A 288,358-nucleotide genomic window follows, 5' to 3' on the forward strand; every position below is an offset into this window, starting at 1 on the left:
CTGGCACTCCCCACTCCTACCTAGCATCGGGCTACGATCGCGCTGGCCGATCCGTCGCTGTCGCATATTATTATATATCGGTCACAGTCTCGATTCCGGAATAGGTCTTGGGGAACTAGTTCTTTGGGAAACTGGGAACTAGTTCCTTTCATTCCGGCGTCGGAATAGTTCATTGGAACTAGTTCGTTCACAAACTACACACCTCTAATCTTAAATAACTTTAATAGTTAAAAAATAGTTTTATTGTTCAAAATTTATTATAACATTTTCTTTCTTATAAATATAAGTTTATTGGTACAATATAACAAATTTAAACCATTACAGGGAAAATAATACTTAAAACTATCAGTACAGTAACAGGAACATATCCAAATGTAGCGGTTGATGGAGTCGTTGATGGTGTTTCAGTGGTTGAAGTTGTTGTAGTAGAAGTACTTGTAGTAGTGCTAGCTGTAGAAGAAGTACTAGATGTAGAGTCAGTTTCAGTGATACCGTAATAGTCAAGCAAATATTGACGGTAAGTATTGACCCATGCCAGGTTGTTCTCAGCTGAGCTCTTGGCTACTGCGGCAGCTTCTCGAATAGTACTATTGACAGCGTCAGTAGCGATAAAGTTTTCCAGCTATATAAAAAAATACATATTAACATAAAAAATACAATAATCAAATATATACTTACTTTTTTAAATTGACTCTCAGTAGTGATCAATTCAGCAATTTTTTTCAGTATATTTCCGGCTGCATTGACACTGGTGTAACTAAAAGGTAATTCCTATATTTATTGACTTTAATTTTATATTTACTCTTATTTATTAAAATTATTATTTTTATACATTTTTATCAAATTTGTTTATTTATACTTGATTTCCTTACCGTTGCAAGATCAAATTGAAATTATTTATGTAGAAGTCCAAAGTGAAATCCACTCCAATATCACTCTTTTGATAGACTGCCGAAAAAACTGATGCGTAGTCTTGAGATCTGACCCCACTGTTGTCATTCAAAGTTTTATTCAAATATCTAGATAAACAAAATTAAGTACAAAATACAATAACATTAGTTTTGATCACTAAATGACACTAAAAAGCATAGTTGAATTATTCTTTATATGTTTTTATGTAATTACCCATTCAGAATAGTCTCGTTTGATGTGCAGCCCAATGCGGCTAATACAGTGGCTTGTTCAGTGGATAAAGAGGTATTTAAATAGGCGTTCCATAGGAAGTTCCAGTCAGAATTTATGTCAGCACTGTATTTCAATCCGTAACAGTAAGCTATCGAACGAAGGTTCTTGTTTGGCCTAGAAAAATACTATAAATTAATTTAAATACATTATTTGTAAAAGTTTTGATGTTATAGAAGGACTGGCCCTAATTGAATATTGCTTTTAAAAGTTGTTAATACAACTCATCACACAGTCTCAGGGCTTTGACAAAAGCCAGTATATGAGACGGTATCTTCGATATCAGTCCAAAGTTTATGGCACGAATGGTTGCCGTCTCTGCGTACTCAGTGATGAGGTGTTCTGGGGTTTACCCATTTTATCCAAAGAATCTGCATTCGCCCTTGTTTTGAGGTATTCATTAAGGAGACAGTGTCCTGCTAAAAACCCCTTTAACAATCAAGAAAAATCTTTAATTTATTTATATTTTTAAATTAACAAATTGCAATACTATGGATTCAGGGGTGTGCCGCTCGAATGGCTTAAATCATATCTTGGCAACAAAAGCCAGCTTGTGAGAATTGATACATCTATGTCTTCTTGTAAGCCTATAGAATGTGGTGTCCCTCAGGGTTCAGTACTTGGCCCTATTTTGTTTCTGGTGTTTATCAACCACATTGCAATTCTAGACATTAGCGGTAAAATCTGCCTCTTTGCGGACGATACTAGTTTCACTTGGAGCGGCCCAGATGTTACGGCACTATATGATACTATATCCTGACTATGACTTACGCACCATTAAATCTTGCTGCGATTCTAATCTCCTATGCCTCAACCTTTCAAAAACTAAAGTTTGATTATGATATATAAAGTTTGATTATGATATAAAAGTACTATACAACCTTTTGTACTTAATAATACCACTATTGACGTCGTGGACTCTGTGAAATTCTTAGGACTTGTTGTAGACAACTCGTTAAAATGGGACTTGCACATCGAAGCTTTATCAAAGAAACTAAGCGCTGCCTGTTTTGCGCTAAGATCAGTTTCTAAGGAACTTAACTTCTCAACCTCTAGAATAGCCTATTATGCCCTTTTTGAGTCACATCTTCGTTATGCCCTTCCATTCTGGGGTACTTGCTGCGCAACAAAATTTGATCGTGTTTTCATACTTCAAAAGAGAGCAGTTCGATATTTATTGGGACTGAACAGTAGAACTCACTGCCAGAATTTCTTTAAAAATTTGAAAATACTGACTCTTCCTTCTTTATTCATTTTTGAATCCGTTTGCTTAATCCGCAAGCACATATCTGCTATTCCCGAAAGGCCATCTCATAACTATCCACTTAGGAATGCAGAGCACGATCTTTATCTGCCAACCCCGAGCTCAGAACTAGTTAAGGGTTCAATACTGTACAATGCCAAAAAAATGTACAATCATCTGCCTTTGAATATCAAATCGCTTTCATTCTTTCCCGCATTTCGCAAGGCTCTAAAATCATACCTACTGGAGAGAGCCCTATATGCGGTAAACGACTTTTTTGTTGATGTTTAATCATGAACAATTTTTGAATTTTAAATTTTGATCATCTCACACACTGGTTAAAGGTCTAGTATTTAATATTTTATAATTCTTACATGATTTTATCCATTTACAATTTTCCTTTTGTAAAATTTTATTGATACGCCCGTGTTCTGCAATGTCCATGTATGTTTTATTTGTAATTTTAATGACGTAAATTTTTTTGAATTGATTTGTATTGTATTTTTTTTTATTTGTGTTTTTTTTTTCTGCTTTTGTGTGTTGTGTAAATGCTTTGTCGATGAAGCTATTTTGGCTTTTTGTACAATAAAGCGTGTTTTTTTTCTCAATCTTAGGTGGTAAGGAATTTCTTCGAGTGTCTTAGATCTTTGGAGGATTACCATTCCAGGTTACGGATGGATTCTTCCAGGTTTTTGAGTTCCGCTTTAAGTCGGTTTCCATTTGGGAATCAAAACGGTTCTGGTCCAGTTAGTGAAATGTTTGCTACTTTTCTAGCTAGATCATTTGCTTTTATATTACCTTCTTTCCCTGGGTAGGCTGGCACCCCGAGTAGGAGGACTTTATTTTCTTTATCTAATTTGTTCAGCATCTCTAGGCATTCTTTAACCAGCTTCGAATTGATGGTTACTGAGTTGATCGCTCTTAAGGCTGCTTGACTATCGAAAAGCATAGCTATTTCTCTTCTCTTTTAGGTGGTTTTCCATAGCCTTTCTTCAAGTTGCGTCTCGCTGGTCGCTCTATTTAGATAAATAAATATTTTTTATTCCCAAATAATCAAAGCTACCGTACTGGCTGGGGATCGAACCCAGTATTACCAGGTAAATAGCAAACACACTTGCCTGTGAGCTACTGAAAACAATTACATTTAAAATATAATTCAAATAATTACCTTATGGAAGTTTCCGTGTAGTTTTTAAACAGTTCCACAGCAGTGTTGACACAGTCTGAATTTCCAAGGGAACACGCCCAGGTTTGAGCCTGAACTTGAGACATAGTGTACACGTGATTTGAAGCGTTTACGACAGATAATGGTACTGAGGCAATTAGAGATGCGTAAAGAGTACTTAAGTGGTTCTAAAAAAATGTAAATGAGTTTTAGTGTTTATTTTGATTCATTAATATTTATCAATACAAACTAAGTTACTACATAAACGTATGCTGCTGAAAGAATAACTGTAGGTAGTAGATTAAGTTAGTAGATTTAGGTTACTTACTGATCATTCATATCTAGGTTATAGTTTTACCTGGCTACTGTATAATATTGAAAAAATATCTTACTAAAATACTTGATCCCAACGTGGAGTTTCTTCCAACTCTCTTCAAAAGGTAGTCGAAACCATTAAAACTGGGATACCAAACAGCATATGTTGTTTCATTTGCTAAGAACTGAGTTACGTTAAACAACTGGCTATAAGACAGCGACCCAGCTCTAGCCAGACTAAATCCATCATTGATGATTTGAGCTCTGTTAATTTCTGGAATATCGGAAAAATTGGAGGCTTGGAGTGCGACAGCTAGTCTGGACCATAGAGTAGAATCATAGTTCACACGATAGTAGCCTTTAAAATAAAATAAATAACTATTACTAAAGTAAAAATACCTTCTCTCAAAATGTATAATCTATCACCTTAAAATACAATACTTTCAATAAATTTTGACATATGAGTCGAATTGAATTGTATGTCATTTCAAGTCAAAATAATTAATTTCTTTAATAAAATTTTTAGATATTAATAAATAAATAAACCATCAAAGTAAATTTAATAATATCTTAGGATAATGTAAAGTGATCGGAAAGCAAACCAAAAATGCAATAACATATATTGCATTCTATTTAAAAATAATAATCCCGATCCACTCACACTTTTTTGAGCTACCCTGTAGAAGTTAAAATATTTTCATGAAATACATCCTAGTGCATACTATAGGTATGCACTTATGCAAAATTCCTAAGTTTTTTATTATAGGAGCTACAGATGATTAAACACCTAAAATTCCGATTCTATCGTAATAAATCAAAGGCTTTTGTTGAAAAAGTCCCGTGAAAAGCATCGTTGGCTTCGACTATTAGGCCAGTGCAAATAATTTTAAATTTGCAAAAATTTTTAGAAAGCTGCGACCATTGAAAATAGTTAGCCTTAGTAACCCTTATTAACATACTAAAGGTCCCCATTTGTCCGATGTGTGCGCCATCAAAAAAAATCGGCCGTAATCTTGAATTTTGGTACTTTTTGGGAAAAAATATAAATAACTCGAAAACGGAGCGTTATAGCGAAAAACTTCAAAAGGTAAAAATTAAAGAGAATAAAAAACTCTATCAGAATCAATAAAGAATAGTTTATTATCTTAACGCAGTGACGTACAAATTTTTTTTGAAAATCGAGCAATTTTTAAAAGGAATCACCGAAATGCAAATTACTATTTTTTTAAGCTAATTAACAAATAACATGGATATTTAGCATCAATTCAACTGAAATACAGTCCTTGTGACATTTTCAAGAAATATTTATTGGTGGTTTAATAATATTTCAAAATTAACAAAAATTGTCAAAGCTATCCTTTACTAAATACATATGTACTAGTAATGTGCGAAAGCAGTCTCCACCTTGTCCCGGTCGGGGCTATTTGCACTTAAACCAAGGTCTTTTTGTTACCATTTTGTAGACAACTTGTTTATAAAAATACAGTGACAGTTTGAAAAATTAGGCTACAGGTTGGAAGAAAAAAATAAAATGTTATAAACTACTTGCGAACCTTTTTGTCATAAATATCATCTACGATGTTAACCTAAGATCTTAACACTTTTTCATTATGATAAATACATTATAAACATACTCCTACAAATCGAATAACAATAATTCAAATTATGACCATTTTAATAAAAATGTGTTACCAACTTGTAACCTAACTTTTCAAACCGTCATCTCTAGAAAAAAAAATGAAATTTACAATTTTATTCGATTCGTTCTTCATCGACCGATATTTGTTTGTTCTCGCAAGAAATATCATTACAGTTACCACACAAGCATGAACATGGCATATTGGATTTTAAACATGTATCATTGCGATTAAAAAAAATAGTACAACAAAATATGATTTAATCTGCTGGTCTATATTCTTGTGTCAGTGTCACGTAATTTTTAAAAAATACCTTTAACTTCAGAGCAAAAATCGATTATATTTACGCGATTAAGGGATGGGGTTCCCATAAGGGACATTGCAGATGCATTAGGGATAAACAAAAAAAAACAGTGTTGTTGGCTAAATCCAAAAAAAAAATTCAATATAATTCAAATATCCTTATAGACCAGGAGTTCCATCTGGGACTACTAATTCTTGTACTACTTTTTTTTTATCGCAATGGTACATAGTTTATTACATCCAGATTTGCAATTACAGTAAATCATTTTCAATACAAATTCTGGTGCCACTGCGTTTGACATTGTTTTTGGAACTAAGGTATCCGTTTTTTTACTCCGTCCACATTATGTTGCCTCTTCTCCGTTATTTAGCCAATACTGCATTTATAAGTAGGTTCTATAATAATGATTTTCAGCTGCGTTAGTTGTTGGAGGTAAGGTAGCTAAATCAAAATTTTTACTGTAAGTACCTGACGAAATGTAAGGGCTTTATATTTAAAATACCTCAACTGATCTAAATCTTCTTCTAGCCTATGTCGACCATATAATGAAAATAAGAATGTATTTTCAGCTTTGACTAGCTTAGATTTTTGTGCTGCAGGATCTAAAAAAAAACGGATGTAATTTGTCGCAGATGAGGATCTGTTTGCAACGATTTGAAAGTCGCCAGTTTACACATTACATTTTATTTTTTTCTTCCAACCTGTTGCCTAATTTTTTAAACTGTCACTGTATTATAATGTTTATTAAAAACAAGTTATAAAATGGTAACAATAAGACCTTGGTTTAAATACAAATAGCCCCGACCGGGACAAGGTGGGGACTGCTTTCGTACATTATTAGTACACATGTATTTAGTAAAGGATAGCTTTTACAATTTTTGTTAATTTTGAAATATTATTAACCCACCAATAAAAAATATTTCTTGAAAATGTCACAAGGGTTGTATTTCAGTTGAATCGATGCTAAATATCCATGTTATTTGTTAATAAGCTTAAAAAATTAGTAATTTGCATTTCGGTGATTCCTTTTAAAAATTGCTCGATTTTAATTTTTTTTTTGTACGTCATTGCGTTAGGATAATAAACTATTTTTTATTGATTCTAATAGAGTCTTTTATTCTCTTTAATTTTTACCTCTTAAAGTTTTTCGCTATAACAAACCGTTTTCGAGTTATTTACATTTTTTCCCAAAAAGTACCAAAATTCAAGATGGCGGCCGATTTTTCTTGATGACGCATATATCGGACAAATGGGGACTTTTAGTATGTTAATAAGGGTTACTAAGGCTAACTATTTTCAATGGTCGCAGCTTTCTAAAATGTTTTGCAATTTCAACATGGTAAATGTCATAACTGCACTGTGGTATATGCGGTTTCACCGAATCGCTGAGCGCTCACTGTCGCGTCGCGCGTCGTGACAATTTCCCAAGTAGGCTGAGACTAGACTGCGCGCGGTCGCCATGACAACTGTCACAAGAAATAACTTTATTTTGTTTTAACAGACATGTGAAAATATCTTATTAGAAAAGTTAGATTTTGTACTCGGGTTGCGTATTATAATATTCTTTAACAATTACTAATGACTGTTGTGGTTTTAAACATGGTGTAATGTGTTTTATTGTTGTTGGGTGATTTTTCCTGAATATTTAATGTAAGTACAATATATTTTGATGTTTATAAGAGGGATAATATTCATATTTTGCATGTTATTTTGTAAAATATTTTGAGTAAATCAATCAATGCATGTATTGCGAATCTGTATAATACACGGAATAACTCAATTTAGCCTAAAATTGGAGATACCACTTTTAAGCCAAGCACGGCAGTATACTGGTCCTATATATGTAGAGAGGTAAAAAATCATTTGGTTAGTTTTTATTAGGGTTTTGATTAAAGGCATTATTATAAATCAGTTCTTACAAATTAAGTGGGTTAAGTTTTTTCTCATTGTGCTTTAAATATTAACTATCTACAGTTAGAGAAAATCTATTGCAATTTTGTATACAGGGTGGCGATAGTGCGTCGGGCATTTGTAGCTCCTAGAATAAAAAACTTGGGAATTTTGTTTAAGTGCAAACCTAAAGTAAAAATATTTTAACTTCTATGGGGTGGCTCAAAAAAGTGTGAGCGGATCGGATGATTTTTTTTAATAGAACAACCCTGTATATTATTGCATTTTGGACTCCTTTCAGATCACTTTACGGTAATACTAAGATATGAGTAAATTTTGTTTCAGAGATATTAATAAATAAATAAAAAATATATATTTTTCAGCCTTTCTTGAAAAAATTATTAAAAATACACGACCTGTCCTAAAACTAAAACTATATTAGGTATTTACTTTGGATGTTCTGTACCTACTTTGCTATAAATATGGTAATCGTAAATTATACAGGATGTTCAAAATTCTACGCCAAACTTTCTAAAATATAAAATAATTTTCTTCGTTTTTATAAATGGAATCCTGTATATTATTTCTTCAATAGATGAAGAGTTAAAAAATGAACATTTTTTGTATTTAGATTATTTCCAAATTTTTAATGGTTTCGCAGATATTTGCTATTTTATATTTCATATAGCATTTTCCACAGTAAATTTTTATCAAAGCCACCCAATGATTTTTCTCTCGTAGTTTATCGTTGAAAGAGCCATATGAAATAATACTGCGTGTATCTGCGAAACAATTAAAAATTTTGAAATACTTTAAGTACAAAAAATGTTAATTTTTTAACTCTCCATCTAATAAAAAAATAATATACACGGCGCACAGTGGGGCCGATTGCCATTTTTGCGGCCAGAACCTTATAAAACAGAAGTTGCTTTTTCAAAAAGTTTTGATGACCATAGAATACAGAAAAGACCGAAATATTATATTATGCATAGAAAAAAATTTTGGACGCAGATCTGTAACCAGTGAAGGGCAGTAATGTCGAAGGTTTAATTCTACCGTGTATAATAATTGCAATTTGTAGGGCCCGAATAATAAGTAAAATTTCTTGGTTAATTTTTAAATACAATTAATTTTTTGCATTTTTTATAAAAGTACAATACTACTTGACTATTTCTAGCTATATTTTGAAAAAAAAACTTTTTCACTGATGCATACTAAATTTAATTAATAAATTAGTATAATATAAAAAATAAAATATGCTATTTAACCTTGAGTTTTGTTGAGTGCCCAAAGTTGCCCAATTTATTGGCTGATGTTTTTTGAAAGATTGGACATTACCCTTCATGTATTTGTTACCATCTTGCGCAACTTTGCGCAACTTTAAAAAAAATATTTTTAAATGTAAGTATATCCCTGGTACTTTGAGTAATAGATACTATAGGTCTTTATGATTTATTTAGATTAACTTCGTGTGATTTTAATAAAATCTGATACTCATGAATCGCCTGTAATCAAGCACATAGTTAGGAGGTCCAAGAGTCCTAGACCCTTCAGTCCCACCCCACCTCAAATCTACAAATTTTGTAGGTTTTAACTGAATTAATGCTTAGATCGAGGCCTAGATAATATACAATGTCCTCACTCCTTTTTTATCTTTTTAATGGAACAACATGGAGATTTGAAGTAAGGCAAGATGTTTAAAAATATTACGTTTTAGTCTAAATAGAGTCTAAAATTCATATAGTTAAAATCCGCACGTAAATTCAAACTATGATATGTACTAAAATAATGAACCGATTTTAAAAATTTAAGCATTTAAACAAATTATTTTTAAACACATTACATTACGCTAAATTTAAAACCTTTTAGTTGCTCCAATCCAAAAATAGAAGGAGAAAAAAAAAATTCCGGCACCCAAAACCACCCTTCCCCCGAAATGGTTATTAAAACTTTTAGAACCCCCTCATCATCCGAAATTAATTTTTAGATGCTTGCCTGTAATAGGTACTCGAAAAATCTAGTCCATACTTTCTTGATTACGTGCCGACTACTCATTTTGAGACATGTGAGACCACGATTGAAAATAATTATTTTTTTACTTCTTCAAAACCGAGTTCAAAACTAGAATCCAAAAACAATATTTATTTTTTTATCAAAGTTGTTGGTTACATACGGATAAAAAAATATATCAAACAGACCGATAAACAGATAGACAGACACACAGATATGCCACAAGACAACAATATTCGAAATGGCTTGCAAGGCAAAAGTGTAAAAGTTTTGTCATCCGGGTATTTTTTCTCACATTATATTGATGATCTAATATGCTGGGTATATACGTACGTGAACTATAATATAATTAACTAAAATTTTAAAGATTGACTACCTAGAAATTCAATTAAGCAAAAACTGTTAAATTCTATATATTTTTGGTTGATTCATATATCGTTGAAGGTTTTGGCCAACGATTCTTCAATCGGCCCCACCGTGCGGCGTTGACAGACATATTATTGCCGGACCCTGTATTTTTTCAGTTTAGGTAAAACGATAGTTAGTAGTTAAAGGGTGCATTGGCTCTCAATTATTACAATAAGTTTCTTGTTTACCATAAATAAGTATCTGTAAACCTTTTAAAACTATTTTTACCTGTTTGAAGATTATTTATAACTATCCAAGAGTCATTAGGGGATATTTGAAAAGACAGTACACTGTTGGGTGGAAGCCACAATGCTGGTGTTGTGTCAGTGAATGTAGAAGTATCTGCTGATGTAGTGTAAGTAATAGGTACGTACCAGGTCACTTCTGAAGTAACATTACTATCGTACACAAACCGTTTCTAAAAAACGTAAAAATGATCTAATAATATTAAAAGAAAAATTCAAATATTTATTATTTTTGTTAAACAAGTTACAATTAAAATTATGTCTATACCTAAAGAAAGCTAAATTGTTCTAGAATAGTTGTATTTATTTTTTTTTCTGTTCTTCGTATTTTTTTGCATCTGGCAACGAGAGGAAGTATACCTCCTGAAACTAAGCATTTTTTGTCGATGAGGCAAATTTGAGTTATTAGAAAAATACCACTATGAGAAATTGGTCTCCGTGGGATAAACGCAGTGGTGTTTACAAAAAATAATTTTATTATTTAGTAGATTTTTTCTTATGGTGAAAAATCTAGAATCTTTTCAAGAAATTACAATTTTTTAAACCAAATAATCTTAGAAAGAGTCAATTAAATTCAAATAAAAAAATAAATGTTTATGTTGCAATTATTTTTCTACAGGTGGAAATCTTCTGAATTTAGTTAGTAGAATTAATAGGTATTAATAGTTCTCTTGAGAGTCAATTTCACTAGTCCGAAAAAGTAGCAAAATAAGCGTTCGGCATTTAACGTTTTATGTAAAGCTGGCTAGATATTTTTACACTAATGAAGAAGGAAATTAAAGATAAAGGATTATACTATATTCGTATATTAGCACTTTTTTAAAAACTTCTTTATTTTTAAGATTTTAATGGTCAAACATCAACAAAATATTCCTTATGTTTGGACTAAATTTTCTCGAAAATAAAGACATAATTTAAAATTCCGTTACAATACGGATATAGATTGAAGTCTTGTGATTACAGTGATATATAATTTATGTATATGGTTTTGTAACAAATTGCTCGGTATTTTATGGAAAATGCCTAATATTAAGATTTAATAAGTAAAAAATGCCTTAAGTACCGAACAGTACAGCGTTATAGACTCTTAATCTTGTATTCTTCTTGTTAGAACCATTTCTTCTTTTCCAATCTTCTTGTTTTTCATTGATAAAGTGTATGTAATATAAAATATCATATTTTATGTTGTTGAGCCACTATTTCTTGATATTTTATGTTTTGAGCCATTATTTCATGATAAAATATGAAAAATTGTTACAGTATAACATAAAACATAAAGATGATCAATTATTATTACCTGTGTTATTCTAATCTCTGTTCCATTCAAACTGACATCCAGTACAGGATACCCTGGATAATATACCCAGTTATGTAGAAGAGTAGTCAAATTTGCTGGTGCAGCATTTATGGTACTATTAAGAGCAAGTGTATCCCACAGGTCTTCTGGTTCTACAGATCCATAAGCACTAACACGGAAAAAATTCTTAGTAATAATAGTATTGGTATTACAAAAATGTCGCTTTCTTTTTAAATATGAACATGCCACAAGCTACAAAATATCGACCTGTATAGAAAAGGCTGATTTTTTAGATATAGCAATATCTATAACTATTTAATCGCAACTATTTATATATTTTTTTATTAAAAAAATACCTGAAATAGAAATAGAAAATAGTGGAATAATATATATGTTTGGAACAACTAATACAAAGCGAGAAACAACGGCGAATGCAGATTCTGTGGGGAATATGGGGAAACACCAGAACACCTCATCACTGAGTGCGCCGAGACGACGGCCATTCGTGCCATGAACTTTGGTACGGCTGATGTCAAGGATGGAGAGCTGGCCTCTATGGAGCCGTCTCAGATACTGGCTTTTGTTAAAGCATTGAGACTGTATGATGAGTTATAACTGGTTATAGCTCAAGAAAGGGGAATACACAATAGATCTTTAAGGTCGCGGTGACTAACTCCCCTCCAAAACATTCTACATTCTACAACAGCTAATACACAGCTCAGGATCTCAACTACCAGAAATCTGCAGAAAAATTAAGTTTGCCATGGAGTACAACTCAAATCTAGAATGCCACTTTATCTAAAGAAGAAAACATTCGACCAATGTGTACTACCAGTCATGACCTATGCTTGTAAATACAATAGACAACAATGGGACCAATTACAGAGAGATTATCTAAATATGATAATAATTGTAAATGGTTGAATACACTGAAAATGAAAAATATTTAAATATATATTTACTAAATCAACTTAGTAGTTAGTAGAAGCCATATTCAGCCTTCAAACATTAGTGCAGAATTGCCAAGATCAGAGAAAAGATGTCTTCATGTGCTTTATAGACTAAGAAAAGGCGTTCGATAATGTTAAACCTAACCTCCTTATATCATACCTCAGAGCACAGAATATCTAGCTACGCAACAGAAGCCTCGTTACATGTATAAAACTGTAGGTAGCAAAAGGAGACAGGCTTTTAAAGTCTGTCTCCAAACCAGATATTTTGAGGCGGTAGTTTCGCTACTACGTAATAGAGGGCAATACATTTAAAAGAAAACAGTTTTCTACAAACAAAATTTAAAAGAATTTTGTGCACTGTTGCCATTGTGTAATTCATATTGTAATACTTCCTGATAAAGCATACCTTCAAATTTGTTACATCAGTTAAACATATTAAAATAGATCAGGGCTCTTTTTTCAAACGTTTAAGTATTTAATTTGCCATGTCAGTTGGAATTAGATCTTACGAGCTGAATTACAATCACTTCCTGACGTTTGATTGTGTAATTGAATCCTAAATTCTGATTGTAATTCGGCGACAATATAATAAGTATTGTTCTACTATTATGATACCACTTTCTGACGTTCGATTGTGTTCATACCGTATAATCGGGAAAAACGGCGTTAGCGATGGCTATGAAATGAAGATCGCTGTCATTTTATGTGTAAATTTATTTGGGAAATGTCATCAATCGTCCTTTTCCAGCTAATTGCACGCCGTTTTTTTCGGTATCATACGGTATTTGATATATTTATACTTGCGTATTATTCATGACATTACAATATTATGGTACCATGCAGCATATCAAGTGGCAACATAATATAGTACCACACTACATACATGGCGTTTGATTGGGCTTAAAGTTGGTTACGTATCTTCGGTGACATTGTAATATGATGGTACTATGATGCATATAAAGTGGTACCTTAATATAGTACCATATTTCAATACCATTTCCTGGCGTTAGATTGATCTCATATTTGATATATACTTGCGTATTTTTAATGACATTGCATTATTATGGTACCATGAAGCATATCAACTGGTACCATAATATAGTAATATAGTACCATATTACGTACATGGCGTTCGATTGGGCTTAAACTTGGGATACTACGTATCTTCGGTGACATTATAATATTATGATACCATGGAGCATATGAAGAGGTACCATAATGTAGTACCATATTACGAGTAGTACCATATTACGAGATTGTAGTACCATTTTCTGGCGTTAGATTGGGCTTAAACGTATCTTCGGTTACATTGTAATATGATGGTACTATGATGCATATAAAGTAGTACCTTAATATAGTACCATATTACGCTACCATTTCCTGGCGTTCGATTGTGCTTAAATTTGGTATACTTCGGATCTTCGGTGACATTGCAATATTATGGTACCTTAAAGCATATCGATTGATATCATTTCCTGGAGTTCGATTGGGCCCAAATTTGGTATATGGTATACTTGCGTTTCTTTATAAATATTTGTTTAATTAATAATTTTAATTTATTTTACGAATTTTAATTTATTTTCCGATGTCGTGACAGCAACTTTTATGCCGAACTAATATATTATTAATTGTACCTGTGTCACTTTTTAAAATCTATCTAGGTCTATATAAATAACGTGGCAAACAGAAGATTTTGTTATTATAGTATTTTAGTCAATTAACATTTTTTGTACTGCATTTTAATAAATTATTTCCCTTATTATTAAACTTATGTTTCATTACTAACGTTCCAGCATTAATAAATATCACTATCAATCGCCCTGTATATTATTAATTTTAAAGGTAATTAAAGGTATTTTCTTAGTTAACATTATAAGGTAGTATATATTAAAAATGTATATGTTTTGTAATAATATACTTAAAACTATTTTAAAAGTCATACGAATAATTAATATAAGTGTATCTGACAAGAAAAGAAGAATAGAAAGAAATTATTATACACAAGAAAAAGAACGGGATGCCAAGTAAAGTATTTTAGAATCTGGCAACTGTGCATATTTAGACGACCTACAAGGCCGTCGACGAGCCGTCGATCCATAACCGAAAGTTCAAAATTTCCAATTATATTCTGATTATGATATTGTCGCGCCATCTAGTACTCTATTTGTGCAATTTTAGCTCTTTCATTTCGAGTATTTTTCTGTTGCGTAGCTAGATATTCTGTGCTCAGAGTCTTGGGACTTGATGGAAAGGATATAAGGCTCATTAGTAATTTGTATTGAAACCAAAAAGCTGAAATTCGTATACATAGCGTGGAAGTAACTGAAGATTTTGAAATAAAAAGGGGGTAAGGCAAGGGTGTATTCTGTCTCCAATCTTGTTCAATTTATATGTGGAACGAGCATTCACTGATTCAATCTCCGATAGTCCCATTGGTTTGAAAATAAATGGCATTCCAATTAATAATATCCGATATGCGGATGACACAGTGATATTGGCAGACAATGCAAATGATCTCCAAATCCTTCTAAATAAGGCTAACAATGAAAGCCAAAGACTGGGTGTAACATAAATACTACAAAAACTAAATTTATGGCTATTAGCAGAAACAACATTGCGAACACCAGAATTTACTTAAATGGAGAGGTCATCAAGCAGGTCACACAATTTAAATATTTGGGATGCATGGCTAACGAAACGTGGAATCCAGATGAAAACACTCTCAGAAAAGCTGGTTTGGTTTGGAAATCATCAAGAAGAGGATTAATAGTCTATTTGGGACACCTACTACGTGGAGAATGCTATCACTTCCACCATCTGATTCTCCAGGGTAAAATAGAAGGGGCAAAAGGGGAATAGGCCTGGCTGAGAAATATTCGTCATTGGACAGGCATACAGGACTTCCAAGCACTCCAAGTCGCTGCAATTAATAGAACCATCTGTCCATCTGATGAGGAAGAAAAAGATGAACGCCTACGCAGGAATCTGCACGGCACCTTAAGAAGAAATCAACTTACAATTGATTGAGATATGTGTTTAATCCACTTTTCCAAGTTTCTGTTCCTAAAATCTTCTCCACCATCCTCAACACACTTCCTCCTTTATTGTATGTAATGCTTCCAAACTTAGATGATATCTGAGCTGGACTAGAAGCATTCGCTCTGAGTGACTCAGTAGTAGAAGCATCTTCTTCAAATATAGAATGAACTGTCTGAATAACAAATTGTTTGTCCATATCATACCCAGGTAGAATCTAAAAAGTACAGTAAATGTAACAATGGTAACAAAGAGTAATATTAAAAAAATAATAATAATTGTTTTATATTACACCCTGTATATTAATATACTAAATTAAGTATTTTAGCAACATAATAATAATAACAATAACAAAAATAACAAACGCTTTATTGTGCAAAAAGCCAAAACAGCTTCATCGACAAAGCACTCACAAACAACAAAATCACAAAAAAATACAAACAACAAAAAATACACAATACAAATAATACAATTCAAAAAAATTTAAGTCTTTAAAATTACAAAAAGAATATACATGGACAATTTTAGAACAGTACGCAGTAAATAGATATAATTTTAAAGTTATAGAATATTAAATACTTTTGACCTTTCACCAGTGTGTGAGATGATCAAAATTTTGAAATTCAAAATTGTTCATAATTAAACATCAACAAAAAAGTCGTTTACCGCATATAGGGCTCTCTCCAGTAGGTATGATTTTAGAGCCTTGCGAAATGCGGGAAAGAATGAAAGCGATTTGACATTCAAAGGCAGATGATTGTACATTTTTTTGGCATTGTACAGTATTGAACCCTTAACTAGTTCTGAGCTCGGGGTTGGCAGATAAAGATCGTGCTCTGCATTCCTAAGTGGATAGTTATGAAATGGCCTTTCGGGAATAGCAGATATGTGCTTGCGGATTAAGCAAACGGATTCAAAAATGAATAAAGAAGGAAGAGTCAGTATTTTCAAATTTTTAAAGAAATTCTGGCAGGGAGTTCTACTGTTCAGCCCCAATAAATATAGAATTGCTCTCTTCTGAAGTATGAAAACACGATCAAATTTTGTTGCGCAGCAAGTACCCCAGAATGGAAGGGCATAACGAAGATGTGACTCAAAAAGGGCATAATAGGCTATTCTAGAGGTTGAGAAGTTAAGTTCCTTAGAAACTGATCTTAGCGCAAAACAGGCAGCGCTTAGTTTCTTTGATAGAGCTTCAATGTGAAAGTCCCATTTTAACGAGTTGTCTACAAGAAGTCCTATGAATTTCACAGAGTCCACGACGTCAATAGTAGTGTTATTAAGTACAAAAGGTTGTATAGTACTTTTATATGACAAAACTTTAGTTTTTGATAGGTTGAGGCATAGGAGATTAGAATCGCAACAAGACTTAATGGTGCGTAAGTCACTGGATATAGTATTATATAGCGCCGCAACATCTGGGCCGCTCCAAGTGAAACTAGTATCGTCCGCAAAGAGGCAGATTTTACCGCTAATGTCTAGATTTGCAATGTCGTTGATAAACACCAGAAACAAAATAGGGCCAAGTACTGAACCCTGAGGGACACCACATTCTATAGGCTTACAAGAAGACATAGACGTATCAATCCTCACAAGCTGCCTTCTGTTGCCAAGATATGACTTAAGCCATTCGAGCGGCACTCCCCTGAAACCATAGTATTGCAATTTGTTAATTAAGATATTATGATTTACACAATCAAAAGCCTTAGAGAAATCACAGAAAATTGTAGCTGTAGAGTGATGGTTATACAGGCTAGAGCATACATTATTAAAAAGGTCGAACATAGCATCATTTGTGCAACTGTTACTTAGAAATCCAAATTGATGGGTAGTAAGTATTTTATATTTAAGGAGAAAAGATAGAAACCTTTTTTAACCAATCTTTCAATGATCTTAGATAATGTGGGCAGGAGTGCAATTGGGCGATAGTTCGAAGCTTCATCTTTATCACCTCCTTTATACAGAGGAATAATTATTGCTGTCTTAAGGCAGTTTGGAAAAACTCCTTTTTGGAATGACTCGTTAATTAAAGTAGTAAGATGGTTTAATGTGCATTCAGGAAGTTCCATAATATATAACATTTTTGATGTTCTTTTTTTATATTATGTATTTACAAAGAAATATTATTCAATCTCTGTATTATTAAAAAAACTCTTTGTGTAATTTTTTCTTATAATTATGCTGTAATATTTTATTCTTGAATAAGTTGATGAATATTCTGAGAAAGTTTTAATTAAAAATAAAATAAATATTTACTTGTTACAAGATCCGCAGTGATTAAGTTTGGAAGACAAAAACAATTTATTATTTTTATTTTGTTCTTTTCCAAAAGGTCAGCCTGGCATCAGAAATATCAATTAATCTTTGGTAAAAGCCATAAAAAATTAAAAATTTAATTTAGGTATTTTTTATTATAGTTTGTGGGAGTAAAAATAATGTCAAATATTGATATTTTTTTGATTGAGTTGAACGATTTCTTTATCTCCATTTTCAACACGCGCAAAATGAGAACTGCTTAATTACGATATACAGGGTGTTTCGAAAAACATGTGCCATCTCTCGTGGGTACATTCCTCACGTAAAAAATAAGATTGGTTTTTCATATCAACATAGGTCCGATTCTGCTTTGTTTCGTAGCTACAGGGTGTTGGGTAAAGTCTTAATATTTTTTCTTCCAAGTACCTTTAACGTTTCAAATGAAATTTTGAGGGTAGAAGTGACTATAAATGCGACATATTTTAAAGGTAAAAAAGTGTCGACATATATTATTCACCAGGGACGTGCATATGGGTTTATCACTGGAATATTTTTCTAAAAAAAACGCATGTACGCCACTGATTATTTTTTCACTTATTAGCGAAATAGTGTAAACAGTTTAACGCCGATTAAAAGTTGTTTGTTGATATTTTGTCGACTTCGGCCTCCTTGATGAGATAAACGCAATTTTATTACTTTGCTTTGATCCAAGTCTAATAGCAACCTTTAAAAAAGTTTAATATCATTAACTTGCGAAAGTTTTAAATAAGTACTCATTGATTCCTCATCAAAAAATATAAACAAAAGTTCCTGTAAACATGGGTATGGAAATGCATAGTTTCAGAGTTACAGGATGTTAAAACTTTTTAAAATTGTTTTTTTTTTGTTTTTGTAATTATTTATTTGAAATTGATGTAGGTTGAACTAATAATAATAGTAACAATAACTAATAGTAATAATATTTAATAGTAAATGAGGTAAAATATACAATTTTATTAATTTTATTTTAATTTTATAATTATTGTGATTAATAAAATTGCGTTTATCTCATCAAGGAGGCCGAATTCGACTAAATAACAAGAGATAACTTTTAATTGGCATTAAACGGCCAATTTTGATATCAAAATAAAAAAGTCAGTGGCGCACATCATTTTTTTTTGAAAAATATTACAGTGATAACCCATATGCACGTCCCTGATGAATTTATCAACACTTTTATAGCATTAAAATATGTAGCACTTATAGTAACTTTTACCCTCAAAATTTCATTCGAATCACTAAAAGTACTTGGAAGAAAATTATCAAAAAATCGACAGATTATTAAGACTTTAACACCCTGTAGATACGATACAAAACAGAATCGGACCTATGTTAATATGAAAAATAAATTTATTATTTTTACATGAGGAATCTCCCCACGAGAGTTGGCACATGTTTTTTGAAACACCCTGTATATTTTATGAAAAATCCGCTGAACAAAAAAGTATATAGGTAGCTAAAAAAATAAGTCAAAATCTCAAACAGATTTTTCAGAATAATGGATCACCCTGTATAAATATATTGTTAATTTTTCAACTTTCTAACTGTTAGTTTTTTAATCAAAATTCTATAATCCATAAGATCGAAAAAAAGCGACATCAAAAAGATCCTTTTTTAATCTTTCTATAATCACTATAATCAGTGTTAATTTTTGACAAGTTTGCTGTTATTTTTCTTTCTCCAGCCGTCTTTGACGCCGTTTTTTTTTCGATCATACTGTACTTACTTCATGTGCAATGAAATACTCTAACAGCGTAGCCATGCCTTCGTTCAAAAAGATTTCAGACCACCATTTGCAGGTGACCAAGTTACCGAACCACTGATGAGCAAGTTCGTGAGCAACGAGATTGGCAATGTATTCTTTGTATGAGTTGGAAGTTTCTTCTTCGTCATATAATAAAGCTTTTTCCCTAAAAATAAAATACAGCTCAAGAAAAGTATAGGTCTACTATTAACTTAGACTATCACAGAAAGGCCTAGAACTAAATAATAAGGCTGGATAGAACACACTAGAGATGGGTAGATCCCATGGTATTTTAGGTCCAGAGTTACATCAAACTTTGTGAACCTACATTCAGGTTCCAATTCTGTCGAATTTATATCATTCTAATCTTTAATTTTAATTTGACTAAATTTTGTTTTGCGTAAAGTAATCCACGTTCAAAAGTTTTGTAGTCCGTCAAGGAAATTTGCCAAATCCTTATCATGTATTGTCTCTGCGGCAAAGCATTACAAACTTGACATATTAATAAAACATAGTCAAGACACAATTACAGCTTTTCATCGAGACTGCTGCATACATTGTCAAAAGTGCTAATAAAGCTATATTTTATATTTATTAAAAATATAAATATTCATTCACTAGCTTATAAAATATACAGGGTGTCCCAGAAATAAGTGCAAATATTTTAACTGGTAGTATAGTTCAACCCCACAAACACGCCTATGAGGTTTTTTTGCGAAAAAAAATGTTGAAAATTTAAAATTTTTCTTGACAATTTCCGGGAAATTAGAAAAAACTTTTTAGTGCTACTTGTTTATTCACCTGAGATTTCCCTACAGTGTATCTAAACCTTGCAGTGTTGCAACCTCCTATGTTATCGACATTCTACATAGTTCGGCGGAACATAGTTCTACATTTATAAATTCATAGACAAATGTCTACTCAAAAACTTAGGAATGTTAAATTTAATCTTTTATCAGTGCTCATTATTAATAATTATAGAAAAAAAACACATATTAATTATTTTTAGTACTTACCCTTTCAATGAAAACTTAACAAAAACCACCGAAAATTAACTGAAACATTACGTTTATGACGTTTACGAAAATCTTTGTTATGCTGCAAAATAACTTTATTTCGGAATAAATTTAATAAAATGATTAATATTATTCACAATCAGGTCACAAAAAAGAAATTCCTAAACTGGTTATCGTAATTTAGAATTCAATTCAAGAAATTTAGAAAACAGCCCAAAGAATAATCGATTCATTTTTGTTTTGTTTGTTTTCTTTCATGTTTCTCTGTTTTATTTGAACCACTGTTTTACAAAACACCTTGAAAAGCGCATATTACTTTGAATACCTTTCTGAATGAATAAATGTGGAGAATTATTGTCTCTTATCGCCACTTTACGAACTACTTTCAATCTAAAAAAATACATGTTTCACTCAACAATTTAAATATAATAGGTATTTAGTTTTTTCGCTATTTTTTCGATGTATTTCGACAATTCCATCAACAGCCTAACCTTCAGCAAAGAGCGCCGTGTGTGAAGTGAACTGGTCCTTTGAGCCGCCGGCCGCCGCGCCGTCGTGGCGGGCTTGCGTCAGACGACGATGTTAAGCAACGTTGCCGTAATTACAACAATTTTAAATTCAAGACATTCGAAGCAATCAAATTCATATTAAATTTTAAAAATAAAACAGAGAAACGTGAAAGGAAACAAGCAAAACAAAAATAAATTGATTATTCGTCGGGCTGTTTTCGATGTATTGAATTCTGAATTACGATAAACATTTTAGAAATTTCTTTTTTGTGACCTTATCAATAACCAATTCATTTGTGTTTTGTTTGTTTCCTTTCATGTTTTTCTGTTTTATTAAAATTTAATAAGAATTTGATTGCTTCGAGTGTCTTGAATTTGAAATTGTTGAAACTACGGCAACCTCGCATGAAGCAAGCTCGACACGGCGGCGCGACAAAGGAGCAGTTACCAGTGATGCGTGGGTCTCTTGGCCGACGCGACGGTTGCGCTGTCGATGGAATTGTTGAAATACATAGAAAAAATAGCGAAAAAACAAAATACGTATTTAAAATTGTTGAGTGAAACATATATTTTCTTAAATTGAAAGTAGTTCAGAAAGTGGCGGTAAGAGGTAATAATTCTCAACATTTATTCATTCAGATTCAGAAAGGTATTCAAAGTAATGTGTGCTTTTCAAGTTGTTTTGTAAATCAGTGGTTCAAATTGTGATGAGGCCTATATGAAAATAATGTGTTAAAAATGGGGACTGTTATTTTAGTAGTTATTATAATAGCATGTACAAGTGCTAGCACAGTGAAGTGTATTTTAGTTAAGTGTATATCGAAAAAGAGAACTGCCACAGTTACATCGATCTGTCATAAGTATCTTTTTTAATGTTGGGTAAGTTTTTTAATTTAACTTTTTTAACACATTATTAAACATTTAACTTTTAATTTAATGTAATAATATCACAATCTTAAAAATGTAATGCATCTCTGCAAACTCCTCAGGTGTTGTGATTTTATGACTTACTTTTAACATATACTTTCTTGTCCCTATGGCAACACAGTGCGTCGAATTAACTGAAATCCGGGCTTGATCCGGGTAATTGGATGTAGTTGGCGATATCTGCCGGCGGTTCTCAAAATGTTGCGATTATTTTTTTAAATTTTCAAAGTTAAATAACTCGGTGATTTTCAATTTATTTTAAAAATGGTAAAGAGAAAATATGTTTATTTTGACAAGATCTACCACCCCTTAAAATATCTTCACTCATTTCTGGGACACCCTGTATAACTTAATTTTGTTTAAATAGAGAAGTATATGTACCTGTTCTTCCAATATATTTAAAAAGAAAGGTCTTTAATCAGTGTGTCTTGCCTGTCCTCACGTATGGAGCTGAAACACTTACTTTGACAAAAAAGAACATACATAGAATGGAGGTTATGCAACGGAAATGAAAAGGTCCATGTTGGGAGTTACACTTAAGGATAAAATACCCAATCATACCATGTGATATCTGTCTTGCATCTTAAATGGAATTGGGCAGGACATGTTACTAGGATGACAGATGTACGGTGGACAAAGAGACTTGTGAAATGGAGACCAAGACACGAGGCCTATAGAAGCAGAGGACGACCTCCTAGTCGATGGACAGATGATATTTAGAGAGTGGCTGGAAACTGGATTCAAGTGGCTCAAAATAGAAGGAAATCGCTAGAGTTGAGGGAGGCTTTTGTTCAGCAGTGGACAAAATAAGCTAAATGATGATGATGATATGTACCTGTATGTCACTATACCCCAGTTTTCCATTCCACTGAAAGATAAGTCAGTGACAGCAATCTGGTCTAGCTTATTCATTGATCTACTGTAGTTAATGCCTGTGTAACTATTAATACTATCGATAACCAACGGTGCGAGCTCAAGAGCCCAAGATCTAGTATCTGCAGTTTCATTTCTAGAACATACCTAAAAATCAACAGCACAATAAGAATGTTTATTTATTTTGCATTAATTTAAAGTTTTTAATATAATTAATTGATTCTAATTCGTTTTGCATTAAAGCTGCTTCTTATCCTTAAATACTATTTCCTTTTTGCTAATTCCATTTATACTTAAATTTAAGAGAAGTTGAAAAGAACTTATGCTGAGTATAGAATTCTTAATTTTCTTAAGAAACTAAACGAAAAGAACTTTAAGTTAACTTACGTTGAACTTACCTGATTGACTAGGCTGCCCTCTATGAGATCACCTTGAGAACACGTAAACTCGGAAACAATGAACGCTATCAAGTAGGTTGATATTTTTGGCGTTGTGTTAAAAGTTGTTGTAACCTCACTGAAAATATATTTCCATCAGTAAAATAAAAACAAAATTATATCTACCTTCTTTAAAATTCATGGGCAATTACAAAATGCCAAATAACGAGGTGCGGCGAAAAAAGGATTTTATTAAAAGATGTTTTAAGTTCTCACATAATAATATCCCTCTAGATTTAGCATTGATACCGTTTCTAGTGCATGAATAAATGGATATCATTATACACCTTCTTTAATATTTTTATTCAAAGATTTTTTCAGTATTTTTAATGCGAAAAACTTAAAAGAAATAAAAATACTTACGTATCAGTAATGTTGGTACTATTAGATATTTCTGCATTGGACAAGACATTCAAACCAACGGGGTAAGAAAGGGTGATGTCAAAGGTGGCTTTGTATCCAGTCTCGTCCAAACAAGGGAACGCCCTTCTAGCATACGTTGCTTGAAACTGAGTAATAATAAAATAATATGTCGTATTAGAGGAATCTGTATAGCTGCTCTTGTATATACCGTAAGTGTCTGTAGTACTGATTTTTCCATCTACCAAAAAAAGAAAGTTTAGAATTAAAATGTGACTAATAATTCCCATACTTACCAAAACCAATAGTAATAGTGTACGTCTGAGATTCGATAAGTGTTTCATTTACTTCAACTGTAAATATATCAGTTACAGAATCTACTGAATAATTACTAAAACTAATACTGTCTGATAGTGTAACAGAAGTAATATTAAGATACTCCGCACTAGCGTGCAACACTACACTGCTAGTGTTTTGTGTAGGTACAAAAGTTATTTCTGTCGTTCCATTGTAAGCACTTGCGTTTGCACTAGTGAAAATATCCGATGGGAACACTAAGTTGATATTGTAGGATGTAGGATTGATTGTGGTAGGTAGTCTGTATTCCTGGGCAATGGTCAGTGACAGCAATATGGGTAAAATCCATATAAATGTGGGCATTATAGAAAAATCTAAAAATATATAATTACAAATAAAGTTCAGTGATCACTTTTTGTTAAAATGGATATGATAAAAAGTATTTTTCAAAATAGAATCTAGTTAGATGTTAAATAATTATTTGTCAATCCAGAAGAAAACATTTATTTGCTACAAAGCAAAGAGCTTGAATTTTCTATGGTTCCAAACAAAAAAACAATATCTATGATTTACTGAATTTACCCCAAGTTAGAGAATCACCCTGTATTAAATACCTATGTAATCATAATCAACTAAAGTCTGTCCAATGAGCTAGGAAAGATTTCAAGAGAGGGCACCCAAAAAATGACAGAAATGACATTTTTGGCCTAGTTTTCATGAATCCGAATTTTGGCAGTTTTCTGCTAAAAACAGAGGTCATAGCACAGATAACATAATATATGTTATCTGTGTAGATAGTTCAAATTTAACGTTTTTTGTGCATTCCAATGTTTCCTTCTCATTGCAATTTTTCTTGTTTTTTAATTTTAAAAATTTCGTGCCATAATATTATTTTTCGCAGAAAACGTCCGATATTCAGATGCGTGAAAACTAGGCTTTACATGTAAAATAAAGTGACAGATAATAACTGTCATTTCCTCTTCTATCATTTATAAGAGCATATATTTACTTAATATTGTATATTAGACTTAATATTTACTTGCAGTCGAACATTGTTCTTTTTAGAACCTCTTTTAGTGCGAAGTGTACAAGCTAGCTTAATAGCCTTAAAAAACGCATCGCAACTTTATTAGAATATTTTGAAATCGGTAGTAATGGCCCTTTATGTCCCTTAAATGGTGTTAAGAAGGTGAGTTTTGTTGATGTAAATAATAACTGTTTATATAGTTAATTAATTTATTTTTGTTTCGTAAAATATTTTGATTAAAAGAAAATATGTAAAATTGGGCAACGCTGTGCCGGTCAAGCTTAATCACGTGACTAAAAGTTTATTTGATATGAACTATATAAAAGCCAGTAAAAATATGTTTTTAAGTTTGGTTATTACAAATATGGGAGATTTTATTGCATATTTATATACTATTGATTGATAATTTCCTCTAATAATTGTAATAATAGCATTAATTGATAAGATATAAGCACCAAATCAATATACTAAGATTTCCTAAAGGTATTTTCTAAAATAATAAAAAAATCGTAGAATATAACTAATAAACGTCGACATTTTACATGTAGTTGTAATCTTAGATTACCAAATAATTGTTAAATTTAATCTAAATACATTAATTACATTCACGAGTTTAACATCCAAAACCAAACTAAATTACAAATTTAAATGATAGCTGCTTTTTATTAATTCTTAAATAACGCTCTGTATATTTTATAAGATTTTTGAAATCTATATTAAATTATCCTACAGCGATTAGTCTAAGAAATGCTAGAGAATTTATTTTTGGAGAGTTCGAGAACGAACCGAATATGGAACTATAATCTCCAGAATTTATAATTACCGTAATGAAAATAGGTTGGAAAATTAATCAGTTGCTTTTTTAAAAGTTTATTCTAAATTTTCTCTTTATTTCTTATTATTCTCGAGAAAAATTGCAATTTTGAGAACATTTAGAATACAAAGAAGAAACAAATTAAGGACAAAAATTATTCAGAACACGTTATAGCTTTTTCTATGCATATTAATAGCAGTATATTATTGCAGAATAACTATCAATACTAAATATGGCAATTTGCAAATATAAACGGTTAATCAGTAGCTAAATCTATATAATAGAGGTATAATAATACTCTGGGGAATCCATAATTCCTAATTTCGACGACAAAGAATGAGTCCGTAATTTTCCCGGTGTTGTCGCTTGCTAAATGTGTATATAAATATGGTGTTATTACATATAAATACTATAGAGAAAATACTATTTTTGTAAAAAGCTTGTTATTTAAACTTAAAAATAAAGAATCGCTTTAAAAATGTAAAAAAATATTTATAGGCTGGTTTGTGTTTATAAGTTCTGGTTTGTGCTTTTACATGCTCGTTTGTGATCATATATGCTCGTATAAATGATAGAAGATGCACAGCCTATAGTTTTCACGCATCTGAATATCGGACGTTTTCTGTGAAAAATGGCTAGTAAGTCTGCTAGTAAATATTAAAAATGTTAGCTTAAAGTATCCCGACACTATTTATTTAAACCAAAAACTCATAATACAAAACTAAAGTGTCAAAATGAATGACAATATCAGGACATAAATAAAGGAATGTGGAATGTTAGTTTTTGAGATACAGGGTGTAGAAGTTTCATTTTTATTTCGATTCTTTCCAAATAATTTCTGAAGTAACGTCAATATTTGGATGAAAATTGATGTCTGGGAGTTTTTTGACATGAGAAATTTGGATTTTGATATCAATATGACTCCTATTTGTAGGGGACGCCACCCACATGTATTTTAACTGTTTTGAAGAGTAATAAGTTTTCGTCAGTACCTGTATCAAACTACTGAGTGAATAAATATACATTTCCGTGTTTTTTTACGTAAAAAATGTATCTTGGTAAAAATCGCTACGAGCAACCGTTCTCAAGATATTTAGAATGAGAACAGTCAATACATGTTATTATCAACAAAAAATAAACATGTTGAGTAGATAGTTATTGGACTAAAATGGTAAATTTGGGAACTTTTTATTTTTTTAACTTAATCATAAATTTCTCTTCGAAAAAATGATGATAAAACAATTTCTGTTGAACTTTTGGCACAAAAATATTTCAAATGTATGGTTTCAGTCTAAAAACTATTTATTCAACACGTTTAATTTATGTCAATGATGACAGGTATTGATAATTTCGATTCCAAATATCTCGAGAACAATTACTCGTAGCGATTTTTACCAAGAGAATTTTTTTTACGTATAAAACCTCGTGAATGTATATTTTTTTACTCGGTAGTTCTATACAGGTACGGACGAAAAGTTATTACACTTCAAACCAGTTAAAAAATATGTAGGGGGCGCCCTCTACAAGTAGGAGTTATATTGACATCAAAATGAAATTTGTCATGTCAAAAAACTCCCAGACACCAATTTTCATCCAACTATTGACGATACTTAATAAATTATTTGGGAATTTGGGAAAATAAAAATGAAACTTCAACACCCCGTATCTCCGAAACTAAGCATTTTAGGACATACATTTATACGAACTTTTTTACTTATTTTTATCTGCAGAATATACTGCCAAAGCTTCCGGAATAGAGTTCGGACCACTCTGTATTATTACATACTTTTAAATCTTTTTATATTATTTGAAACATTTGAAATTGTTTAAAAAATTATTTGTGGCGTTTGAAAAAAAATAGCATGTTCTATTCGGAGTAAAAATGACTTTTTGTGGCTCGCCCAAATGTCGGACTCGCTAACGCTCGTCTGTATTTTTACTCCTAACTCATAATGCAACATACTATTTTCTATCAAATTATATTCGTTAGTTAAAATTATTTTTAGTTTTATATGTGAAAAAATATGTTTATATTCAATTTAGTAGATGCTATTTAGATTTATAATATTCCTACAACGAACAACATTTAACTTACCTTTATATTATAAAGCAATCCAATAAAATCTGTACCAAACTGTGACGAATAAAACTAAAAATATGTTTATATTGAAGGAAAATTTATCTAATCTAACATGAAGGAATTATACAAATCCCGGCATCACACTAAATTAGAAAATTACGAATATCGCTATTTGAAGTAATATAATTCGTAATTATACGTTATAAAAATGTTTCCTTCAATTTTTGTTATTACATTAGCAACAAAACACATTAATTTTTCAACGCAAGTTTTCATGAAAGATTGTAAATTTAGGACTGCTTAGTTAAATTTAATATTATTAGTACACTGTTATGTACACAAAACCGTTTACTAATTATTAGCGAGTATAGATATAGATACATACTTATTGTATGATTATACAAATTAACATAGTACCTACACCTTACGACGACACGCACGGCATATTTAAATTTATAAAATCATTAAAGCAATATAGGTTATCAGTTTTAATGTTAGAGAAACAGGACATTAGAAAAATATAAACAATGCGTAACGATGTTGTGAAGGAAGATATATACAGTGTGTTGCATTGTAGACATAGAAAATCCCAAGTAATGTTTTAAACATGATGAATAAAAGCATAAACATATGTATACATATTGGTTTCTTTTGACCCAACATATACACGCAAAATGTAACCAAACTGTTTTTTTATTTACAGTTTGGTGTAACTGCAGACTAAATATAATCCTTTTTTCCATAGCAACTGTTAAAATTGTCTTATATCTATCAAAAATAGTAGATAAAATAGTACTTTAACCGAAAGGGTAGATTAAATGATACTTTAACAGCGAGGATAGGTTAAAAACTTCATTTCTTCTCGCACGTTTTTTAATTGCTTCCATTTTTGAAAATTTTTGTATTCCTTTTCATAAGTTATTCGGGATTTAAATGGAAGTAGTTTGGATATGGCGTTTGTCGTCTCAGCCTGAATATCTGTTGGTAATTTACTTATTTCGTTTTGAGCACTCGACACAAAAGAGAATTAAAAAATATTGACTCAAAACTGACAACTAAAGAGACAGCTTTATTTATTTGTCAAATTACATAGAAACCAACGCCAACCCGGCACAATATTTTTTCTACTCGTAATAAATGCCTTAAAATAATAATTTCTGAATATTTTTTAAAACGTAACTCGCTATGGAAAAAAATATTGTTTTATACACGACGATAAAATTGCATTATCGTCTTGCGAAATTAATTCATTAATCTTTTCGGTCGACGATAAAATACCATTTTATCGTCTTGTATAAAAAATAACATCATATGGGATTTCCAATGGTCAAATCAAACTCACACGTTATAATATGATGTAATTTAATTTAAAATTTAATAATACATTAACAACCATTCGGATAATCGGAACGCGAACAGAAAATACCGCTTAAAACCTTTTATTTCCCAGATTATCAAATATTAATGAAGGTGTACGCCCTATCCGAGTTAAAATACCTTTTTAATTAATAAATTAAAAACCGCTCGATGTCGTCCTTTTCAATCTGAATTGTAAATCGCGGTGCTAAGCCCTGAATTGGACAAAATGTAAATCTTTTGCGTTTTGATACCTTAAATAATTAAAGTTTTCTACCTCCTTTTCTTCTAATTACGTAGAAATGTAATTTAGAATGATTAATGTTTACTCGGCGATTTTCCTATTTTATAATGTAAAAAAATCTATAGTAATTTAACTATAACAGAAATATTTTAACTGTATAATAAGCCGAAGACCATTATACTTAGAACTGGATGGCATGTGTCCATCAGCAGCGTACCAATAGCTGAAGACGAATGGTGTTGGATTGCAGCAAGACTATTCTCATCAAAAATTATTAAAATTATAGTAATTTAACTATAACAGAAATATTTTAACTGTATAATAAGCGGAAGACCGTTATACTTAGAACTGGATGGCATGTGTCCATCAGCAACGTACCATTAGCTGAAGACGTATGGTGTTGGATTGCAGCAAAACTATTCTCATCAAAAACTATTAAAATTATAGTAATTTAACTGTAACAGAAATATTTTAACTGTATAATAAGCGGAAGACCGTTATACTTAGAACTGGATGGCATGTGTCCATCAGCAGCGTACCATTAGCTGAAGACGTATGGTGTTGGATTGCAGCAAAACTATTCTCATCAAAAACTATTAAAATTTTAGTAATTTAACTATAACAGAAGTATTTTAACTGTATAATAAGCGGAAGGCCGTTATACTTAGAACTGGATGGCATCTGTCCATCAGCAGTGTACCATTAGCTGAAGACGTATGGTGTTGGATTGCAGCAAGACTATTCTAATCAAAAACTATTAAAATTATAGTAATTTAACTGTAACAGAAATATTTTAACTGTATAATAAGCGGAAGACCGTTATACTTAGAACTGGATGGCATGTGTCCATCAGCAGTGTACCAATAGCTGAAGACGTATGGTGTTGGATTGCAGCAAGACTATTCTAATCAAAAACTATTAATATTATAGTAATTTAACTATAACAGAAATATTTTAACTGTATAATAAGCGGAAGACCGTTATACTTAGAACTGGATGGCATGTGTCCATCAGCAGTGTACCAATAGCTGAAGACGTATGGTGTTGGATTGCAGCAAGACTATTCTCATCAAAAACTATTAAAATTATAGTAATTTAACTATAACAGAAATATTTTAACTGCATAATAAGCCAAAGACCGTTATACTTAGAACTGGATGGCATATGTCCATCAGCAGTGTACCAGTAGCTGAAGACGTATGGTGTTGGATTGCAGCAAGACTATTCTCATCAAAAACTATTAAAATTATAGTAATTTAACTATAACAGAAATATTTTAACTGTATAATAAGCGAAAGACCGTTATACTTAGAACTGGATGGCATGTGTCCATCAGCAGTGTACCAATAGCTGAAGACGTATGGTGTTGGATTGCAGCAAGACTATTCTCATCAAAAACTATTAAAATTATAGTAATTTAACTATAACAGAAATATTTTAACTGTATAATAAGCCAAAGACCGTTATACTTAGAACTGGATGGCATATGTCCATCAGCAGTGTACCAATAGCTGAAGACGTATGGTGTTGGATTGCAGCAAGACTATTCTAATCAAAAACTATTAAAATTATAGTAATTTAACTGTAACAGAAATATTTTAACTGTATAATAAGCGGAAGACCGTTATACTTAGAACTGGATGGCATGTGTCCATCAGCAGCGTACCAATAGCTGAAGACGTATGGTGTTGGATTGCAGCAAGACTATTCTCATCAAAAACTATTAAAATTATAGTAATTTAACTATAACAGAAATATTTTAACTGTATAATAAGCGAAAGACCGTTATACTTAGAACTGGATGGCATGTGTCCATCAGCAGTGTACCAATAGCTGAAGACGTATGGTGTTGGATTGCAGCAAGACTATTCTCATCAAAAACTATTAAAATTATAGTAATTTAACTGTAACAGAAATATTTTAACTGTATAATAAGCGGAAGACCGTTATACTTAGAACTGGATGGCATGTGTTCATCAGCAGCGTACCAATAGCTGAAGACGTATGGTGTTGGATTGCAGCAAGACTATTCTAATCAAAAACTATTAAAATTATAGTAATTTAACTGTAACAGAAATATTTTAACTGTATAATAAGCGGAAGACCGTTATACTTAGAACTGGATGGCATCTGTCCATCAGCAGTGTACCATTAGCTGAAGACGTATGGTGTTGGATTGCAGCAAGACTATTCTACTCAAAAACTATTAAAATTATAGTAATTTAACTGTAACAGAAATATTTTAACTGTATAATAAGCGGAAGACCGTTATACTTAGAACTGGATGGCATGTGTCCATCAGCAGCTTACCAATAGCTGAAGACGTATGGTGTTGGATTGCAGCAAGACTATTCTCATCAAAAACTATTAAAATTATAGTAATTTAACTATAACAGAAATATTTTAACTGTATAATAAGCGGAAGACCGTTATACTTAGAACTGGATGGCATGTGTCCATCAGCAGTGTACCAATAGCTGAAGACGTATGGTGTTGGATTGCAGCAAGACTATTCTAATCAAAAACTATTAATATTATAGTAATTTAACTATAACAGAAATATTTTAACTGTATAATAAGCGGAAGACCGTTATACTTAGAACTGGATGGCATGTGTCCATCAGCAGTGTACCAATAGGTGAAGACGTATGGTGTTGGATTGCAGCAAGACTATTCTCATCAAAAACTATTAAAATTATAGTAATTTAACTATAACAGAAATATTTTAACTGCATAATAAGCCAAAGACCGTTATACTTAGAACTGGATGGCATATGTCCATCAGCAGTGTACCAATAGCTGAAGACGTATGGTGTTGGATTGCAGCAAGACTATTCTCATCAAAAACTATTAAAATTATAGTAATTTAACTATAACAGAAATATTTTAACTGTAAATAAGCAAAGACCGTTATACTTAGAACTGGATGGCATGTGTCCATCAGCAGTGTACCAATAGCTGAAGACGTATGGTGTTGGATTGCAGCAAGACTATTCTCATCAAAAACTATTAAAATTATAGTAATTTAACTATAACAGAAATATTTTAACTGTATAATAAGCCAAAGACTGTTATACTTAGAACTGGATGGCATATGTCCATCAGCAGTGTACCAATAGCTGAAGACGTATGGTGTTGGATTGCAGCAAGACTATTCTAATCAAAAACTATTAAAATTATAGTAATTTAACTGTAACAGAAATATTTTACCTGTATAATAAGCGGAAGACCGTTATACTTAGAACTGGATGGCATATGTCCATCAGCAGTGTACCAATAGCTGAAGACGTATGGTGCTGGATTGCAGCAAGACTATTCTAATCAAAAACTATTAAAATTATAGTAATTTAACTGTAACAAAAATATTTTAACTGTATAATAAGCGGAAGACCGTTATACTTAGAACTGGATGGCATGTGTCCATCAGCAGCGTACCAATAGCTGAAGACGTATGGTGTTGGATTGCAGCAAGACTATTCTCATCAAAAACTATTAAAATTATAGTAATTTAACTATAACAGAAATATTTTAACTGTATAATAAGCGGAAGACCGTTATACTTAGAACTGGATGGCATGTGTCCATCAGCAGTGTACCAATAGCTGAAGACGTATGGTGTTGGATTGCAGCAAGACTATTCTAATCAAAAACTATTAATATTATAGTAATTTAACTATAACAGAAATATTTTAACTGTATAATAAGCGGAAGACCGTTATACTTAGAACTGGATGGCATGTGTCCATCAGCAGTGTACCAATAGCTGAAGACGTATGGTGTTGGATTGCAGCAAGACTATTCTCATCAAAAACTATTAAAATTATAGTAATTTAACTATAACAGAAATATTTTAACTGCATAATAAGCCAAAGACCGTTATACTTAGAACTGGATGGCATATGTCCATCAGCAGTGTACCAGTAGCTGAAGACGTATGGTGTTGGATTGCAGCAAGACTATTCTCATCAAAAACTATTAAAATTATAGTAATTTAACTATAACAGAAATATTTATTTATAATTTTAAATTTGGGGTGGACCACCCTTATCACTTAGGCGTATAAAAAATATATAACAACCTATTCTCAGATCTACTGAATATACATATAAAATTTCATCAAAATCGGTTAAGCCGTTTCGGAGGAGTATAGTAATTTAAACTGTGACCAGAGGAATTTTATATATTAGATTTGTACTTTTTTATAGCAACATGATTGTCTATATATGTAAATATGTAAAAAATAAGTGAAAAGATGGGATAAAAAACGGAAAAGTCGATCACCTTTATTGGTTTTATTGCAATTTGAGCGGGACAATGAGTACCCTAGAAATCAACCAAAATCGTGTCTATGTTCATAAAAAATAAATCTTAATTTTACGTGAGGAAACTCTTGACAACAGAGATAGTTTTAAAACACCCTGTAAATTCATCTAGCTACATTGCTTCATTAATTATCATCTGCTCTCGGACTATTTCAACCCAGCTTTGTGTAACCCCAGCAACCCACCGGGAAATAATCAATACAAACAATGCGATCGAAAATGGTAAATAGCTGACATTTTCAGTTTGTATCTTAATTTTTTCGCAACTACACCTATCCTGGGTCGTGAAATTATTTTGTTTCTCTTTATGTGATCTTTTTTTCGTCTTATTTTCGATTTCGGTTTCCAAATCTTTCTTCTTAGGCCAAGTTTTAGCATGTTAAAACGTCGAAAGGATAATAATGAGTAAAGGGAATAGATGAAAAATGAATCGGTACAATATTTTGCACCAGCTGGGTGACGGTACTTATGGTTCGGTGGTGCTGGGACAAAGGAAAGATACCGGTGAAAAGGTAGCAATTAAGAGGATGAAGAGGAAGTATTATAGTTGGGATGAAGCAATGAGTCTTCGCGAAGTTAAGGTACGAAATAGTTAATACATAAAAAGGAATATTCAGTTCTTTAAAAAATAATAGTGAAATAAAATAATCATGTCGAAATTTTAGTTTTTTTTTTGTTGAATATTAGTATGAAAAACCTTTCGATTGCTTTGAAATATAGGAATTTGGCGCTTAATTGGCATTGTTACCGAGCATAACATAATCAACTAATCCGGAAAAAAGCCCAACCGAGGGTAAACTTTTGCCTTAACAGTACTCGAAAAATAACCCTATGAAATATCGGACATTTATTTAGAAACACCCTGTATAAATATCGACACACTTAAGAATATAAACAAAATATACAAGGTGGTCCGAACTGTATTCCGTAAGCTTCGGCAGCATATTCTGCAGATAAAAATAAATAAAAAAGTTCGTATAAATGTATGTCCTAAAATACTTAGTTTCGGAGATACAGGGTGTAGAAGTTTCATTTTTATTTTGAATTTTTCCAAATATTTTCTGAAGTAACGTAAATGTTTGGATGAAATTTGGTGTCTGGGAGTTTTTTGACATGAGAAAATGACATGTATTGACTATTTCCTTTCTAAATATCTTGATTTGATTGCTCGTAGCGATTTTTACCAAGTGATATTTTTTACGTAAAAAATCACGACAATGTAGGTACATTTTTTCACTCAGTAGTTTTATGCAGATACGGACGAAAAGTTATTACTTTTCAAAACAGTTAAAACACATGTAAGCGGCGCTTCCTACAAAGAGGTGTCATATTGACGTCAAAATCAAATTTCTCATGTCAAAAAAAACCCCAGACACCAATTTTCATCTTTGACGATACTTCAGAAATTATTTGGAAAAAATCGAAATAAAAATGAAGCTCCTACACCCTGTATCTCCGAAACTAAGCATTTTTGAACATACATTTATACCTATTTATACGAACTTTTTTACTAATTTTCGAAGTTTCTAGAATACAGTTCGGATCACCCTGTATACAATGACAATGATAAAAATCTTTATCATTGTCATCACACAATCAGAGCAATAGGAACAGAGAACCAGAAGTAATGAGACCATATATCTTTCGTCATATTATAATCATATTAAATATATCATATTGTCACATTGTTTGTTTTATTTTGGTATTCGCTCATACACATCTAAGTGCCTCTAATTTGATTCATGTTTGATTAATTTTTGAAATTTAATTTTTTAAAATTAGGCGTAAATATGGTACACAAATATCATTTTTATGGATTGTTTAATGGTTTCAAACAATAAATAATATTGCAGCTATTATTTTTAATACTTATGGACAGTATATAAAACGGAACTATAATTTTATTGCAGCTAATAAACCTAATGCCCCATTAGTTTTATTTATAATAAAATACGCCTATTACTCCCTCAGATTATAATAGTATTTTAAATATTAATATAAGGTCTCTTCCTCTGGGTCTATCCAAGCGAGTCAGGGAAGATTACATTCCAAAAAATGAGAGAATATACAATAATTTACTTTTGAATTAAAATGACAATCGCTGTCATGTATCCTATCTCTTTGATAGACTAAAAAAATCAATATCTTTTAGTCCTTGAAGAAATTACATCATTCGAACGTGGTCAAATTGAAAGAGGTCATCCGAGAAAACGATGTCCTCTACTTTGTTTTTGAGTACATGCAGGAAAATTTATATCAACTCATTAAAGACAGAAGAGTACCGTATCCAGAAGCTACAGTTAGAAATATGCTTTATCAAGTAAGTACTTTAATATTGATACATACATAAATTCTCGTCCACACATAATGTTTTACATGTCAATCTTACCTGTTCAGTCAAAACGTATCAAGTAAAACATTATGTGCAGACTAAAAAACGGTGTCTTTTACTTGAACTGTATTAGGATGGAAGACAGTCTATAAGAACCAGATATCACTCAGTTTTAGATAAAAAAAAAACGTCGTTTTGCTTCAGCTTGTAAAAACAATTAGTTCAGTCCGTAATCGTAAATGACCTGTATGTCGCGTCGCCATCATGTCTAGCGATCTGAAAAGGGGCAATCGAAATAGGAAAATCAGCCGTGTCTTTGGCGAATTAAATCACCAGAATATCATGATAGGGTGAAGAAGGATGCAGCATGCACATTTTTACTTGATAAGTATATATTAATTGACAGCCAAGCCGATACGGATGCCGTTATTAAAAAGATGATTACCTTCAGGATTCCTTCTTCTTTTTCGCGGACTTCCTTCTTCTTTTTCTTCGGACTTCCTTCTTCTTTTTCGCGGCATAAACTGAAGCTTGTTCAAGCACGCATGTACCGTGTGGCGGCGAAGGTAAATTATGCATGGCTTGTACAAAAAGATTGTTCATGCATGCTTGTCAAGCTTGCAGTAGTATGTGTAGCCCCACCTTTAGACTCTCATACATAAGATAAATCTCCAAATGCAGAATCATTTTGTATCTGTTTGGTACCTTATCATCGACTTTTATTACAATAATTTCGCTTTTATATTACAGATTCGATCGGTATAATTTCTAAGAAAACTGTTTTTTCTTTTGAAATCGAATCGCTTTTAATTTATTTATAACGTTGTGTCGTCGCGTTATCGATTTTCGTCATTGTCAAATATTAAACGATTACAGACGTTGAACTAAATTAGTTTTCCTTGCGTCAATTCATTTCAGGACAAGGTATTTTTGACATAGATTACTTGTATGTATATCGTGATACAACACTTAACAGATAAACTACAAATTTAAAAAAATTGGCACCGGGAAGCACATATATAGCAATTTTGTTGCAAATACTATTCCTAATCTTCAATATCAAAACCGCGTTTCGCTAGCTACTGTAATTTTGGAGTTACGATTTTTTAAAATTTTTAACCCCCTTCCATAATTGGTCAATTTTTTGTAATTATTTTTTATTATTAAAGTTGATTCTCACTATACCTTCCGTTTCCATTCCATATTCGTTCCGTATTTTTTACTGTATTGACGCTATAGGTAAGCTTCCGTTCCGTATCAGTTTCATACTTTTTATTGTACAATTTATACCATTACGAAAGTTTTATTTTAAAAATTTGTATCTTTTGAAAAGGTAATAGATTTAATTAATAAGTGAAAGAATAAATAAATATCAACAAAATTTTAAGAGAGCTGGTACAAATACAAGAACTTGACAACGCTGTTGCCGATACGCTTCAGTCCGTCCGGCGTCCGCCAAAAAAAATGTATGGAAGGAAAGGATATGGAACGGAAGGGAAACGGAACGGATAGTGTGCATTGTCCTATTCATTTACATGATATAATATTTTATGTAAACGGAAGGGAAACGGAAGGGAGCTGATATGGAAGGTACAGTGAGAATCAACGTGGCGGTATTCCTTAGGCGACCAAAACAGGTTTTAATCAAATTGTTGTTGATTGTCATAGTTTTAAAACATCCTATGAGTAAATTGAAGAAGATAGTTTTGTTTACAAGCTGTATTTGAAACACTGTCTTTTTTAAACAGTACTATTATTTCATTTCTTGTACGAGCTGCGAATTTTTAAACAAAATGGTTATGTGAAGCTTATTTTTTAATTGAAAAATAGCCAACATGTGAATAGCGTGTATTTCCACTTGTCACAGTAAGCAAAGCTACAGTTATTTTTTTCTTGAGGACTAATGAAATATTCATCTCTCTAACTTCTGAAAAGTTTGTGGTTACATAGGGCGACAACAAATGTTTCTTTTAAGTTCATTCCTTTGAATAAGAAGACTAAGGAAGGAACATATCAAAAATCTTAGGTACACCGCGATGGCCCTCAAATATGGCCGACTTAAATTCCGGTTTATCAGTGTCGTTCTAATTTTATTTAAAAAATGTAAAACTATGTGTAGGGTAGACGTGGGGTAGACTCAATAATTTATTATTTTATTTTACGTTGTGAATAAATGTTGGTAGTTATTAAAATTGTTATAAAAATATATAATTCTAATAAAAATAGATAAGTTATAATAAGTATTTATTAACACAAACATCCGATGCGCTACTGAAGCAGGTAAGTCAAATTAACGTATCTAAATTCTTTGACATCTAATCTTTGACAAGTAATAAATAAAAGCTAAAATGCAAGAAAAATATATAATTTAGTTAATTTAAGTGAATTTCATAAATGATCGGTTTACTACACGTATGTATATTATATAGTCACTTACTAGCGAAAAGTTGTTCCATTATTTCACTCGATTTTTGCCGAGATCTACCGCACGCTACACAACCGACTATTTTAGAGTCTTTTTCGATAAATCGCGATAGTGTCCCTGTTAATTTAAGTTCTGCCACAATTTCCATCTAGATTTACTACCTTTATACAACTATCAGTAGTAGAATAAATAATAAATAACATAAAATAAGCTCCGTAAAGACTGACAAATCCACAAAATTTCAAATCAAATTCAAATGTGTCAAATGAATCGTCAAACAGAACTGTCAAGGATCCCCACCCTAGAGTGCTTTTTCCGCCCACCATGCATGAATGCATGGAGAGCATTATGCTCCTTCCTTAGTCTTCTTATTCAAAGGTTCATTCCAAATGTATAATGGCAAAAAAAATAGCCAAGATGTTTTTTTTTATAAATTCTACATTAATCCGCCGCTTTAGGACAATATATTGAAGCCAGGAAAAGAATATATGGCTACCTGAATGAATTTTAATCATTTTTCATAGTGCTAGATATGATATTAAGTTATATGTTTTCTTTTTGGTAGATTTTACAAGGTTTGGCGTTCATCCATAGGCACGGGTTTTTTCACAGAGACCTGAAACCGGAAAATATACTCTGTTCAGGGCCGGATTTAGTGAAAATTGCTGACTTTGGGTTGGTCAGAGAGATCAGATCTAGGCCTCCATATACCGATTATGTTTCAACAAGATGGTATAGGTAAGAAATGTCAGTTTATTCCCATTGAACGCTAAAAAAATATAAGTGAAGTTTGTAAATATAATATGGATATATAAAAACCTGTCCCAAATATAGCTGGCGTTACCGTGAGCCTGTCCGAGATTTAGTTTAAATCTGTGTCGCTGCGCGCTGATAGTTGTTTACAGCGCAGCGGATAAAGAATACTGTACAGTAGTTCTGCTTTCAGTCGATAGAGTGGGTGGTTGCCGGAGACGGTGTTGCCAGAACTACTGATAAATCCGTAGATTTACTGATTTTGGAAATGGGGCTCTAAGGTGTTTATTGAGGACACAGTGTCCTGTGTCTTAAAAACCCCGTGACAATTCGATTGATCTTACTTAAATCAAGGAAAATTTTTGACTTTTCTCGGTCCTAAGTTCTGAGAAATTTCTTCGAGTGTCTTAGACCGTTGGAGGATTCCCATTCCACAGACGGAGCATTAGATATAACCATAGATTTATGGATATAACTGACTATTCAATATTTCTAAATAAACATAATCTAAACTGCAAACAGAGGTGCGTTCCATACCCGCTTGCAATTTTTCAGTTAAAACGAAATAAGATCGACATGCGAGTATAAATTTTTAATATTTAAATTTCTCGAACGGCGAAATAACTTTCTCGGCCGAACTTGGCTTGTGGCTCTAAGGTAAAACATGAAATATATGGCTAATTTAAAATAGAATACCGTTGAATTATGCGAAGGAAGAATATTTATGGCGTCTAAAATAGTACAGATATAAATTACCATTATATATCGTTCTTGTTTTCTTTATAAGTAAATATATATTTTAAGTAAAATGGATTGTAAATTTCATTATGTGGTGGGAGGCTATTGTCTTTAGATTTATTTTTTTATGTTAAAAATAACATATTATTAGTAGAATTATTCCATCTTAATAACTAATTCCAATATAATTAAAAGTTACAGAGTATTTTTCTTAACAACGCAAAACATACGATTTACTCTTTTTTGATAAAAATAGATAAAAATATTAAGAAACGAGCATATTAAAAAAATCCTGGAGAGCGCGATGGTACTGGGAATATGGCTGACTTAAGTTCCGGTTAATCAGTACCGTTCTAATTTTATTTAAAACGTTAAAAAATATAATGTAGGGTACACAGCAAAATAAAACACTAATTCACCACAATACACCAAAACACTTTACTTTCACTTCCAGTGCATGTTACAATCACCAGCAGATGATTAAAACTTAACTAATACTACAAAATTGAGCGTCAGGGTGCTACAAATTCGAAGTACCAGCATTGGTATATCAGTAACCGTCATAGATACAAACATGCCAAGATGCCATCAAAAAAGTTTTAAAACTTTCACGGATTGCTGAGTTTTTTGAAAAAAAAACGGCTTTTTTTAACGGACATTACTTGACTTTATGTCATTTGTAAAAGTGAAATAAATATTTTACAACATTTACAATAAAGAGTACAAAATTCATTCGAAAGTATAAGAAGGAGATATGTACAAAGAGCTTAAAATAAAATTGAACGAATAATAAATTTGTGCAATGGGAAGGGTTGTAACCTTTTCGAACATGGATATTTATAATAACGATTAATATTATGCATATTATTAGATTGTACAGGTGAGATTTAAAATTCACAATAAAAAAAGTTAAAAATAATACTATCTTTAAATTGCTGACCTGGATATTATTTATTTTAATCTTTCAATTGGCTCGATTTTCCTTATTCAATGTCAATAGGCGCTGATCAATATTGATGAATACCTATAATCAGATTAAATAATTTAAAAACCAGAGTCAGAATTGAAATTATTTTAAATAATATCTAAATAGTTTTGTTGATGTTAAGGTGCCCAAAATAAAAAAGTGTAAAGTGTGGCATATCATTGTACTCAGGAGACCGAGTTCTTTCATAACCTGAAATAAAAAATGCAGGTCCGTATTTAAAAAAATTAAGTTGACCTCTGTATCTCACAAATTATCAGCTAATTTGAAAATCTAAAAATACTGCCAGATAGCCATAATAAATTGGCTATGATAATGTGTAATAAGTTTTTTGATTTTCTAAAATGTAACGACTGGAAAAAATAAAATTGGTTTTCAAATCCTTCAAATTTTTAAAACTTTGTGATGGCATCTAGTTAGCGAAACGCCTGTCTAATGCAAAAGTGAAGTGTTTTGGTGTATTGTAGTGAATTAGTATTCTACTTAGCTGTTGTAACACGAAAGGTTCCAACCCCCAACAGTAATATTAAAATAATTTTATAACTTTTTTTCCAGGGCTCCTGAGGTACTACTGCATTCAACTACCTATAGTAGTCCCATCGATCTTTGGGCTGTTGGCTGTATAGCTGCCGAAGTGTATACGTACCGACCTCTCTTTCCTGGTACCACAGAGACGGACCAGCTTTATAAAATATGTGCCATCATGGGTACACCCGATAAAGTACGTAAAAAATCTACCATCCTTGTATTATAAATATTTTTTACTGTACCGGGTGAAAACAAAATTCTTGTACAAACCACCACATGGATACTTTTTTGTGGAATATATTAGGATGTTGAGTTACATATAAAAATATAGATACTAGCGTACCCGCGACTTCGTTCGCGTCGAATTAATCATTTGTAATGGTGATGATAAAGCAAAGCAAGAATTTCCATTAACATACAAACTGGATAAAATTTTCTCACATTTATGTCAACATGAGAAAAAACAATAATAATATAATATATTATTATATAACTTAAAACGTAATATTTAAGGGCTAGTTTCATCTCGTTGGAATTTGACTTTCGAAAAATACGATTGCCAAAAACAAGCTTTTTGTGTCAAGCAGTTTAAGCAGAATCGTGGTTAATCAATTACCCAACTTTTTGGAACACCCTGTATGATTTTTTAAAAAATTTCAAAATATGTAAAAAACAAAATAAATTATGCGTGTCCAAGCGTTTTCCCGAAAGACTAACCGTTTTTAAAATAACAAATATTGTAATATTTGAGGGGCGTTTTTACCCTCTTGGAATTTGAAATTCGAGAAACCCCTCCTTATCGAACCTCTATACCCCACAGTCATCCGTTTGCTAAAAATCAGCTTTAAACGTCAAGCAGTTCAAGCAGAAATCGTTATTACTCAATGGTCATATTTTATGAAATATCCTGTATAAATTTTTAAAAAATGTTAAAATATGTAAAACAACAAAATAAAATATACGTGTTTAAGAGTTTTTCCGAAAAACTCACCGGTTTTTAATTAAAAAATATTGTAATATTTGAGGGGTTAGAATTCGAGTTTCGAAAAATCCCTTCTTATCGAACCTCTACACCCTAAAGTCAAACTGTTTTCCAAAAATCAGCTTTTTACTTCAAGCGCTTTAAGCAGGATATAATTAATCAATGACTAGATTTTTCGAAACACCCTGTATGCATTTTTTTAAAAATCTTAAAATATGCAAAAAAATAAAATAAAATATACGTGTTTAAGCGTTTTTTCGGAAAATGGATCGTTTTTTAAATAAAAAATATTGTAATATTTGAGTGGTGGTTTCACCCCCCTTGGAACTGGAATTTCAAAAAATCCCTTCTTATCGAACCTCTACACCCTAGAATCAACCTGTATGCCAAAATTGAGCTTCTTACGTTGAGTGGTTTGAACAGGATCGTGATTAATGAGTGAGTCAGTCACTTAAGGATTTTTTATATTAGTATAGATAAATCCTTTAAATCAGGACTTTTTAAAAGTAATTTTATTATATTTGTATCTCTTGCAGAAGAAATGGCCTGAAGGTTATCAACTAGCTGGAGCTGTAGGGTTCAAGTTTCCCTATTTCGTCAAGACGCAACTAAGTGACGTGGTACCGCAAGCAGGATCTCTTGCCGTCGCTCTTATGGACGATTTGATGGAGTGGAACCCTGTGCACAGGCCAACGGCTCAAGGAGCCCTAAAACATCAGTACTTTCAGGTACACAAGCAGTTTAATACTCACTAAAAAGGCTGATTAAAAACAGATTGTTCACTAAGGGTGTAGTCCGTTGTTTACCTTGGTTATGGTTTTATGTTCCGTTTCTATCGGTTTCCTGAAAGTTATCTTATTACGGAACACGGTTCCTCAAAAATTCGGTTATAACTGTCACCAAACTAACCAGCGCGAGAAGGCTGGTTTTTCTGGTTTTGTTTGTCAATCAATGTCATTTATGTGACAGAAATCAAGCAAAAATTAGAAGTTTGAGTGAAATTCTCATTTAATTTCTAAAATTTGTAATAATATTTTGTATTTACATCCAAAAGCAATGGAGGTAGGCAGTAAAGGTAAATACGTTTCATTAACTAAATAAAATGACTTTTTAGGACCATTTAAAATTATATTGCAATCATTGTTTCTTAAAGTCAGGGGAATTTAAAGAAAACATGAAAAACAAGACAACAAGTAATCGTGAATGTTTTGTAAGCTATATAATATTATTATTATTTTTATAAGCTATATAAAAATATAAATATTGATTAGATTTGTTTATTTATTATTGATCTGTTTTAATATTGGACCTGCAAATATTCACTTGAGCTGTCTAACGAGTTTAACAATTTATTAATAATCAATATTAAACTTCATTGAAAAGAAGAAACAAACGTAAAAGCAGAGAATAGGTACATTAAAAATGCATAAAAGATAAATTTTATAATAGAGGTATTGAAATTTAGAAACCGTCAACATTTGACGTTTCCAGTAGTTTACCAAACCGTTCCGTATCAAACCGATGTTTTTCAGGAACCGCTTTTTACTGTAGTTTACCGATCTGGTTCGCTTGGTTTTGCAACGCAATACAGCTTAAAATATACGGGTTACTAATTTTTTCTTAATGTTTCCAAATTTTAGGTTGGTCAAAGTTACTCAAGTGTGACGAGACCTTTAGTGGCTAACAACGTTCTTCAAGAAAACGGTATGATTAAAAATTCTGCTAGACCTGGTCGTGTACTGCCTCAACCACCATCATTTTCGACTACGGAACAACAAATCAACCATGTACCGGGTGAGCAAACAAATCAAATTTGTTAATAATAAAAGTCTTAGAAACGAGTCAAAAACTATTTTTATGTGCGTACCTACGGTTCATACATTAAAAACAGAAAAACGCTGTCATGGTAACCCCTTTTAACAGAACGGACACTGACTTTTCTGTATTAAAACCCCTTCTCATTTTTGCAAAGAAAAATGCTTTTTGATATGCAGTGTCTCGCCGGATTTTCTTTACCAGAGGAAAAAAAATTGGATTTTTGACATATTTTCACTTTTTTTTAATTTTCTCTAAAACAGTATGGAAATTTGGAAAAGTATAAAGGGGATTAAGCACTTTAGAACAAGCAAAATTTTTATGACGAATTCATTTTTCTCAAAATGTCAATAATAAAAAAGCGTTTCCTCTTGTAAAGAAAAGTCTGGGACAAACTGTATACAGGATGGTCCCAACTGTATTCCGAAAATTTCTGCAGCATATTCTGCTGATAAAAATAAGTAAAAAAGTTCTTATAAATGTATGTCCTAAAATGCTTAGTTTCGTAGATACAGGGTGTAGAAGTTTCATTTTTATTTCGATTTTTTCCAAATAATTTCTAAAGTAACGTTAATATTTGGATGAAAATTGGTGTCTTGTTTTTTTTTAACATAAGAAATTTGATTTTGATGTCAATATGACTCCTATTTGTATGGGGCGCCACCTGGTGTTTTAACTGTTTTGAAGGGTAATAACTTTTCGTCTGTACCTGTATAAAACTACTGAGTGAAAAAATATATATTTCCGTGATTTTTTACGTAAAAAATGTCTCTTAAAATAAAAAAAGATATTTAGAATGTGTCAATACATGTCACATTGACTAATAATAATCACGTTGAGTAGATAAGTTATTTGACTGAAATGATAAATTTGTGAACTTTTTATTTTTTTAAGATAATCATAAATTTTTCTTCGAAAAAATGATGATAAAACAGTTTCTGTTAATCTTTTGGCACAGAAACATTTCAAATTTATGATTTCATGCATTCTAATAACTATTTAGTCAACGCATGTTATTTTTTATACGTCAATGATGACAGGTATTGATAATTTCGATTCCAAATATCTCGAGAACCATTATTCTTAGCGATTTTTACCAAGAGACATTTTTACGTATAAGACCTCGTAAATGTATATTATTTTACTCACTAGTTTTATACAGGTACGGACGAAAAGTTATTACTCTTCAAACCAGTTAAAAAATATGTAGGTGGCGCCCTCTACAAGTAGGAGTCATATTGACATCAAAATCAAATTTCTCATGTCAAAAAACTCCCAGACATCAATTTTTATCCAAATATTGACGTTACTTCAGAAATTATTGGGAAAAAATCGAATAAAAATAAAACTTCTACGCCCCCTGTATCTCCGAAACTAAGTATTTTAGGATATACATTTTATACGAACCTTTTTACTTATTTTTATCTGCATAATATGCTGCCGAAGTTTCCGGAATAGAGTTTGGACCTCCCTGTATACTGCGTTCTTTAGTCATTTTATTGAATAGTTAAGGGTTAATTGAGAAGGTTAAGTTAAAATTTTTAGATATTTAAATTGTCATCACTCTTAAACTAATTAAAGTAAACTTCAAGCTGTTTTTTTTTTTTTTTTATTTACTAAACAGCTCCAGCTCCAACATTACAAATCCAAGCCAACGGTCGTAACCTCCTCGACGATCTACCAAGTCCAATATCCCTCCCCAACAACCAAGCCGTACCACCCATGCCACCAAGTGTCCAGATTAACATCCAATCGCTGATCAAGCCGATGAAAACTCCAGAGAAACCAGCCCCACAGCCTATAGTTTACAGTTTTGGACAGTCGGAGTATGCTAGTAGGTACTTGCCGTCGGTACTGTCGGGGAACCAGGTTCGAGGTCGGGAGAAGAAGATGAGTTGGGATTATGGAGTGACTGGAGGATTTGAATATGCCGAGGATGACTTTGCTGATATCTTAGGGTAAGTAATCTAATAATCTAGAATATGCGCACAAATTATCATCGATTATTATTTTCCAGTCGTCTTTGACGCCGTTTTTTTTTTTCGATCATATGGTCGTATTTTAATAAAACAGTCTTTCAGAAAAATGTTTATGTTTCTATGTCCTTTGAATTTTTCTTAACTTAAACGACTTAACTGAACTTTAATGCTCTTAAGAGTCTATTACCACAGATTATACAGATTATAAAATTATCGTCAAAAGCATTGTTTTTCGTGGTTCCAATTTTCGGAGTCGCGCATAAGTTAGGTTACTAGTTTGCGCACATAGCACGCCCACTTATGGCCTCTAAAATTGTGCACAGCGCCTGACCGGCACAGTTATTACGCTGTTTAAACGCGAGTTTATTTTTGCGCACAGGAAATTTTACTCGTTTGCTCATCGTCATAAAAAACAATTTTCGTACCGCGAATTAGGGACAAGATTTTTATCTGTATACATACAGTATACTTAATCTGTGCTATTACGCTGTACTATTCGGTTGCTCTCAGGGGTCGGGTAAAGCGGGTGTGTGGCCGAAAAAAATATATAGTGTATTTCAGAAATCTGCCTAAGGCTTAGCCCGATCCTGTCGTGTTAAGCCACACCCAAAATTCCAAACACACGTGCTTTGATTAAGGCTTGATTAAGCTTATGCAGAGCTTCAGCATTTTCCATAAAATAACGAGCAATTTATTACAAAACCATATAAATTATATATCACTGTAATCACAAAACTTCAATCTATTTCCGTATTGTAACGGAATTTTAAATTATGTCTTTATTTTCGAGAAAATTTAGTCCAAACATAAGGAATATTTTGTTGATGTTTGACCATCAAAATCTTAAAAATAAAGAAGTTGTCTAAAAATGTGCTACCATACGGATATAGCATAATACCACAGATTATAATCTTTGTTTTTTCTTTATTGTTTTTCGTGGTTCCAATTTTCGGAATCGCGCACTACTACTAAGTTTGCGCACATAGCACGCCCACTTATGGCCTCTAAAATTGTGCACAGCCCCTGACCGGCACAGTTATTAGAGAGATATCGGAAAACCGAATAGCGTCATCCAGTATTTACGCGTACCTTATCATGGTTACAATATGCGCGAGTCAATTTTTAACGCAACACCCGCTAATAACGTTACCGCCTGACGTAATTTGCGGATCAATTACACAAAGCGCTCTTTCTAAATAACCTCTGATAACGTTTAAAAATTGCTTAAATGAGCATGTGCGGGTATTTGACAACCGAAGCCGGCCGGCGAGATCTTTTATTTTAGGTTATGTTTAAATTGTTTTGAATTATTGCTTTAGTTTTATTAGGTAGGTAATTTGATATTTAAGTAGCTGGGATTAGTTTTAATTAAATAAATGTGGCTCAAAATATGGATTCCACCTCTTCCAATACTCAAGAACCTATAAAGAGTCTTAGGTTTACAGCAGATGACGACTTAGCCCTTCTAAGAGAATTTGTTGCTTGTTGCCCTAAACCCATTAGCAGACATTGAACAATAAAGCACTGGAAATAAGCACTTTAGCCCTTTAGTTTTAAAATACCTAGTAAACAAAACAATTTCAAAGTTTTAAATTCAAAGTTAGGTTAAGTTTAAATAGCGGACGCGACGCGAAAACGTCTGAAAACGTCACGTAAAGGAAATAACACCTGGCCTTATTAACGTCCATGCACGCTATTCGATTTAGCGATATCTCTCTATTACGCTGTTTATTGTTATTTTACGCGAGTTTATTTTTGTGCACAGGAAATTTGACTCGTTTGCACATCGTCATAAAAAACAATTTTCGTACCACGAATTAGGGACAAGATTTTTATCTGTATACTTATAGGATACCTAATCTGTGATAATACTTTATCTTTAATTTCCATCTTCAGTTGTGTAAAAATACCTAACCAGTTTTACATAAAACGTTAAATGCCGAACGCTTATTTTGTTACTTTTTCGGACTAGTGAAATGGACTCCTAACTCTGTTCGACAAAAACAACAATATAATGCCCCAGTGTTTTATTAATAACTTTACTTTTACAATTAAACAAATATTATATATATTTTCAAGAAGAAAGCTCAAACGGCCCAACCCGGACAATCACATCCAAACGAAGGAGAAGATCAACCTGAGCCAATTCAACTTGCAAGACTTGCTGGAACCTTTGGCCAAAGCCAGCGCTGGTACCGCCAGAACACAGTACTTGAGTGTATCGAGGTACGTGGCTGGACATCCGGTGTCTGGTACCAGGAGAGAGTTAAATTTGGGACAGAGAAATAGCGGACTATATGGAAGAAAATCTGGTAAAATTTTATGATTAAAAAATAAAAACTTGCACCTATATTTCATATTGTTACGGATTCCGTGGGTCCACTAATTTAAACTCACAATAAAATATTTATTATTTGTTCTCACTCTGTACACACAATTTATACTAATAACACACAATTAACTACTTATAAAATTCCTTCGCCAAATTGTCCGATTCGTAATAATTTAAAACGCGGTATATTCAAACTTCAAAACTGTCCAACCGCCAAGTGTGGGTCTTTATATATCCCTACTGACGGTTTCTCGAACCTTCTATAGAATTCTGTAATATTTTTTTTCACTTTCTTGTGAATTCGCCATGTTTCTTGACACGTAGGCACGTTGCGACAATGTAGGCAACCAGTAATACAGTTTAGCGCCACATGCACTTTGACAATATCAATTAAACTTTTAGTTACGTAATCGAGGGCGCGATTTTTAAATTCATTGTTGCCAACCATGGACATATTCAGCGCTGTGCTGTCTAACTGGAATTTAAATTTCGCGCTGGGGATTCAGGTGGGGGTTGTATTGTAAAAAAAGTCTAGTTGTCGCATTTATTTATTTATTTCCTGACATTGTCATTCGTTTTGACACTTCAGTTTAGTACTACGAGTTTTTGGTTTAAATAAATAGTATTGTACATACTTTAAGCTTGAAAATGTTTACTAACAGACCTTGCAGTCGAACACTGTACTTTTTAGAACCTCTTTTAGTGCGAAGTGTACAAGATATCTTAATAGCCGTAAAAAACTCATCGCAACTTTATTAGAATATTTTGAACGGGAAAGCGGTAGTAATGGCCCTTTATGTCCCTTAAGTGCTGTTAGGGAGGTGAGTTTTGTTGATGTAGAAACTGTTTAATCATCATTTTTTGCAGAAAAATTTATGATTAATTTAAAAAAACAAAAATTTCACAAATTTATTATTTCAGTGAAATATCTATCTACTCAACGTGTGTATTTTTCGTCAATAATGACATGTATTGACTATTTCCATTCTAAATATCTTAAGAACTTTTGCTCGTATCGATTTTTACAAAGAGATATTTTTTACGTAAAAAATCACAGAGATGTATATTTTTTCGCTCGGTAGTTTTATACAGGTACGGACAAAAAGTTATTACGCTTCAAAACATTTAAAACACGTGTAGATGGCGCCCTCTACTAGTAGGAGTCATATTGACATCAAAATCAAATTTCTCATGTCAAAAAACTCCCAGACACCAATTTTCATCCAAATATTGACGGGACTTGTTTATAAAAAATCGAAATAAAAATGAAACTTCTACACCTTGTGTCTCTGAAACTAAGCATTTTAGGACATACATTTATACGAACTTTTTTACTGATTTTTATCTGCAGAATATGCTGCCGAAGTTTCCGGAATACAATTCGGACCACCCTGTATATAAAAGTGGACAACTCTGTGCCAGTCAAGCGTAATCACGTGTGACTAAATGTTTATTTGGTATGAACTGTAGGTACCTTACAGCAAAGACTTTTCATTGCTCTGCATAAAATAAACCTGAATTCGATTTAAAAACAATCTGGTGTTTTACCTTTGTTTTTACTATACAGGGTGTTCGAAAAATGCACGGCCACGACATTTCAGATCTTATTCTGATCTAACAGTGCCCACAATATCGTAACTGTAACAGCAAAAATTCTCTTATATGCTCTAGCTGACAAAATAAATGACATATCTAACAAAAGTTAATTTTTCACATCCTAAAGATCACACTAAAAGACGTTTTTCCCGCTGTGGAAGGCGACGATATACAGGGTGTTTCAAAAAACATGTGCCATTATCATAAAAAGTCAGTGGACATGTTATTTTAAAAAAATATCCCTATGTAGTGTAAAATATGTAGCACTTATGGTAACTTTTACCCTCAAAATTTCATTCAAATCTCTAAAAGTACTTGGAAGAAAATTATAATAAATCGAAAAAAAGATTTTAACTCCCTGTAGCTACGAAACAAAGCAGAATCGGACCTATGTTGAGAGGAAAAATAAATCTTATTTTTACATGAGGAATCTCTCCACTAGAGATAGCACATATTTTCCGAGACACCCTGTATATTAATAATCTAAAATTAATCCTAAATATCACAAATTCTAAACCAATTTTTGTTTGTGATGGAATGTGTCTGTTTTATGGAATAACAAATTAGTAAATTGAAAATTTTGTTTCAGCAAAAATCGACATGCAACCGCTGTGGGCAGATGGCGTTCAACTCGCCGACATGAATTCGGCGAAATCGCGCCGTCTGCCGGCCAAAGTCGAAATCAACTCTTCTGCCAAATGATCGAAACCACTCTGCGAGACTGTGATATATTTCTTTTTTATATATCCTGGAAGTGCAACCGCTGAGTGGGAGTACACTCGATGTAAGAACGATTCCAAAGGAAAGATATACTTTTAAGTGATTAAAAAACAAGCAAAAATGTATAGGTTTAACCAAATTATTAAATACAAGTTACAAAAAAAAGTATATAAATGTTTGGTTTCATGTGAAATGTTCTCTGAAATAGTTAAATGAAAGGGAAATGTTATAGGAAATATTTAAATATAGTAGTTATAGTCTGTCCAGCAAGGAGATCCATGACGGTGACAGTTATATCTATAATTTTTAATTCGGAGATAAAGTATGTCTACTGGAAAAGAATTTCAAGAATGCGGACGGGGAAGATATTGGAGTATGATCAATTTACTACAAAACGCATTTAAATAAACCGCAATATATTTATGGATCGCTACCTATACAAGGTGTCCCAGAAATAAGTGCAAGTATTTTAACTGGTAGTATAATTCAACCCCAGAAACACGCCTATGAGGTTTTTTTCACGAAAAAAAAAATAAAAATTCGGAATTTTTTGAAAAAAAATTTTGGAAATTTTTTCAGTTTTTAGTTAAAAAAACATAATTTCTTGATAATATATGGCAACATAGGTAGTAGATTAAATTTACAAGAAAGAAAATCCAGACATTTTCAAAGTAAAATAACTCCGTTATTTTGGACTTATTTGAAAAACGATAAAGAGAAAATATGTTTCTTTTATCGAGATCTACCACCCCTTAAAATACTTGCACTTATTTCTGGGACACCCTGTATACAAGAGGCAGAGAGTCCACGTGGACTTACTTGACAAGTATGTCACCGCAAGACATGAATGTTTGCCGGTGATTTTTTTGAATTTTGTCGAATTTTTATTAGCGGAACGCCTAGTCTAATTTTTTACGAGAAACATCGATTAAAACGGTAGCAGACCGAGCTTGGAGAGCAGTGCAATCGTTATCGGTAAAATAGTTGCTTGATTTTTTATTGTTTTTCTTATTAATTTTTTAATTTTTATAAAGATTATGCCTCATTTACGTGGAAAACATTGAAAAATTAAAACTGATTGGGTGTTTTTGTAATTTTTATACAAGCAAGTAATGTTCTCTAAAATATTTATGGGAAGCCCATGAATTGCCGACTAATAGAGAATTTCGTTCCCCCCTCCCCCCTTCCGGATGCCCCGTAGCTACAGAATGGATCAATGTACTGTATATTGTATTTTCTGTATTTTTTTTTGTGGTCTGTCGAAATGTTCCCCGACTCATTGCCTAGACTATACCACCGAGTAAGGAAGCTTTTCTTCAAGGTTTGTATAGGTACTATTTTACTTAGAACCACACCAATAATCAAAAAAATAAATACATTATTTTATTTTGAAAATGTTTTGTTCTAGACTTGGTAACCTTCAACTCCAGTAAAGTATAAATAAAACTTTTGCCAATTTTGAATTTCTCGTTTGTTCTTTCGGATGTGTGTAACAAAGAGAGCAAAAGTGTTGCAAAAGTGACAAAGAAGACTATAGCATTAGTAACCCGCCAGAACATAAAAAGCTGCCGAAAGAGCAGAAACAAGAGAACTATGAGAAAAAGACAAGTAAGGAAAATAAAGGTAGATAATATTAGCGATGGGAACTATCGAATGAATTAGACTATCGAATGGTTACTGAATGAATGATTTCAACTATCGAATGGTTTCATTCGAATAAAATCATTCATTCATTTGTATACTAAAGCATATGTGACAACCTCGCCGTGCGACTAAATGGTTATCGTTAAGCCACGACTATCGAATGCTTTTGATAAATGAAATTTAGTATTCGTTTGATTTTTGTCTGCGTCAGTGCATTATTAGTTCTTACAAATTTTTATAACTTGCCTTCTAAATACTGTGCTATTTTTGCGTTTATTAAAATATTTAAAATACTAAAGTAGTAGTGTTTTTTTTTTAAATTGACGATTGTGTACATGTGCAGGTGGTCAAAATTTTTCCGAAAATTTGTGTGATTTTCCGATCTTTCAATTATTTAATTTTATACGGTATATGGTCTATTTTGTTAATGGGAAATTTTGCGAAGTAACAATTTTTAAGAGAGATGAGGTGAACCTTACAATTAATTTTAAAAATACATATGTATTTGTATTTTAGATGTTTTAGTAATATATGAATTAATTGAACTTAATAATCATATTTAAGTAATGTGGTTAAGTAAATGGTTATCGAACTCAAATTTTGGGATGAGAAAATTAAATTGATTGATTAAAGTTTTACACGTGCCAATTTAAAAAAAAAGTTAACGATATTTGTATTTTGTTTATGCTAATTCTCTTACATGTAGATTTTTGCGAAGAAATATTTCATTTATTTTTTAAAAAGTAAATGCCAGTAAAAGCTAATATTATTTTTAAATACTAGTACAAAGTAATAAACATATATAATTTTGATTTCTAATTTTTTATTTATATTTTTCTTCTATTACACTGCATGCTTAGAAAATTAATAAATGTTTATATTTCATGATTTTAAAATTTGTTGTTAATATAACAAATTAGTTCTGTAATTATTATTATTTAATAAACCAACGTTGCCAAAAAATTTAGAGACTATATTATTTTTAAATAGGATCTAATATAAATAATTTTGACTTCTATTTTGTTGTTTATATTTTGCTACTACTTAAAAAAATGTTTATATTAAATGATTTTAAATTTTGGTATTAATAGGTATAACAAATTATTACTGTTATTATTATTTATTAAACCAGTTTTGCTTAAAAACATTAAAAATCATTTTCCTACATCCAAAATAAAAAGTATTATTGCAGTGTAAAAACAGACAGAATCTTAATAAAAAAATGCAAAATATATAGTCATACCAAAACCACAGGTCATACTATCCCTAACTAACTATAATACCAAAGAATAATATTCTTGCTAATACCAACTAATACGAATATACGGCAACAGCGCCGTTCATAATGTATTTTTGTGTAAATACTAGCACTTCAATAAAAAATAACGTGTCCTTTATCTTTATCTGACTCAAAATCAAAGATGCCGGCTTTTTTCATACCATTGCCACCGACCGCCGACCGCTGTCGGGTTTCTAGGAAAGAAACCTACGTCGCCGGGCGACAACTAAAATCCAATTTATATTTTATTATAATCGATCCTGACGAATAAATGAATTTTACAAATGAATGAATTTTATAAATGAATGGTTTTTGCTGGCGAATTAATATATTTCAAGGCAGATGACGCATCTATTCGATATTTTTATTCGAATAGTTTTCGACGAATGTTTTCTTACTAGCTATCGAATTATTCGAATGAATTGCAACTATCGAATGTTTCGATAGTATTCATTCGATAGTTCCCACTACTAGATAATATGATGCTTTCAAAATTGTAAAACGTTGGTAATGTCAGTATTACATATTATGTGGTTGTAAATAAAGAATAAAGGCACTTAGTAAATAAGACAAGCACTTATTTACAAACATCAGATGAGTGGATAAATAAAAGAGCTAATATCTTTCTGAAATTAGGCATGTATTTATACAATAACGTATAAGGAAAGACACATTGATAACAGTTACCTTCATATTTACATATATTATATAATCAACTTCCCTTATAAAAACAATATAACTGTAGTAAAATTGAGGTAACATCAAAAAAATTAAAAAAAAACACTTTATTCAGCTTCAACCTCCTCTCGATCCTTGGACTTCTTCTTCTTCTTTTTTTTCTCTTTTTTAGAACCCTGAAATAATGAAATAAAATTAAATAAGGACAACAACCATTTAGTAATACAAGAAAATTAATATTAACATTTAAAAAAAGGTATTTTAATTGGTTAAGTCTTTTTATAACTGACTTGTTGCAGCTCTGCTGTTTACTAAGTTTAGTAAAAAACAAAATGTCACAATATCAGCTACATAAAAAAAAACAAAGGCGTTTTTTTCAGTGTATAGATGAGTATAATTGCATAAAAGTGCGACTTCAAAGTCCAAAGGACATTTTAAAGGAGCGTTTGCTGTCACTTCTGTATATCTCAAGCCACCCGTCCAAATGCTCACCTTGTCTAACGTCGCTTAATTTCGATTTTCGAATGAAATATGTGTATCAACCAAATATACAATATTAATTTAAAAAAAACACATAAAAATTATAGTAAAACACTTACCTCCGATTCTGCCGTACTTTCTTCTGTTACTTGACTTGTACTAGTTTCTTCACTCTCTTGCTGATCCTTCTTGTGTTTCTTCTTCTTGTGCTTCTCCTTCACTGGACTCTCACCCTCCGCTGTCGCCTCTTGAAGTGACTGATCAGTAGACAGATCAGAAGTGCGATGCTTACGCTGAATAAAATTTAAATAAATAAAATTCTGACAAAAAACTAAAAAATTTTTAGAACTCACTTTCTTAACTTCTTCTGTTTGGCTGTCGACAACCTCTGTTTTAATTTGTGGTGTACTAAAATAAAAACAGGTTAGGTATCATGCCATTTTACTGTCGCGCACTAATTTTAAAAATATACCGGGTGCATCTCAAAAGTGGCTCACCCCTATAAAGTTTCTATATAAAAATTTATTAAAAACTTACGAATTTGCAGACAAGTCGACATAACTGTTTAACCATTCTTTAGGAGTGTTTTCATTGGGTCGGCCATATTTATCCAGTTCTCCTTTGGCAATAAGCATCTTTTTCTTGCTGGCTCTTTGACCTAAACCCCACTTTCTAGGGTAAGTGTCCCTTTCCATAATGACCCTTTTAATTTTTGCCACAACGCCATGATCACAGGATGCTGAAAAAATAAATACCATTAACAAAACAAGAAAATATGGAAAGAAAAACATTTTACTTCTAAACTCTTTTATAATAAATATATTCAGGCAATAATAGGGCAGAGTTGTCTCAGATCAATAGGCACAGTTGATTCAAATATATCTGTTTTAAAACCTTATAAAACTATACTATACCTATTGTGGCAGTAGTCATCATAGCTATAGCCAAAGCAACAGCCTCTCCTTTAGTAGTCACAATAACAATTTCCTCATTCAATTCAATATTGTCCTCGTATCTCAAAATCCCTGGTAACAATATTTTAGCACCATAACACACAGCATTTACTGAACTGTCCTTCATAATTATTCTTTTATGTTTAATTAAAAGCCCTTCCAGCGGTTTGATCACTCTCCTCAGATAAGACTCGTCTTTATGATTATCATACATCCATTTTGCATCGAGAACATCATGTAAAGTTGATGTATCGTCCAATTCTCCCTGAATTCCCGAACGAACCCGTCGCAATTCCAACATTTGACCACCTATAAAATATAAAAAAATATTTAAAATGATTAAACAAGACAGGGTCGCAGTAAAATACTAACCTACACCTAAAACTAAACCTAAGTGAACACACATTGTCCTAATGTATGAGCCTGCTTCACACTTAACCCAAAACACTCCCAAATTCCTACTTTCATCGTAGTCATAAAGCAAACTGTCAAATACTGTCCTCACTCTGAGCTGTCTCTTCACAGCGGATATCAAAGGAGGTCTTTGAAACAGGGCTCCTTTAAGTTTTTCCAAACCTTGTTTTACTTTTTTGACGCCTCCTTCTACTGGGGAATGTAGCTTAAAAACTGACACGTACTCTTTTCCTAAAAAACAAATTCTTTTGAATTTTTTCTCTATTAATTTTTAGGATACTGTACCTGCAGCTTGCTGACTTTTGACTAATCGAGTAGCACGCTCTATACAAACAATCAGGCAACCTAAAAAAGCACCAAAATTACAACTAAATATTTAATATAAGGTATCCTGGAAATTAACCTGTTGTTTTTGGATCCAATGTGCCAGAATGTCCAGTTTTTTCCACTCTTAAAATTCTTTTTATCCAAGCCACAACTTCATGAGAACTAGGATTGCTAGGTTTATCCAAGTTAATGTATCCAGATTTTATGTATTCAGTAAGCTCCCTCCTTAACGGACTTGCCCCGGCAGCAATTGGGGTATAATGGCTTGTTCTAACATTGAGGCGATCAAAATACTAAAAATCAATAATTCAAACAACAATACACAAAACAATATTTCTCTTTCAGCTGGCAGTATAAAACTAACCTTCAGCAAAAGGGGCCACTTGGCAGTATCTAATTTAGCTATTTTTTCGGACACTTCCAGTTGGAAATGGTTCTCTTTTTGAAGTTCTCCCAGCTTCTCCCCTTTAGATTTCTTCTTTTTTTTTGCCCCTAGCTCTACAAATTATATAGTTGTTATCATTCATGTTTTCATATATCTTTTCAATTTTCCTTGTATGTTTATAAATTCAATTTACCTGGATTTTCCATCTTTAATCAAATATAGAACTTATGGAACCCGCACGTGTTTTGAACCACCATGAAAATCGAAGCCGCAAAAATTGTTAGGTTATGTTCGTTATGATAAACAAGCTCGATTTACAGGCGTGCATTCGCTTTATATCTCTTCTGTGGAGCCTACCTGTGGGGCCTACTGGGCAATATAAAATATACTTTTGCTTCAATTAATTTAAAATAGATTACTAGAATCTTCAGCTAAACAATACATGAAAAGCAGAATACGGTAGAATACTTAAATAATACAATTTTTTATTTAAATTTAACATTTTGAAAAATTCGATACAATATCGATACACATATTACATCACTAATATCATCTACGACCATGATTAACGACCATGATATATACGACCATGATTAACGACCATGATATATACCACCATGACAAACCATGATACAAATATACGCCCTTGAGAAACAGCCTTGATAACTTTGAGGTTATATAATTATATAGGAAATATTTTGAATTTTTACTTTAGAATTTCTCTAAAATATGATTAATCTTGGATTGAATATACACAATATACTCCATAATACCAAGAGTATTATAGGTAAATCTAATAGCGATCTGTACTTTTAAAATTTAAACTACTTTTCAAATAAATTTTAGAATCCTCTGTTCGATACGCTAGTAAGAAGACAAGTGGCTCTACACGTAACACCAGCCCTAAAACCAGGCCAAAACATAGAGGCTGGAGAGTACAAGACGGGCACCAAGTAACTGCAGGCACAATTTTAGCCACACAAAGACATCTGAGGTTTCACCCTGGTCTCAACGTAAACATTTAATTTTTTAACAGATATATACAGTTCTAAATGTAAGTTTAATGATTTTAGGTGGGATTTGGTAAAAATGGTACCTTATTTGCTATCATACCTGGCAAAGTAATGATTACTTGTGAAAAGGCTGATGTTAACTGGGAGCACACCTGGGTTGAAAGATGCCACAGCCATCGGAAGGGAGTCAATTTTTATAAGAAATATTTCAACGTTATTCCCGAAAAACAACATCAGAACTTTAAGTTAATTGATCAGGTTTAGTATTCTATTATATTTATCAGTAGATGGTAGGGTTTTTTAATAAAATGTAGACTTATATAATAAAAATGAATTTATTTTTCTATAAAAAAACAATATAAAAGAAACAACAGATAGGTATTTCACAGAAATAAGTATTTAAAGGAACAGTAGTATATGGAATGTCTAGACAAATATCATTTTTAGTATCTTCAGTTATAGATATTTTACCTACATCTATACATATAAACTATGCTAAAAACTAACACAGATATTATATATTCTTTAACTGTATACATACTATAAAATATAAAATCAAAATACTGAATTAGGTATCTAAAAATTCTTGTAAATATTCTTGTAAAGATTGCTATTCTTAATTTTTGGCACAGTTATTCTTTAGTATACATCATCTAAAACATGTAAATATAATATATGAGTTTCCATAATATTTTATACAGTTCTCTATCTATTTATAAGAGAATAGAATGGTCCCTTTCCAGTCTTTGTTTAGCTTTAAGCTGAACAGATCCCATTGAATCGGTGGGCGATAGAAGCCCGTGAGATAGGGGTGCGTCTTCGTGGTAAAAAACTTCACAAGATGAGTTGTGGTAGGCGTAGATCGTTGCTTCGGGCTTCCTAAAAAACACAATCAATGCTCACTTGGTCTTCGAAAACGTTAAACCTAGTAAACGCATATTTCTTCATGATATCTACAGTTTTTTGTTCTTTTAACTCGGCTACCTTCTTACAAAGGATAGCGTTACAAATAAAACAGATGAACGCCAAACAAGATTCGGCAAACAAACCAATGTATACGAGCTTTTTGTCGTGGTCTTTGAAAGGTTTTGTAAATTCGGTAAAAATACAGACAGCAAACAGAATATCTGTAATGACGCAGTGCAAACATGTGACGGTGTAAATCAAGATAATGAGGAATCTGTGTAAAAACAGTCCCAGGGTGTAGACTATGAATGGGGCCAAATAAAATATCTTGAAACCTGCGCAGACTTGTGCGGCAATAGAGTTTTGGCGCTTGTACAAATGTAGTGAGTAATAAACATCTAGGGACAGTAAAATGGCCAATAAAACGCTGAAAAAATAGGTGACTTTTGAGAGAACAGACACGTTAATACTCATTTTAAGATATGTGTCACAAGTCACAAGTCACCAGTAATAATTGCTCATTAATAGGTATGTATTTAATTTGCTGCTATAATAATCAAAGAAAATGTCAATGAAAAAAACTTAGGTTGACCGCGAGGGGAACCAAAAATGGCCGACTTAAATTCCGGTTTATCAGTGCCGTTCTAATGTTATTCAAAACGCGTAAAAATGTGATGTAGGGTAGACTCTCACTAAATAATATGTTGTTTTATTTTACATTGGTAGTTATTAAAGTTTTTATAAAAATATATAATTCTAATAAAAATAGATAAGTTATAATAAGTATTTATAAACACAAACATCCGACACGCTACTGAAGCAGGTAAATTGGCGTATCTAAATTCTTTGACAAGTAGTAAATAAAAGCAAAAATGCCAAAAAAATATATAATTATTTAATTTTAAGTGAATTTCATAAATGATCAGTTTACATACATGTATGTATATTATATAGTCACTTACTAGCGAAAAGTAATTCCATTATTTTCCTCGATTTTTGACCGAGATCTACCGCACCCTACCCATCCAACTATTTTACAGCATTTTTCGATAAATCGCAATAGTGTCATTGTTAATTTAAGTTCTGCTACAATTTCATTCTAGATTTGCTACCTCTAAACAACTATCAGTTGTAGAATAAACAATAAATAACATCAAATAAGCTCAGTAAAGACTGACAAATCCACAAAATTTCAAATCAAATTCAAATGTGTCAAATGGATCTTCAAACGGAACTGTCAAGGATTCCTACCTTAGGACTCCATCTCCATCTACCATGCATGAATACATGGATAGCATTATACTCCTTCCTTAATCTTTTTATTCAAAGATATTACCTTATCAATATTTCGCTTATATTGTTGTCCTTTTTGAAGTCTTCGTGTACAGTGTTCAAAACGTTGTCCTCGGTCAAGCTCCAAGGGCCAGATCTTTTCACCATGTCCCATTTCTCGTCGATACTGAGCACGCTATAGGGCTCGCCCTCCGTATGTCCCGAAATTTTATTCTGCGATTCCACGACCACTCGCACATGTTTTTCTAGTTGTGGTAACCGTTCTTTACACATCTCGAGCTATTTTGAATAAAGAGATATAGTATCAATATTTGCAGTAACTGTATGCTATATTTTAATCATTGTTTAAAGTTCTGTTCTCAAGCTGAAGTACTCAGGGAAATAAGTAAATATAGAGCAAAGACATAGAGGTACCTACTAGAGATAAAAAATAAGTATCTATTAATTTGTGTTCAGCTTACAACTCTGTGAAATAGGTGAAAACATTGCAAGATGTAAAATAGATAGACATGACTGAATTTTTAGAACCCCTCTCCGTTTACTTATTTCACTAAGATTCTGTTTGATCTTGCTATTAAATTTTTGTATATCTATAACTTTTGAAACAAAAAAAATGTTGTGGATCTATCTTTAAATAGAAAAACCAACTATAACTAATTAAAATATATTTTGATAAAATTATCCTATAATAGAAAAAAAACGGCGTCAAAGACGCCGCGGAATGACAATCTATGATCATTTTGACGAGGTCAATCTCTAGATGTCATTTACTAAAAATTTACATAAAACTTAACACTTAATTATAGAAAGATTAAAAAAGGATAGAACTTTTTAAACTACACCATTTAAAAATCATTTTTACTCAAATAATAATTAATTACATATAACCTTCTTAAGGCCAAGCGCCATCAAAAAATAAAGAACACATCTAGGGCTTGACCTCGTCAAAATTATCATCGATTGTCATGCCTCAGCCGTCTTTGACGCCGTTTTTTTTCTGCGTCGTATGGTATATAAAATTTATATCGCTTACCAATCTAAAAATCGTGTCTTTATCCTTTGACACCTCCTCCTTCAAAACCAAGCTCACCACGACATCTTTCTCACCATAAAGAAACAACGCACATCTCTGAAAAGTCTCGTCTTCGCTAGCTTTAACATTTTTCGGCTTCTTCGAATTCACAGTCAATTTTGTAGAGTAATTTTGTTCTTCCAAAGCCAGAGCAGTCAATTTACTCATGAGAGGCGTCAATTGAACCCCTGTAGAATATCTGCGTCTCTCATTTGACAAGTCCATCGCTTTTAAAGGCAAAGTAAGAGATTTTCTGTGTTTGTTTGTCGAAAACTGTAAGGGTTCTTGTTTTTTGAGGACACCTTGGAAGACGTGGGTACTGGCGGCCATGCCATTTTTTCGAAAAATCGGGTAAAATGGATCGTGAACTGTTTTAGACCTTTTTAGTTTTATGCTCTTTTTTGGAGCAGGTAAAATCTTATTTTTATTGTTTGAATACTGCAAGGGATTTAGAGGAATACTGTTTAGAACTTCTGTTAAATTAGTCAAGCTAGAACCCTGTTTTGGTTCAATTTTATTAATTTCTTCAGCCCTAATTTCGTTCTTTGACTGTTTTTCTTCTTTATTTTCTTTCTGATCTTTTGGTTGTTCTGTGACGAACGTTTTAAACTCAGTCATAGGCGTATCGACTATAGAATTCTGGCCGCAGAAGGGTGTCATTGGCGTGGTCTTGTAACTGTATTGAGAATCGTTTGAATCAGTGCTGATACTCCTCAGATTCAGCGACTTTGGACGAGGTTTCTTCTGAACGGGGAGGGACGTTTCGGTGCTCGAAGGTACCTCTTCCTCAGGTACGGCGGTAAATAGTAGCGAAGAGTCTGCGTCATGGTTTTTAAAGATATGAGACTAAAAGAATAAATTTCTAAAAATGGTATGATGGTAGCATGTTTATTAGTCAGATATTTATTTAGTTGTTATATATTTAGAAAAATTGATTGAATCTTGATAGATTTTAAAGATCCGTCTACATGTAACGTTTTGCCTGTCAGTTAAAAGGGTCAGGTATGACGGATTAAAAACTAGCATATACATTGGAAGTTTAGAACAGTTTTTATTAAAGACCATGCATGGAGGAAGCACTACTTTTATCAATTATTATAGTATAGTGTTTAATAAAGTTGAAAAGAATAAAGCATGAAATTTTACTACAAAATTGTATTTATTGTTTAAATTTCATTTTTAAATACGCAAAGCTAATTGTGAAAATAGTATCGTTTGTTAATAATCATTAAGTATCTACAGGGTGTTTCAGAAAAGATGTGCAATCTCCTATGGGGAGATTCATCTTGTAAAAATAAGATTTATTTTTCATATCAACATAGGAGCGATTCTGCTATGTTTCGTAGCTACAGAGCGTTAAAATCTTAATAATCTTTTGGTTTATTATAATTTTCTTCCAAGTACTTTTAGTTATTCAAATGAAATTTTGAGTGTAAAAGTTACTATAAATTCGACATATTTTAAAGCTAACAAAGTGCCGACATATTCACCAGAGACGTGCATATGGGTATTCACTGGAATATTTTTCTAAAAAAAGCATGTACGCCACTGACTTTTTTTTCTCTTATTAGCGAAATAGTGTAAGCAGTTAAATGCCGATTAAAAGTTGTCTCTTGATATTTTGTCGATTTCGGCCTCCTTGATGAGATAAACGCAATTTTATTAATTTGCCTTGATCCAAGTCTAATAGCAACCTTTAAAAAAATGTAATATCATTAACTTGCAAAAGTTTTAAATAAGTACTCATTGATTCCTCTTCAAAAAATTAAAAAAAAGTTTCTATGAACATGGGTGCGGAAATGCATAGTTTTAAAGTTACCTAGGCCTTTTGTAATTATCTTAAATACCAATACTTTTTTAGTGAATTTCCTGTAGGTAGCACTGTACATCAGTGTTATAAGTTTTAATAAAATTTAGTAATAAATTACATTAAACAAATAATTTACTAATTTTATTTTTATTTTAATTTTATTAATTGTGATTAATAAAATTGCGTTTATCTCATCGAGGAGAACGAAATGGACAAAATATCAAGATACAACTTTTAATTGGCATTAAATGGCCTACAAAATAAGGGAAAAAAGTCAGTGTCCCTGATAAATCTGTCGAAACTTTTTTAGCATTACGATATGTAGCACCTATAGTAACTTTTACCCTCCAAATTTCGTTCGAGTTGCTAAAACTTAGAAGAAAATTACAATAAATTGAAAAAAAGGTAAAAAAAACTGTACCTACGAAACAAAGCAGAATCTATATTGATATAAAAAATAAATCTTATTTTTACATGAGGAATATCCTCACCAGAGATGGCACATGTTTTTTGAAACACCCTGTATATTTTGAGTTTACTTACCTTTTTAGTGTTTTTATTTTTTAAATACTGAAACATGTAATGGCTATGTAACGAATTCTCTAGCAAAGTACAGAATTCGCTGTTTGTTAAATAAACTTGCAGAAGTTGAATTCCTTCAGGCAGCTCAAAATCGACGTCAAGCGATTCTGCGGCATTTTTAATTCGGTACGGATCTGAGAGCACTAATAACTTTGTTGTTTCTGTAGATAATTGAGTCAAAACCACTCTACAAAAATATTCTGGACATATTTACATGTATTAGAAAGTCAAGGGAAATAATTTAAAAATTGCATACTTATTGTGGTAGAGTATTGTTCCGCCTAGTACGTTCGAGAATTCTCTGCAACTTTCCAAAAATGTTGAAGCTTCAACAATTGTAGAGCTACTTTTACTCTAAATATAAAGTATTTAACAATTAATAAAAAAATTCATTCATAATAGAATATACAGGAGTCTACAACAGTGCGTCAAAAAAAAAAGACTAGGAATTTTGTTCAAGTAAGTGTGAGTGTATTTGAATGATTTTTTTTTAAATGGAATACCCTGTGTGTTACTGCTCGTTTTGCTTTCTTTCTGAGCATTTTACATAATCCTGAGATATTAAATTTGTTTTGAGACTTTCAGAGATATTAATAAATAAATAAAAAAGATCAAACTTTTTTTTAATGTTAAAAATACAAGAAATTCCCTGGCATTAAAACTCTAGTAGCTATTTACAATAGTTGGTCTGTCATACATCAAATCATACAGGGTGTTGAAAATGTCATGCCAAACTTTCTCAAATATGAAATAAATGTTCTTCGTTTTTTTTTTAATGGAACACCCTGTATATTATTTTTTCTTAGATAGGGTATTAAAAAGTGAACAAAATGTTCAATGGTTTTGCGAGGTATTGGCGGTATTATATTACATATGGCTTTTTATCAGTAAATTTTTATCAAACCTACCTAATGATTTTTTACTGGAATTTTACCTTTGAAAGAAAAAACTATAAAATACTTTAATTATCTATCTAATAAAACAATAATATACAAGATGTTCCATTTAAAAAAATAACGAAGAAAAATTAATTTATATTTTACAAAGTTTGGCATGGAATTTCGAACATCTTGTATTATTTATCGTCTTCCTGTAAGATTACAATATTTATAATATAACAAGAACAGACCAGCTATAGTAAGTACCTAGTATTGTTTTAATTTCACAAAACATCTTATAGTTGTAATATTTTTTTTAAAAAAAGGCTGAAATTTTTTTTATTTGTATCTCTGAAATTATTATAACGAATTTAATAACATCTTAGGACCACGTAAAGTGAATAAGAAGGAAGCCAAAAAAGCATTAATATACAGGGCGTTCCATTTATATAAATAAATAAGTAGATATTTTTCAAAATTTTTTCTGATTTTTTACAGACGCCTGACATACTGTTGCAGGACTCTGTAGAATGTTTACCTTGTGAGTTTGTAGTAAATATACTTGATTGAAAATGTTTCCTCCGAATAATATAATTTTTAAATACACATCGAAAATATAATACATTTTAACAGCCAACGCTTCATTCTGATATTTAGTAGATAAATTCACGAAGCTTTTATGATAGAAATTTAACAAAGAATATACTATTTTACTCCGATGTTCCAGAATCCAATCCGGAGTATTCCTATCACTGCCAATCGCCTGTAATAATTTTTTAAACAGCAATTACGCTTAAAATAAAGCATATTTATTTTAACTTACTAAAATGTACCTCTGGTTTTCTAAAAAATAAAACTTTCCACTTTGAAGAGCGACGATTTTAGGGAACGAAAATAGACCTCTGAGACAAAGAATTGTTCCCATTAATTGCCCACACAACGCCGTTTTTTGTTCGTCTGACACCCAAGTAGGATAGAAATATAAAATTGCTGAATTTGGATCATCTTCCTCTTTCTTTAATAATTCAGTATCGTACACAAATATAATGTTTGTTTCTCTATAACAATAGAGAGATTTTTAGCATTAAATATTGTTAATAGAAAGCAAAAAAAGAAATATTTTAAAAATAAGAAAAACAACTTATAATCTAAAATATTTTAATTAAACAAAAAAAAAGTAAAAATAATGTATTAAATTCTCTAGCATAATAATCACAAACCAATGAAAATATTAAGATGCGACTTACTTTGCCATTTAAATGTAGTTAAGTGGTAAACTTGGTGTAAATTTAAATAACTACTTATTTTATTTAAAATTACATATTGTTTTTTTTAAATATAAATGATATAAACGTCAATTTTTCTTAACCTCGAATAGTGATAATCAGCTGATTAGTTAGGAATGTTTCCTCCAAAAAATCGATTTTGAAATTCCAGGGATGGGATTTTACGTTTTTTTTGGTTGGTGGAAAATACATGTAGTATAGTGTTGTGTAGTATACATGTATAAAAAAGCTAGTTTTTTACGTTCGGTTTTTTTGAATCTATTGCTACGCTTTTGTTCCATTTTGGTGTAAAATACATAAAAACCATCGATATTTGCATATAATGATCAATTAAATGAATAAAGTAAATACATAAATGCTCTGTTTTTTGCCATATATTAATATACAAAATAAGTTAATCTATATAAGGTTCATTTTACAATATAATGCTATAAAACTATGTAAATAAGTTTTTAAGTTTTTCTTTATCTTCCAAGTTCTTAATCTTTTGAAGATCTTCTAACTTTAGTAACTCTTTTTTTGCTAAAGGAATTAGAGTTTTGTCCAACTCCATTACTTTTTCCAAGTCTTCTTTTGCTTCTTTTGGGTTCCACGCTGCGATATGAGCCTTGGCACGACGAAAATACGCTTTTACATTATCTAAAATATTCTTTCCATTACTAAAAGTAAAAAAAAATATATTTTACCTATACCACTGTCATATTTTAAAACTTCTGTGCAATGTGTAATTACAGGGTAGTAGTCTTCTTCATTTAACTTGCACTGTGCAAAATTAAGTAAAATCGGTAACTTCTGTTCGTTTAATTTGTTCCAGTCACTATCGTGAGGTTTTTCTCTGAAAAAAAAACAGCAAAGAACTGCATTCTTTATATCACTATAAAATTGACTCACTTCAGCATTAATTGTTCCAAAAGTCCTATTGCTTTTGCATACAATTTACTAGCTTCTTCGTAGTTCTTTTTATTATACTGTTCATTTCCTTCTGCTTTTAGTTTAGGTACAATATCTATTCTCTCGTCTGTATCCATTTGCCATGTTTCTTTTTCATATTCGCCTGGCTGTTCAACTTTAACAATTTCTAAAAATATTGACAAGTAAATCAATGTTTATTTTAATATCAATATAAAATACCAATTATAAATTCTAAATCCTTAGGGCTTTTTAATAGGTCATTTAAGTCATCATACCCAATTCCTTCAGTTTGAAGAGTCATAGCACAAGAATGTTTATTTTTATTTTTATCTGGATAAGCAATGTCTCTAAGGGTTTTTGAGACAAACGGATATTCAACTACAAGCTGTATAGTAATATTTTACTTCTACAAAATTGGTTAAAAAAAACTAAAACATACAGACTTGTCTACAGTAAACTGAGCTACTTCTCCCAATGCCATTTTCTGTAAAATCGCTTCCCAAACTTCCAATTTGAACTTTTTTCCCAAAACAATTTGCATTGGCTCTTTTTTTCCTAACGTTCTTGAATCATCTATTATCGTATTCTCTTTATCGCACAGTTTCGTTTGAAAATGAAAGTAAATCTATAAAATATTACACTTGAATAAATATATCTCTTCTGGTTGTTTTTGTTTACTAACTTTTGTACCATCTTTAAAATCTATTGGGGCTCTTCCAGCGTGCAACACTCGTTTAACAATATATTCTTTGTTATCGGACATAATCAACTAATGAATTGCTTCTAGAGAAATGTCCTTTTACTGCTTTTTTTAATATTTATAGATAGAATCAAGTATAATATGGGTTTATCTTTGTGTTCTTTGTGTTTGTATTTAGAATATTTGTTTTTGTTTTTGAATCTTGACAACTGACTACTATTGCTGTACTTGTTTATTTTTGTTGTTGTCTTTGTCTAATAATTAACCATAGATTATAATCTAGACACTCTCTTCTTGATTGATTTTACAGCCTAAGCTGTCAGAACTATACGGTCAATACTAGCCGAATAACCTATATAAATTCAAGCCAATTAAAAGAAAAGAAGAAAAACTATATCAAAACTATGGGTGTCTATGTTTCGAGCCATTATTTTCAAAAAAGAAGAAGAATGCATATGGCGCCATTATGGAAAAAGTGAGAAAAATTTGAACTAAAATTTTATGATTTATATTAAGATCTTTCTTAACATTAATTATGTCTTTAATCTTAATACTATATTATGCTTTGTCTGGAAAATAAATGTTAGAATATATTAATCTTGCATATCCTTCCATCCTTCAATTAGGAAAAATATGGTTTATAAATCATATATGCTAAAAAAATTACATAAATTAGGTGTAAGAATAGAAAAATCTTAACAAGGTAACTGTTAATGTTGCTGAAGGTGATTCTACAGTTTTAATTACGGAGGCTAAAAAACCATTTTAAGGCCTTCGTAGTTTTAATGGAATGTTAAGAAAAACTTATTATGAACATGATATGGAGCTACAGCATTTAAAAATTAAAAAAAAAAGAAACTTGGACACATATCCCTTTTAATTTTCCGAATTTTTAAAAAAGCACTTTTTAAACGTAGCATAATAACACAAATAATCTAAGCAATTAGATTAGTTGTAGGAATCTACAGTTTTATTTCTATTTAATTTTATTGACTATGAAAATACATAATAAGCGTTCACGTGTTGTGCGAAATATTAAAATAATAATATAAATAATACCGTAGGTACTATATGATCGAAAAAAAATAGCGTCAGCAATGACTATGGAATGAAGATCGCTATCATTTTATATGTAAATTTATGGGAAATGTACTCAATCGTCATTTCCCAGCCAACTGGACGCCGTTTTTTCGATCATAATTTGTACTTATTAATATATTTTTTCTTGTAAATAAAGGATTTTTCAGCTTAATTAAATTTCAAATTTGAAAAATGTGGCGTCAAAAGTTGAACAGATACATCCGGTAAGAGCTGTCAACATCGAGTCAAGTTAAAGACTTGTGAAGTTATTTTTTTATATAATTCATATAATTTATCTCATATTTCTTACTATTTAACTATATAGAATTAGTTTCTTATTAAACTCAGTTAAACTAAGGGAAATTTATTGAATAAAAGCACTTGTTTCTTAATAATTTATTAAAATATTACAGAAATGCATGATTTTATAGTTCATCTAATTATGTGCCCACCAGATAATTTCAATATAAAATAAGTTTTGTATGATATTTTATACTGGAGGGAATAAATACAAATAAAGACAAATCATTTAATTAATTTAAGAAGCATATTCTACTGAAATTTTAATAAAAACCATCCATGTTTATTAAAAAAAGTTAAAATCTTTGTTAAAATCGAGGAATCCAAGAGCAAAAAATTCTCGATCGTGATTGGTCAGTTTCGGTTGCCTGGAGGTTTTGAATTTTATTATCGTTCGATGTTGCCGGATTGTTAAAAAATGTCGAAAATCTTTTTCTCTATGTGATTTTTGTGAAATGATATTAGTTTAAATTGATCACTGGCACCATAAACTGGCACTATAGTAACGGTTATTTCTATATTTATATTTTTAGTAAAACAAGTACCAGTAATGTTGTTTTGTACAAATTTCTTTTATTTCTTCTTGTAATAATTACGTACTAACATTATAGTCTATATTCTTGGTTTCGATGTATTTATAGCATTAAAAATGTATTTAAACAGCTTCATTTTATGTTTATTTCATGACTTTTGTGTGTTTATGTTTATAATTACTTATTTGTTTCTTATTTATGACAATAAAAATATTTTGCCTTACGTAAAAAAAGCGATTTCAGTGGAACGTATTGAGTAAATAATAACTTTTGAGAACAAAATTAAGCTTAATTTACAAGAATTTTCCTATAAATAATATTACATATTATTATTAGAAGGTTATTAGTGATAAATTAATTTTATGAGCAGCTTAAATTTTACGAATGACTTCAATCTGGCAACGCCGGTCCTGCTAGTCGTTTGCAATCGAAGGATCCGTACGTCCTCACGTCGGTTGCATCGATTTTTTAAATTTTCTGACGAAAAAGTGCATTTAGTGTACACAATTTATGCGTAATCTGTTACTAGTGCCCTGCTTAGCCTCCTGAAAAAGTGAGTACCCGTAATTTTATGTATTTTTTGAGATATTTTAGTTTAACATTTTTGGATTTCGCAATATCCATCATGGCAGCCTTCTTCTCAATGTTCCCCATTAAGTTATTAATTTTTAAGAATATTGTTTAAATAATATACGTAGATTAATAAATAAGTATGTAAAACTATGTATTTTCGGTACTTTCTATACTGCGTGTTACATAAGGGTAAAATAATAGTACATTTTTGGTAAATTACGTAATGTATCTTTGACTTTTTGTTTAATTTTTTTGGTCAAGGAATGTTTAAATAAAATGGCCGCCTGTTGGAATTCGATGTTTTAATTTTTTGTAAATTGCTATTTTTATTTTAAATTTCTTTTTATAGGGCATACTAGAGTTTTCTTTATTTTTTAAAAATATAATATGCGCATTTTAATAATATTTTGAATGAGTAGGTTTTAGTATTTAAGTTTTAAATAGGTAGGTTCATTAGGAATTTTATTACGTATTTTTTTTTATTTAAGAATCTTACATATTTATGTTTCAGCATTTTTGTAATGATTTCTGATATTGGTATTTTAAAATATATTTCTCTTTTAAAGCGCGTTATGTAATATTACATGTTAAAAAATAGCATTAATGTTGACAAATGATTTTTGCTAATTCAGTATTACTTGTAAATTTGCATTGCAGAAATACCTAAATCAATTGTTACTGAGTTTTTATAAAAATTAAAATATTTCGAAAACAGTAAGTATGATTATTTTGAGGTAAATTTTGATCGAATGTTTTTTGTCTTCGTAGTAGAAATTAAAAATGTAATAAAATATATAGGATGTCTCATTGTTAAAAAAATATAACTTTAATATTTTTTATTTATTTGAAACACTGTAGGTTTAACTTTTAGTTCTAAATAATATGTTACAACTCTAAAAACTCCTTGTGTATTTTTATTTTTTTATGTGTTACATCATGGAAAAATTCTTTGGATTTTGACCATATTCATCAAATTTATATCTCTTTTTTCCCTAGATCATAAACATCTTTATGTTTTTGACATTTTTGGTATAATAATCAAGTAAAAATCATATAAAATATTGCTGAGGTATAAATGGAGAATCTCTTTTTTCATTTAAAATAAATATACCTATTTATATATTGCCGTAATATTTTTATAGGTGTTCGATAATATTTTGATAGGTATCCCAATATTTTTTCTTTTTGTAGGCGCGTTATATTACTACACCACACATTCCTTCCCCACTCACACGAGCGTTGCTAGCTCTCTGTGTTGGTTAATAAAATTTCCTAATTCAAAATTAGTGAATTTCGTTAGCTGATGCGGTTGGTTAACAGTGTTTTTGTCGGTGTGGATCCCCGGCTTAAGATGACTCCAAAGCGCGGCGCGGCCTTCCCCAAGAGAGGAGACTTCTTGGGTCACCCCCTAACCCTGATGTTCGGGCATCGATGACCTGTGTAGCATGCAGAGGTACCCAAGGGAGTCACCACCCTCTGGTTTACGAGCTAGGTGTTCTAATGCTAGAGGCTTCGGCCGGATACAACCTGGCACCCAAGCTCCGAGACTTCTTCGTGCACGTATTCCGTGACCCTCGAAGAGGCAGGGGGCGGGATATCGGACACATTGAAGATGATGAGGGGGGTCCGCCTGTAGGGGGTCCCGGTGGATGTCTGTCCGACGGGTGACGAGGGTGACCCCAGACGAGGCGGCTTAATTGGGATGGGAACTGACTGGTGAGGCTTAATCGTCGACCAATGGGTCGAATCTGCATAAGGAAGGCAACCAGCACACACTCGCAGGCGGGTCGTGGAAACATTTTTTTGTTTTTTTCTCTTGGTCTGCCCCGCGTCGAATTTTGAAGGCAGAAAATGTCGGTAGGAGGCGAGCATAACCAGGCCTAACTTAAACCTGTTAAAAGTAAGTCTAATTTTTTTATATTATATTAAATTTGAAACTTTTACTGTACTCTCTACCAAATAACTTTTTTATCGCACCATGTAGCAATCAAAATTCTTTTTATATAAGTGTTTTGTATATTTTAGTTTTTTTGTTTTAACATACATAAGCTTCAATTTAAAGTAGAATAACTTGTTAAAGTAGAATAACTTGTAATAATAATTAGAGTTTAAAGTAGAATAACTTGTAATAATAATTAGAGCAACTTTTTTTAAAACTTATAGTAGAAATAAGTTTAAATTCTAATTTAACTTTTGTAGTTACTTATATAACTAATTTTTTTTCATCCTTTTAGGACAACCCGGGTTCGCAGCGCGATTTTAAAAAACTAAGAAGTCAGAAATTCTATCTACATGCTGAATATGATCAGTCCCAAAAAATTTCGGATTGTTCCAGGCACCGTCGAATACCTGGAAAACGTGCTTATTGTCAACTCTACAGGATCGACCGAAGTCCATGGAGTTGGGGGCGTTCGATGTGCCCCATAGCAGTGAGACGCCACTGTTTTTTTCGCCGTATAATTATTATGGTGGGACTGAAAATGAACTTAAGCAAGATGAGATGGTGAGTTTTTATATTTTTACATTGTTTTTTTTTGTTGTCTATGGCTTGTTTTTTGTTTCTTCTTGATTATGTATTTGTTAGAAATATTCTAATATTATTTTTTTTTCTCTTACAGGTGATACAGTATGGCTTGGAGAACTTCAAAAGTCGGTTCGCGTCGTGGTTCCAAAGTAGTAACTTTAGGTTCCCTACATTTACAGAATGTCGCATTAAGTACTCATTTATTAATTTGCAATTTTTACATTTCATTTTTACTTTTTTTCTTACTCTATACAAGGCTTTAATATAAGGTTTTTTAGTAATAATAAATGGGTAATAAAAAAATAACTCCAAAGACATAAAATTAGGTAGCATATTGTTTTTCTATTATATTTGGAAATAACTGTTTTTTGTCTTACTTTAAAATTGATAATATTATTTAATTTTTTTAATAGTCATTTTTAATTAAACGTAAATTAGTAAATAATGTAATTTTACATTATAATGAGAATTAAAGTATTAGTATTTATTTTTGTTATTAAAATTAAATTCAGTTTGTTCCTGCATAAATCTTCTTAGTACTAAACTGCTTTGGAATGATTTTTTTTGGGGGACAACAGCAGGATTAGGGCCATCTTCTAGATGCCATCAGGTAAATTTATATAACTTTATATTTATCATTTTCTTTAACTAAAAAAAGTGTTTTTCTTTTTTTAGGTAGGTGCGCTAGCGTAGTTTGTTGTAAAATTATATCCCTTTTCCCCCTTTTTAAAAAATGTTTGTAAGACGCCTGAAATTTGTATAAGTTAGTTATATTAGTAGTTGAATAAGAATTGGTGAGACTTGGAAAATAGAAGAGGGACAGAGAAGATGGAAGAGGATTGCTTTGAAATAGAAGGAAAGGAGATAGAAGATGTTTGAGGAAAGGAGGAGGATTGTGTTCGCTGTAACGGAAGTTTTTTGAAGGAAATTTGGAACAACTGTATTAAGGTAATTTTTTTCATCTAGTTACAGAAAATAAATACTTATCACAACTTTTATTTTTTTATAGATGCTATTGGTATCTCGGACATGAAGTTTCATTTATTTATGCATTATACAAGCATATCTGTTGGTGGAAATGTGGAATGACAGCTGTTATAACAACTTGGATGAATTATTAGAAACATCAAAGAAGTTTTGACATAATTTAAACTGGGAAAAGGCTCACAAATGACCACTTTATTCTACAGTAGATACAGGACATTAAATTGACTTCAACAACGCAGATATCTCTCAAAAATGGTAAGTTTTTTTCACATTATTTTCTTTCCTATTAAAGTTTTTAGAAAGCTTGGAAGTTATGACATATTTTACACATAATGTGTATATTTCAATAACTTTAGTTGCAATATTTAATTTTAAATTTATTAGGAGAATTTTTTATTCAAATCAATTTAATTTTGTATTTTGCCTATCAATATTGATATTACGATGTTTTCTTATTTATTTTAATTTTCTACATTGATACAAATTAATATACTTATTAATATTTGTTTATTTTTTTATTTATAGATATCTGTTTGAGTGATGTACTAGGCGTTAACAGTTGGCTATTACAAATCTGCAAATGAGTTAGAACTGTACATAAGTTTGATGAATGCCGGAGGAATTTTTTGAATGGAATGATACTGAAAATCTTACCCACAAATGACAATTTCCACTAAGAAAATGGTAAGTTATTTTTATTTTTTTATTATTTTTTATGGCTACAATTTTTGTATTTAACTACAAAAGTGTAGGCTTCAAATTCAATATAAAGTAAGTTTGAGATTGAAAATATATTAATATATTTTTTTTTCAATCATTGTAGTTATTTACAAATTTGTATCAGACAATTTTAATTTTATTTAATATGTTTTCTTTTTCTAAAAATCTATGAATATTTGACAATATTTTAAAGATCGAGTTACAATTGCGTTTATTTTTTTAATATCTACCTAAACATATTTTTTTATTCCAAAATGTGTGAAGCAACTGACTTTATAAAAATTTACTTATTTATTTTTTGTATTTTTAGTAAGCAATACAAATTGGTATTAATGGACGTTTTGACAGCTGTTTCCAGTCCAAGTTCCACTTTTAATGGAAAATCTTTAATGGACACAGAAAAATGTCATTTACTGGATTGACTTCAACACCTATTGCGGTATACCCCTGTTGCCTTTTAATATTGGTGTGATATTGGTAAGTTATGCCTCTCAACTTATTCTTATAAAATTTAAAAATCTTATAAAAATATTAAATTTTCCATCGTATTCAAGCTCTTTTGGTCCAATATTAACATGCTCTATTTTTTTCTGTTTTATTTTTAACTAAAACAATAATAAAAAGGCAGGACAAAATAAAATACAGACACTGTATTACTGGTTGCATAAATTGCGATCTTGGAAAAAATGCAGTTTTTAAATCTGGTTTTAATAATTATTAAAGTTTCCACTAAGATAAGCACAATAAAATTAGGGTATGGTAAATATAAGTTCATTTTTCTTATTTTGATATTTTTAGTACAGCAGATACCTTATTTATATTTTTTTTGATCGTTAAAACCGCTAATATTAATATAAAAATTATAATTATTTTTTATTAGAGTCTGTTTAAGATCTTTATTCTTTGAGACTTATTTAAATTGGTATAATAGCCATATATTTATGATTTTACATACATAGTTCTAAACAAGTTCTAAAAAAGTTTTATTTTGTTTTTAAAACTTGATTTATTAAAAGATTACTTAATACTTTTTTTGAATTTTAGGTATACAATGGGACAATAATTGTTGTTAGAAGTCAACAAGTAGTACTAGTTGCAAATAATATATTATGGCGGACATCAAAAAGCTTTAAATGGAATGAAACTTGCAGAAAAAAACTCAGAAAGACCATTTAGGACTGTACTTAATAGCTGTTAGAGTGGATGCAGTCCTTTATCAATGGTAAGTTATTTATCAATCTTATAAAATTTCATTGGACTTTTTAAAATTTTCTAATATTCGAGCGCTTTTGTTCCAATATTAGAACAGCCAACAACTATTAAAAATAGGCAGGACAAAATAAAATGGTGATACTGTATTACTGGTTGCATATAGTTACGGATTCCATGGGTCTGCTAATTTAAACTCACGATAAAATACTTAACGGATTTATTTTCTCACAATTTATACTGATTACGACACACAATTAACTATTTAAAAAAATCCTTTGCCAAATTGTCAACATTCGCTAGTCAAAACTATTTGGTTTGAAATTACAGAACTCGTCACACACACCTTGACGATATTTTTAACAATCTCTTGTTTTCAAAAATCTTCCAAAATTAGTATAGTAAAAATTTACTTAATATTTTTTTGGAATTTTAGGTGTACGATGGGACAATTGCTGTTAAAAATCCACAAGCCATACTATCTGCAAATATGGTGGGCAACCAAAAGCTTTAAATGGAATAAAACCTGCAGGAAAAGACTCAGAAAGACTATTTAGGACTGTGCTTAATAGCTGTTAGTGTGGTCGCAGTCCTTCATCACTGGTAAGTTATTTATCTCTTTTTTCTTACTAAATTTCATCGACAAGCTTGAAAATTATGATAAGTTTTCATAATATTCAAGCTGCACAGGTCTCTGAGATCTATTCCTATATGTCATTTATTAAAAATTGATATAAAAACTTGTCAAAAATAATATTTAAATGAAAAAAAGGAAAAAGGTACATACCAATTATTATTCAAAGGTGAAAACCTTAATTTAAAAAAATATGAGCTTTGAATTTTTTTAACATTTCATTCTTTAATTTTTATAAATTTGTATACCAATTTTTTATAAATGGTAGGTATATTGTAGTCTACCTGGCAGAAATAATTGTCATCAACTGTTATTTCAAAAGGCACTATACTATAATGCTGTTTTTTTTCTCATAGGGTATATACAAATTAATAATTTAAAAAACATAGTTATTGCGTTAATAAAAATATATTTATTTTAATTTTTACATCGATTGTTTTATTCATTTTTTTAATATTATTTTTATTTTATTTTTTAGATATCTCCGCATTTTCCTCCTTGCTTCCCTCTATCACTCAACATGAAGCAGACTCAATACTCCACAATGCCTCACCAAGGTTCGTTAGTTTGATTAATTGTGTTATTGTTTCAATAAATTTGTTTATTGGTTTTTATCCTCTTACTATATAATTATATCAGGCGTCATTTTAATGTTAATTTTTTGTAAAATTTTGATAATCTGGACAGAAATCTTTTTTTTTCTGAAGCTCTTAAACACTAGTTAAGAACAATACTTTATTTTATGAATAGGACGATTATCTCTGTTTATATTGCCTTTATATTTATTTATTTTGATGCTCTATTTATTATCTAATTGCCTCTAGTTTGAGGCATGTTTGATTAATTTTAAATCATTAAAATCTCTACATTAATCTTTATAAAAAATATGTTGAGCAATGTAATAGTAATCTGTTTTAATTTTTCATCTCTTATGCTTTTTTTCAATCTCATTTATCTTTTATTTTTGCATTCATTAAAGGTCATTAGATATTGTAATTATTATTAATTAAATTGTTAGTTGTATTATAACGTAATATTTTTTTAATAGAATTAAAGACATTATTAATAATTTTGTATCATTACCAATTATTTATAGTAGTAGTTCTTTAATTATTTTTGTCTTGTACTGTTTATAATTTCCTAAGCTACTCTAAATTTATTCCAGATTATCAAAATTATAAGTTTTATACTTGCGCAGCTGCGTCACTATAACTCTATGAACACATCAAGTAATATTTTGGTTCTAAAGTTTATATTTTTTAATATTTTATTTATTGTATTAACACAAACTAAATTTTATGGAATTTATCTAGCTATATCTACGATCAGGACTTAATCATTCTTTATAAGTTCTGGAATGATTATTTTTAGTAAAATAATCCATTTTGTTAATACTTGTGTTCATATATTTTTTTTTTTGCTTTTGTGAATTATTTTTGGTACCCTAGGACAGCGGCGTGCATCGAGAGTGATAATGGCGGTAATTACCCTTCCCAGAAAGAAATTTAGAAATAAAATAAAAATAGTTACAATTCCAGTTTTTTTTCACAGTTAAAAAAAACTTTTTAGCAAAAATTTAATTTGAATCTACTAGTTTACTTAAATATTGCCATTGCCCCTCCCAGACCCAATTTCTAGATGCGCCACTGTCCTAGAGACAGATGTTTTTTTCGTGATTGATCAATTTTCATGATTATAAAATAATATTTTTTTCAAACGCCACGAAGTATAAATTTTTGCTACGTGATTGACGATATAAAAAAATCATTTTAACGCCTAGGCCATAAAAGTACGAAAAAATATATTATTAAACTGACATGTGTGAAACTATGTCAAATTTAACAAGCGTAATCGTAGTTTCTGGATATATAATTACTTTTTTTTTCATAGCAACTGTTAAAATTGCCTTATATATGTATCTATCAAAAATAGTAGATAAAATAGAACTTTAACCGCAAGAGTAGATTAAATGATACTTTAACAGCGAGGATAGGTTAAAAACTTTATTTCTTCTCTTTATATATTCATTTTTGTATTCTTTTTCATAAGTTATTCGGGATTTAAATGGAAGTAGTTTGGATATGGCGTTTGTCGCCTCAGCCTGAATATCTGTTGGTAATTTACTTATTTCGTTTTGAGCCATTTCTGGCACCAATTCAATCAGCAATCGACACGAAAGAATATTAAAAAAATATTGACTCAAAACTGACAATTAAAGAGACAGCTTTATTTATTTGTCGAACTACATAGAAACCAACGCCAACCCAGCACAGTATTTTTTCTACTCGTAATAAATTCCTTGAAATAATAATTTCTGAATATTTTTTAAAACGTAACTCGCTATGGAAAAAAATATTGTTTTATACACGACGATAAAATTGCATTTTCGTCTCCCGAAATAAATTCACACGCGATCGAACGTACAGCCTTGCCACAAAAAGTATCATTTTTACTCCTAATAAATCGACATATATAGTCTATAAAATGAATAACTTTTGAATTTTGACCGTTATTTTTTACCAACATGGCAAATATAAAATCCCTCTATCAAAAAAATTACTGATATACTTTAAATTGAGGGCCTGAACGAATCAGATAGGTAACTCTTTTTACTTTCGTGAAATAGAAAAGGAAAATAATAAAACAAGTGACAGTTCTTCCTCTTCTTGCAAAAATCAAAACGAAATGTCATAATTGACAAAAGTAAAATGTCATCAGCTTTTGACATTTCTAAATATTAGACCAATGCCGTCTCTAATAGAACAGCCACAGAGCGAGATTTATGACGTCACGCTAGTTAGATACTACGGATTAATAAATATGTTGTAGAATACATGGAAAACGTAATCATTCCTCGTATTTTTGGTTTGTATTTTAAAAATGATATAGTTTACATGAAATATACATAATATACAGTTAATAAATACAATATAATATATACCTATTTATAGTAATAAATACTTTGGCAAATAAACTATGAACCATACAAATGTAAAATATATTTTAAATTTTGGGGTTTGAAAATCGATCTAATTTAACAAAAAACATTCAATATCTACTAATAGTGTATTATTATTTGCAATCACAAAATTTATTTATATATTATAATGTTTACTGCAATTAATAAACTAATATAAACTTGTCAAAAGATGACCATATATTTTTTTAAATTATTATTCTTAACACAAAAACTATCTACATTGACTATGGAGTACGATTTCAGCCATATTGTAAAACATTTGCTGCATTTGTATGGTTTATAATTTATCTGCCAAAGTATTTATTACTATAAATAGGTATATATATTGTATTTATTAACTGTATATTATGTATATTTCATGTAAACTATATCATTTTTAAAATACAAACCAAAAATACGAGGAATAATTATGTTGTCCATGTATTCTACTAAGTATTCTACAACATACTTATTAATCCGTAGTATCTAACTAGCGTGACGTCATAAATCTCGCTCTGAGGCTATTCTATTAAAAACGGCATTGCGTCAGCATGGCCGCAAGTTGATAACCTAATAAAATTAACACTAGAAAAGCCCGCGGGAACTGTCAAATTCAAAGTTATTCGTTTTACAGACTATACCTACTATTTTGCATTGTTTTATAATATCATGTGTAAGATAGTCTATCCAACGAGAGGATCCATGACAGTGACAGTTGTGTTTGTCATTTTAATTAACAGGTAAATTGTATTTGCTGTCATTTTTAAGGATATCTTCTGTCAAAATCTTCTTCGGCTCGTTGGACAGACTATATAACGTAAGCCATTTTGTATGTATTTGTAATAATAATAATGTAATAATTGTAATACAGCGAAATGGAACAAATTCGATAATAAATAAATAGGAATAATATGTCGTCAAAAAGGCTTGCACACGTCGACTGACATTTTTAATTGCGCATTTCATTCAACAAAGACTTTTTATACAGGGTGTGTCATGAAACAGTCGCTAATACCGATTTTTATTGTATATTCTAAAATCTAGCGCATCTGTCATAACATAATACAAATTAACTTAACAACTTTATTTTATTTTTTACATATAACATTGCTATTTGTCCTAATTTTAAACAAACATTATACTACTTATTTATATTTTTTTCTATTTTTTGATTTTATTTTTGATAAATAAATAAAAAATAAAGAGTTTTGGTCAAGTTTTAACTTTAAATTAGCAAAAATGTCATAAGCTCTCAATTGTTACAGTTATTGGTAAAAACATTTTTAATGTTTAAATAAGACACCCTGTATATTAGAGTGTATTAAATAGCACATTTTTTCAGATTTTAAAGATTATCACACATGCTTTTTAATTTTAACAGTGTAAAAATGTTGTAAGTTGTCAATTTTGTTAATGTTATTGGTGTGAAATGTATGTTTTTAAAACGAGACACCCTGTATACTAAAGTAAATATACATTTAATGTATCACAAATATATTACACATTCTTTTATTTTTTACAGACAGTGTATATTCATACTGTGTTGTATATTATACAGATAGTGTATATTCATTCATATTGTATCTAAATATTCCAGGATCGCCTAGCGCATTCGCCATAATATAAAATGAGCGAAACTAATTTATTTTAATCATTTTTTTAAATAATATTTATTATCGCATTTATTCCATATTCACTCTTCTTACCTGAAGTTTTGTAGTTAACTAACTAGAAGTACATGGGGCACCATCTGTTTATTATAGCATTTCTTTTTTAATATTTTTTGTGATATTTCAACTTAAAACTTTGTGTTTGACGTTAAAGATATTTGCAAACGCTTCTTAAATATAAGGTCGGATAAAAATTCAATCTTTTTTTTTTAGTTGAATATTTCATTTTGTGATTTAACGATAATTAGTTAGTTTATTTCAGTTTAGAGTATTTTTTATCGCTAATGCATTTTCTTTAGGTACTTAATATTTTTAGCTTATTGTTACTATTGTTACTTTACCTTGTTTCTTAATACAAAATGTAGATCGTTGTAAAATATTGAAAATTACCTCATTAGAATAACAATAAAAAACAGAGTTAATAAAAAATATATATTTATTGATTTTTTCATCTAATAATAAAGTACAGTATAATTCATATAAAATTATATTTTGTTAATAAATATATGGATGCTACATGTACATACATCTAATTGTTGTTTTGCAGTTGTTTCTAATTATTCTGTATTTATGTAAAACTTAACTGTCGCATTTTTCTTAATGTTAATAATGTTTTTCTTAATGTTAATATAATCAATATAAGGTGTTTTTTTTTAGTACAAATATTTAATTAAATAATTTAATTTGCAAACTAAGGTAATTGTTAAATTATAATATTATATATTTTTGTTGCTCTAATTTTTAGATGTTTTTGATTGTGCTAAAAGAAAAAAAGATAAAACACTCCTCAATTTGATTGAATACACCTAATATTGATTATAAATATGTATTATTGTCTCCTATTTGCTGTGGTTATCAAACTTTTAATTGTATTTTTTGGGTTTTTGTAAGTTAAGATGATTTGTTGGTTGCCTATTTTTTCTAAAAATTTTTTTTAAAAACCCCAACAACTTACTATCAGTTGGATCTTATAATTGTTTTTCTTTTATTAAATAATTGTAATATTTTTTTTTTAAATTTTATATGATAATTTACATATACTGTATACAGGGTGACCCAGTATGCCGAAAAATCTTCAAATCAAGTTAATATTTTTTTTCCTCATTTTTTCTTGTAAACTGTTTTAATAGATATACTTTTGTTTTAATAGATATTACACGGTGATTCTACTATAATTTTACACTTGATGTTGCAGTTTTTTAAATGGGAAGGTTTATAATCTTGTTTGCTCTGTAGATTTACTATAGAAATTTTCAAATTTTAAATAACATCACTATTATTTTGTTTTTCAAATTGAAGTACATATATAGTGTCTTTTTCAAAACTATATGTATATATTTTATTTAGAAAATTGATTGACAATACAAGTTTTAAAAATGTCTGAAAATCTATGTCGTGCTTCTATATCAAATCTAACTGAAGTCAAGAATAATTTTTAACTTTATTATCCAACCTTATTCAGCGATATAAAGTCTAAAAAATAACTCAGTTTAAATTAATAGTAAAATCTTAAACAAAAATGGTACAAAAAGTATGAGCTCTATAAATTATTATAGATATTTTTTTTTAGTTTTTTTTAAAGGGACAACATTAGTGCAAAAATATTTTTGTATCACCCTGTACATGTGTAAAAATATTTTCAACATGTGCGCTACCATTGGCCACATTTGTAAAATAAAATTGGGGTGAAAATCGCAAACAGAAAAATTTATATTATTTTTAGTATACCGGGTCGCCCTGTATTTCGACATAGGCTTTTTGTCTCATTGGCATAGACAGTGTTGATAACCACAGTAAAAAATATACAGGGTCCTGCAACAAAGCGTCTTAAGTTAATTTTAAGTGCAGACCATAAACGTGCACTAGGTCGTATTTCAGGAAATTATGTTCAGTTGTATAGGGTGTCCCAAAAAAGTGTAGATGTATTAAATGGCTCTCTTTTCCACGTTTTTACACTAAATTTGTTTTGATAGTTCAAGAGAAATAACTACATAAAATATAGGTGCAAATTTTTAAGATACATTTAGTGCGATAAAAATTTAAGTTACCTATACATTTTTTTAGAATAATTCTGATCGTCTTGTGTTTATTTTTATTTCACTCTCTGGCGGTTCAGGTAAAACCTTACATTTAAACAACATGTCCAACATGTTGTAACATGTCCTAAATTTAAAGTTTTCTCCTACCTCCAATAGGGAAACCTGCAGGTATCGCACTAAATATATCTGAAAACTCTGTACATATACCGTATGATCGAAAAAAAAACGGCGTCCAGTTGGCTGGGAAATGAACATCGATATTTCCCATATAATTTAACAAAAAATCGCCGACGCAGGTTTTTTTGCGATCATATTGTATTTTGCAGCCATTTTGTAAAAAAAATTAAAAATACAAGGCTTGAATTAAAAACAATGCTTGGTATTTACTACAGGTGGTCTGTACTAACGATTATAAATGTTATAACTATACAGGGTGCTAAACATACAGTAATTTTTCTTGGGTTTTCTTAACAGTAAAATACAGGGCAAAAAACTATTAGGTGAAAAAGTCATGTCAATATTTCAGTGCGTTCCTTTTAAAAAATAAGAAATTTTAGCAAGTTCGGCGTCGAATTTTGAACCCCTTGTACAATGTACGATTACGATATTCATGATAAAGTTAGTTTAAACCAACTGTAAACACTGAGTATAGTTTTAACTTCAAGGCGTCAATTTGTAGGTTTTTAGTTATTTTTTAAAATATATTGTAAAGGTATATATTTTTATGGGTTAGTTTATTTCTCTGGAACTAATCAAAACTACTATAAGTGATAAGAAAGAAATACTTTACACTCGCACTTTTTTTTAGATATCCTGTATACAAGTGAATATATTTTCGTGAAATATGTTCTAGCAAGAGCGTAGCTAAGGGTGGGCAGAGCGTAAGCTAGAGATTAAAAAATTGCCTTAATTGGTCAAGTTTTCGAAAAATTTGCAAAAAAACGAGGATTTTGTTTCACTGCGCCCTCTAGAGCCATCGACTGGCGACGTTCTTCTCTTGTATTCAGTAAGATCTCTTCAACGTGTTAAGGAAAATTTTGTAAAAAAAATGACATCCAAACATGACAGAAAGTTTAATTAAAAATTATTAAATTAAAATGACTGACCTAACTGTCACTGCCATGTACCCTCTCGTTGGACTAACTATACACAGTTTAGCTCTGCACTTAATGCGTATGTGCAATAAAATCCTTAAGTTCTTTAATAAACAACCTCTATATCGATGCTCGACGTAGTTTGTTGCTGGACCCTGTATATGGAGTGTCCCATTTAGTTAGTAGGTTTTTTGGCTTATTCTTAAAAAAACTTTCGATTTTTACGAACATGAGTTACATTTTTGCTAGCCCACTTAGTATTCTTGATACAGAACGAATTTGAAAATGTGGCAGAGTGTCAGATCCCTTCGTATCACAGTTATTTATAATTTTATGATTTTTGCGAAGAATCCAGTGAACTTATTAGTTTCTATTTTTGAAATTTTGACCAATGTTTATTTTTAATTGGGACAACCTGTATATTACGAAATTAATTCGTCCTTTTACAAGCGTATTAAAAATAGAGGACACTGTGTCATTAAAACATACAATATTTTTTCTTTGAAGAATCTTTTTACAAGTTTTTTTTTACACCCGGTAGGGTGTCCCATTTAAAAACAAAGTAAACATTGGTCAATATTTGGTATATAAAATTCTTAAAAGAAAAACTAAATAATTCTTTGGGTTCTACGTAAATAGTTTTATAAAAATGCGTTTTTATCTTTTTGACATGTCAGGCTAGTGAGATACGAGGGGTGTCTGAAATGCAATATTTTTATTATCATCCTTAGCATGAAAATTGCGAAGTTTAACTGCTATGTTGGTTTCACTTAAATGTAACTCCAGTTTGTAGAAACTGTTAGGTTCTATTAATAAGTCAAAAAACCCTCAATTGCAACTAAAATGGATACTCCTGAGTCATGTACACAGTGTCCCATTTTGGTTGCAATTGATATCTCGCTCATAAGCAACCTTGAGCTAAATAGTCATGGCCTCCTTAGATCTTAGGAGTTTAGAAGACTATGACTAAAGGCTTGTTGACACGGCCCAAGTGCGATGTAAATACTCTTGTATATAGGCACTTTTTATCATCCAGTATAAAATAAATAATCATTGTTTAAATCCATCCTTCTCGAATCTATGTTATGTAGTAATTTATTATAAATAAATAAACCTATTGAAATGAAAATAATTGTTTTTTTAACTTGTGCATGTGGCGCCCTCTGGTATTAATGCCCGGAACTAAGAATGATAGCAGCGCCCTCTGGTGTTAATGCTCGGAACTAAAAATGATAGCAGCGCCCTCTTGTGTTAATGCCCGGAACTAAAAATGCTTGTAGCGCCCTCTGGTGTTAATGCCCGGAACTAAAAATGATTGTAGCTCCCTCTGGTATTAATGCCCGGAACTAAAAAATGCTGGTAGCGCCCTCTGTTGTTAATGCCCGGAACTTAAAAATGATACTAGCGCCCTCTGTTGTTAATGCCCGGAACTAAAAAAGGTACTAGAGCCCTCTGGTGTTATTGCCCGGAACTAAAAAATGCTGGTAGCGCCCTCTGGTGTTAATGCCCGGAACTTAAGTGCATATGTACTTTAGTTCGGTACATTGACACTAGGGGGCGCCACATAAACTAGTGTGCTTAATAAATTGTTTACCATAAAAAAAACAAATATGAAATTCATTATTTTGCGTATATTTGGTACATAAAATTTACATTAAAGAGAGAGGAATAAGGTACTAAAATTTACATTAAAGAATTAGGTATTTTTGACAGCATGTTCTAAGAACACGCTGTAAGTTTTTTGCAGCAAGTTCTAAAGCCTGGTTGACTTGGACGAAGTTACACTTGGATGCTGCCATAAAAGTATATTTATGTGGATGCTGTGCGCGCCTCACTTGTAAGCTGATTCTATTTCATCAAAGTCGAATTGGAAAGCTTTGTTGGATGATATGAAGCTTTCCAACTCGACTTGGATAAAACAGTTGATACGATACAAACAGCGTACAAGTGAGATGCGCGCAGCATCCATAAACTACACTTATATGGCAGCACTTGGTCTAAGTACACTTGGACCGCGTCAACCCGCCTTAGTGCAGCGTTACACTATGCGTTTCAGTAGCAACGTGTAAACCGGCCTTTAGAACGCGCTGCCTCTTACGGCAAGTTCTAAGAAATAAGAACTTGCTGTAAGTTTCTTACAGCGAGTTCGAAAAACGTTCTGCTAAAGGAAAATAAACAACAAATAAAATTTATCGCAAAAATAAGGCGTCAGCGTTGGCTTGAAAATGGCAATCGATGATGTTTTATATAAAAATTAAATGTCATCGACCCAAAAATCAAATGCCATCAACCCAAAACTCTAACGCCGTTAACTCTAAACGCTACGCTCCAAACTACATATTTTGATTAGTAAAGATTGAATCTTGCGGTTTGTGTAAATTTGAGTTACTTTTAAGCGAAATCAACATAGCCTTCTTAATTTCCATGCTACAGGACGATAAGAAGAATAAGAAGACTGCATTTCATACACCCCTCGTATATCGTTAGCATAACATGTAGACGAATCGTTAAAATAGAACCTTTTACGTAGAATCCGCGGGCTTATTTTTTATCTATCAAGACCTATGATCAAGACCATGTTTAGTTAATTTTTAAATAAGACATCCTGTATATTTGATAAGAACTAAATAAACCATTTGAATGGATTAATCAACGCCGTTCAAAAATACACAGTAAAGAAAATAAAGAAAAAACATATAATCATATAATGACAGTCAAGGGGCAGCATTGTGTGCATGGCAAATATTTAGGAGGCTAACATAAAATGAATTTTTGGAAGCTTGTAAAAAGACAAATTAATTTCTAGATAAATACACATGAAGCTATTTAAAAAAAAACAATGGTCGATATTTCACAAATAGAAATATTAAGAAAAAAACTAATTGGATTCACATAAAACACTGGATTCCACATAAAGTATAAAGCTAAGCATATACAGGAGCGGAGAGCAGAACAGCGAAAACAGACACACAAGCTCCTTACTACAGCTCATACCAATTAATCTCGTGTGTTTCCTCTCCCCGTTTTGATTTCCGCTAGAGCATGTACTTACCAGAAGAAATAATTCAACTTCTTATCAGAAAACTGAGATACGCAGGGTAGAAAAAAAATTGCATTTTGAGTAACATCCTGTAGCAGGAAAACAAAGTAGGCCGCGAGAATTTTGTTTGGCACATTAAATTTTACAAAGAAGTAGTAAGGATCTTTATTAATAAAGCGAAAAATACCACATTTGCTACCAAAATGGGACACTCTGTATAGTATTAGCTTTTATTTCATTTCGCTTTTAAAAAGGTTTAGCTTTATTCTTTGGCCTAAAAAAAGAAACTATTTTTTTTAGTCCAGTGTTTACACCACTGCTAATTATAGTCTGTTAAATATTGGACAAAGTAAATTGCTAACCTGTACAGAGTGTATCAATTTCATTCGTTCGTGCTTTAGGGAGTTTCTAGCTTAGGAGCGTAGATAGAGAAAAAGTTGAGATTTTCGCAATAGTTGGCTTGGTTTTTTTTTTAAATTTAAAAATATGAACATATCTTTTTAAGATAAAAACATTTGCTTTGAAAAGAACGTTACACTGAATTATGTTTTTACATTTACAATAAGTTTTTATATCTGAATACAAGGGACGGTTAAAAGCATTTATCAAAATCATTCTGTAGCTCAAAAACTAAGAAGGTTATAACATGTGATTTAAAAAAAGTAAAAAGCTACGTGAAAGGCGTCTGGGGAATGACAATCGATGATAATTTTGGCGAGGCCAATCTCTAGACGTCATTTAGTAAAATTTTACATAAAACTTCAATATTAACACTAATTATAGCTAATTATAGAAAGAATAAAAAAGGATAGAACGGTTCTAGACACACAAATCTATTTCCAAAAAATATTTTTTTTCCTGTAATTTTAAACTATGCCATTTAAAAATAGTTTTTACTCAATATAAAAATAAATTACAACCTTCTTAAGGGCAACTGGCAGTAAGCGCCATTAAACAATAAAGAAGAGGACGGGCCAAGAAAATGAAGTCTAGGGCTTGAGTTCGCAAAAATTGTCATCGTCATTCGGACCGTAGGGTATTTTATAAAAAAATAGTAGCCAGTGCGAAAACCGCTACTTCCTATCTCCGTTCATAAGGGAGAAACACTATAAAACATGTCATTTCCACATTTAGTTGCAATTAAGGGCGTTCTCGCTTATTAGTAAATAATACTAAATGTCGAACTCGTTACTTAAATGAACCCATTATTTTTTTCTTGAAAGCAAAGATACAGTACACAAAATTGTCATGGCCCTCGTAGTTTCCATGATACAATGTGTTGCAGTTTTACACTCACCTCATATTATATCAGTAGTCTGAAAAAAAATAAAAACAGATTTATTAGGGTGATTTTTAACTTATACGCATAAACTTGGGTGATGACAAATAATGACTAATAATGAAAAAAAATGTTAGTAAAATATTTTTAGATTCTGAAATAATTTGAGTTTTTTTTCACAAAAATTTATCAACTTTATCAGTAAATGCACATTCAATTTAATGGAATTTACGTTTTTTATTTTTATTTCAAATAGTTTGTTATCTCCGTAAATAAATATATTTTAGTAACTTTTTTTTTCATTTATTAGTCATTATTTGTCATCAGCAATAATTTCCCAACTTTATGCGTATAGGTTAAAATCACCCTGTATACTTAGAACATATTAGGTGGAACCAGAGGCATAAGAATAAGTTTTTTCTTAATATTTTCATCACACACCCTGTATACTTGTCAAAAAAATAATCTTCCTTCACAAGCGTTTAAAATATATGTAACAGTATATTTTAGTTAAAAGCTGCAGAATTAATTTTAAAATAATACAAATAAAAAGTTACATAGGACCATACCAAAACAATGCTGCTATTATCTTTTAATTGGCGAAACCAATTTTGATCTATTTAATTTTTAAATGAAAAGTTTAAACTATAAAGAAGAATTTACCTCTAATTAAAAATTGTGACTTATGGTGGCTTGTGAGAAGATACACTAATTTCCTGACAAATATACGGGTTGTCCCATTAATAGAAACTAAACATTGGTCGATATTTAAAAAAACTATTTAAATTATTTAAAGAAATTAAAAAAGAAGTTCCATAGCAATATGTTGAAATGTATTGATATGTTGTCAGACTATTGAAATAGGAGATGTATCTGAAACTGTAACATTTTCAAAATCACCCTGTATCATAGAAACTAAAAGGGGAGAAATTTTATTTTTCATAAAAATCAAATTTATAAAAATCGCTATGTCCTATCCTTACTAATGAGCGAGAAAACTCAATTGGACAGTCTGTACAACATTATTGATTGATAAACTTTTCCTAGCAAGCGCCAATACTTTCAATAAAGCACACAAAGTGGAAATGATGAAATGACCGAAAATTCCACTCATGAGGAAGTGACAAATACCATTCACATGAGTATACCAAACACTGCGTTATAATTTAGAGCATAGCCGTTAGTTTTTCCTTGATTACAATTTAAATAAACATTTTAAAAATGGAAGTTTTTATAAGGTTTGTTGTTTATTTTCCATTTAAACTAATATAAAATTAAAATTGCATAAATTAATTAATTGCTCATCGTATGAATTAAAATTATACAAAAAAAATCGAAGTGAATAGTTGATAAATAAATAAAAAACATATTAAATAACAAAGTAAACTTCTAGTTAACTGAAATTTTAAATGGCTTTAATATGTGCTCTAATATTACCGGCATATTTTGTAATAAAAAGATTGAAGTGAAAATCTCAAATAGAACACCTAGTTTATTTAACACTGAGCCACCCTGTAGTAATTTAAACGATTTTTTTTATTGATATTTGAAGCAATACTTTCTTAGAAAGTAATAAACAAATATATTAATTATTGTACAAATTTTAACTGTTTCAACTTTTAAGGTGTTTGAATGAGTAAGAATCGATTAGGCAACCAGTTATACTAAAATTTAAAGAAATTGAGATAACTATTTTCAGATGATTTTTCTATGTAACATGAGCTTTATATAATTAATTTACGCAATTTTCTATTGGAGTACAGTGGTGGATTAATCATTACACAATTACAAATCTAAATCCCATCACTGACTAAATATTTAAAGATGCCAAAACTACAGTTTACAGCCTTAAAATTCGTTCAGATAATTGATAAGTCCTAATTAAATAAATTATTCCAGAAAAAGCTTGCCAGATGCATACAAAACAACAGTATCAGCTCATAAGAATGTTATTTAATGTAATTTATTTGTGTCGAGTAATTTGAAGTAGTAATTACTTAAGCATAATTTTTTTAATATATTCTACTTTCAAATATCTGGAATATATTTAATTTCTAAATATTCACAATGCCACAATTTTGTTATTTATAAAGTATATTATTATAAAATTAAGGGTGTTTTATTTAAATAGCAGAGAAAGACATTATAATATATTTAGTTATCAACATATAAAGTATTTTAGTATAATTTGTTTTGATCTTATGTTAAATAAAATATTTTCAATTAAAAAAAATACGACTTTATAAATTTGTGAAAGCTTTAAAAATGTACAGGAAAAATCTACAATCCTTCCTGTATGTTTTATAAAAAACATTCAGTGAAAATCTGAAACTGAAGACCTAACATGATTATTTTTGGAACATTGGGCTACTCTGTGGTAATTATGGGTGGTAATATAACTTATTCTTTTTTACCTACTAAAAAAAAGAGTCTTATTTAGCTGATTAATTATTAGACACAACAAAAAAATATTTAAAATGAAAAAAGAAATGACTGTAAACGTAGTGCTCGGAATCTCTAAAACGCTTACAAAATATAGATGTACATATACAAAACATTTTTATAAAAAAATACAGCAATAGATCACAATAATATATAGAAAACAGATAATTACATTTGTACAGAAATAGTACAATATTATCGAATAAAAAAGGCGTCGACGATGGCTATGAAATAAAGATCGCTGTCATTTTATAAATAAAATTATATGGGAAATGTAATTGATGTTCATTTCCAAGCCAACTGAACGCCGTTTTTTTTTCGATCATACGGTATATTGTTTTATTAGGAGTAAAAATGATACTTTTTGCGGCGAGACACTAAAAGTAATTTTTACTCCGAACAGAACATGTTCTTTTTTCAAACGTCAAATATAATGTGTTAAACAATTTCAAACGTTGCAAAAAATATAAAATATTTAAAAGTAATATGTTGTAAGACACTTAATGACAGTTCAATAATAATTTTTGCACTTTTGTGTTTAAGGGTAAAAAATACTTTTTTATAAATATGTCAATCTTTGTTGTCATCATGTCACAAAAATTAATAGTTTTGTAACGTTTGAAAAAAAAAGATATTGTATTGAAACACTCTAATGATATCTCTTTGATAATAATAGGGATTTCAAATTTATTTTGCTTAATAAATGTTATAAAGTAATATTTATTTTCAACAAAAAATATTTAGAAATATTTCCTATTACAGATAGCAAAGGTAAGCTATAGATCACTATTTTCAGAGACAACTATTATTAACAAAATATTAAAAACAATATTTATAAAATTCTAATACACCAAATAACATACAAAATTGGTATTAAAATATATATTTTTGTGACATTTAAGTGGAATGAAATCTATGTCAAAAGATTTTAAATGTTGAAGGACCAATTGAAAAAAGATATGCCACATAATATAAAACTAGAATTATTATTTTTGTGTAAAAATGTGTTTTATCTTAAAATTATATATTTAACAAATATGTATATACAAATGTTAATTTTTATATTATGACTTATGATATTTCAACTGATCCTACAATAAATATATTATATACCCTAGCAGACCATTTTCATATATAAAATTCATAAATTTTAGGAGATAAAGTTTGAGTAGAGGTCTAATAGATATGTTAAATAAATATGACAAGATAGAGACATTTTAAATACTAAAATTGAGATAAAAAATTACTACTGGAAATAAGATTTTTTTTAAATAATAAGAACATTACCACATACATAAGATTACATAAGAATCGATTAGACAACCAGTAATACTAAAGGTTAAAATTCATTAAAAAAAACAAATTTAGTATAAATATACTTGAATCGCACAGTATATCTATGAAAAATAATTTTAAAATGTGTGCTCACAATATATTTGTTAAAAAAATTGAAATGAAAATATTAAAAAGAAAAATATGTTTATAAAGAATGTATTTTTTATGAAAATGTTAATAAAAAAAGCTTTTGCTCTTGTAAAGACGTTCTGAGGACATACTGTATATAAAGAAAATTGTGCACATAAAAAAGAAAATGCGTGAAGTGCATTGCTCTCTGTGTTAAAGAAACAAACTTTATCACTAAAATTTAAGTACAAAATAGATATAAACATAAATGTTTTAAAATCATATAAATTGATTAAAAACATCTGTGTTAGGGTACCAAAAATAATTCTCAAAAGCAAAAAAAAACTATATGAACACAAGTATCCAAAATTGATTTAGTAAAAATTGTTTCAAAAAAAAATACACACTAATAAATAATTTCTACTGGCTTGACATTGGTATTCAATAATCACATTTAATTTTTATAAAAAACTATTAAATTGACCATTAACTATTAAATTATCATCCGATTGAAGATATAGTTAGTTAAATTCTATAAAATTTAGTTTTGCGTTAATACAATAAATAAAATATTAAAAAACATAACTTTAAAACCAAAATAATACTTGTGTTCATAGGGCTATAGTGACGCAGCTGCGCAAGTATAAAATTTATAATTTTGATAATATGGAATAAACTTAGAGAAGCTTAGGAAAATATAAATAATACAAGATAAAAATAAATTGGAAATGATACAAGCCTATAAAGATTGTTTTTTAATTCTTTTAAAAAATACCTTTGATGAAATCTTTTAATAAATACCTTTGACGAAATCCAGAATACAATATAGTTTTATTAAATAACAATTTAATGCTTGAACCAGGTTGAACTAATGGAAGTAAATATAAGATAGGTGAGATTGAAAAAAAGCTTGAGATGAAAAATTATAACAGATTAGTATCATGTTGCTCAACATATCCTCCATAAAGATTATTGCATTGATTTGAATGATTTAAAATTAATCAAACGTTCCTCAAACTAGAGGCAACACAAAGCATAAATATAAAGACAATATCAACAGAGATAATGGTCCTATTCGTCCTATAGGTTTTATATTGCAAAAGCTTAAGAAAAAAAAGTTTCTATCCAGATTATCAAAATTTTACAAAAAATTAACATTAAAATGACGCCTGATATAATTATATAGTAAGAAGATAAAAACCAATAAACAAATTTATTGAAACAATAATACTATTAATGAAGCTAACGAACCTTGGTGAGGCATTGAGGAGTATTGAGTCTGCTTTATGTTGAGAGAAAGAGGAAACTGAGGAGTAGGAGAAACTGTTGATATCCATTGTTAAGAAAATGCAGAGATATCTAAAAAATAAAATAAAAATAATATTAAAAAAATGAATAAAACGATCTATGTAAAAATTAAAATAAATATATTTTTATTAATGCAATAACTATGTTTTTTAAATTAATAATTTGTATATACCCTATGAGAAAAAAAAACAGACTATATATTATACAGTATTATACTAATTTTGGAAGATTTCTGAAAACAAGATTAATAAAAACAAAACCAAAAAAGATTAATCAAAATTATATTTATTAAAATATGTATATATTTATTGCGTTTATTCTAGTGGGAACATTAATATATCGTCAAGGTGTGTGTGACGAGTTCCGTAATTTTAAACCAAAGAGTTTTGAATAGCGAATGTTGACAATTTGGCGAAGGATTTTTTTTAAACAGTTAATTGTGTGTTGTAATCTGCAATAAGTTGTGTGTATATGAAATACGTTTAAATAAAATATACGACGGCCTCCCCATAAGAGTAATGAGAGGATTTACGTCCCAGTATTGAAGGACAGAAAATCGAGTCGAATGGTTTTAAGACATAAGTTCATCCTTGTTTAGTCAAACCTCCAACAAGGATAGACTTATGTAGGAAATGCGATAGAATTTCACTAAATTTAAATTGCCCCCCGTATGGTTGAAAACAGCAAATTGATATTTGATTACTTATAGATTACCACCTATATACAAAATGACACGGAGACCTGGAATATGGCGCCCAACTTGATTAGACCTTCCGCGCATGTTGAAGCTCATTCTCTATCCCTTCTATTTCTCTGGTTTAAATTAGTGGACAAACAGAATCCGTAACAATATGCAACCAGTAATACAGTATCAGCATTTTATTTTGTCCTGTCTATTTTTAATAGTTGTTGGCTTTTCTAATATTGGAACAAAAGCGCTTGTATATATTTAAAAAATGTTGAAGCTGTCTAATGAAATTTTATAAGATAGATTACCAATTATTCAATAACTTACATTGATGAAGAACTGGATCCCCTCTAACAGCTAGCAAGTAACAGCAGTTCAAAATGGTATTCCTTGATTTCTTCTGCACAAGAGAGAGAGAGAGTTTCATTCCATTTAAATCTCTTTTATGACCACCATACATATTATTTGCAGCTAGTATGTCTTATCGGTTTCTAATAGCAATTGTCCTATCGTATGCCTAAATAAAAAAAAATATTAGGTAATTTTTTATTATAGCAATTTTTGAAGCTATCAGAAAACAGACAATAACATAAATTATGTTAATATTTACAACTATGTAACATAACAAACAAATAATAGACATTTTTTATATTAATTTGAATAAGTTATAAAGAGTCATATAAAATTTAAAAAAAAAACTTTTATTGAGAACTTCAGAAATCATATAAAAAATTCTAAAATTCCTTGATAAGAAAATAAAACATTATTATAATGAGTTAATAATAATCCAAAAAATAAATATCTAATTTGCTAGATATATAGAAAAAGAAAAAATTAATATTTAGTAATAACTCGTAAATTTATTGCGTTATTTTGGAGATAACTTTTAATAATTTTCAAATAAATTTAAAGATATGCAACCAGTAAAACACTGTTAGCATTGTATTTTTTTCCACTTTAACTGGCCATAACTTTTTATTTTTTTGGACCCTAATATTAATTAAAAACAGAATTATACATATTAGTTTTCCGGTCAAGTTTTAATACCGTTTTATTAGTATAAAAAAATGCGTTTATCTTGCTAGAAACTTTAAAAAATTATTTTTAAAATCGATTTAAAAACAATGCAATAATTTTATATTACATATTTTATGTATAATCACTTGTATGCAACGAGTCATACAGTCTGTGTTTGATTTTATCCTCCTTTAACAGTCTTTTTTATCACAAAACAATACAAAACTAGGACCTGTTAAGATTTGAACAAAAAAGCTTGAATATGATGGAAAATTTAATAAACTTTCAGCATTTTCAAGCTTTCTAATGAAATTTTATAAGAATAAGTTGATGACATAACTTACCATTGTTAAAAGGCAACAGGTGTCGAAGTCAATCCAGTAAATGGCATTTTTCTGTGTCCATTAAAGGTTTTCCATTAAAAATGGAACTTTTGAACAGCAGCTATCAAAACCGTCCACTAACATCAATTTGTACAGCCCACTAAAAATAGAAAAAATAAATAAATACATTTTTATAACATCAATTTCTCCTCACATCTTTGAATATTGAAAAATATGAATTTTTTTTAATATTTTATGTAAATATTAAAAAAATACAACGCAATAGTAACTCTTTAAAATATTACCAAATATTCATAGATTTTTACAAAAAGAAAACATATTTTAACTAGTATATTATACAAGTTAAAATTGTCTGATACAAATTTGTAAATAACTACAGAGATTGAAAAAATATATTAATATATTTTCAATCTCAAACTTATTTTATTTTGAATTTAAAGCCTACAATTTTGTAGTTAAATACATAAATTGTAGTCTTAAAAAATAATAAAATAATAAAAATAACTTACCATTTTCATAGCGCAACGGTAATGAAGGCCAATCAATCCAAATACTATTGATTGTATCTTAAAATTGTCATTTGTGGGTAAGATTTTCAGTATCACTTTATTCAAAAAATTCCTTGGCATTCCTCCAACTTATATACAGTAGTAACTCATTTGCAGATTTGTAACAGCAACTATTAACGCTCAGTACATCACTCGAACAGATATCTAAAAATAAAAAAATAAACAAATATTAATAAGTATATTAATTTGTATCAATGTAGAAAATTAAAATAAACAAGTTGAAGTCTGGCGCATCCGCCACGACATCAGAAAAAAAAACTTTTTACTTTTTTTTAATTAAATGAAAAACAAAAAATCCCGCGAAGACAGTTTTTAGAAGAGCCAATTAGCTATCTTTTAGTACAAAAGCAACTTTCTAGAGCAAGTCGTTACTTCAGTAGAGACGACACAGATAAACATTAGCATTTTATATATGTAGATAAGAAAACATTGTAATATCAATATAGATAGGCAAAATACAAAATTAAGTTGATTTGAATAAAAAAATTCGCCTAATAAATTTAAAATTAAATATTGCACCTACAGTTATTGAAATATACACATTATGTGTAAAATATGTCATAACTTCCAAGCTTTCCAAAACCTTTAATAGGAAAGAAAATAATGTGAAAAAAACTTACCATTTTTGAGAGATATCTGCGTTGTTGAAGTCAATTTAATGTCCTGTATCTACTGTAGAATAAATTGGTCATTTGTGACGTTTTTCCCAATTTAAATTATGTCAAAACTTCTTTGATGTTTCTAATAATTCATCCAAGTTGTTATAACAGCTGCCATTCTACATTTCCACCAATAGATATGCTTGTATAATACATAAATAAATGAAACTTGATGTCCAAGATACCAATAACATCTATAAAAAAATAAAAGTTGTGATAAGTATTTATTTTTTGTAAGTAGATGAAAAAAATTACCTTAATACAGTTGCTCCAAATTTCATTCAAAAAACTTCCGTTACAGCGAACAAAATCCTCCACCTTTCCTCAAACATCTTCTATCTCCTTTCCTTCTATTTCAAAGCAATCCTCTTCCATCTTCTCTGTCCTTTTCTATTTTCCAAGTCTCTTACTTATATATCTAACTTATACAAACGTCAGGCGTCTTACAAACATTTTTTAAAAAGGGGGAAAAGGGATATAATGCTACAACAAACTACGCTAGCGCACCTACCTGAAAAAAAGAAAAACACTTTTTTTAGTCAAAGAAAATGATAAATATAAAGTTATATAAATTTACCTGATGGCATCTAGAAGATGGCCCTAATCCTGCTGTTGTCCCCCAAAAAATTCATTCCAAAGCAGTTTAGTACTAAAAAGATTTATGCAGGAACAAACTGAATTTAATTTTAGTAACAAAAATAAATTACTAATACTTTAATTCTCATAATGTAAAATTACATTATTTACTAATTTACGTTTAATTAAAAATCACTATTAAAAAAATTAAATAATATTATCAATTTTAAAATAAGACAAAAAATAGTTATTTCCAAAGATAATAGAAATGCTACCTAATTTTGTCTCTTTGGAGTTATTTTTTTATTACCCATTTATTATTGCTAAAAAAACTTTATATTAAAACCTTGTATAGAGTAAGAAAAAAAGTAAAAATGAAATGTAAAAATTGCAAATTAAAAAATGAGTACTTAATGCGACATTCTGTAAATGTAGGGAACCTAAAGTTACTGCTTTGGAACCACGACGCGCGAACCGACTTTTGAAGTTCTCTAAGCCATACTGTATCACCTGTAAGAGAAAAAAAAATAATATTAGAATATTTCTAACATATACATATGCCAGAAGAAATAAAAAACAAGGTATAGACAACAAAAAAAAACAATGTAAAAATATTAAAACTCACCATCACATCTTGCTTAAGTTCATTTTCAGTCCCACCATAATAATTATACGGCGAAAAAAACAGTGGCGTCTCACTGCTATGGGGCACATCGAACGCCCCCAACTCCATGGACTTCGGTCGATCCTGTAGAGTTGACAATAAACACGTTTTCCAGGTATTCGACGGTGCCTGGAACAATCCGAAATTTTTTGGGACTGATCATATGCAGCATGTAGATAGAGTTTCTGACTTTAGTTTTTTAAAATCGCGCTGCGAACCCGGGTTGTCCTAAAAAAATGAAAAAAAAAAAATTAGTTATATAAGTAACTACAAGTTAAATTAGAATTTAAACTTATATCTACTATAAGTTTTAAAAAAGTTGCTCTAATTACTATACAAGTTATTCTACTTTAAATTGAAGCTCATGTATGTTGTAACAAAAAAACTAAAATATACAACACTTATAGAAAAAGACTATTGACTGCTATATGGTCCAATAAAAAAGTTATTTGGTAGAGAGTACAGTAAAAGTTTACAATTTAAAGAAAGTAATATAAAAAAATTAGACTTACTTTTAACAGGTTTAAGTTAGGCCTGGTTATGCTCGCCTCCTACCGACATTTTCTGCCTTCAAAATTCGACGCGGGGCAGACCAAGAGAAAAAACAAAAAAATGTTTCCACGACCCGCCTGCGAGTGTGTGCTGGTTGCCTTCCTTATGCAGATTCGACCCATTGGTCGACGATTAAGCCTCACCAGTCAGTTCCCATCCCAATTAAGCCGCCTCGTCTGGGGTCACCCTCGTCACCCGTCGGACGGACATCCACCGGGACCCCCTACAGGCGGACCCCCTCATCATCTTCAATGTGTCCGATATCCCGCCCCTGCCTCTTCGAGGGTCACGGAATACGTGCACGAAGAAATCTCGGAGCTTGGGTGCCAGGTTGTATCCGGCCGAAGCCTCTAGCATTAGAACACCTAGCTCGTAAATCAGAGGGTGGTGACTCCCTTGGGTACCTCTGCATGCTACACAGGTCATCGATGCCCGAACATCAGGGTTAGGGGGCGACCCAAGAAGTCTCCTCTCTTGGGGAAGGCCGCGCCGCGCTCTGGAGCCATCTTAAGCCGGGGATCCACACCGACAAAAACACTGTTAACCAACTGCATCGGCTAACGAAATTCACTAATGTTGAATTAGGAAATTTTATTAACCAACACAGAGAGCTAGCAATGCTCGTGTGAGTGGGGAAGGAGTGTGTGGTGTTGTAGTATTAATATAACGCGCCTAAAAAAAGAAAAAATATTGGGATATCTATAAAAATATTATCGAACACCTATAAAAATATTACGACAATATAATATAAATAGGTATATTTATTTTAAATAAAAAAAGAGATTCTCCATTTATACCTCAGCAATATTTTGTAAGATTGTTCCTTGATTATTATACCAAAAATGTCAAAAATATAAAGATATTTATGATCTAGGGAAAAAAGAGATATAAATTTGATGAATATGGTCAAAATCCAAAGAATTTTTCCATGATGTAACACGCAAAATAAAAATACACAAGGCGTTTTTAAAGTTGTAACATATTATTTAGAGCTAAAAGTTAAACCTACAGTGTTTCAAATAAATAAAAATATTAAAGTTATATTTTTTTAACAATGAGACATCCTATATATTTTATTACATTTTTAGTTTCTACTATGAAGACAAAAAACATTCGGTCAAAATTTACCTCAAAATAATCATACTTACTGTTTTCGAAATATTTTAATTTTTATAAAAATTCAGTAACAATTGATTTATTTCTTCAATGCAAATTTACAACTAATACTGAATTAGCAAAAATCATTTGTCAACATTAATGCTATTTTTTAACATGTAATATTACATAACGCGCTTTAAAAGAGAAATCTATTTTAAAATACCAATATCAGAAATCATTACAAAAATGCTGAAACATAAATATGTAGGAATCTTAAATAAAAAAAAATACGTAATAAAATTCTTAATGAACCTACCTATTTAAAACTTAAATACAAAAAAGCTACTCATTCAAAATATTATTAAAATGAGCATATTATATTTTTAAAAAATAAAGAAAACTCTAAGGATACGTTTATGTTGGAGCTGCGATAAACGATAAAAGCAGTGAATTAGCGCTGCTCTTATCGTTGCTCAACTGCCAAGCGTGTCTCGCGTTGCTCCAATATAAACACATACATATAAATTAATATAATAATATTCTTTGCTTCGCTACTATCGCTGCTCTTATCGTTTATCGCCGCTCCAACATAAACGCACCCTAAGTATGCCATATAATAAGAAATTTAAATTAAAAATAGCAATTTACAAAAAAACAAGACATCGAATTCCAACAGGCGGCCATTTTATTTAAACATTCCTTGACCGAGAAAATTAAACAAAAAGACAAAGATACATTACGTAATTTACCAAAAATGTAGTACTATTACTTTACCCTTATGTAACACGCAGTATAGAAAGTACCGAAAATACATAGTTCTACATACTTATCTATTAATCTACGTATATTAATTAAACAATATTCTTAAAAATTAATAACTTATTAATGGGGAACATTGAGAAGAAGGCTGCCATGATGGATATTGCGAAATCCAAAAATTTTGAACTAAAATATCTCAAAAAATACATAAAATCACGGGTACTCACTTTTTCAGGAGGCTAAGCAGGGCACTAGTAACAGATTACGCATAAATTGTGTACATTAAATGCACTTTTTCGTCAGAAAATTTAAAAAATCGATGCAACCGACGGGAGGACGTGCGGATCCTTCGATTGCAAACGACTAGCAGGACCGGCGTTGCCAGATTGAAGTCATTCGTAAAATTTAAGCTGCTCATAAACTTAATCTATTTATTACTAATAAAATTGTTTATAGGAAAATTCTTGTAAATTAAGTTTAATTTCGTTCTCAAAAGTTATTATTTACTCAATACGTTCCACTGAAATCGTTTTTTTACGTAAGGTAAAATATTTTTATTGCCATAAATAAGAAATAAATAAGTAATTATAAACATAAACACACAAAAATCATAAAATAAACATAAAATGAAGCTGTTTAAATCCATTTTTATTGCTATAAATACATCGAAACCAAGAATAAAGACTATATTAATAACATTAAACAATGTAATTACAAGAAGAAATAAAAGAAATTTCTACAAAACAACATTACTTGTTTTATTAAAAATATATAGAAATGGCCCTTACTATAGTGCTAGTGATCAATTTAAACTAATATAATTTCACAAAAATCACATAGAAAAAAAAATTTTCGACATTTTTTAACAATCCGGCAACATCGAACGAGAATGAAATTCAAAACCTCCACGCCACCGAAACTGACCAATCACGATCGTGTATTTTTTGCTCTTTGATGCCTGGATTTTAACTTTTTTTAATAAACATGGATGGTTATTAAAATTTCAGTAGAATATGCTTCTTAAATTAATTAAATGATTTGTGTTTATTTGTATTTATTCCCTCCAGTATAAAATATCATACAAAACTTATTTTATATTGAAATTATCTGGTACGCCAAAGAATATTATAATTTTTCTTTGGGTACGCACCACAGGTACGCACATAATTAGATGAACATGAACTTATGGAGGCTAGAAGCTTCTAGCCTCCATAGATGAACTATAAAATCATGCATTTCTTTAATATATTTAATAAATTATTAAGAAACAAGTGTTTTTATTCAATAAATATCCTTTAGTTTAATATGAAACTAATTCTATATATTTAAATAGTAAGAAATATGAGATAAATTATATAAAAAATAACTTCATAAGTCTTTAACTTGACTCAACGTTGACAGCGCTTACCGGATGTATTTGTTCAACTTTTGGCGTCACAATGTTCAAATTTGAAATTTAATTAAGCTGAAAAATCTTTTATTTACAAGAAAAAATATATTAATAAGTACAAATTAAGATAAAAAGCATTTATTATATTAATAAGTACAAATTAAGATAAAAAGCATTTATTACTTAGGACAACTATATATTACAATACTTTTGTCTTCTGAAACTGATAAAATTTTCGAATTATCCGGAACTGAATTTTACACCCCAAACCTGCAATGTTTTTTTTTAGATAAAATATCATTATTAAAAAACAAATCTTATTTAAAAAATAATAGGTTTAAAACCAATAAGAAAAAATCCGTAAATGAATGATGATTGATTTTTACATTTGAATTTTTAATTCAAATGTAAAAATATATAAATAAATAGTATATTATTATTACAATATTACATTACTTACAACTCCGATTACAATCATAATACCTACCTTAGCTTCACAATCTCCATTATCCTTCTTACCTTAATTTTTGATATCAAGATAAATCTGAAACTATAAAATTAATTATAGAATTTGTATTATTACTGATTAACACTCAAAAAAACATTTAAATTGCGAATCATAAAATCTGCGAATTCGAAAATAAACTGCAATTTGGCAAAATCGCCGATGTGCGCTTGCGTAGTATCGATGATCAAATGCAGCAAATATGGACTTATTGTCAATATTCCATGGGTATAGTGATAAATGAGGTCTAAATTATAAGAAAATGCATTTTCTACGAAAACTTGAAGAGATGAGTAAAAAATGGTCTAATACAATTTGATAGACAATTACATTGTGAATCTGATTCACGTAAGATATATAGGGTGTTCCATTTAAATTAAACAAGTTATTGCCGTTTAAAGCTAGTAATTATTTAATATAAATTTTTGGGCACTCTGTATAAGGTAGTAAAATTTTTATTCTTGCAACACCAATATCTGATCAATAAATAATCTTCAGTAAATATTTAGTATTAAAAACTTACCCTGGGAGAAATAAAGCTTTAAAATTTTTACTGCAATTTCATAAAATTGAAAATATTTCAAAAACGGTAAGGTTTAAGTGTGATAAACCTTAATCAAATTTACCTTTATTTCAATCGTAGAATCCAAAAATAAAATAATATACAAGGTGTTCCATTTAAAAAAATACAACTACTATAATATTTTTTACTTATTTGGGATACTCTGTATCTTGTAAAAATATTTTTAAACTGTAGCTCTAATAGACCTTCAACGAATCCAAAACTTACAATTTGTAAAAATCTAATCGCTTAGCTACAATACTCCATGTCATATGTGGTAAACAACCCTGTATTTAAACACAGGCAAAATAAACCAACAAAAACCGAAAAATTATGGCAATTCATGGCAAAGAATCTGAAAAAAAATACATGAAAATGAATCCATGAAAACTAAAATTCTGTACAAGAAACTACACAAGCAGAAAAGTATGAGAATGACACCATTTCTTATGGTGTCAGATAGTATTCTACCAAAAAAAATGTAGATGGTATTCTACCAAAAAGAAAGAAAAGTGACCAAAAGCCAAAAATTGACCCAAAAAGAAAACTAGATGGTCTGAATTTGTCCATGATAATAAGGAACCATCGCAAAATATAACTCAGAGACTCATGGGAAAATGTTTCCTGCTTAAATTTAAAAATGATGAAATTTACTGATGAACATTAAATACCAGTAAAAATATATTTACCCGAAAGAAATAAAATTATAGATATACTTGTAAAGTTCTGATGCATTGTTCGTAATATTCATCAAAAGGTAAATGTACTGCCTTGGAACAGTATACATCCATGGATTTGTTGTACAAAATCTGTAAAAAAGAAATAAATAATGCTACATTTTAATAATTAGGTATGTTATAATACTTGTTTTTTTTGTTTTGTATTAATGTTAAATATATCTTAAAAATATGGTGAGTCTGTTAATAACCAGTTAATAAATTTATTAAAATTACCTTGAATAATAAAATAAACTTACTTTTAATCGGATAATGTAAAACCAATCTCGTAAACCAGAATGATAGCCAAACATGAGAATTATATAAGGGGCGAGCCAAGTCTCTTCTTTTAAGTGGTCTTTATGTGCTGGGTGTGCATTCCTAAAAAAAATAAAATTATAATTATTAAAGCATTTTAAATCATTGCAAATTTGACTAGCATAATATGACGACAGTGTCTGTTAAAACCTATGGTTAAAACCTAAAAGCGTTTTTTTTGCAATCTGAAAGTATTATGTAATTGTGGAGAATGGGGGCACCTTTGGGTATACAACACTGAATTATTCTAAAAGACGTAGAAAATACTCGATTGTCTGTACGAGCAAACACCTAAAAAATTATCTTGAGGAATAAAAATAACATCTTGAAATTCAACAATAAAAAATGGCCGAAAAAATATCAAATCTAAATGAAGCCATATTCTAAGTAACTTTATTTTGATTGTATAATAGGGACATCAAAGTATGTATCTATATTTTATATTTCCATATACTCGATTTTGAAAAAAAAAGTATGAAAATTGGAAAAATATAAGCTTTTAATGATGATGTAATTGAAATATTTGAAAGTGAAAAAATTTATAGAAAATAGGTAACATAAAAAGTACTTACATTTTCAGCAGATTAAACTGGTCTTAAGGAACAGAATAAACTAAAATAGTGCCCAGAAAAATCACTTTTTCTATCAAAAAATTATAAAAATTGAGATATGCATGGCACTGCTAACAACGGAAATGTGCTGCTAACTGCTAACGTTGTCAGACTGAACATATGTAAATTGTAAATGTAAAACTGAATGGTCATTTTTTGCCGCATAAATAATGGTGTGTCTAAAAGAAAACATGTTATTTATTCTACTGAAACAAAGTTTATCAAATGTTTATTAGATTTATCATGATTTTGTAACGGCTCAACGGCTCAATTTATTTTAGACTTACAAAAATATTGCTTTTGATTAGTTACAGGATTTCGCTAATATCTTGGCAAACTTGGAAAAATTTTAGTTCCAAATTTTCTCACTTTTCAACAATGGCGCCACCTGCATTCTTCTTCTTTTTCGAATATCAGGTCTTAAAAGAACTATAACCACAGAATAAAGGTAATGTTCTTCTTTTTTTTAATTATGGCTCGAAATACAAACACCCATAGATTTGATATAAATTTTTTCTTCTTTTCCTTTAATTGGTTTGAACTTATATAGGTCATTCGGCCAGTATTGGCCGTATAGTCCTGCCAATTTAAGCCGTAAAACTAATAAGAAGAGAATATCTAAATTATAATCTATGGTTAAGTATTAGACAAAGAAAACATCAAAAATAAACAAGTACAGCAAGAGAATCTGGTGTTTATTATGAAAGAAATTTTATTATTAAAGAAACGTCTTTATGTTTAAAAATTATAGGTAGTAGTTACACTTATCTAAGATGTCGGGAAACGTTCTTATAGGTACGTTAGTTTTCGAAAAAAGGGAAATTTCAAATATCTATTCATTAAATTGTTATAGGAGGAGGAACTGGTTTTGTCGGAAAACATTTAAGAACCGCTCTTCAGAATAAGAACTATGGATTTACTATTGTATCTCGAATGCCGGGCCCACAACATATCTCGTGGAACCAGTTAAATAATGCAGGTCTACCGAAAGATACAGTAGCTGTTGTTAATTTAGCAGGTAGATGTAAAATATTTGATTAAAAGAATTACGACTGTACTTTGTTTCTTAGGACAGAATGTTATGGATTTTAAACAGCGTTGGTCACCGGGATTTAAGCAGAATGTTGTCAGTTCTCGCGTAAATACCACCGCTTCCCTAGCCAAAGCAATAAACGATGCCTCAGTCAAACCCAAGGCTTTTGTTACCATGTCGGGTGTAGGAATTTATAAACCAGACTGTAATTTAGAATATACAGAATGTAGCAAAACAGAACCGTTTGACTTTTTCTCTAAACTTGTTTTGGAATGGGAGAAAGCCACGAGCTTAGACAGTCTATCAAAGAATCACTGTAGGGTTATCTCAATACGTAGTGGAGTTGTATTGGGTAAAGATGGAGGTATGATTAAACAGCTTTATTTTCCATTTTTCCTGGGATTGGGAGGACCGGTAGGAGATGGAAAACAATTCATGCCGTGGATACATATAGATGATTTAGTCAAGTTAATTATTTTTGCTATAGAAAACGACAAAGTTGAAGGTGTATTGAATGGGGTTGCTCCAAACCCGTGCACAAACAAGGAATTTTCTATTGTAAGTCATTTAGTCATCTGTATTAAATGTTTTTTATATTAAATTATTTTTATAGGCTTTTGCTAAAGCCTTGAGAAGGCCGGCATATATCCCCACACCAAAATTAGTGTTTAACGTGATATTAGGCAAAGAAAGGGCGAAAATGATCACCGAAGGCCAGAAAGTGTTGCCAGAAAGAACTCAAGAGGTTGGTTTTAAGTTTCAATATCCTACTGTAGAAAGTGCTTGTGAGAATATTGTTAAAAGTATTTAATTTATATCCATAGTTTATATTATGACCTGAAATGGTGATTTATTAAACTCATAATATTTATGATCTATTACTTATTAAATTATTTGATTCAACATTGTTTTTATTCTACCTTTACATTAATTTAAGACCTAATTATATAATAAGAGTAAGTATTATATAATACAAAAAACACAATCTTGCGTTTCAAATTTTAATATTGTTTCTGGAGAGCTTCTGTTTGTTTTTAAATTTATTTTTTGGAGAGGTTACTTTATTAATCAGCTGGTAAGTCTTCTTTCTATAGAAATGAGTATTAAATTCGCGTTAGCTTAACTACGCGTAAAAAATACTCATCCTTGGTTACCAAAGACTCGTAAATATAATCGATATCGATAACTTATCTCATCTCTAATTAATTTGACAAATAACATAACCTTAATTTTAATTTCTAATTTTAGTAATTTTACTATTTTACTAATGTAATTAAAAACAATTAAAACAAATCGTTTTACGATCGTTTTCGATTGCAAAAATGACTTCTACAACACCAAGTGTCTTAGAAATTAAACCGAATAGATTACTGCTAGATTCAAGTTTCGATGGCTACAAACTTTCACTTGAAGAAATACCAGTTTCCAGAAAAAATTTAGAAACACCAGTTGACAAAATTCTATTAAACTCAAGTCAATACAGTTTCTTACACGCAAAACTGTTCGGATTGCACAACCATTTAATATCCGATAAATACGATGGATTTAACTCAGTATATTTCATTGACAAGAGTCTTAACGTTCAGAAAACTTATATTGACTCTTATACTCATGATTTAATAAATCCCATCACTGTCTATTCTATACCAAGACCAAGGGAACAAAAATCAGGAGATTATAATGTAACCTTTTGTTTTGCTAGTCCCCAATTAGCAGTGGTTTCAGATGGAATGGGAACAATATACATATTGGGTACAAGAGACAAGAAAGATGATGATTCTTTTGAAACTCTGTTTGCTGGAAAAGTTCTTGATAACGAAGAACAGGGTTTTCTTGTTACGGATGCAATGTATCATGAAAGCAGTAATCAATTACATGTGCTTCTTCTGCATATTGAAGAAGATCCAATAGAAAGATTCGTTTCTGTGATTCATTGGTTAACATTCAAGGAAATAAAGGATGTTAGTGACTCATGGGGCCAAACTGCTTTGAGACGACTTAAAACAAAAGGTGAAATACAGTATTTACACTTAGAGGAAGAAGGTGATCATATTTACATAGTATCGGAGAATGATATAAGGTTTGAATTAAACTCTGAACATCCTGTTAACACTGAGGAAGATAATACATCATCAAATTCAACAACAAAAGATTACAAATGGTCTCAAACTCTAGAAGATATATCGGTTGAATTTTCTTTGCCTGAAGACGCTGAAAAAACTTTGATAAATGTAAAAACTGAGGTTGATAAAATTAATATAGAGTATGGCACAAAAGTGTTACTTGCTGGAGAGTTGCATGAGAAAATTGATCCAAATCTTACTACTTGGACTGTTGAACCTAATAATCTTTTAGTGGTCAACTTGAATAAACAAGAAAATTCTGAATTTTGGAATGAATTAGTTAAAGGTGATACCAAAGGAGAGTACGTTTTAAATTCATGTATAATAGACCAAGTTAATGATACGGTTGGAAGATTTAGATCTGATGGCCAGCAAACAGAAGTAAGTGTCTTATTTCCTAAATTACCTACATAAATAAATAGAGTAATTCTAGACTACACCACAATCAGGAACGACATTTAACTCCCAGCAAATTGAAGAATGTGACTTTGAGTCAGATAAATCAGAAACATTTTCAAGAATAAGCAGTATTACTAACTCAACCACTCACAAGATACATTTAGGATCACATCAAGTGATTCTGAAACCGTATTTAAATTCACATCATTCCCGAGCTCTAGGAATAAGACACGATGTTGATGTCTGTCTATGGCAGCCATTTTTGGAAAGTGGAAATTTTGAAATTAAACATGAAGGCACCTTGTTGGCATTTGGTTATGTGCAGGTAAACAAAGTACTTTATAATTTTCAAATTAATATTTCCAAAAATTCTTTTTAAGGCTTCTAAACAGAATAGAAAGTTTGTAACATGCTCGCCGAATTTAGAATATGCAGTAATCTGTGAAACATCCGGTCATATATTTATCTACAAGCAAAACAAACCTCTTTTATCTGTGCAATTAAGAAATCGCACGACAGGTAGAAGAATAAAAAATATCGCTCAACAGCAAGTTTTCAATTTACCTAATCAGGATATACATGGTTTATTTGCTAGTAACACGCATTTATTTCTTTTAGGTGAAGATTTTATTTTATCGTTAAGGATTTGTAACCCTACACAATAAATATATATTATTTTTATATTGATATACCCTTAAAATTAGTTTTATTTTTTCTATAGAACTACTCATCCTCAAAATCTAAATGATCCAGCCTCAATTCATTACTTTTCTCTGGTTTGTTTCTCTTTAAATTTCTGTTCTTTCTGGGTACTTTTTGTCCTATATTGTACTCTGGCATAATTACTTTTGAGTGATTGAAAGATAACTGTGATTTTTCACTGTTTGATTCTGTGCTTTGTGTCTCTGATACTTTTTCTGCAATACTTATTTAATAAGAAATACAATATTATTAAATCTAACATACCTTGGTCATTAGAATTCTTTTTTATATGCTTATTAAAAACTATTTTTGATGGTAAATCGTCCATTTTTTCGTCTTCCATCAAACCCTGCTCCAACTTTCTCCTATTAGCAAGTTGTTTAAGAAAATCCATAGCAGATTTTTTGTTACTTTCATCTGTGATTTCTTGTACATCCTCTAAAGAATATTTAGTCCATTTGTGAGGGTTTTTCTTAAAGTCTGGCATTCTGTTAGAATTAAAAACAATAAATAAAAGACTGAATAGTGTAAGGATACGTGACAAACCTGGTAATGTAATTTTTAGGAGCTGTTCTTTGCGGTTTTTTGAATATACTCTCTTTGCCTTTTAAATGTCTCATCTCTTGTTTCTGTTTGGGTTTTTTAATTGCGTCTTTATTGCTACTGTCATCCGAATTAGACGTTTTTCTCAGGATTTTAAGGCTAGGATTATATAAGCAAAAAACTAAAACTACTTAATAAAATGGAAAACACTCACCAAAAACAAGTACGAACTAACAACAATGGGAAATTGGAACCTGAATTAAATTCTATCTCAGAAAAAGGATTTTTTTACGCTCAACCGTCTTTCACGTCCGACCGGCGCCAACCATGATACCATTTTCAAGTAAGGTTAGTGTTAGCTGTGGTGTTAGTGTTGACAATTGACGTTTATGTAAAAAAAACGTGTATTTTTAGTTGCCTAACACAATTAACAATTTTTATAAATTTTACCTTTAAAATATGAATTCAAATCATTCTTTATATTTTATTCAAATGTTATTAATGAAAGTGTCTTGTTTTATTTAATTAAAATTATATAGAACATTTTATAGAAGGTATTAAAATCCAATAATAGAAGGAGAAGGACGGGAAGGACCATAACCTTAAAAATATTCTTTTAAAAGCCGATGTGATGTACGGAAATAAAACAAGTGTACACGTAAACGAATTATTTAAAAGAGATTAAAAGGGATTTTCTCACTATCGGGAAAAGTAATCTGATGGTAATTTTATAGCTAAAGACGCGATAATGTTCAATGCCAAATGAGTCTCGTTTTTTTGTTACTTCCACGTAGATTATTTAACTAACGCGTCTTCTACGTGGATTGTTTTCATATCCAAAAGGATTTAATTTGTAGAATCGGACTGATTTCTTAGCAGTTTCAGGTAAGAATTAGGTAATTATCTTTACTAAATGTTGTTTTATCGTTCAATCTAATACAATTTGTTTCATAACAAGCACTATTTTTACTAGAAGTGTATAAGTTCTTAGAAGTCAGTATATTTTTTTTGAATTGATAAGATTTATTAAGTTTATAGTATCTACAAGAAGTATAATTTGAAATATTTCACTTCAGTGATATTTGATTAGAAGAGATAAAAGTCTATTAAAAACTTTTTCTTATTATAAATTTTTAGAACAAGAAGTACTTAAGATATTCTTATTAAAAAATAAACCTTGTACAATATGGTTGTAAAAAATATATGTTGTCTGGGAGCTGGGTACGTAGGGGGTCCCACTTGTAGTGTCATAGCTTTAAAATGCCCCGAAATCAAAGTAACGGTGGTGGATAAAAGCAAGGAAAGAATAGCGCAATGGAACAGCGATAAATTACCTATTTATGAGGTAAGAAAGTTCATCTTTCAAGATAGGATTATTTAGGAAGTAATTTTTATCATTTATTTATCTTTTTATCAATTTTTTATAGCCGGGACTAGACGAGGTGGTGAAAGCATGTAGAGGAAAAAATCTGTTTTTTTCTCATGATTGTAACGCGGCAATTTTGGAGGCCGATCTCATCTTTATATCAGTCAATACGCCAACAAAGACGTTTGGTAATGGCAAGGTAAGAATATTTTTGTCTATTAGCTCAGTTAAACCTTGTATTAATTACTTTTGAATTAAAAGATGATTACATATTCAAAATTATTAAATATCAATTAGATAGCCTTGAAATTATCGTCGGAAAACAATAAATTAATAGAATAAAACTTACCTGAAGGAAGGAAAAAATTTTGTTTATTTTTGAATGGTCAGATAAACTGAAATGAAAAGAAAATAGGAATTTAAAAATTTTTGGAGTCTTGATTATTCATTTGTTTAAAATTAGGGATGTTGAAAAATATCGATATTTTTTTTTTAATTATATTATAATTATTAATAATTAATTAAAAAAAAATAATTTTTTAAAAATGAAATTAATCACGCCCTGACTTTCATATTTATTGTAATATGTTCCCAGATTGTCTTTACAATAGAGAAAAAAAAAACTTTTATTATTGACATTTAGAGGAAAATGCATTCTTCTTAAAAAAAATTGGTTATTCTAAAATGGATAATCCCGTTTTTTTTTTCAGTTTTACTTTTTCGTTATTTTAACATGATTTTAACTCCCAATATGTGGACATTAAAATTTCAGTATCAGATATCTAACTAGTGTGATTTATAAAAAGTAAATAAATTTGTTGCTTTTGATTGTGTGTGTGTGTGTGGTTAATACTTTTTTATATAATAAAATTGGGACATAAATTTTACTTGCAACATATTTTAACATTAGGGAAGAGCGCCCGACTTGAAATTCGTGGAAGGAGCGGCTAGAATGATAGCCGATGTAGCTCAGAGTAACAAAATTGTGGTGGAAAAAAGTACAGTGCCAGTAAATGCTGCAGAAAGCATTATGAAAATCCTTAAGGCTAATCAAAGACCTGGAGTTTCGTACCAGATCTTGAGCAATCCAGAATTTTTAGCTGAAGGTAAAGTTAAAAAACAAACATGTTTATTTTTTGTATATTTATAAAACATTTTTTGGGAATAGAAAAAACATTATTTAACATATTTTAGTCATATAACGTTTTACCCGTCAGGTTAGACAGACTTAACGCTATTTATTACTAGCTGTTGTTATTGTTATATAACATGAATTATTGTGATTTTTAGGTACTGCCATAAATGATTTGCTGAACGCAGACAGAGTACTTATAGGAGGTGAAGAGTCACCCGCTGGTGAAGCAGCAATAGAAGAGTTGTGCCAAATTTATGAACATTGGATTCCCAGGAAAAGAATTCTTACAACCAATACATGGTCCAGTGAACTTTCAAAATTGGTAAGTTTGATTTTTTAAATTGTAGATAAAGGAATAATATACTATTTTGAAAAATCGATATACATGTATAGTTTTACGATTTTGTATGACATTTTTATATACATTCTATTTAATATTTATCAAATCATAATAAAAAATAAAGTAAAATAAGTTATCTTCTAAAAACAAAGAAAATATATTTTGTAAAAAAGACTATGTATACAGTCTTAATAATGAATTTTATAGAAAAGGTGTGTTTGAAGATATAAAAATATGATTTTTTTTGCTAGCATTATAAATTATGTATTTATGTAATTCTGGTTAAAATTTAAATCTTTTAAATATTCAAATACCTATATTTTAATATAAATTAAATAACTACTGTGTGTTTATAATGGTAGGTCTTTGTGAGTAAATATTTTGTTAATCTCTTTTTAAATATGTACCTATTTAATGCGTATGTACTTAAAATTTTCCTACTTTTTATTTCAGGGAAGCAATTATTTGAAACAAATACTCGCTTTTAAAGTAATCCCCATTAAAGTTGCACATTAAACATGGTTTGCGTCAATATTTGAAGTATTTTTTATTAAATAATTTGAAGAAACGTGTCGTTACTTTGTTTATTTTATAAGCACGAATATTATTATTGTACAAAAAAATAACATGGTGTCTTCAAAAAAGTTCAGTTAAAGGAAATCTACAAAATAAAATAGTTATTTTTTGTAAACACTGCTGGCGTTAATCCAACGGAGACTAAGAGCTCGAACACACTGACGACCAGGTCTGCTACCTCTAAAACCATTAAATCAAATGATACCGCGCACACTAACGTCCTGGCCGTCCGTTGGTCGTTGCGACCAGTAGACTGCACTAAAATATTAATATTTTCTGCCGCTTGTTGCCGGTTTTCTTCCAAATTAATAATTTTTCAAATGAAATCCCTCAAATTCAACGCACAATATTTTATTTTCTATAAGACATAGTGTTTTAGTGTAGTTCTTGCACACGTGCAGAAAATCCAAAGAAATAGTATATAGACTGGATCAAAAGGAAACTTACATCTAGTCCCTTTTTTTATCAAGGATCGATTCTAGTAAAAGTTCAAAACATTTTTATATGACATACTCTATTTATGGTTGGTATGATACCTGTTAATTATAACTAATATAAATATATAACTAATATATACTAATATAAATTATAATATATATATTATATATAATTAGTATTTTAAATATTATATTTAATTTAACGTTTTTCAAACAGGGTCCATTAGACTATATTTCTACTAGGTACTAGTAGTGGGAACTATCGAATGAATACTATCGAAACATTCGATAGTTGCAATTCATTCGAATAATTCGATAGTTAGTAAGAAAACATTCGTTGAAAACTATTCGAATAAAAATTATCGAATAGATCCGTCATCTGCCTTGAAATATTGTATTCTAGTAATTCGGCAGCAAAAACCATTCATTTATAAAATTCATTCATTTATGAAATTCATTTATTCGTCAGGATCGATTATAATAAAATATTAACTGAATTTTAGTTGTCGCCCGGCGACGTAGGTTTCTTTCCGAGAAACCCGACAGCGGTCGGTGGCAATGCTATGAAAGAAGCCGGCATCTTTAATTTTTTGCGGAGTCAGATATAGATAAGGACACATTATTTTTTTTATTGAGGTGCTAGTATTTACACAGAAAATACATTATGAAGGGAGCTGTTGCCATATTTTGGTATTAGTTGATATTAGCAAAGAATATTAATGTTTGGCTTTAGTTAGTTAAGGCAAAGTTTACAGAATATTCTGTAAACTTTGGTTAAGGTTAGTATGTCTATATATTCTGCATTTTTTTATTAATATTCTGTTGTTACACTGCAATAATACTTGTTATTTTGGATGTAGGAAAATGATTTTTAATGTTTTTAAGCAAAGACTAGTTTAATAAATAATAATAACAGTAATAATTTGTTATACCCATTACCAACAAAATTTAAAATCATTTAATATAAATATTTTTTTTAAGTAGTAGCAAAATATAAACAAAAAATTAGATGTCAAAATTATTTATATTAGATCCTATTTAAAAATAATATAGTCTCTAAATTTTTTGTGTGTGGCAACGTTGGTTTATTAAATAATAATAATTACAGAACTAATTTGTTATATTAAGAACAAATTTTAAAATCATGAAATATAAACATTTATTAATTTTCTAAGCATTCAGTGTAATGGAAGGAAAATATAAATAAAAAATTAGAAATCAAAATTATTTATATTAGGTGCTTTATATTACTATTTAAAAATTATATTTACTTTTACTGGCATTTACTTTAAAAAATAAATGAAATATTTCTTCGCAAAATAGTACATGTAAGAGAATTAGCATAAACAAAATACAAACATCGTTAACTTTTTTTTTTAAATTGGCACGTGTAAAACTTTTATTTTAATTTTCTCACCCCATAGTTTGAGTTCGATAACCATTTACTTAACTACATTACTTAAATATGATTATTAAGTTCAACTAATTCATATTATTAAAACATCTAAAATACAAATATGTATTTTTAAAATTAATTGTAAGTTCATCTCATCTCTCTTAAAAATTGCTACTTCTTAAAATTTCCCATTATAGCCATATACCATATAAAATTAAATAATTGAAAGATCGGACTACGGAAAACCACACAAATTTTCGGAAAAATTTTGACCACCTGCACATGCACACAATCGTCAATAAATAAAATTAAAAAATAACTACTATTTTAGTATTTTAACTATTTTAATAAACGCAAAAATAGCACAGTATTTATACGGCGAAGTTATAAAAATTTGGAAGAACTAATAAGCACTGACGCATACAAAAATCAAAGGAATACTAAATTTCATTTATCAAAATCATTCGATAGTCGTGGCTCAACGATAACCATTTAGTCGCACGGCGAGGTTGTCACATATGCTTTACTATACAAATGAATGAATGATTTTATTCGAATAAAACCATTCGATAGTTGAAATCATTCATTCATTAACAATTCGATAGTCTAATTCATTCGATAGTTCCCATCGCTACTAGGTACATTATTTTTTAAAAAAATTAAGAGTAAAAGTAACTTAAACATTCATAAAAATAGAAGTATTTAAACTGGAAGCCAAACTTTCTACCTGCTTATATTTAAAGCCAGTGTCTGACACGACCTCTTTTTACGATGGCCCTAATATGTTTACTTCTAAAGTCGATAAGAGCCATCAGTAGAAGTCCATATCAGTAGAAAAAAGAAACGGAATATCTCCCTTTTTGTCGGTCGCGCGTACACAATGCTTTTTGTTCGGCCTATTTGTTCTGCTTGTTCGTGCGCGCTCGGTTCGTTCGGGCTAAAATGCCTAAGTCTGGACGCACCTTTAGAAACAATACTGTTTTTGTCCTTTATTGATATAATGCTGAAAATATCACGAGTTACATGTCTCATTCTACACATATTAAATTGCATAAACGTAGGATGTAGAATATTCTGTTATGAAACGACTGATGGAATAGCAGGCATCCCGGATTTGAAAAACATGGAAATATCGACATCATCGTATAGTTGGGGATGGAGATTTTACTTACTCCATTTACCACACCAGTATTTATTAACGATAAATCCAAGAATATTTTAAATGCAGTATTTAATATTAGAACATTTAATAAGCTCATGAATAGCAACTTCGCTTTTTAGTTAACTCGGATATTATAACATTTCTGAAACTTAATTCTTTCTGAAACAATATTAGAGAACAACGGCATACGGTCGAGTCGGCCTACAAACACGTACACGTTTACGTACGCATGCGCATTTCTTATATCTCTTATTTTTTATACACGTAAAAGATGCTTTACGTCTACGTATACGTGCCAGCAGCGGCCGACTTGACCGTATGCCGTTGTTCTCTATTTTCTAATTGGTAAAACGTAAAAAATCGTTAGATCTGACAACTCTGTTGAAACTGGTCGTTCATCTGGCCGCAGCTATAAACGCAATACCGGATGTATTGCGTTTATAGCTATATATATTATATATAGCTATAAACTAATATAGTATATTTGCCTATAAAATATAGTATAAAATATTATATATATATAGCTATAAAATATAGTATATTTGCCAGCCGACGGCCAGGTCGTTGCGACCTGGTCGTCAGTGAGTTCGAACCCTAATTGTTAGCAAACCAATTTGTCTAACGGACAAAAAAATGCTTAAAGTTTCGGAAAGTATGTCTCCGTCGGCGGAAGCAAAAAACACAAAGAACAAAGAAAAAAACTAGTTATAATATCTAATAATAATATACTTAATCGGTGACAATGCTGTACAAGTAAAAAACAGAGACGGACTTCAAGAATTTGTTATATTGTATTTCAGGCTGCCAATGCCATGTTAGCTCAAAGAATATCAAGTATAAATTCTCTTTCCGCTGTTTGCGAAGCTACAGGAGCGGATATAGCCGAGGTAGCCCGAGCTGTGGGGCTCGATTCCAGAATAGGACCCAAATTTTTACAGGCTTCCATTGGTAAGTGGGTTTCTTTTGTATAACAGTCACTTCGTTTCATTAAACGTTATTTTAGAAATATAACTAGATTAAATTTAAGACATCAATGTAGAAATATTACTAATACAATATTACTGACAAAAAAGTATACCATTAATATTGCAAATTATATTTTATCCTCTCATAGTATATGTCTATTTATTTTTTTGATTATGTAACGAGCACTTTGTTTACTCACTTGTTTCGACGAAGTGCTTGAATCCATTTTTGCTTTTGATCAAATCGGTGTGAGAAACTATGAAGCTATAAAATGTTGTTTCGGGAGAGTTGAATATCCGGGAAAGTTGAGTTATTGACAGTTATTGCACCCAACAACGCCCTAATTACGCTCTCCTTTACACGTTAACATTTTTTCGGCAATTTTATTAACATTTGAAGTTGTCACAACACGACACGACGCCTTGTTCGAATTCTTTTTCACTTATTTTTTACTACCCGAAACAGCGTTACATCACACAAACCTCGTACCTGAGTGTTTTATAGTCTCAATAACTGCACTAGTAAGAAATTAAAATACTTAAATATTATGACAAAGACACGATTTCAATATTATTTTAATGCGATCACCATGAACTGTAACCGGGACGGCCCGAAATACATGGCGAAAATTTCTGCTTTCTGCCGTATACAGCGCCGCGGTCGGAATGTTTTGAAATCAACTGAAATGCACCAAACCTATATGAATTTGCTTATTTATATTTTATATGGCCTAATTCTAGTTATATTTCACGTGTATCGTTACCGTTAGTAATAACATTAATATGTGATAATAATAATGCAAAACTAACTCATTTTTGTGCACGTCACTTTTAACTTTTTTCTGTAAATTTGAACTGTTTTCTTGTTCTTTGTGTTATTATTATCTGGGACTGGTTTAATTAAATGTATTTATTTTAAATTACGGGTTTCGGCGGGAGCTGTTTCCAAAAGGACATTCTCAACCTGGTCTACATTTGCGAGTGTCTCAATCTACCTCAGGTGAGTTGGTTTTCTTTTTTTATAGACATTATAACCCAAGGGAAAATTGGGAATTGATAGAATTGGTAATCGCAAAACAATTTCCGATGCACGCGATCAACTTTAGTGACTAGCGATGGCGACAGCGCTGCCAGATTGTGATGGATTTATGAGATGACTCTTAGTTTAAAGAGTTTTACGTTTTATTTTTAATTTAATAACTAATATTTTAGTGATTAATTGATTTATTTGTTTTATAGCTCATTTTACTTATTACATATAGGCAAAACCTTACATATAGGCACCCCAAAGAGGGTGCTATTAATGCACAAACTAATAATCACAGAATTTAATAAAAACTAACTTTGAAAGTGGTATAATGTGCTTATCAATAAAACTTACTTTTCTGACTGCAGTCTAGGGTAATAAAGGACCTTTATTGTGACGTCCTCGTTCAAAATAGTTTAAAAAAAAAACAGGGAAGCTACAAGCTCTTTGCTTCGACTGTTTAAATGCTTTGGCATATTATTTTCAACACACAATTTCAAGAAATGGAATACAAAAACTCGAAAATTTAGTTTTTAAAAGAACTGTTAGCGAGAATTACTCACAAAGATTCAACAACAACACGATATTATACAAAGTAATGACTGACACTAGGATAATTGTCAAATAATAAAGCACAACATTGCTGAACACGGCGCAATTCGGTTTAAATAATTTTTTCAGCTTTAATATAAATAAAATATCTGTTACAATCGTTTGCTCTATAAAGTAAAATTAAGAGCTGCTCGGTATCAACACACAAATTTAAACATTTTTGCCAAAATTTTATTTAGATTATTTTGATTTATAGACTTTAGTGTCAATTTCGATATGATTGATGACGTGCATCGGAAAATGTTTTGCGATTACAATAGTTACGGTGGTGACTATACCAATTAATGTATTCAAACAAGCAAAGTGACATGGTGAGGTCACCACTAAGATATTCATCTCCCTGCATTCTGAATCTAGTGTTTTATTGTATATAAATCATAAATTTTGATTTTTAAGCTTGTTTTTTAGTGACAATATTTGTAGAACCTTACAGTCACAGTATAGATTTCTAATATATCTACAGTTAAGAGTACACAGTTTTTTCTTTGGTTTTCTTTAGCAAGCTGCTTATTGGCAGAGCGTGATCGACATGAACGAACACCAAAAACACCGATTCACCGCCAAAGTGATCGAATCCCTGCTAAACACGGTCAGCGGTAAGAAAATCTGCATATTGGGCTTCGCCTTCAAGAAAAACACGGGAGACACTAGAGAAAGTGCAGCGATATATGTAGCAAAGACTCTTCTGGATGAGGGAGCGTCAATTAGTATCTACGATCCTAAGGTAAATGTTTAAATAGATATTATTACGGATTCCGTGGATCCTTATCAGTGGTCTCGCAATGCCAAAATGTTTTTTTTGTATTAATAAGTTTGATATTTCTGTAGGTGGAGAATTCTCAAATCCATGAAGACTTGAAGTATGTGGGAATCACACCTGAACACATTGAAAGTCACTTATCAATTTTCAAGGATGCCTATTCTGCCACCAAGGACTGCCATGCCATTATTTTGTGTACAGAATGGGACGAATTTGTGGTAAGTTGTTTTATACCTTATATCTCTTAATTTTCAGTCCCAATTTGTTAAATGAAATTATTTTTCTTTTCTTTTGCGTCATATTGACTTCTTGTTTCTATAAAATTTGATATAACAGATGAGTTTGCAGTTGAGAATGAGAAAAAATGCTATTTTAGTTTGTACAAGGAAAAGAACCCTGACAGTGACAGTTGTATTTGTCATTTTAATTCACGTCTGTCGAAATCTTCTTTGACTCGTTGGACAGACTTAGTTTTGACATTGGTAGTTCATTTCTTATATTTTATAATTACAGACTCTAGATTATGAGGCGATCTACGATCAAATGATGAAGCCGGCTTATATATTTGATGGTAGAAAAATCCTAGATCACAACAACCTTCTTAGAATTGGTTTTCACGTAGAAACTATAGGTTCCCGCCTAGGACAGCCATTCAAGAACAGAAGATACAGCACAAGCCCACAAGCCTTATAACTTAAAATTACTTTATTTTATAATTTATAACTTTATGCATTTATAAGTATTACTTAAAAGTATTCCGTATATTATTTTTCCAGGTCAGTTTTAATTGTTTACGTTTATTTATGTTTCTGTATATTACGCGACATTTCCATGAATTTAAATCTTGTATGGTGCTATTTTATTATTAGATATTAAGTGCAATAAATCATAAATAATGATTAATTGAATACATATTGTTTTAATTTAGTTTGCTGTTACAACCTAAATACATTTTCGAAATAAAATCAATGAATTGTTTCCTATAAGAATAAGATATTTTATTATTCTTAAATTTGTTTTTTTTTTTGCGTCCATCCCTGATCAAAGCGCAAAAAAATAATAGTTCAAATGTACACACACACCCATCCTTGTCTGGATATTATGGAATCGAATCGATGTATATCGATAATTGTTTCTAGAACCCCACATCTCTAATATCAGTGTAGAGAGTGGTAACCCTATTAATAGGCCGGATAGTCCTAGTAGCCTAGGCCTTTAAATGAATTAAAAAAAGAAGAAGAATTCTGAGTTCTAACCATATTTACTTGTCTTCTAAACATTGTTTTGTTATTAAAATACCGCGCTTATTTTACATTTATATAAGATAAGAAATGTTTAAATCTATGTTTGTTAAGCATAAACTATAAAAGGATTATCTAATACCAAAAATGTACCGGAATAGCCATTAATATATCGTGCTTGTTATAACCAACAACAATGGAAGAGAAAAGTAACGTTTGTTGCAATATTATTTAACATTATTTTTCTTAATATAGACGTTACCCTTTTAGAATTGTTAAAGAAAAAACAAAAAGCCTTTGGCAACGATCCTGCTTATATCTCAGCTTGTACAGATCTAGCTGAATACTACCTATCAGAAGATAAATTTAAGAAAGCTATTCAGGAATACGAAATCATTTCTAATCTATACAAATCAGATAACAAATTGATTTTATTTGCTCAAGCTAATAGAGGTATAGGTGAAGCATATATGGGTCTACACGAATTTGAAAACGCTTATAAACACTTTAAGATATATTTAAGTGAGTGCTTTGGTTTACTGATGTTTGCTTTTTAATTTATAATTGATATTTCTTAGATGTCTCCATTCAAGAGAACGATATATTAGAACAACAAAGAGCGTTAGCTCAGTTAGGTCACATGTACTTAACATGGTATTTAGAGATAGTCAGTGAGGATCACAAGAAGCATTTGATTCAGGCATATCAGTATTTTATGAAAAGTTTGAAGAAATGCGAAAACCTTCCAGAAAATATAGAAAAGCAGGACATGTTGGCGCGCCTTTTTGCTAATTTAGGTTTAGTAAAAGAAAATTTAGGTGAATACGGGACATCTTTAAATTTATATGAAAAAAGTATAAAAATTTGTGTGAAACATGAACTGTATGAGCAAATGTATCGAGGAAGAATGGCAATGGCTTCATTGTTTGACAAACAGGAAAAATATCAAGAAACTATCAAGCAATTTAATTTGGCAATAGAGATTGCAAGTAAGTTAGTGTGAAATTTAAAGTGTTTGATATGATATACTTTAAAATTCTATATTTGTAGAAAAATTAAGTACAAAACGTGTAGAATTAGTTTGTGCTGCATTACTAGCTAAATCAGACACTTTAATAAAAATAGCTGATTTTACTGGAGCCAAGACTTACTTGAGAAAGGCCTATAAGTTTAAGACACCAAATTTTGGAGATAGGAAATTGATTGAGAGGAACTTAAGAGTTGGTAAGTTACAGTTCATACCAAATAAACTTTTAGTCACGTGATTAAGCTTCACCAGCACAGCGTTGCCTACTTTTATATATTTTCTTTTAACCAAAATATTTTAGGAAACAAAAATAAAATAATTATAAATATATAAACAGTTATTAATTTACATCAACAAAACTCACCTTCTTAACAGCACTTAAGGGACATAAAGGGCCATTGCTACCACTTTTCCTTTCAAAATATTCTAATAATTTCTAATTATTAAGCTATCTTGTACACTAAAAGAGGTTCTAAAAAGAACAATGTTTGACTGCAAGGTCTGCTAGTAAACATTTTCAAGGCTTAAAGTATCACAACACTATTTTTTTAAACCAAAAACTCATAATACAAAACTAAAGTGTCAAAACAAATGACAATGTCAGGAAATAAATGAATAAATGCGGCAACCTGACATTTTTTACAGCAGAGCTACCACCTGAAAACCCAGCGCGAAATTTAAATTCCAGTTAGTCAGCCTGGCGCGGAATATGTTCATGGTTGGCAACAAAGAATTTAAAAATCGCGCCCTCGATTACATAACTAAATGTTTAATTTATATCAAACTTTATATCAAACTTTATATCAAATATACATTATAATATTATATGTATATATTATGCGATAATTTTATATATAAAATGACAGCGATCTTCTTTTCCAAGCCAACTATTCCGCCATTTTTTTATCAATATTTAACTTAATTCATTTAGTTGCTGCATTGTGTAAATTGGAAGACGACATCATACTGACAACCGACAAAAAAGAACTGAAAGAGCTTTACGAAAAAATGGGAGACGGTGCTTGCGATCTGAAAAACTTCTCTAAAGCCATCGAATATTATCACAAAATGTTGAAAACGGCAGAAATGATCGGGTCTAGCGACAAAGAATTGCAACAATGTTACTACAGTTTGGGAGAGACATATAAAGACAATGGCCAGTACCAGGAAGCGGAGGTATACTTTGAAAAAGAGTACGAATTGTGCAAGAACAATTTAAAAGACAGTTTAAACACTTTGTGTAAGATTGTGGATTTGAAAGAGCAAGCCAAAAGCGATGTGGAGGAAATAAAAACTGTTTATAACAGAGCTTTAGATAATTGTAAGAAGAAGAGCAATTTAAAGGAGGAAAAAATCATTCTTATTAGGTAAGTAAATAAGTAATTTAGTCAAGGTTGTATTTTAGGAATGATTAATACTATATACAGGGTCCCCAGGAATAAGTACAAGTATTTTAACTGGTAATATAATTCGATTCCAGAAACAGGACCATGAGTTTTTTTTTTCAATAAAAAAAGAAACTTTTCTACAGGGTTTGGCAATAGTGCGTCGGGCATCTGGAGTTCCTTGTTTAAGTGTAAACCTAAAGTACGCACGAGGATGTATTTCAGGAAAATATTTTAATATCTATAGGATGCCTCAAAAAAGTGTGAGCAGATTGGGATGATTTTTTTAAATGGAACACCCTGTATACTATTGCATTTTTTGCTTCCTTTCAGATCACTTTACATAATCCTAAGATATGAGTAAACATGTTTCGATAGTTTCAGAAATATTAATAAATAAATAAAAAATATATATTTTCCAGGCTTTCTTAAAAAAATTATTAAAAATACAAGAATTGTCCTGAAATCTAAACTGTATTAGGTATTTACTTTAGATGGTCTATTCTTACTTTGCTATAAATATGGTAATCGTAAATCATACAGGATGTTCAAAATTCTATGCTGACCTTTCTAAAATGTAAAATAATTTTTCTTTGTTTTTTAAAAAGTATCACGGAAATCTTCTTTTGGAAAAAACCAAAATAAAAACGAAACTTCTACACCCTGTATCTCCAAAACTACGCATTTTAGGACATAAATTTACACGAACTTTTTTACTTATTTTCATCTGCAGAATATGTTCGGACAACCATGTATATACGCATATTAAAAAATAGTTAAAACAAAAAAAAATTGAAATGAAAAAGCGATTTTTGCATATTTTGAACCAAAAAACGATTTTCTTGTTTGACAGGCGTTGCTTCTTTTTTAGGTACTTGAATTTTTTGAGACGAAATTTGTGTCACGGGGACGCTTATAATTGTGCACAGCGTTTGAACGAAATTAACGAGTTTTTAGGAGATGATGAACAATCGAGTTCTTCGTCTGATAACGAGAGCGAAGATTCTGGGAAGGTGCACGTCGGAGCAGATATTGTTCTAAGTGATATTAGCGGTAAGGAAATAGTTGTTAACCTTAATTTCTTCGTCTAAAATATTCGTTTGGTCATATTTCAAAAACTGCTTTACAAATATATAATATATAAATAGAATATAAACACTTACAAATATCTGTAAGTGGATATAGTATCCAACGGGAGATTATCCCTGACAGAGACATTTGTGTCTGTCATTTTAATCCACACAAATTGTATTTCCTGTCATTATTTGTCTGTCGAAATCCTCCCTAACTCATTGCATAAACTATATAAAAGTATCTGTATAAGCGTGTTGTTATATTTATTTTGTGAAACCTTTAAATAAAAGGATTAATGAAGGAGTATAATGCTATCCATGTATTCATGCAGGGTAGACGGTGGTAGGGCTCTAGGGTGGGGATTCTTGATAGTTCCGTTTGACAATTCATTTGACACATTTGAATTTTATTTGAAATTTTGTGGATTTGTCAGTCTTTACTGAACTTATTTTATGTTATTATTTATTCTCTAACTGGTAGGTGTTTAGAGGTAGTAAATCTAGAAGGAAATGATGGCAGAACATAAATTAACAGTGACACTATTGCAATTTATCGAAAAAGACTGTAAACTATTTGGATGTGAAGCGTCCGCTAGATCTCGGTCAAAAATCGGGGGAAATAATGGAACAACTTTTCGCTAGCAAGCGACTATACAGGTTGTTAACTGGACAGTTACTTATAGGGGAATAGAATGGCAACACTGCCTATTGAGAACGCGTGCACTTATAGGGTTTTCTGTCGACTCGTCCCGTCGCGTCATCTGTCGACGAGCTGGCCGAGCTTGCCATATTTCAACCATAAAACTTTTGCCGCGAGTAATAAACAAATTAACAACCTGTATAATATACATACGTGTAGTAAACCGATCATTTATGAAATTCACTTAAAATTAAGTAATTATATATTTTTTCTTGCATATTTTCTTTTATTTACTACTTGTCAAAGATTAGATGTCAAAGAATTTAGATACGTCAATTTGACTTACCTGCTTCAGTAGCGTATCGGATGTTTGTCGTTAATAAATAATTATTATAACTTATCTATTTTTATTAAAATGATATATTTTTATAACAATTTTAAGAACTACCAACATTTATTCACAACGTAAAATAAAACAACAAATTATTGAGTCTAACCCACGTCTACCCTACATCATATTTTTACACGTTTTGAATAAAATTAGAACGGCACTGATAAACCGGAATTTAAGTCGGCCATTTTAGAGACCCGTCGCGGTCGATCTAAGATTTCTGATATGTTCCTTTCTAAATCTTTTTATTCAAAGTATTTTACCATCAGTTCAAACCATGTTCAAACGAAACTTAGCAACGTTGTTTGACATCCATGTAAAAAATGTCTATACCTATGTGGCGGATAAAAAAAAATCTATGTAAAATCTCCCCAATTGCTGTCCTCCTATGGTCCTCCTTTCACGCAGTTGAGCAGCTCTGAACTGTTCAAGAACGCGATACTCTCACTCCATTCAATTGAGTCATAAAGTTCCAGAAATGTTCCGCGCCATATGGAGGCACGAGGCTATCGCGCACAGCTCCTTTGAGAACCGTTCTCGAGTAGCCCCAGGGCGTAAAGCCCGGAACTCGAAGTTCGCGAATGCAGGACACCAAATGAGAGGTTACACGACAGTGACAGTTATCTGTAATTCTAATTACAGGTAAATTGTATTTTCTCGCATTATGCTGTCACCCTTCAGAAACGTTCCTTGGACAGACTAATATTCTAGGTTTTTTCGACAGGTTTTGAAAATAAGATTGTTTTAGATATGTCGGAAGATTCCGATTATGAAGTAACTGAACCCAGTGCTGCTCAACCTGCAACGAGAAGAAGAAATCAACCTAAAGTGAAATTTAAGAAGAATCTCAATGGAGAGTGGCCGTTACATGTTGCCGCCATTAAAGGAGACATGAAAATGGTAAAAAATACATACAGTTCCTTTCTAATATAAATAAGGAAAACCAGAGAAGTTCTAATAAAATATGCATAGAGAGAATTACAGTATGAAAAATCACAGTATGAAAAAAAAACTTAAAAAAAACATAACAAAACTCTTTAAAAATATATTTTTATAGTAGTTTCTGTATACAGGGTGACCCATCGAAAACGTTCCGCAAGGCATAACGGCCAGGATATTTTTTTTTTCAAAAAATCCAAAAACACGTCAATTTTGTTTGTGAGGGGGACAACTTTTGCCCCAAAAATTATTGCAAAATCTTCAACCCTCTAAGCGGGGGTGTTATCCCCCAACTTTCTTCAAATGGGAAGGGGGGTCAAGTGGTACCGCAATGAAAAGGGCTTTTTATTCTCTATACTTTCCCGCTTCGTTTTTGAAAATCGGTCGAGTCATTGAGAAAATATGAAGGATTGAAATTTGAAAAGTTTATTTAAACATTTATCAGGGTAAATGATAAGGATAAATTCCTTCGACGATTTTTTCACTTGCCACAAGATTGAACGATCAGGTGCGGCAGTTGCTAGATTGCTGTTCTGTGACTTGTGCGTTGAAGTTCTTCTCAATATCGTTAAACTTTTTAACAATTATGGTGTACTCACTTGCAGAAAAAGTTTAAAAAAAAAGAAGAGTTGAAAAAAAAAGAGAAATTTGAAAAGTTTATTTAAACATTTATCAGAGTGATAAGGATACATTCCTTCGACCAATTTGCTGTTTTTTCTTATTATTTCTAGATGTTTACGCATTTTTTCACTTGCCACAAGGTTTATCGATCAGGTGCGGCAGTTGCTAGATTGCTGTTCTGTGACTTGTGCGTTGAAGTTCTTCTCAATATCGTTAAACTGTCCCAAAATAGAATTTCAAAAAATACCAGCCCACACGTTCAATTTCTGAGGGTTTTGTGTGTTCACCTCGTGAAAAACGCCTCAGCCCAGTACCGACAGTTATGACGATTAACTACATCGTTTAAAAAGAAAGTACACTCATCCGAAAAACACGCATTAAATAGGAAATTATTATCATTCGCCACTCGTTCACTCACAGTTTCAAAAAATTGCAAGCGACGATCAAAATCGTCTTCGTTGTGTTCTTGTACCAATTGAATTTTGTACGGGTGGAACTTGTGTTTTTTTAATATCCTTTGGACACTGGTACGATTCACGCCGGCTAATTTTGCATTGGCTAATTTTCTTGTACTCAGCGTACTATCCATGGCAACTTGGCCCAATACGAATACCTCCATAGCTTCATTTACTACAGGGATTTCCCTCTGCCTTTTTTTTTATTCATAACGGAACCAGTTTTGCGAAATTTTGCTGCTAACTCGCGAACAATTTTGCCATAAAGGTGTTTTTCAGGATGGAATTCATTGAATATCTGCGGAACCCGATTGCTACATTCATTATTTTTAAAATAAAGTTCGATTATTTTCACTTTTTCTGCAAGTGAGTACACTATAATTGTTAAAAAGTTTAACGATATTGAGAAGAACTTCAACGCACAAGTCACAGAACAGCAATCTAGCAACTGCCGCACCTGATCGTTCAACCTTGTGGCAAGTGAAAAAATGCGTAAACATCCAGAAATAATTAGAAAAAACAGCAAATTGGTCGAAGGAATTTATCCTTATCATTTACTCTGATAAATGTTTAAATAACTTTTCAAATTTCAATGCTTTATATTTTCTCAATGACTCGACCGATTTTCAAAAACGAAGCGGGAAAGTATAGAGAATAAAAAGCCCTTTTCATTGCGGTACCACTTGACCCCCTTCCCATTTGAAAAAAGTTGGGGGATGACACCCCCGCTTAGAGGGTTGAAGATTTTGCAATCATTTTTGGGGCAAAAGTTGTCCCCCTCACAAACAAAATTGACGTGGTTTTGAATTTTCTGAAAAAAAAATTACCCTGGCCGTTATGCCTTGCGGAACGTTTTCGATGGGCCACCCTGTATAAATCTTGGTACATATACGTGGAATCAAATTCTGAACATATTTTCTCTTTTACTGCTATTTAGAAGAAATAGTAACTGCTTTTACTGCGATTTAAAATTAGTTTTGAACCTTAATAATATAATACACTGTATTTTTATTCGGGACACTCTACACATCTAAATTATTCCACCAGATGGAGTACTGGTTGAACGTTGGCCACCCCGTCAACGTCAGAGACAACGCCGGTTGGCTACCGTTGCACGAGGCAGCCTTGCACGGTCACCTGGACATTGTCCGGCTTCTGTTGGACCACAAGGCGGCCATAAACGACCGCGGGGGCGCCGAATGCAACGGCATGACCCCCCTGCACGACGCCGCCGGGAACGGTCACCTGGAGGTGGTCAAGTTGATGCTGGACAGGGGAGCTTCCGCGTTGGTCAAGTCGGATGACGGGTGTACGCCTCTGACCGAATTGAAAAAATGGTAAGTTATTTAGTGGATGTGGTGTATGGCCTTGTACAAAATCCATTGCTCATATTTCTTGATCTATATGACTAACTTATGGCAATTATGTAATTTTATTTATTATATAAAATTATATATTTTCGACGCGTAGAAAATTATTATTTTACGTGTATATGTACGTAGTAGTGTATATTACGCGTATACGTAGAAAATGTAGAATATTGAGTAGAAAATGTATAAAAATCTGAGAACAGGACCAAAAAATTAATTTTGTATATTTAAAGCCGGTTTTTTCCTTTTAGATGTTTCTTTATTATTTTCTTTAAATTCTTTAAGTGTTAAAACTGTAAAATGTGTACGCGCGCTATCTCTCTATTCTGTGACGGTAATAACTCCCTGAATATAAGAGGCAGTAATCGATCTGAAGACTATTAGAATATTTTTTTTCTGTTTAATCTGAAGACCGTACGGAAATGTCTGATTTTTTTTCTTTGAAAGTTTTCGTTGTTCCTTTTTTTAATTTTACCATAGGAAGCCTGTGGTGTCATAAACTATATACATATAATAATAATTATTGTAGTTTGTAGTTCTTACTTTCATTATGTTAGATATTCTTATTTTTTGTTGTTCTGTTTGAGTCTTACCAAAGTTCACAGAATTACATAGAATTATTCTGTAAACTTTGAACTTACTATTGAAAACTTTTAAGATATGTGTAAACTTCGATTATAGTGTGTAACAAATCAAGGAAAATTTCGACATCCAGAAAATGACAGAAAATACGATATGCCTGTGAATTATAATGACACAACAGTCACTGTCACGCATCCTTCCGTTGTACATATCAATTTAAAATAATATGGAATTTAATACATAGTTATGCCCCTCCCCCCTTTTTTTTTGACATACTATATCCTATCCATCTGTTAAATAATAAATAACAATTTAGAGATATCGTTATTAGTTTATTTCTTGTACTAATCGTTGCGATTGAAGTATTTGAAATAAATATAAACTCAAAAAAATGTAGAAAATTAGTTGGTGTAGAAAACACGGTAGAAAATATAATATTAGTTGAAATAAAGAATGTTTTTTATTTTTTATTGACAAAAGAAAACCTATACACCATACATGTTTTAAACAGATAAAAAAATAAGTTTACAAAATGGCTCCTTTATACACGTTTAAAATATTTGTTTGTGGACAAAATGTCTAAAATATAACAACCCTCTTTCTCAGGTATAACAGGTCGGAAGGTTTATCTGTCGAACAACAGACCTTGTATGAAGAACTCGCAGAGAGACTGTCTGGAACCTTAGATAGAGCCGGTCAGAGCGACTTGGTTGTCACTAAGTCTAGAAGTCCCGAAAAGCGTACTGCTTCTAGGGGATCTCCTTCAAAAGTCGGATCTTTGAGAAGAAATGCTTCGTTTTATGACGTGGATGATGAGGAAGAAGAACAGGAAGGTAAGTTTGATACAAGTATACCGGGTGCGTCTCAGAAGTGGCTCACCCCTATAACTTTTTTAATTTTTCAGTAAAAAAAAACAGATTTGGTATGTTGGTATAAGACATAAATTAGGATTGATTGGCGTATTCAATTGTTTTTGCTCACTTCCTGTTTCACCGGAAATGACTACAACTTTTGATTTTTAAATGGCACCCTCAGTATATTTCTACTTTATTCAATAGAAAATAACACTCTGAATAGAATTACATATCATCAACTTTTGACATTTTCGCATATGGTTTATTTGAAATTATAACTTGCGGTTCGTAACGAAAATTTGACTCGAAATACCAAGTGTGTGGTTTCAAATTATTCGCAGAAAAATGCCTTTTCCACATATGCTCATGAGCCACCCTCGTTCCATTTTAAAAAATTGAGATATGATTAAAAATACGATTTGAGCATTTTCTAACTGGCCAGGACAAGACCCTAAAAACATTAGACGATCCAATCTATTTTTCCAAGGCTCCTTGATTAAAAATTAGTGTTTTACAAAATTTGACATATGATACGTGATTCTATTCAGAATGTCATTTTCTATCAAATAAAGTAAAAAAATATCGAGGGTGCCATTTAAAAACCAAAAGTTGTAGTAATTTCCGGTGAAACAGGAAGTGACCAAAAACAATTGAATACGTCAATCAAACATGATTTATGTTATATATACTAACGTACCAAGTCTCGTTATTTTATCTGAAAAAATAAAAAAGTTATAGGGGGTGAGTCGCCGAGACGACGACCATTCGTGCCATGAACCTTGGTACGTCTGATGTCGAGGATGGAGAGCTGGCCTCTGTGGAGCCGTCTCAGATACTGGCTTTTGTTAAAGCCCTGAGACTGTATGATGAGTTATAACTCGTTATAACTCAAGAAAGGGGAACACACAATAGATCTATAAGGTCGCGGTGATTAACTCCCCTCCTAAACATTCTACATTCTATAGGGGTGAGTCACTTTTGAGACGCACCCGGTATAGATAATGTAATAATATGTAAGTTAATGGTATAAATTTATTACAAGATTGATTTTATTTTATGGTATTCCTCTTTTTTTGCAAGTTCTGCATATATTATGAATATATTTTTTCATTTCATCATGTAAGATTTTGTATCATAGCCAAATGCGATTCATCAAAGCAATGACTTTTGCGCTAGACGATATTAATATCGGTTGATAGTAATATCAGAATTGGGATTAATATCGGATGATCGCATCGGAAGCTGTATAATCTCATATTAATATTGCATGACCGTCTATTTCGGATAGTATAGATTCTAGTAGATAGATAGTAATAGGACAGTCTATATTAGTGATGTGTCGGTATTTGAGTAACGCGATTTTGGAGCGGTATTTTTTTGTAACGTCGTGTCGCGCTCCATAACGAATTAGGAACCTGTTACTGAAGAACGACGATCATAATGACGACAAAATTATAAATTATTTATAATTTGCAAATAAATTATTTATAATCGCACTTGAAGTTAGCTCGAACCGTAGTAACCGCATAGCGACGTGTTTAGCTCCAGCCGTCGCGATTTCGTCGGTCGCCAACAGTAGTATCTGGAACTGGTATGCCCGTAGCACCGCGCGATCTCGATCGGGACGTATTCGCTCCAGCCGTCGCGCTCCTAGAGTTGTAGTTCCCCGTCGCCAACAGAAGTAACTGCTGTAACTGGGCATCGACGCTCGACCTCGGCGGCGACCTACTTCGCTCCAGTCGTCGCGCTCCTAGAGTTTTAGTTCCCTGTCGCGCACAGAAGTAACTGCTGTAACTGATTATTGACGCTCGACCTCGGCGGCCACGTACTTCGTTCCAGCAGTCGCTGGAGCGCTTCTAGGGTTTCGGTTTTGCCTGTCGCGATTTGGTCGGTTACTATTGGCGTTGGTGCTCCCGTCGCTACGTTTCTTTCGAAATATCGATTTTTGGTATGTACTAGGCATGGTATAAAATAGTGTTGTTTGAAAGATGAAACGCAAAAGCAAATAAAATAAAATAAAAATATTTTATTTTGCTTTTATACATTTATATAAGTTTTATTGTTTATATCTATTTTTAAGGTTAGGTTAGAACAATAAACAATTTTTTTTGACAGTGGTTTGGACATTGTTCTTGATTTTAACATTAAATATATTATATTGCAATACACATAAATATGAGCCGTTCGTTTTATTTAAACGAAAATTGATAAAGAAAAAAAAAATTAAAGGAATGTCATCGTTTTTCTAAAAATGAGATAGATTGGCTATACACAATAATAAACTCGATATTTAGAAAATGAGTGGCGGATAAAAGTTACATGAATCTACAAATATAGATAAGTTAGATATATTTTTAGCGAGGACCGCAACACTTTGGAAGTCGGAACCTCGGTTACAAAATCGCGGTATTTTGTCGTGGTATTTTTCTGGAACGGTCGCTATTGTATCACGCGACTCACGTGGAACTGGTATTCCCATCACTAGTCTATATATTCTATTCTACCTATATGTCGGATAGTTTTTAATAAACGATTTTCCGCCATTTGCAATCTTAGAGACACCGGATACCAACGAGTTCTACACACAACCCAGTCTGGAAGAAGAAAGAAACGCCTCTCTAGAGTATCAATCCGTGATGCAGAACCTGCGACACAAGAACTACCAGACCGAAAAACAGCCATCGCCTGTCAAGTCTCAGTCGGATAACAAGAGATCCGCTTACGTAGCGGATGTCGATTTTGTGGATGAGAATGATTGGTTGGAGGAGGACGTTAGACCTACGAAAAACAAGCGAAGAAAAACGGACGAATCTCTGAAATTAACTACTAGGAGTAGGTCGTTTGGACAGGATAGTTCGAATAGATCACCAAGAATAAGCACGAGGACAGAAGGTATATTTTATCATATTTTTATGTGATTAAGGAACACCCTGTATATTCTAGACCAACTTTGCGCAGATTTTGAGAGAAACGACTTAGATTGGGGGGAGATTCAAACAACGCCAAATATCCGAAGAATTTCCGATGAAAGCAATACCAGTTCGAGCGGTTCAAATAAATCGAAAAGAAAAACACAAGCAACCTTGTTAGATGCTGGTTTTAGTAAGAAAAGAAACAGCAGTTCCCCAGGGATTAGACCTGCATGGAGGAGGCACACCAGCTCTGATGGGTAACTTGAGTTATTTATATTTGTCGTTTTTCTTTTGAATACAAAATTTAAATGAAAGAAACATAAGTGAGGTGATTTATATTCTTATTTCGTTCACAGTTTGGTACAAGCAAGAATACCCTCCTTCAGTCAAATTTCTACCTCTTCAGTGGAAGCTGACTCTACAACCTTACCCCAAAGTCAGATAGACCACACCTCTAATGTTTTGGACCCAACTTTGTTTGTTGACGTTCAAATTGAAGGAAGATTGTTTAGAGTGCCAGTATTATTCTCCCAAATCCAAAGCAAAACGATAAAGTGGCTTGCCAGCGAAGCTGCACATAGATATGCCAGGTATGTCTGACATCTTATTATGTGTTGAAATTTATTAAAATATGACATTATTTTCAGTAAAGAATATATGAAACCTACGTTAGAACTAGAAACAGTCTCAGGAGCTGTGTTGGCTGATGACGATCTGCTTAGTTTGCTTTTCCCCATGGGTAGTACTCAAGCTGAGAAAGTAATTGCCAAGGTCACCGAATGGAGTCTTCCACCGTTGATTGATAGATACATGGATACTTGTCATCATATGAGTTTAGGTTGGTATCAGTTGTCAGTCAGGCAACTTCATTAGTTTGATGCAGTCACAAAACATCCCCCTTTAGAACATTTTCTGTAATGGCAATGACTGGAAGTAAAAGCTATACTGTGCGAACAAACACTAGAGGCGCTGCTAGTCATTAAAAAGTTGACAAATATCCATTTGTTTTTTAAATATGTCAATATTTTTATTTCGTTGTGTTTTGTGAATATTCGGTGTGCGGTTTGGTTTGGTTTGGTCTGGTTTATTTGTACTTATATTACTAAGTACATTTTATTTTAATTATTCATATTTCATTGCAATGGCTTTTTTCGACCTAGAACGCAAACCTGCGAAGAACTGTAGCGTTTCTAATTGCGACAACAAAAATGGCAGTTTTTTTCGTTTTCCAAATTCCCGGAAAGATTCGAGTTGTTTTGTACCTTTTTTTCAGTTCATAGGTATGTAAAATACATAATTTATAATAACATCAATAATTGTTTTATTTTTGTAATGTTCGATCGGGTATTGATATAAACTTTTTTTTATTGTGACAAAATAGGTATATTAAAATTAAATTATATGTTATATAGAAATTACAATTTTTTATTGTAATTTTTAATGTACAGGGTGGTCCGAACTGTATTCCGGAAACTTCGGCAGCATATTCTGCAGATAAAAATAAGTAAAAAAGTTCGTATAAATGTATGTCCTAAAATGCTTAGTTTCGGAGATACAGTGTGTAGAAGTTTCATTTTTATTTCGATTTTTTCTAAATAATTTCTGAAGTAACGTCAATATTTGGATGAAAATTGGTGCCTGGGAGTTTTTTGACATGAGAAATTTGATTTGATGTCAATAGGACTCCTACTTGTAGAGGGCGCCACCTACATATTTTTAACTGGTTTGAGAAGTAATAACTTTTAGTCCGTACCTGTATAAACTACCGAGGAAAAAATATACATTTACGATGCTTTCTACGTAAAAAAGGTCTCTTGGTAAAAATCGCTACGAGTAATGGTTCTCGAGATATTTGGAATCAAAATTATCAATACCTGTCATCATTGACATAAATTCAATATTTTGACTTAATAGTTATTAGACTGAAATCATACATTTGAAACTTTTTGTGCCAAAAGTTCAACAAAAACTGTTAAATCATCAATTATTTGCAGAAAAATTTATGATTGATTTAAAAAAATTAAAATTTATTATTTCAGTCAAATAACTATACTCAACGCGTGTTCTTATTTTTTGTCAATAATGACATGTATTGATCATTTTCATTTTAAATATCTTGAGAACGGTTGCTCGTACCGATTTTTACCAAGAGACATTTTTTACGTGGAAAGTCATGGAAATGTATATTTTTTCAGTCAGTAGTTTTATACAGGTACGGACGAAAAGTTATTACTCTTCAAAATAGGAGTCATTTTGACATCAAAAAATCAAATTTATCGTGTCACAAAACCCCCAGACACCAATTTTCATCCAAATATTGACGTTACTTCATAAATTATTTGGAAAAAATCGAAATAAAAATGAAACTTCTACACCCTGTATCTCCAAAACTAAGCATATTAGAACATACATTTATACGAACTTTTATACTTATTTTTATCTTCAGAATATGTTGCCGAAGTTTCCGGAATACAGTTCGGACCACCCTGTGTAATGTAATTTTAATATACCTATTTCGTCACAATTAAAATAATTAATAATATAATTCAAAGTAATTTAAAAAAAAATAAATATAGGGATCGATATTTCATGAATTTAGTGCGCGAACAAACTCAAGGGGATGCTTTTTTACTTTCATTTCATGACATATAAGTCAAAATCATACAAGGGGATGTTTTGTGTACGCAGTCTTAATGATACTGATGACAGTTTTCACTGTTTCACTGATATTAATTGCCTTTTTGTTGTATAGATGTTGACACAGATCTGTGCCAATTAATTGAAACACTATCAGTAAACTTAGACCTAGAAAACCGCGGAATCCTAGGAACACATCTATCACCCCTACTAAAAGCGATAAACCATCAAAAAAATCTGACGGAAATCAACTTATCAGGAAATTTCTTGAACACGTCATGTATAAACATGCTGTGCACCAGCCTGGTTACCTTGCCCAACTTGAGAGTACTAAACTTGAGCTGTACAGACCTACAAACTTCCCATTTAAGTCTACTCACTAATACTATAACCAATCACACGTCGGTATTCTCAAACTTGAGCGTCCTGAACTTGAGCCACAACCTCCAATTGAGTCAAGGCTGTTTGAAGGATTTAGCCGCCATAACTAGGGTGATTAATCTAAAAACGCTTGATTTAAAAGAGGTAAAACTGAATGGATTGGCTGCGTTTTGTGACAGTATATGTCTGAAAACTGTTGAGCGACTTGACGTTAGTTCAAACGAGTTGGAGGTTAGGGATGTGAGGAGGATACTGTCGTGGACGGATAGGAGTGTGTTAAAGGAACTCAACTTGTCTAATAATGCGATCAGTCAGGGTTTAGGACCGCTGTTCGAAGTGTTGGACGGACAGAAAGAGATAGTTTTGGAGAAGGTTGGACTGAGTCGATGTAATGTTACGGATTCTGAGTTATTTGAACTACTGGGGTGAGTAATCAGTTTTTAGTAAACGTATTTCTTAGGCTGTATTCCGTTACAAAACCAGGCGAACCAGACTGGTATACTACGGTAAAGAGCGGTTCCTGAAAAACATCGGTTTGGTATGGAACAGTTTGGTAAAATACTGGAAATGCCAAATGTTGACGTTTTCTAAATTTCAATACCTTTATTATTAAATTTATCTTTTATGCATTTTTAATGTACCTATTCGCTGCTTTTACGTTGGCTTCTTCTTTTCAATGGAGTTTAATATTGAAAAGTACTTTATTAATAAACGGTTAAACTCGTTATACAGCTCAGGTGAAGATTTGCAGGTCCAATATTAAAACAGATCAATAATAAATAAACAAATCTAATCAATATTTTTTATATTTTTATAGCTTACAAAACATTCACGAGTACTTGTCCTGTTTTTCATGTTTTCTTTAAATGTTCCTGACTTTAAGAAACAATGGCTGCATGATAAGTTTAAATGGTCCTAAAAGTCATTTAATTTAGTTATTGAAATTTATTTACCTTTACTGCCTACCTCCATTGCTTTTGGATGTAAATATAAAATATTCCAAATTTTATAAATTAAATGAGAATTTCACTCGAACTTCCAATATTTGCTTGATTTCTGTATAAATGACATTGATTGACAAACAAAACCAGAAAAACCAGCCTTTTTAGAAATTTACCGAAAATGCAAACTTATCCTACATCACAGAGAATTGATATAATTCTATTAGTTGGTAAATGCAGTGTGCATTCACCAATTAATCGAATATTCTGAATTTTGCTCCTGATTTTATCTAGTCTAGGTTTTTCTATAGGGATATGTTAAAGACAGTGTTTACAAAAATCGAACTAGTGTCGACAACATGAAATTATTGTAGCTGCTTTTCAAGGTAGAACTCCACATTATGCCCTTTAAAATGAAAAGATCCTTTTGAAAAGAATCATTTTTTGCAGTTAACAGGAAAGGAAGCATTTTGAGCATTTGATTTCATTTAGCTAATTTTTGTCGCCTAATTATAGGTTTATACCTAGTTTTAATTCTGTAATAATTAAAATATGTTTTAAACGTGTACCTTTGTATTACCCTTGAGTATTTTACTCTATAATCTTTAATTTTTGTTAACTTAACAAAAAGTATCACACAGCCACCTAGATTTTTTCAAATAGTAAAGATTTACTGACGCAAAATCTTAAAAATTAAGATATCTCGGAAAATCTTTGTCTGAGGGGTAGGTAACCTCAATAATATTTTGAAGATATATAAATTCCCCATTGAACACCGGAAAAATATACTAGGTGTTCCATTTAAAATAAAGGAATAACTTGCTTTTAAAAGTGACTAATGCTCAATATTAATTTTGTCTCACCTTGTATAACTTTTCGGGCCAAATTTCAATTTGGTTTAACATATAATGGTTACTGTAATTAAATATCAGGCTATACAAGGTCAACGAAAATTTAGGTAGCTGTTATCGAAATTTAAAATTTACTCTTCATTTTCACAAAATGTGAAATATGTCAAAATCTAAAAATCAATTAATATTAGGGTATTCCATTAGAAAAAACACAACTTTGATGTGTAACTTTTTTTGGGGACACCCTGTATAATTCTATATATTTTTATAAAATCCTTTCAGTTAACTACATATACTGCCAAAATTTCATTTCGATATAAATTACCGTTCTCTTTGGAGCTTCCGCGGCGTATGAGAGGCGCCACCCTGTATTACGACAAAACCACCATTTCAATATTATTTTAATGCGATCAACATGACAGCGCGGGCGGCGTGACTTAGGTAGTAATAATTTCAGATTTTTGCCGTTGAAGCGCTCCGGTCGGAATTTGTTGAAATCAACTGAAATGCACCAAACCTATATACTATTCTTTTTTTTTTTGGTAGGTTGGCTCCAAATTTGACATCACTAAATCTATCCTACAACAAAGACTTGACGTCTATCAGTCTACGTAGGTTATTAGGAAGAAGCAACTTGCAATACCTTAACCTAATATGTTGCGAGAATATTTGGAAGTATTTCGACCCATGCGAGGAAGGTTGGTACGTGGATTTTCGGGGAAATACCGGTGAAACAATTTTGAAATTGTCAGGAGGGAGGAGAGAATACTTAGATTGCATCACGAATCTGTTTCTACAAAAGTATCCTTCATGTAATGTTACCAGGTCAGATAATTTTTTAGCAATTGCATTGACAACTACCTAAGTTTTTGTTGATTGGTATTTTTTGTGACAAGAAAATCTTATTAAGTGAAATATTTTTTCATCATTCCAGAGCTGGGCATTATTAAAAAAAATAAAATTTCTTTGGGCTGTTGAAATCTTGCTACAAAAAATGACCAGGCTTTTATTTTTATATGAATCTTTTTTTATACATTTGTTTTTCTATTTTGCTTGAAGTATAAATTAAATTAAACAGGGGAAGTCCAAACTTGTTTCTTTTATTTGTTAATATAATTTTTGTATACATCTCAATATACAGGGTGTGTGAAAATTCTTCATAAAATCAACTATTTTCACTGAATCGATTTCTTTAAAGCTTCTAGCTTTTTCAAATTAAATTATAATTGATTGGCTTTTAGAAGGTCACTGTGACGCCGTTTTTTTTCCTTGATCGTATAATATACGGTAAGATTTTTAAAATACTTTCATATAGACACCCTGTATATACCCTGCTAATTGTTATTGTAGCTTTAATCAAAAGTACATATATTTGTTAAGCATTAAATATTAGTGAATAAATTGCATTGTTGATCAATTGAATGACATTGAATCATTTTATATCATTTATTTTATTGGAACTATATTTTTATACCAAATTCTTTTTTTAATAAAATATTGTAAAACGGTCAGTTGAATTGTTGAATAAAAGACATGTTTACGTACGAATATATTTATTTATATAAATAAAATACAAACAAATCATCTCTTTCAACTAAAATATAAATAAAAATCATGGTATGCCACAAAACACAGATTTCAAATTTATACCATTTGAGCAAAAAAACATATAGGATAAAGAAACAAATAATGTTGACGTGAAAATATGACCTATAACTATGACAATTTTAAGCAAAAATTAGGGATGGATTTTTTCCCGATATATCGATATATCTTCACCTATCTTATCGAATAATAATAGGTGGTTTCTAAACAGTAATATAACTATCTTAATCGGTAATATAACTTACCGAGGACCATCAGTAATTCGATAGTCATATTGAGATAATTGTCGATATATCGATATGTAAAATAGGTCGATAGGTGAATTGCAATTACTTATCGATATATAAAATCCATTATATCGCCCATCCCTAAGAAGAAAAAAATTGTGGCAAATGGTAGATCATATTTACATGGCGACATAATATACAGGGTGATTCTCTAGCTTCGAATATATTCAGCAAATCAAAGGTTTTTTTTTGATAACATACTAATAATTGCGCTCTTTTAATGTAAGATAGTTTTAAACAGTGTTTCCCCGTAATTTGGGACATTCAATTAAAGAAACTCGTCAAAGTGTCTGAGCATATTTCCGAAAACCGTCGATTTACTCAATTCGTTCCAAGTTGAAGAATCACCCTGTATAATTTATTAAACGAATACGGTATTTTATTTATTGCATAACGAAACCAATGGGGATTTTCATGAAACAACGGCGGGCAAAAAAGCTAGTAAACAAGTAATTATTTCGCTTTATAAATAGCATTTGTGAGCGATAGAAATCGTACCGGGTACGCGCTTGCCAAGGTCGTACCGAGTGCAACCAGAGCTTGACACGAACGTAAAACGTCTAACTTCTACGCTAGTGTCGGCCTTTAAGGTGACTGCACAGCCTTTGAAACTATGCGATAGTGATGTGCACTTCGAGAGAAAAAAAAATATCGATACACTCATCAAATATATCGATATTTAGACGTATCGATCAAAAAATTCAAACATAGCAACACGAACACGAATGTCTAACGTTCACGTTAGTGTCACGTCGGTCTAAAAGGCCTTTGAAATAATGTGTTAGTGATGTGCACATCAAGAAAAAAATATCGATAGGTTTATCAAAAATATCGATACGTTTATCAAAAATATCGATATCTAGATGTATTATATACAGTGCCGGTCAAAAAGTTCCCGACAATTAGGATACACGAACATAAACGTCTAACGTTCTTTTTAGTCCCGCTTTTTAAGGTGACTGCATTGTCTTTGAAACTATGCGATAGTAATGTGCACTTCAAGAAAAAAAATATCGATATTCATCAAATGTATCGATATTTAGACGTATCGATAAAAAAATTACGAACATAAACGTCTAACATTCACGTTAGTGTCGCGTCAGTCTAAAAGGCCTTTGAAACTATGTGTTAGGGATGTGCACATCAAGAAAAAAAAATATCGATACGTTTATCAAAAATATCGATATTTAGATGTATTATATACAGTGCCGGTCAAAAAGTTCCCGACAATTAGGATACACGAACATAAACGTCTAACGTACTTATTAGTATCGCTTTTTAAGGTTATTGCATTGCCTTTGAAATTATGCGATAGTAATGTGCACTTCAAGAGAAAAAATATCGATACACTCGTCAAAAATATCGATATTTTGACGTATTATATATACAGTGTCGTTTAAAAATATCTATATATAACAATTAGGATTTCGTTTATTAATAACCCTCTACAAAAAAATTAAAGCAGAATTAATTCGGCATTTTCAAAAGTTGGTTTTACGTTATGTACCAATGTTTTGACCACATTTCGAAAAAAAAAAGACTTAATAATGGCAATTTTTTGAAAGGTCTTGTATATTTTTGAGAACTGATAGTAACATGAAAAAATTAAACAAGTAATGTGGGTAAAATAATACTTAATTATGTAGTAATGGTAACATAATAAAGTGCCAATTGTTCAGAACTTTTTGACGCACACTGTACACTATATGTAACGGATTTGGATCTATATTATATGACATTTAAGTTATAACTCTCAAGTAATAATCAGCCATATCGATTTTTTAACTATCGATATTTTTATGTATCGATACTTTTTACCCTCCCTACAACGTAATTGCCGACCGGGTGCGATTTCCGTTCACTCCTATTTAAAATCAATCTCATTAACCAGGTTAGACTTTTACAAATTCAATAGATTCTTTGTTACGATAAATCATTTTGTTTTTCGTAAGGTACGATTTGATGCGATTTTTTTTGGCGATTGCGCTTACAAAAACAGATTTTTCTTTATCCATCTCACTCGCTAACATACGTTTAAAGCTTCACAAACATACCACAGTCAAACTGGATACTATTCTAGATCGTACCGACGTGGACTAACTAAATATTAATTTAACTAACCTCTTCATTTATATCGTATATCGCGTATATATGAGCCATCTTTCCTATTATTATAATATAAAATTGTGGTATTATACGAAATACCATATGATCATAAATACGTAGTACTTAGCAGTTTTTTTTGTGGACACTAAATCATAATTTTTTTATTGGCACTGTAAATTTTGATTAAGAAATGACAGCTATGTTGTAGTTAAAAGTAAAATATTTTAAGTTAACGTCTCCTACTTTGTTTTCGAGGAATCCGAACCGCAGTTCTCGACAATATCATTGTCAATGGTCTACCCACTTGGCGAGTGTCTAAATCGACTCTTACTCACGAGATATCCGGCCTCGAACCAGCGTCAATGAGCAGTGCGTGTCAATAGATTTTACACTCTTGCTATAGAACAACCAGCACGTCAGAGTTTCCAGAGGCAGCAAACAACCATAGCAGAATAAAACAACGTACATGTAATATATTTTTGATCATATGGTACCTCTTAAATACCTTAACAATATCATCCATTTTAATCATGTAAAAACAGGCTTTAACATGTTTAATTTCCTATATTATAGACTCAATTAACCCTTTCCAGTGTAAAAAAATCAATTTTTTACATAATTTGATAGGATATGTAACTAACAGTTATATTAGAGGCAATTGAGTATTCTTCATTCCTAAATTTTCAAACTAGTTATAACTAAAGGAGCATTTTTTTCTAAATATCACATCACATACAGCCTTACTAACAAGCATTTCTTTCACACATACCTGTTGTTACAAAATTATACCTACAATTCCCTAAAAATTCTCTCTATATAAAGTTTTTGCCACGTCAGTACAAAATGTTTCAAGCCAAAATCTCAGGCAAAGCAATATTATTTACGGAGTATCATCTACAGACTCTTTATTTGCAAAATTAACGTACATATTTCTTAGGTTTTTTCGTTGAAACATCTTTTGTGATCTAGTGATATTACCTAAGATTCGTATCTTCTAGTAGACAAGGTCAGACTCGATTTCAAAAATTTTTTCATTTCTTTCATTTTTCTTACTAAAATTTAATCGTCGTTATGTACAAGAAATTAGTAACTTTTTTCTCGCAAATCAGTCTTTGGCTGAAGGTGTAGCCTTAAATACACCTCCGACATATTTAATCCTGACATCTCACCAAGCGGGCTACAAAAAATAACAGAAACCGATAGAGTGAGTTTGGTGTATTCGAATTAGGTACTCCTTTTTCACGTGAAACCCGGATGAAATAAACTAGACGTCATTTCGGTAGCTGCACGTTGATTCTAGTAACTGTCATTTTATTTTTTTTTTTTGAGGTTATAATTCTGTTGACAGATATTGAATAGGGCCAAAATTAAAAACCAATTGTCAAACAAAATTCAAATTTGTTACTATAATAGTTATTACTAGGGATTGGATTTTCCCGATATATCGATAACTATCGATACATATCGATATATTCTTTTAAATATATCTAAGATATCGATAATTATCGATATACATATATATAGAAATATTGATATATATTTTTTTTTGTAAATTGTTTCTTGAGATTATGGTCCGTAATAAAATGTTTTTTATTCGGACCATAATCCCAAGAAACAATTTACAAAAAAAAATAGATATCTATTGTCCGAAGAATGATATAATCCAAAAAGAAATATTGATATATCGATAGTTGTTATTGATATATCAAAATTTATTTTTGTGGCTATATTTTTATTTGCTTTTTTAAAAACCTGAATATTGTTGTACATTTCAAAAATATTATATAAAACAAGGTACATCATATTTTCAGTTTTCCTTAAATTTTTTTTCTTTTATACAGATTTTATGATAAAGGAAGTTCTTTTTTCGATGTATCGATAACTATCGGCAATTCGATTGTTATAGATATATCCATAGGTGAATTGCGATAACATATCGATTAGGTAAAATTCATTATCGCCCATTCCTAGTTACTACTAAAACTGGAATTTGCACGCTGAAAATTATTAATTGAAACGCAACCAAAATGAATAAACGCCAATATACTTAGTTGAAATTAATAAAATCGGAACGCACTTAATTACTAATATCGGAACAAGATCGGAACGTACTTGAAATTTTCTCAATATGAAATGATCTCAGACCCACCCTAAAACGGATGTTAGATAAAGAATGATGACGTAACGTTGTAGAGAAGACTATACAGATAATTATTAATTTTTGGCTAGTACTAGTACATAATTAAATATTTTTTATGTATATTTGCCAACTTGCAATATGAAAAAATAAGGAAATAATAAAAAAATAAACTGACTCTATAAAACAAATAAGCTTATAAAACATCTTTAAATCGGAATAAATAAAACCTAATCACTCTATCGGATCCTCTAACCAAAACCATCCAAAAGCAGGCACACAGAAATTCAAATCGCGCGCCACAATCTCGTCCCGCCTCCGACCACGCCCCTCGCGACCCGCGGCCGAGCCGAGACGAACGCGACCGGGACGGGCCGACGACGCACGATCTAAAACGATCGCACACATTGTTACCAATCGCATAGAGATTATACAACGGTTTCGAGAGCTTAACCTAGAAGAACAGTTCAGTTGTTGTTCGGCGAACTCTGCTGACAGAAACTTGAGACGATGCTGTCGAACTCTTGCATGTCCGACTCGTAGGTCTCCAGCTGTTTTTGCAGGTCCGTCACCTCGACGGGGGGCAGGTCTTTGAACGTTTCCAGGAGGGGCGCTTGCTGCCACTCCCGGAAGAATTTGGTCAGTTCCATTTTTTCGCCCGAAGGTTTGGCGAAGGGTGTTTTCTGAAACAACAGGAGAAGCAAATTAATAATTATTTAAACATGTTTGATGACAACAAACCACCAATCGTAGATAAAAGAAACAAGTTTAGATTGGAAAGTGCCCAAGAGGACAATGTAAATGCTATTTGGCGCTATTCTTACAACGGTCGCTCTCCAAAGCTTTTGATAATTTCGGAGCGGTTCGGCATTTTCCGGAATTATGTCGCCAAATAGTATGTATTCAAATTTATTATTTTCTTTTAATTTTTTTAAATGAAATACACTGTGTTGCATATAAGAAACTTTATTTTATATAAGGACATGTACGAAATACCTATGAAACATTGGAAACCCACGTTATGCCATGATCCACGATAGTTTTTCAAGTTCACACAGCTTTTTAAGTTTTTAATGCCACTTTTTCACAATTATCAGCGGTTTGAGTAAATAAAATTTAAATTAAACTCACAAGGTAGCAATAATTAGTTTGAAAATGGATGCTTCAAACAGTTTTCGGTAGTTTTTCAATGAGGGGCGGTTTAAATTTTGAAAGATTTTATAACTTTTAAGATTCTGACTTTGAAAAGAGAAAATTATTTCTGTTCTTGTTTGGCGGTTGTTCTTTGCAACGTTAGCAAGCGCTATAGCAGCGCCCTACAACGCTATATACGTATGCGCTCCAAAACAATTATAAGTTTTGGCGGCAAGTCGAGCATTCCTATCTAAATTTGTTTCCTGTTTAAAGTTTCTAAGTTTCTTTGATTTTTTTTTTAGTTAAAAACCATAATTTCTTGATAATATGGTAACATAGGTAATAGATCAAATTTACAAGAAAGAAACCCGAGAAAAGATCCAGTAGCGTCTCAAAATTAACTCGGTTATTTTGGACTTGGAAAAAACGGCAAAGACATATTATTTTATTAAAAAAAAACATTAGATATGCTAAAATAAATGTTGTTATTAATTGGTAAACATAGCAAATTAAATACAACAAACGATAATTATAAAAATATACTTTGAGGTCAATGGCCAAAAAATTGGTGTCGTCCAAGAATATTTGTTATATAATTTAAAATTGATATAATATATGAAACAAGGAGGTTAGAGATTAAAAATAATAATTTGGAAGTCAAGTTTAAACATTTTTTGATCCGGTAACAATATACTTATAGTTTAACTGCAGAAACATGTACCTAATACAAATAATAATAGAAAACACTCAAATTATTATTTTTCTCTCGCTTTGTTTGTTGGCTGCTCATTGGATTCTACCTATTATGAATTTTAAATGCAAACAAGTTAGTATGCAAACAATGTTCGATTATTCGATTATAAAATTATGCACACGTTTTTAATTATAAAACTCTTCATCGGGTAATTTATTGTTAGTTAGACGTTGGCAAACATAAAACTAAGAATTTTCCATTCACAAACAACCGTCGGACATAAAAAATGCGTTTACGTAATTAATGTCAAAACAAAATGTTAGAGGGCGGTGCGATAATAATAAGTATGTTCGTTTTGGCATTTTGGACTGACGTACAGGATGCTCCATTTTCGTGTGTTTTATGGTTTTTCTCTTTTATGAGTAGAAATACAAAGATGCGTTTTTTTCGCATCACCGAGGTACTTTCTTTATTATGAAACTAAAGATACTACACATTCTAGCCCTCTTAGTTCCTGAAATACAGGGTAAATTTGAAAAAGCTGCATTTTTTGACCCCCTCTGTTACTTGGTTAAAACGAAACAACTAAAAGTTCGCCCTGTATTTCAGAAACTAAGAGGGCTAGGACAGATCTGTATGTAGCGTCTTTAGTTTCATAATAGAAAAGTAACAAAGTGATGTGAAACCCGCATTTTTTTATCTCTACTCAAGCGAGAAAGGGACACCCTGTAAACTGTACTTTTGTTCGAAAATGCATCAAAAACAACTTTTTTAATTTAGAAAAATTAATGTGAAAAAATAGAAAAATATTTAAATATAATTATTAATACTTATAATAATTTACATTGATCATGCATACTGATCTAACTGACATAAATTGTAGAAAAAAATCCTATGAAATAATTATAGTGTCGCATTTATTAACTAAATATTTATTAAACTGTCATTTTTAAAGCCTAATTTGAACAAAAAAAATACACGTGGTTGTCAATTTGTTTAGGCACTGGTCTGGTACTAAATTCAAATAACTATAAATCGTTGTTTTTTTAGTTTTAACAGTCAGTTAAAAAAACACTATAAGAATATTCAAATATATTATGCATTTTGTTTAATTTCATTAAGTTACGTTTTTATACATACTTTTACATCAAATCTTTTTCAGTAATGGCATAAAGAAATCTACATAATAATGCTTTTTTTAATAAATAAAAAATAAAAATACGGATTACATCGATTATAAATTAGCATGCCCTTTTTTAATGCAGACGGCTCAATGCAAAACAATAATACATAAAACAATAAACAGATTTTTCTTTTGATATTTGTTATTTAAGTGTATTATTTATTTTTAGCAATAAAATCACACACACAGTATAATTATTATTACTAATACTATTTAAACATTATTAAATAACTCAATAAACAAAATACTTGAATTTTGATTTTGTTTAATGTCCTTTTTGGGTTCTAGTATCTGTTTTTCATAGTATTTTACTATCTGATAAAGCAATATAAGTATTTTTTAAGTATATATGACTCAATATTCATATACATATGCAGAAGTGTCTTGTTTTCCTAATAATTGATAAGATTTCCACTTAATTATTGATAAGTATATTTATTTTTTTCTCGGTATCATTCTTTGTTTGCTTTACTACCCTTGATTGATAATTACATATCTTCGGAATATCAGTCGTCTGTGTTATACTAACTTAAAAATGCATTTATTATCTCTACAGGATTAAATTCTTTGTATTTTATTTCATTAATTAGTTATAAATTCTTTAATTAACGCCTTTTAATTTCATTTAACAGAAAATTATAAAAGATAAGTCCTTTTTTAACCAAGACCTGCTTGATTATTGGACCCACACGGCAATACAGCTTTGTTTTGCAAAATTTGAACCAATACAGCCACTCACGAGATTCTTACTCTATTAATATATTTATATTTTTATTATAATTACCGTAGAGGGATAATTACATATTGATATTAACAAGTAACAGATTAAATAAAAAAATCTTAGTCATTCGTTAAAAGAAAAAATAAAATTCAAAGGTCATCAGTGAACCTATATACATATCAGAATTCTAACTAAATGATTTTATTACAATATTATTATTACAGCCCACACTAAAATTGAGTACTTATGTTTTATTGTTTTGTATTATCGCTGGTTGCGTTATGTATATGCAATATTCAAGTTAAAAATTGCGATAACAATACACAATGTACAGCGACATTTTTTCCATTGAAATTCCGTTTTTTTTTCAATATAACAATTGCCTAACAACAAACGAAATATAATTAACCATATTGGTTTAGGTTTGTGTGAATTTTAAAATAGTAATGATATAACATGACATAGCAACAAAAAACTCTTCACATAATAGGTATAGAGTGCTACAAAGTTATAGTTCGCACCATATCGTCGTTCATTTTTTAGACTTTAATTTCATCTCTTTGTTATATTATATTAATTGATTATGTAAAACTTTTTCTGTTTCTGAAATTTCATATTACTTATGAAATCTCTCATTGGGGCATCCCACCGCTGCCACCAAATGTTACGGAATCAAAGCTGCTTCTTCTAATGTTGTTGCTTTGATAATCATTTACAATATCTTCTTAATTAAATACCTTATCTTATATATAACGAACACTTATTAAAACCAATAATTTGGTTTTAAAAGTAAAATTAGATACAAAAAATTGCCGACTGTGAACTGTCTGGAATTTAGAGAGGTAAAAAGTAAAGAGGGTAAAGAGCTACATCTTGGATTATTACCAAAGCAACAACATTGGAAGCAGCTCTGATTCCTCAACAACTTCATATAGTAGAAAAACTAAAGGAGATTGATTGGGAAGCAAATAGGGAAGCAGTCGTTAAAAAGATTAATAAATTAAGAAGTTCTTTAAAAAAAACTAGACAACGTCTTAAAAAGCAATAATTTAGCGCAAACTGGCCTGCACAGTGCGCCTGTGCTAAAGAACAAAGAAATGATCATCTGTGAGTGCCTTAAGGTTTGTCTATGTTCAAGAGGAGTTCAAAATTAAAAATAATAAAAAAAAACAAAGGCATCTAATGTATTTAACACGTCCTGTACATTTAATCTGTAGCATAGCCCATCTCTAATGCATGATATTGTCTACGTGACGCCAGCAGTTGTTTTTCTGGCTATTAGAAATGTTAATTTGGAAAAAATACACAACGTAAGGTATTATACACTGGCGCCGCCAATCTTATCATTAAAACAATTATAAAATGCTTGGAGTACTTACTACTTATCGTTTGTAACTATATAGAGGTGTAATTATATTTTTTTAATAATAGAAAATCAGTAAAGAGATAAACAAATTATGAACAATATAATCTTTGAACTGGTAATTTCATTGTTGTTATGTAAAATATACTTTTACTACTTTTTTTTCAGTTTAATTATGATTTTAGGGTTCCGTACCCAAAGTGTAAAGACGGGAACAGTATTACTAAGACTTCGCTGTCCGCCCGTCCGTCTGTCACAAAGGTCTCTTATCTTATGAACCGTTATAGCTAGACAGTTGAAATTTTTACAGATAATGTATCTGTGTTGCCGCTATAAGAACAAATACTAAAAACAGAATTAAATAAATGTTTATAAATAAAAAAGTACTTTCACTAAACATTATCTTTTAAGTAAGAATTTTACATAGAATCTTTCAAGTCCTCGGTGGCCGCGTAGTTAAAGCGTTAGGACTTTACGCTGCTATGACGTTGGCGCCGTAGTAAGGTAGGTTCGAATCCTAGTCAAGGCGACTTTTTTAAATCGGTTTTTTCTTAATTTTTACATATTTTTACATATTTATTTTTACTTTTTACATATTTATTATTGATTAATACAATTTTTAGTAATGTGTTTCGTATTTTTTTTTAAATTACTTATACGCGCATTCAAAATTTCAGCTAAATCGGAAAAATAGTTTATAATAATATAATGTGTGTGTTGTTGTATAATGTTGTATAGATAACGAATGGTACGGAACCCTTCGTGCGCGAGTCCGACTCGCACTTGACCAATTTTTTATCATACATTTTTCTATTTACGTTAAAAATATTTTAAATATTTTGATAAGTAAGCGACAACCTAGAGCATTTTTCTATTTAGGTACATCAAGTTTGTATATTTTGGGTACCTTTTGTATTACTTTTCTGACCTTTGAGTCCCAGAAAATTTTAATAATTTTAATCTAATATCACGTTTTCGAGCACTTTGCATTAGTAGTAAAAACATTTATCAACAAATCTCGACCTTGCCGAACTATGATACATACATTATATCTCACACCGTCCTTGCTACGCTTTGCTATAGCCTTGCAGTTTCTAAAATATTAGAGAGTATGTCATAAACAACTCTCAGGCTTTTAGACAATATTAAAATTGATCGATTACCACATCGAAATTTATTTCGGCACAAGGCGGCCGATATCTTGGAAAAACAACTGAATTAAACGATAACAAAGTCATCGCAATCAAGTCACGCGAGAGCGTAAACATACCCAGTCCGAAAATACATTTATTTTCGTTCTTGTTTGTGTTCCTGGTTCATACCGACAGAAAAAAAAACAAAGATATAGATGTTATTTTGATGTTATGACCAGTGTGGCATGCAGTCCAAGAATTTTTAGCGATTAGTCTCTCTATAGTATAATGCAAAACAATTTCTGATGAACGTCACAGCGTTTTACTGACGTCGGCGTTGAGTGTCAGCAATGTGACATTTAATTATTTTAAAAATAGTATTTTAAAAAATGTCTGTTCTAAATATTCAATAATAAACTTAATAAAATAATATAACAAAAATACACAGATATTCGCTTTATACAATCAATGACATCCATCACATTATCCCTCTACCACTTTCCCGTTCAAAATATTCTAATAAGGTTGCGATGAGTTTTTTGCAACGGCTATTAAGTTATCTTGTACAGTAAGTGTTGTAGTGTACACAGTACAGTAGTACAGTAGAAGTGTACAGGGTGGACCATTTTGGTTGTTTCTAGGGTATCTAGGAAACCGTGAGAAATATTCAAATTTTGATACTGCAGTCTCGGGTTCTTTTTTGAAAAAATTACAATGGCGCAAACGGATCGTGGCTATCTTGATCGGTTTCGAAGCTACAGGGGGATTCTCACATTTTGTAATTTTTGAACATGTTCGATAGTTTGTTTATTACAGCAACCACGGAAAAATGAATTATACATTCTAAAGGCACTTTTCTGTGCAGAATGCAGTGGCGTAGTCAGACTTTTTTCGAAAAAAATATTTTTTGAGATATTAACTAGATTACGAGATATTTCAATAGATTTAATTGAAATGCTGTTAGCGGCGTGCGGTTGCAACTCTGTCTAGATAATAATGGGCAGCAGTCTGAACATTTAATGTAGTCTTTGTGTTTTTATTTTTTTATATTAACTGAGAAGCCCGATTGAAGTAACCTCTTGAGTTTATATTAAAATATGTTTTTTTGTTTCTGTCACACTTATTTTTTATTTGCTTGGTATTGTTCCATTTTATTTAATTATTAATTCACGTATTCGGCTTCGAGGACATTAATATATTGATTTTCTTCATCTTCTTTCTGATAATTTTTCAGGCCCGGTTTTTGAAAAGAACCAAAATTGATTAACTATCTTCTAACCTTTTAAAAATGGCTGGGTTTGGTTGCTCGGCTCTCTGGATACCGCTCAAAATATAAATCAGCTGCCATTTGCTTATGTTTGTTAGACTCAATATAACATTCTAACATATTATATTTCTCAAAATTTTCAAATTTACTCATTTTTTTATTATTTAAAATACACACACTTCAATCTATTGAAATGAAATGTCCCGCATCCATCAAAGGTATGTTCCGATCACCATGATAACCGTTTACTTTGTTACTCGGCGCGGCCTACTATCCATTACGTGGATATTTTAAGAAAAATTTGAAATGTTGAGGTTAATAGTGAAAATAAATATAGAGTGTTATATATTTTCGAGAAGCCCATGCCAAGCTGAATAAGAAAATTTAAAAATATACAGGGAGTCTATTTAAAAAAAAACATAAGTATAGTTAATATCTGAAAAAATATTTTTTTTGAAAAAAGTCTGACTACGCCACTGCATTCTACACAGAAAAGTGCCTTTAGAATGTATAATTCATTTTTCCGTGGTTGCTGAAATAAACAAACTATCGAACATGTTCAAAAAGTACAAAATTTGAGAATCCCCCTGTAGCTTCGAAACCGATCAAGATAGCCACGATCCGTTTGCGCCATTGTGATTTTTTCAAAAAAAGAACCCGAGACTGCAGTATCAAAATTTGAATATTTCTCACGGTTTCCTAGATACCCTATAGAAACAACCAAAATGGTCCACCCTGTACAGTAAAGTAGTGTCACACTAAAAGAGGTTCTAAAAAGAACAATGTTCGACTGCAAGATCTGTTAGTAAAAAAAATTAAGCTGAAATTATCACAACACTATTCATTGAAACCAAAAACTCGCAATACAAAACGAATGACAACGTTAGGATATAATTAAATGTGGCAAGTTGACATTTTTAAAGCAGAGCTACCACCTGAATCCTCAGCGGGAAATTTAAATTCCAGTTAGTCAGCCCGGCGCCGAATGTGTCCATGGTTGGCAACAATGAATTTAAAAATCGCACCGGCGATTATGTAACTAAAAGTGCAACTGGTATCGCTTATAGATTTTTATTGGAGGAACTTTTTACAAAGAAAATCTTTAAATAAATAGAATTTTAAGTAGTTTAATTTGCAGCAGGGTTGGTGTTAATCTTAGTGTAAATTTTGCCCGTTCCCCTAATTGTATTTTTTTGTATTTATACTAGGGTTGGCATGATTTAAAACAAATGATTTAAATCGTGATTTTTTTTATTTTAATCATGTAATTTAAATTAAAAAAAATCAGCTTTTTTTAAAACGGTTTTTGAGTAGATAGTTATTTCACTGAAATAATTAATTTGGGAAATTTTAATTTTTTTAAATTAATCATAAATTTTTCTGCAAAAGAGATGATAAAACAGTTTCTGTTGAATTTTTGGCACAAACTATTTAGTCAACGTGTTTAATTTATGTCAATCATGACAGGTATTGATAATTTCGATTCCAAATATCTCGAAAACCATTACTCGTAGCGATTTTTATCAAGAAACCTTTTTCACGTAAAAAACGTTGTAAATGTTTATTTTTTTTACTCAGTAGTTTTATACAGGTATGGACGAAAATTTATTACTCTTTAAACCAGTTAAAAATATGTAGGCAATGCCCTCTACCAGTAGGAGTCATACTAACATCAAAATCAAATTACTCATGTCAAAAAACTCCCAGACATCAATTTTCAACTAAATATTGATGTTACTTCAGAAATTATTTGGAAAAAATCGAAGTAAAAATGAAACTTCTACACCCTGTATCTCCGAAACTAAGCATTTTAGGACATACATTTATACGAACTTTTTTACTTATTTTTATATGCAGAATATGCTACCGAAGTTTCCAGAATACAGTTCGGACCACCCTGTATATCGAGCAACAATTTTTGTACCCTCGTTGAATTTGACACTAATATCAGTTTAATTTTTCCAACCCTGATTTATACATTATCGCCCTCAACAAAATTAATCACACAAAACAACAAAGAAAAAAAGACAGAAATAAGCAAAAAATCAGCCAAAAAGAAAAATTACCAAGTCTACCATGATAAAGTCGTCTCCCGTCGACGCCATCGACACCTCCTCCTGTTGCTTTCCTCCCTCCACCGCTACGTCATTTCCGTTCTTCTCCCCCTCCCCGCGCAACGGCGATTCTTCGGGGACGCCGTTGCCGCTCAGCCGGTCGTTCTCGGGCGACGTTGCCAGGCTCTGAGGCTCGCTGTCCACCTGGTGGTCGTTTAGGGAGATCCTGTCGGCGAAGAAGGTGCAGAAGGGCAGGTCGAGCTGCGGTTCTTCGAAGTGTTTCTTTTTCCTGTCGGCGAAGGCGCCGATTTTCATCGTTTCGGAGAGGGACGACGTGCGGTCGTCGCTGTAACAAAAACAAATTATTAATAGGATAAGCGTTCGGCATTTAACGTTTTATGTAAAACTGGTTAGGTATTTTTACCACAAATGAAGAAGGAAACTAAAGATAAAGGATTATACTATATCCGTATTGTTGCACATTTTTAGACAACTTCTCTATTTTTAAGATTTTGATGGTCAACAAACCACTTAAATAAAAAAATTGGCGCCGGGAGGCACGTATAGCCGCCCATACTAAAATATGTTAATAAAAAGTTGGTAGGCAGTTCTTTTAGTTTCAAAGTAAAGGAATTTTTCCAATTTTTTTTATCTCAAAAACTGTGACTTTGACTGATTTTAATGTTATTACAAATTTTGTTGCAAATATTATTCCTAATCTTAATTTGAAAACCGCGTTTCGCTAACTACTGTAATTTTGGAGTTACGATTTTTTAAAATTTTTAACCCCCTCCCATACTCCCTTACCAACTCCCCACCTCCACAAAAAACTAATAGCCAGATTCTCGGGTGCCACAGTATTTTTGTGCCAAATTTGGTTAAAATCGGTTCAGCGGTTTTTGAGTTATCGTGTTACAGACGGACAGACAGATGGACGGCTAAAAATTCGGATTTTTACCAAAATTTCGTATTTGAAGGCCTATTTTCTTGAACTATAATCATAAATATATTTACAAAGTATCCAGAAAGAGAACCTTTTTAAAGCTTTTTTTATTGAAAAAAAAATACCTATACACCAAGTAGAATCCATTAATTTTAAGTATAATCGTCACCTCATCTGATTTAAATAGATTAATATAATTATTTTACAAGTGACCCAATTTTAAAATTAGTTCATTTACATATTCTATGCTGATATATTATGCCATTATACCAATATCTATGGAACGTTGACCTCTCGTGACATCACTACCTACACCCTGTAGAATACAATGACATATTAAGCAATAATTGAATAATTAATAAATCTAAATAAATCAACAAAATCGGAATAGTTACAGCATTATAATAACTCAAGAACAGCTGGACCGATTTTATTGATCTCTGATTTGTAAACAAATCAATATATAATAAAACAATCAATCAAAACTATTAAAATATCGAAAAAATCCAAGGAAAAAAATTATACAGAATATAATAGCACAGATTATACAGATTATAATCTTTGGTTTTTCTTTATTGTTTTTCGTGGTTCCAATTTTCGGAATCGGGCACTAGTTAGGTGACTAGTTTGCGCACATAGCACGCCCACTTATGGCCTCTAAAATTGTGCACAGCGTCTGACCGGCACAGTTATTAGCGAGATATCGGAAAACCGAATAGCGTCATCCAGTATTTACGCGTACCTTATATCATGGTTACGACATGCGCGAGTCAATTTTTAACGCAACACCCGCTAATAACGTTACCGCCTGACGTAATTTGCGGATCAATTACACCAAGCGCTCTTTCTAAATAACCTCTGATAACGTTTAAAAATTGCTTAAATGGGCATGTGCGGGTATTTGACAACCGGAGCCGGCCGGCGAGATCTTTTATTTTAGGTTATGCTTGAATTGTTTTGAATTATTGCTTTAGTTTTATTAGGTAATTTGATATTTAAGTAGCTGGGATTAGTTTTAATTAAATAAATATGGCCCAAAATATGGATTCCACCTCTTTCCATACTAAAGAACCTATAAAGAGTCTTAGGTTTACAGCAGATTACGATAGCCCTTCAAAGAGAATTTGTTGCTTGTTGCCCTAAACCCACTGGCAGACGTTGAACAATAAAGCACTGGAAAGCCCTTTTAGCCCTTTAGTTTTAAAATACCTAGTAAACAAAACAATTTCAAAGTTTTAAATTCAAAGTTAGGTTAAGTTTAAATAGCGGACGCGACGCGATCAGAATTCTTTCCGATCCGATAACTATAAATGAAGAGAGTTAATACCATCTCACGTAAAGGAAATAACACCTAACAATGGCCTTATTAACGTCCATGCACGCTATTCGGTTTAGCGATATCTCTCTATTACGCTGTTTATTGTTATTTTACGCGGATTTATTTTTGCGCACAGGAAATTTGATTCGTTTGCACATCGTCATAAAAAAAAAAATTCGTACCACGAATTAGGGACAAGATTTTTATCTGTATACTTATAGGATACCTAATCTGTGATAATAGGGACAGCTCACGTCACGCATGCTTATAGCTTATTTGTAATAATCGATGTCCATTGCAAATGAGGGACATATTAGACATTATTGACCAGAAATTCAACAATAAATAATGGGAAAATATCATATTCAGATCTAGAAAGATTGGCATTATCTGCCCAGATCATGGTGTCATCCGCATATTGGATATTATTCATTGTTTATGGCACTAACAAGCAAAAAACAGCTTTACCCGCTGAGGGCGACTCGAACAGTACAGCATAATACTCTTAAAACCTCTCGTTTCCTAAGAACTTCGAATGCACGCTAACCCAGTGACAATCTCTGTATATGATCTAGGCACTGCACTATCCTCAATGAAGGCACAATGTGCTAGATACCGCCAACGACGCGCGCTCAACCAATAGCAGCTTTGCAAAATCCGGAAATCCTCGTTAGATAAAAATTCCCAGCAGCCTTTTTCCACGAAAACGGCTATTAATAGACTCCGCTGCGGCCGCGGCAAGGCCACTCACAGTCGACCTTTTACTTTCGTTTCTGTTGCCGATTGTTTTTTCCTATACCTGCAGAAACAACAACCCATTCAAACTATCCGACCGATAATACTGCAGCCGTTGTCCGTTCCATCGACCAGATTTAGCACCGCGCGATATGAATGGTGATTTTCTTTCACTCACTTTGCAATAGAGAATATGTTAAGAACCCAAGATATTTCTTTTTTAAGTAAATATTACTACCAGAGCCTTAGAGAGTTCCGTATAAATGACTATATTTGTTATGATTTAATTGTAAATGTATAGTTTTCAGCCATTTCTAATTATGGTGTTGCCTCCCTCACATATTTAGATACTCTCTTTGTAGTTTGGTTGTAATGGGCCCATTGCTGTCTATTGTTGGCTGTGCGGATCCAAGTTATCCCTGATAATTTCCTAATATCATGGTCCCTTCTCAAGGTTGGTCTTTCTCTAGGTCTCTTGATTTCTCGTGGGTACTATGCTGTAGTTTTTTTTTAATAAGCGACACAAGCCACCGTTTCGTCTACCCGGCCTGGGTCAACCAGGCGGGCTAGACGATCCTCTGAGAGTAGGTCTTAGCGGAGCAGAAGCACGGAGATACCTCCGACTGCTCCACGAAGGGCTTGCTCCAGAGGAAGCAAAAGCAAAACACTCCTCCGAAAAAGGGAGAGTAAAGAAACCAAGAAACAACCTGACTCATATCCATCAAAAGGCAAGAGAGGGGGCGAGAACCTCTCACCTCTTCTCCGGCAGGGAGAGAAAAAATCCAGGATGGAAAGTCGTCCAACACCGGGAGGTAAGCAGGGACGTATCACCAGCTTTGCCGCTACTGCTGGACAAGTGAAAATGGCGGAGCTGCCAAAGGATTTCCCAGAGGTTGCTCTGACCACCGACCAGCAAACGTCTCTAGAAGAGGCTATACTGGACGAAGCAGTGGCGATCGGATCGCAACACAACGATCTACAAAATGTGGGTCAGCTGCGTTTTGCGGGGATACACTTTCGGGTGGGTATGATCCTCATAGTGTATCCAAGAATCGGCGAATTGGTTGGTGGAAATCGCACCTAAGCTTAAAAATTGGCAAGGGCCAGAACTGGTTGCAGTGAAGGGAGAAAACATCTCTAAAGGGGCGGCCATCACGGTCTTTCTGCCGAGGAGCAAGGGGAAAGACACCACCTACCTGCTGAGCCGTATCCAGGGTCAGAACTTCAGTGTAAGGACATCGAGTTGGCGAGTCATCAACTCGAGGGAGGAGGGTCATGGTCAGGTCCTCACAATAGGAATTGACCTCAAATCCAAGGAGGCAATAGAGAAAGAGGGACATATCCTCTATTATAGATACGGGACAACACCGGTATCAGGCCTAAGGAGAGACCAAGTTAAAGAGGTGGAGAAAATGGAGACAGATCCTCCAGCCTCCACCTCACGGGTTCCTCAGCCAGAGGCAAACTCCTCGACTGTGAAGGGCGGCATGGAGGGCCAAACTCCAACCGTGGAAGGTGTGTACCCTCCGAGGAAGAACTGTTGTCAGAGGAGGATGGGAAATACCCTGTTCCCTCTACAACAGAGGTATGATGGGTTATAGACTGTGTGATGACTCAAGGAAGGGGAGCACAATAGATTACTCTTACTCATTCTACATTCTACATGCTGTAGTTTTTGTGGTCCATCTGTTGTCTGTCCTTCTCGCCAGGTGTCCTGCCCATTGCAACTTAAAGGAATTGATTCTGTGGATGACATCTATTACCTGGGTCTTTTGTCGTATCCACTCTATTCTTTTACGGTTTCTCTTGGTTATTCCTAGTATATTTCGTTCCAATGAGCGTTGTGCGACCTACAGTTTCCCTATGATGTGCGTTTTAAGTGTCCAGGTTTCGCATGCATAGGTCATGACTGGTAGCACACATTGGTCGAATGTTCTCTTCTTTAGATAAAGAGGCATTCTAGATTTAAATATGATTGAGTTTCTTCCATAAGTACTCCATGCTAACTTAATTCTTCTGATAAAATCCGGTAGTAGAAATCCCGAGCTGTGTATTAGCTACTTTATTCTTGGTACAAATAATAAGTTTATTAACTTTATTTCATATGTTACGTCAAAGGAAATCATATGACCGCATAAACAAAACAATTTCACTCAGACGATCATAAAAAAATAATATTTTTTTATTATCTAGCAGGCTAGCAAGTGACTAAGAACAGCCATGGAAAAGAACGACGACCATGCTAGTTGTGGTAATTGATAGTGATTGCGACTGGTGACTAACATTAGTCAGATTAATTGCGGTTCTGAGATTTTTATTATTTTGATAAACTTTTAATCTGCTGTGGTTCATTTCATTTATAAATAACGCAATTAAAATATTTCTTCCGTCATTATGTTTGTCAAAAAGTTTTTAACATTCAAGCTACTTTTAATGTCAATTAATCCTAAGCTATATGCATGTGAAACGTGGACGTTCAATGCAACAGAAAGTTTGAGGCTAGAGATTTGGGAAAGAAAATTACTGAGGAAGTTTTTTGGAGGAAAGAAGATAGACAACATATGGACCAGAAGAACAAATGAAGAAGTAAAGCAACTATATCGGGCACCGAATATAACGGGAGTAGCAAGAGCACAAAGACTGAGATGGCCGGGACACATTGAACGAATGGCCGAGGCAAGAATTCCTAGTATGATAATGAAACGTGAAATAGGTGGGAAGAGAAGGAGGGGTAGACCGAGAATCAGATGGAAAAAGGATGTAGAAGAGGACTTGAGAACGATAAGAGTGGATGGGTGGAGAATAAAGGCGAAAGACAGAAACAAATGGAGAAAGATAACCAATCAAGCCATGAGCCTTTTAGGCCTTTAGAGCTATTTATATATAATCCTAAAATTTTAGGAAAATTCAAAAACATAGGTCCAGCTTATCGGTCTTGACTTTTAAATGGTGTAACTAGCCTGACTTTCTTTTATTTATTTAGATTTAAGTAAATAAGTTGAAGTTACAGTAACGTAATCTTCGGATCCATACATTTTTAAATAGTATTTTATAAATTCATAGTACCTAACCTAGTTTCCGTATTATTACTTTTAATTTTTAATGCTACTACTATAGGGAAAACGTAAATTACGGGGTATTATGTCTGCGACCTTGACCGCTGGAAGCGGGGTGGCCTTTTCCAGACATACTTATCGATCCAGACGGAAAGCTCTTCAACTCTGTACACTTTCCACTAACCGGGATAGTTTGCAGTTCCGCCACTATATCTAACCCAAGCGCAATCAATAGATCTGCTTTTTCGTTTCCTTTTTGCTATCTTTTAGGTTATTTTTCACTGAGTTTTACTGCGATGTCCGGAATATTTGAAAAATAAGTAATTTACAGAAAAAAAAACAAAAATTAATATACAGGGTGGTCCAAACTGCATTCCGGAAACTTCGGCAGCGTATTCTGCAGATAAAAATAAGTAAAACAGTTCGTATAAATGTATGTCCTAAAATGCTTAGTTTCAGAGATACAGGGTGTAAAAGTTTCATTTTAATTTTTACCAGCGATTTTTACCAAGAGACGTTTCTCACGTAAAAAACGTCGTAAATGTATATTTTTTTACTCAGTAGTTTTATACAGGTACGGACGAAAAGTTATTACTCTTCAAACAAATTAAAAAAATATGTAGGTGGTGCCCTCTATTAGTAGGAGTCATATTGACATCAAAATCAAATTTCTCATGTCAAAAAACTCCCAGACACCAATTTTCATCCAAATATTGACGTTACTTCAGAAATTATTTGGAAAAAATCGAAATAAAAATGAAACTTCTACACCCTGTATCTTCGATACTAAGCATTTTAGGACATACATTTATATGTACTTTTTTACTTATTTCCGGAATACAGTTCGGAGCACCCTGTATATATGATGTTTCAATTTTGAGTTCTTATAAATTATTTATACAAAAATAAATATTTATGTAATAAATAATAAAATAGTTATTATTTATTTAAATACTACTAAAAAAAGAAAATAACAACCTAATTACTACACCAGATCATTAAACATTAAAAAATTACGAAACAAAATAAATTATCACAAAAAAATAAACGTGGTTTTGGGGGAAAATCGTTAATATTGATGAGGTACAGGTCACTGAATACAATGACCCGAAAAAATCATCTAAATGATTAAAAACTAATCAAGAAATGAATTACTTAACAGTTTACTTTAACAACCCGCATAAAATAAAACATAGTTATTGTGTATGTAGGTCATAGTTCTGAGAATATCGCCAATAAAATAAATATATTTTTTTAACTGTAAAATAAGTTTAGTTTTTACATTGTTAGCAATATATATTTTTGAAAAGGTGTATGTCATTGTTGGCAAAGAGTCAATTGCCTAATGACCTCAAATAAACATGTGAAGGCTGTAAATTATGTCAAATTTTCCCATTTTAGTTATTTTCTAACTTAATAAAATATCACTAATAAAGTGTCTGCTGTCAGAATATTTTTGTATTAAACTAACCATTTTTTGGACTAAAATCCACGTTTTAAACAATCGACCAAGAATACAATTGAAGGGTCTTCAAGAAGGATAAAAATATACTCAGACAAGAACTTACTGCACAAAACGAAATTATTCAAGATATACAAACATGACGTCCTTTAATCAAGGAGAAGGAGGGATTTTGTATAAGTAGCATCAGCTGCTGAGCCATTTAGCGGCAGAAATTTAAACCAGATGCCCTAATGAATTGAAACAAAGACTGTATATTATTAACATCAAGTACGGGAGCCAGATCACCATTTAGATTTAGACCCAGTGTTTGTCTTATGTTAATGAAGAAATGACATTCTAGAAGGAGATTGTGTACTGTTAATTGATTGCCACAATGAGACACAATGAGAGCAGTTAGGTGGAGGACACTGTCCAGAAGAAAAAAATAAAAAGCAAGAAATTGCAATGGCCCAATCTGAGTCGTTTCCAAATGACATTTTCATTTCTCGATACAGACCGAACTACAGAAGCTTGGAAGAATTGAGGTTTACATTTATGTATAGTTTATAATACCCCGCCGAAATACTAGTCCTCTTTCTTAGTGATGTTAATATTTCAGAAATTTTTGATTGTTGCAGGAAATTTCTGAAACTTTCGGAAATTTATGAAATTTTAGGAAATTTTACAATTTTACATATTTTTTGTCGATACAATAAAGGAATAAATTAGATAGACATTTGATACCAACATGTAAGTGAAAAAAAAACAATAAACATAATATTAGTTGTTATATTTTTAATAAACAATACATAACCCATTAAAGTCATAAACATAACCCATAACAAAAATCATTTGGTAACATTTGTATTTTGTGCATAAACCACGAACTATGACTATGAATTTAAAAAAAACAAAAAAGCACGAAATATAAATTTAAAAAAAGGAAAACACAAATAACTGAATTATTCTATTGCGGAATATCAGGCGCCGAGCTGGTCCCATCTTCATAGGGTATTATAGTTGTAGTAGTACTGCCTTTGTCAGTTTCTATTTCCAAATCAGATATATTTGATGTATCATCTGGTTCTGATTCTGAAGGATGGACCTCTACCTCCACAAGTTCTAGTGGTTCTGGAGGAATTTCATGTTGTTGAATATCATGCTCCATATCCACTTTTTGTTTTTGTAGTAATAATTTATTGTTATGAGCTACGAACATTATTTTACCGGCTCTTTGTGCAGTTAAGTGATTCCTTTTTTTAATATGGATAAAACTGTAAGTACTGAAACTTCTCTGTGGCTGCAGATGACGTTGGTAAATACAGCAGAGCAACAGCTAAATATTTCAACTGAGTATTTTTACACATTGCTTGCCACCAACTTAGACAGTCTACATTTTTAACTGACATCCAAACGTAGTCGAAAGCCCATAAACCCGATTTGGCGCAATAATTTGTTACATCTGTAAAAATGGCTTATTATTCACAAACTGAGGATGGTTGTTGGTGATATTGTTGATAAATTCCATAGTGGCTATGTGTTCTTCATTGTTAAGGTGCTCTCCCAGGAAACAGGGGTCCAAGAGATTCGCGGCAAAATGCATTGGTTCAAGAGCCATAGGTTTTTTATTTTGTACGGCGGAGAAGCATTCTTTTTCTTATGACTTAAGAATCGGCATACTTGATACACTTTCGTTAAATTTTTGCTCAATGTCTTGAATTTTGAAAAGAAATTTCTTGCACAAAATTCGGATTTTTGCGAATATTCGCGATTTTGGGACCGAATATTTCGGAAATTTCTGAAATTTCCTGCAAAATTCGAATAGAAATATTCGCTACCAACATCACTACCCTTTCTATATCTGCACCCATTCTTCTAACCTCGTGCCCTGCACTAACTTATGCAGGTCCTTGATAGGATGGGAGCATAGTTCCTCCGGTTCTAGCCTAGCTTTCCCAAATAAAAAGTGTCGCTTGCGATCCAAAGCCGCGCAGTGACATATCGTCCCATTGCTGCCAAAAGTCACTAACTAACATTTTTCCGAACAACCAAATTCAATTACTAACTATGTTTTGAAGCGGAGAATCGATTGCAAAAGTCCTTAACTACGATTTCTGGCTATTTATGTTTTATTTTAATACCGAATAGTTACTAACTATAACATCTTTATGCAATGCAATTCATCTTTAGACGCATTTTTCTCGGAAGTAATAAAAAGTAAGTTAGTGACTTTTGGCAGCAATGTGACGATATTATGTGCTCCGCTGTTCCAGGATCTTTATCGCGGAGTCTACAGCAAAGACTTCCTTGGTACAGGTTGAGCTTGTTCCGGTAACACTTGACACTTATCAGCCATGTGTCCTGTCAAGAGGCCTGTTGTAATCCGCACTTTATTCCTGCTAAACATTAGCAGTTCTTTTGCGGTTTTAGAGCTAGGTCCTTGGATAAAGGTCTTGCTGTGCCCGTGCCCCTGTCTGTTTCTCCAGTGGACATTCTGCTTTTCCCTGATCCAGAGTTTTAGTGCACTACGGGCCATACATTTGGGTATTCCCAGTACTGGCTCTGGACCAAGGTAGAATGCCCACGATCCTTGATGAGGCAGAGTAGGAAGCAACTGACTGATGAAATGAACTGAAACTCCAGTTGCTTCCTACCCTTCTAGATCTTTGCAAAAATTAGACGTTTAACTTCAATTATTTATGTAATTCCTACATGATTTTGACATTGAGTTCTACACACCAAGATACAGAGGTAGATGATTTAAAAAAGAAATAAAATTCACACTTTCACTAAACATAATATTTTCTAAGGTTGATTTTTATTTTTGTACAACTCAAAATTTGCAATCATCTTTTCAGTTGATGATTTAAAAGTTCTGACCTTTAAGTACCAAATATCAATAATTAATCAAAGGTTATTTATCTAAAAGCTTTTTAATTCTATATCATCATTCTCTTTAGCAAAGGTCATGGTGTAATCAAATATTTGTTGAAAATTACCGAACAAAAACAACACTGACGTTATTCTTGCTATTGAAAACAACAAATAGGTACATCGATTAAGAATAGATTTATTGGATAAAATATACAATGTGGTACATATTTTAGTAGCAGAAAGTAACAAAATTTTAAAAAACTTATTTTTTTACAGTGACTGACTCACTGATTAATCACTATCCTGCTCAAACCACTCAACGTAAGAAGCCCAATTTTGGCATACAGGTTGATTCTAGGGTGTAGACGTTCGATAAGAAGGGATTTTGCGAAATTCCAGTTCCAAGGGGGTGAAACCACCCCTCAAATATTACAATATTTTTTATTTAAAAAACGGTCAAGTTTCCGAAAAAAACGCTTAAACACGTATATTTTATTTGTTGTTTTTTACATATTTTAAGATTTTTTAAAAACGTATATAGGGTGTTTCGAAACAGCTGGTCATTGATTAATCACGATCCTGCTTAAAGCGCTTGACGTAAAAAGCTGATTTTTGGAAAACGGATTGACTTTAGGGTGTAGAGGTTCGATAAGAAGGGATTTTTGGAAACTCGAATTCTAAAGGGGTGAAACCACCCCTCAAATATTAGAATATTTTTTTATTTAAAAAGCGCTTAGTCTTTCGGGAAAACGCTTGGTCTACACACAAGGTTTTGCTTGATACGTTTTGACTGAACAGACAAAACTGAGAGATCAAACCTTATAGAGGGGACTTTACAGTACCCTTTAACCTATGAGAATATTTAAACATAGGATTTTGCTAAAATCAAACTTAAAAAATAACTAATACTGTCATGTCTGTCTAAAATCACATTTCATATATTATTTCCCTACGTGTACAAAATTTATCCTCTTCAAAAAGGAATTCCAAGATATAAAAATATTTTTGGCAATCAAAAAAATTCCTTTTTTATTAAGCGTTTACATTTAAATTGCCTACTACCTACTTATTATAGGCTGAATGACGTAAATAGATAAAAAAATATAATATAATTTGTATAATTTGACATTTAGTATCACCTCATATAATTTCTAATTTAGTGTGAAATCAGTTTGAAGAAATGCAGAAATATGTTCATGTTTGTGAACATCACTGGAATTATTGTTTACTGAAATCCTGAATTTTAAATGAATCATTTGGTGTGTTTAACATAAAATGTTCTATGATCTACGTAATTATGAATCATTATATTAAATCATCTTATATTCTAATTGACATCATTACCGTACTTGTATTGAAAGGAATTAATAAACAGGAAAAATATTCAAGTTATATACCGGGTGTTTCAAAATTGGAAACTAACCATTACGATCTCAGAAACGGTAATAAATACAGAGTGGCCCAACGTTGCGTGTCAATGAGCCCAACGATAATCCCCTAAATAGTTTTTCATGTTTTTTTTTATTTTCTCTAAAACGGTATGGAAATTTGGAAAAGTATAAACGAGATTAACAATTTTAGAACGGGCAAATTTTTTTTTATGAAAAATGCATGTTTCTCAAAATGTCAATAATAAAAATGTTTTTCCTCCTGTAAAGACAATCCGGGGACATACTGTAGACTGTAGATAAATTATTAAAAAAAAAAAGATAAATCACTAGAATATTTTTAATATCAGAATATATGAAAATTACTTGTTGCCAAGCACTATACTTTGGAACATTTTTATAAATATCTGCTCCATAAATCCTATAATTTATAAAAAGATAATAAAAATGGCACAAGTGTCTAGAGAAAACAGTTTACATTAATAAATAATATATTTTTTAAATGTTTTGTTTAAAATATTTCTGTTCAAATAATGATAAGAACTTTCAATATTCATAGAAATAAAAAAATAATAATAATTTGGCATTTTTATTCAGGCCACCCGTGTTTTACAATCGTCACGAAAAATCCTGAATTAAATTCTAAAAAAAACATACAGGGTGATTCACGGAAACTTGAAAATTTACTGAATTTATGAGACAGCAAAAAACATATTTTTTAAATTTTCAAAGTAAAATAACTGCGCTATTTTGGACCTATTTTGAAAACGGTAAAGAGAAAATATGTTTCTTTTATGGAGACCTACCAAACCCCGAAAATATGTGCACTTATTTACGACTCACCCTGTACATACATAATTTAACATTTTAAATTATTTTCTCTAATGATTTTAACAACAAAAAACACATACCACATAAAAAAATTATAGTTGTTAAGGGTCTATAATTATTGTTAAAAATATGTTGTTTACTGAGACAGTGACGTCAATAATAAGCATGGAACGGAATCATGGCACCAATTGAATGCTTGTTGTTGTTTATTACATCTTACTTACAATTTTTTTTTGTTATTTCCCATTATGTAACGTAATAACGAAACCATGACAATTGAAAGGCTAAAAATAGTTTTAATGACTTTTATCAGTAGTAGTAAAGTTAAATTTAATTACCTACTGGATGGAATGTAACGTTAAATTTAAATACTTTTCTAAAAGTTACGCAATTTTGAATTGATAAGTTTTTAAGTGCGAAAATTTCAGGGAATACCTACTTGAAGCGGTGCTTGAAGTGTCAAGTTGCAAAACCTGCCTTATCCATTTTTTTAAAAAAATGACCTAATGATATTAGTTACGAGATACAAAAAACAATGATTCCACTCAATGGACACGTTTTTTTTTGTAAAATAACGCTTCAAACATTATTTGCTTTTAAAAGTTACTTCCTCGATTACGTTCATTTTTAATTTTGTTTTGAACGCCGGGATAAAAATAAGCCGTGATTATGGAATTATTCCTCTTTCCTGCTCAAACCACTCAACGTAAGAAGCTCAATTTTGGCACACAGGTTGATTCTAGGGTGTAGAGGTTCGATAAGAAGGGATTTTTCGAAATTCCAGTTCCAAGAGGATGAAACCACCCCTCAAATATTACAATATTTTTTATTTAAAAAACGGTCAAGTTTCGGAAAAAACGCTTAAACACGTATATTTTATTTTGTTTTTTTACATATTTTAAGATTTTTAAAAAATGTATACAGGGTGTTTAATCACGATCCTCCTTAAAGCGCTTGACGTAAAAAGCTGATTTTTGGAAAACAGATTGACTTTAGGGTGTAGAGGTTCGATAAGAAGGGATTTTTCGAAACTCGAATTCTAAGGGGGTGAAACTATCCCTCAAATATTAAAATATTTTTTATTTAAAAACCAGAGAGTTTTTCGGAAAAACTCTTAAACACGTATATTTTATTTTGTTCTTTACATATTTTAAGATTTTTTATAAATTTATACAGGGTGTTTCATAAAATATGACCATTGAATCAAATTCCAACGAGATGAAACTACCACTCAAATATTACCAAGTTATATAATAATATCGCCATATTGTTTTTTCTGATGCTGACATAAATGTGAGAAAATTTTATCCAGTTTGTAGGTTAATGAAAATTTTTGCTTTGCTTTATCATCACCATTACAAATGATTAATTCGACGCGAACGAAGTCACTGGTACACGCTAGTAACACTATAGTATAGTAAATTTTTCAACAGAAAAATAGGCCTTGAAATACGTAGTTTTGGTAAAAACTTGAATTTTTGAAGTTATTTTGAAAGATCAAAAACGAATTGGGAAATTTAGTTCACCCCAGAGAAGGAGTGAAATAAATAAATAAAATTATTTTTTCGAAAGTTCGGGGAAATAGTAATGACTGGGAAAAAAAAGTTGGAGAGAGTCAAATTTTACACAGAAATGGTCTCTATACTTTTTTTGATCAAATCAAAATTAACCGAGATAGGGTGGCTAGAAACTAGGAGACATCTTTGATTGAAACAAGTCCTTACCGTTTCTTCGCAATTTGGAAAAAAACACTATTTATATTTTTCACCCCTTCTTGGGGGGTGAATTTAAAAGAATCTTCATTGAAATTTATAATTTTTAAGCAAATTCAATAAAAATGTTAAATATATGAATTTTTCAGCAACTTGATTTTTTTAAATAAAAATGTTTTTTTACTATCTAGCCACCCTATCTCGGTTTATTTTGATTTGAACAAAAAAATAATAGAGATCATTTTTAGGTAAATTTTGACGCCCTACAACTTTTATTTGAACTTTTTTTTCCTAGTCTTTACCGTTTTTCTGAAATTTCGAAAAAATCATTTTATTTATTTCTAAATCTTTCACAGTTCGTTTTTAGATCTTTCTAAGTAACTTATATCAAAAATTCAAGTTTTTACTACAACTTGAATGAAGGCCTATTTTCTTGGACTAAAATAACAAAGTCAAAACTTAAGTATATTTTCAAGGAGAGAAAGAACAGACGAAAAAATTGACGTCAATGAATGGAGATAATTTGCTAAAATATTTCGATGAATCACTAATCTTAAAATCCTCCAACGGTATTGCCAACTAATAATATAATAATTATTAATAATTATTAAAAATAAAGCAACAAATTCTATAAGAACTACGTAACAAAGACTCACTAAAAATTAAAAAAAATAATTAAAAATAAAAAAAAATTAAATTAAAAAAAAAAATAACCAAAAACAAAACCTAATAAAAAATCTAAAAATAACCAATTAATAAATATAAACCGGACTCACATGAAGAAGTAGCGCATCCTTGTGCCGACCATTTTAAACGTTATGCGGGAAAAACTGCACCCAGGGGAACGACCTCGAGACTATTTCGAATTCCCGCCTGCACCAATCACTGCCGATTTCAACTATCTAGTCCGCAAACGAATAAAAGTCTATTTTATCCGGCGATTTCCTTACAGAAAACTGCTTGGAATCTTCAAAATTCGACTGAAGAAACTATGAAAACTGATTTAGCGTGTTTTTTAAAGCGTTTTTACGATTTTTTTTTGACGTTTGTGTAAGTCGTCTAAGCGCAAGGCTATGCGATACGAGACTGAAGTGACTTAAGCCTGGCGCTGGCTGCTGCTAAGCTTAGCTCGGTATAGTAGGGGAGCCCAAGGGGGGATTTTGGGGATTTATTCGAGCGCGGCAGAATAACGTAATGAGTAATATTACCGCGGTAATATCAGTAATTTTGGTAATATTACCGCAAGATCGGTAACATTGGAAATCTTGCTTTTTTCCCCGCTCTACTCTTTTCGTTTTTTTGTGAAAACAAGATGGGAATGCTTTGTTTCTTGTCTAAAAAGCTTTTTGGACACTAAACATGCATTAAAAAGCTTAGCGGTCGATGATAGCCCAGATATTTCTGATGTTCTTTCACCGAACACATTAGCCCTCTGCTTCGAAACGAATTTTGGCTGCAAATACAACCAACTTATGACCTGTTTAAGCCAACCTCTAAGTGGATAACGATTTTTGAAGCTAACGGACCAACAATCTCAAAAGTTTTCCCTTCTTCTCGGGGGTGAATTTAAAAAAATCTTTCACAATTCGTTTTTAGATCTTTCAAAATCACTTACATATATCAAAAATTCAAGTTTTTACCAAAGCTTCGTATTTGAAGGTCTACTTTTTTGGACTATTAGGGTTCACTTAACATCCCTATATAAATATCTGACGCGTTGGAATAAATTTTAGTTTTCTCATTTTCTATCCATTAGTATGACCACCGTGCAAACCGACAGATTAATATATCCCCCCATTATTAGAAACACTATTAATATCTGAAACGCCCAAACAGTTCTTTGTAACATTTTTGAAAATCTGAACATCCTTCTCCACGAGTAAAAGATCATAAAAAAAACATCATAATATAACCTTTTTTATCTTTTTAGCAAATTCATTTTCACAATACAATAGGTCCCCCGATGCTACATTATATCCCCATTTAGCATCTTGGGTCCCCCTACTATAGTTGTTCGTGGAGGGACTTTGGACTTACATTCCGATGGTTACCGTGGCTCGATGAAATAACTGAGAAATTTCAGATACTGTTGTCACGGTGTAAGGCGTCTGTCGTAGAGTGACGGAGAAATTTTAACTAATAAAGAGAACATTTTAGATGTTTATAGAGAACCGATAAATACAGAGAGATATCTATATCTATATTATTCATCTAATCATAACATCATTATCGCAAGAATATACAACTTTGAGGAACACCTCACTGGCTGTAGAAACGTTTGCTCAACATTTAAAAAAAAAGACCATACCATAACGTGATATACTGATGCTTCCAAAACCAAAGCAAGAATAGGGACAGGAGTATTTACACCCTTTAAACCGAAAACTAAATACTCCAAACTAATGGGTACCTACCCCAATTATCGGAAACAAGAAATACCCATCTTATCCGATAGTCAAGCAGCCTTAAGGTGCGTATTCATTATCCGAACGAACGAACGAACGAACGAACGAATGAAAGTGCGGTATATTTAGAGGGGGACCGCACGCATGCGGCCGTTCGTTCGTTCGTTCGCTCGACCATCCGTTTCGAGTCGGTACATCAAAGGCGTTCGTCAACAAATGCCTCCGGTCTTCTCGTGCGGTCCCCGTCCATACCACTAGCGAACATTCGTTCGTTCGTTCGTGCGGATAATGAATACGCACCTTTAAAAGCGATCAACTCGCAGTAACCATCAATTCGAAACAACTTAAAAACGATTTATTTTAGGAATAGGAACATGTATAATCAAAGAGTAATGAATTGAAAAACCCTTTCACTAGTGAAATAAAAAAGTGGGTTTACCATTCGAAAAAAAATGATTTTTGATAATTTTTTAATCGCTCATTTTCATGACACCTACGGCCACTATTATATGACATTCGAACAATTAAATTTTTGAAATAAATAGCCACATGTCTTCTCTTTATGCCACAGTGGCTGTGGTAATCAGTAAATTTGTCGTTTAGGCTATACAGATTTTTTTGACAGACAGTTTTTTTCCTCTAAAAATTATAAATATTTTTTTTTTCAAAAACGGTTAATGTTAGGTATAGAATGTTTGATATCAAAATTCATAAAATTTTACAGAGAATTTAAGTATGTAATAAAAAATGGGGGTACCCATTTAAAATAAGAAAGTTGCTGTCAACTTCCGATATTTCCGGAAGTGCCGCCATATTGAAAATATTTTTAATCGATAGATCCCGTTGTGAAACAGTAATGTGCAGAAAATCTCCGATCTAGATATTGTAGTTCTCTAGAAACTACTAATGCACGCTCAGCCTGGGACACCCTGTATATCGTAAGCCTGGCCACTAGCTCTACTAAATTCCATATTACGATATACAAAAATCCTTGGACCTTTCTCAATATCACGCTCATTCATCGTCATTTACAAATGTTTTACTTTTTTTCACTAGTTCTTACACAATGTCGTGTTTCATTAAAATTATTTGGCGATAATCGTTTACAAAAATTCCATTCAATGAGAAATTAAAACATATTCAAAAATAATCTACATAAATTATTTCTTGTAATCCAATACAAAATGTGGAATTAAATTTAAAAAAATCAGCTTGTTCTACCTTTTAAATTTATTCAAATTATACATATTGCAATTTGGTGACGTTAACTTCTATAAATTCGTGAGATTATTTTTCATATTTTGGCATTGAAAAAGCCTCATAAATATAAATAGACCAGCCTTACTACTGTTCTTATTTTTGTCACAAGTTTTTATCATCATCAACATCATCATTTTCAGCTTATTCAACCAAGCTATTCAACCTTATAGCCTCCCTGACATACTCTCTTTGAAGTTGGTTCAGATGGTTCTATTAACTGCAGCGACTTGGAGTGCTGGGAAGTCCTGTATGCCTGTCCAATGACGAATATTTCTCAACCAGGATACCTTCCTTCGGCCTATTCCCCTTTTGCCCCCCTCTATTTTACCCTGGAGAATCAGACGCTGAAAGTGATAGCGTTCTCCACGTAGTATGTGTTCCAAATAGGCTATTTTCCTCTTCTTGATGATTTCGAAGCGTTCACGTTCTTCTAGACCAGCTCTTCTGAGAATGTCTTTATTCCTCACACGGTCGACCCAGGGCACTCTTACCATTCGTCGTAGGGTCCACATTTCAATTCGGTTCACGCATTTCAATTCGGTCCACGAACCTAATATTATAGTCCCATCTCAGGTTCGGTCTTCTTCTAGGTCTCTTAATTCTTCGTGGGTACCATGCTGTAATTTTTATGGTCCTGTTGTCCATTCTTCTTGCCAGGTGTCCTGTCCATTGCCATTTAAAGGATTTGACTCTGTGGATGACATGGTCTTTTACCTGGGTCTTTTATCGTATCCATTTTATTCTTTTACGGTCTCTCTTGGTTATTCCCAGCGTATTTCAGTCCATTGAGCGTTGTGCGACCTGCAGTTTCCTTATGATGTCCGTTTTAAGTGATCAGGTTTCGTATGCATAGGCCATGACTGGTAGTACACACTGGTCGAATGTTTTCTTCTTTAGATACAGTGGCATTCTAGATCTGAATGAGTTTCTTCCATAAGTACTCCATGCTAACTTAATTCTTCTGTTGATTTCTGGATGTAGAGATCCCAAATTGTGTATGAGTTGTCTCTATACAGGGTGCTACAAATTCGAGGTACGAGCATTGGTAACTCGGTAACCGTAATAGATACGAATATGGTTAAAGTGGGGCAAAGTTGCGCTTTGGGATGTTCACCAAGATGCCATTAAAAAAGTTTTAAAAATTTCAAGGATTGCTGAGTTTTTTGGAAAAAAACGGATATTTTTGAAAATCAATTTTATTTTTTCCTGCCGTTACTTTTTAGAAAATCAAAAAACTAATTGCACGTTCTCATAGCCACTTTATTAGTGCTATCTGATAGTATTTTTAGATTTTTAAATCAGCTGATAATTTGTGAGATACAGAGGCCAACTTAATTTTTTTAAATACGGACCTGCATTTTTTATTTCAGATTTTGAAAGAACTCAGTCTCCTGAGTACAATGATATGGCACACTTTATACTTTTTTTTGTTTTGGGTAATTCTAATTATTCTAATTAATAATTAATTTTTGGGTTCACGATAACTACTATAAATCTTATGCAAATTATTAGATCGTACACTGAGAATTTCAAATTCACAATAAAAAAAATTAAACATTATATTTTTAAATTGCTGATCTGGATATTATTTATTTGAATCTTTCATTTGGCTCAATTTTCCTTATTCAATTTTAATTAGCACTGATCAATATTGGTGCCACGAATATAATCAGATTAAATAATTTAAAAAACAGAGTCGGACTTGAAATTTTTTTAAATAATAATTAAACTTTGTTGCTGTTCCCGGTACCCAAAACAAAAAAAAAGTATAAAGTGTGGCGTATCATTGTACTCAGGAGACTGAGTTCTTTCAAAATCTGAAATAAAAAATGCAGGTCCGTATTTAAAAAAAATTCAGTTGGCCTCTGTATCTCACAAATTATCCGCTAATTTGAAAATCTAAAAATACTATCAGATAGCCCTAATAAAGTGCCTATGAGAATGTGCAATTAGTTTTTTGATTTTCTAAAAAGTAACGACAGGAAAAAATAAAATTAGTTTTCAAAAAAATCCGTTTTATTCAAAAAACTCATCAATTGCCCTAAGATCAGAGATATAAAAGAGGAACTGTAATGTTTTGGGGAGGTATTATACTGGGAACAAAAATCCCATTGTTACCACTTCAACAAACTTTAACGGGTCGGAGATATGTTGATTTGGTACTAGAACCAATCGTTAGTCTTTGGAGAGCTGCAAATGGGGATAATTTTAACTTAATGCACGATAGTGCACCATCCCATACCAGCAGAGTGACTAGAGAATGTCTTGAAACGGAAGGTGTCATAGTTTTGGATTGGCCTGCATGTTCACCAGATCTAAACCCTATCGAACACTTGTGGGACTAGCTCAAAAGAAGGGTGAGAGCTCGTCGAAACAATCCAGAAAATCTTGCACAGCTTATTGATGCAGTATTAGCAAAATGGGAAAAGATACCCCAAGACAACATTGATAATTTAATGAGAAGCATGCCAGCGCGGATAGAAGCTTGGCTAGTGGTGGCAACAGGGAATATTAAAATTATCAATTTTCTTTTTGTTTTAGCTTTTTGACCATTAAAAATTTAAATCTTAATTTCGTTTTAGGAAACCAAAAATACAAGTTTGTTTATTTTGGGAACTGACTAATTTTTTTTATTACTATATGGATCATTTTGTCATTGGTAAGGACTGAGTTTTATTCATAAACATAAAATTTTCATACGTCTCAAAAATTATGAAAAATAATAGATGATGATTCCATATGAGTTTGGTTATGCGTATACTAAATTAATAATATTTGCCAGTGATCCAACCCTGTCTGCTGATAAACTTCCAATCTGAAAAATCGATAAATAACAATGGTTTTTAAAAGCTGAAGTAGAGATCTGCACGGGCCGGGTAGCCCGAACGGGCCTCAGGCCGGGCCGGTTTTGCACTGTCAATAGGGGTCGGGCCTCGGGCCGGGCCGGTTCCGCACTTTAAATAAACACAACTTTGCTTCTGCACATGTTTTTGAGACACCCTGTATTATAATAGGTGTTTTTAGGCTATGTTTTTGTGAAATTGATAGATTGTCTGGAATCGACAAAGAACTACTAGGAATAATTGTAATTGAAAGGATTTTTGTAATTTTATTTTGATCATTTTATTTTATGGTTCGGGCCGGGCCGGACTAGTTTAAGTTTTAACTTTCCACAAACCGGGCCGGGCTTACAAAACCTACTTCTCTTCTCGGGCCGGGTCGGGCTACAAAAAACCGGCCCGTGCAGGTCTCTAAGCTGAAGTAATAAAGACGCTATAAAATTTTGCGGAATCTTTTTATTGTTGCGTCCTGTTATCTGATCGATTTTGGCTGTAAAACCTAGAACGAACCAAAACGACGCTCTTTTAGTGTTTTTGGGGTTATGTTACTCGGCATATACAGGGTGTCCCAAAAATGAGTGCAGATATTGTAAGGGGTGGTAGATCTGGTCAAAATAAACATATTTTCTCTTTACCATTTTTAAAATAAATTGAAAATAACCGAGTTAATTAACTTTGAAAATTTAAAAAAATAATCGCAACATTTTGAGAACCGCCGGCAGATATCGCCAACTACATCCAATTACCCGGATCAAGCCCGGATTTCAGTTAATTCGACGCACTGTGTTGCCATAGGGACAAGAAAGTATATGTTAAAAGTAAGTCATAAAATCACAACACCTGAGGAGTTTGCAGAGATGCATTACATTTTTAAGATTGTGATATTATTACATAAAATAAATTAAAAGTTAAATGTTTAATAATGTGTTAAAAAAGTTAAATTAAAAAACTTACCCAACATTAAAAAAATACTTATGACAGATCGATGTAACTGTGACAGTTCTCTTTTTCGATATACACTTAACTAAAATACACTTCACTGTGCTGCTTTACTTGTACATGCTATTATAATAACTACTAAAATAACAGTCCCCATTTTTAACACATTATTTTCATATAGGCCTCATCACAATTTGAACCACTGATTTACAAAACACCTTGAAAAGCACACATTACTTTGAATACCTTTGTGAATGAATAAATGTTGAGAATTATTGTCTCTTACCGCCACTTTCCGAACTACTTTCAATCTAAGAAAATACATGTTTCACTCAACAATTTTAAATAGTATTTTGTTTTTTCGCTATTTTTTCTATGTATTTCGACAATTTCATCAACAGTCCAACCGTCGCGTCGGCCAAGAGACCCGCGCATCACTGGTAACTGCTCCTTTGTCGCGCCGCCGTGTCGAACTTGCGTCATGCGAGGTTGCCGTAGTTTCAACAATTTCAAATTCAAAGCACTCGAAGAAATCAAATTCTTATTAAATTTTAAAAATAAAACAGAAAAACATGAAAGGAAACAAACAAAACACAAATGAATTGGTTATTGATAAGGTCACAAAAAAGAAATTTCTAAAATGTTTATCGTAATTCAGAATTCAATACATCGAAAACAGCCCGACAAATAATCAATTCATTTTTGTTTGTTTGTTTCCTTTCATGTTTCTCTGTTTTATTTTTAAAATTTAATATGAATTTGATTGCTTCGAATGTCTTGAATTTGAAATTGTTGTAACTACGCCAACGCGTTGCTTAACATCGTCGTCTGACGCAAGCCCGCCACGACGGCGCGGCGACCGGCGACTCAAAGGACCAGTTCACACGCGCCGCTCTTGGCTGACGGTTAGGCTGTCCATGGAATTGTCGAAATACATCGAAAAAATAGCGAAAAAACAAAATACCCATTTAAAATTGTTGAGTGAAACATGAATTTTCTTAGATTGAAAGTAGTTCGTAAAGTGGCTATAGGAGACAATAATTCTTAACATTTATTCATTCAGAAAGGTATTCAAAGTAATGTGCGCTTTTCAAGGTGTTTTGTAAAACAGTGGTTCAAATGAAACAGAGAAACATGAAAACAAACAAAACAAAAATGAATCGATTATTCGTTGGGCTGTTTTCTAAATTTCTTGAATTGAATTTTAAATTACGATAAACATTTTAGGAATTTCTTTTTTGTGACCTGATTGTGAATAATATGAATCATTTTATTAAATTTATTCCAAAATAAAGTTATTTTGCAGCATAACAAAGATTTTCGTAAACGTCATAAACGTAATGTTTTAGTTAATTTTCGGTCTATGAATTTATAAATGTAGAACTATGTTCCGCCGAACTATGTAGAATGTGGATAACTTAGGAGGTTGCAACACTGCAAGGTTTAGATACACCGTAGGGAAATCTCAGGTGAATAAACAAGTGGCACTAAAAAGTTTTTTCAAATTTCCCGGAAAATGTCAAGAAAAATTTTAAATTTTCAACATTTTTTTTTCGCAAAAAAACCTCATAGGCGTGTTTCTGAGGTTGAACTATACTACCAGTTAAAATATTTGCACTTATTTCTGGGACACCCTGTATATCGAATATTTTATGTTTGCAATGTTTAAGGCCCAGAAACGAACACTTAAATGTCATCCTGACGTGCCGTTTTATATTTCGAGAATTCTTTCTATTTCCAGTGTTGTATTATTTCTTAGAATGTCTTTGCTGTCTACTAGTTCGTTGCACATTACTTTAGTTTTTGCTAAATTCATTTTGAAACCTACTTTATTGCTGACTATATTTAGTTTGTTAATTTGTGCTTGTAGTTTTTCATGACTAATGGCAACTAGGACAATGTCATCAGCGAATCTTAGTTGGTTAAGGTATTCTCCATCATAAATGTTATAATAATTAATAATACATATTTTAAAAAAAATCGTATTTTTTATATTGCACATTTTTTTATGAAAACTAACAAATAATTCTTTACCAACCAACAAACAAAAAGTAATCATACCTATGAAATATTAAACATTTAAAATTCAGTTACTAATTCTACATTGTAATGTCAATCCATTATAAAAGAAACAAATCCTGGCAAACATTACGCGCTCAATTATTTAAAAGGCAAATATTTAACGAAAAAAAAATGTATTTGTCAAGATCTATTTCGGCGTTTAACAGTTTTACACGGAATCGTTTGGCGTTCATGTCGAAAAACATCCAAAATTCGTCTAAAAATAGCCTTGACACTGAATATATTCGAGATAAAAAATACAGCAGCCGAAAATCACGCGATACATGACACGAGATCACTTAATTCCTTATTTTTTTGTTTTTAAACGTATAACGGATAAACTCAAAGAGAATGTCAATTACAAAATTATTTACACCAGTTACAAGCGTACTTGGAACACTTTATCAACGAATGATTGTCAGATATATATCAAAGGAGGATATTTTTCTTATAAATTTGCGCCATTTTTTAACCTAGATAATCCATCTATCATCTAGGTGGCTCCAGCGTTAGTGTGTCGATCTGCGGAGCGGAAGGTACTGGGTTCGATCCCCAGCCAGTACGGTCCCTTTATTAATTTAAATAAAAATATTTATTTATCTAAATAGAGCGACCAACGAGCCCCACCTGAAGGAAGGCAATGGCAAACCACCTTGAGTATATCTGCCTTATACAGCCTTTCAAATAGTGCCGTTCGGATTCGGCAATAAGATGTAGGTCCCGTGTACTTGTGAAACACTGATGACACACATCACAAGTACATGCGAGAGGTAGCCGACGCTCTATATAGAGTATGGCATTCTAAGAAGAATCATCTAGGATATGAAGATTGTATGGGAGGAAGGAAGTTAATCTTCTACTTCTGAGTGTGCCTATCCGTTCCGGATGTCGGCGATAAGCGAAGAGATTCGAACTTTACTGGCTGCTGCACTAAATAATCCTCCTGTAGACAGAGAAAACCAAGTTCTGAGGTTTTTAAACCAGGAGATTCTGCGCCTTCCAGGTCCTTTTTTGTCTAAGACCTTTCCCTGCATGGAGTATCAACTGAAGTAGACCATATCTCTTTTGGTTCTTCATTATGTGTCACATATTATATTGTATTCTAATTTTCGTTTTTTGATAGATAATGTCCACTATTTCGTTCTCCTTTTGAAGCATTTCCAAAACGGTCTTGTCGGCTACAGCTACGTGGTCTACCCAGGACATTCTCAGAAGTCGTCTGTATAGGCTTCAAGTTTTTTTGTGGACGCTTCTGTCAATGTCCAGGACTCGGCACCATACAGGAACACAGACTAGACATAACATTTAAGTAGCCCCAGTTTGGTCTGTAAATTAAGATCTCTATTCCTGAACAAATTTCTCATTCTAACTAAAGTACTCTTGCAAAGTTAATCACCGCAACCTTACAGACTGTGTCTCTCTTTCTTGAGTTATAACTATCATACAGTCTCAGGGATTTGGCAAAAGCCAGTATCTGAGACGGTTTTACAAAGAGTAGTTCTCCATCTCCGATATCAGTCGTACCAAAAATTTATGGCACGAACGGTTCGTCTCGGCGCACTCAGTGATAAGGTGTTTTGGTGTTTCCCCATTTTCTCCACAGAATCTGCATTCGCCGTTGTTTCTCAGCTACTGAGGTGTTCATTTGAGGAGACAGTCTCCTGTTAAAAACCCCGTGATAATCCGAAGATTGTTCTTACTTAAATCAATGAAAATCTTTGATTTTTCTGCTAATTTGTTACTGACATGTGGAGAAAATATTAATTTACAGGTCAAAATTATTTTTTGTTTTTGAACATGGCTGAATTGACTTTACATTTGGTATGTTACTGAATTCAGATGATAAATTTGACATTTTTATTATTGACAATGCAAAGCTCAGACAGGTTGAATAGTTTAAATATTTGGGGGCACGAATAACCAGAAAGGGACTGGACAAAACAGAAGTATCTGCTAGAATAGAACAAAGGCGGAAGATTATAGGAGCACTGAATGGTATCTGGTGAGACAAAAACATAAGACCAAACACAAAAGTACATATTGGAAGAGCCCTAGTGGAGTCGGTAGCAACTTATGGCTGTGAAGTTTGGACCTTAAAAGTTGAACAAAAGCGAGCTTTGAATGCACTCGAAATAGACTATTTGAGACGCCGCGCGAGAGTATCTAAACTGGACAGAGTTAGGAACGTGGAAATGAGCCAAAATGGATGCCACACAGACAATAGTGGATAGAGGCGAACAGAGGGGCCTTAAGTGGTTTGGACAGTTGCTACGCATGGAACACCAAAAATGGCCCTACCGTATCTACAGCTGGTCACCTCCTGGAAAAAGGAAAAGAGGACGGAGATCCTGGAATGAGGCCATCAGAAGAGCAATGGAGGACCGTAACTTGGAAGAGGAAGGTGTTCTTGATCGTAACAGGTGGCGGTTAGGCATGGGGATGCGACTTTAGTTGCGACAACCCTGGAGTATATGTTACTGAATTCCTCTATGTCGCCTCTCATAATAGTTTTATGCAACTATTATCAATGCAAACACACCGGCATAAACAAATGATCGGCTACGAGTCGATAAATAAACAACAAATAGATATCAGAGGCGTCTGGATTTTTAGTTATTTTTATTAGAATAGAAATAAATATTTTTGTTTTGTTTTCAAACGATATAATATTATTTTGAATTAAATCACTACAATAACAAGATTATTTTGTTTTTTATTGTGTTAAGTATTTTTTTACTAAGATGTCTCAGACTGATAACTTCGCAATAGCCTTATTTATAATTTCTCAACTAATTTTTAATCATTGATATGTATAAAAGATCGACTAGCCATATTATACACTGATTTGTTTTGACCCAACATATACAAGCAAAATGAAGGGTACAGGGGAAGAACGGCAATAGTGTTATAATCCCGTCCTCATTTTAATCAAATTTGTAATATTAGTTTAGGAATGTCCCATCTCTAATAAAAACCTTCATACCTTTGAGGTCATAAACGACCCTACAATATAATTCTAATTGATAACTTTAACTATTACTGTTGGGAATTTTGATCATAAATTTATATAGCTTTCGCAGACGTCTGTCGGATTTCTTCGTTTCGGACTCTATCTCTTCGGGAAATTTCTAAGGTTCTTCTATAGGCATCCATTTCTTCATCATTCTTCCAGTTTTCTTAGGTTGGCTTCCGTTATTCGCCAAGATTCTGCACCATATAGTAGACTGCTCTTTACCAGGGTCTCGTATATATTGATATTCCGTTTTTTCCCTATTTCATTACTCCAAAATACTCCATTCAGACAGATAATTGTTATTATAGCATATATATATATATATATATATATATAAGAACGGAACATAAAACCATAACCAAGGTAAGCAACGGAATACACCCTAACTTTCTGCAACTTATTATACTTCCAATGCGAGTAACGTCATTTTGACCTATGATTTGATATATCTATTTATATTGTTTGTCTGAGATGGGCGCTATTGTATCATCAAAAACACCAAAATACGAAAAAAAAGTATAAAACTAATCGATATTATTGAATCTATAGAAAACCGCTGCGAACCGGATTTTGTTTATTGAAAAGCCGGTTGCACTGCAGCTCTTGTTTTTCGTTTTGATGTAACACGGCAAAATAGTCCGTGAAATACCAGTACGCTACTCGCTCCACTAACCTTCCGACGTGATGGAAAAAGAAATCCAAACAAAATAATGTTAAATAATTCGAATATTTTATCGACAAAAAGTAAATATTTAAATAGAAATTAGAAAATGCATCAGAAAATGGCTAGATTCTATTAATTTGATCTAGGAGGTCTAGAATGGCATATTTCAGTTATTCGGATAGAGTAAGAAGTCATACAGAATAGAAATAGTATAACTCTAATATACAGGGTGGTCCGAATTGTACTCGGGAAACTATGACAACATATTCTGCAGATAAAAATACGTAAAAAAGTTTGTACGAATTTATGTCCTAAAATGCTTCGTTTCGGAGATACAGGGTGTACAAGATTCATTTTTATTTCGTTTTTTTCTAAATTATTGTTGATCTTCCTTTTTTTAGGTCACCTATTTGTTTTTTTACGCTGCTTTTTTTAAGGGTTGCCAAAAAATTTACCTGATATAAAAACCACCGTCAAAGGCGTTCTAAATTTTCAGTTTTAAATATTTGAATTTCACACAAGCATAAGCCACGTTAAATGATTTAATTTAGAAGTCATAGAAACAAAGATCAAACATTGTAGCCACAAAATGTTAATTATTTGATATAAAACTCACGAATGAACATCGGTGAAATATGAAATTGAAAAAATAAAAGTAACGAGGTTGCAAAAATATTAAAAATTAAATATGTTATTATTATTTAATGAAGTCTATGAATACATAGTTCTGACAAAAAAATACATTTAAAATTTGCAAAACAAAGGTATTTTGTTTATACCACGGTGAAATAATGTATCACGCTCGAATAATAATGTCTACACTTAACGTTATACCTGTCAGGTAAGATGGACACAAGGTTTTGCTTGATGCGTTTTGACTGAACGGGTAAGACTGACACGTAAAACGGTACGTGTAGACGGGGCTTAAGGGAACACAAGTGACGACAATTCGTAGTAAAAAAATACTAGGTTTCCGTCAATCAACCTCGTCCCACTAACGTCTAACGTATCTGTATCTGTGTGAGTGTATGTTCCTAATTATCGGAAAACAACCGTCTAATCTATGGACCGATTGGAGACGGCGAAAATTCGACATAATACAGGGAACCACGCTATTTAAAAGCTGTTTACCAAACGCCACCGAAACGAAACTCAAGGCCCCACGGAAAATACTACGGATGCAAACAAGGTTATGGCCCATGAATGAGTTGCTGATAGTCGACACGTAGCTGTTTAAGAGGTTCTTTGCCCCGTGAAAATACGAAAACATGAGGAAAATACGTTCTAATATAATAATCCTGCATATAGAGTTTACACGCCTTGGAAATTAAGCCAATATCTTTTAAAATTTTCTCTAAAAATAACATTCATAATAATTGGAATACAAGTTAATTTCCTTTTATAAAAAAAAATAGCTGTTACTTGCATACTTCGCTGAGCTCAAATATTTAGAACCACAGTGTCACGTCAAACTTTTCTGTGCCAGTGATTGTAGTGTATTATAATATACATTTATAATTATTTTTATTATACTTTTATTAAAAGCCGATAAATAAATTTAAAAAAAATAATTTGTTTTCAATAAAATTTTCGGGAGTATCCTACAAAGTCACCTTATCGAAACATTTTTAACCAAACAGCAATATCAAAACTTATTTACAACAAAACTTTGTTTTAAATTTTAATACATAATATTTTCCTAATTGCATCTTACGAAAACATTTATTCTAGGACAAACAACACTGTTCATTGACGTTGCAATATATTTTATTCTAATAATAACTTTCAAAATTTAATTATGTAGATTAATTATTTCGGCGGAAAACAAAATGAGAAAAATAATATTTAACTTCAAAAAAATCGAGTTTTACAAAGTATATAACTAATTGTATAAAAATAACAATATTTTATACACCAACGGTATGCGGAAGTACTAACTATTACTGTGAGATCGTAACGGTAAAATTATAATAATTTTATGATGCTGGAATGCATACCATGACTACATACGATTATACGTTTGCACATTATATAACATTGTAAACAAAAATCGATAATGCAACTGCACTTGTTTTTTTAGCCGAACTGTTTGTAGAATATAATATTAAGTAATTCGATTAAGGTATAAAGTTTGAAAATTTAAAAAGAAATTGATTTATTTTTAAATAATTTTGTGAGCCACCTGTTTTTTTTCTGTACTTGTATCTATTCTTTTAGTGTCGTAGCCATAGAGTAAAGTCGTAAGCATGGTAGGTTAAGAAATAATTGTACCGTTGGTAAATTTGCGGTAAACAAGCAGTTCTAGAAAGTTTTCTAAAATATAAAGGAAAATTTAAAAATAATGCACGATTTTCTACATCTTTTTTTGCGAAAAAAATCTATTTTTCTCAAGTAGAAAAAGACAAATAATATTTTTAAATTTCCTATCAATTTTTTTCTTTTTTAGATCGATGCAGTTTTATCATTTTAAGCAAATATTAATATCTGAGGTGGAAAAGCTCCAAAGCAATCAAAATATTTGCATAACGCATTGTAACAACCTTACTTCAAGAATGTTGCCGATGTACATATTACCTAACGGTAAAACAAATAACTCCCGATGCTGGAATGCGAATATACCGTCTGAAACTTTCTTCATATGTCTTCATGCTTCTGCACACTGCACATCTTAAGGAAATTACACAAATTAATTACATTTTATACATAGTGAATCAATAACCTTAACAGGTGAAATTAACAAGCAATTTATTATTTTTATAACAATTTATTTTTATTGGAGTGTTTGAAACAAGTGTTGTAGTTTTTAAGGATTCTCCTACCTTTACCAATTAGATCAGATAACAACGTTTAACCAAAGAGTAAAAATCACTGACACATGTCATAGAAACTGTCAAGAACTTCAGTAATATATAGTAATTTCAAAATAATAGAGTAAAATTCTTGGTTAAACTCGAATCACGATTTCTAAGCCTACTGTAACATGGCTTTATTCGAACAAACGATATCAATGGCGTGTTTCCGTTTAAGAGACATCTAGGAGTAATGTTAGCAGCATCTACAATCTACATATTTGTTCGGTATTATATTTATAAACAATTAATATATGACACGAGAACCATTCATTTCACACCCAAGTCATTATTCTGAATTGATCTACCAACAAAAGACAATAGAAAATTATGATATAAAAATTGTTTTTCTTGAATTACTAATATTTCTTACTATATTCATTACGTTGTTGTAATTGCATAGTCACTGTATTAAGTTCAACTCGTCGATTGTTTTGTTGGAACAGAAAAATGACCTAGTAAAAAATTAATAAATATTCATAAACCAAATTTTTTCACGTAATGGATTTTGCCCTGTAATAAAGTTAATGAGTTCAATAATTAATTAATAAGAAATTCAGTTTTTCGACCGCAATACTATGATGATTGATATTTGTAGAATTTGTTGTGTTATACAGTGCGTTCAGGATATACAGGGTGGCCCAAAGTCTCGAAAAAACAACCATATCAAATTTTATATCCATTTTAACTCCAATCTATTTTTTTGCCAAAATATACAGGTAGCAGTACTAAGCATACATTTTAATAATATTTACATAGCTATACAAGATGATTCAAATGTATTTTTTCACTAAAGTTGTAATTTGTTTAAATGTAATGTCTATTTTTTTGCTCAGTAGATTTACCAAAAAAAATTTCGTTCTCCAAACAATGTCATAATCTCCACAGAGTGGTGTTATTGAGATATGACCATTTTTAGACAACATTTTCTGCCCATATAAGCTCAGATAAAATAAAAACACATACATACCATGTCCTATAATACAGGGTGAGTCTTAAATAAGTGCATAGATATTTTCAAGACTGGCAGATTTCTATTAAAAGAAATATTTTTTTTTCAATTAGTCCAAAATAACCGAATTATTTTACGCTGAAATTTAAAAAAATATATTTTTTGCTTAAATTCTGAAAACCACTTGATCGTTTCTGTATTTTAATTTCTCTAAATTTAATATAATAAATGTTTGGAAAAAATAGTATGTTCTATTCGGAGTAAAAATGTTCTTTTTGTGCCTCCCTGTAACGTCGGACTAACTTTACGCTGGTCCGTGAAAGCCTCATCCAAAAAAAAGTATAATTTTTGCTCCTAATAACAGGAAATAGTCTTAAATCAAGAATGAAATTAGTATTATCTAATATCAAAGTAGGTATATGTGCTATACAAATAAATTTTGTGATTTTATTAAATTTTAGTCATGCGATTTAAATAAAAAAAATCAACTTTTTTAAAACTTTATGATAAATCGAAAAATAACTGTAAAAGTTATAATATTGTGTCCTAGAAAACTATAACAAATATTTCTACAGCAGATATACCCTATATCTGTCCATCAAATATAATATTACACTTGCTATTGTAACGTTAACATTTTAATGTAAATAATACCCATTTTACCGCATATAATTCCAAATTTTCCAAAAATTCTTTTTTCGCGGGAAAAAACTCATAAATTTTGCCGTGCATTTTTCCAACACCCTGTATATACAACTTAACAACAAATATTCTGTAAATTGTTAATGTATTAGTCAACACTGCATCGCTAATTATATTAATTTAGCAAAATAAAAACACTAAATCACCACAATACACCAAAACACTTTTACTTTTACACTGGACGCGCGTTTCGCTAACCATGTTAGCATCATCAGCAGATGTACAGTTTATAAACATCTGCTGATGATGCTAACATGGTTAGCGAAACGCGCGTCCAGTGTAAAAGTAAAAGTGTTTTGGTGTATTGTGATGATTTAGTGTTTTTATTTTGCTGTTTAACACCAAAGGTTCCAACCCTCAACTGTAATTATATTAATTTATAGACGTTTTATTTTTTAAAACTCTCCATTTAAACGGAATTTTACTCTACTTTTGGGGCTATTCACATACCTACAATATTAGCAAAAAAAATACCAATTATCTCACTCTCTTGGTTCATTAAACCCACAAATATAGCGAATAAAAAAAACCGTCCAAAAATCTAATAAAAAAATCACTGTCGCTTGTTGCAATGCCGAAAATAGCCCCAGAATTTTTTTACCACAAATAACTCAGAGTTATTCCAGCATGGAAATCGCCAAAAGCAAAACCTAGCGTTGCGGTGGTTCTTATAAATAGCAGAAGTTCATGGCTGCCGACATTTTTGTAACAATTCGAAATTTAAAAATAACCAACAACGGTAATTTTAATGTTAAGTGAAAGAAAACTGCGTTGGTATCAGTCACTTGCAAAATAACAGCGAAAAAAAAAAAGGATAACATTCCTACGCATAACGCCCACGTGATAAAACCAGCTTTCCATTGTGCATAAAGGCGTTCTAACAAAGGATGTTCGACAACAGTATCGATATTTAAAAAATATCGATACCCCTACCGTCTATACGTAACGTTTTGTCTATCAGTTCAAACGAAAGACCACCTATAGTTCATACCTAAAGACCATACCGTATCGCCTTATCAAAATCATAAAATATATTTTAGCATTTTCTTTAGCGATGTTGGAAAGAAACAAACATGTAATTTTACTACAAAATTGGTTTCATAGTTTAAATATCATTGTAAAAAAAGGCAAACCTAATTGTGAAAATGGCAGCGTAAGAAATATAGTATCCACGATATATCGCTAATAAAAACAATGCTAAAAACTATCGACATTTTAACTGGTCGATAAGTTTACACACCTCTGTACCGAAACGCGTAGGCACCAATTCAATAAAGAAAGAAAGAACTGAATGTATCAACGGGAACACAAAAAATTCTCTAGATAAATCGTAGTGCCCTATATGGCCGTCTAACAACCGGCCTGAGTCATCGTTCCAATGGCCGTTTACAGTAATAGTTCTTCGACATTTGAAATTCTTTCAACAATAGAAAGTCGTCTAGTACGTTCGTATCCATTCACCGAGACATGTATTACGATTAAAACAAGAAATTCCACTAAGGTTTGACCAATTTAAAGCACTTGGTTTAAAACGAGTGATTTTTTTATTTTAACCGTTTATTTAAATCAAAAGAAAACTTGAAAAAATACTCTGTAAACTGTAAAATACCGTAAGATTGAAAAAAAACACGGCGTCGAAGAGGGCTGGGACAGCTTACAGAATAACATAGCTTTGACACTCGCCAATTTTTCCCACGCTCGAATTTAAAACGCCCCACTCCGACGATGCGCTAAAGGCGGGTTCTCACTTGTCAGTTTCGCTGACGCAGTCTGACTGATTCATTATCAATGAAAAATAAAAAACAACGATTGTATTCACACGTTTCATGTTTTGCTACATTCAGTATTCAGTTGGTAAACTACTGGAGATAGAGAGTCGGTTAAATGGGGAAAGAATTGCAGTTTTGTGGGGTCATATACAGGGTGTTTCAAAACAAATGCGAAAAAACTTCAGGGGTGATTCCTTGTTCAAAATAAAGGGTAGTTTGCTTCATAAACGTTGGGTCAAAAGTCAACCAATAGGGAGATATTGCGGTACAAAGATGGCGGAAAAATAATGTTTTTATTTTTTATCTTGAAAACGAAAAGAGATAGACTAATAAAATTTTATGGAAGCATTACTGTTATGAAAACACACTTTCTGGTAATTTTTTCACTTTTTTAAAATGAGTGGAAGGGGAATTCCATACTTTTGACCAAGAAAATATTCATAATTTTTTATATATTTTTTGATAGCTGTAATTTTTTATTTAAATGTATTAGGTTTTGTAGGAAATTATTTGTAGGTCACGATTATATAAGTCGTTTTATTTCATATTTTAATTTCTCAGCATAAATGACAAATTAAAAAAGTTTCCATACTTTTGGCCACCACTGTATGTTTTTTTTAAATGGAAACCATAGTTGCCCATGACTTCATAAAAAGCGCCATTTTTTAAGCTTTTCAGCTATATGTTTTTTTTCGAAAAATTACTGAGTTATAGCCACTTCTTATCTCTTTCTTGACTAATTTCACTTAGTTGGCAATGTTGACAACAAACTAACTTAACTTTTTTTTTCTAGTCCTTACAGTTTCTCTGAAATTTCGAAACAATAATTACTTTATTTTTTTCATCCCTCCTTCTTTCAAAATCTGTCACAGTTCGTTTTTCGATCTTTCAAAGTAACTTATATTCCCAGAATGAATGCTCATTCAGAAAAGGTATTTACAGTGGTGGTCAATAAGTTGTAGTCAGGTACAGAAAAGACACAATTACCTCTACCTTCTTTAAAATGTATGGTAGTACCTATTTATAAAATGCGATATCACGGGGTCCGGCGAATCTTTTGTTAAAAAGTAAGAGATAATCTATTCTTAAAAACCTTCCTTCTACCAAAAAATATGGAAGTTTTTTGACAGATTTTATAGTTTCCCGTATTTTTTTTAACCTTTTTAGTTTTGATTTTGCTATTTTTAACAAAAAAAATGCTTTTTTTTATAAGTTTAGCCCAAAATTTGGAGGAGTTTTCGCATAGAAAGTAGCCTGTTGTAGCAATAATTAGATGTTTATTTTTTCATTAAATTATGGATCATCCACACTTTTTTTTGACTTGGAATACTTATTTCGATGTATGCTTTCGAGTGATATAAAAAAAAGTATAAAATTCGGAGGGTGTTATATCTGACAAGCACCACCGCAAACTATAAATAACATACCTACTCATAATTTGCTTAAAATAACCAAAAAAAAAAATAAAAATCAAGAAAATAACGAATTTTTCATAATTTTTTTTTAAAATTAATAATAATTCTACATACCTTTGGCTGTAACGTCTGTTCTTTGGACTTAAATTTGTGTTGAAATGGTCACTTTTGAGCATGATAGAGTTGTCTCTGCTAGTCTGCGTCGGCGAAATTGTCATCTTAGTTCTATAGGCACAAGAGAGCTGTAGGGTTCCAATAGGGGTACAAATCTGTCCTACCCGAATCTGTTTTGAACCCTCACCAAGGCAGTGATGCAAGGGTTCGTCCATGTACATTCTGTAGCACATCACATAAGAATCTGGTCCTGAAAACATCAATACAACTTTAAAAATATGTTTTTTTATTAAAAAGCCTTATTCTCAGAGAAATATGTAAATAGAGAGATGCCCTAATATTTAATTTTATTTGGTATCTATAAGATTTTACTATTTATATAAAATTTATCAGTAACTAACAAATTAGGTATTCCTTTAGCAAACAGAAATACCCACAATGTTGTCAGACTATGAGCAATTCTACAAATATATAATGTAAACAACTAGGTATATTAAAAAAACAATGAATATGTATACATTTTTCATTATACTGAAATATCATAATATTAAGGAATAATATATATTCCTGAATGAAATATTTTGTTGTTAAATTCCCGCAATGCATATTATTAATTATGTTCAAACAATATTCCTCCAAATTGTTGCAACACTGGAAGATATAAACAAAAATCTGACTTTTAGAACATCTCTAGATTTACTTTTTTCTCTGATGAGGTCTTATTAGACCCTTTACCTTGTCTGCGTGACAGTTTATACGCAGGAGTAACCCTTGTAACAGAAACCAACGATTTTAACAATATCCCCATACGGTTATATATGGTTTGACTGTTTGTTGTACTTGGATCGCACTGCTCAGGCAATAACCTAGCACACCAAGTTTCCAGTACCATATTATCACCCTCAGCTGTTCGCAAAGATATCTCAATGCAAAATGGGAATTTCCTCGTTAACAGTAGTTCACTGTTTAGGACTTTTTTTGCTTCAATCACCACTTCGGGAAGATCATTTATGTTCAAATTAAACTGGAAAAAAATAAGTATATTAGGCTAAAACCCGTTTAGAATCAGGGACAGCTGCTTCAATATTTAATTACAATGTAAACAACTCTAACATCACGGCTTTGGTTTAATTTGTTTATACTTTTCCTGTTCTAAAGTTGTTTGATTAACTTGAGATATTTGTATTAAATTTAAATAAAAGCCTCCTACTGACGACATTAATACTTCTCATAAACAAGATTTCGCAATTCTCTAATGTGAAATACATCTAAACTTACCCAATCTGGTCCATTGGCATGTGGCTTACAAGGTGTCGAAACTTTCTCGCCTAATCGGGACTGAACAATCACTTCTGTAGCCTTCAAAGCTAAAAATTTGGTAAACTTGTCCAGGTCCTTTTTGTCGTTCTTTGTAAGCCTCATTTTAAAGTCTCTTTTCATCTGGAACTGGCACTAAAAGTTCTTTTTAATCAAACTGTTTGTCGATACTGTCTGTCACACTGTTAGAAGAATGTTTACGAAACCATTCACTAAACCGGATAAAGGTTATTGCTTAATGACCACCGTGATTCAGATTAAGTCACCAGCACGATAAACAAGAGATAGCGGAAGGAAAATTAGGAAAACTCCACGATTATCACTATTAAAAACACACAACGAACTCCCGTCAGTCTACGTGACCTAGCCAAGCATGGAGTGGCTAGACTTGGGGCGGAGGGGGAAATTACGTTACAACTGTCACTGCATAAAGCGGTCAATGGGTGTATTCTAGTTTGTTGTTCTTCATTGATCACGCTTTCTTTTACTTAATTTGTGCATTTTAAATTATATTCGCGAGAAAAACCCGACCCGCACATCGAATTCGCCGCAAATTCTTTCTAAAAAATCATTATTTAACGTCGTAAAATTCAAAAAAACACGTCAGCGATAAGAGTTTGCATTTTTTCCGATAGTTGGCGCCTATTTAAATTAATAAATACGAAAACTCTCTAATAATTAAAAATTATACGTTTTTTTACCTTTTAATTGTTTAAATAATTAATAGCATCGGTTATTCTAATCATTAGCAAGAAAATATAAACATAATTAAATTATATTTTAAGTTTGTACATCGAATTTTAGTATTTAGGATTGCGGCAAACTTAATTCACTTCTACCATCTAGTCGGCCATTTTGCGTTGAACTGTCAAAAATGGTGACAGCGTCATTTGTAAGCAGCGGCCCAGCCTTGTTCCACTGAAGATTTTGTGAATTATTCCACCTTTTTGCTGTTTTATATATCCTAATTACCAGAACTTTTGTCTTTTCATCGATATAAGTCTGTACGTGAAGATTTTTTGCTAGTGCGTGGCTAGGTAAGTTGTGTATCTTCAAATAAAAATTTCGAACTCCTCTGCACCACCGCCGCCATGATGGCGATTGGCTTGGCAAACATACAAAACGTTCTCGAAGTTATGATTATAATCAAAGAATTTGTGCTTTTATCTGTCCGTGTGTTAATCGTCGTCGTTTAGAAACGGAGAAATCCCGTAAAAACAATACTTTGACGGTTTGTCAGGTATTATATTCATCCATTATTTGGTCTTTACCTTTGTGCAAAACAAACATCGTGCCGCAGTTTCCTATCGATATAACACCAGTGCTTTCCATTCAAATGATCGGGAAATTAATTACACGAATGGATATGTGAGTAATGGTCTGTTTGTTACACTTTAGGTTTCTAAAAATTATTAAATTTAAATAAAATATATTAGTTATGTAGGCATAGAACTGAGAAATGAATTTATAAAGGAACAATAGTATTTAATAGAACCAAGTATTAATTTTAGATTTCTATATTGTGTAAGGGCTTATGGTGTCTTATTAATGAGTGTGTGAATTTGTGAATTAAACTGCTGAGATTTAGAGTCAGTTGAGCCAGTTATGGTTTCTTTTCTCTTTTTTTGTTTCTGCAACTTTAATTTGCAGAAACAAGTTTATTTTTAGGGACCTAAAGTAAAGCAACGAACACTTGATTTGAACTAAATTCTTGGTGAGTTGCAGGTACCATACGATCCAAAAAACGGCGTCAAAGGCGGCTGGGGAATGACAATTGATGATAGTTTTAGTGAGGTTAAGAAATAGATTTGTGTGCCTGAAAATCTTCGATCTTTTTCTAATCTTTCTGGAATTTGTGTAAATTTCTGGGAAGTTTTATGTCAATTTTTAGTAAACGACGTCTAGAGATTGACCTCGCCGAAATTAATATTGGAGTGTCATTCCTGAGCTTTCTTTGACGCGGTTTTTTATCATACGGTATTAGTACCGTATAATCGAAAAAAAAAGAACGATGTCCAGTTGACTTGGAAATGATGATTGTTGATATTTCCCATATTTAACAATAATATAATAATAATTTTACATATAAAATGATAGCAGTCTTGATTTCCAAGTCACATTTGGTGTGGTCTTTTTTTGATTGTCTGGTATTTTGAATTAATTTTATCCATATTTCTATTATAACTCTATTAAAATTAATTATCATTTATTTTATTGAATGAGTATTATGTTGATACAGGATATTTTAAAATGTTAGAAACTAGTTTTTAACTTGATACACTTATTAATCAAAATTATTAGTTGCCCAGTGTATAGTGTATGATTTTAATAGTGATCCTTGACATATGTTTTTATTTTTTATGGTTATCTAATAATTTTGCTACTAATGTATTTATAAATCTATGATTTTTTAGGTTTATGTATCTACCTCGGTACCTACCTAGTGGATGCAGATTTCACAGATAATTTTTTATATTATCAAAATATTTTCATATAAAACTTTATTATTTAACACCTAAAATGTTAAAATATTAATATATTATTAAATGGGTATTTTAACTCATGTTTAAATAACCATTTTGTGTTAATATTTTAATAACTAAAATGATGTGTTAAGACAAATTGTAATTAAAAAAAATATTTAGGTCCCATATAACTGAAAAAATACATTGAGTGGTCAATCTATAGAAATATTTGTTTCTCGTGAGATAAATTTTGCGTTATATTTGAGTATCTAAAATTATGTATCAAGTAGTATGATGGGTACAAGTTTTTTTCTCAAATTTTATAATTCCAATTACTCAGTAATAATATCAAATAATGTTCAGTGTTATACCTATCTACTAGATTTTTGAATCTAGTAAAGAATGAAGTATCGTATGATTTGAAAAAAAAACGGCGTCCAGTTGGCTTGGAAATGGCGATCGATGACATTTCCAATATATTTTTATATATTTAATCACAGCGATCTTCATTTCATAGCCATCGCCGACTCCGTTTTATTTATCATATTGTATTGAAAAAAATATTTCTCAAAAAATCGAAATGTTTGAATACATTAATATTGTTACAGAATTAAAAAGAACAATAAAAATCTGCTATTTATTTCAATTAATTTTTTTTAAATATGCAGAAAATATACTTATAAGATGTTTTTTGTCTCCGAATTTATTCGGAAGAACCTCGATTTTTAAACGATTTTTGACAAGCACCTGATTCCTCAAATTTACGTTTTTTATTTCTACTGTATTTCGTATTTGAGACACCGTGTAACTGGAAGTAAACTAGGAAACTACCTCCAAGGATCGATTTTTTCTTTATCAAGGATATTCAACAAATAAATCAGTAAACAGGAAGAAAAGCAATAGTAAACGAAAAATTGTTTTTCATCATTCTATCAGTTTGGAAGAAAACCTTTTATTTTTTTTTTCTTCTTTGAATTATCTATAAAATGGAATACAAAAACATGTTATGTCAGCCTTGAGCTATTCATAGATTTATACTAGATGATTTTAAGTTTGTTGATGTATAGGAAGAATGAACTCAAGAAAACAGTTTCTTCATATAATAGATTATGTTGATAAAATTCATTATATTATACAGGGTGGTTCGAACTGTATTCCGGAAACTTCGGCAGTATATTCTGCAGATAAAAATAAATAAAAATGTTTGTATAAATGTATATCCTAAAATGCTTAGTTTCGGAGATACAGGGTGTAGAAGTTTCATTTTTATTTTATTTTTTTTTCAAATAATTTCTGAAGTAACGTTTATATTTGGATGAAAATTGTTATTTGGGAATTTTTTGACACGATAAGTTTGATTTTGATGTCAATATGACTCCTACTTGTACAGGGCGCCACCTGCATATTTTTTAACTGGTTTGAAGAGTAATAACGTCTTTTTGTCCGTACCTGTATAAAACCACTCATTAAAAGAAAATATACATTTGCGACGTTTTTTACGTAAAAAAAGTCTCTTGGTAAAAATCGCTACGAGTAATGGTTCTCGAGATATTTGGAACCGAAATTATCAATACCTGTCATCATTGACATAAATTAAACATGTTGACTAAATAGTTATTAGACTGAAATCATAAATTTGAAATGTTTTGGTGCAAAAAGTTCAACAGAAACTGTTTTATCGTCTTTTTTTCCTCAAAATTTATGATTAATTTAAAAAAATAAAAGTTTCCCAAATTTATTATTTCAGTCAAATATTTTTTGTCAAAAATAACATGTATTGACTATTTCCATTCTAAATATCTAGAGCTCGTAGCGATTTTTACCAAGATACATTTTTTATGTAAAAAGTCACGGAAATGTATATTTTTTCACTCAGTATTTTTTTACAGGTACGGACGAAAAGTTATTACTCTTAAAACACATATAGGTGGCGCCCCCTTCGAGTAGGACTCATATTGACATCAAAATCAAATTTCTCATGGAAAAAATCGAAATAAAAATGAAACTTCTATATCCTGTATCTCCAAAACCTAGCACTTTAGGACAAGACGAACCAAACGAACTTTTTCACTTATTTTTATCTTTAGAATATGCTGCCGAAGTTTCCGGAATACAGTTCGGACCACCCTGTATAGCTCTTTGTCAATGTGTTATCAATCTCTATTACAAAGATTTATAAAACATAATTTGTGGAACAATTAAAATTGCAATTTTTATTTAATTCTGAATTATTTTATAATAACCATCTGGCACTGGTTGGTTCAACTGGTAACAATTAGGTTTTTGGTGCTATTGGTCATTGTATCCTTCAGTCGTTGATTTAGACACACGCTGTAGGCATTATATGGCTGGGGACCTCGGTTCGGAATCCGTATAAACAAGTAGGACCTGGCAGCAAAATGGAGACGTTAATACAATATGATCGAAAAAAAAACGGCGTCAGCGGTGGCTATGAAATGAAGATCGCTGTCATTTTATATGTAAAATTATACAGGGAATGTCATCGATCGTCATTTCCAAGCCAACTGGACGCCGATTTTTTTTCGATCATGTGGTTATAAGATACTTAACATTTTTTAGTTCATGTAGACGTCAAGACGTCTAGTAATTTTCAAAGATAGTAGATAATTAGCAATCTATAATGAGCTATTAACATTTTTAATAGTTAATTTAATTAACTTATTAATGAGAAAAATACATGCACATTTGTACGATTTTCGTGTTGTGACGCACGATGAAAACCGTTCTGTGGTCAACGTCCTAATTATGATGAAACACGTGGGCTGTTCAATCGGAATGTCTGTTTTGTTGGGCTAAATTTAGGCGCAAAAGACAAGAATTTACTTTCTATTCAATGTGAACAACCCGATGCCATAGCCACTATAGCCAATTATTCTCACGTGGAGTTTTTTCTTCTGCCGTCAGAATTAAAAAATATATACACCGCTAATTAATTAGAAGGCCTGGCTTTTTTTACTTGTTTTATATTTTTTAATTTAATAATAATAGCTAATTAAAACTATTACCACATCAATTTCAATGTAATCACGAAAGGAGTTTGTGCGGTGGGAAATATAAAAAGTTCCCAACTAATTGAACATTTTTAATATTGATAAACTGTTATGTTTTATCACTTTTTTATCACAGGGCAGAAGTAATTGTTATGGCAAAATGTATAAAATATTGATTTTTGAACTGAAGAAAGGAGGTGTTAGATATCAAGACACAAGTTCTTCATAATTCCATTTTATGTTCACGTGCCAATGTTGCTAGTGTATCTTTTGCAACCGGAGATTTCCTTTAGGACATCGGCTTTCATGAATTACTACGTCTACTATTACTACGTCTTACTAAGTCTACTACGAAATTAGCAGGGATAACTTGGGCCCGCATAGCCAACAATAGACAACAATGGGCCCAACTACAAAGATATTATCTAAATGTGTGAGAGAGGCTACACCATAATTGGAAATGGTTGAATAAGCTGAAAATGATGATGCTGAATTGAGAGAGATAGGAATATAGGGACTATAGGGCCTAGGCAGCTGTTCTCAGCTTTCTAACTTGCATTCCAGCATCGTTACCTAAATATGCAAGTTAGGGCGTTTCAAAATAATAATAAGATTTGCCTCAATTTATTTGTTGTTTTTCCATTATAACACGGACATTTTTCTTTTTATTTTTGAATTTTAATAATTTTGGAATGGTTTGTTTCCGCAACATCCTTGCAAGTAGATTTATAGGAAATTTCACGCTCTACAAAAAACGTCTGAAGGAAGTTCCTTAGATCAACCTTTTCAAAGATATCAGCGATCAAAAATAACAGCATTCGAAAATTTCAAATATTTTCTAATAAAACTACAAAAAAGTATCATACTCGATATTTATATACCATATTATAAATGACCTAAATACGAAATATTTTCATGGTGTCCGTCTGCCTGTCCGTCTGTAACACGATTAACTGAAAAACCTCTGTTAAAAACAAGAACCTTTATTCTTCCGCAAAGATAAAAATCCATAGACGCTAAGTTCGGCGGTCGCGGTGGCCTCCCCAGCCGTTGGCGGCTGGGATCTTGGTTAGCTATTCAATTATGCTCGAAATTGGCTGCAAAAATTTGCTGATAACTTCAGCGTTCTGAGGCGGTGCCTCGTCTTGTTGGAAAAATATTTTTCGAGTTCCATTAGGGGCAGATCATCCAGGGGTCTAAAGCCTACTAGTTAAAAGTGGCGAACTTTTAAAAATTCTGTATTTCGAAGGGGACTATAACAAAATATCAAGTGTGCTATATTTTTGGAAAGGCAATTTTAAGTCTTTTTCAGTTGATTAAAAATATGCAGGGTGTCCCAAATAAAAAAAAACAATTTTTCTGTTGATAGCTCTTAAATTGTTAACTTTAACTTTAAAAAATTATACTTAAACCATTAAATTCTGCGTAAACGATTTGGAAATGTTTTCATAAAAATACAAAATTTTTCATAGCAAAAAAGTTACAGTGGGTTGTTAAAAATGCACATTTTTGAAACAAAAACCGTAACTCCGAAACGGTATCAGATATCCATGTGCGGTTTGGTTTGGTTTGGTGATATTAGTTTTCGTCTATCTCCTATAGAAAAGGGTGTTTCTCTTTAAAAACATCCAATTTGACCCACCCTGTACATTATTCTAATTGATTTTATCTTATTTTAAATGTAGGTAACAGTTATATTTACTTTTACTTTCTCCATTTCTTTTACGATGATGGTTAAAATGTTAGAACGTTGTCTGGAGCATCCCTGTTTCGATCACTTTCAAGCTGACTAATTTCTAGTAGTTTTCTGGTTTCCCCAATGTAACATTTTCCGAATTTTCAATTTTCTTTCACTAATCGTAAAAAATATTTCAACTACAAACAAATTTTCTCGTAAATGAAAGGAATAAAACTACACTTAAATTAAATTGCAATATTAATAATTCATGTTGTTTGTTTACTCGACTGTTTACTAAAGTGAAACGACATTTTTTCCCTGACAAAAACCTTTTTGAATTGATAGCTATGCAAATGCCACATTTTCACCTCACTCACCATTGAAAAAGCCAAGATATCGCGGCTTTCTCCATTGATGACATAACTTCCTCAAGTTTATTGAAATGGGACCTGTTCTAACGTACAAGAAAGCTGATAATACATACCTTACACAAGACGGTACTTTCCCATTAAATTCGTATAGCCAGTGCCGTTTTCTATTCATATTAGAAATTTCTTGTCTGTTGGATAATATGTCGTAAAATGTTTGTTTTGTTTGTTCCTTTGAGTTCCTTATTTCACTTTATCGTTAAGTATTAATTAAAGGTACATAAGCAATTTATTTTTACTCGTTATCAATCGTTATAGCATTTGAGTTGTATATTTGAAATTGTGTAATAATTTGCAATTTGGAATGCGTTAAAGAATGAAATCAATCTTCAGGTGAATAAGATTCGAATGTGGCAGTGATTTCCAAGTGGATCATGTGGATCCGAGGGGCTCATGGAAGATTCGAGGGGATCCATGGAAGTTTATCTGGTTTCGATAGTAAAGATCAAAAATGTTGGTTTGGCTTTACCTACCAATAGCCCCCCATACACGCAGGGGATTTTTAAGCGATCGGTCCCGCAGTCCAGATATGACATCTTAACCGACCAAGTCTTGATTTGCGGCACACAAAAACCGGCTAAATTCAGAATCGGTAAGAAGTTTAATTTGTTCAAATTCCTGGATGGATGAATTTCCATAAGTTCATGTTTTAGTTCTAGTTGTTAATTCTTGTTAGTTTATTATGTTCTATTTTGGTTACCCGTTTGTTACTTTTATTTTTTATGGTATTTATTTTATTTTTTTATTATGGAAGATTGGTTGGAAAAGTTTGGACACAGGGTGTACGGAAAGGTCATGCTAGAGTGTACTATTTGGGCTATTTGGTACTACTTTTTGTTCGCGGAGCAATAATTTCGTGCATGAAAAGTAGTACCAAATAGCGCAAATAGCGTGCTCCACGAACCCACCATTAGTTTCGACTACCGTTATTTTTTTTATAATACCATTATACCGATATAATTTTGTGTATAATACCAATTACCAATATACGGTTTGTTTCATTCTCAACTCTAAAACACTATGATAGAAAAATAATGAACACTGGTCAATATTAATGCCGGGTTTATACAACATTTGCATAAGTCGCAATCATAATCACAGTCTTAATCATCGTCATAATCACAACGCAATTTTAATGTGCTTTTATAGAACATAACTTGCGCAAAGACCTAATTATTACTTAAAAAAATGTCAATCATTTCTAACTTTCAAGAAATCTTGAATTCAAGAAATCTTGCAAGGCTCTTGAAATTTCTTGCATATTAAAGTCTTGTCTTGTCTCGAAATTCAAAACAAGAAATTTTGAAAGTCTTGTCTTGAATTTCTTGCAACAGTCTTGGTCTTGCAAGACTTTTTCAAGATTCTTGTGCAACGCTATTCCAGAGTACAGATATTTTGGTATTCACAAACTTGCATATCTGATCTTTCATCGGGTTAGAACACACAATAATCGGGACTGCCCTTGGACTGCCATATATCCGATATTTCTCTGCGGTAGTCCACTAACGCACAGATATTCATGAGAGGTAAGGACTACGGCGGACCAAATCTTTTAAAAATACAATGTGTGTATAGGAGGCTAATGTAGGCAGATAATACACTATTCTATAAAAAAAATTATGGAGCAAAAAAATCCACTTATTTCGATGATTTTTGACATGCTGTATTTCGATGAAATATTGATGAATGATTAGAGCTTTACTTTTTATTTATAAACATTGGGCTTAGCCATACTTTATAGATGACAAGAAAATATCTCAGATATCCTGGCGACTGTGATAATTTCCAATTGGTATGATCATGGAAGCCCGATACAGAAAATATCATTTGCCAGAAACACTAGACGTTTATTTGACTTCATTTCGTTTATTAAGTGCTGTTTTACATGAAATGGATCGTCCGTCCGGAACGTCTGTTGGTTGAATAAGTACCATGAGTTTATATGAATATTTTTACATGGGCGTGGATTGGAATGGGACAGTTGTCTGTCATTTCAAATTCAAAATATTTTCTGTCGTTTTTTGGATGTCGTTGTGACGTATTCTGTGGCTCGTTGGACATATTTTAGTTTCTTAACTTTTCCTGGATATTCTGTACTATACAGGGTGCTAAAATTCGGGGTACGAGCATTGGTATCTTGGTAATCGTAATAGATAGGAACATGGTTAAATTGGGGCAAAGTTGGGCCATTGTACTCGGGAGACCGAGTTCTTTCAAAACCTAAAATAAAAAATACAGGTCCGTATTTAAAAAAATGAAGTTGGCCTTATCTCATAAATCATCAGCTAATTTGAAAATCTAAAATACTACCAGATAGCTTTAATAAAGTGGCTATGTGAATGTGCAATTAGTTTTTTGATTTTCTAAAAATTAACGACAGGAAAAAATAAAATTGATTTTCAAAATAATTTGTAGCACCCTGTATAGGCGTTTTCTGTCAGTCTCATTCTCAAAACTGAAAGATTTGTTTAAACATTTATTTTTTTTTCACGGTTAATTGATATTTCGTCGCTTATGTTCTAACTGAATGCTGAAAAGATATGAAAGCCTACAGTTGCTTCCCACGATTTATTGTTATATAAGTCGTAGGAAGAAGAGACAATCAATACTTCAATCGTCCCTGAAACATCGTTTAAATGTACTCTAAATTTAAGGAGAAACGCTGTTGTACAGGGTGAGTTTTTTTTTCGGTTTTACGGCCCAGCTACGCCGAAATACCGTTTCTCGATAGATCGCCGAAGTAAAGCGACGATAGATGTCAGGGGATGGACGGGCGACTGTCTGGAAACACCGTCGTGCTTTTGTTCCATGGCAAGAGTGTAAAATCTATTGACACACACTGCTCATTCACGCCCGTTTGAGGTCGGATGAGATCGAATATCTCGTAAGAGTCGATTTAGACACTCGCCAAGTAGGTAGGCCATTGACAATGATATGGTTGTAGACCGCGGTTCGGTTACCAAAAAAAAAACGATTTTCACTTGAAAAAAATATCTAGAAATCTGTATGGTGTTTCATCTTTATGGTCTATGAGATAAATATCGCCATTTCTTAAATGATGAGCGATGTTAATCAGACATTATGACAATTTAGATTTTGGATTCAAAGCAATATATCTTCGTTTTTATTTTAATTTTAAAAATACTACTTTGTAGTGTTTGACTATTTACTGTATTGAACTTAATAGAAATCTGAAAATTACTTTTTTTCTAATGTGAAGATTTTATAATTAAAGGACGTTTCAAAATCGGTAACTTCAATAATTCTGGGTGAATCTGTTCTTAATCTGTGACTGTAATACTGTGTGGTGCTGGCGGTTGATGCATTTTTAGTAAAAGTACTATTAATATAAAATGAAGTTTCAATATTACTGTTATTTTCTATTAAAAAATGTTTTCGACTCAAAAAATAAGAATTCCAACTTTAGCATGGTTTAAAATTTCAAGCAAACTTTATTCCGAGTTTAAATTCTACATAGATATGTATATCAAAAGTTATACCAAAGTTTACAGAATATAATATTTACACTGTAATTACTGTTTTCTGTAAACTTCTGTTATACTATTACAAAATGAAAACTATATGGTTTGGGGATTCAACTAAATTTTATTAATTCCTTTTACAATTATTGTGACAATTTCTGCTTGAGAACGTATGAAACGAAAAAAAATATTTAACTGTATTGTGTATACTGAATGATTCAATATTCCGAAAAATCTCATTCCATAACTCTCATCAATTTCCACCTTTTACACTCTATAATGTATCAAGATATTCTACTACTAGGTATAACAGGTAATCAGGTGATCAAAAATACAATAAATTTAACTATATTAATATAATTTTAATACGGGAAATAAAATTCTACTTCTTAGAAATTACTAGGACTATTATATCCATACTTTTTTCAACTAATTTGTTTGAATAGTATAGACTAACACATTCAAAAAAATTATACTTAAAGACCCATTGGGTATGAACGCCTCCCCATTGTTAAACCTATTATAATTATTTTATTATATGCTAAAAAGGTATTTAGGATAATTTATTTACCTGTTAGACATACCAATAAGATATTACTTGATACACATTATTGCTAAATAAAATTAGTACCATTTCATGCCCTCAGATGAAGGCATCTATCAGAAACCATTGTAACGGTATGATATTCCCAAAACTTATAGTTTTAATTTTTCGAAGTTCGTAACTATAATCCATTAAGTAGTATACCTAACCTAAACCTACCCTTATTTAACCTAGTAAAACATTACGAAATCAGTGAAAAAGACTTGTTAAAGCAGTGCTGTGAAAAAAAGTGTTTCAACTATAAAAAGGAGCCTCCCAAGAAGATTGTTGGATTATTACTGGAGCGAGACTTCGAGGATAACAGCTGTCTGCAGGATTTGGAGAAATATGGACGTTTTTATTTGATTAATCTTTTTTAACATTTAAGGTATTTATTACAATTACTATTTTTCACTCTGTTGGGGGAATATTATTATAGAGTTATATAGTATAGTTTTCCTTTTAAAACGGTTATTTTCCTTTGAGGTTTGTGAGTTTCAGATTGGATCTAGTAGTTTTACTGTTATCTCCATTTAATATATCTTGGGCCATCTTCAAAAGAAAGTCACCGTGTCATGTAGTTTCAGTTTCAAAAATACGATTTTAACGGTAGTAAACACGTGCTGAACTTCAGCCTAATGTATTTGTTAGTTGTAAAATGTATTAATTTTTCTGTTCTGTGTTTTTTTACATGAAAATACATCTTTGGTTTGTATGGGAGGGGAAGGTTAATCGCCGCGACCTTATAGATCTATTTTGTTATAACTCATTATACAACCTCGGGGCTTTGACAAAAGCCAGTATTTACAGAGATTAGTTCTCCATCTTCGATATCAGTCGTACCCACAGTTCATGGTACGAATGCCCGTTGGTTTGGAGAACCTTTCATTTTACGAATAACGATACAATTTGTGTTTTACTGGTGTTTTTCAATCATGTTACCATCATCACTAGATGATTGAAACATTAGTTTTAATCATCTGCTGTTGATGGTAAGATGGTTGGCGAATCCTGCATTCAGAATGATGAAAAAACACTTGGAGTGTTATGATTAAATTCACTACCGTTTGTTTTAAAAATATATTCTACACTTATTCTACAATTTTTCACAACCTACTCCTTATTGTCGAATGGTTTTATCAGTGCAACTTCCATTCTAGAAAAATGGGTGCCTACTAATATGGTTTAAAGCCAGCTATTCTGATTAGAACTGCAACACCGAAACAATGCTGCATTTTTTAAAAAAAATATTTACTACATCTTTTGGTTTCTAAAGACAGAGTGCGTGTTATATCTGGGTTGAACTTCGTACAAAATATATCTACCATAAATTTTTAATGCATAGATAAAACATTGCAGTCATATACAAGCCAAAAAAAAGGTTATACATATAATAGACCAGAGAGAATTGGCGCAAATCAAGCTTGATACAATTTCTTCATCTGTTCCTACACGAAAATATATAAAAACTTCAACGTTTAACCATAAGATGGTCCCTACAATTTCTTTTCTATGTAATCCTATTCTGAATTAATATTAAACTCTCTAGTCTCTAGTCATCCAAGTCTATAGCTATTTAAAGTGAGCTTTCGTTAATACACTGAAATTTGTTACATCGAAAATTATATCATGAACGACTACAAGATAAACAACACTAGGTTGGATTTTGCTGAATGGCAAAACATATATGTATATAATCAATGGATACGTTTTTCAGTTTCAATCACTCTCAACATGATGAAATTTGCGGAGTATTCCTAACACTACTTATAAACCTTCGCTGTCTGTGAAGTCGCAAGTTTATGACTAATGCATTTTGATTAATAGGTGGATCTTCTCCCATTAATGAACCAACAGCTTTCCTTGAATGTATTGCTCTTTGGACATTATTTAGACAGATTAGCTGGCATGCACTGTCCTTTAACATGGAAATAAAAAGACATTTTCTCCAAATCTTCATTAATATACTTCTTATACTTACGCTACACATATTTTTCGTAATTATTACACCAAATTTGTGTAATTTGGAATTTAATAACTATATAAAGCTATTGGGAAATAGTAATATAGGAGTTAATATTTGAGGTAAATGCCTTGAACCGTCCTCCCAGATATAATACAGAATAATGACTTCAATGACTTCGACAGGAAAACTTAAACAGTTTCAATATATATCGAATAAAAATAAATTCATTTATTTTTGTTTTGTATAAGATTGCTCAGCTCTTTTAGCTATGCTCCCATAGATATCTTTAAACCCGTCCAAAATTTACTGTGCCTCTGTTTCTAACTATGTACGAAAGCGATGTTCTCTTATGGTTACGAAAATACTTGCTCTCAGAACGCATCTTTTACGCAACATGCCACAGAAGCAAGAAAAGTCGCTCTGGAATAGGTATGCTTAGTACTACACATGTCCAATTTGGTAGTCCAAAGGTAGGGTCAACAGAATTGGATATTTCTCCGTACTATTCGATTTCACAATAGATCTATATACCGATTTGGTCATTTTAGAAGTGTGGTCTGGATTTTAACGTGCAAGACAGAGAATAATATAAATTGGTTGACAGACAGAGAGGCAAAATCAAAAGCATCATACAGTGTTGCCGGTTTTTACGTTTGTAGGAAAATTTGTTTAGAAAAAAAAACAATTTTAAAAACTTTTATGTATACTACTGAAATGAAGATAATATATATAAGCTAAATATAATCTGTAGTAAAATGAATAACTAATTGTGAAAAATAAGGTCCCAAACCTAGATGCAACATTTTCCATAAACGTCTACTTGTGCGGTTTGAACTTTTCATGTAAAATCCGGCAATACCGCATAGAAGAAATGTATCCACCCAACTTTTATCTTTTTTTTTAATACATTTGATTTTCCATTAAGACGCATACACCTCTTACACGTTAAAATCCAGACCACACTTGTAAAATGACCAAATCGGTATAATCATCAGTTGAATTTCGATTCCTATATACACATGGCTCCTATTTTATCAAAAAGTAAAAAAATCGGTCTGGGAAATTAAAACAACTTTGGGTGCACGTCATCAGTGACACCATGCGTCGTCTTATGGAGTTTGCTTGTGGTCGTATTATGGTGTGCAACCAAAGTTATTTTAATTTCCCTAGTGGCTTAACAGACAAAAAATTGGCCTGTTGTGTAGTTTGCTCACCTTTCAACTGGGACCCGATTTATGACAAGCCTATACTCTGCGATTTTTCATCCAACCCGACTAAATGTACTCATCCTTTTTACCGAATTGGATCGTGTATAGCCGAATGGTTGTCAAGCAGTTCAATTTGGAACACAAATGGCACACTGAATTTTAGGCTTGCACATTGTTCTGGCAAAACAATGTTTATGCAGATATGGTGGTTTTTCCTTAAGTTTCCTCTCAGTTCTCGTTAATGTTCTCCTTGGAGACTGGAACTGGAGATAATTAAAGTAACTCATGATTATTCCGAAAAAGTTAAATCACTCGTGATTATACTTCGTGACGATAACCTCTTAAAAAAATAATTAACGAAACACTTACTTTCGTGATTCATTTTTATTTTTCTCCTTAAAAAATATATTGATAATCAGGAGTATTCATCATTTTTTATGCTCTAAGAAAAGAAATTTGACCTATCCATATTTCATAGCTGTAGTGTTCAGTATAGTATTTGTATTCTCCCACAGAGCTGTCCAAACAACTTATTTCACCAATTAACCCGAATAAGCCTCTGGAAAAGCTGTGCAACTCTGGAAACTGTAGACCTCTAATTATGTACTCCTGATAGTTTCTCGTTAAGGAGTGGCTAAAATAAAAAAAAACTGTGCACGGAAAAGTAGACATTTGCCAAATTAGTAGGCAGTTCTGACAGAAGACGAACGACTAGTCGAAACCAGTGTAAACAAGTAGGTTTCATTCATACATATCTTGCCATAAAATGAAGACAATAGAATTCTAAAATCAAATTAATCATATATAAAAGTTCCTACCTTGCAAAACGTTAGTTGATTTTGGAATAACGTGACACTTTGATTCTATTGTTAAACTTTGCTATAGATTCTGAACTCAAAAAATTTCTGGGCTCTAAATATTATGATGAGAATGAGGCTGTTGTGAATGATTTCCATATACAGACTGCTTAGATAACTACGGTAGATAACTATATAAGTAGTAATGATGCATTATGTAGTAAATATCTTCTTGGACTGAGACTGTCATTAATTTTTTAATTTTACACAGCGTTTTTACACTGACTATTGTAACTGATAATGAGTTAATTGAAGTACTTGTCAAACTTTAATTCTACAGCGTAATTGATGTAATGGCGAGTTTTCAAATAAAACTCAATTTTTTGCAAGCTGTTGCATATTTTATATTATACTTTTAGCGTTTGACAAAGACTGAATAAATCATAGTAGCATAGCCTATTCATTAGACAGCCAATCGACTTGCGATCTCCTACATGGATATAGTTTTTCTCAAGTCGGTTGAAATAGATTGGGATTCTTAATTTCGGCACTGTCTATGTTGGCATCGCCTGGACAAAGAGTCTCAGTACTTTCAATTGATTTCGGAAATACTATACTTAGATATTCAGTTATGTTATGTAACAAGATTCTGAGCACCATTGAAGCCTTTTATAAAAGCTATCGAGACTAGTGCTTAGTGCTTTGATAGCCTGTATATGTACAAGAACAGACGCGGCAGGTGAAGCGCCGGTACTGAAAAACTAGGGAGGTCGACTGGCTGTCTAATAGATAGGCTGTGGTATCACAAACGTGCCAATACAACAATGTCAATACAGATAAACACAGTAGGTTTAAATATTGTCTGCACCTTGTGGCGGATTCATTTTTTGAAAACGGGCTGGGTATTTCACCAGTGAAAAATAAAAATGTTACTTTTTGTAAAATGCTACAACATAGAACTCAGACAATGTTTTAGCTCGTAAATCAAATTTGTTTGACGGACAAAAAAGCTTTACGTTTCAGGAGATTTATCGTATCGATAAGAGACAGTCTTGGGTCGGTACTTAAATGTCTAGGAGTGAATCGCTGTGGCGATCTTGTAAGTCGGAGAGAGAGAAATTCGAAGTGTTTATTACACAATCATTTCATTCGATGCAACATTTCATGCGCTTGGAAAATACTTGCTCTTCATTCTTTGTTCAGTACATCTTATTGTACAGAGCGTATAGACTGTATTCTTCGTACGCACGAAAATCGGCACGCAAAACCACACCTTGCCGACTCTGTATATCACCCTCCTCAGAAGCAAACAACAAAAAGAATAAAAATGTTATTTAAAAAGTATGAATATATCTACTTGGAGAATACTTTGTTTTTTTTAATAGTTTTAAATCTAGTAAAATGTTTTTCTTTTATTTTTCCTTCTGACGACGCGACGAAGGGGGAGATTATACTTACATACATCCTCAAACTTCAAGCAATATTTGTTTACAGGTAAATTTGTTTTACGAGTAAAAACATGCTATTTTGCACTGGTTTGCGTTTGGATTCTACGCAGTGGTATTTTGCAAAAAATGTATTTTTAGATTTTTCATCCAGTGGCGAAATACCCAGGCTTTTTTCATGAAATAGTAGGTATAACGCAAACTGAATATTCACAGAAGCCTTACAGGAACCATACAAAGAACATTTTGTTTTTTGGATAAAAAACTATTTTTGAAGCAGAAACTCTGTGCTGACTTGCTGACCGTTACTTTTTTTATCGTATCCTAGAGTGGGTTTTGTGGCTTTATTTTGCAAATAAATTTCATCATCCATATCTAACATTTTAATGTATAGATGTTACATTCGAGGATAACCTGTCAGATATAACGTAGTTTTGCCGATTGAATGGTGAACGATTGCGACTGGTTCTGTTCTCATCTATTTATAGGGTATTATCGGGTACATATTATGACGTTTTTTTTATAGTTTCTGATGTTTCCAGGAAGGCTTGTCCTCGGTATCTTGCGCCAATCTCATTCTCTGCATAATCTCTGCCTGCAGTGACTAGTATCTACTACAGTCAGCACACTCGTGCCATTCCTGTCACTGTTTAAAATTTATCATGTTTTAATCGTGCCATTATCACATTCGTGTTTCGTCCAAACCAAACTAAACCCACCGACTAAGCGTCCAACTTTTTTTGTCAACTGAAAAATATTTTGTCTTGTTCAGTGACAAGCATTTCTTTGCGGAACAACAGGCTTTGTGGGTCTATGGGGGGTGTCAAAAGTTAATACCAGTTATATTAATAAATAAACATAGTTATGGAGGGGAATAATGAACATATTTTAGAATTTGTTAGTGATGTTACAGTGAAAGTCGGAAATCCAGTAAACATTACTAATCACGGAGAAATGCAAACAATTACGTATTGGACTAGTGAATGTCATATTAAAAAATTATTGACTTTTACCAAAAAATTTTAGCGGTCGCTAGTGACAATAACATTTACTAATAAATAACATTATCATTTTATTGTACCTACAATAGGTAGTACTTTGGTGGAAGTTGGAACATATAAGAATTTTAAGAACATTGAATCCTCTCAATATTTAAGCTGAAGAAAAGGATAAGAAAATCACCAAAATTAAAATATTTGTCCTTATACTTCATCTCAAAAAGCATCGAGACAATGGACACGATGCACCAATAAGTTTTGATTGCTTTGGTTTCAACCTTTTTTTATATGATTGCTTGTATAAAATTGAATGTGTCAGGTCGAATTTCCAGTCAGCTGCTGTACCGATCAGCTCTGTTCGTAATTTCAGAATAATAATTTAACAGCAGCTGCTAGAAGGTCAAAAAGTAAACCGAATTTCAATGCTATTATTTACTAATAAGATCCAAAGTTTGTTTCAAAATTGGCTATTGAACTTAATGGCGTAGTGTTAGCAAATCAGAAAATGCGAGCTTTTACTAGTAATTGTTAACATTTACTGATTTCTGGTTTTTACTGTAATGTGTAAAAAATATCCAGTTCTAAACACTCCTATCATCAAAAACGCAATAAATTAAATGACGGTTTCTCTACTCCGATTAAGAGATACCATCCACTACCTTTGACGTCTTTTTGTTATCATTTGTCAGCAAAATTATACATGACAGCTCAATATTGGAACCTGCGATGTACGTAGTCTTTTCTCCATTATGAATTTTACAAGACTGGTCAACGTTTTACAACCAAACGCTGGATGCATTGTCTGTAGGTACACGTTTAGCAAACGTTCTGACCACAAACATTGTGGGCAAATATTGCAACACCAACGTTTAAGGGCATTTGATGCATAGTCTGGAGCCGGCTTTAGTGTGGGACTCTTCAACTTTTTTTCATCTACAAGCTGGTCATTATTTCCATAACTATATTTTTAACAAACCAAAAAGCACTAAACTTTTGTTACACAAATAAAATAGTCTGTTTCCTAAGGGATAAAACAACAGATAATATTATTGATCATAGAAAAAAATATAAAAATACTAATAACGTTTTTCAAATATATACTATCATAAAACATGATAATAAATAATCGTCTTGTTAAATTATTTTGTGAGAAACGTACTCATCCATTGTTTTAGATAAATACACAGAACATATCGTATGATCAAATGGATTCTAGTAATTATCTAATATTAAACCTATATTAGCAAATACTCGGAAACATGAGAGAACTTAAGATAATACTGTAAGATGGCCTAAACCTTGAATAAAATTGTATGATTTATTTTGATGAAGGTATTAATAATAAGACTAAAGCCTAACAATATATTTTTACCTCTGTTCTTAATTTTAAGATTTATGGAGTCTACCTAGTGCGTACGAACAAATATAGCCAATTTATAATATTCAACGACTTTTCTTCAGACGTTATATAAGTGATATTTCTCGATAATGTCATTTATATGACTGGAGGTGCCATATCGCTGTAATTTTATATGCAAAATTATATGGGGAATGCCATCTATCGTCATTTCCAAGCCAACTTGACGCCGTTTTTCGATCATACGGTATAAGTTCACTGGTATAAGTACTGTATGATCGAAAAAAAAACGGCGGAAAGAAGCTTAGAAATGAACAGCGATGATATTCTCCATATAATTTTACATATTAAATGACAGCGATCTTCATTTCATAGCCAACGCTGATGGTTATGTGTTATAACATAACCGATTTGTTTAAAAATACTTTGCGAATATAATTTTAATATATTATATTTAAAAAAAAATATTGTGAAAAGATCTTCCTTATTTTCTTTCCTCGAAAATGGCTTAAAAACATTTAGTTAATGAAAACCGGAGTGCAGGACACTTCAGGCAGAACACTGGAACAGCAGGCTAAAATTATATTGTACTAAAAAGTGAAAGTGAATATGTAATAACCAAGCTATACAGGTTGTTAATTTGTTTATTACTCGCGGCAAGAGCTTTATGGTTGAAATATGGCAACCTCGGCCCGCTCGTCGATAGACGACGCGACGGGACGAGACGCCAGAAAACCCTATAAGTGCATGCGTTCTCAATATACAGTGTTGCCATTCTGTTCCCCTATAAGTAACTGTCCAGTTAACAACCTGTATAGTTAACAGATAAAATTTTGTTTATAGTTATAGACATATTTTTTCCTCTTATATTTTTTCCCTTATATTGATAATATAGCTCCCACTCCATAGGGTGTTACGCGAATGGCTTTCTACTTCGAACTCTAAACAGACGTACGATTTTTTTTGCATATGAATCCATAGCGAACTATTCGAATTTCGTGCATCTCTAGAAGATGAAATTTTTGTTTAAACGTGAACAATAGGTCACCCCTCTAAGAACGCTGATATAGAACCATCTAAATTTTGTATACTCATGATATACTTGTGTAACTTAGAGCTCTATGCACTTCCTTTGCTTATCTATTTAAGGTTTTATTAAAAAAATTACCTCATAAATTCTAATATAAAACTTTGAATTGATGAGCGTGATTGCGCATTGTTCTGGTATGTTCTAATCCAAACAGGATGAAACTGATATTTTAGCAGCAAGAAAATCGGCTTCAACTAGATAGACTTATTCCACAATGACCTGTGCCATTGTCGACAAGTAGGATATGCACCACAACTAGAAAATGCCATTTACAGTGTGTTCAAGCATGCTGGGAAATATTTATTTTAAGTTTTTTTCAAATGATCTGAGGATCACGGATGGGAATCAGTGTATTTCATAAATTCATATAGTTTAATCAGAACTACAAAAGATATAGATTTTTTGAAAGACTTATTTTTTCTCTTTATTAAGAACTTCAACGTTAGTCAGGGGCTTTATAAATCGCCCCTCTCCGCTACATAGTCATAATTTTTATAACAATACATGTTTCGCTTTTGCCGGCATACATATTATTTTGATCAGGCTTAAATTAAATATGAACGAAGTGTACAACTGTTATCTTCTCACCTAATGTGACGTCGTTTTCGTTGGTTTGCATACTGTATTGTGAAATATATAGGGAGCAATTTGAAAAACAATAATCGGGGATATATTTTAGACAACAATGTTATTAGGAGGTTCTCACATACATTTCTGGGGATTAGATCCTATTGGATTCCTCAATGTGTATTTGATACCTGGACGACATTTTGTTTAGTTTGAAAGTTAAAATTATGTACTACTTTTCAAAAAAGGCCATGCAGTATCTGAAAAACTATAGGATTTAAGATTTTTTCTTAAGAGAAGGCAAAGAGCTATTCAACGATGTACCACACAAGGTAGGCTCGTATAAAAAAATTGTGGTAGTTACCCCAAAGGGCGAGACGAAGTAAATCAAAAAGCACGATTTTGTTGATAGCATTTCCTAATAACCAGTTATCCTAATTGTTACTTTTTAAACTCTCTGTATTTATTTTTAGTTATTTAATTGTGTTATTTAAACAATGATAATAATAGTATTTGTTATATTTTTGTACAATATAGGTATTGTGTAATATGATGTGTAAACATTTTTTTTGTTGTTTACATCAAGTTGTAAAAAAGAAAAACGTAGATACAGAAATAAAATCGATGATTTTTTCAAAAATTGTTTTTTATTTGATAAAATCGATTCGATCGATTAATAGTAGGGTAGGCAACCTAACCTGTCGCATGTAAAGTATGTCTTACGAGAGTATAGTATAGATGATAGTGACAGATTTCTGTCATTATAATTGACAGGTTGATATGTTGTCTGTGAAAATCAGCCTTGGCTCGTTGGACATACTTGTACTCTGTATGTAATCAATTTTCACAAATACATATACGTCATCTGTATTATATTCATGAATCCAGCCCTATTTGAAACGTTTTTCTCAGTACTTGGGGCAAATGTACTCAAGGTAGTTTGCCATCGTCTTCCTTCAAGTGACAGCTTGATGGTAGCAGTGTTTAGATAAATATTTTTGTTTAAACAAATAAAGCGACGGTACTAGCTAGGAATTAGCAGTCAAACACACTTGCAACTGAGTCAGGACTGGTTACAGTTCACCAATAATAACTAGTAATATAAGATAAATATATCGTATTGTATTAACAAAAAAAAATGAATAAATAATGATTTTCAATAAAACATGAGTTTTAATTTACCAAACTTCTAAATTAATTTAATTATTGTTATTCCCTCTTCCTTTCCAAAAGACAAAAGCAAACCAAAACAACATGACCACGGTCGACTTGTTCTTTCTAGGTCGCCTGGCGAACGTTTCGATCTTGCATCATCGTCATCATGAGCATCATTATCAGGCTGCAGAACTTGCCGTGGTCGGCCAACGCTCTGGATATCAGGCAGTACTTCCATGGACTGAGCATTCCCGAAGGAGGGGTACACATCGTCGGAGGGGAGTTGGGCGATGCTTTCATCGCTTTCAGGTACAAACAACTTTTCATTTTATGGGGGATACGAATGTCTTTTTCAGCAAAAAAAAAAATCTGCGTACAGAGTTTTAATGCCACCTTAAATTAAATAAGTATAGAACAGATAGAGCTTACCAACTTAGATAGCCTAAGTCATTACGTCACGTCAATGAGATGAGCTTAAACTTTCCAAACAAGGCGCTAAAACAGGTTAAAAGATTATAAGCAATTTTACAATTTTATTTCTTTCAATTCTTCGTTCTTTCATCGTTCTTCATTCTTTCATCTATGAGCAAATAAGAGTTCTCAGGTATTTATTTGAATATAACCTGTGTCACTGAAGAGGATTTCCTATAATTTGATAACACTAAGTCCATTTTGGAAATTGTATGATTTTATTGTGATCAAAATGAACCCGATTGAATAATCACTTGTGAAACTTTTTACTTACGGCTTCGTTTGGATTAGTTTGGACTGTACCCACTGACGTAACTTCAGATGTAAGCTGTCTATTGTTTGTTTATTGGAGTCAATGACTAAAGAATCTAAGGACAAATAACACCCGAGAGCAAATTGTGACGATGTCACCAAACAGTGCCGTGGCACATATTTTTCTTAACCCAGCTGTTTGAAGAGATATTTATATTTTTTGATAAACGTTTTGACTACGCCTATGGTGTATACGTTGGTATCATACTAATTAATTATGAAAAAACGTATTAAAATTTTAACAAAAGGTACAAAACTAGTATCGACGTATAGCACACATGTACATATAATATCAGAAAAATGATTATCGAATTCAATAAGAAAACGCTAAAAAGGTGGAGCGGACTGTTTATTTACCTATGAAACGTAACTCTTGACTTTCTTATCGCAGCTGCTTTTACACTTGAAAGCTGAACAACTAATCACCATTGTAATAAAGTTTATACAAAGTTCACTACACACAAACTATTAAAAATCGCTAAAATTGTTGCTGGTGACCAGCTGATGACTCATTGTTTGCCACCAAAAGAATGGCGTCTAAGGTCACAAATTCTGCTGAAGCCCCTATATGGGCGTTACATGTTCTTATATTCTTTAGTTATTGATTGGAGTACCCTAGGTACCCTATTGGTCATCGAGCGCATCGAATCAAGCTTTGGCAATGATACTCTATATGCAGCGGACAGAATTTCCAATGCTATTGTGGTGGCCTGTATGTTTTAGTATATTTCAAAATTAAAAGGTATTCACGATTATTCGAGTAATAACGATATTGTCCAAGGGTGCCTCATATCTATTATACCTTTGAGGATACTACCTACTACCATAATGCATCATTAAGATGCAAAATTAAGTTAAAACTAAATATTATTCTTTCAAAATATGTAGCTTACCTTAAAGCATACTTTATGACTTTACTATGCAGCTATGTAAATCAATGCATAGACAAAATCAATATCGATCGAGGGGTAAGACAAGGCGACACACTCCCCTAAACTATTCGTTGCTATGCTAGAAAGTATGTTAAAAATGATAAACTCTGGGGGATTCAATAGGATTAACATCGATGGCAAATTGATAAATCATCTCTGTGCACTGTGCAACTCTTTGAATGATTGGGCGTCTGGAGTTGGTTTGGATATGAAGATCCAAGATGAAAAACATATAAATGTTGTCAATCGTCATATCGAAGCCAACGATCTCTAACACCGTTTTTTTTTCAACAGACAAACTATAAACAAAGACACATTGGATTCATCAAAACGTTCGTGTACTAAAAAATCCGTACTAAGTGACATTGAAAATGCAACACCTATGTATGGTGCTTTAATTTTCTTTGCAGGTTTGGTGCATTTCAGTTGATTTTAAAAATGCCGACCGTAGCGCTCTATATGGCAGAAATCAGAAGTTTTAGCTTTGTATTTCACGCAGCTCCGATGTCTAGCGCATTGAGATAATATCACAATCGTGGCTTTATCATAATATTTAAGTATTTTAGTTTTTAAAAGTGCAGTCATTAAAACTATAGAACATTCAGGCACTAGGTTTGTGTGATGTAACGCTGTTTCGGGTAGTAAAAATTAAGTGAAAAAGAACACGAACTGGGCGTCTTAAAGTGCTTTTTATTTTACTGATTAGGCGATTGAGTCCTGTATTTATCTACAACAATGAATATTGTAGAGCAATTTAGAAAACAATGCCCTTGTACAATGCATTTTTCTGCACGTGTTTAATTGGTATTATTAAATGCAATAAGAAATGTAAATTATTTTACGAAGAAATTATTTCAGCTGTTCTTCAAATAAGATGCTAATTAAATAAGAACATCCGTGTGTGAGTAATTCTAATCAATCATTGAATAATAATAATAATAATATATGGCTGTATATTTAAAATAGTCTTAGATAACTGATGTATTCGTTTCCTAGTTTCTATTAATTAATGGGTTACTGTGGATTTTCTTTTTTATTATGCTGCGCTCATGTTATATCATTATTATATAATATAATTAGTATATTTGATGTCTAATCAACTGCAAGACAAGTATATCAGTGGTCCGGAACGTTTCCAACCTAATAAAGATCCTAAATATGTACTAAGACATTTTGATCAGATGTATTTATTTTTATATAATCTATTATGCCTTATTTTATTTTCTAGTGATTATCTTATCTCTAGAACATGCATAATTTTAATTCTGTGGTGCCATATTTGACGATTTTTTTTTAAAAAGTTACCCGGATTATTCATGCATTCATACAATAGCTTTATTGAAAGTTGAAAGTACATTTTTCTATGATACTATTTTTGTTCTGCTGAATGAACATTTGACGTGAAACATTCAATTTTAAAATAAAGACTTTCAAAGCAAATCAGATTTGTTTTAAAATAAAAAATAAAAATTACGAAAAAAAAAACTCATAAATTTCGTAATTCACATAGCGGAAAACTTGTGTTGTGACTCTATTAGCAAAGTTTATTGGTAGAGTTAGTTACAAAGGAAAATAAAAAACTCGGAGAAAACTGTAAAAACTAAAATATGGTTAAAAGAAGTATTAGCTAATGCTGATTCAATTTGATATAAATACTATTTATTTAAAGATTTTCTATGCAGAAAGTGCATCTAGTCTTACTGCAAAACTAAGACCAAGACTACTTATTGACTGCAAGGTCTTGCATTTTTCATCACTACCCTGCTTTGATAAGCATTGCACGTCACTGGTTTAATATGAACTGATAACAATAACTGACACGATTGAAACTACTACTTTTGTTTATACAGGGCGTCCCAGAATAAGTGCAAGTATTTTAAGGGGTGGTAGATCTCGATAAAAGAAACATATTTTCTCTTTATCGTTTTTCAAATAAGTCCAAAATAACGGAGTTATTTTACTTTGAAATTTTCCAAAAAAAAATTATTTGCTAAAATTTTGAGATCCACTGGATCTTTTCTGGATTTTCTTTCTTGTAAATTTAATCTAATACCTATGTTGCCATATTATCAAGAAATTATGTTTTTTAACTAAAAACTGAAAAAAATCCAAAAAATTTCGAATTTTGAAAAAAAAAATTGCGAAAAAACCTCATACGCGTGTTTCTGGGGTTGAAGTATACTACCAGTTAAAATACTTGCACTTATTTCTGGGACATCCTGTATGTTAACTAGTTATTCAGCGTGAGTTAGTTGGTAAACTAATAAGAATTATTAACCTAATAAGTTTACCGTTCTTACGATTGTCCCACTCAATTAGAAATTCAAATTTTTGAAAGACCCGCGAAGCAATTCTCATAGCCATCTATCAGTGAACTCCCAGAACTAACTGACGCTGAATAACTAGTTAATATATAAACAAGGCTACTATCATGAATGTGATATAACACAGTTTAATATTTTAAGTGGGAAAAGACTGGAAGAGTTGTGTTTCTACAAAAACAACAAATCTTTATTGTGCAAAAAGCAAAAATAGCTTCATCGACAAAGCATTTACAAAACACACAAAAAATATACAAATAATAATAAATATACAATACAAATCATACAATTCAAAAAAAAATTTAAGTCATTAAAATTACAAATAGAACATACATGGATAATTGTAGAACACAAAAAAAGGCGTATCAATAACATTTTACAATAGATAGATTGTAAATAGATATAATTTTAAGAGTTATAAAATATTAAATACTTGACCTTTGACCAGTGTGTGAGATGATCAAAATTTTAAAATTCAAAATTGTTCATGATTAAACATCAACAACAAAGTCGTTTACCGCATATAGGGCTCTCTCCAGTAAGTATGATTTCAGAGCTTTGCGAAATGCGGGAAAGAATGAAAGCGACTTGATATTCAAAGGCAGATGATTGTACATTTTTTTGGCATTGTACAGTATTGAACTTTTAACTAGTTCTAAGCTCGGGGTTGGCAGATACAGATTGTGCTCCGCATTCCTAAGTGGATAGTTATGAGATGGCCTTTCGGGAATAGCAGATATGTGCTTGCGGATTAAGCAAACGGATTCAAAAATGAATAAAGAAGGAGGAGTTCTACTGTTCAGTCCCAATAAATATCGAACTGTTCTCTTTTGAAGTCTAAAAATACGATCAAATTTTGTTGCGCAGCAAGTACCCCAGAATGGAAGGGCATAACGAAGATGTGACTCAAAAAGGGCATAATAGGCTATTCTAGAGGTTGATAAGTTAAGTTCCTTAGAAACTGATCTTAGCGCAAAACAGGCAGCGCTTAGTTTCTTTGATAGAGCTTCGATGTGTTGATAAAGCTTCTAGAAAGCTTATAAGTTTTAAAATCTAATTAGTCCAATAACTTCACCGTCTTTTTTTATTATTTTCCTTCGTCTAATAAAAAAAACTATTAGGAGAATAACATCGATTTCTGTTTTCCATTCCAGCACCGACGAAGATGCCAGACAAGCCTTTAACCGCAGCGAGGGCCAGATCAAGGGCATCCAGATCAAGCTCATGCTCAGCTCCCGCCAGGAAATGCAGCGCGTCATTGAGCAAGCTCGCAACCAGAGCATGGCAGCGTTCATGCTGCCCGCGACCACCCCCCAAGCACCTCTTCCTGCTGCCGTACCCCCCGTGGTACCCGCCCCTGTGCCGGAAATGAGGCAGGAGAGCAGGGACGTGGACAGGAGCGGCGACAGGAGGGATAAGAGAGAGAAGAGGAGATCCAGGAGCAAGTCGAGGGAGAGGGAAAGAGAGAAGAAGGATAAGTCGAGAGATAAGAAGGATAGGAAGTATAGGGACAGGACTAGGAGCCGGAGTAGGGATAGGAGGGACAGGAGGAGGAGGGATAGGAGTAGGAATAGGAGCCGTAGCAGGGATAGGAGGAGAGATAGGTATGCATTATTATTTATATTTTTGTATTTAAAGAAAAACGTGTGCGCCACTGACTTTTTTCTTTTGATATCAAAATTGGGTAGGCTGTTGAAAGCCAATTAAAAGTTATTTCTTAATATTTTGTCGATTTCGGCCTCCTTGATGAGATAAAACGCAATTTTATTAATCACAATTAATAAAAAAAAAATAATATATTATATTATATTTTACCTAGTTTATTATTAAATATTATTACTATTAGTCCAACCTGCAGCAATTTCAAATAACAAATAATGGTATTAAGATAATTACAAAAAATCTAATTTTAAAGTTTTAACATCCTATAACTCTAAAACTATGCATTTTCATACCCATGTTTATAGGAGCTTTTTTTCATATTTTTTGATGAGGAATCAATGAGTACTTATTTAAAACTTTCGCAAGTTAATGATATTAATTTTTTTAAAGGTTGCTATTAGACTTGGATGAAGACAAATTAATAAAATTGCGTTTATCTCATCAAGGAGGCCGAAATCGACAAAATATCAAGAGACAAATTTTAATCGGCATTAAACTGCTTACACTCTTTCGCTAACAAGAGAAAAAAAAGTCAGTGGCGTACATGCTTTTTTTAGAAAATAATTCCAGTGATAACGCATATGCACGTCCCTGATGAATATGTTGACACTTCCTTAGCTTTAACATATATCGCATTTATAGTAACTTTTATCCTCAAAATTTCATTCGAAACGCTAAAAGTACTTTGAAGAAAATTATAATAAATCGAAAAAAATATTAAGACTTAACACTCTCTAGCTACAAAACAAAGCAGAATCGGACCTATGTTAATCTTATTTTTACGTGAGGAATCTCCCCACGAGAGATGGCACATACTTTTTGAAACACTCTGTAATTAAAATATTTTATTAACATATTTTTTCTTTTTAGATCACCAAAACGAGAGCGCGAACGCAGCCGCGAACAAGGCTCCGTAAACCAGCGAGTCCCTGTTCAAGAAGTTTGGTCCAATCCGAACCCAGTCGTCCCAGCGGCTACTTTGAACATCGTGCCCCCTAGCGACGCACCTGGTATTTTTGGAGCGTTTCCCTTGGCCCTCGATCCCATAGCCAAGCGCGCTCTAGAGGCGAAACTCGGAGTTAACATACAACCTCCAAGAATCAACGGATTCCCCAACGTCAACAACCCCAATTTCACTCTACCCAATCAGCAGAACTTAAACATGAGAGCCAGAGACTCCTGGCCACCGTCCAACCAGCAACAGCAACAACATATGGGTAACAATTTCCAGAATAATGACAAGCCTCAACAAGGTCCTATGGGTGGACAAAGACCGAACTTTCAGAACAGGAGGAACGACCATCAAGGAGGTAACTTCGATTATAAAAACCAGGGTCCTAACAATAGGAAACAGCATTTTGGAAACGGAGACGATCACAACGATGTTCCAGTGAATGCTTGTATCTCTATGGAGCCTTTCTACGGATCTTACGGTGATCTTCGGCGATTTTTCAACGGATTAAGCATTAACTACAAGGGTATCAAAGTGATTAACGACGAATACGGCCACAAAACTGGCATTTGCTTCGTACAGTTCCGCGACAGCAGCGCCAAAAACGAAGCCTTGAAGATGAGCGGTCAAAAGTTGAACAACATCGACGTCAAGATCGTCAGCATCACCGACCAAGTCTTCGATGAAGCTTTAGATCGGTATAATCCCAGAATGGATCCAAATCATCAAGCGGACGACCCTCATAATAAATTCAGACACAGGAATATTTCGAAGTATTTCAACAACACAGCGTCTTCAGAACCCCAGATCAAAGAATTCACTTGTTTGAAAATCGAGGATTTGCCTACCTACGTCAAAGAGCAAGATATCTTGCATATATTCTCGCAGCATCCGCTGATATCGCTCCATTTGAATACCAGACCTCGCGGAGGGTCTGTGGCTTACGTCAAATTTGGCGGACAGGATGTAGCTCGACAGGCGTTGGAAGAGAAATCTCACCACGTCATTTCCGGGAAACCTGTCACAGTGAAACCCTGTAAAGACGAGGAATTCGAAAAAATCAGCGGAGAACAGTCGGTTACTTTGAACGAATCAAATCCAGTAACTCCTCCGACCGACTGTCTCAGTTTAACAAACCTTCCTTCTAAGACTACCGACAGAGATATATCAGACTTTTTCTCGGACATTGGGGTAATTCCACTAAACATTCACCTCATGGGCAACCACATGGGATTCACTGGCCAAGTTTACTGCGAGTTCAGTTCAAACGACGAGGCCAAGAAGGCTTTGTGTAAAAATGGAGCTACGTTAGGACCAAACGTCATAACAGTTGTCCCGATACCTCGCCAGGAGATGACTAAGATTTTAGATAACGTGGTGTTACTGTCGGATGACAAAACCGACGATGAACCGATACAGGAAGGACCTATTATGAACCTCCCTAACGTGCCGAGCGATGAGCCTCCTGAAAAACTACAGATCCACCAGAATATCGTCCCTCCTAGTTTCCCTCCGTTAATGTTACCCCAAGACGTCAGACCTTTGATGAATGACAGACCTATGATGAATGAGAGACCTATGATGAACGAGAGACCCATGATGCGTGGGAGGATGGGACCTAGAGGTCCCAGGTTCGGAGGTAGAGGCCGCGGTGGTGGACATAGGTTCAATCATCCTCCACAGGATAACTTTGACGAAAATCGACCAGGATGTACGGTGTTTATGGACAACGTTCCTTACAAGGCTGGAACGGATGAAATCCTGGATTTCTTCGACGGATATAACTGTACCAATAACGTAAGCAGACGGTACAACCCTAACAATACACCGAGTGCGGAAGCTAAGGTGACGTTTCGCAATGCAGATGATGCTTTCAGAGCTGTCAACGAGTTGCAGGGTAAGAAGATTTGGGAGAGGACTATATACCTGAGGCAGGTATGAGATCGGAGACGATCTTCTAAAGTTGATTTTGACGATTAGAGGACGAACACGTACCGAGCGATGAGCTTGAGAAACTACAGATCCACCAGAATATCATCGTCCCTCCTAGCTTCCCTCTGTTAATGTTATCTCAAGACGTCAGACCTTTGATGAATGAGAGACCTATGATGAACGAGAGACCCATGATGCGTGGGAGGTCCCAGGTTCGGAGGTAGAGGCCGCGGTGGTGGACATAGGTTCAATCATCCTCCACAGGATAACTTTGACGAAAATCAACCAGAATGTACGGTGTTTATGGACAACGTTCCTTACAAGGCTGGAACGGATGAAATCCTGGATTTCTTCGACGGATATAACTGTACCAATAACGTAAGCAGAAGGTACAACCCTAACAATACATCGAGTGCGGAAGCTAAGGTGACGTTTCGCAATGCAGATGGTGCTTTCAGAGCTGTAAATGAGTTGCAGGGTAAGAAGATTTGGGAGAGGACCGTATACCTGAGGCAGGTATATGGTCCTCTCCCATCGGAGACGATCTTCTAAAGTTTATTTTGACGATTAGAGGACGAACGTTTTTGTTTATAACTGAATTAGCACGAACTTTGTGGGTGGCATGCGAAAATAAACGAAGATTTGAGATAATTCAGGACGTTTAGTGGGAGAGACAATTTTATGTTGTGTAAAAAATAAGCTTTTTTTAATTATGTATCTATGTACATAGAAGGACTTATCTCTAAGTTAACCTATATCCTGTAACTCTAAATTACTGCTATATTAGTAGTATGACTTTGGTTACCTATATTTAATGTAAATAAGTAGAATATAGAGTTTTTTTATGTAGGTATGCATCGAATGATTTGGGATATTTTCAAATAAAGAACTTCATTCTATTTAAATGTTTGTTTCATTTGTCGCATCAAAACAAAATCAGCGGCGAACAGTCGGTTACTTTGAACGGAGCAAATCCAATAACTTCTCCGACTGATTGTCTCAGTTTAACAAAGTTTCCTTCTAAGACTACCGACAGAGATATATCAGACTTTTTCTCTGACATCGGTGTAATTCCACTAAACATTCACCTCATGGGCAACCACATGGGATTCACAGGCCAAGTTTACTGCGAGTTTAGTTCAAACGACGAGGCAAAGAAGGCTTTGTGTAAAAATGGAGCTACGTTAGGACCAAACGTCATGACAGTTGTCCCGATACCTCGCCAGGAGATGACTAAGATTTTAGATAACGTGGTGTTACTGTCGGATGACAAAACCGACGATGAACCGATGCAGGAAGGACCTATTATGAACCTGCCTAACGTACCGAGCGATGAGCTTGAGAAACTACAGATCCACCAGAATATCATCGTCCCTCCTAGCTTCCCTCTGTTAATGTTATCTCAAGACGTCAGACCTTTGATGAATGAGAGACCTATGATGAACGAGAGACCCATGATGCGTGGGAGGTCCCAGGTTCGGAGGTAGAGGCCGCGGTGGTGGACATAGGTTCAATCATCCTCCACAGGATAACTTTGACGAAAATCGACCAGGATGTACGGTGTTTATGGACAACGTTCCTTACAAGGCTGGAACGGACGAAATCCTGGACTTCTTCGACGGATATAGCTGTACCAATAACGTAAGCAGAAGGTACAACCCTAACAATACACCGAGTGCGGAAGCTAAGGTGACGTTTCGCAATGCAGATGATGCTTTCAGAGCTGTCAACGAGTTGCAGGGTAAGAAGATTTGGGAGAGGACTATATACCTGAGGCAGGTATGAGATCGGAGACGATCTTCTAAAGTTGATTTTGACGATTAGAGGACGAACATTTTTGTTTATAACTGAATCAGCACGAACTTTGTGCGTGGAATGTGAAAATAAACGAAGATTTGAGATAATTCAGGACGTTTAGCGGGAGAGACAATTTTTTGTTGAGTGAAAAATAAGATTTTTTTAATTATGTATCTATGTACATAGAAGGACTTATCTCTAGGTTCACCTATATCCTGTAGCTCTAAATTACTGCTATATTAGTAGTATGACTTTGGTTACCTATATTTAATGTAAATAAGTAGAATATAGAGTTTTTTATGTAGGTATGCATCGAATGATTTGGGATATTTTCAAATAAAGAACTTCATTGTATTTAAACATTTGTTTTATAAAAAAACAGAGCACACCTATTAAGATTACTTTGTTAAACGAAGTTTGAACAAACTATATCAACAATTGTACATCCTGTATAATAATTTTTATTTACTTTTTTATTTTAAGATCAATCAGGATGATTTAATATACAATTATTTTAGGAGTAGAAAAGTGAAAAATAAAAATCGTACTACCTGTATTTATTAATTAAATTTTATTTTTATAAAGTTTCTTTCTATACAATACAATATCAAGCCTTATTTAACAATATTTTTATCTGTATTTTGCTAAATTTGCGCAGAAATTTGAGTAGAAAGACTTACACATTAAAAAGAAGATATGTATTTACAATATTACTTCTGTTTCCTATATAGTAACGAATACAAAACAAACATTTTATCGTCTAACAATTTATTATAGAGTCGTTGGTCCGTCTAAAGAAGTAACATCCTATATTTACATTTAGAATTATTAAGATTAAAACACTGTATTCTTAAAATTATATACAATGACCTATAGTATTTAAATCCTCCGAAATCTTGAGCCTATAAACTTAACGACTAGAGTTTTTATCTCTGTACAGATTTTTTACATATAAATAAATATACTAAAAGCTAAAAGTCAATAATTATATTCTAATGCGATAATACATGGGTAATTTTGTAATTATCCAGATTTTTTTCAATATTGACTACATTTAATTTGAAAGATTACTTTTGCAGTTATCTACTAGCCCTGGACACTTCATCTGTTGTGGTTGACAGACAAAGAGACAAAATAAAGAGCGGCATACAGTGCTGCCGGTTTTTACGTTTGTAGGAAAATGTATGTAGAAAAACAAACTATTTTAAAAACTTTCCTGTATACTACTGAAATGAAGATAATATATTACGCAAAATATACATTTTCGTCATACTATATTGTTATATTATTATAACATAAGCAAAATCAGAATGGAAAAGATGCATATAACGTCCGCCGGACGTTATCATAACGGCCGGCGGCCGTTAAGTTTCTAAGGTAATCGTAACGTCTGTCACCTGCAACAATGACTATTTATTGTCAGTTGGACTTTTCAAAAATTGGGAAAATAGACCATAGCGAGATGTCGCGAGAAATTCCGTTGGAAATACAGGAGGAAGCGGCTGCGGCTACTCAAAATTTACTTCCGACTATAACCAGAGAGAGATATCAGCAGGAATATGACAGGAATTTTTTGAAGTGGCGGCAGGATAGAAATATAAACAGCGTAAATGAAGCGGTATTGCTGGCTTATGCTAAAAGAATGTCTGAAATGTATTCTCCTACATCACTGTGGACAAAGATATCCATGCTGAAGCTTGCGTTGAGAGTATATGAAAACATCGACATATCAAGGTAAAAAGCCATTATATTCTTCGATATTTAATCATACTCATCTAAATTATATTTGTTCATAGATTTGGTAAACTGTTCATGTTTCTGAGGCGCAAAAACGAAGGTTATTCACCAAAAAAGCCAAAGTTCTGTCGGAGAATGACATAAATAATTTTCTACTGGATGCCGATGATTACACCTGGTTACTCGAAAAAATTGTATTGGTGCTTGGTATTCTTGGAGCTTGTAGGCGCAGCGAGCTTTGGTCACTCACAGTTGATGATTTCGAAGATTCGGAGAAAAATATTCTTGTCTCATTAAGAAATACTAAAAATAAGAAAGATAGGAAATTTCTTATTCCAAAAACGGGCCTTCCGTTTGATGCCTATGGTTTATACAAAAATACATCAACCTGCGTCCTCATAACTTTGACAATCCAAAATTTTTCATTGGTTACAAGAAAGGCAAGTGTGTTAAGCAAATCGTCGGTATACATACCATCGGGAGCGTACCGCAGAAAATTGCAAAATTTTTGAACTTGGAGAATCCAGAACGTTATACAGGGCATTCATTTCGTAGATCATCAGCAACCATGCTCGCCGAAAATGGTGGTGATTTACTATCGCTAAAGGAGCTAGGAGGATGGGAGTCTTCAACAGTGGCAGAAACTTACATAGAAAAATCAGTTTCCAAAAGAATGAAAATAACAAATCAACTTTTTCATGATAGCTCCAAAAATAATGTGTCTTTAGTGGATACAAATATTTGCCATTCTTCAGTAGCATCATCTTCTTCTATAAAATCTGTAAATCCCTGGGAAGGATTACAGATTTCTAAGAACAACAAGTGCACTTTTAATTTCCATGTTCATTATCATGAAAAATGAATTTTAGTATAAGACATTATGTATTTTTTATCCTTACTTGTGTTATTGTTCAATAAAATTTGTTATTAAATAGTAGTGTTTATTGCTCTAAAAAATCTGCAGTATGACGAAAAATCTAGAACGCAACACGGCCGATAACAAATAACGGCCTTGGCTGCTTATGATCCTCGGCTATCGCCTCGGATCACAAACTTCAGCCCGGCCGTTATTTGTTGTTTATCGGCCTTATTACGTTAATAACTATTTCTCCGTCTTTTTACGTAAAAAAGCTTTTACGCTAAAGTTTAATTTTTAGATAACCCTTTTATTTTCAAAATAAAATAGTCAATATTAACAAAGTTTTATAGATATAATACTACATTTCCCCATAAGCAGTCGTTGTCTTAGAACTACACTATATCTAGATGATTTATTTATTCTATTCTTCTACAATGAGATGAGTTCGATGATTGTCAAAAGTAGATGTTAAGGTAATAAATATGCTCTTTGAAAAAAAAGTTCATTTAACAAGTAGGAAGAATGGAAGCACTAGGGATGAGATGAGTCGCTTTTTACAGACATAAATCTAACGATTTTATAATTTACTCGATAGTCGTACAGCTTTTTCACAGCCTTAATAACATATAATTCTTAGTGATAGGGATAGATATATTATGTATAGGTACTTGATATGACTATTCTACTATAATGCTTTAATTTAAATATAGATAATATTCACCGTTCATTAAAACATTAAAACTTGTTAAACTTTGTTGACATATTATTAAAAACAAAATTTATTATGTAATTGGTAGCGAAACTAAAAGAATTTCGGACTTCCATTGTCTTTATTTTATTTTTTGATTAATTTGGGACAACGTGGTTGCCATATAGTAGATATTTCCGTACAAGGATTGCTAAAAATGTTGTTATTGTCACACTGGACACAAATCGAAATAAAAGCTTCAAACGGTAAAATCGCAAAAGCGCTTCACACGCAAAAAAGCAAAAATCGCTTTCTGTGTGGCCGTGGGCTAAAGCTTTGCCAGGCCAAGGAGACCACATATCCGTCTACCGGTTTCGGGGTTTACCCCATCATCAGAACGACTTTGGTAGTCTACCTCGACCTGGTAAGATATATTTGTTACGAATTAGAGGTGTGTAGTTCTTGAACGAACTAGTTCCAATGAACTATTTTGACCCCGGAATGAAAGGAAGTAGTTCTCGATTTCTTAAAGAACTAGTTCCTCAGGACCTATTCCGGGATCGAGACTGTGACCGTAATAGGCGACGGCGGCGGATCGGCCAGCGCGATCGTAGCCCGATGTTAGGCATGAGTGGAGAGTGCCAGCCGTATGTTATCGGATCGGGATCTAAAGGAACTAGAGGAACTAAATAAAAGACTAGGTTACGTACGGATCGGCCAGCGCGATCGTAGCCCGATGCTAGGCGGGAGTGGAGAGTGCCAGCCGTATGTTACCTGTCCCGGACTGAGAGGAACTAATTAAAAGACTAGTTCACGGGAATCTATTCTGTCGGCAGATCCGAGATATAATTCAAGGCGACGACGATGGATTCGTCCTTGTCTATTGCTACAGCCGGCGCAATTACCACAGAAAATTGTCGTGGATATTGTTTTTGATTTTTAGTTTGTTCTTTGAATATTTTACTTTAGGTCACTAAAATTAAGAAATATCTTATAAAACGAAGTAGATATTCTGAATTTTTAGATAAAAACCGAAAGCTTGAAGTACGAAAAATGCAATTTTTTATAAAATTTTCGTATTATTTGCTCCAATTGATTTGTGATATAGTTTTTTAAACTCTGATTTGAGTTTCTTTTTGTTTTTTATCTGCAATAAAACTTACCTATATGTTTTTAACATACGCAATTACACGTCTCGTTATATTTCATACATTATAAAAATTATACAGGTTATACTGAGAATAGTTCTGACTGACAACGAAACCCATTAGCAAGCAACGCGGATGTCAATGTTAGTCGGGAACTATTGTGAACTAAAGACCTAGTTCAAGGAACTATTCCTCTGGAGGAACTAGAATTCCCAACTCTATTACGAATCCTCCAAACACCCATCGTTACTTTTACCGCTCTCCGACTTCATTTTGGCCACCTCCTCCAGCATCAGCAACACCTGGACCATCTCCGGCCGGTCCTTGGCCCTCTTCTCCACACAATTCTTCCCGATCCTGATCAACTCACTGAATATACAATCGTAACCGGGCACCCGGTTATCCTTCAGCTCGAAAATTCTATCCGGCGGATGATTGATAACCTGGTCCTTCAAAAAAATCGTCTTCCGGTTACTAGCGCTCATCGCTGTCGCCAGCTCGAACAAAACCATGCCGAAACTGTAAGTATCGACCTTGGTGCTGAAGTGGCGCGATCGGAGGAAGTCGTCGGGGAGGTAGGGTAAGGTGCCTTGGATGCGGCTCACCTTGATGTGGGTGTAGTTGTTATCAGGTCCTTCGCGAGCCAGGCCGAAGTCGCCGATGCGGGGGTGGTCCATGGGATCCAGGAGGATGTTTGCGCTCTTGATGTCGCCGTGGATGAGCGGTTTGTTGTTGTGCAGGGTGGTGTGGAGGAACTGCAAACCTCTGGCTGTGCCTAAAAAGGAATTTTAGTAAATATTTGCAATGCTAGTTGCACAGATTCTATGGATATTAAACTTAGCATCTAATTCCTGGGTGTATGGCATAATTTTAGTAACTTTAACTATTTAATCTATATAAACAAACCTTTGAATAAGAAGACTAAGGAAGGAGCATATCAAAAATCTTAGGTCCACCGCGATGGGACTCAAATATGGCCGACTTAAATTCCGGTTTATCAGTGCCGTTCTAATTTTATTTAAAAAATGTAAAACTATTATGTAGGGTAGACGTGCGGTAGACTCAATATTTTTTATTATTTTACGTTGTGAATAAATATTGGTAGTTATTAAAATTGTTATAAAAACATATTATTATAATAAAAATAGATAAGTTTTAATAATTATTTATTAACACAAACATCCGATACGCTACTGAAGCAGGTAAGTCAAATTGACGTATGTAAATTCTTTGACATCTAATCTTTGACAAGTGGTAAATAAAAGCAAAAATGCAAGAAAAAATATATAATTAGTTAATTTAAGTGAATTTCATAAATGATCGGTTTACTACACGTATGTATATTATATAGTCACTTACTAGCGAAAAGTTGTTCCATTATTTCACTCGATTTATGCCGAGATCTACCGCACGATACGCAACCAACTATTTTAGAGTCCTTTTCGATAAATCGCGATAGTGTCACTGTTAATTTAAGGTCTGCCACAATTTCCATCTAGATTTACTACCTTTATACAACTATCAGTAGTAGAATAAATAATAAATAACATAAAATAAGCTCCGTAAATCCACAAAATTTCAAATCAAATTCAAATGTGTCAAATGAATCGTCAAACAGAACTGTCAAGGATCCCCACCCTAGAGTCCTTTTTCCGCCTACCATGCTGCATGAATACATGGATAGCATAATGCTCCTGCCTTAGTCTTCTTATTCAAAGAAACAAACCTATAGCTACTGTAAGTCTCTTGGGCCAATTTAGCAGTTTCCTGATATCATTTGTCCGTATCCTGCTGTCTAGTGAACCCCCAGACATATACTGATATATCAGACAAGGATAGGGACCTCCTGAAATGATTAATTTTTAAATAGCAACTTAATACTTTAATCTTGAAATATTTGGAATATCTCTCAATGTGAAAACACACGAGGCGGTTTATAGGCGTCGCGACTTTGATCGAAACGATCAATATACCGGGTGTCCCATTTAAAAAATAATAAGTTTGAGTGATATTTCGAAAATGCAGGTTTCAGCGAAAAACTAGTTACGCCACTGGATTCTACGTGAAAAACTTTACGAAACTCAGTTTTTATTTTTTGGATAAGTCATGGTGCAATCAAGATACCAGGGGCGTCGAAAAATTAAAACTTTTCAAATTCGCCCTCTAATTCAGGAACTAAAAGGGCTAGGACAAATCTGTGTGTAGCATCTTTAGTAGGGTGATTCAAAGAAGTAAAAAAAAAATTCTCACCAACAGGCTCAAAAGTTTCAATTTGACGTAAAAAGTTACCACTTAAAATGTGAGCCCTTAATATTAATATTAAGGCTGCCCACATCACATTTTTCTATTTTCCATAAGAATACCATGGAAAAATTTTGTTCTGTACCTTAAGAATTTTATTGCTAGCTTGTCGTGTGAAATAAAAAAGATCCTTTTACTTACTTTTAGTAGAGAATTGAACGTTCTATAAAAAAAGTCTCTTATGGTTTTAAACTATTAGCACAGAATATCTAGCTACGCAACAGAAAAATACTCGAAATGAAAGAGCTAAAATTGCACAAATAAAATACTAGATGGCGCGACAATATCATAATCAGAATATAATTGGAAATTTTCAACTTTCGGTTTTGGATCGACGTAGATCGACGGCACGTCGACGGCCTTGAAGCTCGGCAAAATATGCACAGTTGCCAGATTCAAACAGACTTTAATTGGCATCCCATTCTTTTTCTGGTGTATAATAATTTCTTTCTATTCTTCGTTTCTTGTTAGATACACTTATATTAATTATTCGTTTGGCTTTTAAAATTAGAATAAATTAATAAAAATAAAAAAATAAATTAGAAAACATATGCTCTCAAAATACATTTTTAATATACATTACTTTATTATGTTAACTAAGAAAATAACTTTAATTACCTTTAAAATTAATAATATACAGGGCGATTGATAGTGATATTTATTAATGCTGAAACGTTAGTAATGAAATATACGTTTAATAATAATGGAAATGATTTATTAAAATGCAGTACAAAAAATGTTAATTGACTAAAAAAATACTATAATAACAATTTTTTTCTGTTTGCCATGTTATTTATATAGACCTAGGTAGATTTTAAAAAGTGACACAGGTACAATTAATAATATATTAGTTCGGCATAAAAGTTGCTGTCACGACATCGTACAATAAATTAAAATTCGTAAAATAAATTAAAATTATAATTAAACAAATCTTTATAATGAAACACAAGTATATCAAATTTGGGCCCAATCGAACGCCAGGAAATGGTATCGTAAAATGGTACTACATTATGGTACCCTTTGATATGCTTCATTGTACCATAATATTGCAATGTCATCAAAAATACGCAAGTATAATCAAATATGAGCTCAATCGAACGTCAGGAAGTGGTATTGTAATATGGTACTATATTAAGGTACCACTATATATACCTATGCATCATAGTAGATACATCATAGTACCATCATATTACAATGTCACCGAAGATACTTACTATACCAAGTTAAGCCCAATCGAACGCCGTGGTGTCATAATAGTAGAACAATACTTATTATATTGTCGCCGAATTACAATCAAAATTTAGGATTCAGTTAGAATCAAACGTCAGGAAGTGATTTTAATTCAGCTCGTAAGATTTAACTCCAACTAACATGGCAAGTTAAATACTTAAATGTTTGAAAAAAGAGCTCTAATCTATTTTAATATGTTTAAATGATGTAGCAAATTTGAACGTAGGCTTTATCAGGAAGTATTACAATATAAATTACACAATGGCAACACTGCATAAAATTCTTTTAAATTTCGTTTGTAGAAAACTGTTTTTTGTTTTAAATTTATCGCCCTCTGTTATGTAGTAGTGAAACTACCGCATCAAAATATCTGATTTGGAGACAGGCTTTAAAAGTCTGTCTCCTTTTGAGACCTACGATTTTTTACATGTAACGAGGCTTCTGTTGCGTAGCTAGATATTCTGTGCTATTAGGTTTCGAGAAACAACAAAAATATTTAAGTGATTTTGTATCAAAAAGATCATTGCAATTATTTAAAAAATTTGATTTACCGAGCGATTTTTTAGAAAATTACATTTCAACTTGGTCTAATGATGATAATTACATCGAATATGCTGAATTTTTTAAATCATTAAAAGTAACGAATGACGTAGCTGGAAAAGGAGTTTCGTTAATCGAAGAATATAACAATTACCTCACTAAAGATGAAAAGCAACTACAGTATTTGTTACAAGTAGCAATCGTCAGTTAATGTATTCCCAATGTAAGTATTTCAAATGACCGAAGAAAATTTTTTGTCTTTAGATTAAACAAAAACGGGATAAACTATGATTTCGAAGCCAACTGGTGCTAAAAATGATCTCAAAGGGTTTCATTGGTCTCATTACTGCAAAAAACTATTAACAATTATTGTTTAAGAAACTAAATTTAAGATAAACATGATTTTTTTGGGTAATTTCTTTCAATAAAACCATCAAATTTGCTGTAATGCATCAAAAACCTTAAAATTTGCGATGAATTGAATTTTAGCCTCATATAACTCTCAAACTATTAGGTTTCTCGAAAAATCATAAGAGACCTTTTTTGTAGAATGTTCAATTCTCAAAAATAAGGAAAAGGATCTTTTTTATGACACAGGACAGGCAAGCAATAAAATTTATAAGGTGCAGAACAAAATTTTTCCATAGTTTTCTTATGGAAAATAGAAAAACGTGATGTGGGCAGTCTTAATATTAATATTAAGGGGCTCAAATTTTAATTGGTATCTTTTCACGCCAAATTGAAACTTTTGAGCTTGTTTGCATGAAAAAAAATATATATTTTTTTGAATCACCCTAATCTTTTAGTTTCATAAAAAAAGTAGTTCAGTGATATGAAAACCCCATCTTTGTATCTCCACTCATAAACACTAGAAAATACACGAAAATGGGTCATCCTGTATATATATATATATATATATATATATATATATATATATATATATATAACAACTCTCTCTCTCTCTCTCTCTCTATATATATTATTTTTGTTTAGATTCTTTTAAGAGAGTTTAGTTTAGTTTCTTTGATATTACCAACAGCTCTGGTAATTAGTTAGGTATAAAAGGACAGTTTATCAATAAGAAATAACTAGAAATAAACTTACCAATACTGTATCCATACAACGGTAAAATATTATCATGCCTGTAAGTGTTCAAACAATGCAACTCCGTAATAGACTGCCTTATCTGTTCGGTTAAGTCCTTCTTGCTGTTCAGCTTCGTTTCCAAGCGCTTGATCGCCACCTGGGTACACTTCCACGTTCCTCTGAACACAGTACCGAACCCACCCTGACCCAAGACCCTTGAAGTACTCCAGTTTTGAGTAGCGACTTCCAGATCTTCGTAGGGGATCAGTGGGGTGGCTCCGGCACTCTGAACAACGTGAGCGGTTAGCATTTTGTTCGAATCCAGCTGTTGGTTTTGTGTTGGTGACAAAGCTGCAACAAGTCAGTTTTCAAAAGACTTAAATCTCAAGTCATTTCTAAAATTAAAATGATTTAAATCTTATGTCTTTGACTTAAATCATTTTCTTTCAAGTCAAGTAGTGATGGGTTGTTATTTAACTATCTGTTATTTTATAACAATTATTTAGAAATAACATAACGCAACCGTTACAGCTTTTAAAAAATAACAGATATAAAATAACGACACTCAGAGATCGAGTGTTCGTGAAACGAAGTCGGCGCTCTGCACCGCCACAAAATTCGATGCTGCTCGAAGCAATTCCAAAAAACAACTAGTATGGATGGAAAACCTATTATTTCGACAACCATCGATACAGGCGGCGAGATACAACGGACAACGGAGTGGGGTATGCGCTACGGCGCGGCGCGTCGTGTTGTGCTGACAACAGCTTAAAAATAATAGGATATAAAAGAAGCAGCTTTTTTGAAACAGTTGCGGGCATAACGCCTGGCTGTCGAGATAACAGGAGTGGGAAAGGAGCGCTGCTGCATCGGTCGATTGTCGATGGAGGCTCGCAACGGGTTGGAGAATAACGCATCAGTTGTTTTAGCTATGTTGTTTTTTTACCTGTTACGAGCATAACAGAACGGCGTTCGAGATAATCGGAGGTTTGAAACAGGTTGGAGAATAACGCATCAGTTGTTTTAGATACATATTGTTTTTCAACCTGTTACGAGCATAACGGGCGGAGGTCGAGATATTATGGCGCTGTATGTTTCAATACTTTGTTATTAAGTTTCAATATTTAAGTATTTATTTATTCTGAAAAATTTTCAGAATAATATTTTAAGATTTTTTAAAAATGTATACAGGGTGTTTTGAAAAATCTGGTCATTGATTAATCACGATCCTGCTTAAAGCCCTTGACGTAAAAAGCTGATTTTTGGAAAACGGATTGACTTTAGGGTGTAGAGGTGCGATAAGAAGGGATTTTTCGAAACTCAAATTCTAAGGGGGTGAAACCACCCTCAAATATTAGAATATTTTTTATTTAAAAACTGGTGAGTTTTTCGAAAAAACTCTTAAACACGTATATTTTATTTTGTTGTTTTACATATTTTGAGATTTTTACAAAATATATACAGGGTGTTTCATAAAATATGACCACTGAGTAATCACTATTCTGCTTAAACTGCTTGACGTTTAAAGCTGATTTTTGGTAAACGGATTGACTGTGGGGTGTAGAGGTGCGATAAGGAGGGGTTTCTCGAATCTCAAATTCCAAGAGGGTGAAAACGCCCCTCAAATATTACAATATTTATTATTTAAAAAACGGTTAGTCTTTCGGGAAAACGATTGGACACGCATAATTTATTTTGTTTTTTTACATATTTTGAAATTTTTTAAAAAATAATACAGGGTGTTCCAAAAAGTTGAGTAATTGATTAACCACGATTCTGCTTAAACTGCTCGACGTTTAAAGCATATTTTTGGCAAATGTGAGAAAATTTTATCCAGTTTGTATGTTAATGGAAATTCTTGCTTTGCTTTATCATCACCATTACAAATTAATAATTCGATGCGAACGAAGTCGCGGGTACAACTTAACAAGTATAGCTAGAGACGTGAGAAATATAAAATAAGAGACGCCCCCCGATGCGCAGTGGACATCCCACAAATTTGCTTCAATCAGATTTTTCGTAGCGTAACTGCATCTCTCTTCCGCCGAATGCGTTCTCTCTCTATCGTGTGCGCGACCGGTGCTATCCCCAAGTCTCTTCCTATATTTGTCAAACTGTACATGCTAGTTTAAGTGTAAAATTAATTCGAACTCTAGTGTGTAGTTGGTTTACTTATGAAGAATATACTACACATTTTCTTATATTGCTATTTTTTGACCGCAAATGGTAAAATCATAACGAAGAGCTTCTCGCCCGTCGAGTGAGATGCACCCTGTACACTGCTACGCAATTCAGAATCTACGCGGATCGAGGGGTAGGGCGTAGGTAGATCGGAATTTATAGATATAGACGAGTGGCGGCATTTTGGCTTTTTTATATCGCAATTTGTAAACAGCGCTTATTTGTAAACAACCCCCGTTTTTAGAGAGGTATTTTAGATAACAATCGATATTTAGAAATGTTATGACACCCTGGAAATACTACCACCGAGCACGTCATTGTTGCAACTGCGTTAATACGCCTGGCGGTGACCGCCTCATATTCTTTCAGATATTTAGCAATAAAATAAAGAAACCTGTTATTTTTAAGCTGTTATTTTAAGCTGTTTTTTATAAATAACTATAACAGTTTCAACTGTTATCTAAAAATAACAGTTTTGCCCATCACTAAAGTCAAGTAATTTTCGTAAAGTGTATATCTTGATTCGAATTATACAGGGTCCGGCAATAGTGCGTCGGGCATCTGTAGCTCCTAGAATAAAAAACTTGAGATTTTTGTTTAAGTGCAAACCTAAAGTATATACTAGGATGTGCTTCAGGAAAATAGTTTTACTTCTATAGGGTGGCTCAAAAAAGTGTGAGTGGATCGCGATGATTTTTTTTAAATGGAACACCCTGTATATTATTGCATTTTTGGCTTCTTTTCATATCACTTTACATAATTCTAAGATATGAGTAAATTTACTTCGATAGTTTCACAGATATTAATAATTAAATATAAATATATTGTCAAGGTGTATGTAACGCTACACTGTATTACTGGTTGCATAACTGCATTACTGCTACATAACCGCAACGTGCATTGAGGAACCTGGCGAATTCGCCACAAAGTAAAAGAAAATTACAGCATTTTTTAGAACGTTCCAGAAACACTCGCCAGGGAGTATATAAAGGCCCGCGCTTTGGCAGTTGGCAGTTTGATAATACCGCGCTTTAAATTGTGAATTAATTGGCGAAGGTGCCAGTACTGTTAGAGTAATAGTAGTTGCATAAATTGTGTTGTAAATAGTATAAGCATGACCAACATGACAGACAGGCCAGAGACATCGATTTGTGACGTCACCGCACTAGTCCGGCTTTTGTATTGTGCCATATGGTACTGCATATAGGTTTTGCATAAATAATAGTATTTATTGATAGTTTTGCTATATATTTAATATAAATATGAAAAATATTATACAGAAAGGTATTAAAATTTAACATTAACTTTTTATCGCGTTAAAGTAATTGAATAGCATTAAAATTTAGATCTAAAGCACGAATATTAATATGAAATAAACTACAGCATAAGATGAACAAAATAAAATCTAGATAATAAAAAGCGTGTCCTAAAATTGCGTTAGCGAGTATTTAGCAACTAGTAATAATATACCTGTGATAAAAAGTTTCCAAATATTAAAAAATTTGAAAACTATACGTTTATCGACAAGTTAAGAAAATGTATTGTATATGATAACGGCAGAATACATTTTAAAGTTTAATTAAAAATAATTGTAAAAATTTGCCTAACATATTTAAAAAATATGGATATCAGATAGAATTAACTATTAACATTAAAGTAATTTGTAGTTCGATGTTCATCAAGTAACCATCTCCATAAATCGTAAATAAAAAGATAAAGATATCATTTTTTTTATATAAAATACTGTGAAATAAAGTACAAATTCATTTAATTTCTTTAAAATATATTGCCATTTCATAATAATAATAATACTTTTCAATATTTATTTCATCCTGAATTTCCAAATCTTGTTTTCTTTCATCGGGACGTTTTCTCTTTATAGGAACATGCACAGAGGGTCCATAAGAGGGTTGATTTGGAAAAATTGTAGGCACAGCATGTTCTGTAGGTTTTGGACGTGACCTAGTTACAGTTAATATTGTTGGGAAAGAGAATGTAGACAGATCCTGAGGACTTATTATAATTGCTGCTACAAGGCACAGGCACAGAACAATGTCGCGGAATTTTTGATTTCACAAAGTAAAAATAAAGAAACGAAAACTGTTTTACATAAAAATACACGTCGCTTACGTTGGTTTAACACTATACACTAACACTAACGCTATTAATTATGTTTTTATATAAATTCCCCAACTTTTTCCTAGCCCGGACACACAGCCGGCATCGCCGGTGTTACTATAATTTTTACCGAAAGTATGGTTTTTTTCGCGGGTAGGATGTTATGAATCGGATCTAGATAGTTCACTATTCACTCAAAATTATTTAGTATAATTTTATTAGCATAGAAACGCGTAAAAAATACAGATTGGTTTGTTTACGACTATTAATTCTGGACCACTTCGGTAGAACTGTCAAGACAGTCAGGCCTTGAATATGACGTTAGCCACGGTATAAGTTGTATGTACAGAGTGAGAAAAAAATTAATTCGTTAAGTATTTTATCGTGAGTTTAAATTAGTGGACCCACGGAATCCGTAACAATATTATATATTTTCAGCCTTTCTTAAAAAAGTATTAAAAATACAAGAACTGTCCTGAAATCAAAACTATATTAGGTATTTACATTAGATGGCCTGTACTTACTTTGTTATAAATATGCTAATAGTAAATTATACAGGATGTTCTAAATTCTACGCCAAACTTTCTAAAATATAAAATAATTTTTCTTCGTTTTTTTTAAGTGGAACATCCTGTATATTATTTTTTCAATAAATGGAAAATTAAAAAAATAACATTTTTTGAATTTAGAGCATTTCAAAAATTTTAACGGTTTCGCAGATATTCGCGGTTTTATATTTCATTATGGTATTTTCCACCAGTAAATTTTTATCAAAACTAACACATACTAACCACTAACTATCATATTAAATAATACTGCATGTATCTGCGAAACCATTAAACATTTAGAAATACTTTAAGTGCAAAAATGTTCATTTTTTAACTCTCCATCTAGTAAAAAAATAATATACAGGGTGTTCCATTTAAAAAATAAAAAAAAATATTTTATATTGTTACGGATTCCGTGGGTCCACTATTTTAAACTCACGATAAAATACATAACGAATTTATTATCTCACTTTATACACACAATTACTACTTATAACACAAAACTAACTATTTATAAAATTCCTTCACCAAATTGTCCGATTCGTAATAATTAATAAAAAATAATTTAAAGCGCGGTATATTTAAACTTCAAAAACTTCAACTGTCCCAACTGCCGGTTACGCCGGCTTATATACTCTATTGACTGCTTCTCGAAACCTCTACAATTCTCGGAGAGCGTTCTACCACGGCATATAAATCACACGGCAGGCTAACTCTCTTTGGCGGGAACGCTACGCGCATACCGTCGCGCACGCCGCCATTAGGGTTTCCATCAACAGAAAGTAACCAGTGTCGTAGTTTTTTCAGCGACAACACACAGTTACGGCAGATTCGAGTCAGTAGCGTGCGGCTTAATTTATTTTGATTTTTTTCTTGAGTGATATATTTTGTTTTTGTTGTTTTATTTTTGTTTATTATGTGATATATTTGGTTTTTCTAGTTTTATTTTCGTTTCTTATGTAATATAGTTGCCAATAGGTGCCCGGTGGCGTAGATGTACAGGCTCTCGTCTACCAATCTCAAGGTAGTGGGTTCGAATCCCACACCCGGCATTTCATCAGCCGACAATTTTTATTAAAATAAAAATAGTTTGGGTACCTAGGTCGACTCAGCTTTAAATGAGTACTTGGGATTCACAATCCTGAGGTAATAATAGACGGTTGAAGCGTAGTGCTAGCCACATTACCTTCCTTTGTATACCGAACGGCTCTAGTATGGCAAGCTGAACCTTGCTACTCCCAAGGCGTCATACGGGAGCTATTATTATTATTATATAATATAATTTGTTTTAGTAGTTTTATTTTTGTTGTTCAATAAAAGTTTCTTTCTGTTTCCTAGAGATCCTATTAGGTATGTATATATGTGATTAATTATTTTAACATATTTTAGTTGTAAAAAAAAACAGTAGTATACATATTAGGACATTCAGCTAAATAGGAAGATCTAATTAAAAATCTTAACAAACTTTAATATTAGTAAGATTTAATGTTAAATATTTAGTAAAATAAAATTTAATGTTGTATCTAGAATTTAGACATTAAAAATTCAATTTAAAAATCATTATATTATTCATTTAAATATAATTATAAAAATAAATAAAATGAGTATATCGAAAATAAGTTAACAATACATTTTTAGGGTAAGAACATGGGCAATTGCAGCTAACGGAGAAGACTTGATTGAAGATATAAATAAGGCCCACAAGTACAGGTTGTGTTCTGTTCACTTTGAATTTAAAATGTTTACCAATTCACTTTGTAACCGTATAAAATACAATGCGGTACCTACTTTGTTTCCTGCCATGAAAAAAATAGAAGTTTCTCAAAAAAAATTGTGGATTTATTAATTTGTGAAATTTGAATATTAATAAAATTTGCTACGCCCATTGATGGGCATAATTTGTACGTAGCCTCTTTATATTGTTCAATAAATATTTTATTGGTATTTTTTTAATTCTTGTTTGTAACTCCTGGCATGTTTTTGTTAGATGCATGTTTTTTAATTTTAATTGTCTATTCTCTACAGTGAAATATTTAATTGATTTTTTCATTTTTACTTTTCGAGAAGTATGCGCGGTTAACGATTCATTTGTTTGGACAACAGTATTGTAAATAAAATTCAGTTACAGTCAATTACAGTATTTTTTTAATACGACCCTGTCGTATTTTCTGAGAAATTTTTTAATACGTTTTAATCCGGCCCTGACTAGGAAACCATAATGGCGCCGACAAGGTCAAATTTTATAGAAATTTTAAACAATGGAATCTGAGTAGAGTTGGCGTGCCGATTGTTTTATGTGCCGTGGTTCTACTTCATACTGGACAATTCCATTGTCTGATTCGCTTACTTGTCGACTTGATTAAGAGATGGCGCCTAAAAATGTATTTTACTTTCTGGCGAATGCGCCATTTTTCTTGACACGTTGCGGTTGTGCAGGCAACCAGTAATACATTTTAGCGCTACATACCACAGCTACATACACTTTCACCTTGACAATATCCTTGTTTATTACAAGGACAATATTTCAGAAAATTTGGCGTAGAATTTTGAAAACGCTATATGACTTGTGATTACGATATTTATAGCAAAGTAAGTATAGACCATCTAAAGTAAATATCTAATATAGTTTTGATTTCAGGACAGGTCTTGAATATTTATTTATTAATATCTCTGAAATTATCAAAATATATTTACTCATATCTAGGATTATGAAACAATCTGGAAGAAGGCCAAAAATGCAATAATATACAGGGTGTTCCATTCAAAAAAAATAATCCCGATCCACTCACACTTTTTTAAGCCACCCTATAGAAGGTTAAATATTTTCCTGAAATACATCCTCATACATACTAGGAGCTACAGATGCCCGACGCACTATTGCCGGACCCTGTATGTAGGTATTCTTTATTAGTGTAGGTTTTTTTATTCAAGATTTACTAATAAAAGAGATAAATTTCTATGTCTAATTTCTATGACTGTTTATGGGTTAAATATGAGACACTCTTTTTTGCATACTGACGTTTTTAGGGGTACTTTTGGTATATTTTCACTTTTGCAATAGTTTTGTTACCATCAAATGCTTATTATAAAAGAAATACTTTTGTATTTAAATGGTTGTAACTAAGAAAAAACCTAAAAGTTTTGAAAAATGTCTCATTTTAACACCATTTGACCCAAAGTCATTGAGTCTTGCAGCTCTGGTTGGTGAAGCCTTACCGTTATCAACCGGCCCATTTAGAAGTCTACCCACAATGCCTGACTCATTACATTCTGAACTAACTCCGTTGTCGAGACCACAATCTTTATTGAGTGTTTCTTTGGTGGTATTGTCAAAGTCTACTGATGGAACTTTGCTGTCTGGTATCCGTAACTTCTTCAGTTCAGATGACAGTAGTCCAGTGAGGTGGTCCACATTGAACAGTTTGTGGTACTTGTCCTCCACCAAATCTTTGATCAAATACATGCCGTTGTACAATCCCATTCGATGCAGTAGAATAAAAAGTTCTGAAAAAGTATTAAATAATACAGGGTGTCTTGCATTGTTACCTGGTCAGTTTTAATTTCAAAACAGATACAGCTTTTTGCATGCGAAAACTGGCATGTGTATTCAGCATAAGCAGACCTTTAAAAACCTATTTACAACTTTGCTGTAAAATTAATAGGGGAGCCAATATTTGGATAGTTTAAAATCTGTGTAAACTGGTACAAAAACAATTAATGAACTTATACATACCGTCTACGGTGTGATTTTGGTGTGACCATAAATGTAAAAGTTCACAGGAGGGTGAACGACCCATCGGGCCCATCGATATAAACCTCTTTAATTTTTCTATCGTATCCTCGTCGTACTGCATATGCTTTATCCCTAATTCCACCCAGAGCTCGTTCCTATCCAGAATAACACATAATTGTCTTCTTTCATTGTAGGGCATCTGGTGAATGTACATTTTCGGCTTACTCGACATTGTTACCAAACCGACTTAACACAACACTTTAGACAAAAGGCGATTTAAAACAAATTTAAATTTATTAGTGGGAAATACGTGCAGTCATCACATCCCATTAAAAACAAGCTTTAAAACTGGAATTTACAAAGGAATGCTTGGAATGTGCTCTTGGAATTTACGTTAACCTCATTTTTTCGTAAATTGTAAACATGTCAAAAATGTAGGTACAAAAGGTTTCTGTTAACTCTATTTACATATCGAAGTTCGACTATCCGTCGTCAGATGGCGCACCATTCGTTTTATTTTAATTTATTTTCAAAATTTAAATATTACATTCTTTTATTAAGATTTTTGTCTGTAAAAAGATAAGGTACGTAACGATAGTTCTAAATCTACATTATACGAGATTTTCCTCTAAAATTTAGCATGATTCAATGGTGGTTTAGTTTTTTTTAAAGTTAAGTTCTTTAAACCGATTATTATTTTAATATCACACCTATTTATGAGCACTTATGTTTTAAGAACTAAGCTGGTTTTTCAAAAAAATAAATTTATTCGGATGGGACATAATCTTTGTTGATTCGTTTTAGAAAAGTTGAAATTATTTTAAATGTCGGTCTGTCGGAATCGTCTCGTCGCCAACAGGAGCACATCAGATCGTAGATATCCGTGGAACAGTGGGGTGGTTTATTGAGGACGACCTAAAACACAAAAAAATATGTAAAGTAGAAGAACCTCCTTTTAAGGTGTCCTATTGATTTTTTTCATTGGATTTTTTTACAACATCGATGTACAATGATACCGCAAATATTAAAAATATTTTACTTCGTACCTGTAGTTCTCCTCCGTAGTACATATGCTCGGCATTCTGGATGACCTTCTCGTTGGAGAGATTGGCGAAGGGTCTTTCGCAACAGAAGTTGAGGATCTCCCAGAAGGTCACAGCAAAGGCCCATACTGCGCTTGAGCAGGAGTATCTGTCCTGCAACACGGACAAGAAACATACAGGAATGCTATGTAGAATGTAGAAAGATATAGCAGGGGGGTTAGTCGATTTTATTATATAAATATTGTGTTTTAACTATATTCTCAATAGAAATTAATTTAAGCTACTAGCTCTAGTTAGTCCTAAGTTTTGTCTTTAAATTAAAAGACACTTAAAGGTGCGTATTCATTATCCGAACGAACGAACGAACGAATGAAAGTGCGGTATATTTAGACGGGGACCGAACGCATGCGGCCGTTCGTTCGGTCGTGCGCTCGACCATCCGCTTCGAGTCGGTACATCAAAGCCGTTCGCCTGCGTGCGCTTTCAGATTTAAGGTGCGTATTCATTATCCGAACGAACGAACGAACGAACGAACGAACGAACGAACGAACGAACGAATGAAAGTGCGGTATATTTAGACGGGGACCGAACGCATGCGGCCGTTCGTTCGTTCGTGCGCTCGACCATCCGCTTCGAGTCGGTACATCAAAGGCGTTTAGACGTCATGGTACAAAGAATACAAGGTATGCTCGATAGCGGCTCCAATTTCGTTCAGTTCGCGCATACCACCTGTGACGTCACTAGGAAAATAATGAATAAATAAAAAATAAAGAAAGTTGACAGGAGATCTGCATTTTTGAGGTTATGGTTAAGAATTGTTTATTTTTAAGACTTTTTAGTTCGTTTAATTTAATAACTACTAAAACCAGCAGTTCCAAAAATATATTTAAAAATAATAATTATCTATTAACATGGATTTGGACGATAATAGGTAAAAATACTAAATTTATTTCTATATTCGGTATAAAATTGTTTATTAGGTTTTTATTTTGCGATGTTTATGGTAAATAATTTTCATTTTCATTGCCTCTGAATTCACATGAGGACAGAGTTGAGGATATCTATGGAAAAGTAACCACAAGAGGAATTGTTACATCATTTAAAAAATATTGGGAAGTTTATTGTTTCCCATCGAAAAGTAGAAAATGCCAATGCAGATGAACGTATTGTAATTGTGATAGAAGTAATTCTAAGGGTGAAGTTTATTATAATTAGTGGAAGTAATACCAAGGGTGAAGTTTATTATAATTAGTGACCTCTGCTTCTTTTTATATGTAGAAGTTTCTGGTTTTGAGAATAAATCGGTTGAACGACACCCAAAATTTAAAGGAAGTATTTGCATACCCAGAATATGCCCATCAAGGATTATATAGCTCAAATTTCCTTTAATGGTAGGCAATTATTCAATGCAAATTAACTTTTTAAGTGACTAAAATATTAAATAGTTTACAATATGGTATATCACTAAAAATATATTACTTTTAGGTACAATTAGGGCCCGATACATTTCAAAAAGTAGAATATTATTTTATATTAAATGAGGTATTGTACTAACAATCAATTTATATTAATAACGGAGATTAAAAAATAACAGAATAAATAGTTCTTTTTCTTATACTACAAAAATAAACTATAGAATACAACAGTATTTAAAAAAAAAATAAAAAGTGATGTTCCGGCCGAGATTCGAACTCCGGTCTCTCGTTTCCTAGCCCGACTCCTTATGCACTGCTCCATAGTAACTTGCTTAGCGATAATTCAATGACGGTATATAAACAAAAAAAAAACAGGTTTATAACAATATCTTGACGATTTGAACTGGCGCGCGAATGAAGAAATGCGTGCGGTCTTCTCGTGCGGTTCTATCGTGCGGTCCCCGTCCATACCACTAGCGAACATTCGTTCGTTCGTTCGTTCGTTCGTGCGGATAATGAATACGCACCTTAAAAGACGTTTAACTAGAACTTTTGTAGCTTAATAGTTGAAATCTGACTATAAAAATGGAAACAGCGATTCAAAAAAGTGTGTGCACTATGTGCGCATATTTGAAGTGGGACTTCTTACTAACAGCTATTAAATTGGAGAATTTGAAAGACATGTTTGAAAAAGTGACATATAAAACTGTTTTAATATAAATGTTATTTTCAATTTATTTCTGTAATCTGTACATTTTCTGTTTCCTCAATAGTCTGGAAATTTTATGGAATATCACCCAAAATACACACTTTTATGCAAATGCCTAATAATGTTAACGCTTTAATTGATTTAATTTAATTTTGTTAAATTATACGAATATTCTCGTTGATTATTGGTTTGAAATAAATATGACGATGTCCTCCAATGAGAATGCGAGTTGCTTAACTCTAACAATTCTAATTCTGAGCTAGCAAATGAGCTAAATACTTTACCTAGACCGCTATTCAGAAGCTACAAACCTATCAATGAAAATATGCATGAAAATTTACTTCCTAGCATAGAACTAGAGGATATTGGTACCAGGTATACTGTATCAAGTTTATTATAATGTTTTTCTAAGCTTTAAAACTTAAAACAAATGTTTTTTGATGTTTGCACGATCCTTACCAATTTTTTTTCTCGCTAGCTCGTGCGTCAAAAGCATGATCAAAATCATGTCGTGTGAATTTTTACTCCCATCGCGCGGTAATGCAGGTTTGCCCCCTTTAATGTGCAAAAAACTGATTTTTCTCCTGCTAGGTACCGCTAAAATACGGCTCCTAAAATAACATGGGAGTGGTCAATTTAAAAGTTATCTATGATTATTTGGATGTCGTCTGATGATATTCTTCTAAGTTTACAAGAAAACTTCACCCGAATTAAAAGACAAAAAAAGCGACTGATACCACCGACGCCCTCCGGGAAGCCATCAAAGAATCACTTCCACCGATAACTTCAATCTCAATCGTGGATGCTGAACATGGCTGGACACAACTAAGAGATGCGATTCACAAAACCAGCGAAACAGTACTGGGAAAATCCAACAAAAAAAAACAACCAGACTGGTTTAACGAAAATCAACCACATATACAGGCTTTGTTGGAACAAAAGCATAGAGCACATCAAGCCGTCACTGCAAATCCACACAATCCAAGACTAGCAGACAACTTTAAGGCAGCCAACAACACGCTCCGAAGAAACCTGCGCCAACTAAAGGATATTTGGTGGTTGCAAAAAGCTAGTCAGATTCAGGAGTATGCCACGCATCACGACTATCGGAAATTCTTCGCGGCTGTAAAAGAAGTATACGGTCCAACTAAGAAGGCAAGATGCCCAATCATGGCACAAAATGGCGAACTTCTAAAAGAGGAAGAGCAAATCAGAAACCGCTGGATTACAGCCATATCCTTAACCAAGAAAACAACCCCAATATGGAAGCACTCAACATAATACCTCAGTCTAACAGCCTCGATGTATTAGACATTCCAATAACAGAACAGGAAATAAAGGACTCCATAAAACAGCTTAAAAACAACAAATCAGCTAGCTGTGACGCGATTCAGCTAGCTGTGACGGCGGAAATCTATAAGTATGCAAGTAAAGAACTTATTGGTCATATTAAGGCTCTCTTTGATGTCATATGGGAAAGCGGAGAGGTACCTCAGGACTTTTGCAACGCGAATATAGTGAATATATTTAAGAACAAAGGAAGTGCATCAAACTGCGGAAACTACCGAGGAATTTCACTACTGGCTATCGGAGGAAAAATTCTTGCAAAAATTATGTCAACCGCCTGCACCCACATATAGAAAAAATCCTCCCAGAATCGCAAACGGGTTTTCGCACCAACCGCGGTACCGTCGATTCCATATTCTCCATCCGGCAACTACAGGAAAAAGTAAAAGAGCAGCAGTCTAAACTTTACGTTTTATTCATCGATCTAACAAAAGCCTTCGACTCTGTGAGCAGAGATGCACTTTGGGCAATTATGAAAAAGTTCGGAGTCAAATCAAATTTCTTACAGTGTGTAAAAGCCTCCATAATAACAACAAATCAAGAGTGTCATATGATGGATCACTGAGCGATCCCTTCCTAACAAACAGAGGCCTTAGGCAGGGTTGTGTCTTAGCGCCTCTCGTATTCAGTATATTCATGGCAGTGCTCGCCATTATAGTGGACAGCAAACTGCAGGAGAGAGGTTTGGGCATTAGATACAGATACGACGGCGGTCTGTTCAACATAAAAAGACTCAGGGCAAAAACACGAACAAAATTCATCACAAAACTACAATACGCTGATGACTGTGCTCTAGTTGCAAATACGTTAGACCAATTGCAAGAAATGTTGAACACATATACATGAGCATATGAGGCCTTGGGACTTAAGCTGAACATCGATAAAACTAAAATTTTATGCACTCCCCCGGAAGATCACAACAATGTCATAAAAATCGGAGATGAGCTGTTGGAATATGTAGCGGAATTTAATTACCTCGGCAGTTTGATTTCGGAAAAGGCCAATATCGACTCTGAAATTCAGCAGAGGATTAGCAGCGCCTCAAAGGCATTCTTTAGAAATTAAAAGACAGGGTTTTCTACAATCATGACTTGAGGACAAAAACGAAACTTGCGGTGTACCGAGCGATAATAATTCCCACCATGTTATATGGAAGCGAAACCTGGGTGCCGTACCGCCGACACATGAACGCATTAAACAAGTTGCAACAGAGACATCTTAGACAGTCTTAAGAATATAATGGTTCCATCACGTCTCAAACGTATCGATCCTTGAAAAAGCTAACTGAGAGAGTATTGAAGTCATGATTACAAAGTCCCGCTTAAGATGGGCTGGTCACGTATGCAGAATGCAAGAAAACCGCATACCAAAATCTCTGCTTTACGGTGAGCTTGTAGAAGGTAAGAGGAGGCCGGGTGGACAACTCAAAAGGTTCAAGGATATTTTCCACGAAAACTTAAAGGGAATTAACAAGCAGAATGAGTGGGAAGAGGCAGCTCACAATAGAACGGAATGGAGAAGAATTGTAAAGTCAGTTAACAGCGACAACCAAAAAGTAAAGAGGCAACAAGGCTATGAGATTTTTGAATGTCCGGAGTGCCGTAGTTGTAAAGAAACAAAAAATAACTTTTTTAATTTGTCTGGATTGCGGTAGACAGATAACATCACGTATCGGGCATTTCAGTCACAGAAAAGCTCATGAAAGAAAACGCCTTGCGTGACCATCTTCTAATGCGTGTCAAATACTCGTCAGCGAGTAATGGCGGTATGTATGTAAACAAGAAAACTTTACCCGAATTATAAGACAAAAAAAGCGGCTGCTATTTTTCTATTGACCCAAAAATGCCTCCCATAAAAATAGTTACGGAAACAACTTCGAAACGTTCTGCCGTCTTTTATTGGCATCCGCCTTCCTTGCCGCTTATGTTTAATTTACATTTCTAGTTTTTCCCTCATGTTTATTTTCCTGATTACTTTTCCTACTGGCGCCGAAACTTTTTCGCCGAACACTTTTCCGCCGTGCGCGCCTCTATTTGCATTTGTTTCGACTTTTTCTTCTTTAAACAAGAACTCAATCAAAACTCCGAGAGACGGCGGCTTTTTGCGACGAGGCACTGGCGCAACTCCTCCAGAACAAATAGTTCCGGAGAAAAAGTCCGGGCCGGAAAAGTTGCGCCTCGAAAAACAACCCAGAATAGTGGCTGTAGTCGAAGTATACAAATAGTTCGCACAGTTTTTCTGTAATATTGTGTTTTTTATTTGAATTGTTTGGAGAATATCGTTAGTAAAAACTTAATCGGCTTTTTGGGAGTTGTAAAACATCACTACTGGATTCAAAGTGTTTTTTATTAGATTATTCCCTCAATGTTTAATAGGTAATAATATTTTCTTGACAAGCTTAATAGTTGAAATCTGACTATAGAAATGGAAAGAACGCGGATTCAAGTAAAGGCAGTTAATGATATCGGTAATGCAGGTTTCTTTGTGCAAAAAACTGTTCCTTCTCCTGCTAGGTGCCACTAAAATACGGCTCCTAAAATAACATGGGAGTGGGCAATCTAAAAGTTATCTATGATTATTTGGATGTCGTCTGTTGATATTCTTCTAAGCTTACAAGAAAACTTTACCCGAATTAAAAGACAAAAAAAGCGGCTGCTATTTTTCTATTGACCCAAAAATGCCTCCCATAAAAATAGTTACGGAAACAACTTCGAAACGTTCCCTCCTCAGCCTCCAGAACCGCTTCCGTCTTTTATTGGCATCCGCCTTTCTTGCCGCTTATGTTTAATTTACATTTCTAGTTTTTCCCTCATGTTTATTTTCCTGATTACTTTTCCTACTGGCGCCGAAACTTTTTCGCCGAACACTTTTCCGTCGTGCGCGCCTCTATTTGCATTTGTTTCGACTTTTCTTCTTTAAACAAGAACTCAATCAAAACTCCGAGAGACGGCGGCTTTTTGACGAGGCACTGGCGCAACTCCTCCAGAACAAATAGTTCCGGAGAAAAAGTCCGGGCCGGAAAAGTTGCGCCTCGAAAACAACCCGGAATAGTGGCTGTAGTCGAAGGATACAAATAGTTCACCTAGTTTTTTGTAATATTGTGTTTTTTAGCTGGATTGATTAGAGAATATCGTCACTAAAAACTTAATCGGCTTTTTGGGAGTTGTAAACATCAGTACTGGATTCAAAGTGTTTTTTATTAGATTATTCCCCTCAATGTTTAATAGGTAATAATATTTTCTTCACAAGCTTAATAGTTGAAATCTGACTATAGAAATGGAAAGAACGCCGATTCAAGTAAAGGCAGTTAATGATATCGGTAATGCAGGTTTCTTTGTGCAAAAACTGTTCCTTCTCCTGCTAGGTGCCACTAAAATACGGCTCCTAAAATAACATGGGAGTGGGCAATCTAAAAGTTATCTATGATTATTTGATGTCGTCTGTTGATATTCTTCTAAGCTTACAAGAAAACTTTTACCCTGAATTAAAAGACAAAAAAGCGGCTGCTATTTTTCTATTGACCCAAAAATGCCTCCCATAAAAATAGTTACGGAAACAACTTCGAAACGTTCCCTCCTCAGCCTCCAGAACCGCTTCTCCGTTTTATTGGCATCCGCCTTTTTGCCGCTTATGTTTAATTTACATTTCTAGTTTTTCCTCATGTTTATTTTCCTGATTACTTTTCCTACTGGCGCCGAAACTTTTTCGCCGAACACTTTTCCGTCGTGCGCGCCTCTATTTGCATTTGTTTCGACTTTTCTTCTTTAAACAAGAACTCAATCAAAACTCCGAGAGACGGCGGCTTTTGCGACGAGGCACTGGCGCAACTCCTCCAGAACAAATAGTTCCGGAGAAAAGTCCGGGCCGGAAAAGTTGCGCCTCGAAAAACAACCCGGAATAGTGGCTGTAGTCGAAGGATACAAATAGTTCACCTAGTTTTTTTGTAATATTGTGTTTTTAGCTGGATTGATTAGAGAATATCGTCACTAAAAACTTAATCGGCTTTTTGGGAGTTGTAAAACATCAGTACTGGATTCAAAGTGTTTTTTATTAGATTATTCCCTCAATGTTTAATAGGTAATAATATTTTCTTCACAAGCTTAATAGTTGAAATCTGACTATAGAAATGGAAAGAACGCCGATTCAAGTAAAGGCAGTTAATGATATCGGTAATGCAGGTTTCTTTGTGCAAAAAACTGTTCCTTCTCCTGCTAGGTGCCACTAAAATACGGCTCCTAAAATAACATGGGAGTGGGCAATCTAAAAGTTATCTATGATTATTTGGATGTCGTCTGTTGATATTCTTCTAAGCCTACGAGAAAACTTTACCCGAATTAAAAGACAGAAAAAGCGGCTGCTATTTTTCTATTGACCCAAAAATGCCTCTCATAAAAATAGTTACGGAAACAACTTCGAAACGTTCCCTCCTCAGCCTCCAGAACCGCTTCCGTCTTTTATTGGCATCCGCCTTTCTTGCCGCTTATGTTTAATTTACATTTCTAGTTTTTCCCTCATGTTTATTTTCCTGATTACTTTTCCTACTGGCGCCGAAACTTTTTCGCCGAACACTTTTCCGTCGTGCGCGCCTCTATTTGCATTTGTTTCGACTTTTCTTCTTTAAACAAGAACTCAATCAAAACTCCGAGAGACGGCGGCTTTTTGCGACGAGGCACTGGCGCAACTCCTCCAGAACAAATAGTTCCGGAGAAAAAGTCCGGGCCGGAAAAGTTGCGCCTCGAAAAACAACCCGGAATAGTGGCTGTAGTCGAAGGATACAAATAGTTCACCTAGTTTTTTTGTAATATTGTGTTTTTTAGCTGGATTGATTAGAGAATATCGTCACTAAAAACTTAATCGGCTTTTTGGGAGTTGTAAAACATCAGTACTGGATTCAAAGTGTTTTTTATTAGATTATTCCCTCAATGTTTAATAGGTAATAATATTTTCTTCACAAGCTTAATAGTTGAAATCTGACTATAGAAATGGAAAGAACGCCGATTCAAGTAAAGGCAGTTAATGATATCGGTAATGCAGGTTTCTTTGTGCAAAAACTGTTCCTTCTCCTGCTAGGTGCCACTAAAATACGGCTCCTAAAATAACATGGGAGTGGGCAATCTAAAAGTTATCTATGATTATTTGGATGTCGTCTGTTGATATTCTTCTAAGCCTACGAGAAAACTTTACCCGAATTAAAAGACAGAAAAAGCGGCTGCTATTTTTCTATTGACCCAAAAATGCCTCTCATAAAAATAGTTACGGAAACAACTTCGAAACGTTCCCTCCTCAGCCTCCAGAACCGCTTCCGTCTTTTATTGGCATCCGCCTTTCTTGCCGCTTATGTTTAATTTACATTTCTAGTTTTTCCCTCATGTTTATTTTCCTGATTACTTTTTCCTACTGGCGCCGAAACTTTTCGCCGAACACTTTTCCGCCGTGCGCGCTGCTATTTGCATTTGTTTCGACTTTTTCTTCTTTAAACAAGAACTCAATCAAAACTCCGAGAGACGGCGGCTTTTTGCGACGAGGCACTGGCGCAACTCCTCCAGAACAAATAGTTCCGGAGAAAAAGTCCGGGCCGGAAAAGTTGCGCCTCGAAAAACAACCCGGAATAGTGGCTGTAGTCGAAGGATACAAATAGTTCGCAGAGTTTTTCTGTAATATTGTGTTTTTTATTTGAATTGTTTGGAGAATATCGTTAGTAAAAACTTAATCGGCTTTTTGGGAGTTGTAAAACATCACTACTGGATTCAAAGTGTTTTTTATTAGATTATTCCCTCAATGTTTAATAGGTAATAATATTTTCTTCACAAGCTTAATAGTTGAAATTTGACTATAGAAATGGAAAGAACGCCGATTCAAGTAAAGGCAGTTAATGATATCGGTAATGCAGGTTTCTTTGTGCAAAAAACTGTTCCTTCTCCTGCTAGGTGCCACTAAAATACGGCTCCTAAAATAACATGGGAGTGGGCACTCTAAAAGTTATCTATGATTGTTTGGATGTCGTCTGTTGATATTCTTGTAAGCTTACAAGAAAACTTTACCCGAATTAAAAGACAAAAAAAGCGGCTGCTATTTTTCTATTGACCCAAAAATGCCTCCCATAAAAATAGTTACGGAAACAACTTCGAAACGTTCCCTCCTCAGCCTCCAGAGCCGCTCCCGTCTTTTATTGGCATTCGCCTTCCCTGCCGCTTATGTTTAATTTACATTTCTAGTTTTTCCCGCATGTTTATTTTCCCGATTACTTTTCCTACTGGCGCCGAAACTTTTTCGCCGAACACTTTTCCGCCGTGCGCGCCTCTATTTGCATTTGTTTCGACTTTTTCTTCTTTAAACAAGAACTCAATCAAAACTCCGAGAGACGACGGCTTTTTGCGACGAGGCACTGGCGCAACTCCTCCAGAACAAATAGTTCCGGAGAAAAAGTCCGGGCCGGAAAAGTTGCGCCTCGAAAAACAACCCAGAATAGTGGCTGAAGTCGAAGGATACAAATAGTTCGCCCGGTTTTTTTGTAATATTGTGTTCCTTAGCTGAATTGTTTAGAGAATATCGTCACTAAAAACTTAATCGGTTTTTTGGAAGTTGTAAAACATCATTACTGGATTCAAAGTGCTTTTTATTAGATTATTCCCCTAATGTTAAATAGGTAATAATATTTTCTTGACAAGCTCAATAGTTGAAATCTGACTATAGAAATGGAAAGAACGCCGATTCAAATAAAGGCGGTTAATGATATCGGTAATGCAGGTTTCTTTATGCAAAAAACTGTTCCTTCTCCTGCTAGGTGCCACTAAAATACGGCTCCTAAAATAACATGGGAGTGGGCAATCTAAAAGTTATCAATGATTATTTGGATGTCGTCTGTTGATATTCTTCTAAGCTTACAAGAAAACTTTACCCGAATTAATAGACAAAAAAAGCGACTGCTATTTTTCTATTAACTCAAAAATGCCTCCCATAAAAATAGTTACGGAAACAACTTCGAAACGTTCCCTCCTCAGCCTCCAGAGCCGCTCCCGTCTTTTATTGGCATTCGCCTTCCCTGCCGCTTATGTTTAATTTACATTTCTAGTTTTTCCCGCATGTTTATTTTCCCGATTACTTTTCCTACTGGCGCCGAAACTTTTTCGCCGAACACTTTTCCCGCCGTGCGCGCCTCTATTTTTGCATTTGTTTCGACTTTTTTCTTCTTTTTAAACAAGAACTCAATCAAAACCTGAGAGACGACGGCTTTTTGCGACGAGGCACTGGCGCAACTCCTCCAGAACAAATAGTTCCGGAGAAAAAGTCCGGGCCGGAAAAGTTGCGCCCTCGAAAACAACCCAGAATAGTGGCTGAAGTCGAAGGATACAAATAGTTCGTCTGGTTTTTTGTAATATTGTGTTCCTTAGCTGAATTGTTTAGAGAATATCGTCACTAAAAAACTTAATCGGTTTTTGGAAGTTGTAAAATCATTACTGGATTCAAAGTGCTTTTTATTAGATTATTCCCCTAATGTTAAATAGGTAATAATATTTTCTTGACAAGCTCAATAGTTGAAATCTGACTATAGAAAATGGAAAGAACGCCGATTCAAATAAAGGCGGTTAATGATATCGGTAATGCAGGTTTCTTTATGCAAAAACTGTTCCTTCTCCTGCTAGGTGCCACTAAAATACGGCCCTAAAATAACATGGGAGTGGGCAATCTAAAAGTTATCAATGATTATTTGGATGTCGTCTGTTGATATTCTTCTAAGCTTACAAGAAAACTTTACCCGAATTAATAGACAAAAAAAGCGACTGCTATTTTTCTATTAACTCAAAAATGCCTCCCATAAAAATAGTTACGGAAACAACTTCGAAACGTTCCCTCCTCAGCCTCCAGAACCGCTGCCGTCTTTTATTGGCATCCGCCTTCCTTGCCGCTTATGTTTAATTTACATTTCTAGTTTTTCCCTCATGTTTATTTTCCTGATTACTTTTCCTACTGGCGCCGAAACTTTTTCGCCGTGCGCGCCTCTATTTGCATTTGTTTCGACTTTTTCTTCTTTAAACAAGAACTCAATCAAAACTCCGAGAGACGGCGGCTTTTTGCGACGAGGCACTGGCGCAACTCCTCCAGAACAATAGTTCCGGAGAAAAAGTCCGGGCCGGAAAAGTTGCGCCTCGAAAAACAACCCGGAATAGTGGCTGTAGTCGAAGGATACAAATAGTTCGCACAGTTTTTCTGTAATATTGTGTTTTTTGAAGAATTTTGGTTTTTCGGGTTATTAGGCCGTCGTCGGTTAGAATTGCTTCCTAACGTTTCGCTAGCACGAGTGGCTAGCATCTTCAGAGGTGTGTTTGCTCCGATTGCTCACACTAGACTGATGCCTCCGCGTCGGCGTAGCGCGTATTTATGCGTCGGCGGAGGGGGCGTGGCTTGTTCGGGTGGTAGTTCTTCCGGAACTGGTCTACTTCTCACCGATAGGATTGGTCACCGATAGGATTGGTAAAGTTCTCAAGAAGCATAACATCAAAACCATATACAAACCTACCCGAAAAATAAGGGACTGCTTAAGACCAGCAAAAGACAAAAGAGAACCATTATCCTCTGCAGGGATCTACCGTATACCTTGTTCCTGCGGTAGCGTATATATTGGAACTACCAAACGCTCAGTAGGAACGAGACTTACGGAACACAAGAGAAACTGCAGATTAGGGCAAACAGAGAAGTCAGCCGTAGCAGAACATGCTCTAAGAGATGGTGATCACAAAATCCAATTCGAAGACACCCAAGTCATTGCCACAACATCTGGATATCATCCTCGTCTGGTCAGGGAAGCTGTTGAAATTCACAAACATCCAAATAATTTCAACAGGAAGGAAGAAACTTTCTACCTTAACAGAATTTGGCATCCAGCTATATCTAGGACCAAAGTAGCAGCACAGAGAAGTAGACCAGTTCCGGAAGAACTACCACCCGAACAAGCCACGCCCCCTCCGCCGACGCATAAATACGCGCTACGCCGACGCGGAGGCATCAGTCTAGTGTGAGCAATCGGAGCAAACACACCTCTGAAGATGCTAGCCACTCGTGCTAGCGAAACGTTAGGAAGCAATTCTAACCGACGACGGCCTAATAACCCGAAAAACCAAAATTCTTCAAACGATGGCCGCGAAAGCCTAAACTACTACATTGTGTTTTTTATTTGAATTGTTTGGAGAATATCGTTAGTAAAAACTTAATCGGCTTTTTGGGAGTTGTAAAACATCACTACTGGATTCAAAGTGTTTTTTATTAGATTATTCCGCCAATGTTAAATAGATAATAATATTTTCTTGGCAAGATTTCTGTTTTTTTCGGTACTAGAAGAAAACCTACAAAATAAAAAAAATGTGTGTGCACTATGTGCGCATATTTGAAGTAAAACTTTTTCTTACTGATCTGCTAGTCATGGGCGCCGAAAGAATGAAATTTAGGGGGGGGGGCAAGGTAAAAATGAATAAAAAATTGACATTTTTGGTAATTATTGGGAAAACTGGAAATCGTCCGATTTTCACCAAAATTCGAGCCAAAATTGGTATACACCCTATTTTGAAGTCGTAGATTACGAATTTGAACGTTACGAATCTTTTTTCTTGGCGGTCTCTTACCGTTTTTGAGAAAAACGGAAAATAATTTCAATATCGAATTTTTCTTAATTTCTCATATGTTTAAGGTTTTCTAGCACATATTTTGTTAGGTATTCAATAATCAATAATGTTTTTGCTCTTTTCTGTTACTTTTTTAACCAATTCTATGCATAATAGAGGAAAATTTGTTAAAATAAATTTGTAAACAATCTGAAAATGTTAGATTATGGCTTTGTTCGGGTTCTTGTTATTACCGATTCTGAACCGTCCAAGAACTCTGCAGCGCATGCGCAAATGAAGTAATGTCTTCATATTTCCTTCTGCGCATACACATCACAGTTCTAGGACGGTTCAGAATCGGTAATAAGAGAAACCCGAAGTAAGTTTATGTCTTTCTGGCATTTAAAGCAACGTTGCCAATGTTAAACCTAAATTTAGCGTGTTTTTTTCGCTCATTCTGGAATTACGAAAGGCGGTCGCCAGAAGAACGGCTCCTTCCCATAACTGCTATTTTACCAACGAGATCTGACTATTTATACCCACGAAGTTGCACGAAAAAGTTTTGATTGCATTGGTTACAACTTCCATGCAGAGGGTGTTAATCTTTTGTTGTTATATTATTAGATTAACTAAGAAAAGATTAACCTCCTCCGCAAAGAAGTTAAAACCAATGCAATCAAAACTTTTCCGCGTAATTTTGTGGATATTGGTGTATATTTAATTATTGTTGATCTCATAATAGGTAATTTATTTAAATTCCGTAATCACCCGAAAAAATAGAAGATATGGCAACGTTGTAAATTTTCAAATTTCTAGATTAGGTCTAGAATAAATTTGTCTCTCTTATTACATAGGAGAGAGAAAGAAGGATATATCAAATGTCAAACTTCCATCTGGTCTCAATTTTCTTTGCTATTTTGTTAAGAAAAGTGTTTTTCAGTAAAATGTTGGACACTTTTCTATCCCCAATCAAGTGTGGCTTTTAGATAAACTATAATATAATGAAAATATAGTGAAATTATTACTTTATAGGGCCGAAATAAAGAAAAATTCAATGTTGAAATAATTTTCCGTTTTTCTGAAAAACGGTAAGAGACCGCCAAGACAAAAAATAGATTCGTAATCTACGACCTCAAAATAGTGTGTATACCAATTTTGGTGAAAATCGGACGATTTCCAGTTTTCCCAACAATTACCACATTTTTTATTATTTTACAGGTAACACCTAACAATTTCATAATAATGATTATTTTTTTTACAGATGGATGTAAGAAGCTTTTATTTTTATTGTTTCAGTGATTCAGGGGGGGGGGGGCAAATGCCCCCTCTTGCCCCCCTGTCCGGCGCCCATGCTCCTAATCTATATTCTACTCACCAATAAGATGCTCTCCCAAGGTAGCCAACGGATTGGAGCTGGAGGCCGTCCACCGATCTCAGCATACTCCTTCCTGTACTGCGGTTTGGACATGGCGATGTCGGCCACCTTGACTATGTACCCCCGGCCTACCAGGCAATTCCTCGCCGCCAAGTCTTTGTGCACCACGTGCCTGGACTCTAGGTACTTCATAGCCGAGGCAATTTGTGTGGCCATGTATATTAGGCTACCGGTACTGAAATAAAAAGAATTATTTACTATACAGGGTGGTTCGAAGTGTATTCCGGAAACTTCGGCAACATATTCTGCAGATAAAAATAAGTGAAAAAGTTCGTATAAATGTATTTAATAAAAATATTAGTTTTGGAGATACAGGGTGTAGAAGTTTCATTTTTATTTCGGTTTTTTCCAAATAATTCCTGAAGTAACATCAATATTTGGATGAAAAATGGTGTCTGGGAGTTTTTTGACATGAGAAATTTGATTTTGATGTCAATATGACTCCTATTTCTAGGGGGCGCCACCTACATGTATTTTAACCAATGACTAAAGAATACAAGGACTTATAACACTCGAAACCAAATTGTTACCATGGCACCAAACAGTGCCGTGGCCATATATTTTTCTTAACTTACCTGCTTGAAGGGATATTTATAATTTTGATAAATGTCTTGACTACGCCAATGGTGTAGGCGGTGGTATCATACCTTTGAATAAGAAGACTAAGGAAGGAGCATATCAAAAATCTTAGGTACACCGCGATGGGCCTCAAATATGGCCGACTTAAATTCCGGTTTATCAGTGTCGTTCTAATTTTATTTAAAAAATGTAAAACTATGATGTAGGGTAGACGTGGGGTAGACTCAATAATTTGTTGTTTTATTTTACGTTGTGAATAAATGTTGGTAGTTATTAAAATTGTTATAAAAATATATAATTCTAATAAAATAGATAAGTTATAATAAGTATTTATTAACACAAACATCCGATACGCTACTGAAGCAGGTAAGTCAAATTAACGTATCTAAATTCTTTGACATCTAATCTTTGACAAGTAATAAATAAAAGCTAAAATGCAAGAAAAATATATAATTTAGTTAATTTAAATGAATTTCATAAATGATCGGTTTACTACACGTATGTATATTATATAGTCACTTACTAGCGAAAAGTTGTTCCATTATTTCACTCAATTTTTGCCGAGATCTACCGCACGCTACACAACCAACTATTTTAGAGTCTTTTTTGATAAATCGCGATAGTGTTACTGTTAATTTAAGTTCTGCCACAATTTCCATCTAGATTTACTACCTTTATACAACTATCAGTAGTAGAATAAATAATAAATAACATAAAATAAGCTCCGTAAAGACTGACAAATCCACAAAATTTCAAATCAAATTCAAATGTGTCAAATAAATCGTCAAACAGAACTGTCAAGGATCCCCACCATAGAGAGCTTTTATGGTGGCTTTTCCGCCCACCATGCATAAATACATGGATAGCATTATGCTCCTTCCTTAGTCTTCTTATTCAAAGGAGTAAACAAATATATACTTCCGTGATTTTTTATGTGAAAAATGTCTCTTGGCAAAAATACGAAATTGACAAAAAATAAACATGTTGAGTAAGTAGTTATTTAACTGAAAAAATTATAAATTAAGGACAAACATATAGTTTCCGGAATACAGTTTGGACGGACCACCCTGTATAGACGAATTATTATGTATGGATTACAGAAATCCACATTTTGACCATTTCAAATTAATTGTTTTATTTTAATGGCGAACTTATTAGAACTGAATAGAACTGTGTATTTTTTAAATTGCCATAGATTTTTTCAGTTGTAAATTTAAATGTCCATATTCTATAATTAAAACTTCTTTTAATTATTTATAACAAAAAAAAACCGTTCCTCAGGCACTATATTTTTTTCTGAAGCATTTTGTTGTCTCTAAACTTTCTATAAACAAAGACGGATTGAGACAAGTGGAATCTCGGGATTTTGCTAGGGGAAGAAAGGGAAAAAAATGGAGGAAAGAAAAAAAGGGTGGGGAAAAAACAGGAAAGCTTCCAAACAAATTGACAAAAGTATTGGCACGTCGATCAGGATTAAATTAACTGACAAGATTTGGTAAAAAGACGAAATTAGAGGTAATCTGAAAACAATTTTAGAAAATGTTGTCCTGCAATTTATCCTTACGGGAATAAAACATAAGATTCTAGATTAAACTGGCAGTATAAGATTTGGCGAAAATTTAACGAGTTAAGCTTGATTTTCATGCATCCGTTGTCCGACGATACGTTGATACGATATTAATTTTATTGGTAGAATTTAAAGACTTTGATTGGTTAGAAAATAACGCAGTTTATAAATTTATTGCATTTTCATGCCTCCGTTTATCGGATATAGGTTGGTGTTATTTTATATTTTCGTTTCCATAACGATTTTGCTATTTTACTTATATTTTTATTAAGATTAGATTAAATTTGTCAAAAAAGTGTCAAAACGTCCGTTATCGTATGAACGGGTCCGTTGACGGGCTGAAGTAAAATATTTACGGATGAAAAGTGGCGCGAAAACGCTATGACCAATCAGAGCACCGTCGGACCAACGCAACGTATCAACTAGCGATGGGAACTATCGAATGAATTAGACTATCGAATGGTTACTGAATGAATGATTTCAACTATCGAATGGTTTTATTCGAATAAAATCATTCATTCAGGGTGCAGCCACACTATCCTAAAAACGGCGTATCGGCGTAACGGCGTAACGACCTTGAATCGATTTCCAGTAATTCTATTGGCTGAAATTTTTGACAGATAAAATTTCTGACAGATGAATGTTTCAGCCAATAGAATTACTGGAAATCTATTCAAGGTCATTACGCCGTTACGCCGATACGCTGTTTTTGTGAAAGTGTGGCTGCACCCTCATTTGTATACTAAAGCATAAGTGACAACCTCGCCGTGCGACTAAATGGTTATCGTTGCGCCACGAGCCACGACTATCGAATGTTTTTGATAAATGAAATTTAAATTTAGTATTCCTTTGATTTTTGTGTGCGTCAGTGCATTATTACTTCTTCCAAATTTTAGAACTTCGCCTTGTAAATACTATGCTATTTTTGCGTTTATTAAAATATTTAAAATACTAAAATAGTAGGTTTTTTTAATTGACGATAGTGTGCGAAGTGGTCAAAATTTTTCCGAAAATTTGTGTGATTTTCCGTAGCCCGATCTTTCAATTATTTAATTTTATATGGTATATTATGGTTAGGTTAGATTGCATTTTTTTAATGGGAAATTTTGAGAAGTAACAATTTTTAAGAGAGATGAGATGAACTTACAATTAATTTTAAAAATACATATTTGTATTTTGGATGTTTTAATAATATGAATAAGTTGAACTTAATAATCATATTTAAGTAATGTGGTTAAGTAAATGGTTATTGAACTCAAATTTTGGGGTGAGAAAATTAAATTGAAAGTTTTATACGTGCCAATTAAAAAAAAAGTTAACAATGTTTGTATTTTGTTTATGCTAATTCTCTTACATGTAGTTTTTTGCGAAGAAATATTTCATTTATTTTTTAAAATAAATGCCAGTAAAAGTAAATATTATTTTTAAATAGTAATATAAAGTAATAAAAAGTAATATAAATAATTTTGATTTCTAATTTTTTATTTATATTTTCCTTCCATTACACTGCATGCTTAGAAAATTAATAAATGTTTATATTTCATGATTTTAAAGTTTGTTGTTAATATAACAAAATTATTATTATTTAATAAACCAACGTTGCCATTTAGAAACTATATTATTTTTAAATTGGATCTAATATAAATACTTTTGACTTCTATTTGTTGTTTATATTTTGCTACTACTTAAAAAAAAAATTTATATTATTAAATGATTTTAAATTTTGTTGTTAATAGGTATAACAAATTATTACTGATATTATTATTTATTAAACCAGTCTTTGCTTAAAAATATTAAAAGTCATTTTCCTACATCCAAAATAAAAAGTATTGCAGTGTAATAACAGAATATTAATAAAAATTGCAAAACATATAGACATACTATCCCTAACTAACTAATGCTAAAGAATAATATTCTTTGCTAATACCAACTAATACGAATATATGGCAACAGCGCTCTTCATAATGTATTTTCTGTGTAAATACTAGCACCTCAATAAAAAAATATAATGTGTCCTTATCTTTATTTGACTCCGCAAAAAATCAAAGATGCCGGCTTCTTTCATAGCATTGCCACCGACCGCCGTCAGTTTTCTAGGAAAGAAACCTACGTCGCCGGACGACAACTAAAATCCAGTTTATACTTTATTAAAATCTATCCTGACGAATAAATTAATTTTATAAATGAATGAATTTTATAAATGAATGGTTTTTGCTGCCGAATTACTAGAATACAATATTTCAAGGCAGATGACGCATCTATTCGATAATTTTTATTCGAATAGTTTTCGACGAATATTTTCTTACTAGCTATCGAATTATTCGAATGAATTGCAACTATCGAATGTTTCGATAGTATTCATTCGATAGTTCCCACTACTAGTATCAACGTATAACGGATGCATGAAAATCAAGCTTAAGGCGGGTTTTGCAACTTGACGCCTCATATCTTTCTGGGACACCCTGTATAATATTTTTTTATTCCACCATAGCAATCATTGCTTGCCTAATCGATTCAGACGTTTAATAAATCCGTCTTTAAGGAAGGGATAAAAATGATTTATATACAAAAAAAACTTTTTATTGAAGCTGTATCCGGTGGGTCCCCGGTGTCGTATCGACTGTTTTAATAACGACCACCATTTTTCACTCGTTGCCAGACAAGTCCAAGCCGCCTTTCACGCCAAATCCGCGGCTAATATTTCCTAATATCGCTTCCTTCCCTCGTTCGCCTTTTTTTGCCTTCTTCGCACGAGCCTTGTCAATGTCAATGTAATTTCTTAGCGGCGTGTCATTTTTTTCGCTTGGGGTTTATTGCGAAGTTCCGTAGCTTTCTTCTTTTTTCTGTCTTTGTCAAAATTATACCGGGTGTTGCATCGTCGAGCGGGACATAGGAAATCCCATGTAAATTTTAATGGGGTCAATTATTGGCTTCCCTAATTATTTTAGAGAATAATTCTATTTAGGTTTATTGAAGAGCACTAAAACCCACATTCAAAAGAATAACTTTAGATATTTTTGATTAGCCCGTTTACGAGTTATCGCCGATTTCTTTTTAAGTATTTCTCCTTTCTTATGGCCCTGTATTTACTTATGAGCACCAGTCAAGGTAAACGATAACTGTCAAATGAAGTTGTCATTTCAGAAATTTATCTATTTAGTGCTTTATTATTATTATTAAAAACTCATACCTACATCGAAAATATTAGCCATGAATTACACTACCGAAGAAAAAGTATTGAACATTAAATGGTATTTTCAAGGAAATAGTTATCAAAAGGTGTCGGACATGTTTGCTGCTCTGTATCCGAATAGACCGATACCTGGAAAATCTACAATCGCAAGGAATATCCAGAGATTTGAGACCAAAGGTACCCTAATAAATAACTGCAGATGTGAAGCAAGGCAGGAACAAAGAGAAGATGCAAGGAATGATACCGACTTGGAAGTTTTATTTTACGTGGAAGAGAATGATGGAAAGATCAGCACAAGGAAACTTGAGGATGAAATAGGAATAGATCACACTACAGCGTTTTGAATTTTGAAACGACATAAATACTATTCCTTCAAATATGAAAAGCACCAAGAGCTACGAGATGGGGACGAAATACGGCGGCAGGCGTTTTGTTTTGATATGATGGAAAGAGCAAACACGGATAGGGAATTTTTAAAAAACATATGTTTCACTGACGAATGCACGTTTACCTTAAATAATGAACCAATGTTCAAAATTATCGATATTGGAACAAAGAAAACCAACACAGGTTTTTTGAAAAAAGGACGCAATATCCACAGAAAGTAAATGTTTGGGCAGGGATATTCGGACACAATATTATCGGGCCATTATTTCTTACGTGAAATTTAAATGCAGAATATTATTTGGAACTACTCGAAAATCATATTTTACCTGCTTTACATGATGCCGCTAGGGAAAATCAAGAAGTTTGGTATCAAATGGATGGCTGCCCGGCATATAGTACCCTGGCTGTTCGGGAATATTTAGACAATAGTTTTAACGGAAACGTTATTGGACTAAATCATACAGTAAATTGTAGTGATGGGTTGTTATTTAACTATCTGTTATTTTATAACAATTATTTAGAAATAACATAACGCAACCGTTACTGCTTTTAAAAAATAACAGATATAAAATAACGACACGCAGAGATCGAGTGTTCGTGAAACGAAGTCGGCGCTCTGTACCGCCACGAAATTCGATGCTGCTCGAAGCAATTCCAAAAAACAACTAGTATGGATGGAAAACCTATTATTTCGACAACCATCGATACAGGCGGCGAGATACAACGGACAACGGAGTGGGGTATGCGCTACGGCGCGGCGCGTCGTGTTGGGCTGACAACAGCTTAAAAATAATAGGATATAAAAGAAGCAGCTTTTTTGAAACAGTTGCGGGCATAACGCCTGGCTGTCGAGATAACAGGAGTGGGAAAGGAGCGCTGCTGCATCGGTCGATTGTCGATGGAGGCTCGCAACGGGTTGGAGAATAACGCATCAGTTGTTTTAGCTATGTTGTTTTTTTACCTGTTACGAGCATAACAGAACGGCGTTCGAGATAATCGGAGGTTTGAAACAGGTTGGAGAATAACGCATCAGTTGTTTTAGATACATATTGTTTTTCAACCTGTTACGAGCATAACGGGCGGAGGTCGAGATATTATGGCGCTGTATGTTTCAATACTTTGTTATTAAGTTTCAATATTTAAGTATTTATTTATTCTGAAAAATTTTCAGAATAATATTTTAAGATTTTTTAAAAATGTATACAGGGTGTTTTGAAAAATCTGGTCATTGATTAATCACGATCCTGCTTAAAGCCCTTGACGTAAAAAGCTGATTTTTGGAAAACGGATTGACTTTAGGGTGTAGAGGTGCGATAAGAAGGGATTTTTCGAAACTCAAATTCTAAGGGGGTGAAACCACCCTCAAATATTAGAATATTTTTTATTTAAAAACTGGTGAGTTTTTCGAAAAAACTCTTAAACACGTATATTTTATTTTGTTGTTTTACATATTTTGAGATTTTTACAAAATATATACAGGGTGTTTCATAAAATATGACCACTGAGTAATCACTATTCTGCTTAAACTGCTTGACGTTTAAAGCTGATTTTTGGTAAACGGATTGACTGTGGGGTGTAGAGGTGCGATAAGGAGGGGTTTCTCGAATCTCAAATTCCAAGAGGGTGAAAACGCCCCTCAAATATTACAATATTTATTATTTAAAAAACGGTTAGTCTTTCGGGAAAACGATTGGACACGCATAATTTATTTTGTTTTTTTACATATTTTGAAATTTTTTAAAAAATAATACAGGGTGTTCCAAAAAGTTGAGTAATTGATTAACCACGATTCTGCTTAAACTGCTCGACGTTTAAAGCATATTTTTGGCAAATGTGAGAAAATTTTATCCAGTTTGTATGTTAATGGAAATTCTTGCTTTGCTTTATCATCACCATTACAAATTAATAATTCGATGCGAACGAAGTCGCGGGTACAACTTAACAAGTATAGCTAGAGACGTGAGAAATATAAAATAAGAGACGCCCCCCGATGCGCAGTGGACATCCCACAAATTTGCTTCAATCAGATTTTTCGTAGCGTAACTGCATCTCTCTTCCGCCGAATGCGTTCTCTCTCTATCGTGTGCGCGACCGGTGCTATCCCCAAGTCTCTTCCTATATTTGTCAAACTGTACATGCTAGTTTAAGTGTAAAATTAATTCGAACTCTAGTGTGTAGTTGGTTTACTTATGAAGAATATACTACACATTTTCTTATATTGCTATTTTTTGACCGCAAATGGTAAAATCATAACGAAGAGCTTCTCGCCCGTCGAGTGAGATGCACCCTGTACACTGCTACGCAATTCAGAATCTACGCGGATCGAGGGGTAGGGCTAGGTAGATCGGAATTTATAGATATAGACGAGTGGCGGCATTTTGGCTTTTTTATATCGCAATTTGTAAACAGCGCTTATTTGTAAACAACCCCCGTTTTTAGAGAGGTATTTTAGATAACAATCGATATTTAGAAATGTTTTGACACCCTGGAAATACTACCACCGAGCACGTCATTGTTGCAACTGCGTTAATACGCCTGGCGGTGACCGCCTCATATTCTTTCAGATATTTAGCAATAAAATAAAGAAACCTGTTATTTTTAACCTGTTATTTTAAGCTGTTTTTTATAAATAACTATAACAGTTTCAACTGTTATCGAAAAATAACAGTTTTGCCCATCACTAGTAAATTGGCCAGCAAGGTCTCCTGATATTTCGCCAAATGATTCCTTTCTCTGGGGTCATTTAAAAAACAGGATATACAAGGATAAAAAATACCCAAATCTAGACGAATTAAAAAATGCTATTTCTGCCGAATGCAATAAAATTTCAGTTTACCAACTAGCGAATGTAAGAAGAGAATTTTATGATCGCCTGGGTTATTGTCTAGCAGTCGATGGAGGAATATTTGAACATCTTAAATCCTAAAGTTCTAACAATTTAATAGTACCTAAATTAATAAATTATTGAATATTGTAATAATACTATAATTAACCTCGTAATTGATTACTTTATTTTACTTTAATTCATATTAATTTGTATTTATAAATACATCTTTAAGATTTCCGATGTAGGAATGAGTTTTCAATAATAATAAAGCACTAAATAGGTAAATTTCTGAAATGACAACTTCATTTGACAGTTATCTTTTACCTTGACTGGTGCTTATAAGTAAATACAGGGCCATAAGAAAGGAGAAATATTTAAAAAGAAATCGGCGATAACTCGTAAACGAGCTAATCAAAAATATCTAAAGTTATTCTTTTGAATGTGGGTTTTAGTGCTCTTCAATAAACCTAAATAGAATTATTCTCTAAAATAATTAGGGAAGCCAATAATTGACCCCATTAAAATTTACATGGGATTTCCTATGTCCCGTCCGACGATGCAACACCCGGTATAGTTGTCCTATTAAATAAAATTATTCATATCAGTAATTGTCACATTTGACAGTTAATGATGTTAACATTCTACATACCATTTGCCAGGGGCGGGAAAGTGAAATAGCAAAAGCGGTTCCACCGTTTCCACGGAAATCTCAAATAAAATAGTTCCAGCCCTAGCCACTAGGTAATAGTGCAATTAATTTTTAGGTTAAGAAGTTGCTACTAGTTATTACCAGATGGCGGTAAATCAGAATTTTTTTGTAGTTTCCATAGTTTCCAACGGCCATTGTCATATTATTGTCAAATTCTCAAAAAATATTGTCGTTGTCATAGCGCCAATCATAATATTATCAAATAAATGATTATCAAAACGTTTTTAAAACTATAATTTGTTCTATGAATTTGTTATATGTGTTTTAATTAGACAATTCCTTTTGTTTCTGGCTCTAAAAATATAATGTAAGTCATTTATTTTGGCCATCATTTAAGTACCTATTTAAATACTTACTCCATTTACAAAACTTTGGGCGTATTACGTCGGTCTTGTTTTATTATAATAAACGATGTTTAAATATTTTACTTATAAATAAGAACTTTAAATAATAAATAATATTTCACATGTTTGGCTTTAATTTTATTTAATAATTGTATATATATATATATATATACTGTTAAATCTTACTTTTTACACATCACAACGATACTTGTTATTAGTATTTTTGAATTTGTGTAAAAAATAATATTTAATAATCAAATTTAATTATTTTAGAGTAAAATTATTTAGTAAATACGCTCATTTAAAAAGCCCGCGCTTCGATCCATTTAAAACAAGCCCTACTCAATAGATGGCGCCACTTCTGTAGGACCATTTTTCAGTATGGCAGAGTCCATTCTTTTTCTACCTAGGTATATTCTTTGCCATTTGCTCCTCGATGTATACGATTTATAATAGAGTTAAAACAAAGAAAATTGTTAAAAAAAGACCATTTTCCAAAGGACTGTGAAAATACACTGATAGGAAACCTGAATAATTAAAATAAATTCTGGTCGACATCGATGAGTCGAAAAAACCTCACTGTACACTATTAATAAACCAATGTCCTTTGTGTAATAGTTTAAAATCTGAAATTTTCTCTCATACAGTCTCTTTGTAACCCGATGCTTTTCCTCTGTGTTTTTCTGTCTCGTACAATACGGAAAAAAAGAAAACAAAATGTAGTTCCGAAATAAAACTAAGGGAAAAATTATTATTGAAGCTGGCGAGCGCCCTAATTTAATTTAGAGTCTTTTTGAAGCGCGATATTTGGTCCATTAGTCGAGTTCCATCGACTCAATACGCTCATCGCGGAACAAAGGACGATTTTCGCACAACCTACGTTAATATTAGCGTTTAATTGGAGTTATTCTTCTATTTAGAAAATAATTTCGGTCCCTTTATTCCTGTTAAGTTTTTTTCCTCAATACTATGGAGATTGCCTCAATATTAAGGCCTATTGTGTTTGTCTCGGTTTTATGTCTGCACTCCGTTTTCTATCCCTGTGCCCTCTACCAGCTGTGCAGGTCCTTGATAGGAAGGGGGCATAGTTTCTCCGGTTCTAGCCTTGCTTTCCCAAATAGAACGTGTCGCTAGCGATCCAGAGTCTCGCAGTGACTTATTATCCTAGACCATATATACTTACGTGGATAAATCAACGCCATAAGTTTAGCATTAAAAAATTTGTCTTCTACATCACGACATGCCATGGCAACCAACCTTTCATTGTCATAATCATATGTCATAATCTTATTTCTATTGTATAACGATGTTTGTTTTTTGTGTTTTTCATTTTAAAAATTGTATTAATTACTCTTTTATCGACCGCTTTTATATAGTCAAGGATGCAAGTGTGTTCAGTGAGAAGTTAATTATTTTAAGTTTGTGCAATTATACTTCTAATTTTTTTCGTTGGACTTTCTAAATACTGGTAAAAATTACTAGAAGGTGTTTGGTGTGTGGAAGTTCTAATATAAAGATCCCCGAATTATTTTTTCATAGGCAAGTAAAGTACTCTGTTACTCTTTTATTTATATTAAACCACGTGCATACGTTCTGGTTAGATTTTCTAAGAATATTGATATTCGTACGGAGTGGCTAAACGTATTTTTTATATAATTTAATTTTTGCGACAATAAACATTCAATTTATTGGTCAAATAAATGCATTTTACAATTTAAATTTTTAGAATTAATGTTCAAATTTGACGCGTGAACGATAGGTCCTCGATAAGGATAGATAGAGCAGAAGCACCGCGTGAGCAATAAGAAAAGAAGATAAATGGAAGTCGTTGATATGTTTGCGACAGTTTCCATAGTGATTTACTTATCCACGAAAGTATATAATATGATCTAGGCTATGTATGCTCTACTGTTTCAAGATCTTTATCGCAGTGTCTGCAGCAAAGACTTAAAGGTAAAGAACCTTCATACAAATTTGTTCAGGTAGCACTTGACATATCTTGTCAAAAGGCTTGGATGGATAGATCGACACGCGGTTTAAAATTATATGTCAGTTTTTTTACGCATGTATACTGTAATTGTTACAGAATTCCCCAGTATACTATTATATCTCTATCATAAATTTAGCTCCTGTTTCTATCTCAATAAATTTCAACTGCTTGGAATCCTTTGACATTTATTTCTGTATTCTAAAAGTAACAGTGTAATAATTTTGTTGGTTCAGTAACAATTTTTTTCCTACATTAGAAGATTTAAAAATGTGAGATGGAAACAAATGTTGCAAAAGAACTAGAAAGAATATTTTTATGGTAATTTGGACGTAACCCAAAAAAATCAGTGCATCAGGTAGAGCAGAATATCAGGTCTGGTCTATCTGATGCACTAATTTCTTATATTCGACAATAAAAAATGATGTGTTTTGGATTATATGGCATGTCAAATTACAATAAAAATATTAAAACACGGACATATTTTTAGACAATTTTTATACTACATACCTTATGGGAGAATTTTCTGAAGGTCTTATACTCCCGTTTCTGTTAACGAGGAACTGGAGATATTGAGCAAGGTCTCCCATTTCCCCATATTCGATAATTGTCCAGGGAGGTTGTTCTCCTGTACACACCTATTAATGGAATGCATTTATCAATATTTTTACTCTTTACTATAACTAATAAAACTTACTCCTAGAACTTTGCAGATATTGGGATCGTTTAATCCAGCCAAAAACCGAATTTCACGCAGCATTTCTACCGGGTCTCCCTTAAATTTCTCTGGATTTGAAGTTCTGACAGCCACCAATCGACAAACACCCGGTATAATGTCGTCCAGGTTCTCCGTTTCGTACAGGGAAAACTAAAAGAAATTATTGAAAAAAAAAAAAGGAAATTAAAAATTACTTATACAAAAGTTGTAGAGAATTTCATTCTCTACAGCAAAAAAAATACAAAGAGTAAAGAAAAAAAACTATTTAAAATATTTATATTCAACTATTTGAGAACACTTTAGTTTTTTAAAACAGATACGTCTACAAAAACCGTTGACGTTCTGTTAAAATAACATTATATCATGTTAAACTTCAAAATTAACAACTAACTACTTGATAACAATTAGTTAATAAGGTAAAACTAAAAAGCCCAAAGTTTCTGTAGGATTATTATGTTCTTAAAAATCAAAGAAGCGATTGCCATACATTACTAACATCTACAGATGCACGAGCAATACATTTATATTTATTAGATTGTATCAAAAAAAGGCTCTTTTATTTCTTTTCGAGGCAATCGCTTCTTTTATTATAATTTTGGCGTTATTAAAATTTATTCTGTGCCCTGTGTCCCATGAATGCTCACAGATCTTAGATTTGTAAAAAATCTCCCTTTCTTAAATAATCTTTATGTTCTTTAATTCAAACATTTAAGGGTCTAGATGTTTCACCAATGCAAAATTTATCGCATTCACATGGTATTTTGTATATTACATTTTTTGTTTGTTGTTCTGTATTCATTGGTTTAGTGTGTGATAAAATGGATCTACATAAATGTATTTTGTATTTTTAAAGATTTTCTTGCAGTGGCAAAATATCCATGGATTTTTTGGAGAGATGAATCCGCCACATAGGTATAGACATTTTTTAAATAGAAATTAATTGTGTCAAATTTTAACTAAAATGGTTGGGCTATAAACCTTATAACTTTAGTATTATTTTTGCACAATGGCCCTTTCTTGTAACGAAATTGCCTACTGATTTACATCCTCTGTTCTTTACACCCAGAAGGCTAACAGCGCTTATTCAGACACATTGAAAGAACTGAAACTGGTTTTATAGTTGGTCCAACTAAACTAGGACAGATTTTGAGTGCCGTTGTTTCGATTTAGCAGAGCGGAAAATTCTAGAGACCCTTGGAAAGGACAGAGGTCTGGAAAAATCGGTCCTTTCCTGTTTAAAAGTTTCTGTTATTTGGTATATAGTGTAATAGCTTGGGATTTCGTTATTCAGTGATTTTATAATTAAGTAGATAACATTGTATTTTGGATTATACCGTATGATTGGAAAAAAACGGCGTCAAAGAGAGATAATGTATTGGTGAGTTCAATCTCTAGACGTAAGTTGTCAAAAATTATAGAAAACACTAATTAGAGAAAGAATAAAAAAGGATAGAACGTTCCCAGACACAAATATATTTCAAAAAATTATGCTTTCTGGAAATTTACTCCAATTACTGTCATTGTAATATATATTTTTTTGTTGAATAGAATATTAAATTAAGGTATAATTGAATTTGTTATATACCTCCCCCGCATGACAGGAACCTAGCTTCTCTACTGGCCTCAACGAATATCTTGGTATGGGCGTTAGTTCCACCTCCTTGCAGTTGTAGGGATGTCCCATGCTGGGAACTATGTTCCAACTTATCAGAGGAGGTGATACCTGAAAAAAGTTTCAAATAATTTAGATTACAATGCGATCCTTTGTACTAGGCAATGGTAGGCCATTGACACAGAGTTATATGGAGGGAAATAGGGAGATTTTTGTTTTGAAGTAAAGGACTGCAGAATATAACATAAGGATCAGAAGAGGACCACTATAGATTTAAAAGTGTCGTAGAGGAACAAGCCACTTATATTTTCTTAAAATCTGATAAAAATTTTCCGAAAAACAGTAATTTTAGGGAAATTTTTGAATCCATACTTCGTTATTTCTTTAGAAGAATATTGGTAGATCATATACACATAGATTATGTTCCGTATACTATGTAAAAGTGTATCAAATAAAGCGTCATCCATATTTTCTCAAAATTCAACAAGGAAACTCCGAAAGAAAGTTATTTTTTCGAGAGTTTTGCTAAAGAATGAACGAAGGGCAAAAGTACGAAGTACGCCAAGTTCAAAATTTATTATTACCCTCTATTTTTCATTACTTAACATCTCAGGAGTCGAGTTTTCATTCCTCGGCCCCTGCTAATGCCCGTTAATTTATCGAGGGACTTTTCTGATTTATTTCGCTTAAAATTACGGAAATTTATGGCGTATCCGCCAGTTATTCGTTAAGAGAGGGTTAAAAATCCACCCTCGCACCCCCTAAATACCTCTAACTCTTTCTAATATTTATTAACTGAATTTGTTGGTTATTAAATTGAACCCGATTATTGATGACGTTACAAGAAATGCAACTAACTCTGAACCTTAGATACTTTTTTGACTCTGTGGGGAATCCTTTTATTTTTTTCCATAGCAACTGTTAAAATTGCCTTATATCTGTCAAAAATAGTAGATAAAATAGTATTTTAACCGTAAGGGTAGATTAAATGATACTTTAACAGCGAGGATAGGTTAAAAACTTTATTTCTTCTCGCACGTTTTTTAATTGGTTCCATTTTTGAAAATTTTTGTATTTCTTTTCATAAGTTATTCGGGATTATAGTTTGGATATGGCGTTTGTCGCCTCAGCCTGCATATCTGTTGGTAATTTACTTATTTCGTTTTGAGCCATTTCTGGCTCCAGTTCAATCAGCAATCGACACGAAAGAGAATTAAAAAATATTGACTCAAAACTGACAACTAAAGAGACAGCTTTATTTATTTGTCAAATTACATAAGAAACCAACGCCAACCCAGCACAATATTTTTTCTACTCGTAATAAATTCCTTGAAATAATAATTTCTGAATATTTTTTAAAACGTAATTCGCTATGGAAAAAATATTGTTTTATACACTACGATAAAATTGCATTATCGTTTCCCGAAATTAATTCACGAGCGATTTCATCTCTAAATAAATTTTTAAAATTAATGTTCAAATTTGGCGCGTGGACGATAAGTCCTCGACAAAGATAGATAGAGTAGAAGCACCGCGGCTGCAACAAAAAAAGCAGATAAATGGAAATCATTGATATGTTTGCCACAGTTTCCATAGTGATTTACTTATCCACATAAGTATATATGATATTATTTCAAGTTTAATTTGATATTCTGTAAGAGATTGCTTTAGCGTATCCTATATTAGTCATAAACGAACCTTTTTAATAAAGATTTTGTTACATCAATGCTACATTTAACCCTTTATCAGGTTGTATTTACCCCGAAACGAAATATTTTCAATTAAACCAGATAGGTACAAAATACCGTACAAGAGATCCAAACAGGAGAGATATCATTTACATTCAAATTTATTCCAATTTACGTTATATATTCTGTTACAAAATTTCCGTCCATAATAGAGCAAAAGGATGTAAATATGGCCTCGGGGAATAATATGGCCGCCAATTCAATTTCCACCCCTAACGTTTACCCTTAAACTGTTACACGAATATAACGTGTCAAAGGGTATCTAAAGCGTTTATTGTTACTTGTACGGTCTTGCGTTACAAAAGTATGGGAACGTTTGTTTTAATAGCTGGTATGTCGTAGGATTAACATAACGATATTTTCGCTCTATATGTTGAGGAATTTGCGTTGGATCTCGTATTGAATTTACAGAAGAATTATTTAAGCAGAATATTTAATGATATAATATCAAAAACTACAATTAGAGCCCGAGATGAGATTATATTAATATAGGAAAAACCATGTAAATAGTATACTAAGGGCTGGCAAAGGTTAGTCTTGGGTTGAGATTTCCGTATGTAAAAAGAGTATAATGCGTTTATAATGTACTGAACAAAAAGAGGACAATAAACACGTTGCCAAACATATTAAATAAACCGAGAAACTGTGCACATCGCTAAGAGACGTGGAAGGGGATATAGCAGATTTGTCGCAGTTGACCGGTCGACCGTCGACCCAATCAATACCTCTGTCAGTACTTAAAGTTCTAGGGAAAGGTGTACGTCATGCGTTCAGCTTGACGATTTAATTACGTCTCGTGATACTTAATTTGTTCATTTATTAACGAGTCGTTGTAATTTTCCCTATAGCTTGAATTTTTTTAAGTGCAAGCTAGAAACACTTGCATTTTGGGTAAAAATAAGTGGAATTAAGTGTTCGATAGTGGTCGCGCTATTAGAACTCTGAATTCAAAAATCGATATTTCAAAATCTATTAGAAATAATAGATTGTAGTTTTTTCAAAAACTTTGTTAATATTTCTGCTGTATTTTCTTTGTAGACATTATGTGAAAATCTTTATCAATAAAAAAATTACACGATTGCTGAAAATTGCTATGCTCTAAAAGTAAATGGATGGATTGTTTACAATTTTTGAATGGAAAAAAGAACCTTATCGAATTTTTCTTATGTAAACATATGTCGTAGAACGGGTTTTAAAATTAATAATTATCCGGATTTTCAACTAAATCCCTTCGAACCGACAACAAGATGGCGACAATGCATTCCCAAGCCGGCTCTTTCTTTTTCTTTTTCGAGACCACGTGCAAGACACCGCGCACCGACCGGCATACCACGCCGACCGCTCATCACCCGTGACTGGGCTTTCCCTCTCTCTCCGCTGCTCAACCATAGAGCATAAAGACTACTAGCAGCCGACTCGGGACCACATTTGCAATCGACATTTCGATTGCGTCACCTTTGTTTCGAAAATACACACAAGAAACTTTATTTAGTAAATACTGATAATATAAAAGATGTTGCCACGTCTAACATTTAATCATTAAATTATAAATTATCCGACACATATTGTAAAATATCCGATCTTGAAAATAAAAAAAAGTTTCAATATCTAAAGTGGTTCTTGAGTTATGGCCCGTTATGTGTTAAAAAGTTGAGTTAAATTATCGCGATTACTGACGTTTTCTCGTTATAAAAAAATGACACCTTAACGATATCCTTATAATTCCATTTCAGATGCTCAGAAACATGTCTAATGATTTTATCTAGTTATCTCTTGAAAAAAAAGTCTTTTAAAAATAAGCGGTTTGCGATCGTGATTTTACTTTACTTGATAGGGAAAGGCGTATCGGCAACGCCGCAACAGCACACCGTCGCGAGTCGCGTCGGTCGGTCGCATTTCTCTCACTTCGACTTAATAAGATCCCTATGCGATTTACTTCCACACATGTAAATGCCGACCCAAAAGTAACAGTTGCCAGCACGGTATTAACGTTAAAGTATCATTTAATTTACACTTGGGGTTAAAGTACTATTTTATCTACTATTTTTGATAGATATAAGGCAATTTTAACAGTTGCTATGGAAAAAAATAAACAAAGACAATGGAAGTTCGATTTTTTTTAGTTTTAATACTGAATCATTGTCTACCACAAAACTACATTTACGTAAGTATCATCAATCTATTCTTCTGCATACTCTTAAAGAACTTGTTATTTCCTCATTTTTTTTTAAACTTTAAAGAATAAATCTATTTTTACAACATGGTGATTGTTCTAATTAAAAAAGTACCCATGGTCGTAAAACATCGAAGGTTTGGGTCGCGACAGTATCTGGAAAATCACTATCTAGTGAACCCTGGAAGAAACTATACTCACTCTATGTTTCTCCCTAGGCGCAGTGTAATATTTCTTAGCTGATCTCTCGTTGTTCTGCTTCGGATAATGGTTCACCAAACTGATAGTTTTTCCATTGCAGTTTGTGGTTGGGGTAGTTTGTAGACTACGGTAGCTCGGTGGTGGTGTAGCTTGAAGACTACGGTAGTTTGGAGATGACTGTAGATCGGGAGAGCTGGGTAATGGGGGTACTTCTGGTGGAGACTCGTCGTTAGGTGAATCCAGAGGGCCTAAAGATGGTTCTATTGCAGATGGACACCTAAGGAAATAGTATTGAAATCGGCTAAAATTTGTTAGGCAACAGGCTACAGATGCTGCTTACCTTAATGTGTTGTAATTAGTAGTATAGTAATTACTAGCCAAAGAAGAACGGTATTCTTCATACGTCATTGGAGTAACTGATTCGATGTAACTATCAGGATGACTCACAGGAGTGATCGGTACACTCTGGCTGGTATTTGGTTGTGCAGTGCCAGTAGAGAAATTCATCAGCCAGTCCTGTATAATATAATATATCTTATATTATTTACAATTTAAGAAAATGCCAGATTGTGACAGATTTATCAAATGAATCTTAAAGTAAAACTGCGAAACAATATATTTATTACATAATTTTTTAACGATTTTTTTGTTTTATTTTTAATTTAATAATTATTAGTAATTAATTGATTTATTTGATTTATAGCTTATTTTACTTATTACATATTGGCAAAAACTAGTCCATTATGAAGATTATTCTAAGCATTATTATGGGTTATTTATTTATTTATTGATACAGAACTTACAACACCACAAGTGGTAATAACAAGTAAGAGGATGTCATTAATGGACAAACTAATAATCACAGAATTTACTAAAAACTAACGTAAAAATAGCTTTGAAAGTGGTTTAATGTGCTTACCAATCAAACTTAGTTCTCTGACTTCAATCAAGGGTAATAACAATGGTAATAAAGCACCTTTATTATTACGTTCTCGTTATCAGGCAAGCTACAAGCTTTTTGCTTCGACTGTTTAAATGCTTCGGCATATTTTCAACACACAACTTTCAAGAAATGCAATACAAAAACTCGAAAATGTAGTTCTTAAAAGAACTGTTTTGGTTTAAAAGTTCAATTAAAAAAAAGACTATGAAAATTGGCAATGAACGAGAATTAATCACATAGATTCACCAATATCACGATATTATACAAAATAATGATTGACATTATGATAATTGTTAAATAATAAACGACAATGTTGCTGAACACGGCGCAATGTGACCAAAATAGCGATAATAAAATTCGATTTAAACTAATTTTTGCAGTTTTAATCTAAATAAAATGTCTGTTACTAGGATTTGCTTTATAAAGTAAAATGAAGAACTGCTCGGTATCTTAAATTATACATCAAATTTAAACATTTTTGCCAAAATTTCATTTAATCTGGTTTAAAGGCTTTAGTGTCAATTTTGATATGATTGATGACGTGCATCAGAAAATGTTTTGCGATTACCATATACATTTTTTATTCTTACATTTCATAACTTGGAAATGTATGAGACACATTTTTTAAATAATGTCTATATCTTTGTGGTTGGTTCATTTCTTGAAAAAAGTCTATATTATGTGAAAAAAGAATACTTTTATGGAATATCAACGGTTTATTATAATACACGTATCTGCTGAAAACTAAAATGTCTTGAATAGTTGTATTTAGACATTTTTGATAGTTTTTTTCTTTTTTCTTTGAGTTTTTTGCTTTTGACGATGGGAGGAGATATACTCCCCAAAACATTAGGTATTTTTTGTCGATTAGGCAAAATTGTTCTTAGTAAAAAAACACTGACAAGTTGGTTTCCGTTTCAGTGGTGAAAAACTGAGATTCCTTTCAAAAATTGAACTCACTACAAATATATAGACTATATTTTTATTATTGTTAATTTTCATAACTTGGGAATGCATGATACTCATTTCTTTACTTTATTTATCCCTGTTTTAAAAATATGGATATAAAAAGTTACAATATTTACACAGTACGAGTTACAGATTTTTATTGAATTTTTTTCATACCTTCATGTTTATTTTCACTCCAAATGGATTTCTGAAAAATGTTGGTGATCCTTGAAGTTTATGTCGTTTGTTTATTATCAATATAACTAAGAATACGACGAATAGCAACAGCATAATAGCCGTCAAAATTCCGATGATGATTTCTATGTAGGTATCACCGTCTTTCCTTGCAGCAACTGAAAATATAAAAAAAAATATAAACATCAAGAAATAATACAGAAAATACATTGCAAAATATAAAATAATTATTGTATATCCGTAGCTATCACATACAATTTATTAATTTACAACAGAAACAATATGAAATATAAAAAATTTACATATTTATTTAAATTTGGAGATGGAGAAAATAATATTTTTATCCACATCTACGTATTGTTTAATTATAAAATTGTTTGTAATAGAAAAATATCTCGGTTTTATATAATAAAATTATATTTATTTTAGATTGTTTGTGCAAACATACTTCACAAAATAAATAACCAGCTGTAATATTTAATTATCTTGATACTCTCTGCTTCAGCCTGTCTATTTATGGATGTATGTAAAATATTTTATGCAGTGTTTGAATTCCAATCCAGAGAACACAAACACAAATAAATGTAATATCTCTAAAACTCTAAAATTTAAATTACTTTGTTGAAACAGATATATTAATAATAGCCTTTCAATACGTATATGATTAACGTATACCGACTGTGCTAACCCATACATTATACCCATTTTTAGTTAATACACAAATTTACAAAGTTAATACACGAAGTTATATCAAGCAAAGTAGTGTCTGGCTTCGTATTTGCGGTACGACTGCCTTCAGTTGATGCATGTCGTTGTTGTCTACCTCTTCTTATGCCATGGATCACGGATCGAATTGACTAATTCTATGAATGTACAGTACGACCGAAAAAAAAACGGAGTCAAATTGGCTTGGAAATGAACATCAACAACATTCCCCATATAATTTTACATATAATATCACAGCGATCTTCATTTCATAACCATCGCTGACGCCATTGTTTTTCGATCTTCTTGTATTTATTTTAATTTATGTCACTATCAGGTTTCCACACTTACAAGATACAGCTTGCTATCCTCATTTAAAGCTGAGTGGACTTAGGTACAAAAATTTCATTCGCTTGGAATGCTTATACGAAGAATATAAAATATACCTAATTAATATCAGTATATAACCATGAACATTATTATACATCACTACCCATAATTTGTATTGAATATTTTAGCCCCTAGGGGAGTTCGTTCTGATCGGTATTTTAAGTGAAATAAAGTGATCAATTTGCGAGACGATGCCGCCAGAAAATCGACAACGGCGATAGTCGATTTTGTCGTCATACCTGAGTGATAGGGATGTATAAAATATATCGATATATAAAAATATTTGTATCGATATATAATTCTCTCGTCATAAAAACAAAAAATAATTTCTAGGTTGTCATTTATTAAAAATGTTTATCAACGAAGATCACATACCTATGATTATTATTATACATATTATAATGATTGTATTATTTCATTAAATTATGAAGGTTTCTTTTTCACACTTTTTTTGTTTAAATATTTATAGAATTTTATCTATTGATATAATGAAAATTTGATGCTGTATCAATCATTTATAATAACGTAACTCATATTTAAAGAGTCGGTCTCGCCCATAAACGGTTGCGTAGAAATTTGTAAGTACAGGGCGGGCCAAATTGGACGCTTTTAAAGGGAAATACCCTTTTCTATAGGAGATAGACAAAAACTAATATCGGTATCTGAGCTCAATTTTTACCAAAAACATGATGGTGAAAACCGCACATCGATATCTGATACCGTTTAGGACTTACGGGGTGTTTTAAAAAATGTGCATGTTTAGCAAATCGCAAACTTTTTTACTATGGAAAATTTTGTATTTTATGAAAATATTTCCAAAGCACCTTTTTTACGTAGAATTTAATGGTTTAAGTAGATTTTTTTTAAAATTAATATTAATTTAAGAGTCATCAACAGAAAAAATGATTTTTTATATGGAACACCCTATATATTTTTAATTAATTGAAAATAGTTTAAAATTACCTTTCCCAAAATATAGCACACTTAATATTTTGCTCGATTCCTCTTCGAGACATAGAGTTTATAAAAATTCGCCCACTTTGAACAAGCAGGCTTTGAACGACGCCGGCTCTAATGCAAAAAAATTCTAACTGTGAGCAGCAATTAAAACGAAAATAACATTTGCAATGAGAGATGCAGAATTTTAAAACAATTTAAACTATATTTAGCAACATCAATACATTTAAACTATATCTAATAACAATAAAAATAAATAGCAAACTAAGACGTGAGAGTTTGCTACAGGGGTTCGACATATCGACCGTCTTCTGTTATGGACAGTCGGGACCGTTTTTGAACATTTCTCGCGGAATTCATTAACTCAGTGAAGGTGAATAAGCTCCTCGCATAATTGCTAAGTACTTCTAATTTTTGTTTAGAATATACGAGCAATTTAAAAATAAGAACCTTTATTCTTCCGCAAAGATAAAAATCCATAGGCACTAAGTCTAGTGGCTTCGGCGGCCAACGGCTGGGATCTTCGTTTGCTATTCAATTATTTTTTTATTATTCAAATTTGCTGATAACTTCAGCGCCCTGAGGCGGTGCCTTGTCTTGCTGGAAAAATATGTTTTCGAGTTCCATTAGGCGCAGATCATCAATAAGGGGTCCAAAGCCTACTAGTTAAAAGTGGCAAACTTTAAAAATTCTGTATTTTGAAGGGGACTATAACAAACTATCAAGTGTGCTATATTATTGGAAAGGTAATTTTAAGTTCTTATTAGGTAATTAACAATATACAGGGTGTCCTATATAATAAATCAAGTTTTCTGTTGATAACTCCTAAATTATTAATTTAAAAAAAATATACTTAAACTATTAAATTCCACGTAAAAAGGTGCTTTGGAAATATTTTCATAAAAATATAAAATTTTCCATAACAAAAAAGTTACAGCGATCTATTAAAAATGCACATTTTTGAAAAAAAACGTAACTTCGAAAGTGTAACAGATATCGATGTGCGGTTTTCACCATCATGTTTTTGATCAAAATTGAGCTCCAGACATCGATATTCGTTTTTTTCTATCTCATATAGAAAAGGTTGTTTTTCTTTAGAAGCACCCAATTTAACCCATCCTGTACATATTATAAATAGTTCAGGAATCAAATCTCGCAATTTTTTCTCGAGAAATTCAGTTTCCAAAACCTATATTTACATATAAGAAATCGTGGTTATACTAACAGTTTATACCTAAATTAGTTAGGTAACCTAATCAAAGTTGTTTTTTAAATCGAGAATTAACAAAATAGAAATATCGATACTTTTCTAAACAAGAACAACCCTACTGGAGCGATTCGGATCGATCGCGCCAGGTAAATTAAATCAGCGCCGAGCGCGTCGCCCGCTCTTGCCAAACTATTTCGGCTCGCCTCACCTTTAAATCGGAATTTATCGACGAAGAATGACGGAAAAATGATGAGCGAAAGACGAGCGGGGCAAAAAAGACCAATCAGCGATGACAAAAACGAAGTTTGAAAGGGGTCGATTTAACTTTATTTTGGACTGACTTAAAAGTTCTTATTGGATTTATCGAATCCGGAAATATACTTAGTTCTAATAGAAATACGAAATTTTGACAGTACGTAATCAATTAATGTTACAATTTACAATATACAGATCTTTTAAATTAGTTAAAATCTTGTGGTTATACTATGTGGTGATCATGAAGCAGTTTTAACTGAATTTTCGATAAAGTCCAAAATCAAAAATGCCCCTCGTAAATTATGCCGTATTTTTTCAGAAAAGAATGCTCAAAAGTTCAGCCACTTATGTAAAACAACCAACTGGGATACTAGCTCTTATGATGTCGACACCGAATTTTCTATTTTCGTAAAAACATTAACCAGTCTAGCGTTCAAATCCTTTCCTCTTAGGCCTATAAAAATAAGCATAATAAACCTTGGACCACTAAAGGTCCACGCATATCTTCTAAAAAATGCGTTCATTATCTCACTTAAAAAAATTCTCAGACAGTCTCTTCTTCCACAATTACGTAAAACTATACAGAAAAATTTATCATAAGACTATAAGAGCCGCTAAGGACCTTTATTATAATAGGAGAATAGTCAATTCTGGTAATGTTGCTAAGGAAACATGGTCTATTGTGAATGAGTTGAGAAACAAAGCTTTTCTTCGTCTAGCAATATCTCTACCTCGCCTGAGAACCTTAACGATTACTTTGTAAATGTAGCGAAAAACTTAACTAATACCATATGTCCTCCTCATGATCCACTTTCTTATCTCTCTAATGATAATGTAAACTTACACAGTTTCTTTTTTTCGCCCGTAGTTCTTGAAGAGCTTCGGAGTACAATTAATACCATCAAAAATAAATCCTCTTCTGGGACCGACGGGCTAACTTTAAAAATGTTTTCGAATCTGCCAGAAAGCACTCTGAATCACCTAACAACTTTAATAAACATGTCGTTCCAAAATGGTGTTTTTCCAAAATGTCTTAAGACGGCAATAATCATTCCTCTGCACAAAGGAGGAGACAAAGATGAAGCTTCTAACTATCGCCCAATTGCACTCCTTCCAACGCTATCTAAGATCATAGAAAGGTTGGTTAAAAGAAGGCTGGTATCTTTTCTGTTTAAGTACGAAATACTTACTGAATATCAATTTGGATTTCTAAGCAACAAGTCCACAAATGACGCTATGTTTTCCCTCCTTAATAAAGTTTACTCCAGCCTAAACAACCATCATTCTACAGCAACAATTTTCTGTGATTTTTCTAAGGCGTTCGATTGTTAATCATAAGATCTTAATTAATAAACTGCAGCACTATGGGTTCAGGGGATCATCTCTCGGATAGTTTAAGTCGTATCTGAGCAACAGAAGTCAACTTGTGAGGGTGGATACCACGTTGTCTTCTAGAAAGCCAATAGAATGTGGAGTACCACAAGGCTCAGTACTAGGCCCTGTTTTGTTTCTTCTTTTTATTAACGACATTGCTAACATAAACATCAGTGGCAAAATATGTCTTTTTGCGGACGACACTAGCTTCACTTGGAGCAACAAGGACATCGCGGCACTTCATAGGATTATATCAAATGACTTAATCACCATTAAATCTTGGTGCGATTCGAACCTCCTGAGTCTCAACATTTCTAAAACTAAGGCTTTGTCGTATAAAAACTCGTTGCAGCCTTTTGTACTTGACAACACCACCATTGACGTCGTAAAATCCGTAAAATTCTTAGGGCTTGTTGTGGACAATTCTCTGAAATGGGACATACATATCGAAGCTTTGTCGAAAAAATTGAGCTCTGCCTGTTTTGCATTAAGGTCTGTTTCTAAGGAGCTTAACTTGTCAGTGGCTAGAACTGTTTATTATGCACTTTTTGAGTCGCACCTCAGGTATGCCCTTCCATTCTGGGGTACGTGTTGTGCGGCTCAATTTGACCGCATTTTCAAGCTCCAGAAGAGAGCTGTTCGATATTCACTGGGACTAAACAGCAGAACTCATTGCCGGGGCTTTTTTAGAGAATTAAAAATATTGACTCTTCCTTCCTTATTTATATTTGAATCCGTTTGCCTAATACGTAAACATGTATCAGCTTCTCAAGAAAGGCCATCTCACACTTATCCACTCAGGAACGCGGAGCAAGATCTTTATCTACCTACCCCACGCTCAGAGTTAGTTAAAAGTTCAATATTATACAACTCGAAAAAAATGCACAATCACCTGCCATTTGAAATCAAATCCATAACATCATTTTTTTCATTTCGCAAAGCATTGAACTCTTATTTACTAGACAAGGCTTTCTACGCCGTAATGAATTATATTTGAATTGAAAATCGAATTTGATCTTGAAAACACTGGTCTAATGTTTGCTATTGCTATATTTACTAATGACATCGAAATTAATTTATTTAGAGGTCATTGATATTTTGCTATAAACTGGCTAAATATTTTTGAATATTATTTTAATTTTTTTTGTTCTTTGACATTGTAAACATTTATATATGTTTATTTTAACAATAAGACTGACAATATTATTTGTATAATGTTTTGTATTATCTTTTGTTTGTTTGTTTGTGTACCTTGTTTTTTTTTACTTTGTTTGTTAGATTACCTTTGTCCACACATTGAAAAATTTTTTGACAATAAAGGCATTTATTTATTGTCTAAAAGCTTGTCCAAAATTGTTCAAATTTGGCCCGTGTATTCAACATGCCTAGACCTTCAAAAAACCTATTTGCGACTTCGTTGAAAATCAAGAGGGATATCAATATTTGAACAGTTTAAAACTTGCATGGGCTGTTCTGTTTCCAACTCCGATGCACCACCCGGTAAAGAGTAGCTGCGGGTCAACAGATATCCATGAGTTCGATTTATCGAAGAATTAGAGATTATAATTGAAAACATTCCTTCTTTTATTTATCTGAAGTTATTTTAAAATGAGTCCAGTATTTGGAGTGGTTAAGAGGAAAAAATATTTCTGTGTTTGACACATTTCGCAGTTCTTTAGAAATCCATATTTTTTCTGGATATTTAATTAACAGAAGTCGTATAGAAGATTAACCATGTATTGTGAAACCTAAATTACCCCAATACGACTCATTCAGCTACTTGAAAGAAATTTAATATTTTTTTTGCTGTTTATGACACGTTTCAGGCTTCATTTGAGGTAAATTAACTTCAAATCTTTATTTCATCACCTTTTTTTTTCTCAATTTCACTCAATCATCACGACTGACGGGCGATTCTATACGCTAAATGACAAGTGTAGACATGTACTTTTATAAAAAATGTCGATATAAAAAAGAAACTATGTTTTGATTAGGTTGTTGGTTCAAAGAAGGTTGAAAAACGAAAAAAATAAATTGTAGTAAGCCCTACAATTCTAAAAAGCATTGCTGCGTTTTGTGTCTAAAATGGTACTTGACATCACGTTGTAGCTTTTATTTCTAACAATTTGTCGACCTCCAAAATAGATAAATATGCTTGACTTTATACGAAAATAGCGAACAAGTGTGTGGGTAATTCTCACAAAATGTGTCAGAGAATATTCAGATTGTACTTGTTAAAATTTAAATGAGAATCATTATCCCATCAAAAACATAGAATGTAAAAAAAGAGATAAATCAATGATTATCTGATAATATCAGATAATATCAAATGGATTAATTGTAGTTTTCTAACGACTTGTGTTTCCGACTTTCGTTATAAACCAAATTTCAAATTTAAAAATGTTTAATTCATGATTTTAGTAATGCTTATCCAAAATTATATTTTTGTAAATTTTACACATATGTTATTTTTATCTCGAAAACTATAAGAGATAGGTATAGGTTAGTATAATAGAAAAATTTTGAGATATGAGAGTAGTTTCCAAAAATGTAATAATATACAGGGTGTTCCATTTAAAATAACACATATGTTACCACTTTCAAATGATCCGGCAACACTGTAACGTTAGTAATATTTTAGATAGATTGAGCAAGTGCCTTTATTTTCCAAATTTTCAGAATAACCGATCCTCCTATTACCATCGCCGGAACGTCAGTTACCGTTAACGGCTAGACAGCTAACTTTTAATCCATAAGGATATTTCGGGATTTTTTATTTTTTCCTTCCATTATAAGTTTAATGCTATCTAAAATTCAAAATTTGAAGTTTGTAACACTTCTAAAAGTACCTTAGAATTTTGAGTCGCTGGCGAAGTTAAAGAAGTATGACTAGAAAAAAATCATAATCCTTGAATTATTGTTGGCACATTCATATACAAATAAAATCAGAAGAGACCGCTTCGATTAATTCCAGTTTTCTATCTTTTTCTCGACTGGAAAGTCAGTTACTTTCCACCACTAGAATCTCAAGAACGGCTGGGACGATTTTAATGAACTCCGAAAAGAAAGCCTTTTTTAAATATCGATATTTCAATATTATATATCGATATTAGATATATCGATATTTTCCGAACATCCCTACTCGCTAGAAGTCGCTTTTATTGGCGATTTGGCGCGAACAATGGCCGATTTAAATAAAGATTGATGAATATCCCCAGGAAGCGCGGTTCATTATGCCTTTGACCCGGTCCCGAGCGCCGACAATGCTCCGCAGAGACAATAGGGCCTTTTTGGCCGAGGCCCGGAGACAACTTACGCCCAGTTTTTTTTGTTCGGGAATTAATTAAATCCGGTCCTGATATCGTTTACACGTGTGTGAGTTTTTTTGTCCGGGTTAGAGTATGAAGGTGAGTGTATTAGGGCTTTTAGATGGATGAAGGGATCATTTAAATTCAATATAAAAAAGTCAAATAATTGTACTTTTTTTTCAATTATGATTTTCTTGGGTATAGGTTTCTTTATTAAAAATTAAATGATTTCTGGATGTTTTTAAATCATTCATTTGCCAACGGTTCGATTTTTTATGCAAATCTTTCTCAAGGCATCTAAAATATTTTAAAAAACGATTACAATTTTTTTAAATAACAAACATGTGTATATGTGTAGAGTTAAATATTCTTAATACATAAATACATACACTATATTGGATCGTTTATTGTTAGGTATTTTAATTTTTAAAGGTGTAAATACGCTTGATAATGTTCTATGTGCTTTGTGGGAAATTTGGATGTTGTATTTTTTAATGTGTATTGTATTTTTCTGATAACCCTTCTGTATAAGGCATATCTATAAATTTTGTGTCAGATGGTGTCTCTCTTTTTTTTGTTGTTAATGTGTTACACAACTTATGAATCATATCTCATTTTTTCAGTTGAAACAAGGGTGGCTCATTAGCATATTTGAACAAAGCATTTTTTACGAATAATTTGTTACCACACACTTGGTATTTCCAGTCAAATTATCGTTATGAATCGCATGTTACAATTTTAAATAAACCACATGCGAAAATGTCAAAAGTTGACATATGATATGTCATTCTATTCAGAGTGTCATTTTTTATCAAACGAAGTAAAAAAATACCGAGGGTGCCATTTAAAAATCAAAAGTTATAGTAATTTCCGGTGAAACAGAAAGTGACCAAAAACAATCGAATACGTCAATCAATCCTGATTTATGTCATATATTAACGGTCTTAATCTCGTTTTTTTATCTGAAAAAATAAAAAAGTTGTAGGGGTGAGCACCTTTCGAAAAACACTAGGTTTATGTGCTCTATTAGTACCCCTATAAATATATTATAAAATATGTAATTCTAATCTACCAAACTATAAACTATGCATCCATCTATTCTGTTTATACTATTTTTAAAGCTATTTATATCCTTCTGGTGTATCAAGTGAGCTTGAAATTTCCCATAAAACAAACTCAACTTATGACAGATTATGCTGGGTAATATAGGAGAATTTATTACAGCTTCTCGGGAGTAATCAGACACACGAGCGCGGCTGATGGCAAAGAAAGCTATTGTTGAGGCTTTATCGTGAAAACGGGGCCCCTAAATGGGCGCCGTTGTGCATCCATTGTAAAGACTGATTACATAAATAATGCACCGTGTAGGAAATACGCCCTATCTGTTAAGGCGAATATGTTTTTCCAACAACGACGGATGAATTTGCTCTAATAATTTTCACGTTTATCATGTTTTCTTTTTCGATTTTAAGGGGCCTGTAAGACTCCTAAAACTCTCTTTTTATTTCTCAGCATTCTTCCTTGTCAAAGTCTTTCCTTGATACAGTTTGAGCTTGTTCAGGTTATAGCACTTGACAGTCATGTGAGGGGTTCACAAGTGAACTAGATCAAGTCCTAGAATCAAAACGTGTTTTTTTGATAAATCACGATGGTAACGGATAAATTTTAGTGAAAATTTCACACCTCTACTTTTCAACCAATAACATGCTTTAATGTTGACTAGTTACCATGGCAACTGAAAAAATTTCCGGAAATTTTTTCGAGGCGCCACGAAACTTTAGTGGAAATTTTTTGACAGTTGAAAAGGTTGAACTTAACAAATTGAAATTATTTTAAAATGTCATGTTGATCAAAGTCTTTCCTTGATACAGTTTTAGGCTTGAAATTTTATAGCACTTGAATACCACGCATGTGAGGGGTACAAGTGAACTAGATCAAGTCCTAGAAGATAATTATGGAGGAAATTCCACACCTGTAATTTTTAACCAATCAAAACGTGTTTTTTTGATAAATCACGATGGTAACGGATAAATTTTAAGTGAAAATTTTTTCCTTGTGAGCACCCAATAGCGAATTATACTGGAAATTTTTTGACGTTCATAATGACAGAATATCTTTTTGAGAGTCTGATTTTTATTTCTTTACATGATAATTTTGATACATTTCAATTACAAAGCTGAGATGTTTTCTATATTCTTTGGACACCTACTTTCTTCTTAATGGCGAAAATGTAGGACTTGGAATGGACTGAATTAAATAAATAAATAAATAAATAACGTCTTTTATTTTACTCGGCGAAAATCGAATCGGCGAAATTCAGCAGAGCTGTTAAGTTAACCGAGCACATAAAAAAAAGTAATTCTTAAAAAATAACATTTAAAGAAAAAAAATAGTAAGAAAAATGAAAATTAACAATATACTTTAGATAAAGAAAAATCAACAACTTAATAAGTTAAAGCAAAAACAGTAAAAAATGAAAACTGTTCCGTAAAGGATACAAAAATTAATAAATCAAATTATTGTGTAATTCTATATCCGTTCACCCAAGCAGCATTTGGACGTCGGGACAACGTTGTGTCACGCGACCAAACGTCGGGGCGCAACGTCGGCACAACCTCGTGCCAACCCTAGTCTGCACTAGTTTGGAGAATAATTTTTGGGTCGAAACGACGTTGGATACCGACGTTGGCTAGAAGCCTAATTTAGTACAAACTGCAACGTTGTTTTAAATCCTAATTCACAGAAATACAAAACTAATATTGCGTCTAAGTCGCGTTTTATCCTAAATTGGGATAATTATAGTAAAAATATTATTTTTATGATTTAGTTAGAGGCATATGTCAGATGGCAGTGAAGGAAAACAAAACAAAAGTATTTAAGTGTGGAGGATGTTTGAAGATCATAATTATTGAAACACTTTAACCAATTCTGTAACTCGTTACCCAAGGCAAAAAAGTTAAACGCATACAACTTTATTGATAAATGTATTGTTTCTCCTTTGAAAAATACTAATGGGCCTTAAAATTAAAGAAGTTTTAAAAATTTTCTTGAATTTTTTTTTTTTAGTAAAATGAGAATAATTTATTCGCAGTCGAAAAAAGTGTTTCCGCGTGATATTAGGGTCAAATATTTCAAGTTAGTGTATTCAAAAAGCAGGAATTGCTATTTTAGGAACGAAACATTTTCTTATTTAACAACATGGCGGCTTTCACTTTGTTGTTTTGGAGATTAAGATGGAGTAGTTCGAGTAGTCGCATATTGGACTAATAAAGTCGCAGTTCGGCCTTAACAGGTAGTATACTAGTCGCAAGATTGCCTAATTTAGTCATCCTAGAGTCCAGCTTGTGCCGCCCTCTATAATCTAAATAAACGAGGGAGTGGATAAACTATCAGTAATATATGTCGATGTATATTTAAATTTAGTTTTATATGTACCTTTCTTATGTCCCATTTTAATTAAGTTTTTTTATAAAAACAAAACAGCACTGAACTGTCTGACTGAACAGAACAATGAAGTGAAAATTTAAGATTTAAGGTTGTGGTTCAATACAGTTGCAAAAAGGTAGTGACTCGACGTCCTACCAACGTAAGAATAAGGAAATCTAAACAACGTTGGAATTAGTAAAACAGACGACGTTTGCATAACGTTGGAATAGGTCCTGAAACTGACGTCGGAAAACTCTATATTGTCCAACGTTGTAACTACGTTGTCCGAATCACCTAAAGATCACTTAAGCAAAAAAGATTACAAGACAACGTTTATTCGACGTCGCAGAAGCTTCTACTTTGCTGTAGTACTAGTCCAACGTCGGCACAACGTTATAAAAACGTTTAAATTTATTTTAATAGCCAAGGTAGGGAGCTAACTATTTTTTGTAACTAATCCAACGTTGTGTTTAGTAAACATGTGGTCGCAAGTCGTGAAAATGCTACTTGGG

General features: G+C 32.4%; 15 protein-coding genes and 6 long non-coding RNA genes across 28 annotated transcripts in view; 9 read left to right on the plus strand and 12 right to left on the minus strand.

Moving 5' to 3' along the window:
• Positions 1–215: 215 nt before the first annotated feature.
• LOC115877307 (membrane alanyl aminopeptidase-like) lies at positions 216–28,220 on the minus strand. Its single transcript, XM_030893446.1, has 15 exons — positions 28,080–28,220; positions 24,143–24,517; positions 23,850–24,087; positions 23,448–23,565; positions 23,012–23,196; positions 19,707–19,890; positions 15,667–15,902; positions 11,697–11,865; positions 10,383–10,572; positions 3,983–4,263; positions 3,594–3,778; positions 1,126–1,299; positions 873–1,019; positions 679–757; positions 216–622 (listed from the first exon to the last, which is right to left on the minus strand). The coding sequence occupies exons 2-15, from the start codon at positions 24,504–24,506 to the stop codon at positions 311–313; spliced, it is 2,862 nt and encodes a 953-aa protein (XP_030749306.1). The 5' UTR covers positions 24,507–24,517; positions 28,080–28,220; the 3' UTR covers positions 216–310.
• A 5,974-nt stretch (positions 28,221–34,194) lies between these two features.
• On the plus strand, positions 34,195–51,325 carry LOC115877308 (serine/threonine-protein kinase dyf-5-like). Of its 2 annotated transcripts, none has more exons than XM_030893447.1 (9): positions 34,195–34,567; positions 36,139–36,306; positions 39,309–39,481; positions 41,775–41,940; positions 43,266–43,457; positions 44,370–44,523; positions 46,169–46,502; positions 48,603–48,835; positions 51,041–51,325. In XM_030893447.1, exons 1-9 carry the CDS (start codon positions 34,412–34,414, stop codon positions 51,151–51,153), a joined length of 1,689 nt encoding a protein of 562 aa, XP_030749307.1. In that variant the 5' UTR covers positions 34,195–34,411; the 3' UTR covers positions 51,154–51,325. The 2 variants fall into 2 exon arrangements, with proteins under 2 accessions (XP_030749307.1, XP_030749308.1); XM_030893448.1 differs by having other exon boundaries at positions 48,606–48,835.
• Positions 51,326–54,715: 3,390 nt separating this feature from the next.
• Positions 54,716–57,635, minus strand: LOC115877309 (H/ACA ribonucleoprotein complex subunit 4). The gene is made up of 10 exons (XM_030893449.1): positions 57,525–57,635; positions 57,311–57,444; positions 57,023–57,239; positions 56,905–56,964; positions 56,578–56,850; positions 56,167–56,514; positions 55,790–55,991; positions 55,606–55,660; positions 55,372–55,545; positions 54,716–54,948 (listed from the first exon to the last, which is right to left on the minus strand). Exons 1-10 carry the CDS (start codon positions 57,535–57,537, stop codon positions 54,880–54,882), a joined length of 1,545 nt encoding a protein of 514 aa, XP_030749309.1. The 5' UTR covers positions 57,538–57,635; the 3' UTR covers positions 54,716–54,879.
• A 324-nt stretch (positions 57,636–57,959) lies between these two features.
• LOC115877313 (50S ribosomal protein L27) lies at positions 57,960–58,685 on the plus strand. The gene is made up of 3 exons (XM_030893453.1): positions 57,960–58,118; positions 58,178–58,344; positions 58,405–58,685. Exons 1-3 carry the CDS (start codon positions 58,061–58,063, stop codon positions 58,606–58,608), a joined length of 429 nt encoding a protein of 142 aa, XP_030749313.1. The 5' UTR covers positions 57,960–58,060; the 3' UTR covers positions 58,609–58,685.
• Positions 58,664–66,442, minus strand: LOC115877310. The gene is made up of 8 exons (XM_030893450.1): positions 66,133–66,442; positions 65,709–65,943; positions 65,424–65,648; positions 64,264–64,361; positions 63,969–64,194; positions 61,577–62,461; positions 60,587–60,822; positions 58,664–59,223 (listed from the first exon to the last, which is right to left on the minus strand). Exons 1-8 carry the CDS (start codon positions 66,138–66,140, stop codon positions 59,058–59,060), a joined length of 2,079 nt encoding a protein of 692 aa, XP_030749310.1. The 5' UTR covers positions 66,141–66,442; the 3' UTR covers positions 58,664–59,057.
• An 86-nt stretch (positions 66,443–66,528) lies between these two features.
• LOC115877311 (AH receptor-interacting protein) lies at positions 66,529–68,011 on the minus strand. 2 transcript variants are annotated; one of them, XM_030893451.1, is made up of 6 exons: positions 67,766–68,011; positions 67,523–67,708; positions 67,303–67,468; positions 67,063–67,249; positions 66,864–67,006; positions 66,529–66,810 (listed from the first exon to the last, which is right to left on the minus strand). In XM_030893451.1, the coding sequence occupies exons 1-6, from the start codon at positions 67,844–67,846 to the stop codon at positions 66,608–66,610; spliced, it is 966 nt and encodes a 321-aa protein (XP_030749311.1). In that variant the 5' UTR covers positions 67,847–68,011; the 3' UTR covers positions 66,529–66,607. The 2 variants fall into 2 exon arrangements, with proteins under 2 accessions (XP_030749311.1, XP_030749312.1); XM_030893452.1 differs by having other exon boundaries at positions 66,531–66,810; positions 66,867–67,006.
• Positions 68,012–71,549: 3,538 nt separating this feature from the next.
• LOC115877348 lies at positions 71,550–73,146 on the plus strand. The gene is made up of 3 exons (XR_004049332.1): positions 71,550–72,169; positions 72,504–72,772; positions 72,888–73,146. It is a non-coding gene; the product is annotated as an uncharacterized LOC115877348 (long non-coding RNA).
• Positions 73,147–73,252: 106 nt separating this feature from the next.
• Positions 73,253–78,278, plus strand: LOC115877314. The gene is made up of 8 exons (XR_004049323.1): positions 73,253–73,403; positions 73,469–73,741; positions 73,803–74,035; positions 74,306–74,464; positions 74,811–74,977; positions 75,545–75,722; positions 76,146–76,312; positions 76,822–78,278. It is a non-coding gene; the product is annotated as an uncharacterized LOC115877314 (long non-coding RNA).
• A 13,010-nt stretch (positions 78,279–91,288) lies between these two features.
• Positions 91,289–97,574, minus strand: LOC115877315. Its single transcript, XR_004049324.1, has 7 exons — positions 97,433–97,574; positions 97,111–97,366; positions 96,817–97,049; positions 96,137–96,340; positions 95,628–95,766; positions 94,594–94,783; positions 91,289–93,629 (listed from the first exon to the last, which is right to left on the minus strand). It is a non-coding gene; the product is annotated as an uncharacterized LOC115877315 (long non-coding RNA).
• Positions 97,575–97,669: 95 nt separating this feature from the next.
• On the minus strand, positions 97,670–98,880 carry LOC115877316. Its single transcript, XR_004049325.1, has 3 exons — positions 98,608–98,880; positions 98,057–98,323; positions 97,670–97,941 (listed from the first exon to the last, which is right to left on the minus strand). It is a non-coding gene; the product is annotated as an uncharacterized LOC115877316 (long non-coding RNA).
• A 122-nt stretch (positions 98,881–99,002) lies between these two features.
• LOC115877317 lies at positions 99,003–101,045 on the minus strand. The gene is made up of 2 exons (XR_004049326.1): positions 100,732–101,045; positions 99,003–99,319 (listed from the first exon to the last, which is right to left on the minus strand). It is a non-coding gene; the product is annotated as an uncharacterized LOC115877317 (long non-coding RNA).
• A 2,183-nt stretch (positions 101,046–103,228) lies between these two features.
• Positions 103,229–104,978, minus strand: LOC115877349. Its single transcript, XR_004049333.1, has 4 exons — positions 104,894–104,978; positions 104,568–104,785; positions 103,938–104,058; positions 103,229–103,770 (listed from the first exon to the last, which is right to left on the minus strand). It is a non-coding gene; the product is annotated as an uncharacterized LOC115877349 (long non-coding RNA).
• A 273-nt stretch (positions 104,979–105,251) lies between these two features.
• Positions 105,252–106,542, plus strand: LOC115877318 (epimerase family protein SDR39U1). The gene is made up of 4 exons (XM_030893455.1): positions 105,252–105,401; positions 105,460–105,624; positions 105,677–106,197; positions 106,253–106,542. Exons 1-4 carry the CDS (start codon positions 105,380–105,382, stop codon positions 106,448–106,450), a joined length of 906 nt encoding a protein of 301 aa, XP_030749315.1. The 5' UTR covers positions 105,252–105,379; the 3' UTR covers positions 106,451–106,542.
• A 315-nt stretch (positions 106,543–106,857) lies between these two features.
• LOC115877319 (nudC domain-containing protein 1) lies at positions 106,858–108,861 on the plus strand. The gene is made up of 3 exons (XM_030893456.1): positions 106,858–108,143; positions 108,196–108,486; positions 108,542–108,861. Exons 1-3 carry the CDS (start codon positions 106,962–106,964, stop codon positions 108,824–108,826), a joined length of 1,758 nt encoding a protein of 585 aa, XP_030749316.1. The 5' UTR covers positions 106,858–106,961; the 3' UTR covers positions 108,827–108,861.
• Positions 108,774–109,555, minus strand: LOC115877321 (protein TSSC4). Its single transcript, XM_030893460.1, has 3 exons — positions 109,410–109,555; positions 109,128–109,351; positions 108,774–109,078 (listed from the first exon to the last, which is right to left on the minus strand). The coding sequence occupies exons 1-3, from the start codon at positions 109,481–109,483 to the stop codon at positions 108,885–108,887; spliced, it is 492 nt and encodes a 163-aa protein (XP_030749320.1). The 5' UTR covers positions 109,484–109,555; the 3' UTR covers positions 108,774–108,884.
• A 272-nt stretch (positions 109,556–109,827) lies between these two features.
• On the plus strand, positions 109,828–120,090 carry LOC115877320 (UDP-glucose 6-dehydrogenase). 3 transcript variants are annotated; one of them, XM_030893458.1, is made up of 10 exons: positions 109,828–110,302; positions 110,544–110,751; positions 110,834–110,971; positions 111,683–111,878; positions 112,063–112,229; positions 116,619–116,766; positions 117,710–117,783; positions 118,922–119,146; positions 119,251–119,400; positions 119,696–120,090. In XM_030893458.1, the coding sequence occupies exons 2-10, from the start codon at positions 110,593–110,595 to the stop codon at positions 119,873–119,875; spliced, it is 1,437 nt and encodes a 478-aa protein (XP_030749318.1). In that variant the 5' UTR covers positions 109,828–110,302; positions 110,544–110,592; the 3' UTR covers positions 119,876–120,090. The 3 variants fall into 3 exon arrangements, with proteins under 3 accessions (XP_030749318.1, XP_030749317.1, XP_030749319.1); XM_030893457.1 differs by having other exon boundaries at positions 109,828–110,291; XM_030893459.1 differs by having other exon boundaries at positions 109,828–110,291; positions 116,619–116,765; positions 117,715–117,783.
• A 358-nt stretch (positions 120,091–120,448) lies between these two features.
• LOC115877322 (tonsoku-like protein) lies at positions 120,449–140,174 on the plus strand. 2 transcript variants are annotated; one of them, XM_030893462.1, is made up of 15 exons: positions 120,449–120,632; positions 120,694–120,945; positions 121,002–121,412; positions 121,474–121,647; positions 122,382–122,817; positions 123,707–123,888; positions 125,688–125,839; positions 128,002–128,291; positions 129,513–129,739; positions 132,317–132,652; positions 132,704–132,929; positions 133,029–133,262; positions 133,320–133,510; positions 135,425–136,115; positions 138,029–140,174. In XM_030893462.1, the coding sequence occupies exons 1-15, from the start codon at positions 120,620–120,622 to the stop codon at positions 138,345–138,347; spliced, it is 4,134 nt and encodes a 1,377-aa protein (XP_030749322.1). In that variant the 5' UTR covers positions 120,449–120,619; the 3' UTR covers positions 138,348–140,174. The 2 variants fall into 2 exon arrangements, with proteins under 2 accessions (XP_030749322.1, XP_030749323.1); XM_030893463.1 differs by having other exon boundaries at positions 132,719–132,929.
• Positions 140,175–140,507: 333 nt separating this feature from the next.
• Positions 140,508–190,353, minus strand: LOC115877323 (autophagy-related protein 13 homolog). 2 transcript variants are annotated; one of them, XM_030893465.1, is made up of 5 exons: positions 189,729–190,353; positions 189,186–189,474; positions 188,451–188,700; positions 153,188–153,512; positions 140,508–144,300 (listed from the first exon to the last, which is right to left on the minus strand). In XM_030893465.1, exons 1-5 carry the CDS (start codon positions 189,888–189,890, stop codon positions 144,085–144,087), a joined length of 1,242 nt encoding a protein of 413 aa, XP_030749325.1. In that variant the 5' UTR covers positions 189,891–190,353; the 3' UTR covers positions 140,508–144,084. The 2 variants fall into 2 exon arrangements, with proteins under 2 accessions (XP_030749325.1, XP_030749324.1); XM_030893464.1 differs by having other exon boundaries at positions 153,179–153,512; positions 189,729–190,350.
• Positions 190,354–190,563: 210 nt separating this feature from the next.
• LOC115877324 lies at positions 190,564–222,730 on the plus strand. Of its 2 annotated transcripts, none has more exons than XM_030893467.1 (5): positions 190,564–190,804; positions 212,125–212,306; positions 217,188–217,637; positions 218,566–220,271; positions 220,785–221,138. In XM_030893467.1, exons 2-5 carry the CDS (start codon positions 212,164–212,166, stop codon positions 221,129–221,131), a joined length of 2,646 nt encoding a protein of 881 aa, XP_030749327.1. In that variant the 5' UTR covers positions 190,564–190,804; positions 212,125–212,163; the 3' UTR covers positions 221,132–221,138. The 2 variants fall into 2 exon arrangements, with proteins under 2 accessions (XP_030749327.1, XP_030749328.1); XM_030893468.1 differs by lacking the exon at positions 220,785–221,138 and adding an exon at positions 222,378–222,730 and having other exon boundaries at positions 190,608–190,804; positions 218,566–220,601.
• A 4,172-nt stretch (positions 222,731–226,902) lies between these two features.
• LOC115877325 (serine/threonine-protein kinase pelle-like) lies at positions 226,903–240,937 on the minus strand. Its single transcript, XM_030893469.1, has 5 exons — positions 240,546–240,937; positions 240,029–240,316; positions 231,984–232,316; positions 228,535–228,654; positions 226,903–227,583 (listed from the first exon to the last, which is right to left on the minus strand). Exons 1-5 carry the CDS (start codon positions 240,775–240,777, stop codon positions 227,030–227,032), a joined length of 1,527 nt encoding a protein of 508 aa, XP_030749329.1. The 5' UTR covers positions 240,778–240,937; the 3' UTR covers positions 226,903–227,029.
• A 127-nt stretch (positions 240,938–241,064) lies between these two features.
• Positions 241,065–288,358, minus strand: part of LOC115877339 (discoidin domain-containing receptor 2-like) — a 172,929-nt gene continuing 125,635 nt past the window's right edge. The window contains exons 9-17 of the mRNA XM_030893486.1: positions 276,204–276,379; positions 274,476–274,651; positions 274,136–274,412; positions 269,987–270,124; positions 268,381–268,551; positions 268,194–268,321; positions 256,031–256,265; positions 241,592–241,741; positions 241,065–241,460 (exon numbers count right to left, since the gene is read on the minus strand). Of these exons, the coding sequence (XP_030749346.1) occupies positions 241,311–241,460; positions 241,592–241,741; positions 256,031–256,265; positions 268,194–268,321; positions 268,381–268,551; positions 269,987–270,124; positions 274,136–274,412; positions 274,476–274,651; positions 276,204–276,379 (1,601 nt within the window). The 3' untranslated portion in view covers positions 241,065–241,310. The remainder of the gene's footprint in view (positions 241,461–241,591; positions 241,742–256,030; positions 256,266–268,193; positions 268,322–268,380; positions 268,552–269,986; positions 270,125–274,135; positions 274,413–274,475; positions 274,652–276,203; positions 276,380–288,358) is intronic.

The sequence above is a fragment of the Sitophilus oryzae genome, unplaced genomic scaffold (genome assembly GCF_002938485.1).
Source record: "Sitophilus oryzae breed Bouriz unplaced genomic scaffold, Soryzae_2.0 scaffold_1443_pilon_pilon, whole genome shotgun sequence".
Taxonomy (NCBI): Eukaryota; Metazoa; Arthropoda; class Insecta; order Coleoptera; family Curculionidae; genus Sitophilus; species Sitophilus oryzae.

Excerpts from the sequence above, each read along its gene's own strand:
- LOC115877307 (XM_030893446.1), bottom strand. The coding sequence starts at position 24,506 with ATGCCCACATTTATATGGATTTTACCCATATTGCTGTCACTGACCATT. Across the intron at positions 19,891-23,011 it reads TGGGGTATAGTGACATACAG|GGAAAAAGCTTTATTATATG; the intron begins GTACATATCATC and ends TTTTATTTTTAG. Across the intron at positions 3,779-3,982 it reads CGTTGGGATCAAGTATTTTA|AACCACTTAAGTACTCTTTA; the intron begins GTAAGATATTTT and ends ACATTTTTTTAG.
- LOC115877308 (XM_030893447.1), top strand. The coding sequence starts at position 34,412 with ATGAATCGGTACAATATTTTGCACCAGCTGGGTGACGGTACTTATGGT. Across the intron at positions 36,307-39,308 it reads TTAGAAATATGCTTTATCAA|ATTTTACAAGGTTTGGCGTT; the intron begins GTAAGTACTTTA and ends TCTTTTTGGTAG. Across the intron at positions 39,482-41,774 it reads GTTTCAACAAGATGGTATAG|GGCTCCTGAGGTACTACTGC; the intron begins GTAAGAAATGTC and ends CTTTTTTTCCAG.
- LOC115877309 (XM_030893449.1), bottom strand. Across the intron at positions 56,851-56,904 it reads CAAAAGTCAGCAAGCTGCAG|GAAAAGAGTACGTGTCAGTT; the intron begins GTACAGTATCCT and ends TTTGTTTTTTAG. Across the intron at positions 55,992-56,166 it reads GATGACTACTGCCACAATAG|CATCCTGTGATCATGGCGTT; the intron begins GTATAGTATAGT and ends TTATTTTTTCAG.
- LOC115877313 (XM_030893453.1), top strand. The coding sequence starts at position 58,061 with ATGATTAATCTTGGATTGAATATACACAATATACTCCATAATACCAAG. Across the intron at positions 58,119-58,177 it reads TAATACCAAGAGTATTATAG|AATCCTCTGTTCGATACGCT; the intron begins GTAAATCTAATA and ends AATAAATTTTAG. Across the intron at positions 58,345-58,404 it reads GGTTTCACCCTGGTCTCAAC|GTGGGATTTGGTAAAAATGG; the intron begins GTAAACATTTAA and ends TAATGATTTTAG.
- LOC115877310 (XM_030893450.1), bottom strand. Across the intron at positions 64,362-65,423 it reads ATTTACTACAAACTCACAAG|AGTAAAAGTAGCTCTACAAT; the intron begins GTAAACATTCTA and ends CTTTATATTTAG. Across the intron at positions 62,462-63,968 it reads AAAATAAAAACACTAAAAAG|TCTCATATCTTTAAAAACCA; the intron begins GTAAGTAAACTC and ends TTATTCTTTTAG.
- LOC115877311 (XM_030893451.1), bottom strand. The coding sequence starts at position 67,846 with ATGTCCGATAACAAAGAATATATTGTTAAACGAGTGTTGCACGCTGGA. Across the intron at positions 67,469-67,522 it reads AGTTTACTGTAGACAAGTCT|CTTGTAGTTGAATATCCGTT; the intron begins GTATGTTTTAGT and ends ATTACTATACAG. Across the intron at positions 67,250-67,302 it reads GGATTTAGAATTTATAATTG|AAATTGTTAAAGTTGAACAG; the intron begins GTATTTTATATT and ends CAATATTTTTAG.
- LOC115877318 (XM_030893455.1), top strand. The coding sequence starts at position 105,380 with ATGTCGGGAAACGTTCTTATAG. Across the intron at positions 105,402-105,459 it reads GTCGGGAAACGTTCTTATAG|GAGGAGGAACTGGTTTTGTC; the intron begins GTACGTTAGTTT and ends AAATTGTTATAG. Across the intron at positions 105,625-105,676 it reads AGCTGTTGTTAATTTAGCAG|GACAGAATGTTATGGATTTT; the intron begins GTAGATGTAAAA and ends TTTGTTTCTTAG.
- LOC115877319 (XM_030893456.1), top strand. The coding sequence starts at position 106,962 with ATGACTTCTACAACACCAAGTGTCTTAGAAATTAAACCGAATAGATTA. Across the intron at positions 108,144-108,195 it reads CTGATGGCCAGCAAACAGAA|ACTACACCACAATCAGGAAC; the intron begins GTAAGTGTCTTA and ends GAGTAATTCTAG. Across the intron at positions 108,487-108,541 it reads TGGCATTTGGTTATGTGCAG|GCTTCTAAACAGAATAGAAA; the intron begins GTAAACAAAGTA and ends ATTCTTTTTAAG.
- LOC115877321 (XM_030893460.1), bottom strand. The coding sequence starts at position 109,483 with ATGAGACATTTAAAAGGCAAAGAGAGTATATTCAAAAAACCGCAAAGA. Across the intron at positions 109,352-109,409 it reads CCTAAAAATTACATTACCAG|AATGCCAGACTTTAAGAAAA; the intron begins GTTTGTCACGTA and ends TAATTCTAACAG. Across the intron at positions 109,079-109,127 it reads AAAGAATTCTAATGACCAAG|AAAAAGTATCAGAGACACAA; the intron begins GTATGTTAGATT and ends TAAGTATTGCAG.
- LOC115877320 (XM_030893458.1), top strand. The coding sequence starts at position 110,593 with ATGGTTGTAAAAAATATATGTTGTCTGGGAGCTGGGTACGTAGGGGGT. Across the intron at positions 111,879-112,062 it reads TCCAGAATTTTTAGCTGAAG|GTACTGCCATAAATGATTTG; the intron begins GTAAAGTTAAAA and ends TGTGATTTTTAG. Across the intron at positions 117,784-118,921 it reads AGTGTCTCAATCTACCTCAG|CAAGCTGCTTATTGGCAGAG; the intron begins GTGAGTTGGTTT and ends GGTTTTCTTTAG.
- LOC115877322 (XM_030893462.1), top strand. Across the intron at positions 132,930-133,028 it reads AGGCACACCAGCTCTGATGG|TTTGGTACAAGCAAGAATAC; the intron begins GTAACTTGAGTT and ends TTTCGTTCACAG. Across the intron at positions 133,511-135,424 it reads TTGTCATCATATGAGTTTAG|ATGTTGACACAGATCTGTGC; the intron begins GTTGGTATCAGT and ends TTTGTTGTATAG.
- LOC115877323 (XM_030893464.1), bottom strand. The coding sequence starts at position 189,890 with ATGAAAAGAGACTTTAAAATGAGGCTTACAAAGAACGACAAAAAGGAC. Across the intron at positions 153,513-188,450 it reads AACAGACGTTACAGCCAAAG|CGACGACCGCACGTCGTCCC; the intron begins GTATGTAGAATT and ends TTTTTGTTACAG. Across the intron at positions 144,301-153,178 it reads ACTTTATCATGGTAGACTTG|AAAACACCCTTCGCCAAACC; the intron begins GTAATTTTTCTT and ends CTGTTGTTTCAG.
- LOC115877324 (XM_030893467.1), top strand. The coding sequence starts at position 212,164 with ATGAGCATCATTATCAGGCTGCAGAACTTGCCGTGGTCGGCCAACGCT. Across the intron at positions 217,638-218,565 it reads AGGGATAGGAGGAGAGATAG|ATCACCAAAACGAGAGCGCG; the intron begins GTATGCATTATT and ends TTTTCTTTTTAG. Across the intron at positions 220,272-220,784 it reads TGGGAGGATGGGACCTAGAG|GTCCCAGGTTCGGAGGTAGA; the intron begins GTCCCAGGTTCG and ends GATGCGTGGGAG.
- LOC115877325 (XM_030893469.1), bottom strand. The coding sequence starts at position 240,777 with ATGTCGAGTAAGCCGAAAATGTACATTCACCAGATGCCCTACAATGAA. Across the intron at positions 232,317-240,028 it reads AAATGGGCCGGTTGATAACG|CTTTGTCACCAACACAAAAC; the intron begins GTAAGGCTTCAC and ends GACTTGTTGCAG. Across the intron at positions 227,584-228,534 it reads GAGACTTACAGTAGCTATAG|GCACAGCCAGAGGTTTGCAG; the intron begins GTTTGTTTCTTT and ends ATTCCTTTTTAG.